This window comes from Schistocerca piceifrons, chromosome 7 (genome assembly GCF_021461385.2).
Source record: "Schistocerca piceifrons isolate TAMUIC-IGC-003096 chromosome 7, iqSchPice1.1, whole genome shotgun sequence".
NCBI classification, from domain to species: domain Eukaryota; kingdom Metazoa; phylum Arthropoda; class Insecta; order Orthoptera; family Acrididae; genus Schistocerca; species Schistocerca piceifrons.
Genome location: NC_060144.1, coordinates 42,269,743 through 42,558,100, shown reverse-complemented (window position 1 = coordinate 42,558,100; position 288,358 = coordinate 42,269,743). Strand labels below are relative to the sequence as shown.

General features: G+C 42.4%; 1 non-coding gene across 1 annotated transcript; it reads left to right on the top strand.

The window, feature by feature from the left end:
• The first annotated feature begins 261,516 nt into the window (after positions 1-261,516).
• Positions 261,517-261,590, top strand: Trnah-gug. The gene has a single exon. It is a non-coding gene; the product is annotated as a tRNA-His (tRNA).
• The last annotated feature ends 26,768 nt before the right edge of the window (positions 261,591-288,358 follow it).

The following is a 288,358-nucleotide window of genomic DNA, read 5'->3' as shown; positions in this document are numbered from 1 at the left end:
CCTTGTTCCGTCCATCATTGGTTATTTTGGTGCCTAGATAGCAGAACTCCTAAACGTCATCTACTTCATGACCATCAGTCCTAATGTTAAGTACCTCGATGTTCTCATTTCTGCTATTCCTCATTTCTTTCGTCTTTTTTCCATTTACTCTGACTGCATACTCTGTACTCATTAGACAGTTCATTCTGTTTAGACAATCATGTAATTCTTTTCACTTTTACTTAGGATAGCAATGTTGACAGCGAATCATGTCATTGATAACCTTCAATTTTAATTCTACCCCTGAATCTTTCTTTTATTTCCACCATTTCTTCTTCGATGTACAGACTGAACAGTAGGGGCGAAAGCCTACATCCCTATCTTACATCGTTTTTAATTCGAGCACTTCGTTCTTGGTCATTCATCCTTATTATTTCGTCTTACCTCCTGTACATATTTTATATTACCCGTCTCTTATAGCTTACCCCTATTTCCGTAGAATTTCGAAATCTTGCACCATTTTACATTATCAAACGCTTTTTCCAGGTCGACGTCTCCTGATTTTTCTTTGGTCTTGCTTCCATTATAAACCACAACGACAGAATTGCCTCTCTAGAGCCTTTACCTTTTCTAAAGCCACATTGATCGTCGTTAACACATCCTGACTTTTCTTTTCCGCTCGTGTGTATATTATTCTCGTCAGCAACATAGATGCAGGAGCTGTTAAGTTGATTGAGCGATAATTCTGCCGTGGGGTTCTAGGCGCTACAGTCTGGAGCCGCGCCACCGCTACGGTCGCAGGTTCGAATCCTACCTCGGGCATGGATGTGTGTGATGTCCTTAGGTTAGTTAGGTTTAATTAGTTCTAAGTTCTAGGCGACTGATGACCTCAGAAGTTAGTTCGCATAGTGTTCAGAGCCAGCGATAATTCTCGCAGTTGTCAGCTCTTGCAGTCCTCGGAATTGTGTGAATGATATTATTCCGAAAGTCAGATGGTATGTCGCCAGACTCATACATTCAACACACCAACGTGAATAGTCGCTTTGTTGCCACTTGCCCCAATGATTTTAGAAATTATGATGGAATGTTATTTATCCCCTCTGCTTTATTTGATATTAAGCCCTCAAAAGTTCTCTTAAGTGCTGATTCTAATACTGGTCTCCTACCTCTTTTAAATCAACTCCTAGGTCGTCATGTATGAAATCAAACATATCTTCTTCCTCGTAGAGGCTTTCAGTGTTCCCTTTTCACCTATCCGCTCTCTCCTCTGGATTTAACAGCGAAATTCCCGTCACACTCTTCATGTTACTAACCCTGCTTTTAATTTCACGGAAGGTTGTCTTGACTTTCCTATACAGTGACTCAGTTCTTCCGACAATCATTTCTTATTCGATTTCTTCACGTTTTTCGTGCAAACATTTCGTCTTAGCTTCCCTGCACTCCCTATTTATTTCATTCCTCAGTGACTTGTGTTCCTGAATTTCCGTGAACTTTTTTGTACTTCCTTCTTTCATCGAACAGCTGAAGTATTTTTTCCATTACACATGGTTTCTTCGCAGTTACCTTTTTTGTACCTATGTTTCTCTTTCCAACTTATGTGATTGCTCTTTCTAGAGATGTACGTTCCTCTTTAACTGTACTGTCTACTGAGCTATTACTTATTGTTGTATCTATAGCCATAGAGAACTTCAAGCGTTTCTCGCCATTCCTTAGTACTTCCGTATTCCACTTCTTCACGTGTTGATCCTTCCTGACCAATGTTTTAAACTTCAGCCTGCTCTTCATCACTACTACAATGCGATCTGCAGGGGCGCCGACATAGAAAAAATATTGGGTTGGCCCGTATTGGGGTGAATTAAGTGGAAATATGGAAAATGTGAGAAAAGGAACTTAGGAATTAGGACGAAAAGAGAACAACTTCGCGAAACAGAAAAAATGGGGACGTAAACTATGACTAAAGGAAAGGAAGAGAAAAAAGGAAATGAGAAATCTAAACGTAGAGGAAAGGGAAGAGAGGAACCAGAGCGTTGAGAACAGCAGAGGAAGAACAAAATGGAAACAAAAGATAGAAATAAATCGATTAAAATATAATGTTGATATTAAAGTTGAATATTAACTTGATATTCTGCAAACTATAATCAGAATTCATACTGATGAAGAATTAATTGCAGTTACACGTAAGGTAGTCACTTCGAAGTCTTCTATTGTAAAATTCATAGTGAAATGGTAAAAATATCTGGAGGGAAAGTAATAACACTGCACAAAATAGCAGAAGTGTCTGAGCAGGAGGTAACCCAATACAATTTCAGAGTCATTAAGTGTGACATGAGAAGTGGCTGTATTTACTTACACCTTCTAAGTGTGTCAAAATGAAAGAAATTTAAATGAACACACCGTCATTTTATTGTAATATTGTTTATTTAATTACGACCCAGGTTTCGGCATTTTATGGGATTTTCAAGTGATTGAGCTTATATCATTAACATATATTGGAGGACATGAAGTTCAAAATTAGCCATAAGTTAAGAGAGATTATTAATTTTGAGCATTATGTCTTTCAACATATGTTAACGACATAAACCCAATCATTAGAAAATGACATAAACGGGCGAAACCTGGGTTGTAAGTAAATAAAATAATGCAGTCAAATGGCGGCGTGCTCATTTAAAAATTATTGTATGAATTTTGTCCAGCGACATCAAAAACTGTCTAAATGAAAAAAATGCCGCCTTCATATACACTGAGGTGATAAGTCATGGGATAGCGATATCCACATGTACAGATGGCGGTGGTGTCGCGTACACTACCTTCCCTTAACAACTGACAGCAGCGGCATTTTCGAATAGTTGTCAGTGCTAACAGAGAAGCAACACTAGTGGAATAACCACAGAAATAAATGTGGGACATACGACGAACGTATCCGGTAGGTCAGTGCGGCGAAATTCGGCGTCGGTGGGCCAAGGCAGCAGATGACCGACGGGAGCATTTGTTAACAGCACGACTTGGTCTGCAACCCCTCTCCAGGACTCGTAACCATATCGAATGAGCCATAGACTACGTAAAACCGTGGCCTTGTCAGATGAGTCCCGATTTCAGTTGGCAAGAGCTGATGGTAGGACTAGAGGGTGGTTCAGACCCCACTAAGCTTTGGATATAAGTTGTCAAGATGGTTCTGTGGAAGCTGGTGGTGGCTCCATAATGGTGTAGGTTGTCTTTACATGGAATAGACGGGGGCCTCTGGTCCAACTGCACCGATCATTGACTTGAAATTGTTATGTCTGGCTACTTGGAGACCATTCATGGACTTTATGTTCCCAAACAAGGATGGCATTTTTGTGGATGACAATGGGCCTTGTCATCAGGTCACAGTTGTTCGAGATTGGATTTAATAACTTTCTGGACGATTTGAGAGAATGTTTTTTACCACACATAAATCCTATCGAACATTTTGGGACACAATTGTTAAGTGAGTTCTTGCACATAAATCTGTACCGGCAGCACTTTCGCAACGGCTATAGACGCAGCCTGGCTCAATATTTCTGCAGGGGACTGCTAACGGCTTGTTGAGTACATGACACGTCGCGTCGCTGCACTACGCCAGGCTAAAGACAAGTCCACCATGATATTAAGAAGGTATCCCATGACTTTTGTCGCAAGAGTTTAATAGCTAATAGGTGGATTAACCCATTATGAAATGGTGAAAAATGGTAAAAATAAAGACAAATGGTGTGGGACATAGCTAACATACAGATACAAGTAATAAAACAATCGCCAGTTTACCTTATCAGTCTATAGCGCTAGTATTACAGATTTGGACCATGTGACTGTCGCAGAAGGCAGGCTTGTGAACCGAAGAAACTCTGGCGCAATATAATTTTCCAGAAGGTTTAAATAAATTCTTGGGAGACTCTCACTTTTGCCATTGATAATTATCTAGCTATGTATGCAAGAAGGGAAAAGTCAGTGGAAAATGGAAACGAAACTTACTTTGATTTAAGAGAGATAAAGAGCTACGTTACTAAATCTGTGACTATTTTAATGTGTCCTGTGGTTTTTGTAATCCGAGTTTCTCCGCCATGCGTAAACGTTTAGATTTTCATATGTGGAATAAATACGAATGAGTAGTTTTGTGCCTACTTACATTCAGTAATCACATTATAAGTGTCTTGAAACGTATTTCATGTGTAATTTAAATCATTACAACTGGAGCATATCATTTATGAGAAAAGTCAAATTGGTTTCTCCTCGATTTAGTTCTAACAAAGAATAGATACTGTGGAGTCACCGCCAGACTCCACACTTGCTGGGTGGTAGCCTTTAAATCGGCCGCGGTCCGTTAGTATACGTCGGACCCGTGTGTCGCCACTGTCAGTGATTGCAGACCGAGCGCCGCCACACGGCAGGTCTAGTGAGACTTCCTAGCACTCGCCCCAGTTGTACAGCCGACTTTGCTAGCGATGGTTCACTGGAAAATTACGCTCTCATTTGCCGAGACGATAGTTATAGCCTTCAGCTACGTCATTTGCTACGACCTAGCAAGGCGCCATTATCATTTGCTATTTATCTTGTGATGCATGTACCGTCAAGAGCTATGTTCATCACTTATGGATTAAAGTTAAGTATTCCGGCAGCTACGTACTTTTCTTGCTAGTATAATTACTTTACCTGTTCCAGATCTCACGCCAGCCTGCGAGAGCTTAAACGTGTGCCTTTCGTCTTTCTCCTCCTAGTGGCTTGGCTGTCTTGCCAAGCCATAACAGATACTGTAAGAGATAAGTATTTATAGCGAGTAAATGGTGCGGAAAGTAATTTGCCGTACGCAACAGAAGTAAGGCTAACAGAGACTGCCAGTTTTTTTTTCTTTTAGGTGGTCCATATGATCAAACTATGAGACAGTAAAAACCACCCAAATACTTAGACCGAAACTACAAACGCAATCACACTCAACCATTGTCATAAGCATGGTTTAAAAGGAGAAATTCTATATTGAATTGTTATTAAATAACCCAAGAAGGAAATTGATGATGCACTAAGATATTATAGGCTTGAGAAGTGTCTATAATTTTGATTTTCTTTTTATTATTATTAGAAGTGGACGGGGTGAATGTCCTGGTGGTGGGCTACCAGATCATGCTGTGTGATACGTTGATTTCTGGTTGAAACTTTTCTAGATCCACAGCAGTAAGCAATGCTGTAAGACCTGTTGCCTAATTAAATACTATTTATTCTTAGGCAGAAACTAGGTAAGGAACAATTTCAGTATAAAAGAATTTTTTTATTTGTGGATATTGTTAGCAGCAGCTGTATTAGATCCATGGAGACCTTACTATATTTGGAGTAGGTTGCGCTGTACATTTTGTTGACGGCAAAAAATACGGGAATTTTAATAATTATGCCTCTCGGTGTAGCTACGTGATTTCAGGCGCCTTGCCACGGTACACGCGGCGCCCCCCCCCTCCCCCCTTGGGAGGTTCGAGTCCTCCCTCGGGGATGGGTGTATGTGTTGTCCTCAGCGTAAGTTAGTTTAAGCTGGATTAAGAAGTGTGTATGTCTAGGGACCGACGACCTCAGCAGTTTGGTCCCATATGAAATTACCACAAATTTCCAATTAAATCATTATTTGTTAGTGTACGTAAATAATACTTAGGAAACACCTTCCCTGACGGCTGTGTATACATCGTATTCAGATATCTTTATTCCTAATGTAAAACCAGCCTAGTGCAACTCGTTACTGACGTCAGGTTCTTCGTTTCAGTGTATTTTAATATTGTTCCACCTTTCCTCGAAGTCACCTGTGTCTATGTCCGGTTGATATTCAGGTTTACCAAGACATACCCAGAAAAAGTGTTTACAACCCTTTTTCTGTGAGCATAAGGCAGTTACTAATAAATTAACTAAGATCATTTACGTCTTGAAAATGTTCAATTTTGTAACGTAGTCACTTACGTCATTTCTGAGCTTGAGGGGATAGAACACAGCAGCAAATTGTCCGAACTGTGTTTCAATGGTGCTGTCGCTTTTTAAGTTCGATAAGGGAGGTGGAGATGCCTCTGCTGTTTGGGACATTTCCCTATACATTGCTACCATAGCAAACATTTTGCAGCATTTCCTGGCAAGTGGTGACTGTGTGTGTGACAGAGAGAGAGAGAGAGAGAGAGAGAGAGAGAGAGAGAGAATGTGTGTGTCTGTCTTTCGAGTACCTTGCACTGAAGAGTTTCTCCTTTGTCAGCATACAATTAGTGAAGATGTGGACTTTGCCTAATTTGTGCAGTGTTCCACAAATTTGTGCCGATGTTCGGAGAATGTTTAAGATGGAGGTTTAGGGCTACCTGTGCTTTTCCACGTGTCTTCCGCTCCTTCGGGTGATATTACTGAATGTAAGGATCATAGGAAAAACTATTCCGGAAGACATCAAACAGAGAAATACGAGTATTGGAAGGAATGGCAGAACGAACGGGAAATCGGTTGGTGAGGGAAGAAAGGAGTACATCGCACAGCTATGATGGTTGACTAAAAGTCAGTAATAATTTAGAAGTGTTTCGAGTTCGGAGGTGAATTATCTTAAAGTGCAGAAAATGTAGCAATCGGCATCTGTCGTACTACGGGAAGAAGAGGGCGTTATAAACAGTTCGTTATCGAATGCGGGCCGGCCGGGGTGGCCGAGCGGTTCTAGGCGTTACAGTCTGGAACCACGCGACCGCTACGGTCGCAGGTTCGAATCCTGCCTCGGGCATGGATGTGTGTGATGTCCTTAGGTTAGTTAGGTTTAAGTACTTCTAAGTTCTAGGGGACTGATGACCTCAGATGTTAAGTCCCATAGTGCTCAGAGCCATTTGAACCATTTATCGAACGCGAGTATACTGCGATGTAGTACAGAAGATGATGACCTTCGGTTTCAGTCATGTGTAGACAACAGCACCCTGAATGAGAAATGGAAATGGCGGTGTGTGTTCCAATAGAAACTGGCGGAATTCTTTTCACGGAAACTAAAGTGATTTCGTGTCAGTGCTCCACTCTTGTCTGATACTGCATTCTTACCCCGTGACCTTGAATAATTTAGAAGATACAGAAAATTTTCACTGTATTTTGTTTCGAGAACAGTGATCGGGTAAGGCGGATGCGTGAGAGATACCACGACGACATAAGGATCACGCTGGTGGTTAGTAAATTGGAGGGAATGATTGCTACGCTAGCGATCCTTGTCACACGTACACGAGAACAATAAATTGATTCGTAATTAGCAATTGCTTCAGCGTCCGTTTTGTAATTGGGTCGATCGGGAAAAGTACTTTTCGTCCCGAGTGCCCGAATCGCTGCACGACGTCTGCGTACGTTTTTTTAACGCCTCTTGGAAGAGCAGGTGACGGAACAATGCACTGGCAAAACCGTAGGGTGTATTTTTTAAGAAAATGAATCGCTGCGTGCCAAAAACATCCTCTCCCCGTCAGTTACGGCTCCCTGTTATCACCCCTTTTTCTCGTGTCGAGCGAGCGATGTTACACGGTATCGTTCACAAAAACCTTGTACAAGTGGCAAGTGTTAGGTAACGGGTTTGACGTGAAACAGGCACGCTTGCGCGTGAGCAGTGGCGTAGTAAGGGCACGCACGCACGCACGCACGCAGGTTTTGCGAACACGGCACGACACAGGGCGGCTGCCAGGGCCGCAGGGTGGGGGAAGGGAGAACGCGTGCGCGGCCGCCAGGTCAGGTCACGGCTGCTGACGTCAGAGCAGCATCCCGCCAGGTAGCACTTCGATCGCCGGCGGCCGCACCGCACCGCACCGCGACGCAACGCCGCGGCCGGGGGCGGCGGCGGGGGAGGGCGTAGCAGTAGTCCCACTTGGCGGAAGAGAAACACTCGCCCAATAACGGCAGAAATCCGGCGCACCGAGCCGGCCGGCGCTGCGGGGGCGCGCTGCAGCATCGAAGCAGCTCACTCGCCCGCGTCGGGTCTTCGGCATCCGGGCGGGCAGTCGTAACACTTCTACATCACTTTATCACTTTCGCAATAGTGCATACCCGGAATGACCGATCCGTTGCGCAGTAGAAGGCAAAGCTAATGTCTGAACAGTGGACTATCACTTCACTGGCTCGTTACGAAGTGCTCAGAAGGAGACATTGTTAACAATATCGTCGTAGTGACGTATCTCGAATAGAATGACCTCCTCCAAGTCAATCAGCACGAGTTTCGACCACATCGACCATGTCAAACTCCTAGATCAGTTAGCCTTCAAAGGAATGTGAAACTGATGCGCATTGCCTGTCACTGTTTTCTCAATAATCATATATAAATTACCTAACCTGTTAGTGTCCTGCTTCCTGGACCGTTGTCACATCAGATTGCTTTCTTTCACGAACTTGCAACATGCTAGTCTAGCAGATATTACGATTGCATACTTTAAACTGATCCGAGGGTGCGGGGGGAGGGGGAGGGGAGGAAACTACATACTAGGAACAGTTAGATGGGTCAAGTAAAACTGGATGTATTCTCCAAAACACGCAGAAATGTGAGGCAGTTGTAGGCAGCCTCATTAAAAAAAAAAAATTGAAAAAAAAAAAACTTGGGAACTGGCCAGGCCACAAATTTTGGACTGGTTGCCGTACCTCCGCCTCTCGTTAAGTCCAAACTAAGGGCAACAGCAACTGCTGTAGACATATGCCATCTAGCGTATTATGTGGAATTCGGAATTAAATGTCTGGTCAAAACGAAAACCACTCTTGCCATTCGATAGTCCTCAACTTAGGCAACCCATTGACGTTTCAGTTGGTTTGGGAAAATTTCTTTCACTGTATTAATGAGTAGATTAAATACAGAGCCCTTTTCATTAAAAAGTTTAGAGCCCTATCCATCCTACTGGTGAATTCGTAACTACGTATGCAGTCCGGATCAGTGGTGGGAAATGGGATTTTATCTTTATTTTACTCTCTCTCTCTCTCTCTCTCTCTCTCTCTCCATCTATCTATCTATCCACCTATCTATCTCTCTTTAAATGTGTCTAGGTTGGACAGCTCTATGGACTTCGGTGCATGCTATAAAAGTCTCCGAAGGTCTGTGTTCACCCCATCCGCGTTGCGCTTAAGATGAAGGCAGTCAGATCGATGCTGTACTTTTTGAATTCCGAAAAGGCATTTGACTCACTAGCACATCTACGCTTATTAACGAATGTACGGTGTCTGGCGTATTACGCAAAATTTGTGATTGGATTGAGGATTTCTTGGTAGGAAGAGCGTATCGACAGATATAGAAGTAACTTTACGTGTGTCCCAGGGAAGAGCTTTGGAACCCTTGCTGTTCGTGTTCTGTACTAATAACCCAGGAGAAATATTAACAGACCTTAGACTTCTATCAGATGATGCCATTATCTGTAACAAACAACTGTCTGAAGAAGGCCATACTGATAATCATTCGGATGTACACTACTGGGCATTAACACTGCTACACCGCAAAGATGACGTGCTACAGACGCGAAACTTAACCGACAGCAAGAAGATGCTGTGATATGCAAATGATTAGCTTCTCAGAGCATTCGCACAAGGCTGGCATCGGTGGTGACGCCTACAGCGTGCTGACATGAGGAAAGTTTCCAACCAATTTCTCATACACAAACAGCAGTTGACCGGCGTTGCCTGGTGAAACGTTGTTGAGATGTCTCGTGTAAGGAGGATAAATTCGTACCATCACGACTTTGATAAAGGTCGGATTGTAGCCTATTGCGATTGCGGTTTATCGTATGGCGACATTGTTGCTCGCGTTGGTCGAGATCCAATGACTGTTGGCAGAATATTGAGTCTGTGGGTTCAGTAGGGTAATACGGAACGCCGTGCTGGATCCCAACGAGTTCGTATCACTAGCAGTCGAGATAACAGGCATCTTGTTCGCATGGCTGTAACGAATCGTGCAGCCACGTCTCGATCCCTGAGTCAACAGATGGGGACGTTTGCAAGACAACAATCATCTACACGAACAGTTCAACGACGTTTGCAGCAGCATGGACTATCAGCTCGGAGACCATGGCTGCGGTTATCCTTGACGCTGCATCACAGACAGGAGCGCCTGCGATGGTGTACTCAACGACGAACCTGGGTGCACGAATAGCAAAACGTCATCTTTTCGGATGAATCCAGATTCTGTTTAGAGCATCATGATGGTCGCATCAGTGTTTGGCGACATCGCGGTGAACGCACATTGGAAGCGTGTATTCGTCATCGCCATACTGGCGTATCACATTTCATGATGGGTGCCATTGCTTACACGTCTCGTTCAGCTCTTCTTCGCATTGACGGCACTTTGAACAGTGGACGTTACATTTCAGATGTGTTACGACCCGTGGCTCTACCCTTCATTCGATCCCTGCGAAACCCTACATTTCAGTAGGATAATGCACGACCGCATGTTGCAGGTCCTGTACGGGCTTTTCTGGATTCAGAAAATGTTCGACTGCTGCCCTGGCCAGCACATTCTCCAGATCTCTCACCAATTGAAAACGTCTGGTCAAAGGTGGCCGAGTAACTAGCTCGTTACAATGCGCCAGTCACTACTCTTGATGGACTGTGGTACTGTGCTGAAGCTTCATGGGCAGCTGTACCTGTACACGCCATCCGAGCTCTTTTTGACTCAATGCCCAGGCGTATCAAGGCCGTTATTACGGCCAGAGGTGGTTGTTCTGGGTACTGATTTCTCAGGATCTATGCATTCAAATTGCGTGAAAATGTAATGACATGTCAGTTCTAGTATATTATATTTGTCCAATGAATACCCGTTTATCATCTGAATTTCTTCTTGGTGTAGCAATTTTAATGGGCAGTAGTGTAAATAAGATTTCAAACTCGTGCATAAGCTGAAAACTTGCATTAAACATTCATAAATGCAAAAAAAAAAGAAAAAAACCTGTGCAATTTACAAGACGAAAACTTTTCTGATTACAATATCAGCGAGTCACAATTAAAATCAGATAATTCTGACAAAAGCCTTAACGAGATATTTTATGATGACCGGGAATGGAATGATCACATAGGCTCAGTCGTAAGCAAAGCTGGTCGCAGGCTTCGGTTCAAAAGGGGAGTACTTGGGAGAAGCACCCATATGACCAATCCCAGATTATTGTTGAAGTGTGTAGGACACTGACCAAATAGGACTAAAAGCGGAATGTTGAATGTACATGGCATGGTAAGAAGGACTGCTGGATTGATCCACGGGAGAGAGTGGCAAAGAAGTTGAAAAACTGAACAAGCACACACTTGAAGGTAAGTAATACAGAGTTAAAACCAGTAAGCGACGAATATAGGAATACACCACAACCTCCTGTGTGTCTCTGCCGTAGTGATCGTAAAGACAAGTTCAGACCAATTACAATGCTATTTTCGACCAAAGTCCACATTTTCTGTAGTTGCTATATTCTTTTTCGTCTCTTTGGTTCCTCATTGTCAACCCCTCGTGTGCTCTTCATTACACGATATCTTTATGTAGATTATGTCCAGTTTTCCTGATCTATTTCCAACTTTCCCTCTTTTCCTCCATCCTCCACCGTTTTCTTTCTTCCCTTCTCTTCTTCTCTCTGACTTTCACATTTAGCTATTTTTGCCATTTCTTGTATTTAAACTTAACTTCTTCATCTATGTCTGTGAAAATTGGCACACGCAGAAAGAATGCAACGAATAAATACGAAATAGGATGATGGGTACAACGTTGCACAGGGAATAAGTGATTAGCGTTGTGCGGAAGTATTAGTGCGTGTGCGCCCAGCAGCGCCCACCGTTTTGTGAACGTAATGCTCATTATTACTGTAACCCTAGCCAGTGAGGAACCTTAGAAGGCGAAGGTGAATGTAAGTGCTGTTTACTCCTCGTCGGCACTACAGCCCCAAAATCAGCATTTTAATGAGTTCGAATCCCGAGGACTAACTTATCTCCTGGGACTTCGTCTGTCGCAATGAGAAATTGCTTTTCGTATGCTGGTATTACATTGACGAGAGAGCGAACTCGGGAAATTTAAACGAATATATACAGTTGCAAAAGTATTCTAGACCATGAAACGTGATTACGACACGTGTCAGCCGCCATATTGGAGTATATGAGTTCGTTTACTGGCTCGACACTATAGCGCTGTACTGGATTTGAACCGGTGCAGCGTTAACTTTTGTGTGTTCCATTGTTGACATGTACGGCATCGCATAAGACTTCTATTTTCCACAAACACGTACGCTACAAGCTGTTGCTGGCATCATTATTGGAAAATCCGCTGTCGGTCTAACTCTGTCCTTGCACTAAGCTCTCCTTGTTGATTTTTGCATGTGTAACAGTTTATTTAGTTGTTCGGCGATAGGACTTTCAAGGGAGATGGCTTACTACGGATATACTACCTTTGTAATTAATGGCCATCGACTTGGTATTAAGCAAGATCATGATCTGTTATAAATGACAACACGGTTTATATGAACTTAGTTTACTCGCTCCAGCAACGAAGGTTCCTGAATATTTCTTCCCCATCCACATTTTTGCAGTCCATACTGACAATATATCATTCCGCAGAAGTGACCATATAATTTCTTTGTCTTTAACCGACTCTAGTTTAACTTTAACTGCAATCTCCTATAGATTGTTAATTTATGTACAATTATGTACATCAGTAACTTCAGTTCTACTCGAAGTAAAAAAGCTACTTCTGCTAAACATTCATGTATATGGGGTAAGTCAGCTGCTCCTACCTATAGGTTTTGTGAAACACGCAATGCCTTCAAATACCACATGCAACATGTGTGTTACATAAAGTTTGCAGTAGGGGCAGCCGAATAACCATGAACAATTATTAATTAATTCACCTCTCGACCTCTTAATACAGTTCTAGATCTCATCATCATCTGTAGCTTCACTACAACTAATCCCCATCTATATGATCAAAACAATACATGGCTGCAAAAGCCCACCTACTCACATGCTCATGGTAGTGGGTTAAAGAGGATTCTGGTGCAATGTTGATATGAAATTGATATGAAATTAATTATATAGACTCATTAAGTGATAAATTAATTACCCCAACCCCTGATGATGCCATGAGATTTCACCATTTGCTACATGCTCAGGAAACTCACAGCCCACTCCTGTGATGCATTCCAAGATGCCATCAAAGGGAAAGTGGTGGGTATATCAAATTTCATGTATATTCACCTTGAGCTTCAGAAACCAACTGGTCTAGTTCACAATGCCATCACCAGAGGGTGCTGCTGTTACTCCCCCTACTCCTCTCTCCCCCTCCATCCCCTGTGAAGGAGCTTCACTCTGTGCTGAGCTCCCAGTCAGGACAGATGTAAGTCTTTATTATTTTGTACACTGTACAGAATGTTTATTTAAATAATTTTAATTGCCACTGGTCGAGCACTAGACAGTGGCGCCACACAGTTTTCTGATTAACTGTTAGATGTGGAGAGGATAAGAGGAACATATGAACCAGCAATAGTAATACCAAAACAGCGGCCCATTGTCCCACTGCACCTGTACCATCCTGGCCTTATATACAGGCAGTAAAACAGAGTGATACCTATTTATGTGTCACAGGTTGTGCCCTAGCCAACAGAAAGATGGGAAGGACATCGGACGACATTTATTTACGAATATAGTCATTATCTTACCTGAACATGGTGTCTCGACATGGAAATGAACACTGACAAGTCACCTCCAATCGCCTCCAGTATTGTGTACCTGAAGAGTTATCAGCTGAGAAACTGCAGCTCTCCAGAGGCCTGGCTAAGCCTCTACTTCCTGTCACTGCCTGCCACCAGCCGCCATGCACTATCCAGTGACTGGGATGTGTACAGTAGTTCCATTCATGACAGAGATCACTCAGTTCAAAAAATCCGAAATGATTTCTTTTGTCAATACACCCAGAATTTCTCACAAAAATGTAGATTCCTCCCGTTTATACATTTTTGAAGGTTGAAGAACTTGGACCACACATGTGCTCCCACATTGCAAAAAGTCTTTATTTGTTGTGAAATTCCTGTACAACACTATGGCGTAGGCTATTCTTTCTCTAAGTATTTATTTTTTTGTGAGGTAGAAAAATATTTTCCTTATCTGCCATGTCCTGGGTCATAGAACTAGAATATACAAACTCATGTTTGGCTCATGACGGATTGCTAAGAGCATGCTCTGTCTCTGTCACAGAATGCCTCCTCACGTTTGAACTCTCTCTGAAGATAACCAAATGTTTCACCACAAATAAATCTCTTGAGGTAACAGAATAGAGAAGTTGTCAACATGAAGTTTATGCTACATGTCACTTTATACTTTCTATAATACCATTGATTTTATTACAATGATCATATTGCCCTGAGTAGGTTCTGTTGAAAGATCTCATCCAACGAAAAAACTCCTGATTAACCCTCCAACTCTCGAATCATATCCGTGGTCGTCTCACCCTCGCATTCACCCGGTCAGCGAAACGTCATTGATATCAAATTGATGGGCTAATTAATTCATTTGGTCATGAGAGCCCCTTTGCATGGTGAGTAATCTTTCTTTTCCCACAATCATATTACACTTTGCAGATAATCGTTATAGACGTTCCTGTGACATCTCTGGAGACTTCCCATAGGATAGATAACACTTCCGCTGGTACCAGAATGGTTGGGGTGGCAGCCATTATCAAACAGCTAGAGACGTCCAACGCTATTTGCGTTCTGTATCTCGGTTGTCTTGTCAAGTGGGTGGAAGAAAGTCACTTATAATTTCTGGTATACTGCTCCTGAACCATTCCTGCTGAGACCTTTCGGTCTATGGGGCAGTAAGATTTTTCACTCTCTTCTCCACCCCTGGACTGTATATAAAGGCATATCAATAGCTGTCACTGGGAACGCGAATTTCTGGCCTTGCGTCAGAGCTGTACCGCTCGCCATGCCAGACAGCTGTTCATGATCCCAGACATACAATGTTGTTCTGTCTTTCCCAGAAGGATTGGGAGCTTAAATGACACTGGGATAAATACTGAGGTGTTGAATAATATGCTTCCCATCGTCCCTGCTGCAAACTGAAACTTTCATAGAAGTTTTTCGAAATATCCTAGAATGGCTGACACATTGAGCAATAATAAAATACCAGTAAACTGACCCCAACGTCTCAAACATGTACGAGTCTGCAGACTTCGGTTTCCCTCAGAATACGGTCCTATAGAAGCATTCGTATTGCCTCCTGCCAAATTACTGGGCAGATGATTAGAGAACACGAATGGGAATCCCTGGAGTGAAGACAATGTTCTTTTTGAGGAACACTATAGAGCACTGGATCTTGAAGCTGACTGCAGAAGGATTCTGCTGCCGTCAATGTACATTTCATGTAAGGACAACGAAGTTAAGATAAGAGAAATTAGCGCTCATAGTGATGCATAAAGGTAGTTTTTTTCCTTCACCGTATTTGTCGGTGGAATAGGAACAGGAATGACCAGTAGTGGTAGAGGATACTCTGCGCGACCCAGGTACGGTGGCTTGCGAAGTAAGAATGTACATGTAAATTTAGCCTACGTATTAAGATGTCAGTCTATTTGTTTATAGACACACAAAACTCGTGGATGAATGAAACTTCCTGGCAGATCAAAACTGTGTGCCGGACCGAGACTCGAACTCGGGACCTTACACTTTTGCGGGCAAGTGCTCTACCAGTGCGAAAGGCAAAGGTCCCAAGTTCGAGTCTCGGTCCGGCACACAGTTTTAATCTGCCTGGAAGTTCCATATCATCGCACACTCCGCTGCAGAGTGGAAATCTCATTCTCGTGGAAGAATGTTGTCTCTTATTAGAGAAAAATTTCTGCTGCTAGTTATTGTCTCTGTAGAAATCTTCGTATTAGCCCCAAATTTTCTCATTGCAGTCACTTCACGAGAAGTAAATGAGAGTTGTAAAACACACATCAAAAAAAGTTTCCCATAATCCCCGAACTCCTGGAGATAAACGTTGACTGTGGATATTGTATCACAGACACAGTCCCTTTCACTGTTCAGAGATGTTACTAAACCCATCCAAAGATGTAATCAACCATGCATGACGAGCGCCTATTGGACGGAGAGGGTCCAGTCATTCCACCAGGAAGGAGGTACGTGGCTCGTTTTGTCCGTAGTTCAGCCACCGCGGTTCGATCGTGTCCGCATCGTTACTTTGTATCAGGAAGGGCTCTCAACAACGGAAGTGTCCAGGCGTCCCGGACTGAACCAAAGCGATGTTGTTCGGACATGTATGAGATACAGAAAGACAGGAACTGTCTATTACACGCCTCATTCAGGCCATCCAAGTGCTACTACTGCAGTGGATGACCACTACCTAAGGATTATGGCTCGGAGGAATCCTGACAGTAAAGCCACCATGTTGAGTAATGCTTTTCGTGCAGCCACAGGGCGTCGTGTTATGACTCAAACTGTGTGCAATAGGCTACATGATGGGTAACTTCACTCCCGACGTCCATGGCGAGGTCCATCTTTGCAATCACGATACCGTGAAGCGCGGTACAGATGGATCCAATAACATGCGGAATGGACCGCTCAGGATTTTCATCACGTTCTCTTCTCCGATGAATGCCGCATATGCCCTCAACCAGACAATCGTCGGAAACTTGTTTGGAGGCAACCCGGTCAGGATGAACGCTTTAGACGCACAGTCCAGCGAGTGCAGCAAGGCGGAGGCCACCTGTTGTTTTGCGGTGGCATTATGTGGGGCCGACGTACGCCGCTGGTGGTCATGGAAGACTCGATTTATGTCCTAGATGCCGCAGAGGAATGGAGTATGTCGCATAAATCATCGTTTGTCTAGAGGAGGGTACCAAAATAGGTTTCCATCGACAGACATGTTTCATCACACATGTGTTGGAAGTCCTCTGCTGATTGTGGCATGAAGAGGTTTGGTAGTAACGATTGGAGGAAGAAAGTGCTCTCAGCCACACACACAACAGATGTATACGAACTGAGTGTAGGCTATATTACACAACTGATACGCCCTGATAGAAGAACGGAAAAAAATGGTTAAATGTGCAATAAATGACCTGTAGCAGCACCTTCCTCTCTTTACAATGAATACTCAGTCTACCATTAAACCATACCTCATTACAACCCCACCGTAACCGATTACTCAGTGCACTTTCCTTCATCCTTTAACGAAGTTCCAAGTCTATTTAGAGGCAAATGGTCCTCTTTTCCAAGAAAACATCAAAGACAGCAGTAACTTGCATCTCTTACTATTATCTCAATAGATGTCCGCCCCGGTAGCTGAGTGGTCAGCGTGACAGACTGTCAATCCTAAGGGCCCGGGTTCGATTCCCGGCTAGGTCGGAAATTTTGTCCGCTCAGGGACTGGGTGTTGTGTTGTCCTAATCATCATCATTTCATCCCCATCGACGAGCAGGTCGCCGAAGTGGCGTCAAATCGAAAGACTTGCATCAGGCGAACGGTCTACCCGACGGGAGGCCCTAGCCACACCACATTTCCATATCTCAACAGATGTACAGTTGAATGTTCTGAAGGTATTCCTTAACTGACAATGCATGATTGTGATTGGTGGAGAGTACAGAAAAGCACATCGTAAATACTATTTGTTGAGGTTTGAAACACCTAAACAGCCCTCCTCAGGGTCATACACGTGATGCATTCTGTAGTTGTATGTTGTATTCCCCCACATTTCTTTGTAGCACACCGATCACCGCACATGAAGCAGGCAACAGACCAGAAGCCACGCTACCTTGCTCCCTGAGCCATATATGGCACATGCACAGACATAGACATTTAGAAAACACGGCAAATGCATTGCAACTGTATAATATATGATTGTAAGTGACTGGATGTATTAGAGTACAGTGCTACAGTATATCGCCTAACCAGAAAAAAGTGCATTTGCGCTAGGTGTGGACAACTGTACTACATTCACAAGCAAATTTAGAATACGTGACGAGAAGTGATGTCAAGATCACATGGGGAAAAGTGACATAAAATGGATAAATTTACGAAAATTGACGGAAAGTATGTATAAATTAAGGGCACAATACGCCGAAGTGCGGGGAAATTGAGGGCAATGAGGGAGTACTTGCCTGTCTTCTGCTTGGCACAGGCAAATTCTTGTGTTTGGGGACGAGTAATTGGCAGCAAGAGAAATACGAGAAAAATTTGACTTGGATGCATCAGAATCCAAGGAAACAGCCAATTTTCATCGACAGCGATAAGAAGGCTGGAACAGAATGTTCGTCGTGGTGACAACCAAATGTAAAGTGATAGCCGGCCGCGGTGGCCGTGCGGTTCCAGGCGCTTCAGTCCGGAACCGCGGGACTGCTACGGTCGCAGGTTCGAATCCTGCCTCGGGCATGGTTGTGTGTGATGTCCTTAGGTTAGTTAGCTTTAAGTAGTTCTAAGTTCTAGGGGACTGATGACATAAGATGTTAAGTCCCATAGTGCTCAGAGCCATTTGAACCATTTTGTAAAGTGATAAATTTATATATGTCGGATCACAGGCTCAGGTGTGACCCTGAAGTTATCGGCAACTACCTCATAGATTTTTGCAAAGTGTCCTTAGATGAAGAGCGTTGTATTATGTGACGTCACCTACTCCTGCCTACTGGAACTTCCACTATCAGCGAAAGTGTAGTGTCCTTACACCTCGTCGAGGTACGTGAAAGCGGGACGATAAAACGCTCTCTGTTATTGCAGTCAATATTTCTTGATAATGTTCGCTCTTTGCACTAATTTGAGTCTATATTCTGTGTTACTCAAATCTTGTAAAGTCTTTTTCGTTAATAAGTTTACATTCAAATTACTGCTATCGGCTAGCTGCGTTGTTCAGTGGTTGCCACGAAAGATGCTCATTAACAGTTACTAGACGGCCGATTCGCGTTTCAGAATAAACAGATATCGTTTATTACCGAAGCAAATGTACATCGAATTAGGTTCTTCAGAAGACAAAGGGTTCGTTTAACACTGCACAATGTCTTATCCGTTGAAAATTATTTCCTTCAGAAACTATTATTATATTATCATTATTATTATTATTATTATCATTATTGTTCAAAGATACACAGTTCACTTCTTGTGATGCTCTGTTCGAAATCGTAGGACATTATAGTTCTTACTTAACCTTGTTTTTATTAACACAGTTTCTTTGATATGATTAGCTACTATGAATGGTCGCACCTTAGCCCGATAATAAACTATTGAAGTTCTTGAAGTGAAATAATGATATCGATCTTTTATCGACTGAGACGTTCGCTGGACATTAGCGTTATCTGAGTTCCGTCAGTTTTCTTACTTTTTTACAGTAAATGAAATGAACAGAAATTTTCTCTTAATTAGCGCAGCTTCCAAAGAAGTTAACTATTTCACGCAGTGACGCAGGAACTTAAAGAGACCGAATACTTAGGACTCAAACGTAAAGGCTCGGACGGTAAAATCTTGAAAACAAAGACTCCCCGATACTAAAGACCCCTAAAAGCTAAAGACTCCCTCCCAGACGCTAAAGATGTTAACAGTATGTGCACTGGATTTATATAGTAGCTGTGAAAGTGACGTTCTTTCGAAACACTTTGAATAAAGCCCTCTGTCACTTTTCCGTTGGCTCTTATTATCCTTTTATTTAATTTTCTCTGCTTTAAAATGGAAATTCATGATTTTATATGAAATATGGGAACGGTTCATAGCTGGTTCCCATAATTTTATCTTCAAAAAAGACCAGATATGTAAGGAGGATTTATACAGCCACTCTCCCCATCGATAACGACTTTATTTTAATCAAGTTTCCATCGTTTCACGGGATAGCAAGATGTGCTACTGTTACACCTATACAAATTTTCTCCTAGAGGGTTCGGATTCTTCCTTAACTATCTTTGACTTAGGATTTGGTATTTTCAGTTTCTTTTCTATGGACCAGGATTTTGGAGTTTTGCTTGCGATCTTATTCTTCTCTATTTTTCTTTTTCCTTCTTTCCTTTTCATGACCAAGTGACAACATGTTGCATATATGCATGGGTGATATGACATGATTACAAAAATTTCACAGTAGGTTGCCCTCTCCAAGAATTCGGATTCCTCCTGGACAGTCCTGGTTCTTCCCTGGCTCCTTAGTCTGGACCAGAGGTTTTGGCACTAAGGCAGGTAGGCTGCCCGCCGTCATCCAGCATTCCCGGGGTCGCCAACTTTCTGATGTCATCTTGGATGGCCACATAGTCAGTCACCATCGAAATCAATTGCGTCCTCGCCACCCTGCGACACCTGTACCGCACCCTATGACACGGACCACCACCACCTCTACAACCCATTCTGGACCACCTACACAGACCCCTTCACTAATGCCATCTAATCGTTGCATGGGTGATTTTTCAGGGCATCAGTCACCGCCACCAGTACCACCAACACAGCAGCCGCAGTCGACGGCCACATAGTCAGTCACCATCGAAATCAATTGCGTCCTCGCCACCCTGCGACACCTGTACCGCACCCTATGACACGGACCACCACCACCTCTACAACCCATTCTGGACCACCTACACAGACCCCTTCACTAATGCCATCTAATCGTTGCATGGGTGATTTTTCAGGGCATCAGTCACCGCCACCAGTACCACCAACACAGCAGCCGCAGTCGACGGACCAGCTGCCCAGCCCCTTTTCAGTGCCTCCCCAACAGCTGATGGCCACTAATGAAGATGCACTGATGCCACAGGTCCCACCCATGCAGCCATCACAACCAGTACGCAGGTCAGCCCGCATCACAGGATGTACAGCGACATATTCTCCAAGAGGCAGCCTCCACAGCCTCCTCCAGGGAGCTGCAGCCGCAGATCTCCACGACATAGCAGCTATCGATCTTCCGCACACCTCCGTCCCCAGAAGGGAGATATGTTACGTCTGCCACAGATGGCCCCTGTGTACCATATAACATATGCAAGCACTGGCAGGCGCTACCAAGAGGACAACAATTCTTCAAAACAAACAGAACTTGCTAGAGACTAATGCGAACCTTTTTCTGCAGAGGTCCCCTCACAGATACAGGGAAAGTTGGAGTACTCCGCCGGCCTCCGCCGGCTTTATAAGTCCAGCACAGCAGCAGTACAGCCAGTTCCTCGCCGAGCTAGGACTAGCTCCGACAGACCGCACCGACACCCTTGATGAATGGTTGTCTACAAGTTATTTGTTTTTGTGTGTATATAGTGATTGTTCGAGACGTGTAGTTCAGTTTAAAAAAAAGCCATTATACTGAGTGTTGTACAATACTGAGCATTCTCCAGATGTAGCACATCCATCTGCGATCGAGCCGCGCCAGCGATAAAGCCAGATTGGAATATCCACAACATTCTTCATATTTCATAAACGATTTCAGAAATCGACATGAGATTCTGGTGAATGACAGCAAGCACAGAGGAGAGTGTTTTACCATATTTTTATTATGTAAAACTTCATTATCTACAATTGTTGTTCCAATAACTACAGACTTTTTCGGTGGAAGAATGTAATTTATAAGTGACATTGATAGCTGGTGAAACAAAAAATGCTATGCATGGAATGACGTATGTGAAGACGTTACACGTTTCTTTGGACCAATGATGTGTTTTTTCATAACCTACTGACTTTACTTTTACTCAGTTATTCATTTAACAAACTTAAGAAACTACTGTTTCGGAATTCTCTCGCTGTTGTGTCTGAACAACATGTTAGTGAGGTGAGACTGTGTAAAGTCCGATTTGTTTTGGCCAAAGAAGCACATTTTGACATGGCAACCAGAGAAATGTGTAGGTTTCACTCTAAATTAGTCACTCATGACGCCTCTTTAAGGCTACCACTGGTTAACAAACTCGACGAAAATTAGTCGCCGCATTTTCGGTGGAATTATTTTTACATACTAATGAAAGCGGAGGTGATAGGAGTTCTTTCTTAACACTTTGCCGTCCGCACGTCACGCACAAATTTATTCGCTTGGCGCCGGCAGCGCTAATTCGGATTACTTGGCTTGTCGCCGGCTGCTTGTCACCTTTCCGTTGATGACAAGCTTCATACACATCCAGTTTTGCCCGCTTTAATTTTCTGGAAATCCTCTATTTTGCCGTATCATTCTGCAAACTCGAATTTTCTTTTCAGATAACTTCTCTGCAAGTTTTACAGGATTATAATAATTATCCAGGCAGAGGTAATGCCACTTTACATCAGAAGGTGTCAATAGTTCTAGCACTGTTTTTGCTAAAGGATGTCCAGCGCCGGAATATATCTTGAATGAGGAAATGTATCCCGTAATCGTATCACACAGCACCCGAATGAATATTCCCTATCTCATAATTTTCGACGAATTGTAGACTTTAACGCAGGTTCGAATCCTGCCTCGGACATGGATGCGGCTGATGTCCTTAGGTTAGTTAGGTTTAAGTAGTTCTAAGTTCTAGGGGACTGATGACCTCAGCAGTTAAGTCCCATGGTGCTCAGGGCCTTTCGATCATTTGTAAACTTCAAAATGTAATCGTCCTCGTTACGGTATCATTCCTTCATCAGTTGAGATGTCTTGACTTACATTAAACGTTTCTTTAAACTTTTAGGAAAAATAATCAATTACGAACTGCACTTTGACAAGCCGGTCGGCATTATCCGGTTTCTACATCTACATCTACATCTACATTGATACTCCGCAAGCCACCCAACGGTGTGTGGCGGAGGGCACTTTACGTGCCACTGTCATTACCTCCCTTTCCTGTTCCAGTCGCGTATGGTTCGCGGGAAGAACGACTGTCTGAAAGCCTCCGTGCGCGCTCTAACCTCTCTAATTTTACATTCGTGATCTCCTCGGGAGGTATAAGTAGGGGGAAGCAATATATTCGATACCTCATCCAGAAACGCACCCTCTCGAAACCTGGCGAGCAAGCTACACCGCGATGCAGAGCGCCTCTCTTGCAGAGTCTGCCACTTGAGTTTATTAAACATCTCCGTAACGCTATCACGGTTACCAAATAACCCGGTGACAAAACGCGCCGCTCTTCTTTGGATCTTCTCTATCTCCTCCGTCAACCCGACCTGGTACGGATCCCACACTGATGAGCAATACTCAAGTATAGGTCGAACGAGTGTTTTGTAAGCCACCTCCTTTGTTGATGGACTACATTTTCTAAGCACTCTCCCAATGAATCTCAACCTGGTACCCGCCTTACCAACAATTAATTTTATATGATCATTCCACTTCAAATCGTTCCGTACGCACACTCCCAGATATTTTACAGAAGTAACTGCTACCAGTGTTTGTCCCGCTATCATATAATCATACAATAAAGGATCCTTCTTTCTATGTATTCGCAATACATTACATTTGTCTATGTTAAGGGTCAGTTGCCACTCCCTGCACCAAGTGCCTATCCGCTGCAGATCTTCCTGTATTTCGCTACAATTTTCTAATGCAGCAACTTCTCTGTATACTACAGCATCATCCGCGAAAGCCGCATGGAACTTCCGACACTATCTACTAGGTCATTTATATATATTGTGAAAAGCAATGGTCCCATAACACTCCCCTGTGGCACGCCAGAGGTTACTTTAACGTCTGTAGACGTCTCTCCATTGATAACAACATGCTGTGTTCTGTTTGCTAAAAACTCTTCAATCCAGCCACACAGCTGGTCTGATATTCCGTAGGCTCTTACTTTGTTTATCAGGCGACAGTGCGGAACTGTATCGAACGCCTTCCGGAAGTCAAGAAAAATAGCATCTACCTGGGAGCCTGTATCTAATATTTTCTGGGTCTCATGAACAAATAAGGCGAGTTGGGTCTCACACGATCGCTGTTTCCGGAATCCATGTTGATTCCTACATAGTAGATTCTGGGTTTCCAGAAATGACATGATACGCGAGCAAAAAACATGTTCTAAAATTCTACAAGAGATCGACGTAAGAGATATAGGTCTATAGTTTTGCGCATCTGCTCGACGACCCTTCTTGAAGACTGGGACTATCTGTGCTCTTTTCCAATCATTTGGAACCCTCCGTTCCTCTAGAGACTTGCGGTACACGGCTGTTAGAAGGGGGGCAAGTTCTTTCGCGTACTCTGTGTAGAATCGAATTGGTATCCCGTCAGGTCCAGTGGACTTTCCTCTATTGAGTGATTCCAGTTGCTTTTCTATTCCTTGGACACTTATTTCGATGTCAGCCATTTTTTCGTTTGTGCGAGGATTTAGAGAAGGAACTGCAGTGCGGTCTTCCTCTGTGAAACAGCTTTGTAAAAAGGTGTTTAGTATTTCAGCTTTACGCGTGTCATCCTCTGTTTCAATGCCATCATCATCCCGTAGTGTCTGGATATGCTGTTTCGAGCCACTTACTGATTTAACGTAAGACCAGAACTTCCTAGGATTTTCTGTCAAGTCGGTACATAGAATTTTACTTTCGAATTCAATGAACGCTTCACGCATAGCTCTCCTTACGCTAACTTTGACATCGTTTAGCTTCTGTTTGTCTGAGAGGTTTTGGCTGCGTTTAAACTTGGAGTGAAGCTCTCTTTGCTTTCGCAGTAGTTTCCTAACTTTGTTGTTGTACCACGGTGGATTTTTCCCGTCCCTCACAGTTTTACTCGGCACGTACCTGTCTAAAACGCATTTTACGATTGCCTTGAACTTTTTCCATAAACACTCAACATTGTCAGTGTCGGAGCAGAAATTTTCGTTTTGATCTGTTAAGTAGTCTGAAATCAGCCTTCTATTACTCTTGCTAAACAGATAAACCTTCCTCCCTTTTTTTATATTCCTATTAACTTCCATATTCAGGGATGCTGCAACGGCCTTATGATCACTGATTCCCTGTTCTGTACATACAGAGTCGAAAAGTTCGGGTCTGTTTGTTATCAGTAGGTCCAAGATGTTATCTCCACGAGTCGGTTCTCTGTTTAATTGCTCGAGGTAATTTTCGGATAGTGCACTCAGTATAATGTCACTCGATGCTCTGTCCCTACCACCCGTCCTAAACATCTGAGTGTCCCAGTCTATATCTGGTAAATTGAAATCTCCACCTAAGACTATAACATGCTGAGAAAATTTATGTGAAATGTATTCCAAATTTTCTCTCAGTTGTTCTGCCACTAATGCTGCTGAGTCGGGAGGTCGGTAAAAGGAGCCAATTATTAACCTAGTTCGGTTGTTTAGTGTAACCTCCACCCATAATAATTCACAGGAACTATCCACTTCTACTTCACTACAGGATAAACTACTACTAACAGCGACGAACACTCCACCACCGGTTGCATGCAATCTATCCTTTCTAAACACCGTCTGTACCTTTGTAAAAATTTCGGCAGAATTTATCTCTGGCTTAAGCCAGCTTTCTGTACCTATAACGATTTCAGCTTCGGTGCTTTCTATCAGCGCTTGAAGTTCCGGTACTTTGCCAACGCAGCTTCGACAGTTGACAATTACAATACCGATTGCTGCTTGGTCCCCGCATGTCCTGACTTTGCCCAGCACCCGTTGAGGCTGTTGCCCTTTCTGTACTTGCCCAAGGCCATCTAACCTAAAAAACCGCCCAGCCCACGCCACACAACCCCTGCTACCCGTGTAGCCGCTTGTTGCGTGTAGTGGACTCCTGACCTATCCAGCGGAACCCGAAACCCCACCACCCTATGGCGCAAGTCGAGGAATCTGCAGCCCACACGGTCGCAGAACCGTCTCAGCCTCTGATTCAGACCCTCCACTCGGCTCTGTACCAAAGGTCCGCAGTCAGTCCTGTCGACGATGCTGCAGATGGTGAGCTCTGCTTTCATCCCGCTAGCGAGACTGGCAGTCTTCACCAAATCAGATAGCCGCCGGAAGCCAGAGAGGATTTCCTCCGATCCATAGCGACACACATCATTGGTGCCGACATGAGCGACCACCTGCAGATGGGTGCACCCTGTACCCTTCATGGCATCCGGAAGGACCCTTTCCACATCTGGAATGACTCCCCCCGGTATGCACACGGAGTGCACATTGGTTTTCTTCCCCTCTCTTGCTGCCATTTCCCTAAGGGGCCCCATTACGCGCCTGACGTTGGAGCTCCCAACTACCAGTAAGCCCACCCTCTGCGACTGCCCGGATCTTGCAGACTGAGGGGCAACCTCTGGAACAGGACAAGCACCCATGTCAGGCCGAAGATCAGTATCAGCCTGAGACAGAGCCTGAAACCGGTTCGTCAGACAAACTGGAGAGGCTTTCCGTTCAGCCCTCCGGAATGTCTTTCGCCCCCTGCCACACCTTGAAACGACCTCCCACTCTACCACAGGTGAGGGATCAGCCTCAATGCGGGCAGTATCCCGGGCAACCACAGTCGTAGACCGATCAGGGGATGCGTGGGACGAGCTGGCCGTCCCCGACAAACCCCCATCCGGACCCCCACAGTGATGCCCATTGGCAACAGCCTCAAGCTGTGTGACCGAAGCCAACACTGCCTGAAGCTGGGAGCGAAGGGATGCCAACTCAGCCTGCATCCGAACACAGCAGTTGCAGTCCCTATCCATGCTAAAAACTGTTTTGCAAAGAACGTCTGAACTAATCTACAGAGAGCGCAAACAAATCGACAAAATTTAAACGGTTATTAAAATACAAGATTGCCTAGTAAATGCAGTAATGCTGCTACTTGCGCACTGCTGACACTGCTCGGCGGCGGAAGGAGACTACGCGAATTTACACTATTCAGGTACTAAAACGCGATGCTACAACTCTCAAATACTATAATACGCCCGAAATTTATGAATTAAACAATGCAAGTACCAAAAACACGCAAAGAAATTAAGAATTAAACTATGTAACAAATGAGTGAGCTAGGAGTATACGACTTGCTGCTGCAGCTGCTTATCCAACGGCGGCAGGGAGTGTGTGAATTGCTGAGGGACTAAACTGCTAAGTCATCGGTCCCTAGTCTCACACTCTACTTAAACTAACTTAGACTAACTTACGCTAAGGACAATACAACACCCATGCTCGAGGGAGGACTCGAACCTCCGAGGGGGGCAGTTCTTGCTGTCCGAAAAATGTAAAAATGAAAATACTTGTCAGAATCGGTCGTGGGACATCGATTTACGAAATATCAGTGTATCTATCAACGGATTCGTTGACCAATAATCATCGATCCTTGCTTATTTTACAATTCCCATAAGGATAGCAAGCCCAAACCATTTTCTAATTTCCGGTCCCGTGTTGTTGTTGTTGTTGTGGTCTTCAGTCTTGAGACTGGTTTGATGCAGCTCTCCATGCTACTCTATCCTGTGCAAGCTTTTTCATCTCCCAGTACCTACTGCAACCTACATCCTTCTGAATCTGCTTAGTGTATTCATCTCTTGGTCTCCCTCTACGATTTTTACCCTCCACGCTGCCCTCCAATACTAAATTGGTGATCCCTTGATGCCTCAGAACATGTCCTACCAACCGATGCCTTCTTCTGGTCAAGTTGTGCCACAAACTTCTCTTCTCCCCAATCCTATTCAATACTTCCTCATTAGTTATGTGATCTACCCATCTAATCTTCAGCATTCTTCTATAGCACCACATTTCGAAAGCTTCTATTCTCTTCTTGTCCAAACTATTTATCGTCCATGTTTCACTTCCATACATGGCTACACTCCATACGAATACTTTCAGAAATGACTTCCTGACACTTAAATCAATACTGGATGTTAACAAATTTCTCTTCTTCAGGAACGCTTTCCTTGCCGTTGCCAGCCTACATTTTATATCCTCTCTACTTCGACCATTATCAGTTATTTTGCTCCCCAAATAGCAAAACTCCTTAACTACTTTAAGTGCCTCATTTCCTAATCTAATTCCCTCAGCATCACACGACTTAATTAGACTACATTCCATTATCTTTGTTTTGCTTTTGTTGACGTTCATCTTATATCCTCCTTTCAAGACACTGTCCGTTCCATTCAACTGCTCTTCCAAGTCCTTTGCTGTCTCTGACAGAATTACAATGTCATCGGCGAACCTCAAAGTTTTTATTTCTTCTCCATGAATTTTAATACCTACTCCGAACTTTTCTTTTGTTTCCTTTACTGCTTGCTCAATATACAGATTGAACAACATCGGGGAGAGGCTACAACCCTGTCTTACTCCCTTCCCAGCCACTGCTTCCCTTTCATGTCCCTCGACTCTTATAACTGCCATCTGGTTTCTGTACAAATTGTAAATAGCCTTTCGCTCCCCGTATTTTACCCCTGCCACCTTTAGAATTTGAAAGAGAGTATTCCAGTCAACATTGTCAAAAGCTTTCTCTAAGTCTACAAATGCTAGAAACGTAGGTTTGCCTTTCCTTAATCTTTCTTCTAAGATAAGTCGTAAGGTCAGTATTGCCTCACGTGTTCCAGTGTTTCTACGGAATCCAAACTGATCTTCCCCGAGGTTGGCTTCCACTAGTTTTTCCATTCGTCTGTAAAGAATTCGTGTTAGTATTTTGCAGCTGTGACTTATTAAGCTGATAGTTCGGTAATTTTCACATCTGTCAACACCTGCTTTCTTTGGGATTGGAATAATTATTATATTCTTCTTGAAGTCTGAGGGTATTTCGCCTGTTTCATACATCTTGCTCACCAGCTGGTAGAGTTTTGTCGGGACTGGCTCTCCCACGGCCGTCAGTAGTTCCAATGGAATATTGTCTACTCCGGGGGCCTTGTTTCGACTCGGGTCTTTCAGTGCTCTGTCAAACTCTTCACGCAGTATCGTATCTCCCATTTCATCTTCATCTACATCCTCTTCCATTTCCATAATATTGTCAAGTACATCGCCCTTGTATAGACCCTCTATATACTCCTTCCACCTTTCTGCTTTCCCTTCTTTGCTTAGAACTGGATTTCCATCCGAGCTCTTGATATTCATACAAGTCGTTCTCTTATCTCCAAAGGTCTCTTTAATTTTCCTGTAGGCGGTATCTATCTTACCCCTAGTGAGATACGCCTCTACATCCTTACATTTGTCCTCTAGCCATCCCTGCTTAGCCATTTTGCACTTCCAGTCGATCCCATTTTTGAGACGTTTGTATTCCTTTTTGCCTGTTTCACTTACTGCATTTTTATATTTTCTCCTTTCATCAATTAAATTCAATATTTCTTCTGTTACCCAAGGATTTCTACTAGCCCTCGTCTTTTTACCTACTGGATCCTCTGCTGCCTTCACTACTTCATCCCTCAAAGCTACCCATTCTTCTTCTACTGTATTTATTTCCCCCATTCCTGTCAATTGCTCCCTTATGCTCTCCCTGAATCTCTGTACAACCTCTGGTTCTTTTAGTTTATCCAGGTCCCATCTCCTTAAATTCCCACCTTTTTGCAGTTTCTTCAGTTTTAATCTACAGATCATAACCAATAGATTGTGGTCAGAGTCCACATCTGCCCCTGGAAATGTCTTACAATTTAAAACCTGGTTCCTAAATCTCTGTCTTACCATTATATAATCTATCTGATACCTTTTAGTATCTCCAGGGTTCTTCCATGTATACAACCTTCTTTCATGATTCTTAAACCAAGTGTTAGTTATGATTATGTTGTGCTCTGTGCAAAATTCTACCAGGCGGCTTCCTCTTTCATTTCTGTCCCCCAATCCATATACACCTACTATGTTTCCTTCTCTCCCATTTCCTACACTCGAATTCCAGTCACCCATGACTATTAAATTTTCGTCTCCCTTCACAATCTGAATAATTTCTTTTATTTCATCATACATTTCTTCAATTTCTTCGTCATCTGCAGAGCTAGTTGGCATATAAACTTGTACTACTGTAGTAGGTGTGGGCTTCGTATCTATCTTGGCCACAATAATGCGTTCACTATGCTGTTTGTAGTATCTTACCCGCATTCCTATTTTCCTATTCATTATTAAACCTACTCCTGCATTACCCCTATTTGATTTTGTGTTTATAACCCTGTAGTCACCTGACCAGAAGTCTTGTTCCTCCTGCCACCGAACTTCACTAATTCCCACTATATCTAACTTCAACCTATCCATTTCCCTTTTTAAATTTTCTAATCTACTTGCCCGATTAAGGGATCTGACATTCCACGCTCCGATCCGTAGAACGCCAGTTTTCTTTCTCCTGATAACGACATCCTCTTGAGTAGTCCCCGCCCGGAGATCCGAATGGGGGACTATTTTACCTCCGGAATATTTTACCCAAGAGGACGCCACCATCATGTAATCATACAGTAAAGCTGCATGCCCTCGGGAAAAATTACGGCTGTAGTTTCCCCTTGCTTTCAGCCGTTCGCAGTACCAGCACAGCAAGGCCGTTTTGGTTATTGTTACAAGGCCAGATCAGTCAATCATCCAGACTGTTGCCCTTGCAACTACTGAAAAGGCTGCTGCCCCTCTTCAGGAACCACACGTTTGTCTGGCCTCTCAACAGATACCCCTCCGTTGTGGTTGCACCTACGGTACGGCTATCCGTATCGCTGAGGCACGCAAGCCTCCCCACCAACGGCAAGGTCCATGGTTCATGGGGGGGGGTCGGGTCCCGTAACATCGACAAATATGGCATTTTTTAAATCCAGTTTCCTTTTATTGCAATTTTGACTGTAGTATTTGTTGGTTTCGTTGCTAATATATTCAAATAGATCGTTTCCAATATATAATTCTACGATATCCTCGACGCTGTGTGTATCTTTGGGAAATATGTTTGGACCCTGGGATCCTACAAATTTATTACTGGTCCTCGGTAAATAAAAGTATGACCACTGTGCACTGCCTTCTTCGTCTGCTACAGCTGAATCAGTTGGCAACCGTAGCGTTCGCCGAATTCTTCTTGGACGAATTTCACTATCTTCCTACGATTCTGCTTCACTTTCATATCCAGTTTCTTCTTGCAAATCGGCCAAGTCGTCCGGAACGTCAGACAAGACGTCCTATTGTCTCTTTCGTCCCCCATGATGAAAGGGCACAAGTACTTATAAAAACAAATAACTTCTTGATGTGTGTAAATTATTGGTACGTAAACAAGACACCAACAGAATGCAAAAGATATTGAAGTGCTGACGCCGGCCACTGAGTGATACTATGTTCACGACACCACTGTGGTGTGGCCGGCCACTGAGCGATACTGCGCAGACGACTCCGCTGTCGCCGGCCGTTGACGGCTGTATCACGCACGACACCACTGTGGTGTCGCCGGACGGCATAGTGTTAATAGTCACCACACAAGTGTGGAGGTGGAGGGCCCCTCCTTAACATCTACAGAAAATATGAGCACAGACTTCAGTTTAGAACGGTTGTTCCCCTCCAGCGCTCGGCGTTTTCCCTACAGCGCTCTGAGAGAACCCCCATCATTGTCGCTCTGCCCACGCTTCCCCAGCCGACTACGCATCTAACGGCCACGGCATTTCGCGCCCACTATATCAACGTCACTAGACACAGATAGTAGTAACTAAATGACCCATTTCTAGGACACTTATTAATTAAAAGATTTGTCGTTTAACACTTTACAATCTTCTTCATCTTTATATAAATAGAGATAACTTTGCTTTCGTTGCTGAAAAGTTTTTAACTCGACTGCATTCAAACTTGGCTGTCTAGAATTCATAGAATGACCCGACGATAGAACATGACCTCGCATTGCCTCTTTAAGATTCTGTGTAACCACTGTTATTTACGATAGTGTCTTGAGATTACGTCCAGCTGTGTTATTGCAAGAATGTAATCGAATGCTGTAGTGAGAACTTTCTATTACAAATTCAAATGATACTTAATCTACCATGACTAAGGACGTTTTCGTTCCAAATTTGCTTTCTAGTAAATAACTTGAAAACTAGAACGATGTTTTCACTCTGCAGCGGAGTGTGCGCTGATATGAAACTTTCTGGCAGATTCCAAACTTCGCAGAAGCTCTCCTGAACGCCTTGCAGAACTACCACTCCTGGAAGAAAGGATATTGCGGAGACATGGCTTAGCCACAGGCTAGGGGATGTTTCCAGAATGAAATTTTCACTCTGCAGGGGAGTGTGCGCTGATATGAAACTTTCTGGCCGATTAAAACTGTGTGCTAGCCGAGACTCGAACTCGGGACCTTTGCCTTTCGCAAGCAAGTGTCTGTGCAATATCCATTCTTACAGGAGTGCTAGCTAGTTCTGCAAGGTATGCAGGAGAGCTTCTGCGAAGTTCGGAAGGTAGGAGGCTAGGTACTGGCGGCATTAAAGCTGCGAGGACGGGGCGTGAGTCGTGCTTGGGTAGCTGATTTGGTAGAGCACTTGCCCGCGAAAGGCAAAAGTCCCGAGTTCGAGTCTCGGTCCGGCACATAGTTTTAATCTGCAGGAAGTTTCAGCTTGAAAACCAATGGAGGTAGCTTACTGGTGACACGTGTATTGAATGTTCTTGTATGAGACTGAGGCTACATATGAATTTTCAGCTTTGCTTCAAATTTTCGTAGAAACGCCAATTTTAACCAAAATATTTCTCTGATCAAGTGGAGACTTGTAACGTTTAGTTGCGGCATTCATTTGCCTGTTTTGAACAACTTGTTAGGTTTCTGGTTTTATTATTCAGAGCCAGTAATTTTTTCTTAAGACCTTATCTTTTTCCTAACACATTCATTTGATCATTTTCAGACTTTAAAATGTTAACATGAATCTTCTCCAATATGCGTTGACGAAGTCTTGAATAGTTACTTTAATCATTAATTTCGCTCTTAAATTATGGTTCAGTCCTTTGCACAGGTGCGTTATAATGATGTGGCGCTGGCAGTAGTGAACTGGAATAAGCCCCGGCACATTAGCTCACCTCTGTACCCTTAAAGTGATACAGCACTTGTTTCGCCTCTTTATGATAAACCAATGATTTAATTAAAATGGTCTGTGAATGGATTAATGAATAATTTAATGAAACTGGCTGGTATACCCGTGAATGACTGACTGAATGAATGAGCGAATGATTTATTTGCGTAAATTCATGGACGGTTCCTGGAGTAAGCCCAAATAAAGTGTGCTTCACCAATTTGTCGTCGCCAACAGCAGACCAAAAACCTGGAATACTTAACTTTAATCCACATTTGTAGAACATCGCTCTTGATGATACATTAATAGAATCTCAATATCAATTGAATACGGCGCCTTGCTAGGTCGTAGCAAATGTAGCTGAAGGCTATGCTAACTATCGTCTTGGCAAATGAGAGCATATTTGTCAGTGAACCATTGCTATGAACGTCGGTTGTACAACTGGGGCGAGTGCCAGGACGTCTCTCTAGACCTGCCGTGTGGTGGCGCTCGGTCTGCAATTACTGACAGTGGTGACACGCGGGTCCGGCGTATACTAATGGACCGCGGTCGATTTAAAGGCTACCACCTAGCAAGTGTGGTGTCTGGCGGTGACACCACAGCCTGTGAATGAATTAATGAATCATTTAATTAAACTGGCTGGTATACCCGTGAATGACTGAATGAATGGGCGAATGATTTATTTGCGTAAATTCATGGACGGTTCCTGGAGTAAGCCCGAATAAAGTGTGCTTCACCAATTTGTCGTCGCCAACAGCAGACCAAAAACCTGTCATAGATTCCAAGACGGCTGTGCGCAGCAAATAGATGAACTTTTTACGATATGTACCTAAGATCCTGATTTCGAAGGACCACGAAAATGTTCTTGATATACCATTCCCAGATACAGAGCTTTAATGTTAACCTACTCATGCACTGAAAATCTGCAAATAAAAATTAAGTAAGTTGATTGATGACGAGAATACACGTGGTAAACCAGTGATTTAATTAAACTGATGGGTATACCCTTGAAAGAATGAATGAATGATGCATTTGCAAAAACCACCAAGAAAAGCGTTTATCATAATTTTTCGTCTCAGTAGAGTACGCAATGCCAGCCCAGGGTTCCAACACGGCTACGTGCAGCAAATGGCTGGAAGTTTTACGATACATACCTAAGACTATGGAACTGCCTAGAACATTTTCTTTGCCCCTTTCCATGAGATAGAGACCCGAAGTTTCATTACTTGTATAAATAATATAAGTAGCTAATAATTTTTAAATAATTTGATTGATGACTGATTATGACGGCTAATATGTGATATCGTCTGACTGAAATTAACGGGTATACCCGCTATGAAGGAATGAATGAGGGATTTGTGTAAATTACGTCAAAATTGTATTATCTGTAGGGTTGTTTGTGTGTGAATTCCTAAGGGAGCAAACTGCTGAAGTCATCGGTCTCTAGACTTACACACTACTTTAAACTAACTTAAACTAAGTTATGCTAAGAGCAACACACGCAGCTCTGCCCGAGGGAGGACTAGAACCTCAGGCGGGAGGGGCCTCGCAATCCGTAACATGGCGCCCTAAACCACGCGGCTACTCCGCGCGGCCTGTGGGGTTGAAATGTTATTGAAAACATTATTGTTTTGGTACCAAACCCAGCCTCGGATTTAAATGCGGTTACACACAGCGGATGGTTGAACTTTATACGATAAATTGCTAAGATTCCGATACCGGAAAACCTCCAAAATATTCTTGATATCTTCATCCCTTTTCCAGATAAAGAAGTTCGAAATTACCCTACTCGTACACGTAAAATATGCGGGTAAAAGTTAAATAGATAGATGGATGCCGGATATAACCAGAAAATCTATCGCTTAATGAAATAGACAAGTATACCCGTGAATAAATGAATGCATTTGGGTAAATTCGTGTTTCGTGCTTGAGGAAACCGCAGCACAACCGCTTTTCACCATCTTGTCGTCGTCAGCAGCCGACCAAACCCCACTCTAGGTCTCCAAGACGGCCATACACAGTAAATGGCTGTAATTTTTGTGGTATATTCCTAAGATGCTGCCCGCATCTCGTGGTCGTGCGGTAGCGTTCTCGCTTCCCACGCCCGGGTTCCCGGGTTCGATTCTCGGCGGGGACAGGGATTTTCTCTGCCTCGTGATGGCTGGGTGTTGTGTGCTGTCCTTAGGTTAGTTAGGTTTAAGTAGTTCTAAGTTCTAGGGGACTTATGACCACAGTAGTTGAGTCCCATAGTGCTCAGAGCCATTTTTCCTAAGATGGTGATGTCGAACTACCTTGAAAATTTTCTAGACATCTTTACACATTTTTCAGATACAAGTTTCAAAATTACCCTGCCTGTGGCTGTAAAATACACATGTAACATGCGGTGTGAGGCAAAAACGTAGCTTATAAGGTGGCGTAGCATGCAGAAATATGATTTAATTGCCGGCCGGGGTGGCCGAGCGGTTCTAGGCGCTACAGTCTGGAAACGCGCGACCGCTACGGTCGCAGTTTCGAATCCTGCCTCGGTCATGGATGTGTGTGATGTCCTTAGGTTAGTTAGGTTTAAGTAGTTCTAAGTTCTAGGGGACTCATGAGCTCTGAAGTTAAGTCCCATAGTGCTCAGAGCCATTTGAACCATGATGTAATGTGTGTCTGTTATTATGAGGAGGGTTCTGGAAACTCCACGTTGTGGTACTAAAAAGCATGCAAAATTTTCTGCACGTAATAAGTGGCGTAAAATTAGTTCTCCCTTGTTTTAGTTTCCCATAAGTAAACTATAAAAAATTTACTGACCCATGGAGTTCTTACGATATGAGTCGAGTAGTACGACTGAAGTTACTTAGAGTTTCGGAATCCGATACAGATTTTACAAAAGATACCACAGTCAGAAAAAATGAAGGAAAGATATTTTAAGCGGCTGATGTCTACTACCATATGCAAGGGCGAGAAATGTGTATTCATTTTCTCAGTGAAACGTGAGAGGACGCAGCCTGAGCCAGTGTAGGTTGCCCCGCGCGCTGGTGCCCGTATTTTCCTGGAGCTGCAGCGTGGTGTCGTCACCCCGGATAAACGAGCGACATCGCTTCGCGCCTTCCAGCAGCCACCCGCCCTTCGCACTGCGGATGCGCCCAGCCACTTCGCAAGTCAACTCTTCGTGCGGAGAGGTTCGCTGCTTCTTTCACCTCTCATTTTTCTTTTTTTTCTTAGCGTGAAGTTTTCTACGAAACGAGAAGTGAGGGACGAGATACCACTGGAAGTTGAGTGTTGACTCACGTCACGCTCCGGTAACGGCATCGCAGCTCCGTATATCGGAAACTTGAGGACTGCTTTCGCTCTGCCTAAGAGAACGGCGGAAAGATGTGTATGTACTGTATATCTTAACTTCCTGCTTCAAGACGAAACTGTTTACAAGGCGTTCGTAACTGAATGTCTTGGGATAGAGAGGTCACCAACTGAAGCTCCAAGATGACCAGGTATTTGAAACAAGGTGGAAAACAGAAACACTGTTCTGCCTTATAAAACACACAAATCCGCCTCTCCATGAAAAATTAAAAGATTGCGGTTGGAGTACAACCAAGTGATTAAAGTAGACTTGGGCAGTGATACAATTCGGAAGACCTTTGGCCTTTATGTTATGTTTAACTGCAAAAGTGTACTAAGAGTTGCACAGCATTCCAGGTGAGGAGACACTGTGCTACGAACGTACTGTCGACTCAAGTATCCCTACTGTACCTTACAGGAAACAATGTAAACTATCAACTAGAGAGACATTATGACTTAAAAAATGACGAATTTGTATTTGAAAATGGTTTGACAAAAGAGCCAGTTTCCTTCTGCCACAAAGGGAGGAAGGAGAATAGTCCTCTATATGCATCACAGCTACAGAAAGTACAAAATGGCTAAGCAGGGATGCCTAGATGACAAATGTAAGGATGTAGAGGCTTATCTCACGAGGGGTAAGATAGATACTGCCTACAGGAAAATTAAAGAGACCTTTGGAGAAAAGAGAAGCGCTTGCATGAATACCAAGAGCTCAGATGGAAACCCATTTCTAAGCAAAGAAGGGAAAGCAGAAAGGTGGAAGGAGTATATAGAGGGTCTATACAGGGGCGATGTTCTTGAGGACAATATTATGGAAATGGAAGAGGATGTAGATGAAGATCAAATGGGAGATATGATACTGCGTGAAGAGTTTGACAGAGCACTGAAAGACCCAAGTCGAAACCAGGCCCGGGAGTAGACAACACACCATTAGAACTACTGACAGCCTTGGGAGAGACAGTCCTGACTAAACTCTACCAGCTGGTGAGCAAGATGTATGAGACAGGCGAAATTCCCTCAGACTTCAAGAAGAATGTAATAATTCCAATCCCAAAGAAAGTAGGTGTTGACAGATGTGAAAATTACCGAACTCTCAGTTTAATAAGTCACAGCCGCAAAATACTAACGCGAATTCTTTACAGACGATTGGGAAAACCACGCGGAAGATCAATTTGGATTCCGTAGAAATGTTGGAACACGTGAGGCAATACTGACCTTACGACTTATCTTAGAAGAAAGATTGAGGATAGGCAATCCTACGTTTCTAGCATTTGTAGACTTAGAGAAAGCTTTTGACAATGTTGACTGGAATACTCTCTTTCAAATTCTGAAGGTGGCAGGGGTAAAATACAGGGAGCGTAAGGCTATTTAGAATTTGTACAGAAAGCAGATGTCAGTTATAAGAGTCGAGGGACATGAAGGGGAAGCAGTGGTTAGGAAGGAAGTGAGACAGGTTTGTAGCCTCTCCCCGATGCTGTTCAATCTGTGTATTGAGCAAGCAGTAAAGGAAACAAAAGAAAAGTTCGGGATAGGTATTAAAATCCATGGAGAAGAAATAAAAACTTTGAGGTTCACCGATGACATTGTAATTCTGTCAGAGACAGCAAATAACTTGGAAGAGCAGTTGAACGGAATGGACAGTGTCTTGAAAGGAGGGTATAAGATGAACATCAACAAAAGCAAAACGAGGATAATGGAATGTAGTCGAATATACAGAGGAATGTAAAAGAAAATTGAGAATGCGCTAGGTGACGATCAGTTTGGCTTTAGGAAAAGTAAAGGGACGAGAGAGTCAATCCTGACGTTACGGCTAGTAATGGAAGCAAGGCTAAAGAAAAATCAGGACACTTTCATAAGATTTGTCGACCTGGAAAAATCGTTCGACTATGGCGCAAGCTGTTCGAGATTCTGAAAATAGTAGGGGTAAGCTATAGGGAGAGACGGTCATATACAATATGTACAACAACCAAGATGGAATAATAAGAGTGGACGATCAAGAACGAAGTGCTCGCATTAAGAAGGGTGTAAGACAAAGCTGTAGCCGTTCGCCCCTACTCTTCAATCTTTACATCGAGGAAGCAATGATGGAAATGAAAGAAAGGTTCAGGAGTGGAATTAAAATACAAGGTGAAAGGACATCAATGATACGATTCGCTGATGACATTGCTACCCTGAGTGAAAGTGAAGAAGAATTAAATGATCTGCTGAATGGAATGAACAGTCTAATGAGTACACAGTATGGTTTGAGAGTAAATCGGAGAAAGACGAAGGTAATGAGAAGTAGTAGAAATGAGAAGAGCGAGAAATTTAACATCAGGATTGATGGTCACGAAGTCAATGAAGTTAAGGAATTCTGCTACCTAGGCAGTAAAATACCCAATGACGGACGGAGCAAAGAGGACATCAAAAGCAGATTCGCTATGGCATAAAAGGCATTTCTGGCCAAGAGAAGTCTACTAATATCAAATACCGGACTTAATTTGACGAATAAATTTCTGAGGATGTACGTCTGGAGTACAGCATTGTGGTGCTATAGACGAATGTTGAAAATTAGGTGGACTGATGAGGTAAGGAATGAGGAGGTTCTACGCAGAATCGGAGAGGAGAGGAATATGTGGAAAACACTGATAAGGAGAAGGGACAGGATGATAGGACATCTGCTAAGACATGAGGGAATGATTTCCATGGTACTAGAGGGAGCTGTAGAGGGCAAAAACTATAGAGGAAGACAGAGATTGGAATACGTCAAGCAAATAATTGAGGACGTAGGTTGCAAATGCTACTCTGAGATGAAGAGGTTAGTACAGGAAAGGAATTCGTGGCGGTCCGCATCAAACCAGTCAGTAGACTGATGACCAAAAAAAAAGTCGAATTAAATTGGGTGATGCTGAGGGAATTGGATTAGGAAATGAGACACTTAAAGTAGTAAAGGAGTTTTGCTATTTGGGGAGCAAAATAACTGATAATGGTCGAAGTAGAGAGGATATAAAATGTAGAATGGCAATGGCAAGGAAGGCGTTTCTGAAGAACAGAAATTTGTTAACGTCGAGTATTGATTTACGTGTCAGGAAGTCGTTTCTGAAAGTGTTTGTATGGAGTGTAGCCATGTATGGAAGTGAAACATGGACTATAAATAGTTTGGACAAGAAGAGAATAGAAGCTTTCGAAATGTGGTGCTACAGAAGAATGCTGAAGATTAGATGGGTAGATCACATAACTAATGAGGAAGTATTCAATAGAATTGGGGAGAAGAGGAGTTTGTGGCACAACTTGACTAGAAGAAGGGATCGGTTGGTAGGACATGTTCTGAGGCATCAAGGGATCACCAATTTAGTACTGGAGGGCAGCGTGGAGGGTACAAATCGTAGAGGGAGACGACGTGATGAATACACTAAGCAGATTCAGAAAGATGAAGGCTGCAGTAGGTACTGGGGGATGAAGAAGCTTGCACAGAATAGAGTAGCATGGAGAGTTGCATCAAACCAGTCTCAGGACTGAAGACCACAACACCAAACAACAGCAAGGTTTGATATGCTGCAGTTCTTATGTATTAGACATTACTTACAGTTCTTATACAGGGTGAGTCACCTAACGTTACCGCTGGATATATTTCCTAAACCACATCAAATACTGACGATCCGATTCCACAGACCGAACGTGAGGAGAGGGGCTAGTGTAGTTGTTTAATACAAACCATACAAAAATGCTCGGAAGTATGTTTTTTAACACAAACCTACGTTTTTTTAAATGGAACCAAGTTAGTTTTGTTAGCACATCTGAACATATAAACAAATACGTAATCAGTGCCGTTTGTTGCATTGTAAAATGTTAATTACATCCGGAGATATTGTAAGCTAAAGTTGACGCTTGAAACCTCCGACGTTCAGTTGCGTGTTGTAACAAACACGGGCCACGGTCGGCGAGCAGCATCTGCAGGGACATGTTTACGATGACGACCGTGTTTACGAGTGTGGCTGTAGTGCACTGTAGTGGTTTGGTCTAGCTGTCACAGTGTCCGCATGTAGCGCTTGCTGCTATTGTTATTCTGCATTCGTCTCCGCACCCAGATGAACTGTAGTACACCGTGTTACCAGACGTATGTGATGGTGTAGTGTTGAAGGAACTGTGACCATGGTGTATTCGAACTCTGAAAAGGCGGAGATGATACTCATCTATGGCGAGTGTCGACGAAATGCAGCTGAAGCCTGCAGGGTGTATGCAGAACGGTACTCGGACAGAGAGCATCCAACGTGCCGCACGTTGCAAAACATTTACCGCCAACTGTATGCAACAGGTATGGTAGTAGCGGGTCCGTAACAGGCCCGTCACAGGAGAAGCGGGTGCAGTTGGTGTGTTAGCTGCCGTTGCCATGAACCCACACAGGAGTACACGGGACATTGCGAGAGCCGGTGGACTGCGTCAAAGTAGTGTCATGCGCATACTGCATCGTCACCGCTTTCACCCGTTTCGTGTGTCGCTACATCAGCAATTACATGGTGATGACTTTAATCATCGAGTGCAATTCTGTCACAAACAGCTGCAACATACATCGCGTTTCTACAGAATGATCTGCCAACGTTGCTCGAAAATGTCCCACTGGAAACGCGTCGACGTATGTGGTATCAGCATGATGGTGGACCTGCACATTCCGCAATTAACACCAGGCTGACCCTTGACAGGATGTTAAGCGGGCGTTTCATAGGACGTGGAGGATGCATAAATTGACCAGCCCGTTCTCCTGATCTTACACCTCTGGGGTACGTTAAAGGAGAATGTGTACCGTGATGTGCCTACAACCGCAGAGGATATGAAACAACGTATTGTGGCAGCCTGCGGCGACATTACACCAGATGTACTGCGGCGTGTACGACATTCATTACGCCAGAGATTGCAATTGTGTGCAGCAAATGATGGCCACCGCATTGAACATCTATTGGCCTGACATGTCGGGACACACTCTATTCCACTCCGTAATTGAAAACGGAACCCACGTGTGTACGTGTACTTCACCCCTCATGGTAATGTACATGTGCGTCAGTGAAAAAGACCAATAAAAAGGTGTTAGCATGTGGACATAATGTGCTGTTCCAGTCTCTTCTGTACCTAAGGTCCATCACCGTTCCCTTTGGATCCCTACGTAATTCGGTGCTCTCCGATACACACGATCGAACAGCGGAGGAGTGGTACTCAAGCGTCAACCTTAGGTTACAATATCTCCGGATGTAATTAACATTTTACAATGCAACAAACGGCACTGATTACGTATTTGTTTATATGTTCAGATGTGCTAACAAATGACGGGGTTCCATTTAAAAAAACGTAGGTTTGTGTTAAAAAAACATACTTCCGTGCATTTTTTTATAGTTTGTATTAACCAATTACACTAGCCCCTCTCCTCACGTTCGGTCTGTGGAATCGATTCGTCAGTATTCGATGTGGTTTACGAAATATATCCAGCGGTAATGTTAGGTGACTCACCCTGTATATTAGACATTACTTAACACATTAATACGAACCGATGCTTACATTACATTGAGTTACGTGACTCAGATAGTACAGCGAACTACCGACAGTTGCTGGTACTTCAAGTTTCTCTCACCTTGCTTCCATCAGATTAAGCAGATGGATGTTCGTAGCTGAGGAGCTGATAATGATCACTTCTCTGAAAGGTGAGACAAAACTCGTAATCATATTTCTTTATCGGTACGATTTTATGTCTATAAGCGAACCATGTTGTTTGTCTAAACGTCGATCATGTAGTTTCACTAAGATCCATATCCTTATTGTCAAACGTTGAAGTACAACGAAGGCCACTCTACAGCTGGACTAGTACGAAGAGCACTTATTTGCTGACAGCACATACAAGCCACTGGGCCCCACTCCTAGCTGCAAAGTCGCAGCGCCCCTGGATCGTTTAGCTCAAACAGCCCCTATCGCTCATGCTCATGTGCATCTAAATGGCCAAGACAGAGTGTTCTTCTACAAAAAGCAAAACCCATGTTTTGTTAGGGCGAAATAGGAAACTTTTTCTCGAAATCCGGATAAAGGGCGCCTAGCATTCTTTTTCCATTTGGCCTCCAGAGTGTTTACTCCATTTAGCTATCGAACACATGGTAGAATTGTACGAAGAGAAAACATAAATGCATGTTTACAGATATAAAAGCTAAAGTTGTTACAATTTTATACACAACTACGTTTTAACAAATAGAGTTCGAAGTAAAACAGACATTTTTGATATGTCGTTCTGAAATTTAATCAGAAACAAAACATAAAAATGGAAGCATCCAACAAATTATAGCATACAGATTTTTCCCTGTGCACCTAAAGAAATCAAAATTCTTTCACAAAGCCAGACATTTTTAGTAAGCAAAAGAAAAGAAGCCCATTGCGAGATCTTGAACTCATGTAAGTAGGCTTACACGGCGATTTCAAATCAAGCGCAGTGACAAGAGAGGCAGCGTATTTCGGCAGCGTCATTATAGCGGATTGCAGCGCATGACCGCACCCGAAACAAATGAACTGCCTGCCCTATCGCTTACTGCACACATCCAAAATACCGGGTGATCAAAAAGTCAGTATAAATTTGAAAACTTAATAAACCACGGAATAATGTAGATAGAGAGGTAAAAATTGACACACATGCTTGGAATGACATGGGGTTTTATTAGAACCTAAAAAAAGAAAACAAAGTTCACAAATGTCCGACAGATGCGCGTCGTTTGGTGATGATCGTGTGCTCAGCCGCCACTTTCGTCATGCTTGGCCTCCCAGGTCCCCAGACCTCTGTCCGTGCGATTATTGGCTTTGGGGTTGCCTGAAAACGCAAGTGTATCGTAATCGGCCGACATCTCTAGGGATGCTGAAAGACAATATCCGACGCCAATGACTCAACAAACTCCAGACATGCCTTACAGTGCTGTTCACAATATTATTCCTTGACTACAGCTATTGTTGAGTAATGATGGTGGACATATTGAGCATTTCCTGCAAAGAATATCATCTTTGCTTTGTGTTTCTTTGTTATGCTAATTATTGCTATTCTGATCAGATGAAGCGCCATCTGTCGGACATTTTTTGAAATTTTGTATTTTTTTGGTTCTAATAAAATGCCATGTCATTCCAAGCTCAAGAGCACCTCAGCCGCCTCCACTGAAAGAGCAGTTCGCGTGGCTCAAACACAGACACGAATGGCTCTAGACTGAAGAGTAATTTGGCGAAGTAAACCTTATGGAACTGTGATACAGCATACAACCAGAGTCAATAATCCGTCGATATATGTTGAGCAGAATACCCAGATATCTCCCTACCACTCACGGGTGAATGACAGTGAAACATTCTTTGCACTTAGGACGGGTAGACAGAGCCAGGGTCCCATTCATGCCACACAAACCCGTGTTCGCCAATGCCAAGAGCAAATATTGGAGTCAGAATCCAAAATTCGTGAATAGGCGAAAGAGATGGCAGAGAAACACGGGAACAGTTCTACAATCCAGTAAAACTGCAAGTGATGAATGAAAGATATTAAATTCATAGTAATTGAAACCTTACAACTTTGCCATTTTCATTAATGGAATTTAACATTTTTTAAAAAATTACGTCCTCTAGATTGCGTGCTCCTGTACGAATACATTCGTCAAATCCGCTGTTGAGATTCCTTGTTGACCGCTGCAACATCTCAGCTGGGAAACTGTGAACTGCATCCCGAATTCTCTCTTTTGATTAATCTAGGGTTCTTGATCGAGTCGTGTAGACTTTCCTCTTGATGTAGGCCCACAAGAAAAATCACAAACGGATAAATCTGGCGATCTAGGGGGCCAGGGAATGTTACCGAATCGTGAGATCATACGGTTGCCAAACAATTCTCGCACATATGCCATTGATTGCCGTGCATTGTGTGATGTCAATCAGTCCCTTGAACGTTTGGAAAGTTCTTTAAAGCAGGTGTAAGGAAAGTTCGTAACGTCTGCACGTAACAATCGGCATTGACAGATATTGTGTTTCCCGGTTCATTTGCGAAAAAATACGGTCCGATAATCCCATGCGATGAAGCACCTCGCCATACTGTCATTTTACTAGCTTGTAAAGGGAATTCATGAACGTCATTAGGATTTCGTTCAAAAATGGTTCAAATGGCTATGAGCACTATGGGACTTAACAGCTGAGCTCATCAGTCCCCTAGAACTTAGAACTACTTAAACCTAACTAACCTAAGGACATCACACACATCCATGTCCGAGGCAGGATTCGAACCTGCGACCGTAGCAGTCGCACGTTTCTAGACTGTAGCGCTTAGAACCGCTTGGCCAGGATTTGTGTTTGCCCAGTAATGGTAGTTCCGTATATTCACATAACCTGTGAGATGAAAATGTGCCTCATCTGACATCCACAACTTATTTAGAAATCCATCGTCATTGTTTATTTTTCTTATCATTTGTTATCACTCTTTGACAGAATCCTAACTGTAACTGGTTATCGTTCTCCTTCAATCGTTGCACCATCTGTAGTTTGTACGGATCAAGATGATGAATTCTATGAACACTCTCCAAGGACATTCGAACCACTGCTGCTTACTTACGAATTGAATGCCGTGGGCTCTGTAGGACAGACTCGCGTAGAATATCAAATTGTTCAAATGGCTCTGAGCACTATGTGACTTAACATCTGAGGTCATCAGTCCCCCAGGACTTAGAACTACTTAAACCTAACTAACCTAAGAACTTCACACACATCCATGCCCGAGGCAGGATTCAAACCTGCGACCGTAGTAGTCGCTCGGTTCCGGACTGAAGCGCCTAGAAACGCTCGGCCACAATGGCCGGCGCGAACCACATCAATTTGCCCTTGAAAACACACGCTTCTTGGTCGTCCTGTTGGTCTCTTCTTGAGTACAGGTCCAGTCTCTTCAGAGTTATTAACCCCACATTTTACCGCGTGTTTCGACGAAACAACATCATGACGTCCTAAATTATAAATATACCGAAACTCCCTCTGCGCCTCTACCAGACTACCAGTGTTTTTACAAAACATTTTTATGGCTGACGCGCGCTGTTGTCCGTTCCACTGATCCATGATTATTGAAATGGCGGAATGTTTACTCGCTGTCACGAACCCGCAGTGCTCCCACCTGTCCATGGCTGCCACTACTCATTTCAAACATTCCCGTTATTCTGTGTCGCCCTGTACCTTTAGCAGAAACACGACACAAAGGCTTTCTGCGTTACACACAGCCCGCCCAACCTTGGGCCGCCATTTTCGCAAACTGACCGAACTTTGGCGGGAACAGCTGCGATGAACAAAGGTTGCAGGAGTTCGAAATGTACTGCCAGAGCGAAGGTAGCGACAGCCCCCACGAGGAAAAGGGCCCGAACGTCTTCGATAGGAACAAGTAACACATCATGCAAGGTTCAACTAACAACAAACGGGACCAACTGTAGCGTTGCAATAGATCGTCTCCGAGAAAACGCAAGAGACCTTCCGAACCGACAAGACACATGTGTCAAAGTCGATGATTCTAAATACCCAAAACAAAACTGAAGAGGAAGTACAGAAACCCTTGTACTACGATCTTTGTGATTTGAATGTAGCACTATTCTATCGGATGTAAAGGTGAACAGAAATCGCACAGGAACAATATACAGCACACATCCTGAAGTCAAATATAAACCTGATGCATGCTTAGTCCAACATACACCAGACTCATGCTATGATTTAAAAGAGATTTGCACTCTAAGGGAATAAAACCCAAAGTCAGCTCCATGCATGTGCGTTGTAATCAAACACATCGATTTGGTACAACCACAGCGGCAATACAAGCGGAGTTGACTTCTATAGGACACAGATGTGATCGAGCTATAGAAATCAAATGTAGACTCAGGTCAGAGGACATCCCAAACATCAGCGTTCGCCAGGTAGCAGGCCAGCGCTGACATGCTCTTGCGACCGTGGAAAGTGGAGTTTCAGCACAAGTTACCGGCGCGACCAACACACTGCACTTGATGCTTCAGCTGAGAACACCTAACAGAAAAATGCACACAAACCCAAAAATGTGCAAGACGTGGAGACAGTGACTTAGCGATCAAATGGGACACAAGAAAATAAAAATGGCAAAAGTGCAAACGTCGAGTGTCCGAAGAGACCAACGTTTTCAAGGGCGCTAGAAACGACGGACACCGTAAAATGTATACAGAAACCCATACCCATCAACCCAGAAGAGGCGTCGGACGACTGATTTGTCAAAACCGACCACCTACTTGGGGCAACTGCAACCACCTTGATTAACATGATGACCGGCACAAAAACCAGGACTGCTGAAGCTGATATGGTTAAGGATGTGGGGATCTGGGAGCGGTAACGTGCAGGGCTCCCACACAGCAGAAAAATTAAAACATAAATTTACATCAAATTCACAGTGGTAACCAGAGCACGTTCATTAAAGCAATAACATCGCTGCACTGTAACACTCCCCGAGCAAAATTTTACAGAGAAATCGATAAGGAACGATGTTCAAAAATGGCTCTGAGCACTATGGGACTTAACTTCTGAGGTCATCAGTCCCCTAGAACTTAGAACTAGTTAAACCTAACTGACCTAAGGACATCACACACATCCACGCCCGAGGTAGGATTCGAACCGGAGACCGTAGCGGTCGAGCGGTTCCACACTGTAGGGTCTAGAACCGCTCTGCCATCCCGGCCGGTAAGGAGCGATGTGAAGTGCACTCAAAACGGATTAGACACTTATCAAAATTATTTTAAAGACAGCAGTAGCGGAGATTAGTGTAACCCAGGGTGAGAGGCTCACTATCCCACCTGTTTTACACGGTTAGAGTACAATAAGAATTTAGAGTTCTAAAACACGAAAACAACCAAGTTAACGTACATAAAGTAGCATCTTAAACAAATACATGGAATCTAAGACAAGGAACCAACTGTAAACCCTTTTACTTTTACCATTTAAGAACGCAAGGACTTCACCAAATATCCAAATGGTTCAAATGGCTCTGAGTACTATGGGACTGAACCTCTGAGCTCATCAGTCCCCTAGAACTTAGAACTACTTAAACGTAACTAACCTAAGGCCATCACACACATCCACGCCCGAGGCAGGATTTGAACCGGCGACCGTAGCGTTCGCGCGGTTACAGACTGTAGCGCCTAGAACCGCTGGGCCACCCCGGCCGGCACCAAATAATCCCAGAGCAAAACAGAGTAATAAGTAAAACAGCCTAATATAATGTGGCACCCGGACAGTGCGTAGATAAGGATATGGGATATACCGAAAGCACCCGCAAGTTACAACTGGCTGTCCCTTTTGGAAGTTTTAAACAAAGGAACACCTAAATGTTGATCCAGCCGAACTCCCACAAGCACTGTCAAAATCGAATCGCACCAAATTAACTTCATTTACTTCGTCTCCGACTAAAATGTAGTAAAACAGACGGAAGCTCACCATTACGTTCCGTTGAATGATGATAACCGCCAAAATGGTCTCGCAGCAGGTACATCGCAGGGACGGTGGAATTACAAGTAGCCTTCCCCACGAAAATGCTCCAAACCAACGGCTGAATGCCACTGAGGAACCAACGAGTGTTTATGCGACCACCTACGACGTATCCTCTTGCAGACAGGGAAACCTGCAACTGTCGGTTGGTAACAGTCGCCCCCGTCCTGGAAGGCCCCCTGGTCTGCTCTCTTCCGCCAGACCGCCCATCCACAAGGAGCGGCTCTCGCGGCGTGCCGGAGAGCTCCGAGTGGAAGCATCGCCTCCAGTTTACGCGAAACACATCGATACGAACGCATCAGAAGCAGTGAAAGGGGCACCAGAAAGCGTCAATGGCAAAGATCTCGAACAAGTACCAATTAGCAACAAGCTGCATCTCCATCTACGAGATAGAAAGGAGCCCAGAGAAACGAACAACTGCACCCAGCAAGACCCACTGCAAACCAAGTCTACTCAGAAGAAATGCTGACCCCCCTCCCCCCCCCAATCCAAACATACCCAGAGAGAAAATGCCCAATAAAGACACCAAAACGTCAGTTCCCGTTCCAGCCACCTTGCAGACTGAGCCATCCGCCAAGCCACGTCTCCTCAAACGCCTACAACATTCAATCTTATAAAAGAGCACACCGAACTGTAAACTGAGCTCAGCTTTTGTGACCGCTCTAAGCTTGTTGACACCAGTGCCTACCAATTTTAATTGTATATTTCAGCACTGAGGATGGTCACTAATTGACCGAAAATCGATTTTGCGGATAAGAAAACAAAAAAATACGACCAATGCTGATTCTCCTTCCAACATATCGCCATTTACTATTCTCACAGTAGTCGGTAGTAGACACACCTTCACCTGTCCCGTAGTGCAATTACATAGCAGCGTGACAAGAGGTCTCAACATTCTGGACTGTGCCTTAGTTATATACACAGAGAGGCGTTCGACAAGTTGAGGCAAATTTTATACCGTAAATTGGTTAAAAATGGCCATGTAACAGTACAATTGTCGAATATTCTAGACAACTACCTTTCCAGAATAGTCGTTAATGGACTTGAATTTCAAACCTTCATACCAGAGGCAGGAGGCCATCGTATCCCTCCTGCTATATTACCTTCGCTTGTCAGACATCCTCAACCAAACGAGTGCAAAGATGGAGCAACACTTCACGTGCGTGATATGACATGCTGGTGCCACGCACGATCTAAACCAATCAAAAAACTCAGGACTGTTTAATCGAACTCGAACACTGTCTCAGCAAACAGAAATTTAATGTAATACAATGAAAACAATTAATGATTTAATGTTCTGTAAGTCCAACAAATTATGAAATCCAAATTCAGAAGCCAGAACACGCATAGCAAAAACTATGGGTGCATACAGTCTAAGCGTGTGACACCAAAAATGCAAAGAGATCACCCTAGGCACACTTATGTAACGAACCAGCCTACCAAACATTTTACAATCACAGCTAGAGAAAGATAAACGCACCCCAAATACTAAAAGGAAGAAAAATTGGCCGATAGCAGGCATCGTCTGCAGGGGGAAAGACCGTTAAAAATAAGTTTTGAAAAACAGCCACAAGTCGCACTTTGTATTTTTAATTATGTCCGGTTTCGCTCGTCAAATGAACGAGAACATCATCAGAATATACAGTTTAAAGTTTGATGACAGCATTAAAGATTGCCTTTACATTTGGCTGACTACTCTAAAGATTAATTTGTCTGTACTATAGCAATCAATCTTACGTTTAAAGTAAAGTAGTAAATGGTGACATTGACATTTACGGCGTCAAACCTGAAATTTGACAAATATATTGTCCTTACGCGAAATGTATATTGATGGTGTTAGAATCCTTCTGCTGTCAGCTTCAAATGTCGGCCCTCAGCAGTGTTTCTAAAAAGGAACATCCTCTCCTTCCAGGGACTAACATTTGACCTACCCAGCGAGTGTAATCCAACTGCTGAAAAAACATCATGCAAAGTGATTCTCATGATCAATGTTAATTAATTATCCTATCAATTGGATATCAATGATGTGCCGCTTGGCCGGTGGGTGATGTAATCATGCGTTTTTCGTTACGGCTATATCTTTATAACGAAATTTGATGTTCCGACAGCACTGTTTCATTAGTTAGAAGGTGACACGTTGAGAGCTATCACAACGTGAAAAATAGCAGGCTAACGTACAGGAGGAAATTCACAACAGTGCAGAGTGCAAGCGAAGTGTACGAAGAAACTCAGATGCATAACACCTATGGTTCAGCGATATCGAATGACCGTCTACAAATATCACACTGTATGTGTCCTAATCTTTTTCTTCGTGTTCCTATGATTCCCACGGTAGAAATACGAAAGTGTAGTAGTGTCCGATTCTTTGCTGACAGTACAGTGCCTCTCTCTCTCTCTCTCTCTCTCTCTCTCTCTCTCTCTCTCTCTCCCCTTCTGTCTCTCTCCTTCTTATTTTTGTTACATACAGCGGAATAAAAATACGAGCTATAAAATCTTCGCAAACTTCACCTGGTAGAGAACTCAATAAGCTTTCGTCTTTTATCTCTCTTCCAATATAAAAATGGTTCAAATGGCTCTGAGCACTGTGGGACTTAACATCTGTGGTCATCAGTCCCCTAGAACGTAGAGCTAAACCTAACCAACCTAAGGACATCACACACATCCATGCCCGCGGCAGGATTCGAACCTGCGACCGTAGCGGTCACGTGGTTCCAGACTGAAGCACCTAGAACCGCACGGCCACACCGACCGGCTTCGAATATATCGGGAAACAAATACCATCTGCATGTTGAAATCGACCATACGAGCTGATCCCATTAAATATACGTGTATTGGTCCACTGGAGCAGGTGATCAGTGATCGAAGTAGCTTCCACATATCTGTGTAATGTTTCGTCGACTGTAGTGGAGGAAGAGCGTATCGACTTCTAGTCACAAGGAGAGCGATCTTGTGTTGTCGGTTCACAAGCTGTTTGGTACGTCGTTTTTTGCTGTAACACGTCGAAGCAGTGTGCGACCACACTTCTGTACACAGCCATGACTTCTACGACTGTGTCAGGTGCTAAACCGACATTAACACATTTCGATCCATTCCCCCTCACAGAAAGATGGACACGTAAGGTGTAAACTACGCTACTCCTACAACACACAAGGTGCTAGAAATAAAAGACAGAAGCGGTGTTTCTTATTGACAAAAATGTGCACGACACCGCAACATACGGAAACTGGAGGAGTTTGCGGCATTGTGGAATATTTTCAAACAACTTCTACATTTAATATACTGTATAATAATGTACGGAAAGGTCTGGTTGACAGTAACGAATTGTTTACGAATAAAGGAGGCCACTCATCGAAAGGCAGAAGTGCTGCGTCGTCGACAGGTGCACAACAGGTTTGCTAGCTTTCGGGATTAAATTCCTTTCCCCGTCACACAAATACGCACACACTCACTAATATGTTCACGCCTGAGCACAACGTAGGGGGACAGGTGTGAGCATGTCAGTGTTCGTGTGTGTGTGTGTGTGTGTGTGTGTGTGTGTGTGTGTGTGTGTGTGTTTGTGTGCATGTTTCTCCTACAAGCTTGAGAAAGGAATTTAATTCCAAAAGCTAGCAAAGCAAAGCTCTGTACCTTTTGTTTGTGCACCTGTCAACGAGGCAACACCGCTGTCTTTAGTGACACATCTTCTTTATTCCTAAATAATTCATTATTCTCTACATATAAGCTCATTTTTCACAGTGCCTCGCTGTTTCCTTTCGAATAGACCAAGAGCATTGATTCTTCATATTGCAGTCACGCACGCGATCACTGTTTCGGTGCTGGCCATCTCTGGAATCTTTTGTTCTCACCAGAACTCCCTCAGTCACCAGCAAGTGGTGTCAGTCGATCATTACGTGGTGGGCGGATGGGATGGAAAAGACGTCGTCGATATGGGGTGATGTACTGTAGTAAGACACAGTTGATAGTGCGCTCAATTTTAGCCGTTTTACCAGTTTTTCCGTAATTTCAACGCCAACGCAGCAGCATGCTTGCCAATTTATGTATCATCGCTAAACCACCCCTCCACTACTTTGTGGGTACCATCTAGTAGATTATTATTATTCTCATGTACGAAACACACAAAAAACAGTTTATACAACTGTTGACAGATAAATGAATTTTTATAATCTTTGACCAAAATTTGGCCGCTTCCAGTGCGTTTTCCATTGCATGGTGAAGGTCATTTTCGGTGCAGGTAGATGGAGACAGTCGCCACTGAAGCATATTTTGAACAGTCTGTTCTTCTCCGCAGTCACTTTTTTTTAAAAAATATATCTCCATTTTGCCAGTTTAACCCTTGATCTGCCCTCTCCTGACCTCAGCCTACTCAAGGACTTCCAGACTGACCAACTCTCACGATTACGAGGGCGCAAGGATTGTGAGAATCTTTTCTAATCAGGAGAATGAGATGTTTCGGTCGTCCATAGTTACAGCTTGGCTTCTTCATCAGTGTTTATTAATTTGTCCGATGACCTGAGGAAAGTTTTCCTTGACCTTAGTCGTTGTGGGTAGGGTTGTTGCCCATGCATGGGATGCATTTTTTTCTGCTCCAGTTTCGTTTTTTCCCTGTTTGTTGGTGTTTCTCTTCCAGCAGTGCGTGGTGCAATCCCTGCTGGTTGGTAGTGACATTTGACTCGAGTTGATTACAAGCAGCCAGTTATAATTCTCCGTATGTCGGTTTTGGCAATATCCACCTGTTTGGCGTCTGTTGATTTGTACCGAACAGGAGGGGCATACTCAGCAGCGGAGTAGCATCATGCCATTGCGGAATTTGGATTGTTTCAGCTTGACTGCCCGCTGTGATCTGGCCAGTTTTCTCAGTAACTTGTTCCTGCTGGAGACTTTTGATTTGAAATTCATACAGTGTTTTTGAACGCTAGGGACCTGTCAAGTGTTATTTCTAGGTATTTTGCAGTGCGACAGTGTTCCAGTTTAACCCTTGTACACTGATCCTCTCGATCTGGCAACCCAAAGTTTAATAGAAATCACACTAAAGAGTGCTCTTGAAGACTGAGAATGTAGTCAGATAACAGTGGAGTTCAACCATTCATGGTTAACTCTCAGACATGTACAGTAAAGTCTACAAGTGTATACCAGACTCTGTCCTATACCGATGCATTTAGCTTATCTACATAATTCTACAACTTCGACGACAGTGTGGAATTTACGATTACGACTGGCCATTTGTCTCTATGTGAGTGACAGTCACCGAGGATTCTCCCATTCGTAAGACGAAGTTGAAAATTGAATGCTCTCCTCACTTTGTGTTCGACCTGCGATCCCCTGCTATACCTGCAGGACAGGCCAGATGGTTTAATTTGTGGAAAGGGGCCAAAATGAGTGGCTGTCAGCTGCACACGAACATACTACTTTATTCATTTGACAAACATTTCAAGAGTGAAGAAAATATTAAAAACCAGAGCAAACAAAACATTAATTTTAGAACTTAATTCCCGGCTTAATGCGCCATTCAATCTCATGCCTTAAGGGCAAAACAACATCAACTTAAAATCGGCTGACGGCAAATAAGGCTTTATCCTAAAATTTCTTTAAATCAGGCTGAAGGCCCAAACTATCTCACGCCTTAAGGGCAAAACAACTTTAATTTATGATCGGCTAGAAGCCATACATAAAGAAACATCGAGGACAAATAAGAAAAGGCAGCATATCAAACGGCGATCAGAAGTTTCCAAGGGTCGGCCTGGAATTCAAACACTAACACCTGCTTAGAGAGACAGGCAGTCGGCCCAACAATTCTCAATCCGACGGTAACCCAACCGACAGACAGTCAACGGATCAAGCGACAGGATAACTTCCGCTCCACCCGACCAGCACACAACAATGAGTTCAATGGGACAACGCACAAGGTATCGACGTCCACAACGAATTACACATTCGGCTGTCAAACCACACGTTGTGCTGGACAGCCACAACACGACGAGGAAAAAAAAAGTGTGTGAAATGTGTGTGAAATCTTAAGGGACTTAATTGCTAATGTCATCAGTCCTTAAGCTTACAGCCGGCCGGAGTGGCCGTGCGGTTCTAGGCGCTGCAGTCTGGAACCGAGCGACCGCTACGGTCGCAGGTTCGAATCCTGCCTCGGGCATGGATGTGTGTGATGTACTTTGGTTAGTTAGGTTTAATTAGTTCTAAGTTCTAGGTTACTGATGACCTCAAACGTCAAGTCGCATAGTGCTCAGAGCCATTTGAACCCTAAGCTTACACCATACTTAACCTAAATTGTCCTAAGGACAAACACACACACCCATGCCCGACGGAGGACTCGAACCTCCGCCGGGACAACGTGGAAAATACACTGCCTGAAGTTACGTCAACGCCCAGGGCAGGTTACCGGAACGTTAGCTGCCACAAGGCAGAAGATTCCGCTGGTCCACTTCAATTCAAAATAATCAACTCCAAAGGAGGGCGGCTAGAATTTCGCCAACTTGAAAACCCACTTTGTTCCTCGCGGGAATGTCCCAACAGCCCACAACGAAATTCAAACGACGCTATGTGAACAGTTGGGGCTGGCTGGTAGATTAAGTAAGACTCAATTTTCGTGTGCGGGATCGGTGAGCCACAGACCTCATAGCAATGGGAACAGCCCCCCCACACTCCGACCGCGCGTGGACGCCGCCAGCGGCCTTGGCCAGACACGCGCCACGGAGCCTTCCTCGCTGCTCCACGCCAACCGACCAACTGCCCGCACACGGCACAGCCGGAAACTATAAGCGCGAGGCGAAAGATTGTACTAAGGTGCGAATATCGATACACGCTGCTGCTGCGACTGGCGGAGAGACAGGATAACAGCATAACTGCGATAACTGAGAGTAATCACAGAATAGCAACCAAAGTTTAATGCAAAGCATCACACGAGTCAGCCACGGCTCACCACCAACCAGCCCTGAAACACTGTCGCCAATTTAACATGGAACTGGCCAGAAGTAGGAGTGTAACATACCCGCTACATTTCACGCCTCGTGAAGGAGCAGAGAGATCTAAGTCCGTGACCGCTATTCAGCGAAGACTGCTCTGCACCAGTCTTACTCACGGCACCCATCCAAGGGCCCAAGATGTTTCCAGATACGTACATGTCGTGAAGGTTTGTAGCTCTTACTGGTGTATAGTAGATATGAGACTGTTGTGGTGATATAACAGACAGTTAAGAAGAAACATGTGGTTTATGGATGATGGAGCGACAGACCGATGAAGTTTGAAGCATTTTACATAAATTAACTGTGCTATCGATTGCGAAGTAATGTTTTGGTGTCTGAAGTCAGTACCACGAAGGTACTGGCAAGAGTGAAGTGATTATAGGACATAAATACACGCACCCCTAAAGCTGCACGGCTCTGCACATGTACACACTAAATGTTAAAGCCGTGTGGTTTCTGAAATATTAGTCATGCGGAGTGCAAAGGTCTTGACACTTTAATGGAGGACGTATACGTCGAACAGATGTCATACATAGGCCCTCCAAGTTTTCTATCCCACTCACTGCGGTGACAAACTACCACCAAAGAAAAACAAATACTCTTTGTGAGACATGCAAGATACAGATTTCCGGATGTGCATAGTGCCCAGTGCCCACATCCAATTCCGGTTCAGAAATTATGTTAAGCTAGCCAGCAATGTGAAATGCATCTTATGAGAAAACAAACGCAGAACAGCGCTGTTTGACAGGTGAACTTACACACCATGCTGCACTAACTCCATACACAGAGCAAGCAAATGAACACACACAGGGGTTGCAGTACGTCACAGACCTCTCTGTCAGTGACTTAGAAAATGAGTTTGAAACATTTTGTGTAAATCACTTGTGCTAATAATACTGAAGTATTGTTCCAGAGTTTGGGTGCATACCAAGAGGTATTGGAGAGAGGGAAATGATCGTGGAACGTAAACACATTCCGAGGGCTACAGGTTAAACACACTATAATGCTAGAGCTGTGCAGTTTCCAACCTATTAATCATGTGGACCGCTACGCTGTTAATATTCAATGCAATAAATATATTTCCAGCCCATGGCCAACATTCTTCCTAAAAGTTTCTCCCCGATAAACTGTGGTGACAAACTGTAAATTCATAAACACCAAGGAGAACATCGATTCTTTATAACACAAACATTACATAGGTTTCCAGAGATGTATGACGCCTGCTATTTACAAAGTGCTAGCCCATTACGGCTCATAAATTATGATATGTTCACAACAGTCCTATAAAATGATCGTCAGCAGCTGAAAACGCATACGAAGAGACAATAGCTTACGAGAAAATAAACACCACGATCAGTAGTTAGAGGAGATGTAAAAGTGTTATGGCGGTTTACCACTGCCCCTGGTAACCTTCCTCCTGCACACAGAAGCCACAGTCCGATTTTAGGTTGTATTACTCATTTGTAGGAGAATATGGCCTATACGTTTAAGTGTAGAGCTGTGTAGCCTTAGAAGCGTATGTGTTCAAAGAAGGCACTGACACCAAACGCTAAAACAATACTTCACAACTTATAGCACAGTTGATGTACGTAAATGCTTGAAAATTAGTCCATCTGGACCTCCATCATCCATAAAACACGCATATCTTTCTAAAAGTCTGTTATATCACCGCAACCCTTTCATATGTGCTATACGCCGCTAAGGGGTGGTAACGTCCTCGACAAGCACACTTCTGGAGAGATTATGTGCTGTGAGGAACAGTGGTCTATAACAGTCTTCAATGAACAGTAGTTACGTATTCAGCTCGCTCTGCTCCTTCACGGGATGTGGAATGTAGCGGGTATAGTACCCTCCTATTTCTGGTCAGTTGCAAATTCAATTGGCCACATTGTTGCAGAGAGGATTGGTCGCAGACAATATGAGGAGATCTTTCAATTAACAACTTTATCCTATGAACGCGAGAATACTCTGTGACCGCCATCCACAGATGGCGAATCGTGTAGGACGCTGTGTTGTGTACTTTGGTGTATATTTCCGAGAATTAACCTTGAGTGGATGTACTACACAGTCGTCTACCTACATTAACAATCTAGTATACTGTACTCAAATAGTAGCAGAGGGGTGATTTACCGACAAGCATGGTGCCATGTTGGTGTTGAAATTACTGAATACTGGTAAATTTGCTAAATTTGATCATACTAACAAAAAAATGGTTCAAATGGCTCTGAGCACTATGGGACTCAACTGCTGTGGTCATCAGTCCCCTAGAACTTAGAACTACTTAAACCTAACTAACCTAAGGACATCACACACACCCATGCCCGAGGCAGGATTCGAACCTGCGACCGTAGCAGCAGCGCGGCTCCGGACAGGAGCGCCTAGAACCGCACAGCCACCACGACCGGCGATCATACTAACAACTGCGATACTTATTGTAGTATATCGTCCCATTCCGACGGCGTCTTTTCCATCCCATCTGTCCACTTGTATGCTGTTGATTACCGCATAATGAACAGCCGACACCACTTGTTTGGGATGGCGTCTTAGTAGGAGCAAGACCTTCTGGGGATGGCCAACACCGAAACAGTGATCACGTGCGTGGCTGCAATATGAGTAATGAATGCTCTTGGTCTCTTCGAAACACTACACTGAAACATGTAGTAGGTACCGTCAGTGTGGGAGATGAGATTAAATATAGAAGCTATCACCTTTTGACATCTGATGGAAATGTTCCATAAGGCCACGCTCATCCAGTTCCCATATGTTGCGACGTTTTCCACATATTTTCCAGTACGAAACACAGCCTCCGTCTTTTCTTTTAACAATCCTATGTGTTGTGGAAGCAGCATAGTTTACACCATATGATGTCCAGCTTTCTGTGTGAGTCAATGGAGTCAGTTTAGCACCTGACGGAGACCTAGAAGTCATGGTAGAAAAAAATATATATAGCTGAGTACACAGTTGTGGTCCTATACTGCTTCAGCGTGGTAGAGCAAAAAACAGTGTATCAAACATGTTATGAAACAACAAGAACCCTCTCCCAGTACAGGCGAAAAAAACGTTACACAAGTCTGTAGAAGTGACTTCGATCACTGGTCTCCTGCTCCAGTAGACCAATGCATATATATTTAATGGAATCGCCTCATGTATAAAATGTCAACATGAAGACAGTATTCGTTTCCCTATATATTGGAATAGAGATACGTGGCAAAATCTTAGAGAGTTCTCCGTCACGTGACGTTTAAGGAGATTTTTAATTTTTTAGTTTTACGCTACTATATGTTACAAAAGTAACGAGAAGAGAAAGAGAAGGAGGGAGGGAGAGACGGAGACTGTGCTGTCAATGAAGACTCGGACACCATTAAACTGTCGTATTTCTGGCTTGGTAGTCGTAGGAACACGATAAAGGACATTACAACATGTACTGAGTGATATTTGTAGACCGTCATTTGATATCGACGAACTGTAGGCGTTATGCTTCTGAATTTTTTTGTACAGTTCGCCTATACTTCGCATGGTTGTAGATTTCCTCCTGTATGTCAATGTGCTATTTTTCTCGTTGTGATGGGGCTGTCAGCCTGTCAGCCTTTCAACTAATGGAACACTGTCGTCGGAATGTGATGGATTGTGATAGCATTAGCAGGAATCTGTGACTTGATGAGGGGATACCGCTTACTCATGGAAATGACGTGGATTTAAATGCTATGTATCGAAGACTGGGAATTCGTGAGAATACAGCAGGTAACCTACACTCTGATGAAAGGAGAGTTGAAAGGTGAGCTCTGTATCTCTTCTTCTAAGTGTTGTGGGTGAACATGTTACAACCTCTCACATTGAAAGGTGAGCTCTGTATCTCTTCTTCTAAGTGTTGTGGGTGAACATGTTACAACCTCTCACATTCGTCTAGTGAAGTGACTGCAGTGAGAAAAATCAGGAGCTGATATGAATATTTTTACCGAGGTAAATAGGAGACGACATTCGTCGCTGATGTTTTTGTGCCTATTAAATGGATATTCTGATACCTTAATAGGTGGACTAAATTTACATTTACGTCAATATGCTTACTTCGCAAGCCATCCTACGGTATGTGGCAGAGATTACCCTGTATTACTATTAGCCGTTTCCTTTCCTATTACACTCGTAGACAGAGTGAGGGAAAATGGTTCCCTATATGCTTCCTCATGAACGCTAATTTCGGCTATATAGTCCTTACGAGAAAAGTATGTTGGTGCCGATAGAATCCTTCTGCAGTTAGCTTCAAGTGTCGGTTCTCAATAGTGTTCCTCAAAAAGAACATCGTCTTCCCTCCAGGGACTGCCATTTGAACTACCTTGCAAGTGTTATCTGACCTCTGATAAAAAATTTTGTCGCTATGCATAGTGACTCTTATGATCAATTTGATTAATTACCCTATCAAATCGATATCAATGACGTGCCACGTGGCGGGTGGAAGCGATTCGAAACTTGGAGCGGTTATCAGACGGTTTTCGTTATGGCACTATCTTTTAACGAAATTTCGATGTCAGATTTACTCAGAGAGAGGTGACCACCGTAATAAAATCAGATGTATTATAAAGTTTATAAAGTGATACATAGCAAAAAACCAATATTTACAACTTCTCTATGCTGTTGCCTTAAGAGGCTTGTATGTGGTGAAGCATTTCGTTACATTAAGAAAGTTCGAAAGCGAAGAGGCATCCTACGATAGAGGCAGATTTTGACTCTCCGTGATGAGCCAAAGATAAAGTACGATATTGTAGTCCTGTGACGCAGAACGTAAAGGATATTAAGCTGATTAGAACAGGTTTTTTATCGGAGGAGGGAATACTTACAGGAAATATAGGCTACGCCATATTGTTACAGGATTTTCACAAGTTACGATACTTTAGCGATTTGGAAACGCATATGTGCTCCGATTTCTTCAGTCTTCGAAAATAACTCGTATATTTTGCGCAAGAAATTCGTGGTGTACCATCTGTTTGCCGAGTCGTATCTTAGCAGTCCCTGGTTTGTCAGTTAGAGGTGGGACTCCGTCACTTCCAAAGGTCCGAGGCATTTTGCTCTGATTGTTGCCAGCATCATCTTTAAAGTACCAGGGAAGCAGGTGGCTAGCCTTACTTACCCCGGGTCCCATTGGGTTTTACCCCTAACGGTTGAGGGATAACCGGTGGATTTGGCAGTCTTTGCCGTATGAGCACAAAGGTGACCACGACTCAGAATATGTCCGAGATGCCCAGCCTTATTCCAAAGTAACTGGTATCCCGACTGTCGGGACCACTTACTTGACCACTCATACGTTGCCCGTGGTTCATGAACTAGGACATGACTACAGGAACCCACAGCATGAACCATAGATCTAGAAAAGGCATATGACCGTGTTCCTAGGAGGAAGTTATTGTCTGTTCTACGAGATTATGGAATAGGAGGCAAACTTTTGCAAGCAATTAAAGGTCTTTACATGGATAGTCAGGCAGCAGTTAGAGTTGACGGTAAATTGAGTTCATGGTTCAGAGTAGTTTCAGGGGTAGGACAAGGCTGCAACCTGTCTCCACTGTTGTTCATATTATTTATGGATCATATGTTGAAAACAATAGACTGGCTGGGTGAGATTAAGATATGTGAACACAAAATAAGCAGTCTTGCATATGCAGATGACTTAGTTGTGATGGCAGATTCGATTGAAAGTTTGTAAAGTAATATTTCAGAGCTGGATCAGAAATGTAAGGACTATGGTATGAAGATTAGCATCTCCAAAACGAAAGTAATGTCAGTGGGAAAGAAATATAAACGGATTGAGTGCCAAATAGGAGGAACAAAGTTAGAATAGGTGGACGGTTTCAAGTACTTAGGATGCATATTCTCACAGGATGGCAACATAAAGAACTGGAAGCGAGGTGTAGCAAAGCTAATGCAGTGAGCGCTCAGCTACGATCTACCCTCTTCTGCAAGAAGGAAGTCAGTACCAAGACTAAGTTATCTGTGCACCGTTCAATCTTTCGACCAACTTTGTTGTATGGGAGCGAAAGCTGGGTGGATTCAGGTTACCTTATCAACAAGGTTGAGGTTACGGATATGGAAGTAGCTAGGATGATTGCAGGTATTAGCAGATGGGAACAATGGCAGGAGGGTGTCCACAATGAGGAAATCAAAGAAAAACTGGGAATGAACTCTATAGATGTAGCAGTCAGGGCGAACAGGCTTAGATAGTGGGGTCATGTTACACGCATGGGAGAAGCAAGGTTACCCAAGAGACTCATGGGTTCAGCAGTAGAGGGTAGGAGGAGTCGGGGCAGACCAAGGAGAAGGTACCTGGATTCGGTTAAGAATGATTTTGAAGTAATAGGTTTAACATCAGAAGAGGCACCAATGTTAGCACTGAATAGGAGATCATGGAGGAATTTTATAAGGGGGTTATGCTCCAGACTGAACGCTGAAAGGCATAATCAGTCTTAATTGATGATGATGATGATGATGTTGGTGATGATGATGATGATGATTCGTGGTGTATGGTCAACAACAACCCTGTGTCGGATTCTGTACAGCGGACTTTTTAAATCGGAGGGTCTATGTCAGGGTGGAATTGGTTAGAGATACTGTATACATCCAAGCAGCTGCTGTTTGACTCAAGGTGTGCCTCGACTGGCGGCAGGAGTCGGCGGCCGGAAGTCACGGATTGACTTAGCCTGTGGTGGGCTGTTAGGTACTAAGAATGCGCCGACCCTCCTGGTCTTTCTCTCGGCAGTGGGAGTGGGGGGGGGGGGAGGGGGGTCTAGCTAAGTGACCATCGTTCTGTGTGAGTGGCGACGGCGACAGAAGTGGACATGTTTGTCTCGTGAGGAGACACCATCGTGGATATGCGTGATGTTTGCGCCAGACGATTATTTCCCCGTTGGAAATTGATCGGTTGACTGCTTGGTGACACGCTCTCCGACCTCTCAGCCTTTAGTAGGACTGGTGTGTGGATGCCAGAGGATGGAAGCGCAGATGCCTTCTCTCCTGACTGGCCTCCGAGAAATGTAGCAGTGTCCCTGCCGGCGGCGGAAGATGCGACTGCGACTGTGATCGCGAGTGTCTGTGATCGGTTGGATGTTTTCACCAGATATGTCTAGTGAAAAGGTTGCAATGAAGAAGGGGGGCTTCTGTTCTTAAACGTGGGTGCATAAAGACCTGAGATATATTTAGCGCTATGATGTGTTTGTGATGGAAAGTTAATTACTTGATATGCGTAATGTTTCTCAGAAGGATGGATTATCCCCTGGCGGTCGTAAATCCATTGACATAACAATAGTTTAAGGAGATAAATCACTCAAGTTTGCCCCTGAATGTATACTTGGTCCTGAATGCATGCAACATGCAATGTATGGTGACATTCCTATTAACCTACTACTAACGAAATGGTAACGGGACTTGCAAATTATATCCCTAACTGTACCTGTGTATGTGTTACCATACCTCAGACCACATAAGAACTGGTGAGATTTGCTCACATTGAGGCGATTTTCTTTTTAGGCAGCGATGATGATGATGATGGGCGACTAGCGTTAGATAATGAAGTAATCGTAACACAACATCCAGCCATCGAGCAGAGAAAAACTCTGACCCAACCAGGAATCGAACCTGGGCCCTCTGCATAGCAGTCAGACGCACTGACTTCTGCAGTAACTGAATAATGTTAGTAATGGTGAGGAATGCGGTAGCAGCACTAATGGTGTGTCTGAGACTCAACATTCCATTGTCCTATGACAAACACAGCTGCAGTATACGATGATGTCTGCAAAAACGTGCACACTGATAACAGCCAACAACATTTTTTACACAATCACTCAGTGTGTTCAGTGACTCACTTTGTCATTACTTTAACAGAATACACAAATAAGCAGTAGAATTAGATACAGTAATCAGACAGAACATTATGACCACCTGCCTAGTATCCGTGGTATTCATCTTTGGGACTGGTAACAGTGGTGTGAAGCACTTTGGCACGGTAGCAATGAGGACTTGGTAGGTTTCTGGAGGGAGTTGTCACTGCACTTGCGGACACGAGTAACCTCATTTCAGTAAATACCAGAGAGCAGGGCGATGTGCTCCGACGCCACGACCAATGACATCCCAGATGTTTCGAAAGGGTTCAGATCTAGCGAGTTGCTGGACCAGCACTTCAACTGAAACTTGCTGCTGTGTTCCCCTAACCACTCCATCACTCACGTGATCTTGTGACCTGGCACATTATCTTGCTGAAAAATGCCACAGCCGTCGGGAAACGTGATCGTCATGAAGGGATGTATGTGGACTGAAACCAGTGCACCACACTCCTTGGCCATCATAGTGCCTTGCACGAGCTAATGGGATCCATGGGCCCACATGAATGTCTCCAAGAGCATAATGGAGCCGCTGCCAGCTCTCCTCTATCGCATTGTACAATTTTTAAGGAGCCTGGAAGACGCCAGATTCTCGCCCTCCCATCTTAAAGATGAAGAAGGTATAAGAATTCATCAGACCACGCAACACTCTGCTACTGCGCCAACGTCCAGTGCCGATGGTTACGTGACCATTTAGTCGCAGCTGTTCTCCTCCAGCGCTCTGAATTTACCCTGCAGAGGTTGCCCATAACCCCTACCACTATCTGCCTCCCCTCTTGTGCGCTGCCGATAGCGCATCCACAGGCAACATTATTCTGCACGTACTCTACTGAGCTCAGGTAACTCGTTGGCTGCAAAAGTCCCACTGGTAGGGCGTGTCACCTGCAGGGCACTGCAGTCAAACATCCATTTGTACACGATGGGATAGAATGTTCCTATTGTTCACTGGTGAGACACAGTTGTGAATGCGTACGGTTTTAATTTCATTAGAGATAAACATTCGCCACACAAAACACTTGGGTCACTGGTTGGCATGGGTGGGAGGACAGTCGTGTTTCCAGGTTCTCAGGGTACGCGATCATACTCCACTGGCAAAGTGCATATCGGCAGCGGTGGCCAAGCAGGTCACACATGTGCAAAAGACTTTCAATTGGCCGACTGAGTGGTACCTAGCAGCAAGTTGGGTATTAAGTACTCGTAGTCTGCCAGCTCATCAGTGCATATGATCCATTCATATGCTTCGATCGCTCACTGCTGATGTATCCAAATTAGTTCTAGTATTTGTGCCAGTGGGTTTTCGCAATTCTTCATGGTATGTGTATGCAGCGGTTGCTGTTGTACATTATTTAATTGACGAGTAAATCCTTGTGATCCGTGTATTCACAGTTGTAGAATTCATGTTTTTGGCGGTGACTAGTGTCATCAACACGATGTTAAACACTACAGTTGACTCTGGTACCTCGATTTCTCCTTCTGAAATCGCTTCACGTGTCTCCTTTCCTAATGAGACACATGACAGGTGTTTTGATTCAGCTTTCTCAGATGTGATGTCTCCCATGGGCAGGGCACACACGATTGGTCTTATACGTTCTATTTCAGCGGAATTTGAAAGGCCGGTTTGGCCATCCAGTGTATCGTAAACCGACCCACAGAGACTGAAATGTCACGAGCACATTTTCAATAGTTCTGCTCAAAGTAAATGTGTGCTGAATATTCTGAAACATAGAGCTAAAATCATATTGGACGATTACAATCTCAGAAGTGAAGTTCACTACGTATCCTCTGTATTCGGACGAAATGGTTGGCAGGCACATAAAATTATGTCGGCTCTTTCCGGAAAACGCAGGCCTAAATCTGATCATCCCAACAAAATGAGCATGCGTAATTTTTTCGCTACCGTTGGTCAACAGAAACTGAAATCAGACAATTCTTAGACGTACATGACATTAAAACCGTCTCTCAACCTCTCTAAAACATTAGTCATTGACTCAGAGCGCTAGAAGTGTACAATATCCCTTCCGAATGTGCGAATTGGTTCCTGGGGCATTCTACGTAGGGCTGTACGGAACGTTTAACAGTGTAACAAGTACATTTCTAGGAAAATCCACTGCTCCGGCAGACAGCCTTACGAATGAGCATGAATCTTGTTTGAGCGCACTATGATTCCAACCGACGTTTCAAATAACAACGACTCAGTCCTCAGAGACGGTGATGATATTAGAAAGTGTATCAACAGCCGCAAGAAGAATATAATAGCTCCAATCCCAAAGAAAGCAGGTGTTGACAGATGTGAAAATTACCGAACTATCAGTTTAATGAGCCACTCCTGCAAAATTCTTTAGAGACGAATGGAAAAATTCGTAGACTCCGACCTCGGGGAAGATCAGTTTGGATTCCGCAGAAATTTTGGAGCACGTGAGCAATACTGACCCTACGACTTATCTTAGAAAATAGATGAAGGACAGGCAAACCTACGTTTCTAGCATTTGTAAACTTAGAGAAAGCTTTTGACAATGACTAGAATACTCTGTTTCAAATTCCAAAAGTGACAGGGGTAAAATACAGGGAGCGAAAGACTATTTACAATTAGTACAGAAAGCAGATGGCAGTTATAAGAGTTGAGGGGCATGAAAGGGAAGCGGTGGTTAGGAAGGGAGTGAGACAGGGTTGTAGCCTATCCCCGATGTTATTAAATCTGTATATTGAGCAAGCAGTAAAGGAAGCAAAAGAAAAATTTAGAGTAGGAAGTAAAATCCATGGAGAAGAAATAAAAACTTTGTGGTTCTGAGGAATAGAAATTTGTAAACATCGAGTATAGATTTAAGTGTGAGGAAGTCATTTCTGAAAGTAGTTGTATGGAGTGTAGCCATGTATGTAAGTGAATCATGGACGATAAATAGTTTATACAAGGACAGAATAGAAGCTTTCGAAATGTGGTGCTAGAGAAGAATGCTGAAGATTAGATGGGTAGATCACATAACTAATGAGGAGGTATTGAATAGAATTGGAGAGAAGAAAAATTTGTGGCACAACTTGACTAGAAGAAGGGGTCGGTTGGTAGGGCATATTCTGAGGCATCAACGGATCACCAATTTAGTATTGGAGGGCAGCGTGGAGTGTAAAAATCGCAGAGGGAGACCAAGAGACGAATACACTAAACAGATTCAGAAGGATGTAGGTTGCAGTAGGTACTGGGAGATGAAGAACCTTGCACAGGATAGAGTAGCATGGAGAGCTACATCAAACCAGTCTCTGGACTGAAGACCACAACAACAACAACGTCAGCAGCTTCAACGGAGATACGAGCTATGCACTCTACAAGGTGTGGATTAAGGTTCCCTACATGCAGAGGCTGCGTAGGTATTTTGTTCATTTACTTTATATTCACTAACCCCAGTAGCAAATCCAGCCCACGAGAGAGTTACGATTCTTTTAGCCACTGTTGCATGTTGTGAAACAAAGACAGTGTTATTGTGGTTACTGTGTGTCACAATGTGTACATACACGTTATTCACATTAGTGTGGGCTGTGACTACTACGGCAGTTCTTTGCTTTCCTGACGAAGATAATAGCGGATGTCGATTGCTCGGATTTTCATAGATAATTAACCCGACAGCCCGAAAAATTCACCGAGGACATATAATGCAAAGGCACTCGCATGTTTGGGTGGCACAGATACATCCCACAATTTCGGGTGGGGGGGGGGGGGGGGCGAGAGGCGGGAGGGAGCGGCGGATAGACGACTATCGTACCACTGTGCTGTCCGCCCCCGCAGCTGGGAGGTGAGCGTGGCCGAGTGCCACGCGAAGGCCCCTGCTACGACGGCAGGTACTGCCTGGGATGTCCACTGCGGCTCTGCTCTAATGAGAAGTAACAGCAGGCTGCTAGGGCTGCAAAGGCGACGCCGGCCGGGAGAGAACGGTGCTGGTCCCACGTCGCTTCAAACCGCATCCAAACGAGGACATTGGCTGAGTGTGGAAAGGCAGTCGACTGAGACCACAGGAGCTTTGTTGCTTTTAATCACAGTACTTGTGAAGTCCATACTTTAATACTTACTTTCTAGTCCTACCTTAACCCTTTCAAACCTTACGGGACATATATGTCCCAAAAGAATTTCCAAGTAGACTGTTGGGATGAAGGCGTTCCAATTTAACAATTAATTTGCACATTACTGTCATTTAAACTTCCCTCCTTGTGTCTGGACTGTTGGCAGCACTTGTGAAACTGTCATGGCGGCATAGTTGTTAATAAATCACATGTTCGTGGTGATATTTGCATCGTTTCTTGAAGAGTATCATTGAAATAGAGCTAAGAAAACGTGAGTGTCATATATAAGTATTATCTACACCCTTTTATGTTGTATTGATTTATAATTCGCATGACTGTGAAAGTTTATCGTATGAAAAAGAAACAGAAATAGTGTTTTTGCAACTTGGGATGTATATGTCCCAGTAGTTATTTTTCTTGGGACATCATTGTCCCACCAGTTCTCAATATAAAGGAAACACACTCTAATAGTTTTTATATTCTTTATTATTTCAGAAACACTGACGCAGGACTGAATCAAGGATGGCTTCTGATATGGATAAACGTATCTTGTAGTGGCTTGATGAAGACAATAATGACTGTGTTGATGATCCTGAGTTCTCTTGCAGTTCTAAATCACATGATAGCAGCGCTTCTAACACGAGTGATTCTGATGACAGTGACCAAGACAACAATGAGATTTCGTACGTCGCAGGTTCAGCTAACAATGTAGTGTTGTGGTCGAAGGTAGATGCAATGTTCAGACCTCGAAAGACTATGCCAAACATGGTAATTCCAGTTGTATTACAAATATTGGATAGGAGTGCTTCAGAACTAGACGTCTTTGAGAAAATATTTCCTCCCAGTCGTTTTACATTTATCTCTCAGTGTACGAATAAGAGACAAAAAATGATAAAGAAAACCAGAGCACAGATCCTGGAGAAATTAGGTTGGTTCTTGGTGTTATGCTTGTAATGTGTTACAATAGAGTGCCCTCATTTTCGGACTGTTGGTCACACAATACTTCAATGGGAAATGTTGCTACAAAAAAAACAATTTCCAGGGACAGGTGCACAGTGTTACTTTCAGAAACTATATTTCAATTTCCCTGAGAAACCAGACACAGCTGGTAAGCTTTACTACCTACAGCCAATAGTTACTTGTCTTAAAAATACTTTTCACAAAGCCAGGTCGGAAAGTACAGCACAAAGCATTGACGAGTCTATGGTAAAGATCAAGGGAAGGTCAGCCTTGAAACAATACCTTCCTATGAAGCCAGTGAAGCGTGGGATAAAGATATCGATGAGAAGTGATTCTGTAACAGGCTACACATATGACTTCAACATACATTGCGGAAAGGATGCAAATAATCTGGATGGCTCACTGGGTGAGCGTGTAGTTCTGCAGCTCTCAAAAACAATTGAGACACTAATGTAATGTTTCCATTTGATAGATTCTTTACATCAATTCATTTGATGGATTCCTTGCCGTTTGGAGTTGTTGGTACATGTATGGCTAACAGGAAAAATGTGCCAAAGTCAACAAAGAAACTTGCTCGGGGGGGAATGTGAGTTCCTTTGAAATTCGTCTGGTACGTTGTGGTGTGAATGGCAGGACACCAAAGAAGTAATGTTGGTCAGTAACTGTGATTCTAATGATGTATGTACAGTGAACAGAAAAGCAAAAGATGGACCTAAATTGGTTGTAGAATGTCCAGTGGCACTGGAAACTTATAACGACTACCTGGGTGACGTGGACTTGGCTGATCAGATGAGTACACTGTATGATTTAGACAGAATATCTGATAAATGGTGGAAGAAAGTGTTCTACAAACTGTTGCTAACTAGTGTTGTAAATGCCTGGATTTTAGAAAAGGAAATTCAGCACAAGACAGTGCTACTAAAACATTTTTTAGTCAACCTAGCAGAGCAGATGATTGCCAAGGACAAAAGATTGCCAAGATACAGTGGATATCCTCAACCAGGCGCCCTTCTAAGAGAGCAAGAGTAATGCAGAATGTATGGCTACACCTCCCTGAAGAAGGACCTACAAGAAGAAGGTGTGTTTTGTGTTCTAGCAACAAAAAGGAAACAAAAATAAAAACTATCTGCAAAATGTGCCAGCATGCATTATGCAAAAAGTGCTTTGCTACATATCATATGTAATTATAATAAATCAGACATGTGTAATTCTTTGATAGTGAATGTGTTCTACAAATTGTTACTGACTAGTGTAATAAAAAATTGGTTGTATACATCTTGTTTTCTATATATATATTTTAGTAACAGCTAATGCTGTTGGGTACTGGTGGGACAACGTGTGTCCCACTCAATTAGCGTAGTGAGACACCTGTGTCCCACTCAGTAAGACTACCGGGACACTAGTGTCCCAGGGCATAATTGCAGAAAGTAAGACTAATAAAACACTAGTCAAAAGAAAAAGTTTACACATAAAATTTAAAAAAATCCGCCGTTAAAGGGTTAACTTACCAAGTTCAAGAGATATCGTGAGGGTGCTTCGTAGCAAACAGCACTTCTAGGGCACACCCAGTTTCAGTGAATGCAGGCGTAATTCTCAACATACCAGTAGACCGTATTTTCAATGTTGAATACCTGGTGCAGGAGTTCTGTAGGCATTTTCGTATGTAAACTCGTGGGAAAATTCTTATAAAGTCGTGTCAGGGTAATGTCAAATATAATATGATCGGCCACAGGAATCGATCGATGGTCGCAGAGAACTCTTATCAATACAAACATCACCTGACTGTCTTCGAAGAGTTTGGGAGACGATATGCTACGACAACATGCCAAGTAATAATTGGAGAAAAAGTGTACGAAACATTTGTAACAACGTATTTAACGCTCGCTTTTGAATCACTCAGTGACAATATGACTAGATTCTGACTCATACACTATGTATTCCTTTCACATTATATTTCATAGCGATAGAAATAACATCTAGATACATAGACAATATCAACCTCCCTATGTGCTAATACTTCGATTGTGAAAGAGTGTATTGAAGGTTGCCAGAGACAATTCGATACATTAAACATTTTTTAAACTGTTCGGTATTGGATTTCCAGGAACACAATCATGAAGCAATTCGTGCCAATCATTCAGACGTTGTGAAAAATTTTGAAATTATTCTCCCAAATACATCTTGTATTAAGAAATGTGTAGGGGGAAGATGTCTGAAACACAGTATCTAAAATGTAACACGAACGACAATTTGTCGGCTTGTCAGCAAAATCTTGTATTTTATATCAAGTATGTACTGATTTTATCTCATTCTTTTTAGTTCTTTGCGCTTTGCTCTGTTTCGCCAGTGAGTTAATTGTATTCCAAAAGTGCATTCGAGAAATTAAATAAATATCGGCGAGTATCAAAAGCTCATCGTTGTACTTAAGAAGTGAGATATTATGTCGATGTGGTGGTTGGTAAGCGGCACATAATTTCGAATAACATGACTGGATTGGATTGTTTAACAGTCTTACAGTCCCTACGTCATAACTTTCCATTTCCAGGACAACACAACACGCAGTCCCTGAGTGGATAAAATCTCCGGCCCAGCCGGGAATCGAACCTGGGCCGTTAGGTGTGACATTCCGTCGCGCTCACCACTCAGCTACCACGGGCGGACATAAGGTGACTGATTGGGTACGAAATGACGAGGTTCTACGCAGAATCGGAGGGGAAAGGAATCTGTGCAAAACACTGACAAAGAGAAGGGACAGTTAAGACGTGAGAGAATGACTTCCATGGAACTAGAGGAAGCTGTAGAGGGCAAAAATTGTAGAGGATGACAGTGACTGGAATACTTCCAGCAAATAATTGAGGACGTAGGTTACAAGTGCTACTATGAGATGAATACGTTGGGACAGGGGAAGAATTCCTGGCGGGCCGCATCAAACCAGTCAGAATACTGACTGTAACTAGGCTGTTTAGGTTTTTATGTTGGTGACGCCACGTAGCGCTCTGTATTAAAATCGCTGACTGCGCTGTGTGCAGTCTGGGGCTGGTTGGACTCGTTGTTGCAAGTTTTTCGCCAGTGTAGTGATGGGCAGTGGGATGTGAACAGCCCGTAGCGTTGGGTAGTTGGAGGTGAGCCGTCAGCAGTGGTGGATGTAGGAAGAGAGATGCACAGAGTTCTGAGATGTTAACATGAGCGGACGATGTGGACGTGTATCCGTCAGAAAAAGGAAATTTGTATACTGGTTGTCACGAATTTGCATACATATATACATATATAATGACTTTTTAACACATTACTAAGGTAAATACATCGTTCTCTATCAAAATCTTTAATTTGCTAACTATGTGCTTATCAGTAGTTAGTGCCTTCAGTAGTTAGAATCTTTTGTTTAGCAGGCAGTAGTGGCGCCCGCTGTATTGCAGTAGTTCGAGTAACGAAGATTTTTGTGAGGTAATTGATTCATGAAAGGTATAGGTTATTGTTAGTCAGGGCTATTCTTTTGTAGGAATTATTGAATGTCAGATAGCGTTGCGCTAAAATATTGTGTGTCAGTTTAGTAATGGTCAGAATAAATAAGGAGAAAACAGTCTCAGTACGTCCAGTTTCAAACTGGAGTTTGAAAATCAAGTAACGTAGAAGTTTTACCAGCACAGTCATTCTTTACATTCAAAGGGGAAGTTTAATATGTCGACCCTTAGCCGATGATACCTCACTGGAATCTTCTGATTTTTCTTGTAGTTTGAGTAATTAGTGTAGTTACTGTTTATTGCTAGCGCGTAATCGTAGAAAAAATTTCCTTCGTAGTTGTAGTTTTTCATTGCTGTACTGTAAAACAGTTGTGGCATGCAGGTAGATTTGCACCAAGTATTTCGTAGCCGCGCTTGCAATTAATTAGGTATTTTTCTCAGTGCTATTTTAATGTGTTTTCTTATTTTGCTCTTCAAATTGTGCTGTTCTGTGTTATCGTGTGAAATATTGTGACAATTATGGCGTGTGGAAAACGTAACACTAGGCCCCAAAGTAAATTGAGAAATGATAGTGACGACGAGCGTAGCTTACCAGCACCACCTTGTAATGAATTAACAGGTATTGAAAGTAGTAATCTGGTAATTGTGCATAGGGAAATGGACCAGACAGTAAATAATGGTGTAGACAGTGAAACAATTAGTGAACAGGGATGTATTGTCGATCGATCTGTCGGCAACAGCTCGCCTCAGAAATCCAAAATGACAGGACAAAATCGTGTTAATACTGTAGATTCAGGTTTTGCATCATTACTCTTTTCGCAATCAAATCAAGATACATTTTCTGCTTCTCAAAATGCTAATGCTGCCGGTGAAAATGCACTGCCGAAAAGCACAAAGGAACAGGTTCCAAACACTAATACATTGTTGTTGCAGTTAATACAACAAATGAAACAAAATCAGAAACAAATTGAACAAAATCAGAAACAAATGGGACAAAGGCTTCAAAAGCTAGACGCAATGCTTGAAAAAGTCAAAAACAATCACAGCAACAAATTGAACAAAATCAGAAACAAATTAAAGACACTTGAATAAAAAAGTGAAGCTTTAACCGCTGAGTTACTTAAAATAGAACAGAAATGTCAAAAAATTTCTGAAGATGCAAAAACACAAATTTGTGAGCATTTTCAGCCTTTTTTTCGCGTCATGAAAGTGCTTTACAGATTCACGAAGCAGCCATAAAAGAACTGGAAACTATTGTTCATGAAAATCACGACCCCTTGCAGGCTAAAATTGACTCAGTTGTGTCTACCGATACGGTCATGCAACTTGTACAAAATTAGAAAACCTAAAGGACACAGTAGATAAGATTTCGACACAAATAAACACTGTGAAACTTGGTTCAGAAAAACACTGGAGGAAATCAGTACATTACCGAAAAAAGTAGTAGTACTTTCTGACCAGGTAACTAATTTATCTACGAAGGTAGATGATGATCTGAATGATACAAGAACGGTAGTCTTTACTGACACAGAAGAATACGAACAAACTAATAAATTCAAACGAAATCAGAATCAAATTCACAGTACAAAACAGAAATGCGGAAGGTGGAAGATCAGATGACACACTTAATGCAAGAATCACATATTTCAAAGGAGACTTACGCTCGGACACGGGAAGAGGGATTTAGAAATACGGAAAAGCGAGAAAATAATAATACAGGGCATTTTGGAAATCTTTAAGTAAATTGGCTAGGTGCGCCGAATTTTTACATGGATCCACCGACACGACGTAACAATGACCGATTTGTGACCCCCCGACACGGTGACTTTGACTATAAGCTGTTCATTACTACACTTAAATTCAAAATATTTAAGAATTCTGGCAACGATATTCATCCACAAGCGTGGCTTCACCAATTCTATCATTGTTTTCCTGGTCATTAGAGCACAGATTAGAATTTATGTGTGGCTATTTAGAGACTGAACCTCCTGTAATAATGTAATCGGTCATTCGAGATTGCCACAGTGAAGGAGAATTTTATCATGCCTACCTCTGAGCATATTGATCTTAACGTATTCAAGATGTAGTAAAACATAGCACCATAATGATGAAGCATTTTGAACAGTCTGAATTTTCCAGTCCGGTAAAATATTTTGAAGACATGTTGCACAAAATTCAGTATTTGACAAATCCGTACAGTCCCTCAGAACTCATCCGGATTTGCTTAATTAAATAGCCTGAACATTTACGACATATTATTTTGGCAGGACGTTGCAAAGACGACATTGAAGCTTTTCAGGGACTGTTGCAAGAATTGAAAATTGACACTGAATGTAGCGGAATGCGAAAACAGGAACGCAACAATTACAGGCCACATCCGTCACAATTCCGCGATGACACAAATAATAACTGGACAAGACAAGGCTATTCTTACAACGCAAATCGTGACTAAAACAGACACCAACCGTATAACAATCGTTGGCAAAATAATAATCACAGGGAAAGATCACCTCTCTGCGGTAATGACTATGATAGAGACAATCATAGAAAAAGACAATATGGGAACCAAATTAATTATTATCAAGGGAGACAGAACAACTTCAGACGCAAGTTTCCACTGCGCAGTTACGATTCCGGGAGAAATTCTCCACCACATGACTGACAAGAAAGAAACAATGGGAACTACCGAAAGGACGACAGACGATATATCCTTAACAACAGACCAGAATTTAATCAGAACTGGCGGGATTCAAACAGGGCTGGGCCCCCTCGACAAGCTGAAGTTGTAGAGGTTAGATCTCCAAACCCCAATAACGATATGCGACAATAGAAACACAGTAGACGGTGACTCGCACCGCCGGCAGTCACAAAACGTACTTATGAAGCTGACGACGCAGCTGCTGTGGCTATTAATTACGTAAAAATGGAAGACATTAGGGATATCTTACTCCAGGAACACGACGTAAAAAATAACAACATTGCATATCCCCTAATTCACATTTCAGTTAATGATGTGAAATTTACGGCAGTTTTGACTCTGGCAGTCCCATTTAAGTAATTAGTGAAACAGCTTTTAGCAAATGCAACAAATTGAACGATTGCCGCACACTTCCTTTACGTAAGATTAAATTACAAGGTGCAATATTTGGAAAAAGTATAGATGTACGCCAACAAACCAACTTAGAATTCTTTTGTCAAAGCCAAAGATCCACTACGAACATTCTTACTGTTCCATTATTGTCGACGGAAGATGTATTGGGAGTAGACTTCTTGAATGAATACAAAGCAATTTTAAACTTTCACGATGCTGAAATAAGTTTAGATAAAGAAGGTAAGTCCATAGTTTGAAATTTGAAGATTGACTTTAAAACCATGACGAGGAAATCAATCGGTTTTTCCTCTTGTTAGACTACAGTTCGGAACTTTCGACGGAACTTGACATTAATAATCACTTTGCAAGTACTGACAGGGTTGATATTGATGACATATTGGACACTAATGATTTAGTTCAGAATAAAATTTAAACAATTGAGAAGTGTAATGACACTGATAGGCAGGACCTTCTTGACATTTTACGAGCACATTCCACAGTTTTTACTCACAAAACAGGAACAATCAAAGGATTTCAATACCAGTTTCGTGTCTGGGAGCATACAAAATTTTACGTCAGACCATATGTAATCCCGCCACATTATAGGGACAGTGATAGAACAGAAATACGATATATACTTGACGAGGGCATTATTGAACCTGCAGTAAGCTCGTATAATAATCCATTACATGTTGTTGAGAAGAAAAATGGATCGATCAGGCTTGTGTTAGATTCGAGACAAATAAATACTATCATAATTCCTGCAACTGACTGTATACGTTGAAAGAACTTCTTTTAAATTTTAATGGTGTAAAAGTGTTGTCTTCCATTGATCTTAGATCCAGCTTCTATCAGATCGAATTTCATCCAGAATGTAGAAAATACACAGCTTTTCTGAGTTTCGGCATTTGTTATCAATTTAGGAAACTCCCTTTTGCTTTGAACACTTCCTCAGCAGCTTTCATTCGTGGGCTAAATTCCATATTACCTGAGTTCTTAAAACGTCATATCACCTTATATGTGGACAATATTCTAATAGCAGAAGCCTCATGGGAACAACATAATCGCATCCTCAGCGGTGTGTTACGTATTTTTGCAGAATTTGGAATTACAGTGAACTTGGAAAAGCCTGAATTCGGCAGGACAAAGGTAAAGTTTTTGGAACACATTATTTCAGCCGGATTCTGAAAAGTTGGAAGCAATCATAGCCATTCCAGTTCCATCCACAAAAAAACAAGTCCGCTGTTTTGTCTCGTGAACGTTTACCGTCGTTTTCTGAATATGCAGATTCTAATAACACCAAAACTCTGTTCTCTTACTGGAACGAACAGGCATAGTTCGAATTCAACTCTCTGAAAGAAGAGCTACTTAACGCACCAATCCTAGCTCACCCAGATCTGTCACAAGATTTCTGCCTCAGCAAGGATTCTTCTGAAGTTGGTTTTGGTGCCCATTAATTTCAAGAAGCCATAAAAAATGACACTACTATTGAGAAAATCATCGCCAGCTGCATGCTAACAAAAACTGAAAAAAATAATTCCGTTACTGAATTAGAAGCTTTAGCTATCGTTTGGTCATTTAACAAATTCCGTTTCTTTCTTTCTGGTGAACAAGTGAAAGTATTCAGTGATCATCGTGCATTACAATTTCTTATGTCTTCAAAATTAAATCATGACGGGTTAAAACGTTGGACATTTTTGTGCAAGAATTCCACTTCACAATAGTCTACATTCCCGGTAACGAGAACATTGTTGCGGACGCACTGCCACGCGCACCGGCTGGGCTTGAGAAAAGTAACACAGAAGGCAACCTCAAAAAAATTTCAGTATTCTTTACATTCAGAAAGTCGCCTTTGGAAACTTCATCACCATAACTTTAAAGGACATTGCTCATGAACAAGATAAAAATTCGATTTGGAAAATCAAAAGTAAATGGCATGAAAATGGTTGGAAACAACACACCCTTAAAACGGTACACTGTTGATGACAAGCTCTACCCACAGCATTCCTGACGATTTTGGTGCATTCATTTCAGGTACTCACATTTTGGTCCTCGAAAATGTTATTATATTTTTCGAACGACTTGTTATTTTAACAATATGGAAAAGAGAATTCGAAGAGTCTTGTCTATACGTAAACTTTATCAAAAAGCTAAACCATCTTCAATCTCACATCGTTGTTTCCTATTTGTAGCTGTTGATGTCTTGTGACCATTTGTCACGACATCGACTGGATTTTCGTACGTTCTAGTCGCTGTTGAACTTACTTCAAAATATGTTTCTTTCACACCGTTACGTAAAGCTACTGGACGGTCTGTATCTAACGCCTTTATTGAAAATATCTTACTTGAAGTTGGACACGATGCTTAAGTCATTTCAGATAACGGACCACAATTCAGATCTGCTGTTTGGTCACACATGCTTCAGAATCGTAAAATCAGACCTGTTTTTATTTCATTGTACTCACCACACTGTAACCCGTCTGAACGGATTATAAAAGAAATCAAAAACTTTTGCAGACTTTATTGTCACAGAAAGCATCAGTATTGGAACAGATATTTACACTTATTTCAAAACGTGCTGAACGAAATGCCTCATGACTCCACTGCCTTACCACCTATTCTTGTACTGAAGAATGAAGAACCACCAAACAGAACAGAGAGCTTGTACCTTTTCCGAATACACGTAAGCTTCGACACAAAGACATAATTGACTTGGCTACTAAAAATATTAATCCTTCTTCAGACAAAAGGAGAAAACTACACGGTAAAGCAAGTGCAAAGTAACTACATATTGGCCGGCCGGAGTGGCCGAGCGGTTCTAGGCGCTATAGTCTGGAACCGCGCTACCGCTACGGTCGCAGGTTCAAATCCTGCCTCGGGCATGGATGTGTGTGCTGTCCTTAGCTTAGTTAGGTTTAAGTAGTTCCAAGTTCTAGGGGACTGATGACCTAAGATGTTAAGTCCCATAGTGCTCAGAGCCATTTGAAGCAATTTTTGAACTATATATTGGTCAGAAAGTTCTCATTTAAGCTCATTCATTGTCACGTAGGAAGAAACAGTTGAGTCACAAATTCTTTCTGATTTACAATGGACGTTACATAACCAGACGTATACCACATGATAATTACGTTGAAGTTGAAATTCTGCGTATTAGGCAAAGTAAGGAATTACACTACATTTCATATGTAAAACCACTTATTGTGAGATAATTAGCTTTTTGACTTAGTCGTTGCTATAAGTTTGCTACTTCACGTTATTAGTATGCTTTGTCACATTTAGAAACTATTAACATGCAACAATGTTTTGAAGTTAATTAGCCAGTCAAGAACCTAGGGAATGTATTAAGACAGCAGTTTTATAAGTGCATTTCATAGGAAACTGACGACACAGTCGTAGTGTGTGTACATTTTGTTTGTTGGCTGCAGGATTACGTAACGACTATAGTGCTTACATACTTGGAACATATACTGCTAATGAGATTTTAACGCAACATTTTGGTTTACTTAAAAAGACATTTTATATGTTCTTTCTAAGTGATTATAGAGGACATAGTATTTAGTTTGTTTGACAGCTACACGATTATATTACGACGCTACTAATGAGTGACACAATCGTCATTGTTGCTTTTGCGCTGTATCTGTTTATGTCTGCACAGTTTTCTGCGTTCTTCTGAAAATTAAAACAGGTTTTAGCAGTAACTTTTGTGGAATATATACAATGAGATAGCCTTTTCTGTAAGACAACAATACCGTATGTTACAGTACAGTACTTTCTCGGTTACGGTAATGAACGTGATAACTACGATTATTCGCATAGCACTTTACTTTCGTAAATGATAAGGTAAGTACACTGACTTATATAGAACTTTGCTTACATACGACGATAAGTACGATGCTTGGCACCTTTTACCGTTAGGCTGTGACGGAAAGTATATTACAGTAAGAAGCACAGTTTAGCACTAAAGGACACGCATTTGAGTGTTTAATTTTTGTGCTTAAAACATTTTGTTTGAAAGATTCTTGAATTACAATGATACAAAGAAGGTTTTCGGTGATATATTTCATTCTGTTGTTGTAATCTGTAACATCTGAGTGTATAATTGCATTAAACCTCAGAGGAGTATGCTTACTTTGTGTACTATGCATGTGGCAAGGGCAAGGAGCCCTAGCTAATATGGTATTAGCTTATTCAGTTTTACACATCAGTGCCATATTTCTCTATCACAGAATTATACAGCTATCTCATTATTTAACAGTGAGACAAACATTTTTTACCATGTCAGTGACGTATCTTCATGTAATTAGACTACTTCATACTTATGAAATTGTACATCTGCATTTTGGGAACTTTTCACATAAACTTTTGGAACCACTGTGATACTGTGAGAGATGTGAAAGATGTATTTGGTAAGGGATCATGATATTGAAGTAGGTACAAGGTAGATGACGCTATTGAAACGAGCAAGAGAGCATTTTTAAGGTTTTGAGATTATTGGAGGAAGCTACGACGATTCTGAGATCTGATTGATGTGTTATGATGAGATTATTGCGACAACGATGTGTATTATGATTTTGAAATATGTCTATCATCAATAAGATGATGCTATATGAGGAATGTGATTACATGTTTATATGCACATGAATAACGAGTGGGGTTAGGGACTCTAGTTTGTGAAAAAGGATGTTGGAAACGAAGAATCATATTTTAAGAGTTATGAAATGGGTGTACATGCGTGAATGCGAGTACCACAATGCCGACAGAAACTTTTTAGACATTGTTATATATGATATATTGTTTCTACACACATCTAACGTACATTTTTCGACCTGTGGAATTTTTATTGGTATCAAACTTTCACTATATTAGAAACTGCTGTCCTAAATAATCCGGTAAAGAAGGTAAGTGACCTTGACATGGTGCGCCCAGCTGCGTGACAGTCACCTGGAGAAAAACCATTAGTGTGTGACTTTCAGAGGCACAGGTGTAGAAGAATGAGGCCATTAACCTCGCTATTGACATTTCTTTGTAGAGAGCGTCGCAAACATGACACGCTCATACTTGAAAACATATGATTACACTTTGGAGCTCATACTTTCTGATATTTGCTGTAATCCCTATGAAATGATGAGAAATATTTTACGTCTAGACCCCTGATTATGACTACCGTCTTTCTAGTTGAGAGATTTTTTTCTACCTTATGAAATGCCATATGGCTAGTGAATGATGGAATGATGTTTCATGCCTTGCTTTGTATATATATATATATACACTCCTGGAAATTGAAATAAGAACACCGTGAATTCATTGTCCCAGGAAGGGGAAACTTTATTGACACATTCCTGGGGTCAGATACATCACATGATCACACTGACAGAACCACAGGCACATAGACACAGGCAACAGAGCATGCACAATGTCAGCACTAGTACAGTGTATATCCACCTTTCGCAGCAATGCAGGCTGCTACTCTCCCATGGAGACGATCATAGAGATGCTGGATGTAGTCCTGTGGAACGGCTTGCCATGCCATTTCCACCTGGCGCCTCAGTTGGACCAGCGTTCGTGCTGGACGTGCAGACCGCGTGAGACGACGCTTCATCCAGTCCCAAACATGCTCAATGGGGGACAGATCCGGAGATCTTGCTGGCCAGGGTAGTTGACTTACACCTTCTAGACCACGTTGGTTGGCACGGGATACATGCGGACGTGCATTGTCCTGTTGGAACAGCAAGTTCCCTTGCCGGTCTAGGAATGGTAGAACGATGGGTTCGATGACGGTTTGGATGTACCGTGCACTATTCAGTGTCCCCTCGACGATCACCAGTGGTGTACGGCCAGTGTAGGAGATCGCTCCCCACACCATGATGCCGGGTGTTGGCCCTGTGTGCCTCAGTCGTATGCAGTCCTGATTGTGGCGCTCACCTGCACGGCGCCAAACGCGCATACGACCATCATTGGCACCAAGGCAGAAGCGACTCTCATCGCTGAAGACGACACGTCTCCATTCGTCCCTCCATTCACGCCTGTCGCGACACCACTGGAGGCGGGCTGCACGATGTTGGGGCGTGAGCGGAAGACGGCCTAACGGTGTGCGGGACCGTAGCCCAGCTTCATGGAGACGGTTGCGAATGGTCCTCGCCGATACCCCAGGAGCAACAGTGTCCCTAATTTGCTGGGAAGTGGCGGTGCGGTCCCCTACGGCACTGCGTAGGATCCTACGGTCTTGGCGTGCATCCGTGCGTCGCTGCGGTCCGGTCCCAGGTCGACGGGCACGTGCACCTTCCGCCGACCACTGGCGACAACATCGATGTACTGTGGAGACCTCACGCCCCACGTGTTGAGCAATTCGGCGGTACGTCCACCCGGCCTCCCGCATGCCCACTATACGCCCTCGCTCAAAGTCCGTCAACTGCACATACGGTTCACGTCCACGCTGTCGCGGCATGCTACCAGTATTAAAGACTGCGATGGAGCTCCGTATGCCACGGCAAACTGGCTGACACTGACGGCGGCGGTGCAAAAATGCTGCGCAGCTAGCGCCATTCGACGGCCAACACCGCGGTTCCTGGTGTGTCCGCTGTGCCGTGCGTGTGATCATTGCTTGTACAGCCCTCTCGCAGTGTCCGGAGCAAGTATGGTGGGTCTGACACACCGGTGTCAATGTGTTCTTTTTTCCATTTCCAGGAGTGTATATATATATATATATATATATATATATATATATATATATATATATATTTGCTTGTTTTGTTTAATATCTAGCTTCTAGCTATGCAGCAGCATTGGTTAAAACATAATTTAGTAGATGTACTAATGTAAATATTTTCTTTCCACAGATTCATTAAATAATAGTTTTATGATCTACTTTCTTAAAAAAGGGAGTAATAGGAATTGAAATAAGTACAGGAAGGAGAACTGATATAGGTGTTAGGATGTAAATAGACATTTCCCTTCATAGGAATTGCATACATAATTTTCTTCAATGATTTGGTTACTTGTTTGGTGGAGTAAGTTATTGTGATGCATCACTCTAGTGTTAAGATATGACATAGGCATTAAAATGTGAATAGACATTCCCTTATCTGCATTGATATCTTTACTGTAATATTTTTCTGATTGTGCTTTGTCATGTTTAGGTAAAAGTTATTGTATTTGCTGCTACTATTTTCCAGGCATTGTCCTATTGAATGTTATGTTGTACTACTCTGATAAGCCAGTTACCACCAATTTATATTTCTTGTTGTTGCATATTGGTTCATATTAGTTGCAATGTTGCATTTGCTTTGCTAATTTATATTTATTGCTGCTTGCTTTGCCACTTTGCATTTTTTTCTCATTCCTGTTTGTGATACTGTTCATGCTGCTGCATTGCCTTGTCCCTTAGTTTATGTATCTGAGCTCAGTAGATTTAAGTGAGCTTAAAAGTGTGGATGCTACATATGAAATTAACTATGAAGAATAGGAAAAGAATGCATTGAGAAGTTAAAAGAAAAAGATTTGGGCCAAAATGAAAATTGTACAATGAGAGTCTGTGTCTCCTGGCCACCAAGAGCTGTTCCATAGCGATTTGATTCGAGGATCCAGTTATATGGCTCCTTCCGTATATAGCGAATTTACGACTGCAGATGGCATCAATGTAACGTTCATAAAATAAATTTCTACAATACATATGGCTGTTGTGTCAAGAAGTACACCCCAGCCGTTGTCCCACGGTCCATAATGGATCAACAAAGAATGTTCAGCGAGGACGAGGGCATTGGAAATTTGCGAATAGTCGGACAGCTTGGATCTGGGACAGGAGTATATACAATAGACTACTCCGCATGTACTAGTATGGTTTGGAGTTGGATAATGGATTAATACACAGCACGTAGCAGGGTTCAGTTGCTTTTGATCAGAATAATACAACAGATTAATTTCTGATCACAATTTTTGGTTGTTTTTACTGAAACAGTCTGGAAAGCTTTGTGATCAGGTATGAACACATGCGTCTGAAGATCGGAAATACGAGTATATTCTCTCGTAGTCTGCTGGAAGCCTAATTTAAACACGCGTTAATTCACGAAATAATTGGAGCCTTTTCATTTGGAATATGTGCAATAATGAACCTGCTTAGCAGTATTACGATCTTGACCTTTTGTCCGTAGTCACACCATGTGGCACCACCATAACTCTACGGTCGTTCTGAGATAATTAAGTAAAAAGGGACCTCGTTCAATTATGTCGCATGTCTGACCTATTGAGTTATAAAATATGATGTCCCATTGAGACCAGTCAGGTATTGTCAGTTTGAAACTTAACAAGGGAAAAGTCACAAGACAGGAGAGTCTGGTCGCCTGGTAGTAACAACAGTCAGAGTTTGGAGGGCGCTTACATGAAACGCCCTTAACGGATCGGGAAAATTATTAACCACATGTGCCAGGGTAGCGATGCTCATGTATAGCGGCAATAACATTAAAAGCTGTAACCAAAAGTGTTATATACTGTCAGGGAAGAAGCGAGGGTAAGAGAGGGTAAAAGAGAGCAGGTCTCTGTAATGGGCACATGTACTCTCAGGGAAGAAGCGAGGGTAAGAGAGGGAAAAAGAGAGCAGGTCTCTGGAAGGGGCACCTGTACTCTCAGGGAAGAAGCGAGGGTAAGAGAGGGAAAAAGAGAGCAGGTCTCAGAAAGGGGCACCTGTACTCTCAGGGAAGAAGCGAGGGTAAGAGAGGGAAAAATAGAGCAGGTCTCAGAAAGGGGCACCTGTACCCTCATGGAAGAAGCGAGGGTAAGAGAGGGAAAAAGAGAGCAGGTCTCAGAATGGGGCACCTCTACTCTCAGGGAAGAAGCGAGGGTAAGAGAGGGAAAAATAGAGCAGGTCTCAGAAAGGGGCACCTGTACCATCAGGAAAGAAGCGAGGGTAAGAGATGGAAAAAGAGAGCAGTTCTCTGGAAGGGGCACCTGTACTCTCAGGGAAGAAGCGAGGGTAAGAGAGGGAAAAAGAGAGCAGGTCTCTGGAAGGGGCACCTGTACTCTCAGGGAAGAAGCGAGGGTAAGAGAGGGAAACAGAGCAAGTATCTGGAAGGGGCACCTGTACTCTCAGGGAAGAAGCAAGGGTAGGAGAGGGAAAAAGAGAACAGGTCTCTGGAAGGGGCACCTGTACTCTCAGGGAAGAAGCGAGGGTAAAAGAGGAAAAAAAAGAGTAGGTCACTGGAAGGGGCACCTCTACTCTCAGGGAAGAAGCGAGGGTAAGAGAGGGAAAAAGAGAGCAAGACTCTGGAAGGGGCACCTCTACTCTCAGGGAAGAAGTGAGGGTAAGAGAGGGAAAAAGAGAGCAGGTCTGTGGACGGGGCACATCTACTCTCAGGGATGAAGAGAGGGTAAGAGAGGGAGAAAGAGAGCAGGTCTCAGAAAGGGGCACCCGTACCGTCAGGAAGGAAGCGAGGGTAAGAGAGGGAAAGAGAGAGCAGTTCTCTGGAAGGGGCCCCTGTTCTCTCAGGGAAGAAGCGAGGGTAAGAGAGGGAAAAAGAGAGCAGGTCTCTGGAAGGGGCACCTGTACTCTCAGTTAAGAAGCGAGGGTAAGAGAGGGAAAAAGAGAGCAGGTCTCTGGATGGGGCACCTGTAGAGTCAGGAAAGAAGCGAGGGTAAGAGAGGGAAAAAGAGAGCAGTTCTCTGGAAGGGGCACCTGTTCTCTCAGGGAAGAAGTGAGGGTAAGAGAGGGAAAAAGAGAGCAGGTCTTTGGAAGGGCACCTGTACTCTCAGGGAAGTAGCGAGGGTAAGAGAGGGAGAAAGAGAGCAGTTCTCAGAGAGAGGCACCTCTACTCTCAACGAAGAAGCGAGGGTAAGAGAGGGGAAAAGAGAGCAGGTCTCAGAGAGGGGCACCTGTACCGTCAGGAAAGAAGCAAGGGTACGAGAGGGAAAAAGAGAGCAGGTCTCTGGAAGGGGCACCTATCCTCTCGGGGAAGAAGTGAGGGTAAGAGAGGGAAAAAGAGAGCAGGTTTCTGGAAGGGGCACCTGTACTCTCAGCGAAGAAGTGAGGGTAAGCGAGGGGAAAAGTGAGCAGGTCCCTGGAAGGGGCACCTGTACTCTCAGGGGAGAAGCGAGGGTAAGAGAGGGAAAACGAGAGTAGGTGTCTGGAAGGGGCACCTCTACTCTCAGGAAAGAAGCGAGGGTAAGAGAGGGAAAAAGAGAGCAGGTCTCTGGAAGGGGCACCTGTACTCTCAGTGAAGAAGCGAGGGTAAGAGAGGGAAAATGAGAGCAGGTCTCTGGAAGGGGCACCTCTACTCTCAGGGAAGAAGCGAGGGTAAGAGAGGGAAAAAGAGAGCAGGTCTCAGAAAGGGGCACCTGTACCGTCAGGAAGGAAGCGAGGGTAAGAGAGGGAAAAAGAGAGCAATTCTCTGGAAGGGGCACCTGTACTCTCAGGGAAGAAGCGAGGGTATGAGAGGGAAAAAGAGAGCAGGTCCCTGGAAGGGGCACCTGTACACTACGGGAAGTCTATACCAGACCAAAGACATGATTTAACGACAGTCGCTTCCCTCCCTCCACTGATCCTCCGAAGAACATAGCGCAATTAAAGCAATTGAGATGGTGAGGGCCCGTCGACAGTACCCCATGTCAGGGACAAATGGGGGAGAAGGTGAAAACTGAATAAAATTCGGAAACAGGACGTTTCGTGAGCTCTACTGCAAACAGATTGGGAATCTGGTAGCTGTATCAATAGAATCAGCTTAAGAAAGTAGCAAGGCAGTAGTTGCAGTGCAGCTGACGGAATCATAGACTTTCAGCTCAGGACATCTGCGTGTCGTGCCGTTTGTGCGGGCTGAGATAGCAGCTGGTTACTCACCATCTGTGTGCAAGGACTTGGTCTCTTCGTCTCTTTGTGGGTACAATTCCTTTAGAGCAAGTATATCAGTACTTGATATTGTTTTATGTATTAAGTCAGAAGTCGTAAAACGATCATATTGTCTTTTCAGTACTCTTTCCAACTCTTACCTTTTGTAATACAGGAATTTTAGCAAGACGGTCAGGTCAAGACTCAATGTCAGTTAAGAAGGTCGACTATTTCCCGACTTTTCGAGCGCTGTCACCTAATCCCATGCAACAAAAATGGAAATGGTCGTACGGCATTTATTGGCCGGGATACCCCTTCGTGGTTCAGCCGCCGTACTGCAAGTCTTTTAAGTTGACGCCACTTCAACGACTTGCGTGCCAGCGATAATGAAACTGATGATGGGCACACAACACCCAGTCCTCTACCAGGAATCGAACCCGGGCCCCCTTGCGAGGTAGGCGGTAACGGTACCGCTGCGCTACGGAGGAGGACCCCAAGCAGCAGAAATACCTTAACTGGTACCAGATGTGTCAGGTAAATGAAAAGGAAAACAAAGGGTACACTGAATCAAACAGTTATAGCGACTGTGGCAAATAGCACGACGCTATGGCGACTCGCAACATTCACCTGAGCAGAAATTCGTCCCACGAAAGCAGAGTCCGAAACAGAGTTCTCGCAGGTTACGGGGCAGCACTGGGCGGCGGCAGTGTGATGCGGGGCCACGGGGCACAGATCGTAGAGATATATGGGCTGATTTAACTACAAGGGCTATCCACAAAGTACATTACGTTTTGGAATTAAAAATAAATAAAATATTGGAAATTTTTTTATTATATACAGATGAAAGCCACAAATACTACTTTTCTACATAGTTGCCATTTAAATTAAGGCACTTATCGTAGCGATGGACGAGCTTGGAAATTCCTTCGTCGTAAACTTCGGCCGCCTGCGCCCTCAACCACGTGGTTACCTCTACTTGAAGCTGTGCGTCGTCATAAAAACGCTGTGTAGCCAATCACTTCTTCATTGTTGGGAATAAGTGGAAGTCGCTCGGTGCCAGGTCGGGACTGTACGGCGGATGAGGAAACAACTCGCACTTAAAAGATTCGAGAACTTCAGGGGTGGCATTTGCCATGTGGGCCCGGGCGTTGTCGTGAATCAGCTAGATCTTTGAGCACAACTTTCCCCTGCGCTTGTTTTGTATTGCTCTTTTGAGGTTGTGCAGAGTTTGGCAATACCTTTGAGAGTTTATTGTAATGCCCCTTTCCAGGAAATCCACAAAAATCACACCTTTTCTGTCCCAAAAGACGTGGTTGAAGGCGCAGGCGGCAGAATTTTACGACGAAGGAATTTCCAAGCTCGTCTATCGCTACGATAAGTGCCTTAATTTAAATGGCAACTATGTAGAAGAGACTTGTTTTCAAATCTCAGACACCATTTCTACCAGAAAATGTACAATAGAGACTGCGAAATTTAAACTGGTCCATATAAAGTTACCAATATATTTGAAAGTATCAGCAGTCCGATTCCACAAACAGTATTTCACTATCATTGACAAAATTTTAACATTATGTCACTTATATTTACTTATTACATCTTTGTCTTCTAATTTTTTCTTTCTTTTTCGCAGGTCTCTAACAAATGATTTATTTCTGATTCAGTTTGTATATAATCTATTTAATTATACGATATTGTTTAGTTGTAATATTGTAAAATTGTTCTAAATAATGTCGATTATAAGGAACCATTTGTTTTCAACTTCTGTTTTCTTCAAAATCTTCCAAAACATTATCACACAAATCTTCTGTTCCGTGTTTAAATTGTTCCATTGCAGCAATGACTGGTTGATCCTCTTTTTTAAATTTTTTGTATTCTGTTCTTGGTTGTTTTTTACAATTTCTAAACTGTTCTTTGTTATTTTACTATTGTAGCTTTTTAGCAACCTCTGGGTCACAATTTGAAAACGTTTATTAAGGATAAAAACACAATAATCATTTTTATTCTACATTCATTATTTTCATTCAACGTTTTTATGTTAAATGTTATTATGTTCGAAATCTTCATTTTGTTTCACTTTTACATTTAATGTTAGATTTTTAAAAAATTCTTAATCTTTTTTCTGTATTTTCAGTTATCTATTTTTCTTGTCATATGTATTGTAATAAATCCAAATTCATCTTTATTCCAGTACTTACTACATATTTATTTAAAATCGGCAAATTTTAAATCATCAACAATAACTCTATTACAAATTTATTTTGAATTTGTGTCATCTTGTATGAAAACATTTCAAATACTTATATTATCTCTAATTCTTTTGGTATTTTTAAATACGTTTGAGCTAAGTAAAAACGATCTGTTCCTCTTGTAAAATATTCTATAACTAAATCTTGATTTTCAAGACTGAAATGGCCAAAAAATAATAATTTTCAATTATTTTATCTTCAATTTTTTCATCCCTTTCTATAAATTCTTGCTACTTTGGTAGATACCAACTTTTTGAATACTTTAAGGAACCATTTGCACTTGAGCACAGACAATACTTAATTTAGTTAACTTAGATTATATGTATCGATTTCTTAAGACAAGAGAATGCAAAATAAAGCAATTAACACCACTCTCTTGTCACAGCCAGTAGGCATCAACACTCTCATGTCATTCGTTGTCCTAGAAGGACTTAATATTTTGTGTGGCTCCGCAGTTAGCCATATTGATATTTATTAGCAGAAAAGAGGCGCAGAATTAATAAGTCGCTCTCATTTGTGAATGATCTGCCATTATTTATCTAGAATTTTACGTAAGTGTAATTTATATCATAATGTATATGTTGAAATGAATATATGTTTATTTAATCTTATGCTTTGCTTTGTTTTAGTAGTTTTAGTCGCTCCATTTTCATGATTGATGCAGAGGTCAGATATCAGACTCCGTCTACAAAAAAATATATAATGAGCCCTGGCTACGTTCCGTACATCTTTGGACGTGCGAAGCTCGATAAATTCACGGCGTAAAATTTTAATCCTCAATTACTTATCCAAACAAACAATCATTATTATTACAAATTATTATTATTATATTTTATTATTATTTTATTTTATATGTTTTATTTGTTACACTGGCGACTATGTGCCAGGACTCATTATTGAATCTGTACTACAACTAATTGTTCTTTTTCATGTACATCCTGGCCGGGCAACAACCTATGTGATGAGAATATTGAAGAAAACGAATAAAATCTGGAGACAATTTGGACTGGAAATGCAATCAAGACGACAAGTACAGTAAGACGCAGCACTTGCTCATCCACAATTGATTCCAAGCACATTTTTCATTCAAAATTATTTTTCTCAGTATTAAATTCAGTATTCAGTTTCCATTCAGTAATTTTTTACAAATTCCACGAAATCTCATTATTCATACGATTACATTCCGATCCAACAATACGCAAGTTTCATTGCACAATATGGCCGACATTGTACAAGATTCAAGCAACATGGCTAGTCACCATTAACACGTATTCTACTTTAGATCTTTAAAGTCATCTCTCAATCATTCTCAGTCATTTAAACACACACATAGGCAGTACATTTTCACACTACGCGTTTAAACGATTTTTTTCTTGCACTCAATTTATTCACGATATGGTAAAAACTCGACACCAGTACACAATGGAACAACAATCAAGTAATGCAAACATGGATACACAGACACAGTCAGACACAGAAATTAATACAGACACGCAAACGCATCAAAATAACCTGCTACACATACACACAAACGCCGAAAGGAGCAACTCCGAACCAAACCTGAGAGACCACGTCACGTCTAATGACGCGGCGGGGGCAAGCTCATTTTGCAATCAAAATTTTGGCGCTGTACTGAATTCAATTTTGGAAGGCATATCCAATATTAAGCAAGATAATGACGAAAAATTCTCACAATTAATGACAGACAATGCAGCCTTCAGGAATGACGTAAAATCAGACTTCGCCACACTGACTCAAAAGGTAGATGAAATTAATACACGTCTTTCCAAACAGGTCGACGACCTTACGGAAAAATTCGAAAATTTAGAGTTACGACAAAGCGACAATGCCAATCACATCCATGACTTGACAAAAACCTGTGAATCTATTAATTGCAAACTAGAATCAAACACGCACGCATGTGACGAAATTAATTTAAAGGTGAATACAATAGAAACAAACGTAGCTGACATCCACAAACAGATTCACACAACAATACAGATAGAGGCTGATCCCCATTTGTCTCGCATTAATTCACAATTTAAAGAATGGACGGCACACAAAGACGAAATTTTTGAAGAATGTATACAAAACAAATTGCCACATATTGTGCACGATTCTGTAGTGGAATACATGAACAACAATAGACAAGTAATCGATGACGATATGCAAACAAAGAAAACTCAGTGCCAAGCACAACAGAATAGTACACCCACTACACATTTTTACACACACAGAAGAAAATCTCGATTCGGAAATGAACACATGTACACACACGAATTTCCACACTCAAATACACAATACACTGACACGCATAGCAACAGCTACCCATCACCTGAAATACAATACAATTATTCTGATGAAGAACCATGTACACACAGGGAAGAATTCAATGATTACACGGAAAGAAACAGACGAACACGTAACAAAGAAGAAGAAAGACTATTCAAGCACCGTAAATTCCAACCTTTTATACCAGGCAAAAACACTGTACACCCTGTCATCTTCTTAAAAGCTTTTAGGAACGCATTCCCACGTTCGTGGAGCGACCACAAACGCATTGCGTACGTTGTGGATTACATTCAAGGGGACGCTGCTGTCTGGGCTTACCATGAAAGCGACAGATGTGTAACATACGAGCAGTTTGAACGCGCCTTCTTGAATAAGTTTTGGTCACCCACTGTGCAGGAACGCATCCGCAAACAAGTCACTGAACCCGAACACTTCAATCCTAAAAACGGCAACCTGCGCAGATATTTCGAGAAGTACCTAAACATGACACACTTCCTTAATGAACCAGTGAAACCAAAAGATGTGATCCGATCACTGAAAGCAAGACTTCCTTTTAATATTAAAGAGAGATTACTGTACTTACCGGACGACGATCCTGAATATTTTTTGGAAAAGTTAGATGCTGTTGATTTACTATATGAAGAACAAGAACCAACACACAACTCACGCAGTAGGAATCAACATGTCTACATTGCTACATTACCTAACACACAGCAAAATTCACAACACACAGTAAACATGCAAAACAGTCACCACAACTCACAGCTGCACACAAACAACAACTACGACTATACACAGGGAGATAACCCGTACAAAAAACGAAGAAACAACAATTTTAATTCAAGAAGGAATAGTGGAAACAACAACGCACACAAAGCCAAACAGAAACACTGGCAAAGAAACAACAACACAGATTACACAAGAAATGGAACACTTACACCGCACTTTAATCAGAACGACAACCAGTATTATGTGAGACAGTGGCAAAGACCGCAACCGCCACCACAAAATCATGTTCAGAAGCCACAAGGGAATTTTGTGCAAACAAGCAACACAAACCAACAAGTGACTTCAGCCAACCGAAAACAGACAGGTGATTGGCAAAGACAATATCTAAATGTAAATATTATTGAGGTAGCTAATGAAACTACAACTACACTTACCAATGACCAGACAAACCAGGTAAACTAGAACCAGTCATTACTGAGCCCCAGGTCGTGACTGAGGAACATTTGGGGGGCAACTTCAATTTAGAAACTATGTTTGAATACACACTTGCTAGTGAAACTGTGAAACAAGAAAAATTAACATTTACACAACAAGAGTTGCCTACACTATTCTTAAGATATAATGAAAGTGGAAACTTAGCTGATGATCTGATGATAAATGACAACACACAATGTCACAATGTAAAGAAAATATTTGTACTGTCTTCCATCTCAGGCATTGTAGGAGGTATACCTACTAACATAATTATTGATACAGGAGCTGCTGTCAGTGTGATTTCTCACAATTTTTATACTATGATGAAGAAAACTTCTAAGATACCAGAGTTCCCAGTTCAGAACTGTTTAATATTAACTGCATTAGGTAATAAGTCAAGTAGAGATAATAAGCAGGTATTTGTGACTGTTAATATGGGAAATGGAATCGTACAATGGCCTTTCCTAGTTGTCCAAAACCTGGCTGCCAATTGTATATTGGGTATTGATTTTCTTTGCGAGAAGGACTGTACTATAGACTTCTCCAAAGGCATTTGTTATTTTAAGTAGGAAGGCAGAGACATACTTTTGAACTTGGATACTCGACTAGTAGACCATAACAAGCACTGTTCTGGCTACAAGATACAGATTATACGTGAGACTGACATAGATTCCACACAACAACCTGTATCACACGGTGAGGGAGTGAATGATGTACTTACACAAATTAATTCTAAGTTATCAGAATGTGATGCTATTAATGAAGAGGAGAGATCCCAGCTTAAACATATTTTACTTAAGAATAAGGATGTTTTCACTAGTAAGCCAGGTAGGATCAACACATATATGTATACGATTGAAGTCAAGCCTCACCAAATCTATTACCACAAGTCATACAATGTACCTCTAGCTCTGCGACCTGCAGTTTGGGAAGAACTAAAGAAAATGATTACATGGAATATTATAGAACCATCAACATCTCCATATTGTAGCCCTTTGCATGTAGTGAAAAGACACAATGGAAGTATCAGGTTAGTATTAGATGCAAGAGCTATCAACCAAATTATCTTACCTGTGAGGACACAACCAGAAAATCTTGACGAACGACTTCAGAAGTTCTTGGATGCAAAATATTTCTCTACAATAGACCTTAAAAATTCGTTTTGGCAGGTGCCAATAAGCAAAGAATCCAGAAAATATACAGCCTTTATGTTTGGTGGCAGAACTTATCAATTTTGTGTATTACCATTTGGCCTAAATGTAAGCTCAGGAGTATTCATTACTGCACTAAACTCTGTACTCGGTGATGATTTACTAGAAACTGTTACACACTATGTAGATGCCATACTGATTGCCTCAAAAACCTGGAAGGATCACACTGATACCCTGAACACTTTACTATGCAGATTCACACAAGCTGGTATCACTGCCAATATTTGTAAATCTAGATTTGCTTGTTGTGAGATCAAATACCTAGGACACATCATCAACACACAAGGCATTAAACCTGACCCTTCAAAATTAGATGCTATCAGACATTTCCCCAGTCCCACTAATAAGAAAGAGTTAAAATCATTTCTCGGTCTATGCTCATTTTTCAGACGATTCATACCTAAACAGTTACTCAATAGCAGATACTTACTAAACTTATTAAAGAAGAACCAGGTATGGATTTGGAACCAAGACTGTGAAACTGACTTTACTAAAATCAAAGAAGCCTTAGTAAATTCTAACATGCTGGAACATCCAGACTTCAATTTGAACTTTTGTATTGCTTGTGATGCATCAAACATTGCTTTGGGATGTTGTTTATTTCAACTTGTTAATACAGAAACTTCAGAACATATTAAGATCATTGGTTTTGCCAGTCGTACTTTAACGGAATGTGAAAGATCTTACTCCACCACAGAATTGAAAACATTATCTATTATATGGGCATTTAAAAAGTTTAATTATCATCTGTATGGAAGACACGCCATTATATACACTGACCATCAAGCACTTACATTCCTTTTGTCATGTAAACTCATTCATCCCAGACTTACATGATGGGCACTTGCATTACAGAATTACTCTTTTGAAATCAAGCACATCAAGGGAAAAGACAACGTAATAGCTGACACACTTTCAAGACTACCGCAAGGATTACACCATAACAATACAGAATTTGAGAACACACACGATTACAGAATACTACTCATGCAAGACAAACAGTTTACACAATACTACATAGACCTATGCAAGAACATGGCAACACTACAAGATTCAGATCCACACTGGTACAAAATAAAACAAATCATAGTACAACAACACAATGACACTTTACAAGACAGATACATGTTACACAACAACGTACTTTTCTACAAAAGACACACAAATGCTACTAACTGGTGCGTTTGCATACCACAAGATTCAGTACACAATCTCTTTGCACACACTCACACAGTTTGGGGACACTACGGAACAAAGAAATGTCTAAACAAGTTACATACATATTGCTATTTTCCAAACATGAGAAGAAAAATACATGATGTTATCAGCAAATGTCTCATATGTCAAAAATCCAAGCCACAAAATCAATCCACCAAAACAGATTTGCACTCTATCTTACCTACTGGACCTAGAGAGATACTTTGTACAGATGTTAGCGGACCTCATCCAACTAGCATCGGAGGTTGCAAATACATTCTAGCATTTTATGACATATTTTTTAAGCACATCAAACTTTTTGCCATTAAGTCACCCACAGCAAACACCATCATCAGAAGATTCACAAATGATTACATGCCATACTGTGGAAAACCTAAAGCCATTCTATCAGATAACGCCAAGTATTATGCAGGATTCACCTGGAGAAAATTTCTAAAGGACAATAACATTAAGAACATCTTTATTTCAAAGTTTCATGCATCAGCCAACCTTTGTGACAGAGTTTTTAGAGAATTAAATAGATTCATGAGAACTTATACCTCAACACAGCACACAATGTGGATACATTACCTAGCACTTTCTGAGGAAATACACAACAATTTAAATATATACAACACACCCTACACTCCCAGAGAAATCATGTTTGACACAAAGGAAACTAATGAATGGAGCAACCCACTACCAAAATTTTCTGACACCAAACCTTCACACGAGGAAAAGGTAAGGGAAGTACTCATTGCAATTACTGAACAAGCTGACATTAGAAATAAGAACTATGGTGCTAATCTGAAAAGAAGGCAAAACTTTACAATAGGCATGCAAGTTTTACTTAAGACCCACTACAAATCATCATTACCTCTAAAACGTAATGTTAAGTGGCGTCCACTATATGAAGGTCCTTACACAATCATTGATATACCACACCCTGGAACATATCTGTTACAAAACCTCAAGAATAAGAGAATTATAGGTTTGTACCCTCACAAAGATTTGAAAACTTTTAGCCCTTAGCAGAGTATGCTGATACAAAAACAAGGTAAGTCACATCTGGTACTTCAAGCTGGAAGAAGAAGAAGATATAAGCTATAATCTTAAGTATCTACATTTTACAGCACCAGCAGTAACAGCAGCAGCAGCAGCAAGAAGATAAGACACAGGAAGAACTAACAATTTTCATGCAAAGCACAGTTACTGATTATATTTGTTAATACCTTGCAGACAAGCTGACAGACTAAATGTCCGGAGACAATTGCTGCTCTGAACCTGACATATTAATTGGCATGATAGACACTTGATTTGCTATTCACACTCACACCACAATCCACATGAACACAACATGCACAAAAAAACAACACTCTACAGGAAATGACAAATGAGATTAATTGAGCAAGGCTATATAATTTATTTTATTTGTAAATGATACTTTGTGCATGTGCTAATTTGGAATTGACTGTGGATGTGACGTGTCGTGTCTTATTGTAATCATGACTTTTCAGGACAGATCATCTCAAGGATGTTTTCTAACCTATTATGAAAGTTTATATTGCAGGAAACATTTAATGAGGAAGAACACTTAATGTGTAGTACTGATGTAAAGGAAAATATACTTAAAAGGGAAACTTTATTAAAAAGGGGAAGAGACCTATAAAAGAAAATGGATTTTCTGAATGTATCACAATACACTGAACCTATTAGGTAATTTTTTTATGTCTGACCCATATGTATTTGTAAAAATCTAGTTTAATGCAATTTAAAAATATAAAATATGTATATGTATTACGAAACAATGTAGTGTAAATGTATAGATACATGTTTCACAGAAAATTTTTATATCTATGTAAATATGTAACAGAAAACTGTACTCAAAGTGAAGTGATATTTGTTATGTTTTGTGCTCCCTGTTGTGAACGAACATTTTGTTTTGCAACGAACAATGTATGAAAAAGTTGTGTGCAAATATTAAAAAAAAAAACGGTTCACTGCGCTCATGATGGGACACTATAGGTGACGTGAGTAGCAAAACCACGGCACATTTTTCCACGAAACGACGACACAATATCCAGGAGACGACATACGCTTTTTGGAAGACGAAATATGGAGGTTATTGAGTAGATGTAACACGGACTGGTCAGTATGGAACCACTGACGCCATGAATTCCTACCAAGACGAAACCACATTTTAACTATGTCTTCCAAAGCACGCTTCGTTGCGAGATTCTTGATCTCCAACTTGTTTCTTCAAGAACTTTCGTCTCAATGTAAACAAAACGTGTGACACGTGACATTTATTTTAAAGTGCAAAGACTTTAGCACAGTATAAACCTTTACTACCAAGTGACATTCTAAAGAGAATATGTTCACATATCTCTGAATATGCACAAAACCATTAATTAATTTTATTTATTGAATGAACATGTGTGATAACATTTTGAAGTGAAAGGGAACAACGGACTATATGCCCAACAAAATTTTTACAAAGTAACAGCACAAGTGAATACGAACTATGAAATTCGTTACAGTCTGTGTAGAACTGTTACATAAAATTGAGAACTGTATGCACGCTAGCAGTGATAGCACTGAGCCACTTCGCTAGTTTCTGATACTGCAGTTCCTAAGTTCAATACTGCTCGGAAGCGAATATTTTTATTTTTTCTTTTCACTTTCATTGATCTTCTATGTAATTATTATTTATGTATTTTTGTGGATGTATGACATTTTATGATATTTTAAGTATGTTGAATCTGTGAAACAAGATACGTAATAACTTATGATTCATGACATGACAAATAAAGAAAATACGTCAACAAATTGCTCAGCTGCAGGTGGTACACCTTTGCTCTCGCAATTTGGGGGGCAGTTTAAGGAACCATTTGCACTCGAGCACAGACAATATTTAATTTAGTTAACTTAGATTATATGTATCGATTTCTTAAGACAAGAGAATGCAAAATAAAGCAATTAACACCACTCTCTTGTCACAGCCAGCAGGCATCAACACTCTCATGTCATTCGTTGTCCTAGAAGGACTTAATATTTTGTGTGGCTCCACAGTTAGCCATATTGATATTTATTAGCAGAAAAGAGGCGCAGAATTAATAAGTCGCTCTCATTTGTGAATGATCTGCCATTATTTATCTAGAATTTTACGTAAGTGTAATTTATATCGTAATGTATATGTTGAAATGAATATATGTTTATTTAATCTTATGCTTTGCTTTGTTTTAGTAGTTTTAGTCGCTCCATTTTCATGATTGATGCTGAGGTCAGATATCAGACTCTGTCTACAAAAAATATATATAATGAGCCCTGGCTACGTTCCGTACATCTTTGGACGTGCGAAGCTCGATAAATTCACGGCGTAAAATTTTAATCCTCAATTACTTATCCAAACAAACAATCATTATTATTAAAAATTATTATTATTATATTTTATTATCATTTTATTATATATGTTTTATTTGTTACAATACATATATGAACGATAAATTTTATTCCCAATTAACCACCAAGCTGAAAGAATACAATTATTGATCACTAACAACCACTTAGTCCTATTATTAAACAACAAATAGAATTTGGTGAAAGTTCGACATTCATTTTCTAATTTTTTCTTATTTTTGTTCCCAATATCATTTATTTACATATCTCTATTAATATAAAGGAGTAGATTATTTCAAACGAATGTAATACATATGTTCTTAGAAGAGGATTAACTCTTCCAATAGGAGAAATTTATTAACATATTTCAGAAATATTACATGAAAATTTAATAAATTGTGTCTAAAGAAGAAACCATAGGGGTTCCTGTATCTCAATATAGTTTGAAAAATTTAGAAAAAATTATTCTGTCAGAAAACCTAATAAACACACAAAAGAAGATAACATTTTAAATAGAATTGTTATTGAAAGCGATAAATTATTTATGGATAAAGAAGATTATATTGGATAAATTTTATTATTAAATAACCATTGTTTTTGAAAATGAGGAAAACACAATTGCTAATAATGATTCTAATATTATTCCATCTGAATTAATAAATATAAACTTTAATCTAGATTATGGAATGTTTGTTGAAGATAGTCATCGTTTTCATGGAGAAACTAAAATTATTTCTTCATTTAAACCAAATACTGTATTTGAGGACCAATAGTTTATGAAATAGATTATCCTATAAATATTCCAATTCTTCAAACTATTCAAAATTTAATAATTACTGTCTCTAATGAATATGATAGTTTGATTGACATCAATGGTGCTTGTGTAACAGCAATTTTAAAAGTAAATTAATAGTTTCTTTTAAATACATCATGTACAAAAACGAGAGTTAACAGTTTTATTCATTTCCTAATGATGAGAAAACGAAAATAATTTAAATCTTCCTAACAAAGGAAGAAAAATTAATATTAATATTGGCAGTGGGTGGATTCATCCTAATTGTTCACAACTCTTGATGACATTTGATGTTATTCTCACAGATGGATCAGATTTTTCAGCATATGATGTATATCGAGTATTAAACTAACTGGTAATTATGTGGTCAAATTGTTTGATGTTATTACATTAAAAAGATAACAATATTTTATTTCTTTATCAATTTTTATTTGATTAACTTCATCTCTATCAAATGGATTATCTGTGGATGGACATAATCGTAAAAACAACATAATTAAATAAAAATGAAATGAAGTACTTTATCTGTTAGTACTATTTGGTTCATTTTTAAGGATTTCAAAGAAATAATATAGGAAGAAGATTTAATAGTAATTTCCAAAAGAAGATAAAATTGTTGTACAAAATATAGAAATTTGTGTTCCTCTTGGTAAACATGAACCAGAATATTCACCTGAAGAAGTACTAGCAGGACTGAAAATTCTTAAAATTTCAATTTCTTTCATTCAACTGCAAACAACTGAATTTGCTATATTAAATAGAAAACATATTTGAAAACATATATTGCTAATTATTATAATTCTGTTCAATTTGATATGCTTTAATTTATTTTCCTTATTTTCCAAACTAATTGAACAAATTATCAGATAAATGATTCTTCCTTACTCAACAATGGCAAACTGCAAATATCTATGTAAAAATGGGAGCAATGAAACATTTCTTTCTAGAATTGTGGAAAACTGATCCCCAAAAACCTTTTAAAAGCTTATGATGCTTTATGAGATTTTAAAAGAATAACAGAATTAAGTGCTGAAATTAATGTAAATCAAATCAGTTTTATTCAAAAATATCCTATCTGTGTAACAAATATGTTTAGAAGAATGAATTTTTTAACTATGAAATCATGTGAATCTTTGAATGGAAGTATACCTAATGTTACAGTTGCATGTATAAATATATATGATAAAATGAATTTAACTTACGTTACACAACACACAATTTTAAGTGAAAATTTTTAATTACCTAAATGAATAAAAAATTAAAAAGTTGTAAAAGTGTTGTCTTCATTTTTACATTTCATTTTGAAACAATTTCAGAAAGATAGAGGAGGTAAAAGTTGAAAAATTTTGATTTTCGAAATTAAAGCTTTTGATAAACACCTTATTTTTTAAAAATAAAATTTTTAATTTTTTCGAAGTTTTGAATTTCAATCGCGATCCGCTACGAAAAACATGTTTCCGGTGCGGCGACGCCCTTCCGGTGTGCGCTGATTGGCTGCTGTGCACTCTTATCAGCAGCTACATCCGCTGGGGGCCCAGACTCGCTCGTGAGGCAACAGCATGTTCATTCGACTCGAGGCAGCTACACCGTACACACAGCCATGCCCTACCGTAGCAGCAGCAGAAGATATAGAAGAAGGAGTAGGCTACCAGTGTACAAGAATGTTGATACATTCGATATTACACTAAAGCCTACAGGAGAACAGCAACTATTAGGAGGACCCATAACTTTTGTAGGATCTAAGATTAATTTTTCTTGCACAACTACAGAGGTTGTGAGTGGTAATTCATGGTTGACAATTGTCATACTACGAGGAGGTGATTCACCATTAGTAGAACTCGAGAGTTATAATGAGAGAGATGTTATAGCTTTTCGTACATTTTCGATAGGTGTACAGCCTAATAAGGGTTATGGTACTTGTATTGTAACAACAGATAAGCGATTCTCTTTATATACGAGGAACAGGAGGAAGATCAACGCGAATGAGAGATTAAAAGAAGGTTTTGAAGAAGAATCCTAGTCAATTATTCCCTGCTACTATAATCCGTGTCGCATGTAACATTCTCAACAACAGCTTGGTTTATACAATTTACCGATTTTTCCCAACAGTGAGAACAGGCTGTATGTTTCATTACACCCCTAGCAAGGCTATTTACCTGCCAGTAACAATGCAGACTTTGATGTTCTGGAGCTGTGTATTGTGGACCTTTGTACGACTACATCTAAAACGGAATCTTGACTGTGCAGAGACCCAGACGCAGCGCCGGCGGTCAACCAGCTGGTACTTGCTGGATGTACAATCACCAACCTTTAACTTACCGCACCAGATGCGTCGCCGACGAACATCAGCCGGTCAGGAATCGCTGCAGACTCTTATTGTCTATGAAGACAGGTTGGCCATAAGGTATGAAACCAAAGTGCACAACGCACAGTGCTGCTCTTCACTACAGAACAGCTAACCATGAATTTCTTAAATCAGTGGGTTTGAATTAACACACTGATGTCGTTCAATATAGCCAGGCTGATGGAATATGAGGAGTACATTATGACACCAGGATTACATCTCAAATAAAAACTGTGCATCAACCACATTTAATCAAGAATGATGAAATTAGTATTGTCATCCAACACCTAGACGCTTTCACCATCCCATGCAGTAATGTCACATATCTTGATGGGTCATTTACAAAAAGAGGTCGTGCCTCTACACTAGTATTGAACCTTACATGTAACGCTCCTGTTTCATGAGACATCATGTGAACAGAACGGGATTGAGACTGACTGTACATGCAATGCGTACTTTACCTAAACTCTTAAAACGCATGTCTGTGTTTCCCCCAAGGATCTGAACGATTTAGAAAATGCTGGACGGTTCATTGATGGGCCATTGGATAGAACAGTGGAAGAGCTCAAGAGATATGCTGTGTGTACACCTTTGAAATTGCATATGGGATACTTTGAGGACATGAAGCTAATTGTTCTGAATGCTAAACAGGAACTTATTCTGATATGGAGTGCAAAAGACAACAACTCATACATTCAAGGAGCTCAAGAGGAGAACGAGATCACCATCAATAAAATAGTATGGAAAATACTGCACATCACAGTGTCGAATGAGCAGCATTGAAGCTCTGTAAGTTCTAATGCTGGTGTAATTCTATCCTTATCTTTCCTTTCACGGTACATTTCCGAATACCAGTGCTACCGACTGCAGGCAGACAAACGTGGTCAATTAAAACCGCCGCTCAGCTGGAGACGCCCAGGTTCATCATACTTGCGTTCCAGACTAATAGAAGGGGGAGTATAGCAAGTGGTTCCAGCATAATTGATAATTGCTAATTAAATGGTTGAAATGGCTCTGAGCACTATGGGACTTAACTGCTGTGGTCATCAGTCCCCTAGAACTTAGAACTACTTAAACCTAACTAACCTAAGGACATCACACACATCCATGCCCAAGGCAGCATTCGAGCCTGCGACCGTAGCGGTCGCGCGGTTCCAGACTGTAGCAACTAGAACCGCTCGGCCACTCCGGTTGGCCAATTGCTAATTAACTAATGGCAGAGTCTACCTTAATTCCGAATTCTATCCTTATGATAATTTACTCCTGCAGTGGGATGAACATGTATACAGTAGCATATGACATGTACGCAACGTCTGTGCTTCATGCCACGAAGAAGAAGGACGTCTTCTCAGTCCATAGAAATTCAAGGAGCTGCCACCAATCATCGTAATAAGCTGCCCGTAGCAGAGTTATATACGAGGGCTATCCACAAAGTACATTACGTTTTGGAATTAAAAATAAATAAAGAATTGGAAATTTTTTATTATATACAGATGAAAGCCACACTTAAATACTACTCTTCTACATAGTTGCCATTTAAATTAAGGCACTTATCGTAGCGATGGACGAGCTTGGAAATTCCTTCGTCGTAAAATTCTGCCGCCTGCGCCTTCAACCACGTCTTTTGGGACAGAAAAGGTGTGATTTTTGTGGATTTCCAGGAAAGAGGCATTACAATAAAGTCTCAAAGGTACTGCCAAACTCTGCACAACCTCAAAAGAGAAATACAAAACGAGCGCAGAGGAAAGTTGTGCTCAAAGATCTTGCTGATTCACGACAACGCCCGGGCCCACATGGCAAATGCCACTCGTGAAGTTCTCGAATCTTTTAAGTGCGAGTTGTTTCCTCATCCGCCGTACAGTCCCGACCTGGCACCGAGCGACTTCCACTTTTTCCCGACAATGAAGAAGTGATTGGCTACGCAGCGTTTTTATGACGACGCACAGCTTCAAGAAGAGGTAACCACGTGGTTGAGGGCGCAGGCGGCCGAATTTTAGGACGAAGGAATTTCCAAGCTCGTCCATCGCTACGATAAGTGCCTTAATTTAAATGGCAACTATGTAGAAAAGTAGTATTTAAGTGTGGCTTTCATCTGTGTATAATAAAAAAAATTTCCAATATTTTATTTATTTTTAATTCCAAAACGTAATGTACTTTGTGGATAGCCCTTGTAGTTAAATCTGCCCATATAACTCTACGATCTGTGCCCCCTGGTCCCGCATCACACTGCCGCCGCCCAGTGCTGCCCCGTGGCCTGCGAAAACTCTGTTTCGAACTCTGCTTTCGTGCGACGAATTTCTGCTGGGGTGAATGTTGCGAGTCGCCATAGCGTCGTGCTATTTGCCACAGTCGCTATAACTGTTTGATTCGGTGTACCCTTTGTTTTCCTTTTCATTTACCTGACACATCTGGTACCAGTTAAGGTATTTCTGCTGCTTGGGGTCCTCCTCCGTAGCGCAGCGGTATCATTACCGCCTACCTCGCAAGGGGGTCTGGGTTCGATTCCTGGTAGGGGACTGGGTGTTGTGTGCCCATCATCAGTTTCATTATCGCTGGCACGCAAGTCGTTGAAGTGGCGTCAACTTAAAAGACTTGCAGTACAGCGGCCGAGCCCCGAAGGGGATATCCCGGCTAATAAATGCCGTACGACCATTTCCCATTTTGTTGCTTGGGATTAGGTGACAGCGCTCGAAAAGTCGGGAAATAGTCGACCTGCTTAACTGACATTGAGTCTTGACCTGACCGTCTTGCTAAAATTCCTGTATTACAAAAGGTAAGAGTTGGAAAGAGTACTGTAAAGACAATATGATTGTTTTACGACTTCTGACTTAATACGTAAAACAATATCAAAATTGGAATTGTACCCACAAAGAGACGAAGAGACCAAGACCTTGCACACAGATGGTGAGTAACCAGCTGCTAACTCAGCCCGCACAAACGGCACTACACGCAGATGTCCTCAGCTGAAAGTCTATGATTCTGTCAGCTGCGCTGCAACTACTGCCTTGCTACTTTCTGAAGCTGATTCTATTGCCACAGCAACCGGCTTCCCAATATGTTTGCAGTAGGGCTCACGAAACGTCCTGTTTCCGAATTTTATTCAGTTTTCTCCTTCTCCCCCATTTGTCCCTGACATGGCGTATTGTCGATGGGCCCTCACCACCTCATTTGCTCTAATTGTGCTATGTTCTTCGGAGGATCGGTGGAGAGAGGGAAGCGACTGTCGTTAAGTCATGTCTTTGGTCTGGTATAGACTTCCCGTAGTGTGCAGGTGCCTCTTCCAGAGAACTGCTCTCTTTTTCCCTCTCTTACGCTCGCATCTTCCCTGACGGTACAGGTGCCCCTTTCTGAGACCTGCTCTCTTTTTCCCTCTCTTACCCTCGCTTCTTCCCTGATACAGGTGCCTCTTAATGAGACCTGATCTCTTTTTCCCTCTTACCCTCGCTTCTTCCCTGAGAGTAGAGGTGCCCCTTCCAGAGACCTGCTCCCTTTTTCCCTCTCTTACCCTCGCTTCTTTCCTGACGGTACAGGTGCCCCTTTCTGAGACCTTCTCTCTTTTCCCCTCTCTTACCCTCGCTTCTTCCCTGAGAGTAGAGGTGCCCCTTTCTGAGACCTGCTATCTATTTCCCTCTCTTACCCTCGCTTCTTCCCTGAGAGTACAGGTGCCCCTTTCTGAGACTGCTCTCTTTTTCCCTCTCTTACCCTCGCTTCTTCCCTGAGAGTACGCGTGCCCCTTCCAGAGAACTGCTCTCTTTTTCCCTCTCTTACTCTCCCTTCTTTCCTGACGGTACAGGTGCCCCTTTCTGAGACCTGCTCTCTTTTTCCCTCTCTTACCCTCGCTTCTTCCCTGAGAGAACAGGTGCCCCTTCCAGAGAACTGCTCTCTTTTTCCCTCTCTTACCCTCGCTTCTCTCCTGACAGTACAGGTGCCGCTTTCTGAGACCTGCTCTCTTTTTCCCTCTCTTACTCTCGCTTCTTCCCTGAGAGTACAGGTGCCACTTCCACCGACCTGCTCTCTTTTCCCTCTCTTACCCTCGCCTCTTCCTTGAGAGTAGAGGTGCCCCTTCCAGAGACCTACTCTCTATTTCCCTTTCTTACCCTCGCTTCGTCCCTGAGAGTAGAGGTGCCCCTTCCAGAGACCCACTCTCTTTTTCCCTCTCTTACCCTCGCTTCTTCCCTGAGAGCACAGGTGCCCCTTCCAGAGAACTGCTTTCTTTTTCCCTCTCTTACCTTCGCTTCTTTCCGGTCTGTACAGGTGCCCCTTTCTGAGACCTGCTCTCTTTTTCACTCTCTTACCCTCGCTTCTTCCCTGAGTGTAGAGGTGCCCCTCTCTGAGACCTGCCCTCTTTTTCCCTCTCTTACCCTCGCTTCTTCCCTGAGAGTACAGGTGCCCCTTCCAGAGACCTGCTCTCTTTTTCCCTCTCTTACCCTCGCTTCTTCCCTGCGAGTGGAGGTGCCCCTTTCTGAGACCTGCTCTCTTTTTCCCTCTCTTACCCTCGCTTCTTCCCTGATACAGGTGCCCCTTCCAGAGAACTGCTCTCTTTTTCCCTCTCTTACCCTCGCTTCTTTCCTGACGGTAAAGGTGCCCCTTTCTGAGACCTGCTCTCTTTTTCCATCTCTTACCCTCGCTTCTTCCCTGGGAGTAGAGGTGCCCCTTCCAGAGACCTATTCTCTTTTTCCCTCTCTTACCCTCGCTTCTTCCCTGAGAGTACAGGTGCCCCTTCCAGAGACCTGCTCTCTTTTTCCCTCTCTTACCCTGGCTTCTTCCCTGAGTGTAGAGGTGCCCCTTCCAGAGACCTGCTCTCTTTTCCCTCTCTTACCCTCGCCTCTTCCTTGAGAGTAGAGGTGCCCCTTCCAGAGACCTACTCTCTTTTTCCCTCTCTTACCCTCGCTTCGTCCCTGAGACTAGAGGTGCCCCTTCCAGAGAACTGCTCTCTTTTTCCCTCTGTTACCCTCGCTTCTTCCCTGAGAGTACAAGTGCCCCTTCCAGAGAACTGCTTTCTTTTTCCCTCTCTTACCCTCGCTTCTTTCCTGACTGTACAGGTGCCCCTTTCTGAGACCTGCTCTCTTTTTCCCACTCTTACCCTCGCTTCTTCCCTGAGAGTAGAAGTGCCTCTTTCTGAGACCTGCTTTCTATTTCCCTCTCTTACCCTCGCTTCTTCCCTGAGAGTACAGGTGCCCCTTCCAGAGACCTGCTCTCTTTATCCCATCTTACCCTCGCTTCTTCCCTGAGAGTAGAGGTGCCCCTTTCTGAGACCTGCTCTCTTTCTCCCTCTCTTACCCTCGCTTCTTCCCTGATACAGGTGCCCCTTCCTGAGACCTGCTCTGTTTTTCCCTCTCTTACCCTCGCTTCTTCCCTGAGAATACAGGTGCCCCTTCCAGAGACCTGCTCTCTTTTTCCCTCTCTTACCCTTCGCTTCTTCCCTGAGAGTACAGGTGCCCATTCCAGAGACCTGCTCTCTTTTACCCTCTCTTACCCTCGCTTCTTCCCTGACAGTATATAACTCTTTTGGTTACAGCTTCTAATGTTATTGCCGCTATACATGAGCATCGCTACCCTGGTACCTGTCATTAGTATTTTTCCCGATCCGTTAAGGGCGTTTCATTTAAGCGCCCTCCAAGCTATGACTTTTGTTACTACCAGGCGAACAGACTCTCCTGTCTTGTGACTTTTCCCTTGTTATGTTTCAAACTGACAATACCTGACTGGTCTCAATGGGACACAATAATTTATAACTCAATAGGTCAGACATGCGAAATAATTGAACGAGGTCCCTTTTCACTTAATTAGCTCAGAACGACTGTAGAATTATGGTGGTGCCACGTGGTGTGACTACGGACAAAGGGTCAATATCGTAATACTGCTAAGCAGGTTCAATATTGCACATATTCCAAATGAAAAGGCTCCAATTATTTCGTGAATAAACAAGTGTTTAAATTAGGCTTCCAGCAGACTACGAGAGAATATACTCGTATTTCCGATCTTCAGACGCATGTGTTCATACCTGATCACAAAGCTTTCCAGACTGTTTCAGTAAAAACAACCAAAAATTGTGATCAGAAATTAATCTGTTGTATTATTCTGATCAAAAGCAACTGAATCATGCTACGTGCTGTGTATTAATCCATTATCCAACTCCAAACCATACTAGTACACGCGGAGTAGTCTATTGTATATACTCCTGTCCCAGATCCAAGCTGTCCGACTATTCGCAAATTTCCAATGCCCTCGTCCTCGCTGAACATTCTTTGTTGATCCATTATGGACCGTGGGACAACGGCTGGGGTGTACTTCTTGACACAACAGCCATATGTATTGTAGAAATTTATTTTATGAACGTTACATTGATGCCATCTGCAGTCGTAAAATCGCTATATACGGAAGGAGCCATATAACTGGATCCTCGAATCAAATCGCTATGGAACAGCTCTTGGTGGCCAGGACACACAGACTCTCATTGTACAATTTTCATTTTGGCCCAAATCTTTTTCTTTTAACTTCTCAATGCTTTCTTTTCCTATTCTTCATAGTTAATTTCATATGTAGCATCCCCCCTTTTAAGCTCACTTAAATCTACTGAGCTCAGATACATAAACTAAGGGACAAGGCAATGCAGCAGCATGAACAGTATCACAAACAGGAATGAGAAAAAAATGCAAAGTGGCAAAGCAAGCAGCAACAAATATAAATTAGCAAAGCAAATGCAACATTGCAACTAATATGAACCAGTACGCAACAACAAGAAATATAAATTGGTGGTAACTGGCTTATCAGAGTAGTACAACATAACATGCAATAGGACAATGCCTGGAAAATAGTAGCAGCAAATGCAATAACTTTTACCTAAACATGACAAAGCACAATCAGAAAAATATTACAGTAAAGATATCAATGCAGATAAGGGAATGTCTATTCACATTTTAATGCCTATGTCAGATCTTAACACTAGAGTGATGCATCACAATAACTTACTCCACCAAACAAGTAACCAAATCATTGAAAAAAATTATGTATGCAATTCCTATGAAGGGAAATGTCTATTTACATCCTAACACCTATATCAGTTCTCCTTCCTGTACTTCTTTCAATTCCTATTACTCCCTTTTTTAAGAAAGTAGATCATAAAACTATTATTTAATGAATCGGTGGAAAGAAAATATTTACATTAGTACATCTATTAAATTATGTTTTAACCAATGCTGCAGCATAGCTAGAAGCTAGATATTAAACAAAACAAGCAAAAAATATATATATATATATATATATATATATATATATATATATATATATATATAAAGCAAGGCATGAAACATCATTCACTAGCCATATGACATTTCATAAGGTAGTAAAAAATCTCTCAACTAGAAAGACAGTAGTCATAATCAGGGGTTTAGATGTAAAATATTTCTCATCATTTCACAGGGATTTCAGCAAAAATCGGAAAGTATGAGCTCCAAAGTGTAATCATATGTTTTCAAGTATGAGCGTGTCGTGTTTGCGATGCTTTCTACAAAGAAATGTCAATAGCGAAGTTAATGGCCTCATTCTTCTACACCTGTCCCTCTGAAAGGCACACACTAATGGTTTTTCTCCAGGTGACTGTCACGCAGCTAGGCGCACCATGTCAAGGTCACTTACCTCCTTTACCGGATTATTTAGGACAGCTGTTTCTAATATAGTGAAAGTTTGATACCAATAAAAATTCCACAGGTCGAAAAATGTACGTTAGATGTGTGTATAAACAATATATCATATATAACAATGTCTAAAAAGTTTCTGTCGGCATTGTGGTACTCGCATTCACGCATGTACACCCATTCCATAACTCTTAAAATATGATTCTTGGTTTCCAACATCCTTTCTCACAAACTAGAGTCCCTAACCCCACTCATTATTCATGTGCATATAAACATGTAATCACATTCCTCATATAGCATCATCTTATTGATGATAAACATATTTAAACATCATAATACACATCGTTGTCGCAATAATCTCATCATAACACATCAATCAGATCTCAGAATCGTCGTAGCTTCCTCCAATAATCTCAAAACCTTAAAAATTCTCTCTTGCTCGTTTCAATAGCGTCATCTACCGTGTACCTACTTCAATATCATGATCCCTTACCAAATACATCTTTCACATCTCTCACAGTATCACAGTGGTTCCAAAAGTTTATGTGAAAAGTTCCCAAAATGCAGATGTACAATTTCATAAGTATGAAGTAGTCTAATTACATGAAGATACGTCACTGACATGGTAAAAAATGTTTGTCTCACTGTTAAATAATGAGATAGCTGTATAATTCTGTGTTAGAGAAATATGGCACTGATGTGTAAAACTGAATAAGCTAATACCATATTAGCTAGGGCTCCTTGCCCTTGCCACATGCATAGTACACAAAGTAAGCATACTCCTCTGAGGTTTAATGCAATTATACACTCAGATGTTACAGATTACAACAACAGAATGAAATGTATCACCGAAAACCTTCTTTGTATCTTTGTAATTCAAGAATCTTTCAAACAAAATGTTTTAAGCACATAAATTAATCACTCAAATGCGTGTCCTTTAGTGCTAAACTGTGCTTCTTACTGTAATATACTTTCCGTCACAGCCTAACGGTAAGAGGTGCCAAGCATCGTACTTATCGTCGTATGTAAGCAAAGTTCTATATAAGTCAGTGTACTTACCTTATCATTTACGAAAGTAAAGTGCTATGCGAATAATCGCAGTTATCACGTTCATTACCGTAACCGAGAAAGTACTGTACTGTAACATACGGAATTGTTGTCTTACAGAAAAGGCTATCTCATTGTAGATATACCACAAAAGTTACTGCTAAAACCTGTTTTAATTTTCAGAAGAACGCATAAAACTGTGCAGACATAAAAAGATACAGCGCAAAAGCAACAATGACGATTGTGTCACTCATTAGTAGCGTCGTAATATAATCGTGTAGCTGTCAAACAAACTAAATACTATGTCCTCTATAATCACTTAGAAAGAACATATAAAATGTCTTTTTAAGTAAACCAAAATGTTGCGTTAAAATCTCATTAGCAGTATATGTTCCAAGTATGTAAGCACTATAGTCGTTACGTAATCCTGCAGCCAACAAACAAAATGTACACACACTACGACTGTGTCGTCAGTTTCCTATGAAATGCACTTATAAAACTGCTGTCTTAATACATTCCCTAGGTTCTTGACTGGCTAATTAACTTCAAAACATTGTTGCATGTTAATAGTTTCTAAATGTGACAAAGCATACTAATAACGTGAAGTAGCAAACTTATAGCAACGACTAAGTCAAAAAGCAAATTATCTCACAATAAGTGGTTTTACATATGAAATGAAGTGTAATCCCTTACTTTGCCTAATACGCAGAATTTCAACTTCAACGTAATTATCATGTGGTATACGTCTGGTTATGTAACGTCCATTGTAAATCAGAAAGAATTTGTGACTCAACTGTTTCTTCTTATGTGACAATGAATGAGCTTAAATGAGAACTTTCTGACCAATATATAGTTCAAAAAATGCTTCAAATGGCTCTGAGCACTATGGGACTTAACATCTTAGGTCATCAGTCCCCTAGAACTTGGAACTACTTAAACCTAACTAAGCTAAGGACAGCACACACATCCATGCCCGAGGCAGGATTTGAACCTGCGACCGTAGCGGTAGCGCGGTTCCAGACTATAGCGCCTAGAACCGCTCGGCCACTCCGGCCGGCCAATATGTAGTTACTTTGCACTTGATTTACCGTGTAGTTTTCTCCTTTTGTCTGAAGAAGGATTAATATTTTTAGTAGCCAAGTCAATTATGTCTTTGTGTCGAAGCTTACGTGTATTCGGAAAAGGTACAAGCTCTCTGTTCTGTTTGGTGGTTCTTCATTCTTCAGTACAAGAATAGGTGGTAAGGCAGTGGAGTCATGAGGCATTTCGTTCAGCACGTTTTGAAATAAGTGTAAATATCTGTTCCAATACTGATGCTTTCTGTGACAATAAAGTCTGCAAAAGTTTTTGATTTCTTTTATAATCCGTTCAGACGGGTTACAGTGTGGTGAGTACAATGAAATAAAAACAGGTCTGATTTTACGATTCTGAAGCATGCGTGACCAAACAGCAGATCTGAATTGTGGTCCGTTATCTGAAATGACTTAAGCATCGTGTCCAACTTCAAGTAAGATATTTTCAATAAAGGCGTTAGATACAGACCGTCCAGTAGCTTTACGTAACGGTGTGAAAGAAACATATTTTGAAGTAAGTTCAACAGCGACTAGAACGTACGAAAATCCAGTCGGTGTCGTGACAAATGGTCACAAGACATCAACAGCTACAAATAGGAAACAACGATGTGAGATTGAAGATGGTTTAGCTTTTTGACAAAGTTTACGTACAGACAAGACTCTTCGAATTCTCTTTTCCATATTGTTAAAATAACAAGTCGTTCGAAAAATATAATAACGTTTTCGAGGACCAAAATGTGAGTAGCTGAAATGAATGTACCAAAATCGTGAGGAATGCTGTGGGTAGAGCTTGTCATCAACAGTGCACCGTTTTAAGGGTGTGTTGTTTCTAACAATTTTCATGCCATTTACTTTTGATTTTCCAAATCGAATTTTTATCTTGTTCATGAGCAATGTCCTTTAAAGTTATGGTGATGAAGTTTCCAAAGGCGACTTTCTGAATGTAAAGAATACTGAAATTTTTTTGAGGTTGCCTTCTGTGTTACTTTTCTCAAGCCCAGCCGGTGCGCGTGACAGTGCGTCCGCAACAATGTTCTCGTTACCGGGAATGTAGACTATTGTGAAGTGGAATTCTTGCAGAAAAGTGTCCAACGTTTTAACCTGTCATGATTTAATTTTGAAGACATAAGAAATTGTAATGCACGATGATCACTGAATACATTCACTTGTTCACCAGAAAGAAAGAAACGGAATTTGTTAAATGACCAAACGATAGCTAAAGCTTCTAATTCAGTAACGGAATTATTTTTTTCAGTTTTTGTTAGCATGCAGCTGGCGATGATTTTCTCAATAGTAGTGTCATTTTTTATGGCTTCTTGAAATTAATGGGCACCAAAACCAACTTCAGAAGAATCCTTGCTGAGGCAGAAATCTTGTGACAGATCTGGGTGAGCTAGGATTGGTGCGTTAAGTAGCGCTTCTTTCAGAGAGTTGAATTCGAACTATGCCTGTTCGTTCCAGTAAGAGAACAGAGTTTTGGTGTTATTAGAATTTGCATATTCAGAAAACGACGGTAAACGTTCACGAGACAAAACAGCGGACTTGTTTTTTTGTGGATGGAACTGGAATGGCTATGATTGCTTCCAACTTTTCAGAATCCGGCTGAAATAATGTGTTCCAAAAACTTCACCTTTGTCCTGCCGAATTCAGGCTTTTCCAAGTTCACTGTAATTCCAAATTCTGCAAAAATACGTAACACACCGCTGAGGATGCGATTATGTTGTTCCCATGAGGCTTCTGCTATTAGAATATTGTCCACATATAAGGTGATATGACGTTTTAAGAACTCAGGTAATATGGAATTTAGCCCACGAATGAAAGCTGCTGAAGAAGTGTTCAAAGCAAAAGGGAGTTTCCTAAATTGATAACAAATGCCGAAACACAGAAAAGCTGTGTATTTTCTACATTCTGGATGAAATTCGATCTGATAGAAGCTGGATCTAAGATCAATGGAAGACAACACTTTTACACCATTAAAATTTAAAAGAAGTTCTTTCAACGTATACAGTCAGTTGCAGGGATTATGATAGTATTTATTTGTCTCGAATCTAACACAAGCCTGATCGATCCATTTTTCTTCCCAACAACATGTAATGGATTATTATACGAGCTTACTGCAGGTTCAATAATGCCCTCGTCAAGTATATATCGTATTTCTGTTCTATCACTGTCCCTATAATGTGGCGGGATTACATATGGTCTGACGTAAAATTTTGTATGCTCCCAGACACGAAACTGGTATTGAAATCCTTTGATTGTTCCTGTTTTGTGAGTAAAAATTGTGGAATGTGCTCGTAAAATGTCAAAAAGGTCCTGCCTATCAGTGTCATTACAGTTCTCAATTGTTTCAATTTTATTCTGAACTAAATCGTTAGTGTCCAATATGTCATCAATATCAACCCTGTCAGTACTTGCAAAGTGATTATTAATGTCAAGTTCCGTCGAAAGTTCCGAACTGTAGTCTAACAAGAGTAAAAACCGATTGATTTCCTCGTCATGGTTTGAAAGCCAATCTTCAAATTTCAAACTATGGACTTACCTTCTTTATCTAAACTTATTTCAGCATCGTGAAAATTTAAAATTGCTTTGTATTCATTCAAAAAGTCTACTCCCAATACATCTTCCGTCGACAATAATGGAACAGTAAGAATGTTCGTAGTGAATCTGTGGCTTTGACAAAAGAATTCTAAGTTGGTTTGTTGGCGTACATCTATCCTTTTTCCAAATATTGCACCTTGTAATTTAATCTTACGTAAAGGAAGTGTGTGGCAATCGTTCAATTTGTTGCATTTACTAAAAGCTGTTTCACTAATTACTTAAATGGGACTGCCAGAGACAAGTACTGCCGTAAATTTCACATCATTAACTGAAATGTGAATTATGGGATATGCAATGTTTTTATTTTTTACGTCGTGTTCCTGGAGTAAGATGTCCTTAATGTCTTCCATTTTTACGTAATTAATAGCCACAGCAGCTGCGTCGTCAGCTTCATAAGTACGTTTTGTGTCTGCCGGCGGTGCGAGTCACCGTCTACTGTGTTTCTGTTGTCACACGTCATTATTGGGGTTTGGAGATCTAACCTCTACAACTTCAGCTTGTCGAGGGGGCCCAGCCCTGTTTCAATCCCGCCAGTTCTGATTAAATTCTGGTCTGTTGTTAAGGATATATCGTCTGTCGTCTTTTCGGTAGTTCCCATTGTTTCTTTCTTGTCAGTCATGTGGTGGAGAATTTCTCCCGGAATCGTAACTGCGCAGTGGAAAGTTGCGTCTGAAGTTGTTTTGTCTCCCTTGATAATAATTAATTTGGTTCCCATATTGTCTTTTTCTATGATTGTCTCTATCATAGTCATTACCGCAGAGAGGTGATCTTTCCCTGTGATTATTATTTTGCCAACGATTGTTATACGGTTGGTGTCTGTTTTAGTCACGATTTGCGTTGTAAGACTAGCCTTGTCGTGTCCAGTTATTATTTCTGTCATCGCGGAATTGTGACGGATGTGGCCTGTAATTGTTGCGTTCCTGTTTTCGCATTCCGCTACTGTCAGTGTCAATTTCCAATTCTTGCAACAGTCCCTGAAAAGCTTCAATGTCGTCTTTGCAACGTCCTGCCAAAATAATATGTCGTAAATGTTCAGGCTATTTAATTAAGCAAATCCGGATGAGTTCCGAGGGACTGTATGGATTTGTCAAATACTGAATTTTGTGCAACATGTCTTCAAAATATTTTACCGGACTGGAAAATTCAGACTGTTCAAAATACTTCATCATTATGGTGCTATGTTTTACTACATCTTGAATAGCTTAAGATCAATATGCTCAGAGGAAGGCATGATAAAATTCTCCTTCACTGTGGCAATCTCGAATGACCGATCGCATTCTTACAGCAGGTTCATTCTCTAAATAGCCACACATAAATTCTAATCTGTGCTCTAATGACCAGGAAAACAATGAGAGAATTGGTGAAGCCACGCTTGTGGATGAATATCGTTGCCAGAATTCTTAAATATTTTGAATTTAAGTGTAGTAATGAACAGCTTATAGTCAAAGTCACCGTGTCGGGGGGTCACAAATCGGTCATTGTTACGTCGTGTCGGTGGATCCATGTAAAAATTCGGCGCACCTAGCCAATTTACTTAAAGATTTCCAAAATGCCCTGTATTATTATTTTCTCGCTTTTCCGTATTTCTAAATCCTTCTTCCCGTGTCCGAGCGTAAGTCTCCTTTGAAATATGTGATTCTTGCATTAAGTGTGTCATCTGATCTTCTACCTTCCGCATTTCTGTTTTGTACTGTGAATTTGATTCTGATTTCGTTTGAATCTATTAGTTTGTTCGTATTCTTCTGTGTCAGTAAAGACTACCGTTCTTGTATCATTCAGATCATCATCTACCTTCGTAGATAAATTAGTTACCTGGTCAGAAAGTTCTACTACTTTTTTCGGTAATGTACTGATTTCCTCCAGTGTTTTTCTGAACCAAGTTTCACAGTGTTTATTTGTGTCGAAATCTTATCTACTGTGTCCTTTAGGTTTTCTAATTTTGTACAAGTTGCATGACCGTATCGGTAGACACAACTGAGTCAATTTTAGCCTGCAAGGGGTCGTGATTTTCATGAACAATAGTTTCCAGTTCTTTTATGGCTGCTTCGTGAATCTGTAAAGCATTTTCATGACGCGAAAAAATAGGCTGAAAATGCTCACAAATTTGTGTTTTTGCATCTTCAGAAATTTTTTGACATTTCTGTTCTAATTTAAGTAACTCAGCGGTTAAACCTTCACTTGTTTATTCAAGTGTCTTTAATTTGTTTCTGATTTTGTTCAATTTGTTGCTGTGATTGTTTTTGACTTTTTCAAGCATTGCGTCTAGCTTTTGAAGCCTTTGTCCCATTTGTTTCTGATTTTGTTCAATTTGTTTCTGATTTTGTTTCATTTGTTGTATTAACTGCAACAACAATGTATTAGTGTTTGGAACCTGTTGCTTTGTGCTTTTCGGCAGTGCATTTGCACCGGCAGCATTAGCATTTTGAGAAGCAGAAAATGTATTTTGATTTGATTGCGAAAAGGGTAATGATGCAAAACCTGAATCTACAGTATTAACACGATTTTGTCTTGTGATTTTGGATTTCTGAGGCGAGCTGTTGCCGACAGATCGATCGACAATACATCCCTGTTCACTAATTGTTTCACTGTCTACACCATTATTTACTGTCTGGTCCATTTCCCTATGCACAATTACCAGATTACTACTTTCAATACCTGTTGATTCATTACAAGGTGGTGCTGGTAAACTACGCTCGTCGTCACTATCATTTCTCAATTTACTTTGGGGCCTAGTGTTACGTTTTCCACACGCCATAATTGTCACAATATTTCACACGATAACACAGAACAGCACAATATGAAGAGCAAAGTAAGAAAACACATTAAAATAGCACTGAGAAAAATACCTAATTAATTGCAAGCGCGGCTACGAAATACTTGGTGCAAATCTACCTGCATGCCACAACTGTTTTACAGTACAGCAATGAAAAACTACAACTACGAAGGAAATTTTTTCTACGATTACGCGCTAGCAATAAACAGTAACTACACTAATTACTCAAACTACAAGAAAAATCAGATGATTCCAGTGAGGTATCATCGGCTAAGGGTCGACATATTAAACTTCCCCTTTGAATGTAAAGAATGACTGTGCTGGTAAAACTTCTACGTTACTTGATTTTCAAACTCCAGTTTGAAACTGGACGTACTGAGACTGTTTTCTCCTTATTTATTCTGACCATTACTAAACTGACACACAACATTTTAGCGCAACGCTATCTGACATTCAATAATTCCTACAAAAGAATAGCCCTGACTAACAATAACCTATACCCTTCATGAATCAATTACCTCACAAAAATCTTCGTTACTCGAACTACTGCAATACAGCGGGCGCCACTACTGCCAGCTAAACAAAAGATTCTAACTACTGAAGGCACTAACTACTGATAAGCACATAGTTGGCAAATTAAAGATTTTGATAGAGAACGATGTATTTACCTTAGTAATGTGTTAAAAAGTCATTATATATGTATATATGTATGCAAATTCGTGACAACCAGTATACAAATTTCCTTTTTCTGACGGATACACGTCCACATCGTCCGCTCATATTAACATCTCAGAACTCTGTGCATCTCTCTTCCTACATCCACCACTGCTGACGGCTCACCTCCAACTACCCAACGCTACGGGCTGTTCACATCCCACTGCCCATCACTACACTGGCGAAAATCTTGCAACAACGAGTCCAACCAGCCCCAGACTGCACACAGCGCAGCCAGCGATTTTAATACAGAGCGCTACGTGGCGTCACCAACATAAAAACCTAAACAGCCTAGTTACAGTCAGTATTCTGACTGGTTTGATGCGGCCCGCCAGGAATTCTTCCCCTGTCCCAACGTATTCATCTCATAGTAGCACTTGTAACCTACGTCCTCAATTATTTGCTGGAAGTATTCCAGTCTCTGTCATCCTCTACAATTTTTGCCCTCTACAGCTTCCTCTAGTTCCATGGAAGTCATTCTCTCACGTCTTAACTGTCCCTTCTCTTTGTCAGTGTTTTGCACAGATTCCTTTCCCCTCCGATTCTGCGTAGAACCTCGTCATTTCGTACCCTATCAGTCTTCTTATGTCCGGCCGTGGTAGCTGAGTGGTGAGCGCGACGGAATGTCGCACCTAACGGCCCAGGTTCGATTCCCGGCTGGGACGGAGATTTTATCCACTCAGGGACTGCGTGTTGTGTTGTCCTGGAAATGGAAAGTTATGACGTATGGACTGTAAGACTGTTAAACAATCCAATCCAGTCATGTTATTCGAAATTATGTGCCGCTTACCAACCACCACATCGACATAATATCTCACTTCTTAAGTACAACGATGAGCTTTTGATACTCGCCGATATTTATTTAATTTCTCGAATGCACTTTTGGAATACAATTAACTCACTGGCGAAAAAGAGCACAGCGCATAGAACTAAAAGAGAATGAGGTAAAATCAGTATATACTTGATCTAAAATACAAGATATTGCTGACAAGCCAACAAATTGTCGTTCGTGTTACATTTTAGATACTGTGTTTCAGACATCTTCCCCCTACACATTTCTTAATACAAGATATATTTGGGAGAATAATTTCAAAATTTTTCACAACGTCTGAATGATTGGCACGAATTGCTTCATGATTGTGTTGCTGGAAATCCAATACCGAACAGTTTAAAAATGTTTAATGTATCGAATTGTCTCTGGCAACCTTCAATACACTCTTTCACAATCGAAGTATTAGCACATAGGGAGGTAGATATTGTCTATCTATCTAGATGTTATTTCTATCGCTATGAAATATAATGTGAAAGGAATACATAGTATATGACTCAGAATCTGGTCATATTGTCACTGAGTGATTCAAAAGTGAGCGTTAAATACGTTGTTACAAATGTTTCGTCCTCTTTTTCTCCAATTATTACTTGGCATGTTGTCGTAGCATATCGTCTCCCAAACTCTTCGAAGACAGTCAGGTGATGTTTGTATTGATAAGAGTTCTCTGCGACCATCGATCGATTCCTGTGGCCGATCATATTATATTTGACATTACCCTGACACGACTTTATAAGAATTGTCCCACGAGTTTACATACGAAAATGTCTACAGAACTCATGCACCAGGTATTCAACATTGAAAATACGGTCTACTGGTATGTTGAGAATTACGCCTGCATTCACTGAAACTGGGTGTGCCCTAGAAGTGCTGTTTGCTACGAAGCACCCTCACGATATCTCTTGAACTTGGTAAGTTAACCCTTTAACGGCGGATTTTTTTAAATTTTATGTATAAACTTTTTCTTTTGACTAGTGTTTTATTAGTCTTACTTTCTGCAATTATGCCCTGGGACACTAGTGTCCCGGTAGTCTTACTGAGTGGGACACGGGTGTCCCACTAGGCTAATTGAGTGGGACACACGTTGTCCCACCAGTACCCAACAGCATTAGCTGTTACTAAAATATATATATAGAAAACAAGATGTATACAACCAGTTTTTTATTACACTAGTCAGTAACAATTTGTAGAACACATTCACTATCAAAGAATTACACATGTCTGATTTATTATAATTACATATGATATGTAGGAAAGCACTTTTTGCATAATGCATGCTGGCACATTTTGCAGATAGGTTATATTCTTGTTTCCTTTTTGTTGCTGGAACACAAAACACACCTTCTTCTTGTAGGTCCTTCTTCAGGCAGGTGTAGCCATACATTCTACATAACTCTTATTCTCTCAGAAGGGCGCATGGTTGAGGATTTCCACTGCATCTTGGCAATCTTTTGTCCTTGGCAATCATCTGCTCTGCTAGGTTGACTAGAAAATGTTTTAGTAGCACTGTCTTGTGTTGAATTTCCTCTTCTAAAATCCAGGCATTTACAACACTAGTTAGCAACAGTTTGTAGAACACTTTCTTCCACCACTTATCAGATTTTCTGTCTAAATCATACAGTGTACTCATCTGATCAGCCAAGTCCACGCCACCCATGTAGTCGTTATAAGTTTCCAGTGCCACTGGACATTCTACAACCAATTTAGGTCCATCTTTTGCTTTTCTGTTCACTGTACATACATCATTAGAATCACAGTTACTGACCAACATTACTTCTTTGGTGTCCTGCCATTTACACCACAACGTACCAGACGAATTTCAAAGGAACTCACATTCCCCCCGAGCAAGTTTTTTGGTGACTTTGGCACATTTTTCCTGTTAGCCATACATGTACCAACAACTCCAAACGGCAAGGAATCCATCAAACGAATTGGTGTTGTAGTGTCGGTAGCTGGACCGACACCGTGATGTGGATGGCTGAAAAGGAATGCTAAACTAACGCTGTGGCCGATAGTGCACGAACGGCAATAAGCATACGGGCGTGAAGTCTGGAACATAAAAACTTATGAATGAATAAGAAGAAAAGTATGTAGATGCTTTTTACTTAACTTTTAATAATTCCTTGGAATACATCTCTCTTGATTACTCGTAAGCTATAGGCACTGATACAAATGGCTCCTTGCTAGTTCGTAGCCATTAACTTAGCTGATGGCTATTATGTCTCTCGGCTAATGAGAGAGAAAGGCTTCGTACAACTGGGCGATAGCTAGGTTCGCGTACAACTGGGCGGTAGCTTGGTTCTCGTACAACTGGGGGTCGAGTCCACTCTCGTATCACCAGACCTGCCTTGGTGGTGGCGCTAGGTCTGCGATCACAGTGGCGACACGCGGGTCCGACATGTACTACATGGACCGCGGCCGATTTAAACTACCACCTAGCAAGTGTGGTGTCTGGCGGTGACACCACATTCCTCCCCCGCAAATCGGCGAACGGTCGTGAGATAAGGCTTCCGCCCGCCGTGGGGAGGACCACATGTTGACGTATGCGATGAGGTGGGGAGCCTAACAACAGGCGAGGCTGTGCCACCCGCACCCGGCCATCCGGTCCGAGGGGAGCTAGGAAACGCCTGCAAAACTAGTCCAGGGTGCACGTCAACATGCGGTGTATGCGCCCGTAAAGAAACATGAGGGGCCGAAGTGTCGACCTCCATTGCGTCGGGGTAGCCGACGCGCGATGACGTCATGTGGTCCGGAGCGGGCGGGAGTTCCATGGCGGAGGACAGCTGGTCACGGGAAGCGATCGGCGGCGCGTGACCCTGGGAGGCGCTTGGCGGCTGCAACGAAGCGTCGAATGCGGGCGGCGCCGGCGGGAGAACAAGCGGCGGCGGCGGCGGCTGCTGCTGCTGCGGCGGTGGCGGCGCGTCGCCATGGGGCAAAATGGAAGGCATCGTCGGTAACACCTGGGGATGAGGCGAGCCAGTAGATGGGTCCCCAGGGCGCTGACCGGACGGCACCGTCGCTGAAAGCAGACGGGGAGCGGCAGAACCCGTGCGACGACAGAGGCGCAGCTGATTGAGATGCCGACGCACCTCACCAGAGGCCCCCAAAACCAAATACATCGCGCGGCCGAGGCAGCGAAGAATGCGCCCTGCGAGCCAACGCCGTGAACCTCGATAGTTGCGATAAAATACAACGTCGCCTGGAGCAAAAGCAGGAGTGTGCCGCTGCGCAGGAACCTGATGCGGCGGATGCAGCAAAGACATCAAGGTGCGATGAGGACGACCGTGGAGCAACTCAGCCGGCGAGCGACCATCTCGGGGCTGAGAGCGATACGAAGACAAAAAGAGCAACAGTGCGTCCTCCCGAGAATGCGACTCTTTCAATTTCAACATCTGTGACTTGAAAGTCCGGACCAACCGTTCAGCGGCACCGTTGGACTGAGGCGAAAACGGCGCGGATGTCAGATGTTGAATACCATTGGCCTGGCAGAAAGACTGGAATTCTGCGGACATGAATTGTGGGCCATTGTCGGAAACAATAGTCTGCGGAAGACCTTCAATGCAAAAGATAGCAGACAACGCTTGGATGGTGGCGGAGGACGTCGTGGAAGACATCCGGACAACAAAAGGAAAATTACTGAAGGCGTCGACCAGAACCAACCATCGAGCATTCCAGAATGGACCAGCAAAATCAACGTGCAAGCGTTGCCAAGGGGAAGTGGCTTTTGGCCACGCAAAGACTTTCCGCGGCGGTGCGGACTGTTGTTCGACACACGCCGGGCACGAAGAACACATATTCGTAATCGCAGCATCGATTCCGAACCAAGTACAGTGCTGACGAGCAAGTTGTTTCGTTCGCACTATACCCCAATGTCCTTGGTGAAGAAGCCGTAAAACAGAGGACTGTAACGAACGTGGGACCACGACTCTGGACTGATCATTATCAGAACGCAACAACAAAACACCACGTCGAACAAAAAGTCTCTCCTTGTGAGCAAAAAATCGGCGAACCAACGGATCCTCGATCCGAGACTTTGACAAAGGCCATTGCGTAGCAACAAAACGGAAAACAGTAGCAAGGACAGGGTCAGCAGCTGTGGCTGTAGCGACACGACGAAAATCAATCGGAAACGATTCGACCACTTCATCGGTTTCCGAATCAATGAACATGCAAGCAAGTTCGGAAGAATCGAATGCTTTATCCTCAGCAACAGGCAAACGGGACAACGCATCGGCGTTTCCGTGCTTAGCAGTGGACCGATACAAGATATCGTAGCGGTACTGCGAGAGGAAAATAGACCAGCGAATGAATTTCTGCGCTGTACGTGGAGGTACAGGCTTGGTCGGATGAAAAAGCGATGTCAAAGGTTTGTGGTCTGTGATGATGGTAAAGTGACGACCATACAAGAAATCATGGAACTTAGTAACACCAAACACGAGAGCCAAAGCTTCTTTCTCTATCTGTGAATAATTTCTTTGCGCAGACGAGAGCAATTTGGACGCAAAGGCAATAGGGCGATCATGGGAGCCAACTTTGTGCGCAAGCACAGCACCGATCCCGAAATCCGATGCATCTACCATCAACAAAAGGGGTTTCTGGGGATCGAATGGCGTAAGGCAAGTATTAGAAAGCAACGCCGATTTCAACTGGCGAAAGGCGCGTTCACATTCCGTCGTCGCCAATAATTGTAGTGTCGGTAGCTGGACCGACACCGTGATGTGGATGGCTGAAAAGGAATGCTAAACTAACGCTGTGGCCGATAGTGCACGAACGGCAATAAGCATACGGGCGTGAAGTCTGGAACATAAAAACTTATGAATGAATAAGAAGAAAAGTATGTAGATGCTTTTTACTTAACTTTTAATAATTCCTTGGAATACATCTCTCTTGATTACTCGTAAGCTATAGGCACTGATACAAATGGCTCCTTGCTAGTTCGTAGCCATTAACTTAGCTGATGGCTATTATGTCTCTCGGCTAATGAGAGAGAAAGGCTTCGTACAACTGGGCGATAGCTAGGTTCGCGTACAACTGGGCGGTAGCTTGGTTCTCGTACAACTGGGGGTCGAGTCCACTCTCGTATCACCAGACCTGCCTTGGTGGTGGCGCTAGGTCTGCGATCACAGTGGCGACACGCGGGTCCGACATGTACTACATGGACCGCGGCCGATTTAAACTACCACCTAGCAAGTGTGGTGTCTGGCGGTGACACCACAGGTGTAAAGAATCTATCAAATGGAAACATTACATTACTGTCTGATTTGTTTTTGAGAGCTGCAGAACTACACGCTCACCCAATGAGCCATCCAGATTATTTGCATCCTTTCTGCAATATATGTTGAAGTCATATGTGTAGCCTGTTACAGAATCACTTCTCATCCATATCTTTATCCCACGCTTCCCTGGCTTCATAGGAAGGTATTGTTTCAAGGCTGACCTTCCCTTGATCTTTACCATAGACTCGTCAGTGCTTTGTGCTGTACTTTCCGACCTGGCTTTCTGAAAATTATTTTTAAGACAAGTGACTATTGGCTGTAGGTAGTAAAGCTTACCAGCTGTGTCTGGTTTCTCAGGGAAATTGAAATACAGTCCGAAAATGAGGGCACTCTATTGTAACACATTACAAGCATAACACCAAGAACCAACTTAATTTCTCCAGGATCTGTGCTCTGGTTTTCTTTATCATTTTTTGTCTCTTATTCGTACACTGAGAGATAAATATAAAACGACTGGGAGGAAATATTTTCTCAAAGACGTCTAGTTCTGAAGCACTCCTATCCAATATTTGTAATACAACTGGAATTACCATGTTTGGCATAGTCTTTCGAGGTCTGAACATTGCATCTACCTTTGACCACAACACTACATTGTTAGCTGAACCTGCGACGTACGAAACCTCATTGTTGTCTTGGTCACTGTCATCAGAATCACTCGTGTTAGAAGCGCTGCTATCATGTGATTTAGAACTGCAAGAGAATTCAGGATCATCAACACAGTCATTATTGTCTTCATCAAGGCACTACAAGATACGTTTATCCCTATCAGAAGCCATCCTTGATTCAGTCCTGATTCAGTGTTTCTGAAATAATAAAGAATATAAAAACTATTAGAGTGTGTTTCCTTTATATTGAGAACTGTTGGAACAATGATGTCCCAAGAAAAAGAACTACTGGGACATATACATCCCAAGTCACAAAAACACTATTTCTGTTTTTTTTTTCCATACGATAAACTTTCACAGTCATGCGAATTATAAATCAATACAACATAAAAGGGTGAAGATAATACTTATATATGACACTCACGTTTTCGTAGCTCTATTTCAATGATACTCTTCAAGAAACGATGCAAATATCACCACGAACATGTTATTTACTAACAACTATGCCGCCATGACAGTTTCAGAAGTGCTGCCAACAGTCCAGACACAAGGAGGGGAGTTTAAAAGACTGTAATGTGCAAATTAATTGTTAAATTGGGACGCCTTCATCCCAACAGTCTACTTGGAACTTCTTGTGGGACATATATTGGAAGGGTACAGTACCGTCCGACATTGAAAATAGGTACAACATATTTCATTATTCTTGTCTGAACAACATATTTTTTCTAATAATAACTCAATTTCAGTTAATACAGCGAAGCTGGATACCAGTGTGGGAAAGAATGACAATTTATTTATTTAATTGATCACATGTGCACTACCACAAAATAAATCCCTACATCCAGTTTGGTGAGATCTGTGAAATGAATGAATGTATGGTCGTCTGCTAACCGCAGATAGTGAATGTGAATATATGATCATCTTTGAGACGATCCTTTGGCCACCTTTGGTGGAACCAAAGAGGTGAAACTTACCAGAGCTTTGAGTGCCTGAAATGTGGATGACCAATACGGTAGCATGGTCTTCCCCCACCTCGACAGAGGTGTGAGAGGACCTGAAGAACGGCCATGTTTCAGCACTCTGCCGCTGGATCTTGTGCTGTTGACCGGTCTTAGTTGTGCTCTGTAAAGACAAAAGAGTGGAGACATGGTATGCATGTGGGATATTTAAGAGTAGTTTGAAATAATAATTTCTCTATTTCAGGAACTTTCGTGGGGAGAATTAAATGTCAGGCAGGTAATATTAATGGGATTGTAGTAATCTTCGGAAGTGACCAACGGTCACAATGAAACCACGTGTAGCAATAAGTTGAAATACTTCTGTGTGCTTAAGTTAAGCTGAATTACTAGCGTGTGTACAATAAGTTGAAATATTTAAGAAATAGCATGTGTACCATAAGTTGAAATATTTAAGAAATGGCGTGTGCTGGACTTGAAATTAGAGACGAGTACTTCCACGTGGTGAGTACTGTGTGAGTCTCAATCTGTGTATGAGACAAAGGATAAAGAGAAGTACTCGTCCATGGTATCAGTTGAGGACTCGCGTGTGTGATGAGTACGTTCTTAATATTACTTTGCGTGATATGATTCCGTGTGACGCTAGATTCAAACTCTGAGAGAGAAGCAAGGTGAGTCGGCCGTCTATCCACCAACGCCACTTGGCTTGCATTGCACAGGAAGACGTGCAAATATCTCCACAGTTCATAGTAGGAAAGTAGAATTACGAAGTGGGGCAGTGTCGTGTGAAACTGGGATAAATATTGCAAGTAGGCTGTTTAGGTTTTCTTATTGGTAACGCCACGTAGCGCTCTGTATGAAAATCACTGGCTGTGCTGTGTGCAGTCTGTCGCTAGTTTGCATTGTTGTCTGCCATTGTAGTGTTGGGCAGCGGCAGCTGGATGTGAACAGCGCGTAGCGTTGCGCAGTGGGAGGTGAGCCGCCAGGCAGTGGTGGATGTGGGGAGAGAGATGGCGGAGTTTTGTAATTTGTCATGAACTGCTATATATATTATGACTATTAAGGTAAATACATTGTTTGTTCTCTATTAAAATCTTCCAATTGCTAACTATGCCTTCCGTAGTTTGAATCTTTTATTTAGCTGGCAGTAGTGGTGCTCGCTGTATTGCAGTAGTTCGAGTAACCAAGATTTTTGTGAGGTAAGTGATTTGTGAAACGTATAGGTTAATGTTAGTCAGGGCCATTCTTTTGTAGGGATTTTTGAAAGTCAGATTGCGTTGCGCTAAAAATTTTGTATGTCAGTTTGGGCACAGTCATGTATAATTGTTCAAAAAGGGCACGTTTCAATATTAACTGAAGTGGGAAAGCTGAAAGTGATAATGTTGTGACTATTCCCTGTGTAGTATTTCATATTGTAGTGTGGTGTATGTCATGTAATTTGGGTATGTGTGGTTTGCATGGGAGAGTAGCGAGGTAGTTTCAAAAGATTAGTGGGTTATGCGTGTTCCTTTTATACTGCTCGGTCTGGAGGAAAGTTTCGTGATGATGATTGTGAGAGTCGAAGTGTGAGAAATAATAAAAGATCCACCATCCTATCCAGAAAGTGCACTGTAGGGTTAAATAATTACGAGACCATAAGGTAGAGAACCACCAATGTTAAGCCATGCCCACTGGGCGGAATTCCTCATGTGTTATTGTTGTAGGTTATATAATTTGTGTGTTTAGGTTATAGAATTTATCGGAATAAATAAGATAGTGAAAAGAAAAAGATTGGTGGCCTTTTCTTTCGAATTGTATGTTGTCATGATGTATGCTTGATACTGCTTGATGCCACAGTATGAGCAAGGCATGTGGGTGCCTCTCAATATGTCCCGTAAGGTTCGAAAGGGTTAAGGTAGGACTAGAAAGTAAGTATTAAAGTATGGACTTCACAAGTACTGTGATTAAAAGCAACAAAGCTCCTGTGGTCTCAGTCGATTGCCTTTCCACACTCAGCCAATGTCCTCGTTTGGATGCGGTTTGAAGCGACGTGGGACCAGCACCGTTCTCTCCCGGCCGGCGTCGCCTTTGCAGACCTAGCAGCCTGCCGTTACTTCTCATTAGAGCAGAGCCGCAGTGGACATCCCAGGCAGTACCTGCCGTCGTAGCAGGGGCCTTCGCGTGGCACTCGGCCACGCTCACCTCCCAGCTGCGGGGGCGGACAGCACAGTGGTACGATAGTCGTCTATCCGCCGCTCCCTCCCGCCTCTCGCCCCCCCCCCCACCCGAAATTGTGGGATGTATCTGTGCCACCCAAACATGCGAGTGCCTTTGCATTATATGTCCTCGGTGAATTTTTCGGGCTGTCGGGTTAATTATCTATGAAAATCCGAGCAATCGACATCCGCTATTATCTTCGTCAGGAAAGCAAAGAACTGCCGTAGTAGTCACAGCCCACACTAATGTGAATAACGTATATGTACACACTGTGACACACAGTAACCACAATAACACTGTCTTTGTTTCACAACATACAACAGTGGCTAAAAGAATCGTGACTCTTTCGTGGGCTGGATTTGCTACTGGGGTTAGTGAATGTAAAGGAAATGAACAAAACACCTACGCAGCCTCTGCATGTAGGGAACCTTCTTCCACACCTTGTAGAGTGCATAGCTCGTATCTCCGTTGAAGCTGCTGACGTTGTTGTTGTTGTGGTCTCCAGTCCAGAGACTGGTTTGATGTACCTCTCCATGCTACTCTATCCTGTGCAAGGTTCTTCATCTCCCAGTACCTACGGCAACCTACATCCTTTTGAATCTGTTTAGTGTATTCATCTCTTGGTCTCCCTCTGCGATTTTTACCCTCCACGCTGCCCTCAAATACTAAATTGGTGATCCGTTGATGCCTCAGAATATGCCCTAAAAACCGATACCTTCTTCTAGTCAAGTTGTGCCACAACTTTCTCTTCTCTCCAATTCTATTCAATACCTCACCATTAGTTATGTGATCTACCCATCTAATCTTCAGCATTCTTCTCTAGCACCACATTTCGAAAGCTTCAATTCTCTTCTTGTCTAAACTTTCACTTCCATACATGGCAAATACTTTCAGAAACGACTTCCTCACACTTAAATCTATACTCGATGTTTAAAAATTTCTCTTCTTCAGAAATGCTTTCCTTGCCATTGCCAGTCTAAATTTTATATCCTCTCTACTTCGACCATCATCAGTTATTTTGCTCCCCAAATAGCAATAGTCATTTACTACTTTAAGCGTCTCATTTCCTAATCTAATTCCCGCAGCATCACCAGATTTAATTCCACTACATTCCATTATTCTCGTTTTCTTTTGTTGATGTTCACCTTATATCCTCCTTTCAAGAACATGTCCACTCCGTTCAGCTGCTCTTCCAGGTCCTTTGCTATCTCTGACAGAATTACAATGTCATCAGCGAACCACAAAGTTTTTATTTCTTCTCCGTGGATTTTACTTCCTACTCCAAATTTTTCTTTTGCTTCCTTTACTGCTTGCTCAATATACAGATTTAATAACATCGGGGAGAGGCTACAACCCTGTCTCACTCCCTTCCTGACCACTGATTCCCTTTCATGCCCCTCAACTCTTATAACTGCCATCTGCTTTCTGTACTAATTGTAAATAGCCTTTCGCTCCATGTACTTTACCCCTGCCACTTTTGGAATTTGAAAGAGAGTATTCTAGTCATTGTCAAAAGCTTTCTCTAAGTTTTCGAATGCTAGAAACGTAGGTTTGCCTGTCCTTAATCTATTTTCTAAGATAAGTCGTAGGGTCAGTATTGCTCACGTGCTCCAAAATTTCTGCGGAATCCAAACTGATCTTCCCCGAGATCGGCGTCTACTAATTTTTCCATTCGTCTCTAAAGAATTCGTGTTGGTATTTTGCAGGAGTGCCTCATTAAACTGGTAGTTCGGTAATTTGAACATCTGTCAACACCTGCTTTCTTTGGGATTGGAACTATTATATTCCTCTTGAGGCTGTTGATACACTTCCTAATATCATCACCGTCTCTGAGGACTGAGTCGTTGTTATTTGAAACGTCGGCTGGAATCATAGTGCGCTCAAACAAGATGTCATGCTCATTCGTAAGGCTGTCTGCCGGAGCAGTGGATTTTCCTAGAAATGTACTTGTTACACTGTTAAACGTTCTGTACAGCCCTACGTAGAATGCCCCAGGAAGCAATTCGCACATTCGGAAGGGATATTGTAAACTTCTAGCGCTCTGAGTCAATGATTAATGTTTTAGTGAGGTTGAGAGACGGTTTTAATGTCAGGTACGTCTAAGAATCGTCCGATTTCAGTTTTTGTTGACCAACGGTAGCGAAAAAATTACGCATGCTCATTTTGTTGGAAAGAGCCGACATAATTTTATGTGCCTGCCAACCATATTGTCCGAATACAGAGTATTCGTAGTGAACTTCACTTCTGAGATTGTAATCGTCAAATATGATTTTAGCTCTATGTTTCAGAATATTCAGCACACATTTACTTTGAGCAGGACTATTGAAAATGTGCTCGTGACATTTCAGTCTCCGTGGGTCGGTTTACGATACACTGGATGGCCAAACCGGCCTTTCAAATTCCGCTGAAATAGAACGTATAAGACCAATCCTGTATGCCCTGCCCAATGGAGATATAACATCTGAGAAAGCTGAATCAAAAGACCTGTCATGTGTCTCATTAGGAAAGGAGACACGTGAGGCGATTTCAGGAGGAGAAGTCGAGCTACCAGAGTCAACCGTCGTGTTTAACATCGTGTTGATGACACTAGTCACCGCCAAAAACATGAATTCTACAACTGTGAATACACGGATCACAGGGATTTACTCTTCAATTAAATAATGTACAACAGCAACCGCTGCACACACATACCATGAAGAATTGCGAAAACCCACTGGCACAAATACTAGAACTAATTTGGGTACATCAGCAGTGAGCGATCGAAGCATATGAGTGGGTCATATGCACTGATGAGCTGGCAGACTACGAGTACTTAATACCCAACTTGCTGCTAGGTACCACTCAGTCGGCCAATTGAAAGTCTTTTGCACATGTGTGACCTGCTTGGCCACCGCTGCCGATATGCACTTTGCCAGTGGAGTATGATCGCGTACCCTGAGAACCTGGAAACACGACTGTTCTCCCACCCATGCCAACCAGTGACCCAAGTGTTTTGTGTGGCGAATGTTTATCTCTAATGAATTTAAAACCGTACGCATTCACAACTGTGTCTCACCAGTGAACAATAGGAACATTCTATCCCATCGTGTACAAATGGATGTTTGACTGCAGTGCCCTGCAGGTGACACGCCCTACCAGTGGGACTATTGCAGCCAACGAGTTACCTGAGCTCAGTAGAGTACGTGCAGAATAATGTTGCCTGTGGATGCGCTATCGGCAGCGCACATGAGGGGAGGCAGATAGTGGTAGGGGTTATGGGCAACCTCTGCAGGGTAAATTCAGAGCGCTGGAGGAGAACAGCTGCGACTAAATGGTCACGTAACCATCGGCACTGGACGTTGGCGCAGTAGCAGAATGTTGCGTGGTCTGATGAATTCTTATACCTTCTTCATCTTTAAGATGGGAGGGCGAGAATCTGGCGTCTTCCAGGCTCCTTAAAAATTGTACAATGCGATAGAGGAGAGCTGGCAGCGGCTCCATTATGCTCTTGGAAACATTCATGTGGGCCCATGGATCCCATTAGCTCGTGCAAGGCACTATGATGGCCAAGGAGTGTGGTGCACTGGTTTCAGTCCACATACATCCCTTCATGACGATCACGTTTCCCGACGGCTGTGGCATTTTTCAGCAAGATAATGTGCCCGGTCATAAGGTCACGTGAGTGATGGAGTGGTTAGGGGAACACAGCAACAAGTTTAAGTTGAAGTGCTGGTCCAGCAACTCGCTAGATCTGAACCCTTTCGAAACATCTGGGATGTCATTGATCGTGGCGTCGGAGCACATCGCCCCGCTCTCTGGTATTTACTGAAATGAGGTGACTCGTGTGCGCAAGTGCAGTGACAACTCCTCTAGAAACCTACCAAGTCCTCATCGCTACCATGCCAAAGTGCTTCACACCACTGTTACCAGTCCCAAAGATCGATACCACGGATACTAGGCAGGTGGTCATAATGTTCTGTCTGATTAGTGTATCTAATTCTACTGCTTATTTGTGTATTCTGTTAAAGTAATGACAAAGTGAGTCACTGAACACACTGAGTGATTGTGTAAAAAAATGTTGTTGGCTGTTATCAGCGTGCACGTTTTTGCAGACATCATCGTATACTGCAGCTGTGTTTGTCATAGGACAATGGAATGTTGTGTCTCCGACACACCATTAGTGCTGCTACCGCATTCCTCACCATTACTAACATTATTCAGTTACTACTGAAGTCACTGCGTCTGACTGCTATACAGACGGCCCAGTTTCGATTCCTGGTTGGGTCAGAGTTTTTCTCTGCTCGATGGCTGGATGTGTTACGATTACTTCATTACCTAACGCTAGTCGCCCATTGCGGCACCAACTGAAAGGACTTGCGGCGTCTGAAGTTCCCCACATGGGGCTCGCATCCATCAATGCCATATGATGATGATGATGATCATCATCATCATCTCTGCCTAAAAAGAAAATCGCCTCATGTGAGCAAATCTCACCAGTTCTGATATGGTCTGAGGTATGGTAAACATATACACAGGTACAGTTAGGGATAAAATTTGCAAGTCCCCTTACCATTTCGTTAGTAGTAGGTTAACAGGAATGTCACTATACATTGCATGTTGCATGCATTCAGGACCAAGTATACATTCAGGGGCAAACTTGAGTGATTTATTTCCTTAAACTATTGTTATGTCAATGGATTTACGACCCCCAGGGGATAATCCATCCTTCTGGGAAACATTACGCGTATCAAGTAATTAACTTTCCACCACAAACACATCATAGCGATAAATATATCTCAGGTCTTTATGCACCCACGTTTAAGAACAGAAGCCCCCTTCTCCATTGCAACCTTTTCACTAGACATATCTGGTGAAAACATCCAACCGATCACAGACACTCGCGATCGCAGTCGCAGTCGCATCTTCCGCCGCCGGCAGGGACACTGCTACATTTCTCGGAGGCCAGTCAGGAGAGCAGGCATCTGCGCTTCCATCCTCTGGCATCCACACCCCAGTCCTACTAAAGGCTGAGAGGTCGGAGAGCGTGTCACCAAGCAGTCAACCGATCAATTTCCAACGGGGAAATAATCGTCTGGCGCAAACATCACGCATATCCACCATGGTGTCTCCTCACGAGACAAACATGTCCACTTCTGTCACCGTCGCCACTCACACAGAACGATGGTCACTTAGCTAGCCTGCTGCCCCTCCCACTGCCGAGAGAAAGACCAGGAGGGTCGGCGCATTCTTTGTACCTAACAGCCCACCACAGGCTAAGTCAATCCGCGACTTCCGGCCGCCGACTCCTGCCGCCAGTCGAGGCACACCTTGAGTCAAACAGCAGCTGCTTGGATGTATACAGTAGCTCTAACCAATTCCACCCTGACATAGACCCTCCGATTTAAAAAGTCCGCTGTACAGAATCCGACACAGGGTTGTTGTTGACCATACACCACGAATCATCATCATCATCATCATTTAAGACTGATTATGCCTTTCAGCGTTCAGTCTGGAGCATAGTCCCCCTTATAAAATTCCTCCATGATTCCCTATTCAGTGCTAACATTGGTGCCTCTTCTGATGTTAAACCTATTACTTCAAAATCATTCTTAACCGAATCCAGGTACCTTCTCCTTGGTCTGCCCCGACTCCTCCTACCCTCTACTGCTGAACCCATGAGTCTCTTGGGTACCCTTGCTTCTCCCATGCGTGTAACATGACCCCACCATCTAAGCCTGTTCGCCCTGACTGCTACATCTATAGAGTTCATTCCCAGTTTTTCTTTGATTTCCTCATTGTGGACACCCTCCTGCCATTGTTCCCATCTGCTAATACCTGCAATCATCCTAGCTACTTCCATATCCGTAACCTCAACCTTGTTGATAAGGTAACCTGAATCCACCCAGCTTTCGTTCCCATACAACAAAGTTGGTCGAAAGATTGAACGGTGCACAGATAACTTAGTCTTGGTACTGACTTCCTTCTTGCAGAAGAGGGTAGATCGTAGCTGAGCGCTCACTGCATTAGCTTTGCTACACCTCGCTTCCAGTTCTTTATGTTGCCATCCTGTGAGAATATGCATCCTAAGTACTTGAAACCGTCCACCTATTCTAACTTTGTTCCTCCTATTTGGCACTCAATCCGTTTATATTTCTTTCCCACTGACATTACTTTCGTTTTGGAGATGCTAATCTTCATACCGTAGTCCTTACATTTCTGATCTAGCTCTGAAATATTACTTTACAAACTTTCAATCGAATCTGCCATCACAACTAAGTCATCTGCATATGCAAGACTGCTTATTTTGTGTTCACATATCTTAATCTCACCCAGCCAGTCTATTGTTTTCAACATATGATCCATAAATAATATGAACAACAGTGGAGACAGGTTGCAGCCTTGTCTTACCCCTGAAACTACTCTGAACCATGAACTCAATTTACCGTCAACTCTAACTGCTGCCTGACTATCCATGTAAAGACCTTTAATTGCTTGCAAAAGTTTGCCTCCTATTTCATAATCTCGTAGAACGGACAATAACTTCCTCCTAGGAACACGGTCATATGCCTTTTCTAGATCTATGGTTCATGCTGTGGGTTCCTGTAGTCATGTCCTAGTTCATGAACCACGGGCAACGTATGAGTGGTCAAGTAAGTGGTCCCAACAGTCGGGATACCAGTTACTTTGGAATAAGGCTGGGCACCTCGGACATATTCTGAGTCGTGGTCACCTTTGTGCTCATACGGCAAAGACTACCAAATCCACCGGTTAGTCCCTCAACCGTTAGGGGTAAAACTCAATAGGACCCGGGGTAAGTAAGGCTAGCCACCTGCTTCCCTGGTACTTTAAATATGATGCTGGCAACAATCAGAGCAAAATGCCTCGGACCTTTGGAGGTGGCGGAGTCCCACCTCTAACTGACAAACCAGGGACTGCTAAGATACGACTCTGCAAACAAATGGTACACCACGGATTTCTCGCGCAAAATATACGAGTTATTTTCGAAGACTGAAGAAATCGGAGCACATATGCGTTTCCAAATCGCTAAAGTATCGTAACGTGTGAAAATCCTGTAACAATATGGCGTAGCCTATATTTCCTGTAAGTATTCCCTCCTCCGATAAAAAACCTGTTCTAATCAGCTTAATATCCGTTACGTTCTGCGTCACAGGACTAAAATATCGTACTTTATCTTTGGCTCATCACGGAGAGTCAAAATCTGCCTCTATCGTAGGATGCCTCTTCGCTTTCGAACTTTCTTAATGTAACGAAATGCTTCACCACATACAAGCCTCTTAAGGCAACAGCATAGAGAAGCTGTAAATATCAGTTTTATGCTATGTATCACTTTATAAACTTTATAATACATCTGATTTTATTACGGTGGTCACCTCTCTCTGAGTAAATCTGACATCGAAATTTCGTTAAAAGATAGTGCCATAACGAAAACCGTCTGATAACCGCTCCAAGTTTCGAATCATGTCCGTGGTATCCCAGGCCTAGCTTCCACCCGCCACGTGGCACGTCATTGATATCGATTTGATAGGGTAATTAATCAAATTGATCATAAGAGTCACTATGCATAGCGACAAAATTTTTTATCAGAGGTCAGATAACACTTGCAAGGTAGTTCAAATGGCAGTCCCTGGAAGGAAGACGAAGTTCTTTTTGAGGAACACTATTGAGAACCGACACTTGAAGCTAACTGCAGAAGGATTCTATCGGCACCAACATACTTTTCTCGTAAGGACTATATAGCCGAAATTAGCGTTCATGAGGAAGCATATAGGGAACCATTTTCCCTCACTCTGTCTACGAGTGTAATAGGAAAGGAAACGGCTAATAGTAATACAGGGTAATCTCTGCCACATAACGTAGGATGGCTTGCGAAGTAAGCATATAGACGTAAATGTAAATTTAGTCCACCTATTAAAGTATCAGAATATCCATTTAATAGGCACAAAAACATCAGCGACGAATGTCGTCTCTTATTTACCTCGGTAAAAATATTCATATCAGCTCCTGATTTTTCTCACTGCAGTCACTTCACTAGACGAATGTGAGAGGTTGTAACATGTTCACCCACAACACTTAGAAGAAGAGATACAGAGCTCACCTTTCAACTCTTCTTTCATCAGAGTGTAGGTTACCTGCTGTATTCTCACGAATTCCCAGTCTTCGATACATAGCATTTAAATCCACGTCATTTCCATGAGTAAGTGGTATCCCCTCATCAAGTCACAGATTCCTGCTAATGCTATCACAATCCATCACATTCCGACGGCAGTGTTCCATTAGTTGAAAGGCTGACAGGCTGACAGCCCCATCACAACGAGGAGAATAGCACATTGACATACAGGAGGAAATCTACAACCATGCGAAATATAGGCGAACTGTACAAAAAAATTCAGAAGCATAACGCCTACAGTTCGTCGATATCAAATGACGGTCTACAAATATCACTCAGTACATGTCGTAATGTCCTTTATCGTGTTCCTACGACTACCAAGCCAGAAATACGACATTTTAATGGTGTCCGAGTCTTCATTGACAGCACAGTCTCCGTCTCTCCCTCCCTCCCTCCCACCTTCTCTTTCTCTTCTCGTTACTTTTGTAACATATAGTAGCGTAAAACTAAAAAATTAAAAATCTCCTTAGACGTCACCTGAGGGAGAACTCTATAAGATTTTGCCACGTATCTCTGTTCCAATATATCGGGAAACGAATACTGTCTTCATGTTGACATTTTCTACATGAGGCGATTCCATTAAGTATATATGTATTGGTCTACTGGAGCAAGTGACCAGTGATAGAAGTCTCTTCTACAGACTTGTGTAACGTTTTTTTCGCCTGTACTGGGAGAGGGTTCTTGTTGTTTCATAACGTGTTTGATACACTGTTTTTTGCTCTACCACGCTGAAGCAGTATAGGACCACAACTGTGAACTCAGCCATATTTTTTTTTCTACCATGTCTTCTAGGTCTGTGTCAGGTGCTAAACTGACGTTAACATATTCCGATCCATTGACTCACACAGAAAGCTGGACATCATATGGTGTAAGCTATGCTGCTTCCACAACACATAGGATTGTTAAGAGAAAAGACGGAGGCTGTGTTTCATACTGGCAAATATGTGGAAAACGTCGCAACATATGGGAACTGGATGAGCGTGGCCTTGTGGAACATTTCCATCAGCTGTCAAAAGGTGATAGCTTCTATATTTAATCTCATCTCCCACACTGACGGTACCTACTACATGTTTCAGTGTAGTGTTTCGAAGAGACCAAGAGCATTCATTACTCATATTGCAGCCACGCACGTGATCACTGTTTCGGTGTTGGCCATCCCCAGAAGGTCTTGCTCCTACTAAGACGCCATCCCAAACAAGTGGTGTCGGCTGTTCATTATGCGGTAATCAACAGCATACCAGTGGACAGATGGGATGGAAAAGACGCCGTCGGAATGGGACGATATACTATAATAAGTATCGCAGTTGTTAGTATGATCGCCGGTCGTGGTGGCCGTGCGGTTCTATGCGCTCCAGTCCGGAGCCGCGCTGCTGCTACGGTCGCAGGTTCGAATCCTGCCTCGGGCATGGGTGTGTGTGATGTCCTTAGGTTAGTTAGGTTTAAGTAGTTCTAAGTTCTAGGGGACTGATGACCACAGCAGTTGAGTCCCATAGTGCTCAGAGCCATTTGAACCATTTTTTTGTTAGTATGATCAAATTTAGCAAATTTACCAGTATTCAGTAATTTCAACACCAACATGGCACCATGCTTGTCGGTAAATCACCCCTCTGCTACTATTTGAGTACAGTATACTAGATTGTGAATGTAGGTAGACGACTGTGTAGAACATCCACTCATGGTTAATTCTCGGAAATATACACCAAAGTACACAACACAGCGTCCTAAACGATTCGCCATCTGTGGATGGCGGTCACAGAGTATTCTCGCGTTCATAGGATAAAGTTGTTAATTGAAAGATCTCCTCATATTGTCTGCGACCAATCCTCTCTACAACAATGTGGCCAATTTAATTTGCAACTGACCAGAAATAGGAGGGTACTATACGCGCTACATTCCACATCCCGTGAAGGAGCAGAGCGAGCTGAATACGTAACTACTGTTCAGTGAAGACTGTTATAGACCACTGTTCCTCACAGCACAAGATCTCTCCAGATGTGTGCTTGTCGAGGACGTTACACCCCTTAGCGGCGTATAGCACATATGAAAGTGTTGCGGTGATATAACAGTCTTTTAGAAAGATATGCGTGTTTTATGCATGATGGAGGTCCAGATGGACTGATTTTCAAGCATTTACGTATATCAACTGTGCTATAAGTTGTGAAGTATTGTTCTAGCATTTGGTGTCAGTGCCTTCTTTGAACACATACGCTTCTAAGGCTACACAGCTCTACACTTAAACGTATAGGCCATATTATCCTACAAATGAGTAATACAACCTCAAATCGGACTATGGCTTCTGTGTGCAGGAGGAAAGTTACCAGGGGCAGTGGTAAACCGCCATTAGACTTTTACATCTCCTCTGGCTACTGGTCGTGGTGTTTATTTTCTCGTAAGCTATTGTCTCTTCGTATGCGTTTTCAGCTGCTGAAGATCATTTTGTAGGACTGTTGTGAACATATCATAATTTATGAGCCGTAATGGGCTAGCACTTTGTAAATAGCAGGCGTCATACATCTCTGGAAACCTATGTAATGTTTGTGTTATAAAGAATCGATGTTCTCCTTGGTGTTTATGAATTTACAGTTTGTCACCACAGTTTATCGGGGAGAAACTTTTAGGAAGAATGTTGGCCATGGGCTGGAAATATATTTATTGCATTGAATATTAACAGCGTAGCGGTCCACATGATTAATAGGTCGGAAACTGCACAGCTCTAGCATTATAGTGTGTTTACCCTGTAGCCCTTGGAATGTGTTTACGTTCCACGATCATTTCCCTCTCTCCAATACCTCTTGGTATGCACCCAAACACTGGAACAATACTTCAGAATTATTAGCACAAGTAATTTACACAAAATGTTTCAAACTCATTTTCTAAGTCACTGACAGAGAGCTCTGTGACGTACTGCAAACCCTGTGTGTGTTCATTTGCTTGCTCTGTGTATGGAGTTAGTGCAGCATGGTGTGTAAGTTCACCTGTCAAACACCGCTGTTCTGCGTTTGTTTTCTCATAAGATGCATTTCACATTGCTGGCTAGCTTAACGTAATTTCTGAACCGGAATTGGACGCGGGCACTGGGCACTATGCATATCCGAAAATCTGTATCTTGCATGTCGCACAAAGAGTATTTGTTTTTCTTTGGTGGTAGTTTGTCACCGCAGTGAGTGGGATAGAAAACTTGGAGGGTCTATGTATGACATCTGTTAGACGTATATGTCCTCCATTAAAGTGTCAAAACCTTTACATTTCGCATGACTAATATTTCAGAAACCACACGGCTTTAACATTTAGTGTGTACATGTGCAGAGCCGTGCAGCTTTAGGGGTGCGTGTATTTATGTCCTATAATCATTTCACTCTTGCCAGTACCTTCTTGGTACTGACTTCAGACACCAGAACACTACTTCACAATCGATAGCACAGTTAATTTATGTAAAATGCTTCAAACTTCATCTGTCTGTCGCTCCATCATCCATAAACCACATGTTTCTTCTTAACTGTCTGTTATATCACCCCAACAGTCTCATATCTACTATACACCAATAAGAGCTACAAACCTTCACGGCATGTACGTATCTGGAAAGATCTTGGGCACTTGGATGGGTGCCGTGAGTAAGACTGGTGCAGAACAGTCTTCGCTGAATAGCGGTCACGGACTTAGATCTCTCTGCTCCTTCACGAGGCGTGAAATGTAGCGGGTATGTTACACTTCTACTTCTGGCCAGTTCCATGTTAAATTGGCGACAGTGTTTCAGGGCTGGTTGGTGGTGAGCCGTGGCTGACTCGTGTGATGCTTTGCATTAAACTTTGGTTGCTATTCTGTGATTACTCTCAGTTATCGCAGTTATGCTGTTATCCTCTCTCTCCGCCAGTCGCAGCAGCAGCGTGTATCGATATTCGCACCTTAGTACAATCTTTCGCCTCGCGCTTATAGTTTCCGGCTGTGCCGTGTGCGGGCAGTTGGTCGGTTGGCGTGGAGCAGCGAGGAAGGCTCCGTGGCGCGTGTCTGGCCAATGCCGCTGGCGGCGTCCACGCGCGGTCGGAGTGTGGGGGGCTGTTCCCATTGCTATGAGGTCTGTGGCTCACCGATCCCGGACACGAAAATTGAGTCTTACTTAATCTACCAGCCAGCCCAAACTGTTCACATTGTGTCGTTTGAATTTCGTTGTGGGCTGTTGGGACATTCCCGCGAGGAACAAAGTGGGTTTTCAAGTTGGAGAAATTCTAGCCGCCCTCCTTTGGAGTTGATTATTTTGAATTGAACTGGACCAGCGGAATCTTCTGCCTTGTGACCGCTAACGTTCCGGTTACCTGCCCTGGGCGTTGACATAAATTCAGGCAGTGTATTTTCCACGTTGTCCCGGCGGAGGTTCGAGTCCTCCGTCGGGCATGGGTGTGTGTGTTTGTCCTTAGGACAAATTAGGTTAAGTAGGGTGTAAGCTTAGGGTTCAAATGGCTCTGAGCACTATGCGACTTGACGTCTGAGGTCATCAGTAACCTAGAACTTAGAACTAATTAAACCTAACTAACCTAAGTACATCACACACATCCATGCCCGAGGCAGGATTCGAACCTGCGACCGTAGCGGTCGCTCGGTTCCAGACTGCAGCGCCTAGAACCGCACGGCCACTCCGGCCGGTTGTAAGCTTAGGGACTGATGACCTTAGAAATTAAGTCCCTTAAGATTTCACACACATTTCACACACTTTTTTTTTCCCTCGTCGTGTTGTGGCTGTCCAGCACAGCGTGTAGTTTGACAGCCGAATGTGTAATTCGTTGTGGACGTCGATACCTTGTGCGTTGTTCCATTGAACTCATTGTTGTGTGCTGGTCGGGTGGAGCGGAAGTTATCCTGTCGCTTGGTCCGTTGACTGTCTGTCGGTTGGGTTGCTGTCGGATTGAGAATTGTTGGGCCGACTGCCTGTCTCCCTAAGCGAGTGTTAGTGTTTGAATTCCAGGCCAACCCTTGGAAACTTCTGATCGCCGTTTGATGTGCTGCCTTTTCTTATTTGTCCTCGATGTTTCTTTATGTATGGCTTCTAGCCGATCATAAATTAAAGTTGTTTTGCCCTTAAGGCGTGAGATAGTTTGGGCCTTCAGCCTGATTTAAAGAAATTTTAGGATAAAGCCTTCTGCTTTTTAAAATTAAACTTCCTGTTTTGAGCCTTATTTGCCTTCAGCCGATTTTAAGTTGATGTTGTTTTGCCCATAAGGCATGAGATTGAATGGCGCATTAAGCCGGGAATTAAGTTCTAAAATTGATGTTTGGTTTGCTCTGGTTTTTAATATTTTCTTCACTCTTGAAATGTTTGCCAAATGAATAAAGTAGTATGTTCGTGTGCAGCTGACAGCCACTCATTTTGGCCCCTTTCCACAAATTAAACCATCTGGCCTGTCCTGCAGGTATAGCAGGGGATCGCAGGTCGAACACAATGTGAGGAGAGCATTCAATTTTCAACTTCGTCTTACGAATGGGAGAATCCTCGGTGACTGCCACTCACATAGAGACAAATGGCCAATCGTAATCGTAATTTACACACTGTCATCGATGTGCTAGAATTATGTAGATAAGCTAAATGCATCGGTATAGGACAGAGTCTGGTATACCACTTGTAGACTTTACTGTACACGTCTGAGAGTTAACCATGAATGGTTGAACTCTACTGTTATCTGTCTACATTCTCAGTCTTCAAGAGCACTCTTTAGTGTAATTTCTGTTAAACTCTGGGTTGCCAGATCGAGATGATCAGTGTACAAGGGTTAAACTGGAACACTGTGGCACTGCAAAATACCTAGAAATAACACTTGACAGGTCTCTAGCGTTCAAAAACACTGTATGAATTTCAAATCAAAAGTCTCCAGCAGGAACAAGTTACTGAGAAAACTGGCCAGATCACAGCGGGCAGTCAAGCTGAAACAATCAAAATTCCGCAATGGCATGATGCTACTCCGCTACTGAGTATGCCCCTCCTGTTCGGTACAAATCAACAGACGCCAAACAGGTGGATATTGCCAAAACCGACATAAGGAGAATTATTACTGGCTGCTTGAAGTCAACTCGAGTCGAATGTCACTACCAACCAGCAGGGATTGCACCATCCACTGCTGGAAGAGAAACACCAGCAAACAGGGAAAAAACGAAACTGGAGCAGGAAAAAATGCATCCCATGCATGGGCAACAACCCTACCCACAACGACTAAGGTCAAGGAAAACTTTCGTCAGATCATCGGACAAATTAATAAACACTGATGAAGTAGCCAGGCTGTAACTATGGACGACCGAAACATCTCATTCTCCTGATTAGAAAAGATTCTCACTATCCTTGCGCCCTCGTAATCTTGAGAATTGGTCAGTCTGGAAGTCCTTGAATAGGCTGAGATCAGGAGAGGGCAGATCATGGGTTAAACTGGCAAAATGGAGATATATTTTTAAAGAAAGTGACTGCGGAGAGGAACAGACTGTTCAAAATATGCTTCATTGGCGACTGTCTCCATCTACCTGCACTGAAGATGACCTTCATCATGCAATGGAAAACGCACTGGAAGCGGCCAAATTTTGGTCAAAGATTATAAAAAGTCCATTTATCTGTCAACAGTTGTATAAACTGTTTTTTGTGTGTTTCTTAGATGAGAATAATAATAATCTACTGCATGGTACTCACAAAGTAGTGGAGGGGTGGTTTAGCGATGCTACAGAAATTGGCAAGCATGCTGCTGCGTTGGCGTTGAAACAGCGAGGCACCTACTACCCGGTCACTGTGAAAAATGAGCTTGTATGTAGAGAATAATGAATTATTTAGGAATAAAGCAGATGTTTCACTAAAGGCAGAGGTGTTGCCTCGTTGACAGGTGCACAAACAAAAGGTACAGAGCTTTGCTTTGCTAGCTTTTGAAATTAAATTCCTTTCTCAAGTTTGTAGGAGAAACACGCACACGCACGCACACACACACACACACACACACACACACACACACACACACGAACACTGACATGCTCACCCCTGTCTTCCTACGTTGTGCTCAGGCGTGAACATATTAGTGAGTGTGTGTGTATTTGTGTGCCGGAGAAAGGTATTTAATCCCGAAAGCTAGCAAAGAAAAGCTCTGTACCTTTTGTTTGTGCACCTGTCGACGACGCAGCACTTCTGCCTTTCGATGAGTGGCCTCCTTTATTCGTAAACAATTCGTTATTGTCAACCAGACCTTTCCCTACATTATTATATATTAAATGTACAAATTGTTTGAAAATATTCCACAATGCCGCCCACTCCTCCAGTTTCCGTATGTTCCGGTGTCGTGCACATTTTTGTCAATAAGAAACACCGCTTCTGTCTTTTATTTCTACCACCTTGTGTGTTGTAGGAGTAGCACAGTTTACACCTTACGTGTCCATCTTTCTGTGAGAGGGAATGGATCGAAATGTGTTAATGTCGGTTTAGCACCTGACACAGACGTCCAAGTCGTGGCTGTGTACACAAGTATAGTCGCACACTGCTTCGACGTGTTACAGCAAAAAACGACGTACCAAACTGCTTGTGAACCGACAACACAAGATCGCTCTCGTTGTGACTAGTAGTCGATACGCTCTTCCTCTACTACAGTCGACGAAACAATACACAGATATGTGGAAGCGACTTCGATCACTGATCACCTGCTCCAGTGGACCAATACACGTATATTTAAAGGGATCAGCTCATATGGTCGATGTCAACATGTAGATGGTATTTGTTTCCCGATATATTGGAAGAGAGATAAAAGGCAAAAGCTTATTGAGTTCTCTACCAGGTGAAGTTTGCGAAGATTTTATAGCTCGTATTTTTATTCCGCTGTATGTAACAAAAATAACAAGGAGAGAGACAGAAGGGGAGAGAGAGAGAGAGAGAGAGAGAGAGAGAGAGAGAGAGGGAGAGAGGGGCACTGTACTGTCAGCAAAGAATCGGACACTACTACACTTTCGTATTTCTACCGTGGGAATCATAGGAACACAAAGAAAAAGATTAGGACACATACAGTGTGATATTTGTAGACGGTCATTAGATATCGCTGAACCATAGGTGTTATGCATCTGAGTTTCTTCGTACACTTCGCTTGCACTCTGCACTGTTGTGAATTTCCTCCTGTACGTTAGCCTGCTATTTTTCACGTTGTGATAGCTCTCAACGTGTCACCTTCTAACTAATGAAACAGTGCTGTCGGAACATCAAATTTCGTTATAAAGATATAGCCGTAACGAAAAACGCATGATTAAATCACCCACCGGCCAAGCGGCACATCATTGATATCCAATTGATAGGATAATTAATTAACATTGATCATGAGAATCACTTTGCATGATGTTTTTTCAGCAGTTGGATTACACTCGCTGGGTAGCTCAAATGTTAGTCCCTGGAAGGAAGAGGATGTTCCTTTTTAGAAACACTGCTGAGGGCCGACATTTGAAGCTGACAGCAGAAGGATTCTAACACCATCAATATACATTTCGCGTAAGGACAATATATTTGTGAAATTTCAGGTTTGACGCCGTAAATGTCAATGTCACCATTTACTACTTTACTTTAAACGTAAGATTGATTGCTATAGTACAGACAAATTAATCTTTAGAGTAGTCAGCCAAATGTAAAGGCAATCTTTAATGGTGTCATCAAACTTTAAACTGTATATTCTGATGATGTTCTCGTTCATTTGACGAGCGAAACCGGACATAATTAAAAATACAAAGTGCGACTTGTGGCTGTTTTTCAAAACTTATTTTTAACGGTCTTTCCCCCTGCAGACGATGCCTGCTATCGGCCAATTTTTCTTCCTTTTAGTATTTGGGGTGCGTTTATCTTTCTGTAGCTGCGATTGTAAAATGTTTGGTAGGCTGGTTCGTTACATAAGTGTGCCGAGGGTGATCTCTTTGCATTTTTGGTGTCGTACGCTTGGACTGTATGCACCCATAGTTTTTGCTATGCGTGTTCCGGCTTCTGAATTTGGATTTCATAATTTGCTGGACTTACAGAACATTAAATCATTAATTGTTTTCATTGTATTACATTAAATTTCTGTTTGCTGAGACAGTGTTCGAGTTCGATTAAACAGTCCTGAGTTTTTGATTGGTTCAGATCGTGCGTGGCACCAGTATGTCATATCACGCACGTGAAGTGTTGCTCCATCTTTGCACTCGTTTGGTTGAGGATGTCTGGCAAGCGAAGGTTATATAGCAGGAGGGATACGATGGCCTCCTGCCTCTGGTATGAAGGTTTGAGATTCAAGTCCATTAACGACTGTTCTGGAATGGTGAGCTTCCGACTGTTTTACTACATTTTAGTCGGGGACGAAGTAAATGAAGTTAATTTGGTGCGATTCGATTTTGACAGTGCTTGTGGGAGTTCGGCTGGATCAACATTTAGGTGTTCCTTTGTTTAAAATTTCCAAAAGGGAGTGCCAGTTGTAACTTGTGGGTGCTTTCGGAATATCTCATATCCTTATCTACGCACTGTCCGGGTGCCACATTATTTAAGGCTGTTTTACTTATTACTCTGTTTTGCACTGGGATTATTTGGTGCCGGCCGGGGTGGCCGAGCGGTTCTAGGCGCTGCAGTCTGTAACCGCGCGAACGCTACGGTCGCCGGTTCAAATCCTGCCTCGGGCATGGATGTGTGTGATGGCCTTAGGTTAGTTAGGTTTAAGTAGTTCTAAGTTCTAGGGGACTGATGAGCTCAGAGGTTCAGTCCCATAGTGCTCAGAGCCATTTGAACCATTTGATTATTTGGTGAAGTCATTTGCGTTCTTAAATGGTAAAAGTAAAAGGGTTTACAATTGGTTCCTTGTCTTAGATTCCATGTATTTGTTTAAGATGCTGCTTTATGTACGTTAACTTTGTTGTTTTCGTGTTTTAGAACTCTAAATTCTTATTGTACTCTAACCGTGTAAAACAGGTGGGATAGGGGGCCTCTGGCTGCCGATGCCGAATGTAAGCACTGGCTTCTCGTCAAGATTCCAGTCTGAGCCCTTGGTTCTCTCCGTCAATAAACTCTGGGTTACACTAATCTCCGCTACTGGTGTCCTTAAAATAATTTTGATAAGTGACTAATCCGTTTCGAGTGCACTTCACATCGCTCCTTGCCGGCCGGGTTGGCCGAGCGGTTCTAGGCGCTACAGTGTGGAACCGCGCGAACGCTACGGTCTCCGGTTCGAATCCTACCTCGGGGGTGGATGTATGTGATGTCCTTAGGTCAGTTAGGTTTAACTAGTTCTAAGTTCTAGAGGACTGATGACCTCAGAAGTTAAGTGCCATAGTGCTCAGAGCCGTTTCTGAACATCGCCCCTTATCGATTTCTCTGTAAAATTTTGCTCTGGGAGTGTTACAGTGCAGCGATTTTATTGCTTTAATGAAGGTGCTCTGGTTACCACTGTGTATTTGATGTAAATTTATGTTTTAATTTTTCTGCTGTGTGGGAGCCCTGCACGTTACCGCTCCCAGATCCCCACATCCTTAACCATATCAGCTTCGGCAGTCTTGGTTTTTCTGCCGGTTATCACGTTAATCATGGTGGTTGCAATTGCCCCAAGTAGGTGGTCGGTTTTGACAAATCGGTCGTCCGACGCTTGTTCTGGGTTGATGGGTATGGGTTTCTGTATACATTTTACGGTGTCCGTCGTTTCTAGCGCCCTTGAAGACGTTGGTCTGTTCGGACACTCGACGTTTGCACTTTTGCCATTTTTCTTTTCTTGTGTCCCATTTGATCGCTAAGTCACTGTCTGCACGTCTTGCGCATTTTTGGGTTTGTGTGCATTTTTCTGTTAGGTGTTCTCAGCTGAAGCATCAAGTGCAGTGTGTTGGTCGCGCCGGTAACTTGTGCTGAGACTCCACTTTCCACGGTCGCAAGAGCATGTCAGCGCTGGCCTGCTACCTGGCGACCGCTGATGTTTGGGATGTGCTCTGACCTGAGTCTACATTTGATTTCTATAGCTCGATCACATCTGTGTCCTATAGAAGTCAACTCCGCTTGTATTGCCGCTGTGGTTGTACCAAATCGATGTGTTTGATTACAACGCACATGCATGGAGCTGACTTTGGGTTTTATTCCTTTAGAGTGCAAATCTCTTTTAAATCATAGCGTGAGTCTGGTGTATGTTGGACTAAGCATGCATCAGGTTTATATTTGACTTCAGGATGTGTGCTGTATATTGTTCCTGTGCGATTTCTGTTCACCTTTACATCCGATAAAATAGTGCTACATTCAAATCACAAAGATCGTAGTAGAATTGTTTCTGTATTTCCTCTTCAGTTTTGTTTTGCGTATTTAGAATCATCGACTTTGACACATGTGTCTTGTCGGTTCGGACGGTCTCTTGAGTTTTCTTGGAGAGGGCCTATTGCAGCGCAACAGTTGGTCCCGTTTGTTGTTAGTTGAGCCTTGCATGGTGTGTTACTTGTTCCTATCGAAGACGTTCGGGCACTTTTCCTCATGGGGGCTGTCGCTACCTTCGCTCTGGCAGTACATTTCGAACTCCTGCAACCTTTGTTCATCGCAGCTATTCCCGCCTAAGTTCGGTCAGTTTGCGAAAATGGCGGCCTAAGGTTGGGCGGGCTATGTGTGAGCTTAGACGCAGAAAGCCTTTGTGTCGTGTTTCTGCTAAAGGTACAGGGCGACACAGAATAACGGGAATGTTTGAAATGAGTAGTGGCAGCCATGGGCAGGTGGGAGCACTGCGGGTTCGTGACAGTTAGTGAGTAAACATTCCGCCATTTCAATAATCATGGATCAGTGGAACGGACAACAGCGCGCGTCAGCCATAAAAATGTTTTGTAAAATCACTGGTAGTCTGGTAGCGGCGCAGATGGAGTTTCGGTATTTTTATAATTTAGGACGTCATGATGTTGTTTCGTCGAAACACGCGATAAAATATGGGATTAATAACTCTGAAGAGACTGGACCTGTACTGAAGAACAGACCAACAGGACGACCAAGAAGCGTGCGTTTTCCAGGGAAAATTGATGTGGTACTCGCCGGCCATTGTGGCCGAGCGTTTCTAGGCGCTTCAGTCCGGAAACGAGCGACTACTACGGTCACAGGTTCGAATCCTGCCTCGGGCATGGATGTGTGTGATGTTCTTCGGTTAGTTAGGTTTAAGTAGTTCTAAGTCCTGGGGGACTGATGACCTCAGATGTTAAGTCACATAGTGCTCAGAGCCATTTGAACAATTTGATATTCTACGCGAGTCTGTCCTACGGAGCCCACGGCATTCAATTCGTAAGTAAGCAGCAGTGGTTGGAATGTCCTTGGAGAGTGTTCATAGAATTCATCATCTTGATCCGTACAAACTACAGATGGTGCAACGATTGAAGTTACAGTTAGGATTCTGACAAAGAGTGATAACAGATGATAAGAAAAATAAACAATGACGATGAATTTCTAAATAAGTTTTGGATGTCAGATGAGGCACATTTTCATCTCACAGGTTATGTGAATATACGGAACAACCATTATTGGGCAAACACAAATCCTGGCAGAGCGGTTCTAGGCGCTACAGTCTAGAACTGCGCGACTGCTACGGTCGCAGGTTCCAATCCTGCCTCGGGCATGGATGTGTGCGATGTCCTTAGGTTAGTTAGGTTTACGTAGTTCTAAGTTCTAGGCGACTGATGAGCTCAGCTGTTAAGTCCCATAGTGCTCAGAGCCATTTGAACCATTTTTGAACGAAATCCTAATGACGTTCATGAATTCCCTTTACAAGCTAGTAAAATGCCAGTATGGCGAGGTGCTTCATCGCATGGGATTATCGGACCGTATTTTTTCGCAAATGAACAGGGAAACACAATAACTGTCATTGCCGATTGTTACGTGCAGACGTTACGAACTTTCGTTACACCTGCTTTAAACAACTTTCCAAACGTTCAAGAAGCCTGGTGTCAACAGGACTGAGTGACATCACACAATGCACGGCAATCAATGGCATATGTGCGAGAATTGTTTGGCAACCGTATGATCTCACGATTCGGTAACATTCCCTGGCCCCCTAGATCGCCAGATTTATCCGTTTGTGATTTTTTCTTGTGGGGCTACATCAAGAGCAAAGTCTACACGACTCGATCAAGAACCCTAGATTAATTAAAAGAGAGAATTCGGGATGCAGTTCACAGTATCCCAGCTGAGATGTTGCAGCGGTCAACAAGGAATCTCAACAGCAAATTTGACGAATGTATTCGTACAGGAGGACGCAATCTAGAGGACGTAATTTTTAAAAAATGTTAAATTCCATCAATGTTTCGTAAATGGCAAAGTTGTAAGGTTTCAATTACTATGAATTTAATATGTTTTATTCATCACTTGTAGTTTTACTGGATTGTAGAAATGTTCCCGTGTTTTTCTACCACCCTGTATCTCTTTCGCCTATTCACGAATGCTGTATTCTGACTCCAATATTTGCTCTTGGCATTGGCGAACACGGGTTTGTGCGGCATGAATGGGACCCTGGCTCTGTCTGCCCGTCCTAAGTGCAAAGAATGTTTCACTGTCATTCACCCGTGAGTGGTAGGGAGCATATCTGGGTATTCTGCTCAACATATATCGACGGATTATTGAATCTCATCTTGACTCTGGTTGTATGCTGTATCACAGTTCCATAAGGTGTACTTCGCCAAATTACTCTTCAGTATAGAGACATTCGTGCCTGTGTTTGAGCCACGCGAACTGCTCTTTCAGTGGAGACGGCTGAGGTGCTCTTGAGCGTTAAACGTCAAATGTTGTCAGATATGTTTCATATTCGAGGAACCAATTACGAGCTGATGCCGAAAGAAGTTGCAAAGTTCCAGCCGACTATACCAGCTTTGTCATTTTGTCTCCTAACATAGATTCTATGCGACGTTCTTCGCATTTGCCATTATCTCAATATGATGTTGACACACTGAGCTGCCAGATTTCGGTCTCTTATCATAATAGTACAGGCTCGGAAACCGTTAATGTCAATATCGGCCCGTTAAGCTCAGTTCCCTGGTTTTATCTCTGTACATACCGATAGGCCCCACATTTCACAAGAAGAACATACTGGATGTACTTTTCTATGCCCTCAGATACAAGTTGGCATGGCCTTTAGACTGTCGAAAGGCGCCTCCATTTTTACAGGTGGACAGTAGCATTTTTCGAAGCACTTAGGTTTCTATCTTCAACTCCCTTCTTAACACTATTACTCTCGTCTGACTCTCTGAGTGTCTTAAAATAATAATGAACACGAGAGACGGAACACAGCTACGAACCGTTATACCGGGTGATCAAAAAATCAGAATAAATTTGAAAACTGAATAAATCACGGAATAATGTAGATAGAGAAGTGCAAATTGACACCCATGCTTGGAATGACATGGTATTTTATTAGAACCAAAAAAATACAAAATTTCAAAAAATGTCCGACAGATGGCGCTTCATCTTATCAGAATAGCAATAATTAGCATAACAAAGAAAGACAAAGCAAAGATGATATTCTTTACAGGAAATGCTCAATGTGTCCACCATCATTACTCAACAATAGCTGTAGTCGAGGAATAATGTTGTGAACAGCACTGTAAAGCATGTCTGGAGTTTGTTGAGTCACTGGCGTCGGATATTGTCTTTCAGAATCCATAGAGATATCGGTCGATTACGATACACTTGCGTTTTCAGGTAACCCCAAAGTCAATAATCGCACGGACAGAGGTCTGGGGACCTGGGAGGCCAAGCATGACGAAAGTGGCGGCTGAGCACACGATCATCACCAAACGAAGCGCATCTGTCGGACATTTTGTGAATTTTGTTTTCTTTTTTTAGGTTCTAATAAAACCCCATGTCATTCCAAGCATGTGTGTCAATTTTTACCTCTCTATTTACATTATTCCGTGGTTTATTAAGTTTTCAAATTTATACTGACTTTTTGATCACCCGGTATTTTGGATGTGTGCAGTAAGCGATAGGGCAGGCTATTCATTTGTTTTGGGTGCGGTCATGCGCTGCAATCCGCTATAATGACGCTGCCGAAATAAGCTGCCTCTATTGTCACTGCCCTTGATTTGAAATCGCCGTGTAGGCCTACTTACATGAGTTCAAGAGCTCGCAATGGGCTTCTTTTCTTCTGCTTACTAAAAATGTCTGGCTCTGTAAAAGAATTTTGATTTCTTTAGGTGCACAGGGAAAAATCTGTAAGCTATAATTTTTTGGATGTTTCCATTTTTATGTTTTGTTTCTGATTAAATTTCAGAACTGGTGTGAAACGACATATCAAAAATGTCTGTTTTACTTCGAACTCCATTTGCTAAAACGTGGTTGTGTATAAAATTGTAACAACTTCAGCTTTTATATCTGTATATATGCATTTATGTTTTCTCTTCGTATAATTCTACCATGTGTTCGATGGCTAAATGGAGTAAACACTCTGGAGGCCAAATGGGAAAAGAATACTAGGCGCCCTTTATCCGGATTTCGAGAAAAAGTTTCCTATTTCGTCCTAACAAAACATGGGTTTTGCTTTTTGTTGAAGAACGCTCTGTCTTGGCCATTTAGATGCACATGAGCATGCGCGATAGGGGCTGTTTGAGCTAAACGATCCAAGGGCGCTGCGACTTTACAGCTAGGGGTGGGGCCCAGTGGCTTGTATGTGCTGTCAGCAAATAAGTGCTCTTCGTACTAGCCCAGCTGTAGAGTGGCCTTCGTTGTATTTTAACGTTTGACAATAAAGATATGGATCTTAGTGAAACTACGTGATCGACATTTAGACAGATAACATGGTTCGCTTATAGACATAAAATCGTACCGTTAAAGAAATATGATTACGAGTTTTGTCTCACCTTTCAGTGAAGTGATCCTTATGTGCTCCTCAGGTACGAACATCCATCTGCTTAATCTGATGGAAGCAAGGTGACAGAAACTTGAAGTACCAGCAACTGTCGGTAGTTCGCTGTACTATCTGAGTCACGTAACTCAATGTAATGTAAGCATCGGTTCGTATTAATGTGTTAAGTAACGTCTAATGTACAGGGTGAGTCACCTAACAGTACCGCTGGACATATTGCGTAAATCACATCAAATACTGACGAATCGATTCCACAGACCGAACGTGAGGAGAGGGGCTAGTGCAATTGGTTAATACAAACCATAAAAAGATGAACGGAAGTATTTTTTTAACACCAACCTACGTTTTTTTTAAATGGAACTCCGTTAGTTTTGTTAGCACACCTGAACATATAAACAAATACGAGGGTTATTCCAAAAGTAAGGTCCGATCGGTCGCGAAATGGAAACGACTATGAAAATCCGATAAAGCTTTGCACAGATGTGTTGGGTAGTGTCTCTAGTATAACCCCAGTTAGCATCACGTCGCTCTTCTCATTTCTGAGCTCGCAGTGAGTGCGTAAAGATGTCTAGAAAATAGTGTCTGCCGCCAAGTACGAGGGCCTGGTGAGAAATTTTGCCTGAAGCTATGCAGCCAACATTACATAACTGTCGTGCTGTTTCGTCTTCACGACAATTCTCAGCCGCATTCTGCAGGGGCAATGAAGATGCTCCTGCATCGTTTTCAAATGGAAATGTTAGATTACCCACAATACAGTCCGCAATTGTCTCCCCCTGAGTTTCATCTCTGGTCACATGAACCGCTGTCTTTGACGACAACATTTTGACACAGACAACGAGGTGTAGGCCAGCGTGGAGAATTGGCGGAAAGCACTGGCGGCTGCCTTCTATGATGAGGCTATTGAAAAGTTGGTACAACGCTATGACAAAAGTCTAAGTCAGAACGGCGACTACGTAGAGAAGTAGCTGAAAGGTGTAGCTAATTGTTACAAGTAAAACATTTCTGATGTTCACTGTGGTTTCAATTTGGCAATCAATCGGACCTTACTTTTGGAATAACCCTCGTACGTAATCAGTGCCGTTTGTTGCATTGTAAAATGTTAATTACATCCGGAGATATTGTAACCTAAGTTTGACGCTTGAATACCACTCCTCTGCTGTTCGATCGTGTGTATCGGAGTGCACCGAATTACGTAGGGATCCAAAGGGAACGGTGATGGACCTTAGGTACAGAAGAGACTGGAACAGCACATTACGTCCACATGCTAACACCTTTTTAATGGTCTTTTTCACTGACGTACATTACCATGAGGGGTGAGGTACACGTACACACGTGGTTTCCGTTTTCAATTACGGAGTGAAATAGAGTGTGTCCCTACATGACAGGCCAATAGATGTTCAATGTGGTGGCCATCATTTGCTGCACACAATTGCAATCTCTGGCGTAATGAATGTCGTACACGCCGCAGTACATCTGGTGTAATGTCGCCGCAGGCTGCCACAATACGTTGTTTCATATCCTCTGGGGTTGTAGGCACATCACGGTACACATTCTCCTTTAACGTACCCCACAGAAAGAATGCCAGAGGTGCAAGATCAGGAGAACGGGCTGGCCAATTTATGCATCCTCCACATCCTATGAAACGCCCGTCTAACATCCTGTCAAGGGTCAGCCTGGTGTTAATTGCGGAATGTGCAGGTGCACCATCATGCTGATACCACATACGTCGTCGCGTTTCCAGTGGGACATTTTCGAGCAACGTTGGCAGATCATTCTGTAGAAACGCGATGTATGTTGCAGCTGTTTGGGCCCCTGCAATGAAGTGAGGACCAATGAGGTGGTCGCCAATGATTCCGCACCATACATTTACAGTCCACGGTCGCTGTGTCTCTACCTGTCTGAGCCATCGAGGATTGTCCACGGACCAGTAATGCATGTTCCATAGATTCACTGCCCCGTGGTTTGTGAAACCCGCTTCATCGGTAAACAGGTAGAACTGCAACGCTTTCATCCTTCTGAATCTGCTTAGTGTATTCATCACGTGGTCTCCCTCTACGATTTTTACCCTCCACGCTGCCCTCCAGTACTAAATTGATGATCCGTTGATGCCTCAGAATATGCCCTACCAACCGATCCCTTCTTCTAGTCAAGTTGTGCCACAAACTCCTCTTCTCGCCAATTCTATTCAATACCTCCTCATTAGTTATGTCATCTACCGATCTAATCTTCAGCATTCTTCTGTAGCACCACATTTCGAAAGCTTCTATTCTCTTCTTGTCCAAACTATTTATAGTCCATGTTTCACTTCCATACATGGCATACTCCATACAAATACTTTCAGAAACGACTTCCTGATACGTAAATCAATACTCGATGTTAACAAATTTCTCTTCTTCAAAAACGCCTTCCTTGCCATTGCCATTCTACATTTTATATCCTCTCTACTTCGACCATCGTCAGTTATTTTGCTCCCCAAATAGCAAAACTCCTTTACTACTTTAAGTGTCTTATTTCCTAATCCAATTCCCTCAACATCACCCGATTTAATTCGACTTTTTTTTTTTGGTCATCTGTCTTCTGATTTGTTTGATGCGGACCGCCACGAATTCCTTTCTTGTGCTAACCTCTTCATCTCAGAGTAGCACTTGCAACCTACGTCCTCAATTATTTGCTACAGGTATTCCAATCTCTGTCTTCCTCTGCAGTTTTTGCCCTCTACAGCTCCCTCTAGTACCATGGAAATCATTCCCTCATGTCTTAGCAGATGTCCTCTCATCCTGTCCCTTCTCCTTATCAGTGTTTTCCAAATATTCCTTTCCTCTCCGATTCTGCGTAGAACCTCCTCATTCCTTACCTCATCAGTCCACCTAATTTTCAACATTCGTCTATAGCACCACATCTCAAATGCTTCGATTCTCTTCTGTTGCGGTTTTCCCACAGTCCATGTTTCACTACCATTCAGTGCTGTACTCCAGACGTACATCATCATAAATTTCTTCCTCAAATTAAGGCCGGTATTTGATATTAGTAGACTTCTCTCGGCCAGAAATGCCTTTTTTGCCATAGCGAGTCTGCTTTTGATGTCCTCCTTGCTCCGTCCGTCATTGGTTATTTTACTGCCCAGGTAGCAGAATTCCTTAACTTCATTGACTTCGTGACCATCAATCCTGATGTTAAGTTTCTCGCTGTTCTCATTTCTACTACTTCTCATTACCTTCGTCTTTCTCCGATTTACTCTCAAACCGTCCTGTGTACTCATTAGACTGTTCATTCCGTTCAGCAGATCATTTAATTCTTCTTCACTTTCACTCAGGATAGCAATGTCATCAGCGAATCGTATCATTGAGATCCTTTCACCTTGTATTTTAATTCCACTCCTGAACCTTTCTTTTATTTCCATCATTGCTTCCTCGATGTACAGACTGAAGAGTAGGGGCGAAAGGCTACAGCCTTGTCTTACACCCTTCGTAATGCGAGTACTTCGTTCTTGATCGTCCACTCTTATTATTCCCTCTTGGTTGTTGTACATATTGTATATGACCCGTCTCTCCCTATAGCTTACCCCTACTTCTTTCAGAATCTCGAACAGCTTGCACCATTGTCGAACGCTTGTTCCAGGTCGACAAATCCTATGAAAGTGTCTTGATTTTTCTTTAGCCTTGCTTCCATTATTAGCCGTAACGTCAGAATTGCCTCTCTCGTCCCTTTACTTTTTCTAAAGCCAAACAGATCGTCACCTAGCGCATTCTCAATTTTCTTTTCCATTCTTCTGTATATTCGACTACATTCCAATATCCTCGGTATGCTTTTGTTGATGTTCATCTTATACCCCCCTTTCAAGACACTGTCCAATCCGTTCGACTGCTCTTCCAAGTCATTTGCTGTCTCTGACAGAATTACAATGTCATCGGTGAACCTCACAGTTTGTATTTCTTCTCCATGGACTTTAATACCTATTCCGAACTTTTCTTTTGTTTCCTTTACTGCTTGCTCAATACACAGATTGAACAGCATCGGGGAGAGGCTACAACCCTGTCTCACTCCCTTCCTAACCACTGCTTCCCTTTCATGTCCCTCGACTCTTATAACTGCCATCTGGTGTCTGTACAAATTGTAAATAGCCTTTCGCTCCCTGTATTTTACCCCTGCCACCTTCAGAATATGAAAGAGAGTGTTCTAGTCAACATTGTCAAAAGCTTTCTCTAATTCTACAAATGCTAGAAGCGTAGGCTTGCCTATCCTCAATCTTTCTTCTAAGATAAGTCGTAAGGTCAGTATTGCCTCACGTGTTCCAAGATTTCTACGGAATCCAAACTGATCTTCCCCGAGGTCGGTTTCTACTAGTTTTTCCATTCGTCTGTAAAGAATTCGCGTTAGTATTTTGCAGCTGTGACTGATAGTTCGGTAATTTTCACATCTGTCAACACCTACTTTCTTTGGGATTGGAATTATTGTATTCTTCTTGAAGTCTGAGGGAATTTCGCCTGTCTCATACATCTTGCTCACCAGACGGTAGAGTTTTGTCAGGACTGTCTCTCCCAAGGCTGTCAGTAGTTCTAATGGAATGTTGTCTACTCTCGGGGCCTGGTTTCGACTTGGGTCTTTCAGTGCCCTGTCAAACTCGTCACGCAGTATCGTATCTCCCATTTCATCTTCATCTAGATCCTCTTCCATTTCCATAATATTGTCCTCAAGTACATCGCCCCTGTATAGACCCTCTATATACTCCTTCCACCTTTCTGCTTTCCCTTCCTTGCTTAGAAATGGGTTTCCATCTGAGCTCTTGGTATTCATGCAAGTGCTTCTCTTTTCTCCAAAGGTTTCTTTAATTTTTCTGTAGGCAGTATCTATCTTACCCCTCGTGAGATAAGCCTCTACATGCTTACATTTGTCATCTAGGCATCCCTGCTTAGCCATTTTGCTCTTCCTGTCGATCTCATTTTTGAGATGTTTGTATTCTTTTTGGCTTTTTATTATGATAGGGATGTAGAAAATCATGTGTCAGCCGTGAATAGCTTAGAACGCTTGAGAAAAAAGTAAACGGCAAGTTAGTTATTAAATCTGTTTGAGTTCGACATCACGTTATATAAAAAAATATGCACATCATGAAGATTTTATTAGTAGCTGTGATGCTTATAGAGGACTATTCTCCTTCCTCCCTTTGCGGCAGAAGGAAACTGGCTCTTTTGTCAAACCATTTTCAAATACAAATTCGTCATTTTTTAAGTCATAATGTCTCTCTAGTTGATAGTTTACACTGTTTCCTGTAAGGTACATTAGGGATACTTGAGTCGACAGTACGTTCGTGGCACAGTGTCTCCTCACCTGTTATACTGTGCAACACATAGTACGCTTAGTACACTTTTGCAGTTAAACATAACATAAAGGCCAAAGGTTTTCCGAATTGTGTCACTGCCCAAGACTACTTTAATCACTTGTTTGTACTGCAACCGCAATCTTTTACTTTTTCATGGAGAGGCGGATTTGTGTGTTTCATAAGGCAGAAGAGTGTTTCTGTTTTCCACCTTGTTTCAAATACCTGGTCATCTTGGAGCTTCAGTTGGTGATCTCTGTATCCCAAGACATTCAGTTACGAACGCCTTGTAAACAGTTTCGTCTTGAAGCAGGATGTTAAGATATACAGTACATACACATCTCTCCGCCGTTCTCTTAGGAAGAGCGAAAGCAGTCCTCAAATTTCCGATATACGGAGCTGCGATGCCGTTACCGGAGCGTGACGTGCGTCAGCACTCAACTTCCAGTGGTATCTCGTCGTTCACTTCTCGTTTCGTAGAAAACTTCACGCTAAGAAGAAAAGAAAAATGAGAGGTGAAAGAAGCAGCGAACCTCTCCGCACGAAGTGTTGACTTGCGAAGTGGCTGGGCGCATCGGCAGCGTGAAGGGCGGGTGGCTGCTGGAAGGTGCGAAGCGATGTCGCTCGTTTATCCGGGGTGACGACACCACGCTGCAGCTCCAGGAAAATACGGGCACCAGCGCGCGGGGCAACCTACACTGGCTCAGGCTGCGTCCTCTCACGTTTCACTGAGAAAATGAATACACATTTCTCGCCCTTGCATATGGTAGTAGACTTGAGCCGCTTAAAATATCTTTCCTCCATTTTTTCTGACTGTGGTATCTTTTGTAAAATCTGTATCGGATTCCGAAACTCTAAGTAACTTCAGTCGTACTACTCGATTCATATCATAAGAACTCCATGGGTCAGTAAATTTTTTATAGTTTACTTATGGGAAACTAAAACAAGGGAGAACTAATTTTACGCCACTTATTACGTGCAGAAAAATTTTGCATGCTTTTCAGTACCACAACGTGGAGTTTCCAGAACCCTCCTCATAATAACAGACACACATTACATCATGGTTCAAATGGCTCTGAGCACTATGGGACTTAACTTCTGAGCTCATGAGTGCCCTAGAACTTAGAACTACTTAAACCTAACTAACCTAAGGACATCACACACATCCATGTCCGAGGCAGGATTCGAAACTGCGACCGTAGTGGTCGCGCGGTTCCAGACTGTAGCGCCTAGAACCGCTCGGCCACCCCGGCCGGCAATTATATCATATTTCTCCATGCTACGCCACCTTATAAGCTACGTTTTCGCCTCACACCGCATGTTACATGTGTATTTTACAGCCACAGGCAGGGTAATTTTGAAACATGTATCTGGAAAATGTGTAATGATGTCTAGAAAATTTTCAAGGTAGTTCGACAACAGCATCTTAGGAATATACCACAAAAATTACAGCCATTTACTGTGTGTGGCCGTCTTGGAGACCTCGAGTGGGGTTTGGTCGGCTGCTGACGACGACAAGATGGTGAAAAGCGGTTGTGCTGCGGTTTCCTCAAGCACCAAACACGAATTTACCAAAATGCATTCATTTATTCACGGGTATACTTGTCTATTTCATTAAGCGATTGATTTTCTGGTTATATCCGGCATCCATCTATCTAACTTTTACCCGCATATTTTACGTGTACGAGTAGGGTAATTTCGAACTTCTTTATCTGGAAAAGGGATGAAGATATCAAGAATATTTTGGAGGTTTTCCGGTATCGGAATCTTAGCAATATATCGTATAAAGTTCAACCATCCGCTGTGTGTAACCGTATTTAAATACGAGGCTGGGTTTGGTACCAAAACAATAATGTTTTCAATAACTTTTCAACCCCACAGGCCGCGCGGAGTAGCCGCGTGGTTTAGGGCGCCTTGTTACGGATTGCGGGGCCCCTCCCGCCTGAGGTTCGAGTTCTCCCTCGGGCAGAGCTGCGTGTGTTGCTCTTAGCATAACTTAGTTTAAGTTAGTTTAAAGTAGTGTGTAAGTCTAGAGACCGATGACTTCAGCAGTTTGCTCCCTTAGGAATTCACACACAAACAACCCTACAGATAATACAATTTTGACGTAATTTACACAAATCCCTCATTCATTCCTTCATAGCGGGTATACCCGTTAATTTCACTCAGACGATATCACAGATATAGTCGTCATAATCAGTCATCAATCAAATTATTTAAAAATTATTAGCTACTTATTTATTATTTATACAAGTAATGAAACTTAGGGCCTCTATCTCATGGAAAGGGACAAAGATATCAAGAAAATGTTCTAGGCAGTTCCATAGTCTTAGGTATGTATCGTAAAACTTCCAGTCATTTGCTGCACGTAGCCGTGTTGGAACCCTGGGCTGGCATTGCGTACTCTACTGAGACGAAAAATTGTGATAAACGCTTTTCTTGGTGGTTTTCTTCTTAATCGTCCATGAATTTTTGCAAATGCATCATTCATTCATTCTTTCACGGGTATACCCATCAGTTTAATTAAATCACTGGTTTACCACGTGTATTCTCGTCATCAATCAACTTAATTTTTATTTGCAGATTTTCAGTGCATGAGTAGGGTAACATTAAAGCTTTGTATCTGGGAAAGATATATCAAGAACATTTTCGTGGTCCTTCGAAATCAGGATCTTAGGTACATATCGTAAAAAGTTCATCTATTTGCTGTGCACAGCCGTCTTGGAATCTATGACAGGTTTTTGGTCTGCTGTTGGCGACGACAAATTGGTGAAGCACACTTTATTTGGGCTTACTCCAGGAACCGTCCATGAATTTGCGCAAATAAATCATTCGCTCATTCATTCAGTCAGTCAGTCATTCACGGGTATACCAGCCAGTTTAATTAAATGATTCATTAATTCATTCACAGGCCATTTTAATTAAATCATTGGTTTATTATAATGAGGCGAAACAAGTGCTATATCACTTTAAGGGTACAGAGGTGAGCTAATGTGCCGGGGCTTATTCCAGTTCACTACTGCCAGCGCCACATCATTATAACGCACCTGTGCAAAGGATGACCCATAATTTAAGAGCGAAATTAAAGATTAAAGCAACTATTCAAGACTTCGTCAACACATACTGGAGAAGATTTATGTTAACATTTTAAAGTCTGAGAATGATCAAATGAATGTGTTAGGATAAACATAAGATCTTAAGAAAAAATTACTGGCTCTGAATAATAAAACCAGAAAGCTAACAAGTTGTTCAAAACATGCAAGTGAATGTCACAACTAAAAGTTACAAGTCTCCACTTGATCAGAGCAATATTTTGGTTAAAATTGGCGTTTCTACGAAAAATTGAAGCAAAGCTGAAAATTCATATGTAGCCTCAGTCTCAACAAGAACATTCAATACACGTGTCACCAGTAAGCTACCTCCATTAGTTTTCAAGCTGAAACTTCCTGCAGATTAAAACCATGTGCCGGGCCGAGACTCGAACTCGGGACCTTTGCCTTTCGCGGGCAAGTGCTCTACCAAATGAGCTACCCAAGCACGACTCACGCGCCGTCCTCACAGCTTTAATGCTGCCAGTACCTAGCCTCCTACCTTCCGAACTTCGCAGAAGCTCTCCTGCATACCTTGCAGAACTAGCTAGCACTCCTGTAAGAAAGGATATTGCACAGACACTTACCCGCGAAAGGCAAAGGTCCCGAGTTCGAGTCTCGGCTAGCACACAATTTTAATCGGCCAGAAAGTTTCATATCAGCGCACACTCCCCCGCAGAGTGAAAATTTCATTCTGGAAACATCCCCTAGGCTGTGGCTAAGCCATGTCTCCGCAATATCCTTTCTTCCAGGAGTGGTAGTTCTGCAAGGTGTGCAGGAGAGCTTCTGCGAAGTTTGGAATCTGCCAAAAAGTTTCATATCAGCGCACACTCCGCTGCAGAGTGAAAATTTCGTTCTAGTTTTCAAGTTATTTGCTAGACAGCAAATTTGGAACGAAAACGTCCTTAGTCATGGTAGATTAAGTATCATTTGAATTTGTAATAGGAAGTTCTCACTACAGCATTCGATTACATTCTTGCAATAACACAGCTGGACGTAATCTCAAGACAGTATCGTAAATAACAGTGGTTACACGGAATCTTAAAGAGGAAATGCGAGGTCATGTTCTACCGTCGGGTCATTCTATAAATTCTAGACAGCAAAGTTAGGATGCAGTCGAGTTAAAAACTTTTGAGCAACTAAAGCAAAGTTAGTTCTATTTATATAAAGATTAAGAAGATTGTAAAGTGTTAAACGACAAATCTTTTAATTAATAAGTGTCCTGGAAATGGGTCATTTAGTTACTACTATCTGTGTCTAGTGAGGTTGATATAGTGGGCGCGAAATGCCGTGGCCGTTAGATGCGCAGTCGGCTTGGGAAGCGTGAGCAGAGCGGCAGTGATGGGGGTTCGCTCAGAGAGCTGTAGGGAAAACGCCGAGCGCTGGAGGGGAACAACCGTTCTAAACTGAAGTCTGTGCTCATATTTTCTGTAAATGTTAAGGAGGGGCCCTCCACCTCCACACTTGTGTGGTGACTATTAACACAATGCCGTCCGGCGACACCACAAGTGTGTCGTGAACATAGTATCACTCAGTGGCCGGCGTCAGCACTTCAATATCTTTTGCATTCTGTTGGTGTCTTGTTTAGGTACCAATAAGTTACACACATCAACAAGTTTGTTTTTATAAGTACTTGTGCCCTTTCATCACGGCGGACGAAAGAGACAATAGGACGTCTTGTCTGACGTTCCGGTCGACTTGGCCGATTTGGAAGAAGACACTGGATATCAAAAAAATGAAAGTGAAGGAGAATCGTAGGAAGATAGTAAAATTCGTCCAAGAAGAATTCGGCGAACGCTACGGTTGCCAACTGATTCAGCTGTAGCAGACGAAGAAGGCAGTGCACAGTGGTCATACTTTGATTTACCGAGGACCAGCAATAAATTTGTAGGATCCCAGGTTCCAAACATATTTCCCAAAGATACACACAGCGTCCAGGATATCGTAGAATTATATACTGGAAACGATCTATTTGAATATATTAGCAACGAAACCAACAAATACTACAGTCAAAATTGCAATAAAAGGAAACTGGATTTAAAAAATGCCATATTTGTCGATGTTACGGGACCCGAAATTAGAAAATGGTTTGGGCTTGCTATCCTTATGGGAATTGTAAAATAAGCAAAGATCGATGATTATTGGTCAACGAATCCGTTGATAGATACACCGATATTTCGCAAATCGATGTCCCACGACCGATTCTGACAAGTATTTTCATTTTTACATTTTTCGGACAGCAAGGACTGCCCCCCACGGAGGTTCGAGTCCTCCCTCGAGCATGGGTGTTGTATTGTCCTTAGCGTAAGTTAGTCTAAGTTAGTTTAAGTAGAGTGTGAGACTAGGGACCGATGACTTTAGCAGTTTAGTCCCTCAGCAATTCACACACTTCCGACAGCAACATTAAACCGGATAATGCCGACCGGCTTGTCAAAGTGCAGCTCGTAATTGATTATTTTTCCTAAAAGTTTAAAGAAACGTTTAATGTAAGTCAAAACATCTCAACTGATGAAGGAATGATACCGTAACGAGGACGATTAAATTTTGAAGTTTACAAATGATCGAAAGGCCCTGATCACTATGGGACTTAACTGCTGAGGTCATCAGTCCCCTAGACCTTAGAACTACTTAAACCTAACTAACCTAAGGACATCAGACACATCCATGCCCGAGGCAGGATTCGAACATGCGTTAAAGTCTACAATCCGTCGAAAATTATGAGATAGGGAATATTCATTCGGGTGCTGTGTGATTCGATTACGGGATACATCTTCTCATTCAAGATATATTCCGGCGCTGGACAGCCTTTAGCAAAAACAGTGCTAGAACTATTGACACCTTCTGATGTAAAGTGGCATCACCCCTGCCTGGATAATTATTATAACCCTGTAGAACTTGCAGACAAGTTACCTGAAAAGAAAATTCGAGTTTGTAGAATGATACGGCAAAATAGAGGATTTCCAGAAAGTTAAAGCGGGCAAAACTCGATGTGTATGAAGCTTGTCATCAACGGAAAGGTGACAAAGCAGCCGGCGACAAGCCAAGTAATCCGAATTAGCGCTGCCGGCGCCAAGTGAATAAATTTGTGCGTGACGTGCGGACGGAAAAGTGTTAAGAAAGAACTCCTGTCTCCTCCGCTTTCATTAGTATGTAAAAATAATTCCACCGAAAATGCGGCGACTAATTTTCGTCGAGTTTGTTAACCAGTGGTAGCCTTCAAAGAGGCGTCATGTGTGACTAATTTAGAGTGAAACCTACACATTTCTCTGGTTGCCATGTCAAAATGTGCTTCTTTTGCCAAAACAAAGCGGACTTTACACAGTCTCACCTCACTAACATGTTGTTCAGACACAACAGCGAGAGAATTCCGAAACAGTAGTTTCTTAAGTTTGTTAAATGAATAACTGAGGAAAAGTAAAGTCAGTAGGTTATGAAAATACACATCATTGGTCCAAAGAAACGTGTAAGGTCTTCACATACGTCATTCCATCCATAGCATTTCTTGTTTCACCAGCTATCAATGTCACTTATAAATTACATTCTTCCACCGAAAAAGTCTGTAGTTATTGGAATAACAATTGTAGATAATGAAGTTTTACATAATAAAAATATGGTAGAACACTCTCCTCTGTTCTTGCTGTCATTCACCAGAATCTCATGTCGATTTCTGAAACCGTTTATGAAATATGAAGAATGTTGTGGATATTCCAATCTGGCTTTATCGCTGGCGCGGCTCGATCGCAGATGGATGTGCTACATCTGGAGAATGCTCAGTATTGTACAACACTCGGTATAATGGTTTTTTTTTAAACTGAACTACACTTCTCGAACAATCACTATATACACACAAAAACAAATAACTTGTAGACAACCATTCATCAAGGGTGTCGGTGGGGTCTGTCGGAGCTAGTCCTAGCTCGGCGAGGAACTGGCTGTACTGCTGCTGTGCTGGACTTATAAAGCCGGCGGAGGCCGGCGGAGTACTCCAACTTTCCCTGTATCTGTGAGGCGACCTCTGCAGAAAAAGGTTCGCATTAGTCTCTAGCAAGTTCTGTTTGTTTTGAAGAATTGTTGTCCTCTTGGTAGCGCCTGCCAGTGCTTGCATATGTTATATGGTACACAGGGGCCATCTGTGGCAGACGTAACATATCTCCCTTCAGGGGACGGAGGTGTGCGGAAGATCGATAGCTGCTATGTCGTGGAGATCTGCGGCTGCAGCTCACTGGAGGAGGCTGTGGAGGCTGCCTCTTGGAGAATATGTTGCTGTACATCCTGTGATGCGGGTTGACCTGCGTACTGGTTGTGATGGCTGCATGGGTGGGACCAGTGGCATCAGTGCATCTTCATTAGTGGCCATCAGCTGTTGGGGAGGCACTGAAAAGGGGCTGGGCAGCTGGTCCGTCGACTGCGGCTGCTGTGGCGGTACTGGTGGCGGTGACTGATGCCCTGAAAAATCACCCATGCAACGATTAGATGGCATTAGTGAAGGGGTCTGTGTAGGTGGTCCAGAATGGGTTGTAGAGGTGGTGGTGGTCCGTGTCATAGGGTGCGGTACAGGTGTCGCAGGGTGGCGAGGACGCAATTGATTTCGATGGTGACTGACTATGTGGCCGTCGACTGCGGTTGCTGTGTTGGTGGTACTGGTGGCGGTGACTGATGCCCTGAAAAATCACCCATGCAACGATTAGATGGCATTACTGAAGGGGTCTGTGTAGGTGGTCCAGAGTGGGTTGTAGAGGTGGTGGTGGTCCGTGTCATAGGGTGCGGTACAGGTGTCGCAGGGTGGCGAGGACGCAATTGATTTCGATGGTGACTGACTATGTGGCCATCCAAGATGACATCAAAAAGTTGGCGACCCCGGGAATGCTGAATGACGGCGGGCAGCCTACCTGCCTTAGTGCCAAAACCTCTGGTCCAGACTAAGGAGCCAGGGAAGAACCAGGACTGTCCAGGAGGAATCCGAATTCTTGGAGAGGGCAATAGCAGATGTAGGAGGGTCCTGGTTTGGCGGCTGTGGAGTGTTTCCACTGGGCTTTTGTCCCCTATTAGAGTGGCTTGATAGGAACTGAGGAATAGTGTTAGAGCATCTTCAAGGGTCTTTGGTATGTTTCAGAATTTGTGTCTTGAAAGTTCTGACCAGGCGTTCCGCTTCCCCATTGGATTGGGGATGGATGGGTGGGGTGAGATGATTCTGGATGCCATTGTCGGTGCAAAAGGAGAGGAATTCCTGGCTTTGAAATTCTGGTCCATTGTCCATGACTATGGCTTTCGGTAATCCTTCCAAGCAAAATATTTTTGCGAGGGCTGATAAGGTAACGTGCATGGTGATTGCTGAACACTGAACAACGTACATCAATTGGGAAAATGCGTCCGTGACTAGGAGCCATTGGTGGCCCAGAAATGGTCTCGTGAAGTCAAGGTCGATGCGTTCCCAGGGACCATTTGGCATAGCCCAGGGAAGGAACTTTTGGAGGGTATGGGGCAATTGTTGGCCACAGATGGTACAGCGCTGCACCATCTCTGTGATGTCAGACATGAGGCTGATCCAAAAACCGTGCCTCCTTGCGAGTGATTTGGTGCAAACGATCCCCAAATGCCCTTGGTGAAGAATGTGGAGGGTCATCGGCTGCAGGGATCTAGGAATGATGACACTCGGTTCTGCTGAAAATAAGTGAAGGACTCCATCCACCACCGAAAGCTGGTGTCAGACGGAATAGTAGAACCGTAGGTGGCGTTGATCCTGAGGAGGCAGCGAGGATGTCCAACCACGGAGAACGTGGTGCCGGACTACTCGGAGGAGGGAATCTTCTGTGGTGGCGGCAGCTACTTTGACAGCTGTAATGGGAAATGCCTTCACGGCCTCTTGAACGTCATCATCAATCTGAAAAAAAGAGGAGGTCCAACTGGTCAAAAGCCGGGCCCAGACCTTGTGGTAGATGCGACAAGGCGTCCGCATTGGCATGCTGGGTGGTGGTATGGAAATGCATGATGTAGCGAAATTGGGATAGGAACAACGCCCAACACTGAAGACGTAGGGATGTTTTTGTCGGTAATCGCGCGGAAGGCACAGATAAAGAGAGGAGCGGTTTGTGAAAGGACTTGCCATAGAGAAAGGGATAGAACTAGGAACAGGCAAAAACCACGGCAAGTGCTTCTTTCTCGATTTGGGAATATTTTATTTGTGCTGTGGAGAGAGAGCTTTTGAGATGTATGCTATTGGGTGGTCTGTGCCATCCAGCAATTTGTGAGACAGGACGGCTCCCACACCACACTCAGAGGCATCCGTAGCAAGTATCAAAGGAAGATTTGGATCATAATGCATGAGACATGCTGTTTGAGGGTATGGAAGGCGGTCTCGCAGAATGGGGCCCAACAAAATTTGACATTTTTGCGGGAGAGGTGGTACAGGGGTGCTGCCACTTGAGCTGCAGAAGGAATGACTTTCCTGTAGTACGAAATTTTGCCCAAGAAGGATTTCAACTGAATAAGGTCCCAGGGATGGGGCAGATTCTTAATAGCGTCGATATAAGAGAAAGATGGAGAAATGCCCTTCTGGGAAATGATGTGACCCAGATAGGAAATAGATTGTTGGAAAAATGGAAATTTAGAAATATTACATTTCAGACCTGCAGTTCGAAGGCGGAGGAAGACGAGGCAGAGGTTGACTGTGTGCTCTTCGGAGGAGGACCCTGTGACGACTATGTCTTCTAAGTAATTTATACAGCCCAGGATATCACTGAGAAATTGTTCAAGGTATCTTTGAAAGATTGCAGGAGCACTGGCTAAACCGAACATGAGTTGGTTTAGTAGGAAGAGGCCGATAGGAGTATTTACAACAGTGTATCGTCGGGAGAAAGATCAAGAGGAATTTAGAGATATGCTTCTGCTAGGTCGACTTTGGTAAAGTATGAGCCCCCTGAAAATCTGTGAAAAAGATCTTCTGGTCGTGGAAGGGATAGTCGTCAACGAGAAGCTGTGGGTTAACTGTAAAGTCACCACAGAGATGAAGGTGGCGGCCTGGCTTCTGCACGACGACTAAAGGCGTGGACCACAAGCTGAACCGCACTGGCTGGAGAACGCCTTAATCTTGAAGACGTTGGAGTTCTTCTTTGAGCGGCTGTTGTAGTGCCACTGGTACCTGGCGTGTCCGGAAGTAGCGCGGCCGGGAGGCGGGACGGAGTTGGAGCGAGGCCTCAAGTCCTTGTCGCAGCCGATGCCGGTGAAACCAGGTCCTGGAATTCATTACAGAGTGCATCAACTTCAGGAAAAGGAACGTGCTGAGACACTAGGTGAACATCGTCTACAATGAAAAATCCGAATATGCGGAAGGCGTCCAGTCCGAATAAGTCTGCTGTGGAGGAATTGTTGACAACCAGAAACGTGACTGGACAGTGAACCGATTTGTACTTGACTTGAGCCGTGAATTGTCCTAGGAGAGCTATCTCTTGCTTATTGTACGCCAGTAGGCGCTTAGGGGCTGGAGAGAGGGGTGGTGAACCAATGTTGGCATATGAAGTGTAGTTAATGAAGGATGCTGCTGTGCCTGTGTCCACTTGCAGACGCAGAGGCTTGTCATTGAGAGCGACGTCTACAAAAAATTTTATGTCGAGGAGTTGTCTACCTGGTTGACGTCCATTGGGGTGTTGTTCAAGCTGCCTGGAGATGGCCTGGGCTGACGGTTGCTGAAGGTGGTGGTTTTTGCGTGACAAACGGACGCTAAATGGCGTTCCCTGCCGCAGTGTGTGCATTGCGCCCAGCGGTCAGGGCAATGTTCTCTATCATGTGTTGAATAGCAGGTGGGGCAGAAGGGCAAGCAGAGACGATCCCTACTACGACGTTGCTGGTTGTGTTGTTGCTGCAGTGGCTTTTGGCCCCGTCCGGGATGATGTGACTCGGCGTCTTGTTGTGGAAGCGGTCTCCGACCGCGGCGGCGGTAGAAACACGGCGTTGAGCCCTGGATTGGTACGACGTCTTCGGTGTCGGACGTGGCGTCGTCACGGATTGCTGCTACATCTGCCCAGGATTCCAGTCGACCGCCGGCGGCTGTAGAAATTTCGAATTTATAGGCTAGTTCTATGACCTGCTCGAGGGACGGGTCTTCTTACTTGAGGGCGTCGTCGCGGAAAGCGGCGTCTGGCGCTTCCTGTATCAAGTGGTCACGCACCATATCATCAGCGTATGATTCCTTGGAAATATGTGTGTGAAACTTACATTTCCTGCTGAGACGTTGCAGCTCGGCGGCCCACTGGCTATAGGTCTGCTCGGGTTTCTTCCGGCATTGGTAGAACTCAATGCGGGCTGCGAGTACATGATATCAGCGTTTGTAGTAGGCATTTAACGTCGCACAGATGGCGGTGAAGGTGAGGGAGTCGGGGTCCAGCGGCTGTAGTTTCGTGAACTGGACGTACATCTTCGATTGGTTCCATGACAAGAAAAAAGCGTGCTGCCTGTCTTCTTGGGTGACTTGATGAATCGTGAAGTGTTGCCGGATACGTCGTTCGTATGTTTCCCATTCTTCAACTTTATCATTGAATGCTTGGAACGGCGGTGGCGTCACGGGGCGGTGGAGGCTTCGGATTTCGGCGATCAGTTGTGTTTGGGTTTCCAAAAACTGGTGCAGAAGTCCTTGAAAGGATTGTTGCCATTTTGTAGGTGCTGCTGACGTAACCATGATGTTCGTCGGTTCGTTCCACTATACTTGTCGCCACTGGAGAATACTAGGTATTGTAGAACACTCAGTATAATGTCGTTTATTGAAACTGAACTACACTTCTCGAACATTCACTACATACACACAAAAACAATAACTTGTAGACGTCCATTCATCAAGAGCGTCAGTGAGGTCCGTCGGAGCTGGTCCTAGCTCGGCGAGGAACTGGCTGTACTGCTGCTGCGCTGGCCTTATAAAGCCAGCGGAGGCCGGCGGAGTACTCCAACTGTCCCTGTATCTGTGAGGCGACATCTGCAGAAAAAGGTTCGGATTAGTTTCTACGAGTTCTGTTTGTTTTGAAGAATTGTTTCACTCTTGGTTGCGCCTGCAACTGCTTGGTATGTTATATGGTACACAGGGGTGTCTTCAGTGTAGTCTGCATGGCAGGGGCGTCTGTGGCAGACATAACAACATAAAGTCAACTTTCTTGAGAATGGTGACAGATCGATACCTCTACAAAAGACTAAAGAAAAATTCAATATGTTAGCTAAATTCCATACGCTACAACACATTACGTAACATGTACCAAACGCAAAATCATAGCGACCTCGGTTTCTCATTGCATTTCTGAATTTCACGCAGTTTCTTACTTTTATGTAAATATCACAATACCAAGAACATTAACGAAATGATGGGAATATCATCGTGAATCTGACATATGAAGCTATAAGTAAAGGAAAAATAAAATTTTTTAGAGTACAGTTTTTGTAAAATCGTTTGAGAAAGTTTGCAGGGTGCGCGCCTAGATTCTTTCATCACTGGAGGGCTGAAAGGTGAAAACACCTGTCGGCCTGCCCTACCAAACAAACGAATGAACTCGTTCTGTGCTTTGGACGAAAAATGGTCACTGCGCACACGCCACCGTATCCTGCTTGAGCTACAGCGAATGTTCAGTTTGGCGGTCCGCTGCGCCCCTGTATAAACACAACCAGAACGGCAGTGAGGAGATGCGCCGAGGTTCAAAATGGCTCTGAGCACTATGGGACTTAACATCTATGGTCATCAGTCCCCTAGAACTTAGAACTACGTAAACCTAACTAACCTAAGGACGTCACACAACACCCAGCCATCACGAGGCAGAGAAAATCCCTGACCCCGCCGGGAATCGAACCCGGGAACCCGGGCGTGGGAAGCGAGAACGCTACCGCACGACCACGAGATGCGGGCTGCGCCGAGGTATCAAACTGTCCACGTCAGGCAAACGTTCGCGTGCATTGTGCCTCGGATGACGTCAGAGCTGGTGAAATGAATGCTTAGGGACTGCATTTCCGAACTGTACACCATCCTGGATAGCTTAGATATCACGGAAGTAACCGTCTGTGTACCACTCGTTATACTGACAAAACCGAATCGCAAGTGGCGAAATTATTTTCCACTTTTAAGGCGACCAATTAACTTTTGATGATTAGAAGTTAGGGCAATAGACTGTTTTACTTGGAACTTCCTCAGAGGTCGCCTCTGAACTGTTGTTAGTTACAGTACTAAAACTTATATTTTGTGAACATTTACAGGATATATCAATTAGTTAAGCCACAAAACTTTTATTTATAGTCAAATTCCTGATCTCACTGAGTAAATAGCAAACAGGAACATGTTCTTTCAGTGAGCACAGCGAGCAATGTGGACTTGCAGACTGGACAAAATGGCCAGTATGTTTTCCATCGCTTTCTGACTGAATGCGAAGATAGGTTACATGCCAGCGAAGGTAGGAGGAAAGCACGCACAGACGTTTTAAGAGTCTTTTCATAATGACACAACGAGAATTTGATTATTAGCCGCTGCATTTCCCTTATCGGCAGGCAGTACCAACATACTCTTGTCCGTGTTAAAATTCTTAATGGCTTGTATCTCTTCCTTCTTCAGGTCGCAAGCTGCTGGTTTTGCTCGGCGCAGTATCCTAGTTGTTTCAGTGCTTACTTCCTCTGACCTTTCACAAGGAAGAGTCCGGATGGCCGCTTCGATATTGGCAATGATGACCTCCATAGGTCTAGTTTATATAGCGCAATTCCCTCCTTTTTGAAGGACAGACACTTCCCCTGTCGTAATGAAAACCAAAGATTATGAGGAAAAGATCTGGGACCCATTAGATCCGACGACGTACCGAAAACAAAGCGCAGATATAAAGCAGCGTATCACACGGAATACGAATCGGGTAATCATGGGGTCTTCTCCGCCGGCGGACACACGGGGAACCTGCGCAACACGAAGCCCTACTACCTTGGCTGTATGGATTACCTAAGATCCATAAGAACAACGGTCCACTAAGAGCGATTTTTAGGGCTCCTTGCTCACCGACTTACAAACTGGAAAAGCGCTTGGCCTCTCTGCTGCAGCAGCTCGTGGGAAAGACTGACACATACATAAAGGACTCGGAAAATTTCATTGGGAAGCTGAAAAATGTAAAACTTGCGCCAAATGACGTCCTGGTCAATTTTGATGTTATTTGTTTATGGAAGTGCCACTTTGTGACTCTCTGGAGCACATCGGTTGCATTTTCCCACAAGACGTCACAAAGCTCTTACCTGCATGTCTCACCACGAGCTATTTTAGGTGGAATAGCAACTTCTACGTACAGCTGGAAGGCGTCGCCATGAGTAGTCCTCTTAGTCCAGTGGTGGCCAGCTTCTTCATAGAAAAAGGCACTGGACGTGGCAACTTGTAAACCTAAGGTGTGGTACAGATACGACGATGACGCTTTCGCTGTGTGGAGCCATAGCGAAAAACAGCTCGATGACTTTCTAAGACACTTGAACAGCGTCCACGCCAACATAAGATTTACCATGGAAGTAGAAAAGAACAAAAACTACCATTTCTAGTTGTACTGGTCATAAGAGATGGTGAAACCCTGGGACGCAGCGTGTATCGAAAACGACACACACGAATCGATACCTATCAAACCACCACCAAGCATCAAAAGAGGCATGATTAATACTCTCGTAACGCGAGCAAGGCGAATACGTGAGCAGCAGCACCTAAGAAGCGAAATGCTAAACCTGGAAAGTGTTTTGAGGAGCAATGGGTACTCCACAAGTTATATCAGAAGTATAACACTCGGCGAAGTGACAAATCAGAAAAAGAAATGTCGGATACGACCTTTCTGCCATACATTCCCAGAGTGATGACAGAATCGGCCCTATATTGCGCCAACACGCCGTAAAGACTGTTTACAGACTGACAAAGATGAATAAAGAGTGTCTCAGATCGGCAAAGGAGAATAGGGACCCACCTACACTGTCCGGAATATACCGCAGACCATGCATATTCGGAAAATGACTGGACAATCTATTAACACCAGGGTCACAGAACATAAGCGACATTAAAGTTTGGGACAGGTGGAGAAATCGGCTGTGACAGATCACGCGCTGTGTGAGTGCGATGACATAGTAAAATTCGCCGACACGAAAGTTGTTGCTGTAGGGAAGAATTATCGCACCAGCTTTTTTAGAGAACCTATAAAGATACACAAACACGAGAACAGTTTCAACAGGAAAGAAGAAAACCTTAAGGTAAACGGATCCTGGCTTCCCGTATTGCAGCGAACGACCGTCGCAGGTAGCAAGGGGAGAACCGCACCGGAAATGACCGCGGAGAAGCCCTCGGACGCTGGCGCGCCAGGTACATATAGTCTGCGGCCGCGAGCTCGCCTCCAGTTCAATGGAGGGTGAAACTTTGACAATGCCAGCCACTCGTGCTGGCAAAACGTCAATAAAATCATCAGACGAACATCGACCGAAGAACCTAGCGGTTTGTCAACAAGTGGCCACGAAATGTTTAACATCTATCATAAAAGTGTCATCCACTTATGCACAATCGTCTTGGAATCTGCGACTGGTTTTGGTTAGCTGCTGACGGCGAAACATCGGTGAAAAAGGCCTTTTTTTTGGGGGGGGGGGGGTTCCGGAGGGCCACCCAAGAATTAATGCTCATTTATCATTCATTCATTCATTCATCCATTCATTCGTTCGTTCACTCATGGGTATATCCGTCAGTTATTTAAATCATGGGCATAGCATGAGTATGTGCGTCATCGATAACATTTACGTGCATGTTTTGTATGTACGGCTAGCGTAACTTAGAACCTCTCTATCTAGGCAAAGGATGGAGATATCAAGAAAATTTTCAAGGCTATCAAGAGCTGGATTTAAGGATATATCGTAGTAGCTCAGCCACCTGCTGCGTGTTGCCGTCTTCTAATCCACGTCTTGGTTTGGTACCAAAACATCATGATTTCTAAAATATTATAAGCCTACCAATAATGCAATTTTGACAAACTGTACCCACAAAATTTACACTAATACCTCCTTCATTTCAGTCAGTGGATATCACGCATCGAGCCATCCGTCGTCATCAATCATCTGTAGTGTTGTGACTAGGCAAGACAGCCAAGCCACTAGGAGGTGAAGCCGAAAGGCACGTGTTTAAGCTCACGCAGGCTGGCGTGAGGTCTGGAACAGTTAAAGGAGTTGAGACTAGCAAATAAAGTACGTAGCTGTTGGAATACTTAACTTTAATCCATAATTGGTGAACATCGGTCTGACGGTACATGCATCACAAGACAAATAGAAATTGATAATGGCGCCTTGCTAGGTCGTAGCAAATGACGTAACTGAAGGCTATGCTAACTATCGTCTCGGCAAATGAGAGCGTAATTTGTCAGTGAACCATCGCTAGCAAAGTCGGCTGTACAACTGGGGCGAGTGCTAGGAAGTCTCTCTAGACCTGCCGTGTGGCGGCGCTCGGTCTGCAATCACTGACAGTGGCGACACGCGGGTCCGACGTATACTAACGGACCGCGGCCGATTTAAAGGCTACCACCTAGCAAGTGTGGTGTCTGTCGGTGACACCACATGTAGTGTATACAATAATTTTGAAAACTTACTTTACGTATACAAGTAGTGTAGCTTCGAACATCAGTAACACTGAAAGCGCAAAAAGATGTGAAGAAAATTTTCAAGGTAGTTGTAGACTGGATGGTAGATACCTATCGTAAAAATTTCAGCCGTTTACCGGGAGTGGCCGTCTTTGAATCCTCGACTGGCGTTTGGTTCACTGCTAATGGCTTACGGCACTACTTGGAGACACAGTATTCTCGTGAAATTTCATCAGTGGGGCTTCGTGACCAACATCTTCACACGGTCCCTCCCGTCTAAGGGCGTTTTTAAGTTCCTAGTTGGCGACGTGCTGTCTGATCGCCTTGAGTGGGAGTGTGATGTTGCTCAGGACAGTGTTCTAAGTCTTACCCACTTTGCCACAGCCACAAACGGCATCACGTCTGCAGTATGGACACCTACATATTTGGACCATGTTACTGTCTCCTGTTTCTCCTTGCACGTTGCAGTAGCAGGCCGTCAGTTGCAACTTACAGTGCTGAGGTTAGAGGAGTTGGCTCCAAGACAGCTTTCAGTTTTCCGCACATAAATGTGTGTGTGTGTTCATTTTAATCGTTCGCGTCGTATTTTTAATTTATGTGACTTGAATATGAGGGACACCAATCTACATCTGAATCGCACTGAGGCTTCTGGACTTCATTTTACACTTCAATCTGTCGCTGCTCCAGGTTTATATCGCTTTTATGCGATCGCGGCTAGAGTATGGACGCACAGTATACAGGCAGAGAGGTCTTCTTACCTGATTATTGACGCTCTCCATCTTGGGTGCTTTCAGGATCTGCCCCATACCCTGTCTCTGTGCTGAGGCTGGGGAACCACAACTCACCATCGGCTGACTCTCTTCATGGTGCCCCGAGCAAGAAAATTCCTCGCAGCTCCGTCTTCATCTGCGTATCATACTGAGGATATTTGGCATCTGTGTGCGATCTGCGGAATACGCTGGAGTCACTTGGTGTGATGAAAGTACAACCCAGGCCCTTTGTTTTAACCGTCTGACACCCTGGTTACTGCATATGCCCAGTGTAAGTTTAGATTTATTGCAGTACAGAGGAGACTACACTCCTCAATGTCTTTTAATAATTTATTTTGTACCATTTTAAATGAACCCTACAACTCTACAGCTTAGTTTACGGATGGTTCGAAACATGGCAACTCCATTGGATGTTCTGTTGTTTTCCCTGATCGTATCCTCAAGCTCCGACTGCCTCGAGACCTTACTGCCTTTGACACGGGACTGTGCGCGAAGTTCCAGTTACTGGCAACAGTGACATGTGCTTCGGGTTCAAATGGCTTTGAGCATTATGGGACTTAACATCCGAGGTCGTCAGTCCCCTAGAACTTAGAACTACTTAAACCAGCTAACCTAAGGACATCACACACCTCCGCGCGCGAGGCAGGATTCGAACCTGCAACCGAAGCAGTGGCGCAGTTCCGGACTGAAGCGCCTAGAACCTCTCGGCTGAAGTGCATAGTGGGAAATACAGTCAGTCGGACGGACAGAGGGTAAGGACTATTGTGTTGTTTGGGTAGGGCAGCAGTTGAAACAAGAAAAATATGGGGATGGATGGGGAGGCACAAAAGAGACGAGCCCTAATGCGGATTGGGATAGGTGGGGAAGAGTTAAAGTTGATAGTATCAGGGTGTATCTCATTATCTGGGAGACGGAATTAGTTGAAGTTTCGTTGGGGTAGGATATGGAATGTATGGATGTAGAGATGGAGGGATGGGTTTGTGAAGGCACAGCAGCATACCAAGGTTGATGATCAGAAAGGAGGCAACTGGGTGACTGAAATCTAGTTTGCTGACTATATAGGAGATGTGGAGGTGTTTGATGTTGATGAGGGGGGGGGGGTGAGAATTTGATGTGGGGGAAGACTGAACGATGCAGAAAACTAGACAGAGTGCATGGCGTTCGATAATTTGGAAGCACTTACAGATGTCTGATGAGGCAGAGGCTCATGAAAGATTTGCATACCAGAGGATGGGTTGGATCATGTTTTCGTAGGTTTGGAGAGGTGTAATCTCCTTATTAGTAGTTTTAGTCTATTGTTGTTATTGTACCCGTGGTCTAGGGGTAGCGTCTTTAATTCATAATCAAAACGTCTTCGGTCCCGGGTTCGATTCCCGCCACTGCCTAAAGTTTGATAAGTAATCAGCATTGGCGGCCGAAGACTTCCGGCATAAGAAATCAGCCTCATTCTGCCAACGGCCTTGTCAAAGAGGGCGGAGGAGCGGATAGAGGTTCAGGGCACTCTCTTGCCCTAGGGGTGGGAAATTGCCCCTAAAGGCGGAAGAATCACCAATGATCAACGACATGAGGATACAGAAGGCAATGGAAACCACTGCATTAAAGACACGCATCGTGTATCCACAGGACATGTGGCCTGTAATTGAAGAAGTGTCATGATGATCTCTCCATTGGCAAAAGATTCCGGAATAGTCCCCCATTCGGATCTCCGGGATGGGACTGCCAAGGGGGAGGTTACCATGAGAAAAAGACTGAATAATCTACGAAAGGATAACGTTCTACGAGTCGGGGCGTGGAATGTCAGAAGCTTGAACGTGGTAGGGAAATTAGAAAATCTGAAGAGGGCAATGCAAAGGCTCAATCTAGATATAGTAGGGGTCAGTGAAGTGAAGTGGAAGGAACACAAGGATCTCTGGTCAGATGAGTATCGGGTAATATCAACGGCAGCAGAAAATGGAATAACAGGTGTAGGATTCGTTATGAATAGGAAGGTAGGGCAGAGGGTGTGTTACTGTGAACAGTTCAGTGACCGGGTTGTTCTAATCAGAATCGACAGCAGACCAACACCGACATCGATAGTTCAGGTATACATGCCGACGTCGCAAGCTGAGGATGACAGATAGAGAAATTGTATGAGGATATTGAAAGGGTAATGCAGTATGTAAAGGGGAACGAAAATCTAATAGTCATGGGCGACTGGAATGCAGTTGTAGGGGAAGGAGTAGAAGAAAAGGTTACAGGAGAATATGGCCTTGGGACAAGGAATGAAAGAGGAGAAAGACTAATTCAGTTCTGTAACAAGTTTCAGCTAGTAATAGCGAATACCCTGTTCAAGAACCACAAGAGGAGGAGGTATAGTTGGAAAAGGCCGGGAGGTACGGGAAGATTTCAATTAGATTACATCATGGTCAGACAGAGATTGCGAAATCAGATACTGGATTGTAAGGCGTACCCAGGATCAGATATAGACTCAGATCACAATATAGTAGTGATGAACAGAAGGCTGAAGTTCAAGACATTAGTCAGGAAGAATCAATACGCAAAGAAGTGGGATACGGAAGTACTAAGGAATGACGAGATACGTTTGAAGTTCTCTAACGCTATACATACAGCAATAAGGAATAGCGCAGTAGGCAGTACAGTTAAAGAGGAATGGACATCTCTAAAAAGGGCCAGCACAGAAGTTGGGGAGGAAAACATAGGTACAAAGAAGGTAGCTGCGAAGAAACCATGGGTAACAGGAGAAACACTTAAGTTGATTGATGAAAGGAGGAAGTACAAACATGTTCCAAGGAAAATAAGAAATACAGAAATACAAGTCGCTGAGGAATGAAATAAATAGGAAGTGCAGGGAAGCTAAGACGAAATGGCTGCAGGAAAAATGTGAGGACTTCGAAAAAGATATGATTGTCGGAAGGACAGACTCAGCATACAGGAAAGTCAAAACAACCTTTGGTGACATTAAAAGCAACGGGGTAACATTAAGAGTGCAACGGGAATTCCACTGTTAAATGCAGAGGAGAGAGCAGATAGGTGGAAAGAATACATTGAAAGCCTCTATGAGGGTGAAGATTTGTCTGATGTGATAGCAGAAGAAACAGGAGTCGATTTAGAAGAGATAGAGGCTCCAGTGTTAGAATCGGAATTTAAAGGAGCTTTGGATGACTTACGGTCAAATAAGGAGGAAGGGATAGATAACATTCCATCAGAATTTCTAAAATCATTGGGGGAAGTGGCAACAAAACGACTATTCACGTTGGTGTGTACAATATATGAGTCTGGCTATATGCCATCTGACTTTCGGAAAAGCATCATCCACAAAATTCCGAAGACAGCAAGAGCTGACAAGTGCGAGAATTATCGCACAATCAGCTTAACAGCTCATGCATCGAAGCTGCTTACAAGAATAATATACAAAAGAATGGAAGAGAAAATTGAGAATGCACTAGGTGACGATCAGTTTGGCTTTAGGAAAAGTAAAGGGACGAGAGAGGCAAGTCTGACGTTACGGCTAATAATGGAAGCAAGGCTAAAGAAAAATCAAGACACTTTCATAGGATTTGTCGACCTGGAAAAAGCGTTCGACAATATAAAATGGTGCAAGCTGTTCGAGATTCTGAAAAAAGTAGGGGTAAGCTAGAGGGAGAGACGGGTCATATACAATATGTACAACAACCAAGAGGTTGTAATAAGAGTGGACGATCAAGAACGAAGCGCTCGTATTAAGAAGGGTGTAAGACAAGGCTGTAGCCTTTCGCCCCTACTCTCCAATCTGTACATCGAGGAAGCAATGATGGAAATAAATGAAAGGTTCAGAAGTTGAATTAAAAAACAAGGTGAAAGGATATCAATGATACGATTCGCTGATGACATTGCTATCCTGAGTGAAAGTGAAGAAAAATTAAATGATCTGTTGAACGGAATGAAAAGTCTAATTAGTACACAGTATGGTTCGAGAGTAAATCGGAGAAAGACGAAGGTAATGAGAAGTAGTAGAAATGAGAACAGCGAGAAACTTAACATCAGGTTTGATGGTCACAAAGTCAATGAAGTTAAGGAATTCTGCTACCTAGGCAGTAAAATAACTAATGACAGACGGAGCAAGGAGGACATCAAAAGCAGACTCGCTATGGCAAAAAAGGCATTTCTGGCCAAGAGAAGTCTACTAATATCAAATACCGGCCTTAATTTGAGGAAGACATTTCTGAGGATGTACGTCTGGAGTACAGCATTGTATGATAGTGAAACATGGACTGTGGGAAAACCGAAATAGAAGAGGATAGAAGCATTTGAGATGTGGTGCTATAGACGAATGTTGAAAGTTAGGTGGACTGATAAGGTAAGGAATGAAGAGATTCTACGCAGAATCGGAGAGGAAAGGAATATGTGGAAAACACTGATAAGGAGAAGGGGCAGGATGGTAGGACATCTGCTAAGACATGAGGGAATGACTTCCATGGTACTTGAGGGAGCTGTAGAGGGCAAAAACTGTAGAGGAAGACAGAGATTGGAGTATGTCAAGCAAATAATTGAGGACGTAGGTTGCAAGTGCTACTCTGAGATGAAGAGGTTAGTACAGGAAAGGAATTCGTGGCAGGCCGCATCAAACTAGTCAGTAGACTGATGACAAAAAAAAAGTCTATTGTTGCTTTTCCGTTGGATGGTTAGTAGTCGAGCGAGGTTTCCACGTTAGTTGCTGGTCAAGAGCTAGTCCAAGATATTTTCGTGTGTTTTCTGGATATTATGGTTGTAAATGGTAAGGCAGAAGACATGGAGGCAGAAGATGCAGATGGATCATCCTATAATTATTGGGTGGGTTTTAGAAGGATTGATCTTGAGGAGTCATTGGTTACAGCAGGAGGCAAGCTGACTGAGGTGGATTTGGAGTGATTGTTCAGATTTTTGAGGATAGGGTAGGGGACCAGGCAAGTCGTGTTATCAGCATACTGAAGGAGATGGACCAGAGGTGGTGTAGAGGCAGTGGTTTGGGTATATCAGCAGTGTAGAGGAGATAAAGGAGAGGAGAGAACTTTGGGGCACTCCTGAAGGATGGAAGGTACGAGAAGTAGTATTGTTAGTAGTGACAGAGGAAGATCGATTAGATAGGAAGGATGCAGTAAGGGAAACATAGTTAAATGGAAATGTATGTCTGGACTTTGAAAAAGAGACCAGATTGCCATACACGACTGTAAGCTTTTTGTAGGTCGAGGGAGACAAAAATACTGGATTTATAAGAGCTGAACTGGCGGGATAAGAGATGGATGATGCGCAGGCGCTGTTCGTCAGAGGAGGAATTGGGACACAGGCCACACTGATTAACGGTGAGAAGGTGGTGGTGGTTGAAATGTTAATGGATACAGTGGAAGAGGGTCGATCTGAAGACATTTGCTAAACACTGGGGTTTGGCTAATGGGATTCTAGGAGTAGGTATCAGTAGAGGGTTTGCAGGATTTGAGCAAAAGTAGAATTATGGATGTTTTTGCCATTGTTGAGAATAGTAACCTGTGGTGAGGGTAGTGGTGTAAACGGTTGCATGAGTGATGAGAAAGGGGAGACGGCATTCTATGAGGTGTTGATAAGTAATACAGTCTTGACTGAGGCAAGTAGTGTGTGTGTGTGTGTTTTTTTTTTTTTTTGTGGTTTACATGTTGTATTTCTCTTGCTGTAATTATTTTGTTTTGTTATGTTGTCCAAGTACTGGAAGCTACGAGCCAGTGGTGGGACAGCGCTAATTGTACGTTCATGTATGGCAGGGAAAAGTGAGTAATCAAAATGTGGCTCATCAGGGATGGAGAAGATGTCAGAGAGATAAGGTGCAAAATGGTTAGCTTTGCTCGGGTTGTCGAGTAGGGGATGGTTTTCATGGAGAAGTAGTCAGTATGGTATGAGATAATAAACAGTCAATGGAATGTTTTCCATTACTTAGAAGAGTTAATGTGGAGTGTAGCGTTGAGTTCGACGCATTCCTGCCGCCAATCCGGCGTTTTATTTGCATTGCATTAATTCCAGATATGTCTCTGTATTTGCTGGTGGCATGTGATTGTATTGCAGTCATGAGTCTGAAAGAAGGATCAGTACATACAGCAGTATCCTCTGAGGAGTGGTACGACTTGTGGAGGGAGTGGGGGTAGTGGGGATATATGGCCTTGGTAGAAATGTGGGTGGATATAGCGTCTGACATGGTATGTGACAAGAAAGATGTTGCCTAATGAATATTGTCAGGTTGCTGGAAGGACAAGAAGAGGCTTCCAACTTGGGTGTCTATGGATTCCCAGTAGGCATTTCAGTTGGTGTGGGAGTAGTCTTTAATAACTCTTGGATGAAGCTTGGGGTTGAGTGCACAGGATGAGGATGGGTATGGGTGAGGAAAACAGGGAGATGGTGAGCTGTGGTAAAAATTGCTTTTTTGAAGAGCGTGTAGTGTGAAGCAGTCGCCCTCCGTTTCTGGCGGTGGTGCCGCTGTGGCAATCGCAGCTTTGATGTCTCCCTCTGGTGGGGAAGGGGTAAGGTTGCCTGTTCATGTGCATTTAAGGGGCGCTATGAGCACGCCAGTGAGTCAGTCTGGGTCTGTCTCTCGTCCCCAGCTTGCTAGTCTGTCTCTCGTACGCATGTGTTACGCAGTTAGTGTCTCTCTGTCGTTCGGTGTGCTAGTATGTCTGTCGTTCGGATCAACTTTTAAAGCCGACAAAATGAGAGTCTTTCCACTCCGCCAGTAAGAGAACTCAGCTAGTAGTCGCCCGGTCGGGGCTTAGTCCCTGCATCTGAGTCTGCGCGTTAGGCCGCCAGTCTGCTCGAGTTTGCTCAGGTAATGGTCATTGGCGGTTGGATCGATCGGTTGGTCAGTCGCGCACTGGGACGCAAGATGACTTGTCGGTTTTGAGCGTCGGCGCATGTGTGGTCGCCACGTGAGACCAGTGGGCTGCGCCGTATAGCAAGGGATAGTGGCTTCGAGGTCGACACGAGAGCAACAGGAGTCAACCCACGACATCGGTCGGGCCGGTGCGAGCTGCGACGCCGTGGGACAGGAGATCGGCGCGCCTTCCTGCGTCCGTTGAAGCGACTGGCAGCAGACGGATCGGGAGAGCGATTTGGGGGTGCTGCGCCAGGTCTTCTCGAAAAAAATGGTTCAAATGGCTCTGAGCACTATGGGGCTTCACTTCTGAGGACATCAGTCCCCTAGAACTTAGAACTGCTAAAACCTAATTAACTAACTAACCTAAGGACATCACATACATCCATGTCCCAGGCAAGATTCGAAACTGCGACTGTGGCAGCGGCGCGGTTCCAGACTATAGCGCCTAGAACCGCTGGACCCCCCCCACCCCGCCGGCTTGGCACTAGGGGTTCTGTATTATGTGTCATGTCCTCTGGCGACTGGTGAGCAGAGATCATTAGTATGTGAAGTAAGTGAATTCATTAGTATGTGGTGTAATTCTCGTCGATAAGTGTAAACTGTATGAATTCAATTCCTTATTTTAATGTGGAAGTCTGTGAAAACGAAAACTCAGGTACTGAGATTGATCATTAAATTTTAGAGCTTACTATCACATGAGCACAGTTTCATCTTTTCAGTAACGGTAGGATTTGCAGTCAGTTCTAAAAATATTCAGTATTAAATAAGAACCTGTGTATTCTTTAAGGCCTTTATAGGTTCTTAATATTACATTATGAAAATTTAAACAAAATTCCTTCAGAATACCTTCGATATAAAGTTATCTAATCTTTTGATACTGATGTGGAATCTTGTTGCCTATTGTATTAAAAGGATGGTAGCGTAGTAAGTGACCCTTGGTGCTTATACCGATCTCATTTACAGGAAGGCGTCTGTGGCCACCAGTGAGCGATAAGTTGTGTCTGAGGTGGAAGCTCCTGGTCCCACAGCCCTGACAGAATCTTTGTTTGGCACAAATGAATTTTTCAATACTCGATTTTCAGCTCAATTAATAGAACCCCAGCTCTGAGCTCCCAACCACCAAAATTCCGTTCGCTATCCAACTCCATTTTCTCTGTAATCCTAAGTATGGGGCCTGTGCAGTTGGCGTTATATGGGACCCCTGATACGTCTAGATACGACATCTAGATACGTGACAGGTGATACGTAAGCATCCTGTCTGAGCACCTACATCCATTCATGTTCATTGTCCATTCTGACGGACTTGGGCAACACCAGCACGACAATGCGACACCCCGCACGTCCAGAATTGCTACACAGTGGCTCCAGGAACACCCTTCTGAATTTAAACACTTCCGCTGGCCATCAGACTCCCCAGACATGAACATTATTGAGTATATCTGGGATGCCTTGCAATGCGCTGTGCAGAAGAGATCTCCACGCCCTAGTACTCCTATGGATTTATGGACAGCCATGCAGGATTCAGTTCCCTCCATCACTACTTCAGATATTAGTCGAGTCTATGCCACGCCGTGTTGCGGTACTTCTGCGTGATCGCGTGGGCACTGCACGATATTTTGCGAATGTACCAGTTTCTTTGGCTCTTCAGTGCACTAATAAAATACGCGTACATTTTACGTATTAAACTAACCTACCTTACAAACGCTGAGTGGATAATTATCAAATAACGTTGTCATATTAAACCAGTCCAATAAAAAACAGAGATTTTAGTATTTTGGATCCTTCCTAGGTGCATTTCTGTGGACTCCCGTCTTTTCGTCAGGAATGTCCCCTTTGCCTGAGCTAGTTTGCTTTTAATGCCCTCCTTGCTGTATCGTGTCATGTGTAATGTTACTTCCTTCATCTTTCCTCGTGACCCGAGCGATGAAAAGTTTTATCCGTAACCTCGTTTCTGCTGCTACTCAGTAATCTTGTCGTTCTTCATTTTACTGTCAACCCACAGTTCTCAGAGCGTTCATTCCATTGAACAGGTCCTGCAGTTCTCCATCGCTTTCACTGAGGATTTGAATGACGTCAACTCCGTTTTAATCCCACTCCTGAACTTTTCTGCTATGCAAACAAGCACAAGTTTTAATTCCACTTTTGAACCTTTCTTCTATGTGTACCAAGCAAAAACAGGTAGAAACCAAAATAAATAAACTAATTAATAAATAAACAGAGAACACACATGACACAGAAATGAGAGCGCATGATCCAGACCGACGTTGGTAGTTTTCTTATTTGTTTGCCGTTCTACTGAGTGGCTACACCCTTCCCTCCCACTTCCTCCGCCCTCCATCCCTCTCCTTCCCTCCCTCCCTCTCCAACCTCTCCCTCCCCTCCCCTCCCCTCCCCTCTCCTCCCCCCCCCCACCAGCTCACCCTGCTTCCACCCTCTGCAGTCTGCACGCCCCCCGCCGCTGCCGCTACTTCTTGCTCTGCCCGCCTGCAGACAGAGACTCATTTCCAGCACCGTGGTCTGCTTCCAGCGACTAGCGATTCAATTTCCGCCGTAACCGCAGCCTGTGGCCGCTGCGGGAGCCCGGTGTTCCTCCAGCCGACTATTAGCTGCCTCACCGTGCAGCCTCTCTCGGCCCGCGGGAGCCATACACAGCAGCTTCCTCCTCCAAATTAAATGTGCCTTTTTTCCTGTCACGTCCTTCTCCACTACATCATGAGATGGATAACTTTCATTTCGTGCACTCCACGTATAATCTGTTTTAACACGTCGGGGTGACTTCTTCTCATCAATTAAAGGCAGACGAAGTGGAAAAAGCAAGATGAAATGACAACCATCGTTGACTCCTTGTGGAAATGATGTTTACGAAACGACAACAGCACGTCGCGATGGGGCACCTCAATGAGTCCGTTGTCCGGTTTCGTACCTTTCTCTGTAAATTCACAAAGTGTCCGCCAGGAACGCTGCTGCTTTTTTTTCGCGTCCACCATCTGTATAATTATTCGTTTTATTTACAGCCGGTTTCTCGTTTTTAAAATTCCCGTTTTAGCTTGTAACCAACCAACGCTAAGCGGTCTATCATTCTTTCTGTACAGCCGTCTAAATATTATAGAACTAAATTACACTATAATGCAGGAACACAATGGCTCCACTTGTGTCATTCCTGACATCTTAGTTAAGGATCATTGTCTGCTCAAATTACGTCTTTTGTCGATTGTGCAACACTAATGGGAGATACAAACATGGTGCCAAATGTCAATTCTAAAACAACTGGTTGTCGGTGTTTTAGAAACATAAAACTTTCTGCAATCAATGTGTTGAATAACTTGTTTTATTGATTTCTAAGGAATAATTTATTAGGTAAGTTCATTTTAATTGATTTCGAAATGGACGTTGGCCCAAGGATGGAGAGTGACGAGTTAGGTAAATCGATATCTAAAGCTAATGGCTACTGTAGTGTTTGGCCAATCGGAGAAGAGATCCGCCACGCGCTTTGGTGTGGAATAGGAATTTCGTGCGCCAGGGAGGAGAAAAGTCTGTGCTCTGCTCTTGTGGTGGAAGGCACGTACCCTAGAGCTCCAACATTTTCTTTGAGAGTGAGTAATAGTCATTTTCCTAAAAATTTGGCTTATCGATGAAAATTTGTGATCATATGTGGAGCACATCCACGAAAATCTAGGATTTTTTGTTCGGAGTTAAGACTTTCTTCCGGAGCACATAATTTCCGTGTGGCTTGCTGTACAGTCAAAACCGTAAAATTTCAGAGTCCAACAGTGATGATCAGAACGGTATTTCAAAAAGCATTCAAAGCTATGGAACACGATGTTTAGTGAGGAAAAGTGCTGTTGCTTCAGTACTAGGTCCGAGTGAAATCCTTAAACTGGCTCCTATAGATAGTGAAAAGGTTAGTACAAACTTTGTTTACTTTCCTTCTGGAACTCTATGACGGAACAGAATTGGTAAAAAATGAATGTAAACAAAGTAGACATAAAGAACAAAAATTTTAACGCTATGACTTTTATTCGTTTAGTTGCTTCAGGCAGACCCAGTAAAATTAACCCACTTCCATATCACCATAAAGTTAAACAGGGACGGTGGGCAAAAATATGGAAATCCTAAACACACAACACATCGTCGTGCCTATTAAGGTGTCGGAAACCCGTTATCATTCAAACCATCTTCCGACCCTCTCGTAATAGACAAATCCAGGGCCTGGATATTTTCCAAGGGAATAGTATACCAGTTTCCTTGGAAAATAGTGGAAAGTTGGAGCAACGATGATGGATGGGGATAGCGATCACGCGCCCTTCTCTCCAAAGTAGACCGCGATGACTAAATAATACCGAGATCCGGTGATTGTGGTGGCCTAGAGAGATGTTGCAATTCATCCTGGTGCTCACAAAACCAATCGTGGACGATGTGATCTGTGTGGACAGGAGGCCTGCCATCTAGAAACACAACATCACAATTGAGCAACAAACACTACACCATGGTACGGACTTGGACGGCCAAGATTGTCATATAGTCCTTGGCAGTAATGCGACAACCTTTAGAGTAACTATGGGGACCATGGAATACTACGTTAAGGTTGCCCAAATCATCGCTGAACGTCGACATGATCCACTCTTGGGAAGTAAGCGAGGACAGAAGTTGGAAACAGTGTGAACCAAGACTCAAACCATCAAACACTTTCTTCCGCTGCTTCATAGTCCAAGTTTTATGGCCTCGGCAGCACGTTTCTTTTTACAGTAGTTGCACAACTGATAAGTGGTTTTGAAATTCCAACTCGCCCTGTAATTGCCAGCTTTTGGAGCGCCCTTTGTGTTAATTTTGCGCTGGAGGTGTTTGCAAGTGCGACAGTCGTGTGTCAATCGATAAACAAAGGTCTGGTATGATTAAAACTGTGAACTGGACCAGGTCCTCTATGCTCTGCAGCTGTCGTCCTCTTGTTCTTCTATGACGATCTGTCACAATTACTCTAACAGACAATTCCATCCGCGTTGTGACTTAGCTAGCTGGCCGGGGTGGCCGTGCGGTTCTAGGCGCTACAGTCTGGAACCGAGCGACCGCTACGGTCGCAGGTTCGAATCCTGCCTTGGGCATGGATGTGTGTGATGTCCTTAGGTTGGTTAGGTTTAATTAGTTTTAAGTTCTAGGCGACTGATGACCTCAGAAGTTAAGTCGCGTAGTGCTCAGAGCCATTTGTGACTTAGCTGACGATGTTTTCCCCTCGCCACTGTATATGGCATAAGTCTTCGGCACGGTTCCTCTTGAAACACCAAACACTTCCGCTACCTTTGTTATAGAAGTATCCAACGTAGGATCACCAAGACCTAAACCACGTTTGACTTCACTTGGCTCCGACATGGTGCAGTCACAGAACTACACAGAACATTCTGACCACGACCGACACTTGCTATGTACTGAAGACACTGGGCAGCTGCCATGCGTGATCTAACACAGCAGCGCATGGCTAGCATCCACATTTATGTTCAAGCATTTACTTCTCACGCTGTTTCCATATAGCTGTCCTACCTCTGTATTTCTATGTACCATGTTGACATATGTGGAGCAGTCGATATTTTTACAGCTTTTCTTAGGCGAGGAATATGGTAAAGGGTGTCGAAGGAGTATTCAGGGATATGATCGGAACAATTACTTCAAAAATCAAACTTCAAATCGTTATAGGCCTTACTACGTATGATTTCCGAGATAGAACAAATTTAATGTGCCTTTAGATTTGGGCTATTAAGGCGCACGCGTGTGTCTTACTCCCCCAATCTCTTTGACGATTAATTCAAGCCCAGCCTACTTCGTTGCCTTAAACATATTTGCTCGGGATCTCTTACCGCCAGTAAACTATCCCTCTGAACGCGCTGTTGTCCTTGATGTGTTCTGAGTGAAGTAGTGCTGGTGATTGAGATGGTATCAGAAGCACCACTTGTCTGCGTTTGTAGGCGTTCTGGTTAAAGCGCCACACATCTGTACTAAGGAAAAATACACAGATATGACATATGGTTACGGCTTTCGCGACGGTAGTGCCCCTGGTGCTGTGAAAGAATATCGTCAGCGATGTGCGACACGTCGAATTCCTGACCGTAAAGCGATTACCAGATTTTTCACCACGTTGCTTGAAATAGGTACACTTCCGTTCCCATTTTTCTTCGGAACGTGTAGTTCAGTAACTGTTCAGGGCCAGCAACAATTGTCAAAATGGTACAGCGTAGTCCTATTATCAGCACAAAGCGATTTTCTGTATGTTTCAATGTCTAGCGAAAGCGTGTATGGCTGATATCACATGCGGAAAGCTTGTACCCATTTCACATACAGCGTATCCATAACTATCACATTGGCGACAATAGCACTCGACTCGAATTTCATCACTGCTTAAATGACAATCATCGTTTGCTTCCTTTAAAACTATTCACTTATGAAACCACGTTTACACGGTATGGGATCAACACACATCTACATCTACATCTACATTGATACTCCTCAAGCCACCCAACGGTGTGTGGCGGAGGGCACTTTACGTGCCACTGTCATTACCTCCCTTTCCTGTTACAGTCGCGTATGGTTCGCGGGAAGAACGACTGTCTGAAAGCCTCCGTGCGCGCTCTAATCTCTCTAATTTTACATTCGTGATCTCCTCGGGAGGTATAAGTAGGGGGAAGCAATATATTCGATACCTCATCCAGAAACGCACCCTCTCGAAACCTGGCGAGCAAGCCACACCGCGATGCAGAGCGCCTCTCTTGCAGAGTCCGCCACTTGAGTTTATTAAACATCTCCGTAACGCTATCACGGTTACCAAATAACCCTGTGACGAAACGCGCCGCTCTTCTTTGGATCTTCTCTATCTCCTCCGTCAGACCGTTCTGGTACGGATCCCACACTGATGAGCAATACTCAAGTATAGGTCGAACGAGTGTTTTGTAAGCCACCTCCTTTGTTGATGGACTACATTTTCTAAGCACTCTCCCAATGAATCTCAACCTGGTACCCGCCTTACCAACAATTAATTTTATATGATCATTCCACTTCAAATCGTTCCGCACGCATACTCCCAGATATTTTACAGAAGTAACTGCTACCAGTGTATGTTCCGCTATCATATAATCATACAATGAAGGATCCTTCTTTCTATGTATTCGCAATACATTACATTTGTCTATGTTAAGGGTCAGTTGCCACTCCCTGCATCAAGTGCCTATCCGCTGCAGATCTTCCTGCATCTCGCTACAATTTTCTAATGCTGCAACTTCTCTGTATACTACAGCATCATCCGCGAAAAGCCGCATGGAACTTCCGACATTATCTACTAAGTCATTTATATATATTGTGAAAAGCAATGGTCCCATAACACTCCCCTGTGGCACGCCAGAGGTTACTTTAACGTCTGTAGACGTCTCTCCATTGATGACAACATGCTGTGTTCTGTTTGCTAAAAACTCTTCAATCCAGCCACACAGCTGGTCTGATATTCCGTAGGCCCTTACTTTATTTATCAGGCGACAGTGCGGAACTGTATCGAACGCCTTCCGGAAGTCAAGAAAAATAGCATCTACCTGGGAGCCTGTATCTAATATTTTCTGGGTCTCATGAACAAATAAGGGGAGTTGGGTCTCACACGATCGCTGTTTCCGGAATCCATGTTGATTCCTACAAAGTAGATTCTGGGTTTCCAGAAATGACATGATACGCGAGCCAGAAACATGTTCTAAAATTCTACAAGAGATCGACGTAAGAGATATAGTGCTATAGTTTTGCGCATCTGCTCGACGACCCTTCTTGAAGACTGGGACTATCTGTGCTCTTTTCCAATCATTTGGAACCCTCCGTTCCTCTAGAGACTTGCGGTACACGGCTGTTAGAAGGGGGGCAAGTTCTTTCGCGTACTCTGTGTAGAATCGAATTGGTATCCCATCAGGTCCAGTGGACTTTCCTCTATTGAGTGATTCCAGTTGCTTTTCTATTCCTTGTACACTTATTTCGATGTCAGCCATTTTTTCGTTTGTGCGAGGATTTAGAGAAGGAACTGCAGTGCGGTCTTCCTCTGTGAAACAGCTTTGGAAAAAGGTGTTAGTATTTCAGCTTTAAGCGTGTCATCCTCTGTTTCAATGCCATCATCATCCCTTAGTGTCTGGATATGCTGTTTCGAGCCACTTACTGATTTAACGTAAGACCAGAACTTCCTAGGATTTTCTGTCAAGTCGGTACATAGAATTTCACTTTCGAATTCAATGAACGCTTTACGCATAGCCCTCCTTACGCTAACTTTGACATCGTTTAGCTTATGTTTGTCTGAGAGGTTTTGGCTGCGTTTAAACTTGGAGTGGAGCTCTCTTTGCTTTCGCAGTAGTTTCCGAACTTTGTTGTTGTACCACGGTGGGTTTTTCCCGTCCCTCACAGTTTTACTCGGCACGTACCTGTCTAAAACGCATTTTACGATTGCCTTGAACTTTTTCCATAAACACTCAACATTGTCAGTGTCGGAACAGAAATTTTCGTTTTGATCTGTTAGGTAGTCTGAAATCTGCCTTCTATTACTCTTGCTAAACAGATAAACCTTCCTCCCTTTTTTTATATTCCTATTAACTTCCATATTCAGGGATGCTGCAACGGCCTTATGATCACTGATTCCCTGTTCTGTACATACAGAGTCGAAAAGTTCGGGTCTGTTTGTTATCAGTAGGTCCAAGATTTTATCTCCACGAGTCGGTTCTCTGTTTAATTGCTCGAGGTAATTTTCGGATAGTGCACTCAGTATAATGTCACTCGATGCTCTGTCCCTAGCACCCGTCCTAAACATCTGAGTGTCCCAGTCTATATCTGGTAAATCGAAATCTCCACCTAAGACTATAACATGCTGAGAAAATTTATGTGAAATGTATTCCAAATTTTCTCTCAGTTGTTCTGCCACTAATGCTGCTGAGTCGGGAGGTCGGTAAAAGGAGCCAATTATTAACCTAGTTCGGTTGTTTAGTGTAACCTCCACCCATAATATTTCACAGGAACTATCCACTTCTACTTCACTACAGGATAAACTACTACTAATAGCGACGAACACTCCACGACCGGTTGCATGCAATCTATCCTTTCTAAACGCCGTCTGTACCTTTGTAAAAATTTCGGCAGAATTTATCTCTGGCTTAAGCCAGCTTTCTGTACCTATAACGATTTCAGCTTCGGTGCTTTCTATCAGCGCTTGAAGTTCCGGTACTTTACCAACGCAGCTTCGACAGTTGACAATTACAATACCGATTGCTGCTTGGTCCCCGCATGTCTTGACTTTGCCCCGCACCCGTTGAGGCTGTTGCCCTTTCTGTACTTGCCCAAGGCCATCTAACCTAAAAAAAAGCCCAGCCCACGCCACACAACCCCTGCTACCCGTGTAGCCGCCTGTTGCGTGTAGTGGACTCCTGACCTATCCAGCGGAACCCGAAACCCCACCACCCTATGGCGCAAGTCGAGGAATCTGCAGCCCACACGGTTGCAGAACCGTCTCAGCCTCTGATTCAGACACTCCACTCGGCTCTGTACCAAAGGTCCGCACTCAGTCCTGTCGACGATGCTGCAGATGGTGAGCTCTGCTTTCATCCCGCTAGCGAGACTGGCAGTCTTCACCAAATCAGATAGCCGCCGGAAGCCAGAGAGGATTTCCTCCGATCCATAGCGACACACATCATTGGTGCCGACATGAGCGACCACCTGCAGATGGGTGCACCCTGTACACACAACAATAATCATCGATAGTGGCAGAAAAATCCACGCGCTGCAGTGTAAACCAGTTTCCGAGTTTAAGATCAACGTTTGGGACGGCATCATCATAGGTCCATTCATTTTAGGAGAGTGAATATCGGGGCAGAACTACTTACATTTTTTGGAAACTTAGTTAGTTGAACACCTCGAGGACGTTTCTCTGGCAACGCGGAGTGCAGTGTAGTTCCAGTATGTATGACCCATTTCACATTTTACCTGACATCTGATGGAACATCTGTAGCTCACAAATCGCTGGATTCGTCATGGTTGTAAAATCAACTGGCCACAAACATCGCGACACCCTACGTCATTTGGTTTTTGTTGCATGAAGTTTGAAGTGGAAAAATGAAAACTGAATACACGAGATGGACTGCTAGGTCACTTTATGGACGCTGCTGTCCTCATTAGGAAACGTGCAGAGGAACTCAACGCAAGCAACACATCTTCTCCCGAGAGTGTACAAATACACTGAAGCTGACGGCGGGATATTCGAAAATTTGTTGTGAACTGCACAACGGCTGTAATGTGACGTGTAGGATACTTCTTAGAGGTTGAATGACTCCTGCACGTCTTCAAATACACATAATATTTGATGGCTGGATTGAAAACGAGCCTATCGCTCGTTTGTACGCAGTAAGTCTCAATCACTGAAAAAATAAATGGCTCTGAGCACTATGGGACTAAACTTCTGAGGTCATCAGTCCCCTAGAACTTAAGAACTACTTAAACCTAACTAACCTAAGGACATCACACACATCCATGCCTGAGGCAGGATTCGAACCTGCTACCGTAGCGGTCGCGCAGTTCCAGACTGTAGCGCCTAGAACCGCTCGGCCACTCCATCCGGCTCAATAACTTAAATTTATGGGTTGATGAGTTATTAAATCAATTAAGATCACTGGAAACTTTTTTAAATTAGCAATGTGTATACAAAGGGACTGTAAATACAAAACACTTATTACTGCTATATAACCTTCGCTTGTCAGACATCCTCAACCAAACGAGTGCAAAGATGGAGCAACACTTCACATGCGTGATATGATATACTGGTGCCACGCACGATCTAAACCAATCAAAAAACTCAGGACTGTTTAATCGAACTCGAACACTGTCTCAGCAAATAGAAATATAATGTAATACAATGAAAACAATTAATGATTTAATGTTCTGTAAGTCCCTAGGCACACTTATGTAACGAACCAGCCTACCAAACATTTTACAATAGATACAAAAGATAAACGCACCCCAAATACTAAAAGGAAGAAAAATTGGCCGATAGCAGGCATCGTCTGCAGGGGGAAAGACCGTTAAAAATAAGTTTTGAAAAACAGCCACAAGTCGCACTTTGTATTTTTAATTATGTCCGGTTTCGCTCGTCAAATGAACGAGAACATCATCAGAATATACAGTTTAAAGTTTGATGACAGCATTAAAGATTGCCTTTACATTTGGCTGACTACTCAAAAGATTAATTTGTCTGTACTATAGCAATGAATCTTACGTTTAAAGTAAAGTAGTAAATGGTGACATTGACATTTACGGCGTCAAACCTGAAATTTGACAAATACGAGTATATTGTCCTTACGCGGTATGTATATTGATGGTGTTAGAATCCTTCTGCTGTCAGCTTCAAATGTCGGCCCTCAGCAGTGTTTCTAAAAAGGAACATCCTCTTCCTTCCAGGGACTAACATTTTAGCTTCCCAGCGAGTGTAATCCAACTGCTGAAAAAACATCATGCAAAGTGATTCTCATGATCAATGTTAATTAATTATCCTATCAATTGGATATCAATGATGTGCCGCTTGGCCGGTGGGTGCTGTAATCATGCGTTTTTCGTTACGGCTATATCTCTATAACGAAATTTCATGTTCCGACAGCACTGTTTCATTAGTTGGAAGGTGACACGTTGAGAGCTATCACAACGTGAAAAATAGCAGGCTAACGTACAGGAGGAAATTCATAACAGTGCAGAGTGCAAGCGAAGTGTACGAAGAAGCTCAGATGCATAACACCTATGGTTCAGCGATATCGAATGACTGTCTACAAATATCACACTGTATGTGTCCTAATCTTTTTCTTCGTATTCCTATGATTCCCATGCTAGAAATGCGAAAGGGTAATAGTGTCCGATTCTTTGCTGACCTGACAGTACAGTGCCTCTCTCTCCCTCCCTCCCTCTCTCTCTCTCTCTCTCTCTCTCTCTCTCTCTCTCTCTCTCTCCCCTTCTGTCTCTCTCCTTGTTATTTTTGTTACATACAGCGGAATAAAAATACGAGCTATAAAATCTTCGCAAACTTCACCTGGTAGAGAACTCAGTTAGCTTTCGTCTTTTATCTCTCTTCCAATATAAAAATGGTTCAAATGGCTCTGAGCACTGTGGGACTTAACATCTTAGGTCATCAGTCCCTTAGAACTACTTAAACCTAACTAACCTAAGCACATCACACACATCCATGCCCAAGGCAGGATTCGAACCTGCGACCGTAGAAGTCTCGCTGTTCCGGACTGAAGCGCCTAGGACGGCACGGCCACCGCGGCCGGCTGAAATTTGGTCTCTTGACGAAAACTCATGCGTCATAACGCCTGTTCCACCGGTATATTAATTCAATTTCGCGGTATTATCATAAGTCCTCCATTGTTTTTCCGAAAACTGAATTATTCATTGGTTTGTAAGAGTCCTTTTCGAAATCATACGTCATAACAGCTGGTTTGTTCGGTGTGCCAGAAGGAGATCCCACAGGTGATACTGACAAGCTCCATCCCCAAACTGAGATATTGGTGGAGATTCCTGTAATGAGTAATATAACGTTGTTTGTCCCACACTGTTGTAAACTGCTTGAAGAGGGAATCATTGACATGACTATGTGCTCTTGACCAAGAGACATGTCACTGTGCTCGTCGGGTAAATGGGTGGACTATTCTGGTTTTATATTCAGGAAACGTCCCTCATCACCGTCCACAACCACACCGTGGACGATTTCCTTCAGTCTGTCGATTTAACCATTGGACATCCATCGGAACCCTCTAAGCGGTGGGCTTTGTTGCGTGGCTTGCCCACAGAGGTCGTTTACATCTCGTTCCTGGTGGTGGGCGTTCTTGAACGTAAAGGACTTTTTATCTTTGATATGCATTTCCTCACGTATTGGTTACTGGATCGAGCAGTCAATGAAGCTCGTGTGAACATACTCTTTCATGGTAAACGAACAGAGATGTCCACGGTAAAAATGTAGTTTACGTTCGTGTTTAGTGACCTGTGAGGAAAGAGACAGGACGTGTTCTGATACACCTGTTGTGTTGCTAATTGCCTTCGGAGATTAGCAACGGGTTTACGTGTGTAGGACGCTTAGCGGCTCGTTTGGAAAAGTAGAGAGGTCCAACGATTTTATGCTCGACTTCCTTGTTCTGTACAATGTGCTCAAAGTCATCTTCATCTTCTGGCTTATCAATATCCAAGGTGCTTAAATAAATCCAATAAACAGGGTTATGCCTCTCGAATTTTGGAATGTCCAGGAGGTTTACAGGGAATTTGATGCTTTGAAAAGTGTAATGCCGGCGGACATCTGATGTTTTGTATATGTACGGGTGATATGCATGTTTAAGGCAATTTATTTCACTAGCCAGAAGCGACAATGCGAAGCAAAAAGTAGCCTCCAGATTTTGGACACTGATGCACGTAGTTTTTAGCAATATATCGTTCGCAAGAGAGGTGAAACGGGATCCCCTTATAAATGAGTCAGAACTATGTGAGTAAAAGTCAAGGTGAAGTAAACAGTTGAACGCATTACGGAACCCCCTTTCATACACCTCAGAAAAATGTTCCGGTGTGACTCTCGCTGTAAAAGCTCCAAACCACTCTGCAATCAACTCGCCCCACGATATCGCCTTACTCTCCCTCAGTTTCGATGGTGTTCTTCTCTTCCCCACTTCTGTCCTCTTTCGGCTGGTGCGTCGGTACACAGTACACAGCTTATTTGCCTTTAACGGCCGGATATTGCGGATTGTTGATGCTACTTTTCCAGAAGTGACCGATAAACTTAATGGAAAGAGCTAAGATCTCGGCAACCCGCATTCGAATTTTCGGTTTGCACAAGTGGAATCCTGACTGGTGTCTCTTCAGTCAGACATGTTCGACATAAGACACACCACTCGCATTGAAGCGGTTGGGACATAAGCGTGAATATTTTGGGGCAAAAGAAATAGAAAAAGAAACAGTGAACCGTGATTTATTTTCAAAGAATATACTTAAGAATTTATTTTATTTACTAGCGATTCACCAAGAACATTAAAACATTTAATCACACCATGTAAGCATGGAAGTAATTGCCAGGGAGTAACTGATGAAATTGTAACCAAATTCCTTTTAACAAATGGGAATTTTATTCACTTTTATAGTGCCTAAAGTAATTTTTTTAAAGAAACAGATTTAAAATTATCATCGCAAAGTACCCTCTAAATATCAAAGTTACAATTTATTCAGAAGCAGAAAGAAACAAGTTTTGACTGCATGAGCTTTCGGGCAGAGAACCTAGCCGCTCCGTTTTGACACGGCCGTAGTTACGACCGCTGACAAGAGCCTATGAAAGACTACACTGGTGCAAATCTGCAACACACCAGATAACTTTAAATTAAGAGTTTTAACAATTTACACAAGCACGCAAAAACTGTGCACCCCCCCACCCCGGAAGATGGATAGAAATGGTACACAACACTAACAATTAAAATATTAACCTTGCCAATGAAGGTACAACTTGATTTTAACTACTAAGAAAAGTCTCACGCTGAAAGGGTGGCAACTCTATGTACTAAAATGATCATTTAAATAAAAGCCCATGAAATTCAATGTTATATTAAATTCTACAAGGTTGGCCAAACAATAGTTGAGATGCTATACAGTACACAGATACCGCCTCTCAAGATCATAGGCAATAATATCAAAGTTTCCAACGATGAAAACATATTTCAGGTATTACGACGTTACACTCCAAGCAATAAATTCGTAACACGCCAAATCCGACCAACATGATAGAGGCAGCAGGTTGCTCTAACCCGCCACTACTCCACAAGGGAAAAACGGACCACCCAATTTATAAACAACCACCTTCCCGCGGGTGGACAAACGGAGAAGAATGGTGGGACGGCCCCAAAGCAAAACGGCTGGTGACCTCACCAAGACAACAAGTAGAATTTAACAAGAGTAAATGAAACAACATATCACCAATCACTGCACTTCTAATAAGTGCGATTTCTCGAGAAGATGCCGGCTAGGGTGGCCGAGCGGTTCTACGCGCTGCAGACTGGAACCGTGCGACCGCTACAGTCGCAGGTTCGAATGCTGCCACGGGCATGGATGTGTGTGATGTCCTTAGGATAGTTAGATTTAAGTAGTTCTAAGTTCTAGGGTTCTTATGACTTAGAAGTTAAGTCCGATAGTGCTCAGAGCCATTTGAACCATTTTTCTCGAGAAGACCTCGCGCAGCACCCCCAAATCTCTCTCCCGATGCGTCTGCTGCCAGACGCTTCAACGGACGCAGGAAGGCGCGCCGATCTCCTGTCCCACGGCGTCGCAGCTCGCTCCATCCAGACTCATGTCGTGGATTGACTCCTGTTGCTCTCATGTAGGCCACGAAGTCACTACCCCTCGCTATACGCGGCGGCCTACTGGACTCACGTTGCGACCTCACATGCGCCGACGCTCAAGGCGAGCAAGTCACCTGGTGTTTCAGTGCACGACCGAGCAACCAATCGATCCTACCGCCAATGACCATTACCTGAGCAAACTCGAGCAGACTGGCGGCCTAACGCGCAGACTCAGATGCAGGAACTAAGCCCGGTCCGGGCGACCACTCGGTGACTTCTGTTACTGGCGGAGTGGAAAGACTCTCATTTTGTCGGCTTTAAAGGTTGATCCGAACGACATACTAGCACTCCGAACGACAGACAGACACTAACTGCCTAACAAATGCGGACGAGAGACAGACTAGCAAGCTGAGGACGAGAAACTGACCAGACTGACAGACAGGCTAGCTCATAGTGCCCCTTAAATGTACGTGAACAGGCAACCTTTCCCCTTTCCCACCAGAGAGAAACACCAAAGCTGCGATTGCCACAGCGGCGCCTCCGCCAGAAACGGAGGGAGACTGCTTCACACTACGCGCTGCGGCACGCTCTTCAAAACAGCAATTTTTACCACGGCTCAAACGGGTTTGGGAACAGATGACGTCCAGCCGCATAGCGACTTGCTGCAATGCAGTGGCAGGAAGTGAAAATTTATGCCACAGTGGGAATCAAACCTCGATGCTCCGCTTCTCTAGATGATAGCTTTTACCACTTCCGCCTTCCACACATGTTTCCAGTCAGACCCAAATTCCCAACTTTGCACTCACTATGCAGGAATGAAACACTCTCACTAACTCCCTACTTGCAAATATCTTATTCCTGTAGGTGCTCTAACTTTGATTCTGCATCCGCACTGAAACTTTTTCGTTCAACAGCCGTTGTGCCCCTAGAGTTATATGTCTGAGTAGGAGCGTTCTGTCGGACATGAGTGACAGATCAGACACCATTCATATTTATAATTCTGTGGGTTTCACGGCTTTTCGGTGGAATGTATCAATGTGAATGCACAATCAAGGTTCGAACTTCTTTGGGAATTAGAATGTTTTGAGTAGGGTGTTTATGTTGTTAATGGGGTGGGTTCGTTTCAATGCAGTGAGTGCGAAGTTGGGAAGTTTGGTCTGACAGAAAGCATGTCGAGATTCCTGATAGCTGAGGTGGAGAAACTTTTGAGTAGGGTGTTTATGTTGGGGATGGGGTGGGTTCGTTTCAATGCAGTGAGTGCGAAGTTGGGAATTTTGGTCTGACAGAAAGCATCTCGAGATTCCTGATAGCTGAGGTGGATGAATTCCCAGTTTTGCACAAATTTTCAACTCTTGTTGTTGCAATGCCACAACGACCTTTGCGTCTGGAAGTCATTACATCCTTCGTATCCCTTTCCCTTGCCGTTTCCATTCCATTTGTTTCGCTCCAAAATTGTGAAGTGACAGCCTGTCCCCTAATGTGGCAGTGATCACTGAACCTGTACCTGCGTGAGCTTCTTGGAGATCCGTTACAGGGTGAGCAAGGCTGCTGCTGCTGCTAGGCTTGAGACAGTGTCACAGGTAACTCCTGTGGTTGTGAGGCTCGAAAGATTGGCCAGGGCGCGAAAATCACTACCCAGACCATGGCGAATGGGCCGGAGTCACGATGCCACGCCATGAGGTGGCCCGGTTAGTCGGCGGTCTGTTTACACCGCAGACATTGAAGGAGCCGATAGCTAAATTGTTGCTGCACAGGGAGGCGTTGCTACATCAAGAAACATAGTGGGCACATTACTGTTAACTTGTCATATAGCCTTGAATTAAGGTGTTGCTGCCTGTGCACAGCGAACTGTAATAGTGAGTCTGGTGAGCATCACCCCCCCCCCCCGCCAGTCTTTTCTTGATGGACAATTCGATTGCCTTGGCTGAGGAGATGGTGTTGATGCAGTAGCGTGGGTTTGTAACAGTTGTCGCCATTTCGAGCGCCTGGCGGAGTGGTTTGCAGACTTCACTCGCTGTCAGTGGGATCGTTGTTCAGTCCCACGTCCAACCATCCTGTTATAGGAAATCCATAATTTTCATCAGTCGCTCCAGGCAAATGCCAGAATAGTTCCGCTCGAAGGGCGCAGCCTACTCCCTTCTACATCCTTGACGTAACCTTGTAAGTCTCTTTATCTAATTCTTTATATGAGCACCAGATTATAATTTATTTAGATGAAGTGTATCTGCTAAATTCACAGAAAGTGACATAGTTTGTATAAAGGTACTTGCCTATTTTATTTAAAATGTTGATGCCTAAATGTACTTCTAAATTCCACTTACAGGAATATTTGTTTATGTTACTGACTGTCACGTAATGTCATATGTACTGTAGGCTGAGTTCACTACAGATGTAAAATGTGATTTTTATGTAATTATTTTAAACTATAAACTTTTTCTACAGTCACACAAGATGACATATTTTGTCCTTTTAAACGTAAAATAATATAACTTTTATGAGCACGGAAGAAGGAGATGATGTAAAATTTGGTAATAACGGTATCAACCATATCCGTGAACCTTTTGAGAAAATGATTATATCTGTACCTTAATTCCTGTGCATCCCCATGGTTATGGAGCACAAACAAAGTGAATAGTGAACCACGTCACTTCAATCTACGATGTTATCTATGCGGTGTCGGCATACCAAGATGCACACCACAGTCAGGATGTATGTCAATAGGTGCTTGCATACCAAGATGCACACCATCATTACTAATGGACCATTGGAGTTGGAACTTGTACCTGATGTTGCTGCGGCAACTTAGGCAATTCGACGGTTAACTTAGGGTCTCGTTACACTAAAACTATGGATCAAAGAGACGGCGGTATCACATGGTGAAACCTGGTGCTATGTGAGTGAAAGAAACGGACTTTTGAGTGCATTGCCAGTGCTTTCACCATGCTATCCAATTCCTCTTTTTCCCTTCCTTGAATATGGTACTAATAGATGCCAGTTTTACCACAGAAAAAAATTTATAATGAAACATAATGTTCTTATTTTTTGCCATGCATTCCTATTAGAGATATAAATAACTTTTACTACCTGATGTACACTTCCAACTTACTGACTCATATTATTTGTATATTTCGATTTATACTCTTTTGAATATTCTCTTTGTCAGACGTAGGAAAACAAATTCTTATGACAGTATACGTATGTGCTTTGTTGAAAGAAATATTCTATCATTAACTTACTTATTACTACACATATTTCTATAATCAAACTTTCTCCTTACGTCAAGTCCAAGTTACTTAAGGACGTAGGAAAATTTTAAGTAAACCCAGTGGAGGGTTATGTAAGACGCGTATATTTCTATTGCCTATTGTAAAACCACAATTTATGAAAGAGGCTTATATTTTATTAATAGGATTAAGTAGGAATAATTAATATTTGTCATGTTGGAAATAATTGTGGTAGCAGGGAATGTCTGCACCAAAGTATTGTTGGCAAGAGAGATCGCACATTGATATAATTTTAAAAAGGGCGGGAGAGACAGCGTATGGATACATTTTAGGAAAAGAGCGGGAAAGACCGCGCATTGATACATTTTGTGATGGTAGCAGGGATTGTCTGCACCAGAAAGCATTGTCGGCAGCAGAGACCGCACTTTAGCGTTCGTAGGAAGTCAGTCGTAAGCGAGAAGTAAAGCGAGTCGGTAGCAGGTCTGAGCGACAGGTTGAGAGGAGCGGCGTGTCTGCCAGCCACCAGCTATGGTTTACAAGAGATTATAAAAGGGTGTACAGAGACATCAGCTAACTATTATCATAATAGGAACTAATATTATTTAGTTATTTATTTCAGAAACTGAAGACTACTGAAGGTATGTTTGCGCAATGCTAGTTGTATGATTATTTTAAAAAGTAAGTCCCATTTGAACGTTTGTAAAAACATTTCATTCAGAATATAATTAATTTTTGCCAGCAATATTACATCCATCCCAAAAACCATCATGTCGCAGTTCGATGTAGCAGTCAGATAGCCATCCAGTAACAGTAAAAAAGGTAAGGAACAGTTTTGGGCTATTGCAGGTAACGACCGAGGGCCACGACGACGACATATTCTATGTTTCGTCGAAATAGTCAGAAAATAAATTTTAATAGGCAGCATTTAAATTTGTATGCGAAGATTGAGAAAGAGAAGTAATTTCAAAGGGAAAATTTCATTTGTTATTAGTAAGCCAGAGGTAGAAATCCAAAGGGAAGGTTTCATAGGACATCGTAAAAGGGAAGGTTGCGTTACAAAAGAGATATATAGGAGACGGTTACTGGGCAACAAAAGACATATAGGGGAGACGGGAAGGTTTCACCTGGCGACATCCAATCAGTAAGACTCTTTAGTGAGTCTACTGTGAAAATGAATATACTGACTCTGACAATTGTATGAATAAGCTAGTGTTAAGTGGCGCAACACTTATACTAACCTATATACCTTTAATTCACAGCCCATCGGCAATTCTGCTTGCTCTATTGATTCTGCGTTGAAAAGTATTTGTTCAGTGTTGAATCCGCTTTGAACAGTGATATATTTTGTTGCATGTGTTAATTATAGGCAATGTCCCAGAGAATAATTACTCGTTCTCAAAGTGATAAAAGTGTATAAAATACTGACGAGAAATTCTTTTCAGTAATAGACAGAAATAAAACGTGCGATAAACCCGATAGTGAAACGTTGTAATAATATGGAATCTTTTTGCGAAGAATCAATTTCAGAAATGCCAACTGATAATGAGACATCGGTGCAAAATAATTAGTTTTTAAATACAACAGACGCTACACAGCCACAAATCACGCGTAGCAGACATAATAGTTTCAGTAACGAAACCACTATAATTCAGTCAAACAGTGTGACTCCATTACGTGCCGAAACAGATTCAAACGGTACACAGCTACACAATCTGCGTAGCAGATACCACAGTTATATTGACGCAAATTCCGAAACAACGGAAGAGGTGACGCGATTACAATCATCTGAGGATGTTCAAATGAACACAGATGTACAACCTTTAACAACGAAATCAAATACACACAGAAGTCAATCCGAAACGGATCCAATAATGGCATTTTGGCTACAAATGGGACAAGACATGAATCATAACCTTAACCGAAGGGCACAAGAATCAGCAGACCAAAAAACGAAATCAAGTGAGAATGCCCACACACAGATCAAAAATCAGACAAAATGTACCAAAATCTAAAACACGAAATGAAAGTAGAAATTCAAGCAGTCGCTGAAAAATGTTCACAATCAAACCAAGAGTTACACGCCAAGACTCAAGAAATAACAGAAAAACAAGAATTATTCGCGGTTAGCATACGAGAGAAAATGACAGAGAACTTTTCCAAACAAAACGCTCACATTGATGAACGTTTTAAAAATCACACAGAAAACTGTTTGATACGTCACCACAAAATGGTGCGATCGCAGGATAAAGAACGAAAAGAACTATCACAAACAATTACTAAACAGCGACAGGACGACAAATAGAAAGTGTTTGTTAAGGGAAAAACTTACGAGGACAATCACATACACTCGCTTTCGAAAGAAGTCGAAACGGTTAACGAGACAAATATTAAATACAAGAGAGGCTCACATAAATCCAATCACACACAATTGAGGCGAAAATTTCTACAGACACTGAAATCTAGAATATTAGGGATAAATTAACAGAAGAAGTTCTGACACTAACTGAGAAAATAGAACACATAGAAATCAATCAAGACTCAGAAAATTTGAAAGCAGATTTTAAGAAAGAAACCAAAAGTAATCGTAAATTACGAAACGAATTGACAGAAAAGATCATCGAATTCACTACAAGGATAGACCTGTTAGATACTAACAATGACAGTAAATCAGATTACACTACACCAGTCCCAGTTCAACAGATTTCTAATAGTAAAGATATTCAAATCAAAAATCTGCAACAAACAATTGTAGACCTAGGATCACGTAATAATTTGTTAATCCGAAAAACAATTCTTTACAACAAAGGATAGCTGACACACAAGAAACAACTGCAAACAATCAATTCCAACAGAACACACACCATTATGGCATGCCTCAGATGCACAATACATATAACGTCGGTAGACTTCAGAGAGTAAGAATCTTAATCAGGCAGAAAGACACATAAATTCATGTGCACAACATTACGAAAATAATTACCTGCAAAGACATGACGGTTTCGACCACAAGCATTTCCTTTCAATGAGAAAGTTTAAAACATTTAAAAATGACAGGGCGCAAATACATCCACTGGACTGGATCCAACAATTCGATGCGGCACTCCCACCATCATGACCAGTTCAACATAAGCTAGAATTTATTATTAGTTTTCTTGAAGGGCAACCAGCGAGAAGAAGGCGACCAATTGCCAGACAGTGTTTTTCAGTAGAAGCATTCCAGGAAGCATTTCTAGCAACATATTGGTCAGATACCACACAGAGTAGCATTAAAGACCGGCTAATTAGTCTGCCAAATTTCGAGAATTTTACTTTCCCAACAATCACACAATTTGTCAAGTATATAGTTGAACAAAACCAATACCTGGATGAGTCATACAGTCAATCCGCATTAACTCAGCTGTGTCTTTCAAAACTCCCCAGAGCATTAAAAGTGTCATTATTAACAGGACAGCAAAAGGACAGTGTGTACACATTTAGAGACATGCTGCAATTGCTAGAGTTACACCAGGCAGATTATGCTTTTGTTAATAAGAACTTTTCACGACATAACGCAAACCAGACAAACAATGCTAATTTTGAGCAAACACGATTTGGCAATTTTTGTGGCGGTGTTCGTAGCGACAAACAATTCGCGGTAGAAACGGCTTACGAAGTCACCACCACACTTTTAATAGCGGGCCGACCGGTCCGCTGGAACAGTGAACAGAAAGATGAAAACCCAAACACTCTGATTAAATAAAAGTCGGTACTTATCTTTATTAACGAAGATACAGAAACACAGTGGTGAACTCCGTGTCTACAGAAATCTGTCCAGTTCGAGTCGGAGCGGCTAGGTCAGCGTCGGCTGACGACAAACAACAACTCTGCTGCGATGAACACACAACTGACTAGCAAGTACACAATTCGGTGGCGAGTATACAATTGAGCGGCGAATACAGAACTGTCCTAGCGCTCGCGACTCCAGCGCTTAGGAACCCAGAAGCCAGCGGTGGCGCGCGCAGACTTGCGGCGATTTCCTGTCTCGCTGGCGCTGCTTATGCGGATGGCGTCCGGACTGTGATGCTGCCAACCTTTTGGCAGCGGGCTCGGGTGGCATTCCTGGCTAGGATATAACAGCAATAACAATCATAATAAACGCTTTCGCACCGAAAATGATTTAATGAACAGCAGTATAACAACAATGTACATTATAATTCAAGACAGCAACAAAGCAATCCAAATAACATGATACATATACGACAGGAAATGACGAACCGGTCAGACTTTCACATGACTCATCGCGCAGAAATGCGACAGGTGCAAGCCATTACACAGGTCAGCCACAAAATACACAAAACGAACAAAGACAGCCTTTTCAGAGAAACACGCGTGCCTCGTCGTATAACCACAGTTTACTGACAGAAGGAGAGAAAACGAACACCAACTGCAAAGGACATTCTACAGTGATAATTTTCGTAGAAATTCAAACAGTGCACAACAACCAAGTCATCGTATGAATGTACCAGACTCAAGATTTCATCTGCCACCTACCACTAATAATCAAAACGGTAGAACAGTACACGTCATAGAAAACACACTACACTTGCCAACAGAAAATTAAATATCAGAACATTTATGACTATAGATAGCCTGTGATGAATCTCTAAATGATGACACTATGGATAAGGACAGAGAAAAGATGATAGAGAATGCCATTACATTTGACGACGTGTGAGACATTTTGTGACACGAAAAACCGATCATGGAGAAAACTATATGCCACCCAGTAATCCAGATAAATTTAAAGCTACAAAATATTTTAGCAATAATTGATTCAGGCTCACCAATGTGCGTAATTAATGAAGACACATTTAACAGATGCAATAGCAATAGTGATTACCCATTATTCCCGTTAAACAAAACTAAAGTTATGGGAACATTTCCAGGAAAAAGCATTGAAGTCAAAAGACAGACACAATTAACGTTTGTTTTTGCAGGGCAAACTTTCCACAGCAATTGTTGGATAGTTCCACATTTAACAACTGATATAATATTAGGAATGAATTTTATCGTACAGTACGATGCAAAGATTGGCTTTAAATCGTCATACCTAACATTACAGAAGGAAGACAGTGAAGTGGTAGTGAGATTTCAAAACACGGTATCCTCAGAAGAACAAAATATGCACAGGATCGAGATTATTGCAGACTCTAAAGATAACGATTGTTATCTCACACTATACACGAATACACATAATAACGACATGGCAGAGGAACAGGAGTATAATGTATTACAGACAGTTACACACAAAGCTGGAGACAGTATAGCAAAAGACGACACAGAACGCACAGAATTAGGAAATATTCTTGTGCAACATCAAACAGTTTTTAACAATGTTCCAGAAACGATGACAGTATTTATGTACGAATTTCAGGTGAAACCACACGAGACATTCAAAGCAAAACACTATCCAATCCTGCATATACACACAGAAGCAGTTAAGAAAGAGTTACGAGCAATGATTGATCATGGTATTATTGAACCAGCAGCAAGCCAATATATAAATCCATTACACATCGTTGAAAAGTAGGATGGATCACTCCGTTTACTTTTAGACTCACGTCAGGTTAATAAAATAATCATTACAGAAACTGACCGAGCACAGACGTTAGAACAGTTACTGCAAAAGTTTCATGGCACCTCTATATATACCACCCTCGATCTCAAATCAGGATTTTGGCACGTCCAGTTGCATCCAAATTGCCGAAAGTGTACGGCATTCTTTTGCTTTGGGGAATGTTACGAATTTTGTAAACTTCCGTTTCGACGAACGATTTCGTCTGCAGCCTTTATACGAGGCATGAATACAATTCTCCCACAGCATCTTGCAAACTAAGTTACTACATATGTAGATGACACTTTAATCGCTGCAGAAAACTGGGAACAGCACAACCACACTCTTCAACAATTACTGAAGACATTCGAGCAGAACCGTGTAACTATAAACCTCCATAAATCTGAATTTGGAAAAGCCTCAAAAAAATTTCTAGGTCATATCATTTCACAAACAGGTATTGCACCAGACTCTGACAAATTGCAAGCATTAAAAGATGTAGACGTACCAACAAATAGGAAGCTTTTTAGGCCTTATTAATTATTTTAGAAAATTCATTCGTTATGGAGCATTAGACACACCCTTGCTATACCAGCTCACAAGTAAAAGCACAATTTGGTCATGGAATGAAGACACTGAAGCTGAATTCGAGAATTTCAAAGAAGCGTTACTAAGGGCACCTTTGTTATCACATCCTGACCCAACACAAAACTTTTACATTGCAAGAGATGGTTCAAGTACTGCACTAGGAGTACATATTTTGCAGGAAGCAGAGGAGGAAGGTAAGACATTCGTTAAACATATTGCATTTGCAAGCAAGATACTTTCTCCAGCAGAGCGCAATTATTCTGTAACAGAATTAGAGACGCTATGCGTAGTATGGGCATTTAAGAGATTCCGTCATTATCTATATGGAAGACACACCACAGTATATACCGATCACCGAGCAATCCAGTTTTGTATTATCAGCAAAACTTATGCGTGATAGAATAAGCCGTTGGAAATTATATCCACAAGAGTTCGACTTTGCTATTGTACACAATCCAGGCACGCAGAATATTGTTGTCGACTCATTATCGAGATCTATACACCATAAACAACTAGAGAAAGAAATTACCTTATTCCACAACAACCATAGTATTATGTGTATCAAAAAAGTAACTTTCGAAAACTTTATATCATCAGCAGTACAGGACATAGAGAGACAGAACAGCAGAAATATGTAACACTAAAAGAGATTGTAACGCTCTGGCGAGACAAGAGCAACGCAAGAATCAGACATAATTACACTATACATCAAAATATTCTGTTTATTCGCTCATACCCAGACGGCAACAATTGGCTTTTATGCATTCCTGAAGGGATCAGAAAGAAATTGATATGGTATACGCACCTAAGATATGCACATTACAGAGCTAGGAAATGCTTTCTACTTCTTGGACAAAATTTTCACTTCAACTATATTTAAAAACACATTCGCAAAGATATAGCATCATGCAAGATATGTCAGAAAGCTAAATCATCAATAGTATCACATATTCTACCACTCTATCCCATCATACCGGTTAAATTAAGACACATGGCAGCAGTAGATCTTTTCGGTCAAATCCCCAGAACAAGTAAAGATTATAGTTATATTCTAGTAGCCGTAGAACTTACATCCAAATTTGTAAAATTTTCTCCACTAAGGAAAGCAACAGCTAGATCAGTATCAAGAGCATTTGTAAGAGATTTTCTATCAATAGCAGGACATGTACAGAAGGCTATTTCAGATAACGGACCGCAGTTTAGGTCAGACATATGGAAACAAATGTTAGAGAGTAAGAACATAACACCAATTTATATATCAAGATATCACAGTTCTTCTAACCCGTCAGAAAGAATAATGAAAGAGATCGAGAAACTATGTAGAATTTATTGCCACAGAAAGCATACAACATGGGACGAATACATTTCACAGTTTCAGGAAGTAATACATGCAATACCTAATGAGTCAACGGTGCTCTCACCAACTGTAATATTGACGAATAAAGACCTACCGAATAAACTTACTGAAATAATTACTTTTCTAAAGAAGCGTAGACTTCGTTATTGTGAGATAACAGACATGGCACTAGCGAACATTAAACGAGCTGCAGATCGTCGGAAGAGACAGCAGAACCAGGTAAGTAGATTACACAAGTACGAGATTGGCGATAAGGTACTAGTCCGTAACCATTATATATCACATAAAGGGAAGAACCGATGTAAAAAATTTGAACTTTTATATGCAGGACCGTACAGAACCCGAAATATTCCGCACGCTAATGTAGTACACGTTGAGACACTCAGAACAAAAAAATCTAGAGGAAACCATCATATGTCAAACATAAAGAAATTCTTAAAATAGAAAAACCTTCTTACAGGGATACGTATAGACAGTGTATAACAATGAGCTTTTCGACACATTCCAGCAAGCCCGAACACAATGAGCTACTAATGGGTTATTTACATGCACAACAAGTCACCTCGACTCGACCGCAGATAAATACACTGAACATTAATAGCAGTCTTAGAAGCGCTCTCACAGGACATTTATTTCACATTATTTAAGGTAAGTGAAGCAATTAACAGGACTACTTTAAATGTAAATGTATAACATGTACAAATGATTTTCATACAGTAGCAGCAATTAGATGTATTCTTTAACCCATGCATGCTGCATTGTTGTCATAGTTCAACAAAATAAACTTAGTTTTAATCATAATATAAGTATAGAATATGAAGAAATATGGATAAATGCTTTACAGGTCATGCCAAGAGCTGACACGATTTTCCAGATGCAGAGATGTTGAAGTCATACTGTGCACTGTAATTAACCATGAATATTTTATTATTGGGAATGCAGAGAGATATTGAAGTCATGCCGTGTGCTGACAATTATTAACAGTGAATATTTGATTATAGGCTATGAAGAGAGATGACAGAAGGTACATAGGAGAGAGGAGAATGAAGATGTTAGTATGTAAGGAATATAAATTAGCAATGGTTTATTTTGATAACAGGTGACACAATGCAGCGTAGCACTACAGATGGAGAAACCACATTAAACTGCTTACTATATGTACTTCGCTATTAGAAAAAAAATTTCTGCATTGAACATCATATCTTTTACATCAAATACATACGTATAAAACAGATCACTTCAAATGTCAGCATACCGATTCGCACTCTGCGTAAAATACAAATGTTTTCTCTTAATTAATAATGACAATGTGTGCTACACAACTCAAACATAATATATAGTCGACTGACAGCATGACTCGTAACTGACGCCCACATTGCCGAACATACTGAAGTCACAGAAAGTGAGTTTGTCAAAATGTACTTTCATGTTTCAAAAACTGTGAATTCACAACCTGTGAAGTAATATAACACTGTCTTTATGTAATTATTTATATGAGCACGAGATAATGATTTATTTAGAGGAAGTGTATCTGCTAAATTCACAGAGTGTGACATAGTTTGTATAAAGGTACTTGCCTATTTTATTTAAAATGTTGATGCCTAAATGTACTTCTAAATTCCACTTACAGGAATATTTGTTTATGTTATTGACTGTCACGTAATGACATATGTACTGTTGGCTGAATTCACTACAAATGGAAAATGTGTTTTCATGTAATTGTTTAAAACCATAAACTTTTTCTACAGTCACACAAGGTGACATATTTTGACCTTTTAAACTTAAAATAAATAATTATTTGAGCACAGAGGAAAGAGATGATGTAAAATTTGGTAATAACGGTATCAACCATATCCGTGAACCTTTTGACAAAATGATTAGATATACCTTACCTTAATTCCTGTGCATCCCCATGGTTATGGAGCACAAACAAAGTGAATAGTGAACCACGTCACTTCAATCTACGATGTTATCTATGCGGTGTCGGCATACCAAGATACACACCGCCGTCATGTGTACGTCAATAGGTGCCTGCATACCAAGATGCACACCATCTCTACTAACGGACAATTGGAGTTGGTGTTGTGTCTAGACAAGACAGCCTAGACACAATGAGAGGAAGCCGAAAGGCACGCGCTATAAGCTTACGCAGGATGGCGTAAGGTCTGAAACTGGATACGTAATGAATGCTATGAAGAAAAGTACGTAGCTTCTGGAATACTTAACTTTAATCCATCATTGTATACAGCGTTCTTGATTATACAAGTGAGACTCTGTGGTTTCAGACAATATACTGCTAATGGCGCCTTGCTAGGTCATAGCCATTGACTTAGCTGAAGGCTATTCTAACTATCTGCTCTGCAAATGAGCGAGGCTTCGTCAGTGTGCATCGCTAGCTACGTCGTCCGTACAACTGGGGAGAGTGCTAGTACGTCTCTCTAGACCTGCCGTGTGGTGGCGCTCGGTCTGCTATCACTGAAAGTGGCGACACGCGGGTCCGACATGTACTAATGGACCGCGGCCGATTTAAAGCCACCACCTAGCAAGTGTGGTGTCTGGCGGTGACACCACAGTTGGAGCTTGTACCTGATGTTGCTGCGGCAACTAGGCAATTCGACGGTTAACTTAGTGTCTGGTTACACTAAAACTATGGATCAAAGAGACGACGGTATCACATAGCAAAACCTGGTGCTATGAGAGGGAATCGAACGGACTTTTGAGTGCATTCACAGACAGTTGCCAGAGCTTTGACCATGCTATCCAATTACTTCTTTTCCCTTCCTTGAATATGGTACTAATAGATGCCAGATTTACCAGAGAAAAAAATTTATAATGAAACATAATGTTCTTATTTTTTGCCATGCATTCCTATTAGAGATATAAATAACTTTTACTACCCGATGTACACTTCCAACTTACTGACTCATATTAATTGTATATTTCGATTTATACTCTTTTGAATATTCTCTTTGTTAGACGTAGGAAAACAAATTCTTATGACAGTATATGTATATGCATTGTTGAAAGAAATATTCTATTATTAAATTCCTTATTACTACACATATTTCTGTAATCGAACTTTCTTCTTACGTCAAGTCCAAATGACTTAACGACGTAGGAAAATTTTAAGGAAACCCAGTGTAGGGTTATGTAAGACGTGTATATTTCTATTGTCTATTGTCAAACCACAATTTATGAAAGGGGCTTATATTTTATTAATAGGATTAAGTAGGAATAATTAATATTTGTCATGTTGTGAAATAATTGTGGTAGCAGGGAATGTCTGCACCAAAGTATTGTTGGCAAGAGAGATCGCACATTGATATAATTTTAAAAAGGGCGGGAGAGACAGCGTATGGATACATTTTAGGAAAAGAGCGGGAAAGACCGCGCATTGATACATTTTCTAATGGTAGCAGGGATTGTCTGCACCAGAAAGCATTGTCGGCAGGGGAGACCGCACTTTAGCGTTCGTAGGAAGTCAGTCGTAATCGAGAAGTAAAGCAGGTCTGAAGCGATAGGTTGAGAGGAGCGGTGTGTCTACCAGCCAACAGTTATGATTTACAAGAGATTATAAACGGATATAGAGAGACATCAGCTAACTATTATCATAAGAGGAACTAATATTATTGAATTATTTTTTTGAGAAACTGAAGACTACTGAAGGTATATATGCGCATTGCTAGTTGTAACATTAATGTAAAAAGTAAGTCTCATTTGAACGTTTGTAAAATCATTTCAGTCAGAATATAATTAATTTTTGCCAGCAATATTGGATTACTGATTATAATCCATCCGATAAACCATCTACCTAAAACTTACCAAAATTTTATTGTTGTCAAGAAAAATTTTAACAATGAATTACGTAACTTCAGTCACATTAATTAAAGAAAAACGTCAGAGTTTCTATTAAAGAATAATGTCAGCTTTGGTAATAAATACAGCCATTTATCATGACACCCCACCAACGGCTAATAGGGTATAGTAAAACAGAGTAAGTATATTCATGTCGCAGCTGGATGTAGCAGTCAGATGGCGATCCAGTAACAGTAAAAAAGGTAAGGAGCAGTTTTGGGTTATCGCAGGTAACAACTGAGGACCACGACGACGACATATTCTATGTTTCGTCAAAATAATCAGAAAATAACTTTTAATAAGCAGCATTTAAATTTGAAGGCGAAGATTGAGAAACAGAATAAATTTCAAAGGGAAGATTTCATTTGTTATTATTAAGCAAGAGGTTGAAATCCAAAGGGAAAGTTTGATAGGATATCGTAAAAGGGAAGGTTGCTTTACAAAAGAGATATGGAGGAGACGGTTATTGCGTAACTAAAGAGATATAGAGGAGACGGGAAGGTTTCAGCCTGAGCTTGTGCTCCATCTCGAATGACCTCTATGTCGACAGGACGCTAAACACAATCTTCGTAACCTTCCTTCGAAGACCTACTTGCAGGCGATGGGGACGCTACATATTGTGGTCGCCAGTTCACCGAAAGCGCAGGATGTGATTATGATGGAGCAGTGGCACAGGTGGTGGTGGTCGTTGTGGCGATTGCCAGTGAAATGGACAAGGGAGTAGCATTGATGATCAGAATAGTCATAAGACCAACTCCCACTAGCACTCCACACAAGAAGAAAACAACTTGCTAAGCATCTACTGATTCAGAAATATATAATAAAAACGATATGCAGATACGACTGATAACAATTTCTGGTCCTTAAGTATAAAATGGCCATATTACTTATTGCTGGGGTATGCATCTAGTAAGTCATCATCGACAGACATGTCAGCCTTTAGAACCATATCCAGCATATATTTTGGAGGTAGGGTGTTGGTGTGTGGCGCCAACTGGGGAAAGCCTCTGACATGATCTGTTCAATTCTCAAAGACAGCATAGGTGCGGGTTGCTAGTGGCGGTGGTAGTGATGCTAGCGTTGCAATACGAATATTCCCATTGAGCACACCTACAAGCAAACACGGACATCTTGTAAGCAACAACAAAAAGTTATTATTGTTGATTGATGAGCAAACTACTCATGTATCTGCTCCTGAACAGTCAGAGTAATTTCCGATGTGCTCTGACTCGAAAACAGCGGCTGTTTGAGTTTCAACAGAGACTCGAAGTTGATCGCATCTAGAAAAGGAAAAAATAGAAGTCATAAGACCCACATGTAGACGCGAGTGAATGGCCATTAAAATTCCTAGAACACGAAGAGGACGTGCTACAGACGCGAAATTTAACCGACCGGAAGAAGACGCTGTGATATGCAAATGATTACTTTTTCAGAGCATTCACACATGGTTGGCGCCGGTGGCGACACCTACAACGTGCTGACATGAGGAAAGTTTCCAACTGATTTCTCATACACAAACATCAGTTGACCGGCGTTGCCTGGTGAAACGTTTTTGTGATACCTCGTGTAAGCAGGAGAAATGCCTACCATCACGTTTCCAACTTTGATAAAGATCGGATTGTTCTCTACCGCGATTGCGGTTTATCATATCGCGACATTACTGCTCACGTTGGTCGAGATCCAATGACTGTTAGCAGAATATGGAATCGATGGGTTCAGGAGGGTAATACGGAACGCCGTGCTGGATCCCAACGGCCTCGTATCACTAGCAGTCGAGATGACAGCCATCTTATGCGCACGGCTGTAACGGATCGCGCAGCCACGTCTCGATTCCTGAGTCAACAAATGGGGAAGTTTACAAGACAACAACCATCTGCACGAACAGTTCGACGACGTTTGCAGCAGCATGGACTATCATCTCGGAGACCATGGCTGCGGTTACCCATCACGCTGCATCACAGACAGGAGTGCCTGCGATGGTGTACTCAACGACTAACCTGGGTCCACGAATGGCAAAACGTCATTTTTTCGGATGACTCCAGGTTCTGTGTACATCACCATGGTCGCATCCATGTTTGGCGACATCGCGGTTAACGCACATTGAAAGCGTGTATTCATCTGCGCCGTACTGGCGTATCACCCGGCGTGATGGTATGTGGTGCCATTGGTTACACGTCTCGGTCACCTGTTGTTCGCATAGACGGCACTTTAAATCGTGGGCGCTACATTTCAGATGCGTTACGACCCGTGGCTCTACCCTTCATTCGATCCCTGCGAAACCCTTCATTTCGGCAGCATAATGCACGACCGCGTGTTGCAGGTCATGTACGGGGCTTTCTGCATACAAAAAATGTTCGACTGCTGCCCTGGTCAACACATTCTCCAAATCTCTCACTAACTGAAAACGTCTGGTCAATGGTGGCCGAGCAACTGGCTCGTCACAATACGGCAGTCACTACTCTTAATGATCTGTGGTATCGTGTTGAAGCTGCATAGGCAGCTGTACCTGTACACGCCATCAAAGCTCTGTTTGACTCAATGCCCAGGCGTATTAAGGCCATTATTACGACCGGAGGTGGTTGTTCTGTGTACTTATTTCTCAGGATCTATGCACCCAAATTGCGTAAAAATGTAATCACATGTCAGTTCTAGTATAATATATTTGTCCAATGAATACCCGTTTATCATCTGCATTTATTCTCGGTGTAGCAATTTTAATGGCCAGTTGTGTACATAAAATATGTATACTTACTTTCATCATTTGGCAAGTGACCCATGATGAATGACATCACATCATAATCAGTAAATAGCGACAACACTGTGTTGCTTTCATCAACCCACGGTCCTCGGTACTAATTACTATATTCATCAGCATCATTGCTATTATTACATGAGCATTTTTTGTCGTCGTCGTCAGTTCTGGTTGGTGATTACAGGGGTAATGAGACTGAGAGACTCTCAACAGGGTTATTTACAAGCGCACTCAGTGAGTTTGCATTCGTAAGGAATTCAGGTCGCCCATCCCAATCGTCGATGTGTCCGACCGTGCTTCTTTTTCTCACATGGTACTGCATGATATTTGGCAGTAAAATTACTTGCCCATAATGCCTTGGGAAGGGTCTCAGCATGGTGGTAAATGATCACGCTTCTCTCACTCAGTACCACTACTACTACTACTACTACTAATACTACCACTACTATTGTTACTATGTGACCCAATTTCATCACTTGCCAGGCATGGAGATGAAGCCACAGCGGTTTCATTCCTAGAAAGAAGATGTGTGCACGTCACTTCTCATATTAAATTACTGGCTTATATTCGAAACAGAGATGCACAAAATGGAATATGCTGGCTGCAAAGAGCTCCTGATTGGTTGGTTACATGTTGAGCAGCATATTGAAGACTTCTAAAATCTTCTCTCCAGTTCTTGAGGAAGAGCATAGATTTCGTGTGTTAAAAAACACTTGCGTCACATTATCAATTAAAAATTGAGCCTGGCGGTACCTGAATAAATACAGCAGTAATTTCTCCCTCAGTCACTGTAATAGTACTTGCAGATTATCCGAAGCACATATAAAATTGTTTCTCTTTCTTCACCATCATAGACTTGCTTGATGCGTGGAATTGACCGACAGAAGAATGATCCTACGTTCCTGATAGCAGCATTCTTGAGACAATCTTCTCACGACCTTTGGTGTACGCGATGTTGTCTCTGTGATTAAAGTTTCGGAGTGATGCCAGCATGTCCTTACAGGTCATTCCTGTCTCATCCCAGCTTTTACCACGGTGGTATCAAGTGAACCACGCTACAGTATTCCGAATTTTGCGACATTTTATTGTGCTGAACGGCTGATGTGAAGCGACTATTGTGTGGAAACTTGTTAAAACACGTCCTACGTCTGTGACCGCAATGTAGATAACATGTTTAAACATGAGGTGGCCACAGTCATCGAGGGAGCCTTCACATTAGCACTTATGTTTGTGTGTTGGGGATTCGTCGTGAATTGACATTCATGCGCGACACATATGCATCTTTTTATGGCTCACTGTAGAACACTTGTCAAAGTTGAGTAATTGAACCTGAAGTTGTGCAGTTATAACGCATTTTGTGAGAAATTTTCCGATGATTTGATTTCAGTTTGTATATCAATAAGGCCTGTCGTAATACTTGAATTTTTTTCAGAACAGTCAATCACGACAAATGGTGTCAAGTCTTGAAATTTCTGTGGGCAGAACATACATCCAGATTCATCTCTCTCATTGTAAGAAGAGCGACATCTTGAATACATTTCCTATAGTCGACTGTACGTGTTATTATTCTAGTCAAGGTGCAAATTATTATAGTTAGGAAAACACTCTTGTATTGATCAGTTTACAGTTGTTGAACATTCATGACAACTTTCTTCATTTCCTCAAAAGGAACCCATAAGAATCATGGATGCACACACAAAGCAATTGTTGATCGATCCATCAATTGGACTATCCTGCACACTTTGACGCCACACTTTGATTTGGAGACGTATGTTTTAAGGATTGAAGTCATTGCAACATTCGTTATGTCAGTTTCCTCTGCGTCGAGTTCATATTGTATCTCCTGAAAAAGAAGCAGAATGCACTTTGCATAAGTTGTGATGTTGCTGTAGGTGTTCCATCCTTTTTCTTAAATCTTTCATTCCAGGTATATCGAATTGTTGCTTTGAATTGTTAAAGTATCCAGGTGCTGAATGATAATCCGTGTCTAGGCACGGATTTGTAGTCATAATATACTGAAATGGATCCATTAGCTCGAGCACTAATGTAATTTGGTGGCTTCAGTACTATCGATTTATGGAACTTGTAGTTTTTCTACGTAATCACCTTGTGCTTTTGCTGTGAAATGGTGGACTGATGGCTGTGTGTGCTGTTTTTATGCCTCTCTCCCATGTTGCTATTCTCTTCAAGTAGATAAGTATTTCCTCACCTCAGAAATCCGTTAACTGCCCGTCCTGGTCGACAATATTCAGTTCCAGATGGTATAATGTTTAAGAAGTCAGTGGAAAACATATGAGACTAGCTGGCACATCAATGATTTTGCATCCTGGGACCACTAAAGAAAGAAAAAAGAAATGTAAGTTGTGTGAGTCAGGCTGCTGTTGAGATTCCAGCGATCACATGTAGACCCAACGACAATGCTAATTACGATTTCAGTGGGCATGGAGCCATCGGGATTCGATCGTCCATCAATGGAAAGCTATCGGTTCTTGGGATGAATCACATTTGTGTTAGACTTGATCGATGGTCGTCTCCACAAATGCCGCCATCGAGGTGGACATCAGCTCGAAACGTGCAGCGTGCCACGGATGCAGGCTGGTGGGAGCAGTGTTATACTATGGAAGAAATTCTTCTGCACTTTCATGGGACCTGTGGTAGTAACCGAAGACACGCTAAGCTGCGAACCTCCTGCATTACTTCATGCTTGATGTATTCCCTGATGGCGATGTCATCTTTCAGCAGTACAATCGGCCTGATATAAATCCTTTGAAACCCATCTGCGTCGCTATCGGTCGCCATCATCGCGAACGGAAGTCAACGGCCCGTTATTTACTCAAATTACATGACCTTGCGTGTAGACGTCTAACGCAACATGGACATAGAAACAAGTTATTAAGCAGGTGGTCACTGTGTTTTGTCCCATCAGTGTATTTTACCTTGTATAGCTAAATAATTTGTAAGAAAGAGGTCCTAATTAGCATAAATAAAAATATTTAGGTATATGGTTATTTCGGTAGTAATACACGGGCTTGCTAAGGTACTGTGTCAGTGGAAAAACTGAAGAATTTTAAGTAAGAGTACTGGGAAGATGCAACCTGTTCATGACATTTGGAACCCTCTGGCTTCTGCCTACTCCCACAACTGGAAAAATTTGTGTATTTCAAACATTTTAAGTGCATCGTGTAGCATTCGTATTTCTTCCTAGCTAGTGCAAATGCTCTTTGCTGTAGTCACATTGCTCGGAGTAATCAACCTGCAATCACACCACGTGTGTACACCAGCATGACCTCTCACTCGGTCTCCACTACTATTACCAACATACGGCATGGTTCAACAGCATTGTGGAAAGGGGAATTCATGACAGCTGGAGTGTGTGCTTCTTAAAGCAGAGAATCCTGGCACATTTAAATACTCACCGCTCTGCCGGCTAGAAACATTTAATTGGGGACTGTCGTGGAACGGGTACTGTCGTGAGACAGAAAGGCATTGTCACTCATTTGGCATCTGCTGGAACAGCCTCCTCCATTCGCCGTCGTGTGGAACCGGTTTGCTAGTGGTCCAGGAACCACACCGATGGCCCGAGGGTCGAAATAATACCATCCGAGGCGCCATCTTGCTGGAGACCACCATCACCCAGCACTGTCAGCCAGGCAGGGATTCACATTGCGAATGTCACTGGTTTCGTCACTCGACACGGCTGAGGGAGGCCCTCAGCCAGTCTTGCTAGCAGCGTAGCTGTGCCTGACCACAGTTACAGCATCTGACACTGCTCCACCACTGGCCTGGTATGCCTAACATGCATGGTCACTGTGCCAATACCGGTGGCTGCGTACTCGTACGACTCGTCAGCAGATCGGTACTGAGGTGTCAGGTCAAAGGGGTGTTCTGAACACAATTTCGACGCAAAGCAGCTCAATAGGCCCTTGGAGTGGTAGGCTAGCAATAGAACAGTGCATCACCATTGACTAGACACTCATTTATTGAACACATAAGTCAGGTATTACCCAAAAGGAACACTCAGTACAAATCACAAAATTATATTATTTTCTTTTAAGTCACTCAAACATTTAAACAGACAAATAGCAATCATCTAACTGACAGCCTTTTAAGAAAGCAAGACTAGAAAATTTGAATGATGAGTTAAAATCATATTTAAATAGGCTCTGACCGAGACATATTTTAAAACAAAGTAGTTCCTTTAAGGAACCAGCGATCAAAATTAATTACTCAATCCTCATCAACCATATTACATCCAAGACATTTAAGATTAAACAGTAATATATAACATCAGAGAGCTGCAGTCCCAAGATTTAAGCAGCATGTTTCAGATGGATTGCACTGCAACAGTATAATACAAGTCCCTCAGAGGATCTCCCCACACAGGAAGTTATTGCCGCAATCGACAAAAATCAACATCATTCCATGTACAGACCTAAGATACACTAAAAGCTCTCTTAAGTTTGGTACAGTTAATTCCCTTTCAACATAACATACATCACAGGTCTAGCCCTAAGACGGCACCGACACCCCGCAATTTAGCACGCGAAAAACTGCAGCAATGCACTCATCCCGTATCCTTACAAAATCCAATAACAGAGAGCCGGCTCGCCAATAGCGGAACATTTAACCACGGGCAGCGTGCGGGCTTGCGGGATGCTGATCCCACCCTTAACCTCAACAACAGTTCAACACTAGTCAGCCTACAATCTTGAACAACCATACACATTCCTTCAGTTACTGCATAGAAAGCCAATGTGATGGGCAAACAGACCAGCATATGATAAAAGCTTAAGTGATTTCCTTACTAGACAACCCTTATGAATAGTAGCCGTAATTATTTTTTTAACGTGAGCACCCCCAGAATCAAAAGACAAACAACGCCAATCATAAGGATAGTAGCACATAACCAAGTAGCAATGGTAACTTCTGCTTAGATTGGCTACAAATCAGCGAGTGATTTAACACACCAGAGAACAGTCTTTACAACACAACCATCAATACAACAGCAAATTACTCACACGTGTACTCCCCTACGATTTCGATTCGCAAAGCCATAGAAAAAACGTGGAGAACGTATCATTTAGACCAACATAATGGTGCTCCCTCAGTTACCCCAAATAATTAACTCCCTTAGTTGCACGGCAAAGAAGCAGACCTAATGACACCACCACAGTTTTCGCCTCTAAATTGTCACAGTACAAGTGAGACTCAATCACAAATGTAATTTTACATCACCAGTTCCCGTATAGTCAATACAAGCGCCTGATTTTCACCCTTTTATAACGGCAGGCAGCAACAACGTACGGAAAAGAGCGTATACACATGTTCTTACCAATTGTCTCCGAAAGCAGCCACCGCAACCCTCGGGAACCACTGGGACATCCAAAGCAAAAATCGTTACTCCTTCGCCCATATTACAGGACGCCCGCTTCCCGCTGCTTGTTACGGCGCCTTCCGTTCAGAGCCAACTTGTATATCTCCATGCGATATGTCCGGTCTCACACTCGCTGCGTCAACGCGACAACCGTCTTCCACCACGTCCCGGAGCACACACCCCCATGACCTCGCCTCGTTACTCCTCGTGTACGCCCCAGAGGGCGCTGCTGACCGCCCTGACCGTGGCTGGAAAGATAAACCACCAGGGTGGCACTATCGATATGAGCCGCCACAGCTCAGGCACAACAGACACTTGCCTGCCGGACATGGGAACAAGACATTTCTTGTAGACTGGACCAAATAAATAAATCAACTCGTACCATCAGATCGTAACTGGACTTGCCCTCACCTACCCACTAGAGACTGCCCTCGGCTCTAGCGCACATGAGCTATTCTGGCACAGATTCCTCTTGCTACACTACCGTTAAACAGATACCACTGATCTGAAAGCAGACTATGACAAAATGTGCCGTCATCTTTTGGAAATAAAAACACATTTTTAAAGAACAGTTCTCGGCTCCTAGTCTTCCACCCTTTGCATAGTTCATATTTTTCTCCCAGGCCGGCGGCCTTGCAGGGGTTTTGCGATGTTGTCGCCGCCGCTGCCGGCGCTACCTCGCCGAGTTCCAGCGTCCGTCCGTAGACGGATGGGCCTCGCCTCGCGTCGGCCCCACGTTGCGGTGACGGATTGCCGCGCTGCGGCGGAAGTTGGCGCTCCGTGGGACCGGGACCTGCACCTGCTGCAGGCTTCCGGTCCTGGAGAGGCCCTGCTGACGCTGTTTCGCTGCGGCACGTACACTCCAACCAGCAGCGGGATACTCATGTAGATGTCGAAGATGCCGAACTTTAGTCGTCCTTGTAAATTTCGGAAAAATAGCACCCACAAAAACCCGAGGATAACAAGGGTACGATAGCGCGAGGGCTACAGCAAATCATGTTCGTGGCTTATACATCAAACCTGCTGATATGAATAACATACAGAAGAATGGGAAAAAGAAACTGAGAATCTGATAGCTGACGACCGGTTTCGGATTCCGAAAGATGAGAGGCTCCTACAGAGGCAGTTCTGCCCCTTGCGATTCGTAATGGAAGAAGTACCTAAGAAAAATTAACCTAGGCCCATGGGCGTTGTTGACCTAGAAAAGGCGTACGACGGTGTAAAATGGTGCAAATACTAAGGAAAGCGGGAGAAAGCTATAGGGAAAGACACATAATTGCAATATATACATCAACCATCAGCAGACTTGAAGAGTGGAACAGAAGAACGACGTATTCTTAATAAAAAATGAACTAAAACGTAGTCTTTCGCCCCTATCGTTCAATGTATAAATTAAATAAAGACGGAAAAAGTAGGTTCAACAGTGGAATTAAAATTTTAGATGAAGCGATATGAATGATTCAATTCACTTACGACGCTACTATCAAATGTGTGAGATTTTATGGGACTTAACTGCTAAGGTCATCAGCCCCTAAGCATTTTTTATTTTATTTTATTTCTTTGGTCATCAGTCTACTGACTGGTTTGATGCGGCCCGCCATGAATTCCTTTCCTGTGCTAACCTCTTCATGTCAGAGTAGCACTTGCAACCTACGTCCTCAATTATTTGCTTGACGTATTCCAATCTCTGTCTTCCTCTACAGTTTTTGCCCTCTACAGCTCCCTCTAGTACCAGGGAAGTCATTCCCTCATGTCTTAGCAGATGTCCTATCATCCTGTCCCTTCTCCTTATCAGTGTTTTCCACATATTCCTTCCCTCTCCGATTCTGCATAGAACCTCCTCATTCCTTACCTTATCAGTCCACCTAATTTTCAACATTCCTCTATAGCACCACATCTCAAATGCTTCTATTCTCTTCTGTTCCGGTCTTCCCACAGTCCATGTTTCACTACCACACAATGCTGTACTCCAGACGTACATCCTCAGAAATGTCTTCCTCAAATTAAGGTCGGTATTTGATATTAGTAGACTTCTCTTGGCCAGAAATGCCTTTTTTGCCGTAGCGAGTCTGCTTTTGATGTCCTCCTTGCTCCGTCCGTCATTGGTTATTTTACTGCCTAGGTAGCAGAATTCCTTAACTTCATTGACTTCATGACCATCAATCCTGATGTTAAGTTTCTCGCTGTTCTCATTTCTGCTACTTCTCATTACCTTCGTCTTTCTCCGATTTACTCTCAAACCATACTGTTCATTCCATTCAGCAGATCATTTAATTCTTCTTCACTTTCACTCAGGATAGCAATGTCATCAGCTAATCGTATCATTGATATCCTTTCACCTTGTATTTTAATTCCACTCCTGAACCTTTCTTTTATTTCCATCATTGCTTCCTCGATGTACAGATTGAAGATTAGGGGGCGAAGGGCTACAGCCTTGTCTTACACCCTTCTTAATGCGAGCACTTCGTTCTTCATCGTCCACTCTTATTATTACCTCTTGGTTGTTGTACATATTGTATATGACCCGACTCTCCTTATAGCTTACCCCTACTTTTTTCAGAATCTCGAACAGCTTGCACCATTTTATATAGTCGAACGCTTTTTCCAGGTCGACAAATCCTATGAAAGTGTCTTGATTTTTCTTTAGCCTTGCCTTCATTATTAGCCGTAACGTCATAATTGCCTCTCTCGTCCCTTTACTTTTCCTAAAGCCAAACTGATCGTCACCTAGCGCATTCTCAATTTTCTTTTCCATTCTTTTGTATATTATTCTTGTAAGCAGCTTCGATGCATGAGCTGTTATGCTGATTGTGCGATAATTCTCGCACTTGTCAGCTCTTGCCGTCTGCGGAATTGTGTGGATGATGCTTTTCCGAAAGTCAGATGGTATGTCGCCATTTGACCGTAAGTCCTCCAAAGCTCTTTTAAATTCCGATTCTAATACTGGGTCCCCTATCTCTTCTAAATCGACTCCTGTTTCTTCTTCTATCACATCAGACAAATCTTCACCCACATAGAGGCTTTCAATGTATTCTTTCCACCTATCTGCTCTCTCCTCTGCATTTAACAGCGGAATTCCCGTTGCCCTCTTAATGTTACCACCGTTGCTTTTAATGTCACCAAAGGTTGTTTTGACTTTCCTGTGTGCTGAGTCTGTCCTTCCGACAATCATATCTTTTTCGATGTCTTCACATTTTTCCTGCAGCCATTTCGTCTTAGCTTCCCTGCACTTCCTATTTATTTCATTCCTCAGCGACTTGTATTTCTGTATTCCTGATTTTCCCGAAACATGTTTGTACTTCCTCCTTTCATCAATCAACTTAAGTATTTCTTCTGTTACCCATGGTTTCTTCTCAGCTACCTTCTTTGTACCTATGTTTTCCTTCTCAACTTCTGTGATGGCCCTTAGAGATGTCCATTCCTCTTCAACCGTATTGCCTACTGCGCTATTCCTTATTGCTGTATCTATAGCGTTAGAGAACTTCAAACGTATCTCGTCATTCCTTAGTACTTCCGTATCCCACTTCTTTGCGTATTCCTTCTTCCTGACTAATGTCTTGAACTTGAGCCTACTCTTCATCACTACTATATTGTGATCTGAGTCTATATCTGTTCCTGGGTACGCCTTACAGTCCAGTATCTGATTTCGGAATCTCTGTCTGACCATGGTGTAATCTAATAGAAATCTTCCCGTATCTCCCGGCCTTTTCCAAGTATACCTCCTCCTCTTGTGATTCTTGAACAGGGTATTCGCTATTACTAGCTGAAACTTGTTACAGAACTCAATTAGTCTTTCTCCTCTTTCATTCCTTGTCCCAAGCCCAGATTCTCCTGTAACCTTTTCTTCTACTCCTTCCCCTACAACTGCATTCCAGTCGCCCATGACTATTAGATTTTCGTCCCCCTTTACATACTGCATTACCCTTTCAATATCCTCATACACTTTCTCTATCTGTTCATCTTCAGCTTACGACGTCGGCATGTATACCTGAACTATCGTTGTCGGTGTTGGTCTGCTGTCGATTCTGATTAGAACAACCTGGTCACTGAACTGTTCACAGTAACACACCCTCTGCCCTACCTTCCTATTCATAACGTATCCTACACCTGTTATACCATTTTCTGCTGCTGTTGATATTACCCGATACTCATCTGACCAGAAATCCTTGTCTTCCTTCCACTTCACTTCCCTGACCCCTACTATATCTAGATTGAGCCTTTGCATTTCCCTTTCCTGATTTTCTAGTTTCCCTACCACGTTCAAGCTTCTGACATTCCACGCCCCGACTCGTAGAACGTTATCCTTTCGTTGATTATTCAATCTTTTTCCCATGGTATCCTCCCTCTTGGCAGTCCCCTCCCGGAGATCCGAATGGGTGACTATTCCGGGATCTTTTGCCAATGGAGAGATCATCATAACACTTCCTCAATTACAGGCCACATATCCTGTGGATACACGATGCGTGTCTTTAATGCAGTGGTTTCCATTGCCTTCTGCATACTCATGTCGCTGATCATTGCTGATTCTTCCACCTTTAGGGGCAATTTCCCACCTGTAGGACAAGAGAGTGCCCTGAACCTCTATTCGCTCTTCCGCCCTCTTTGACAAGGCCGTTGGCAGAATGAGGCTGACTTCTTATGCCGGAAGTCTTCGGCCGCCAAAGCTGATTATTTATCAAAATTTAGGCAGTGGCGGGGATCGAACCCGGGACCGAAGAAATTTTGATTATGAATCAAAGACGCTACCCGTAGACCACGGGTCGAAATACCCTAAGCTTACACACTACTTATCCTAAATTATCCTAAGGACAAACACACACACCCATACCCGAGGGAGGACTCGAACCTCCTCCGGGTCCAGCCGCACAGGCCATGACTGCAGTGCCCTAGACCGCTCGGCTAATCCCTTGTGGCACGCTACTATCCCCTGTCAATGTGACAAGTACAATTTAAGAACGTGTTAAATATAATGGGCAATCTAATCAGTACAAATAGTGGTTGATAAACCTGAAAAAGACGAAAACAATGAGAACCAGCAGAAATCAGTTTAAAGGTATGCTCCATATCAGAATAGGCGACACGTAGTAGACGAAGATAAGGAATTCTGCTGCTTAGAAACAAAATAACACACTACGATGAAGCGAGGAGGGTTTACAAAGCGAATTAACACAGGCAAATAGAACATTTGAGACAAAGAGAAGTTGGATAGTATCATGCATCGGGCTCCATCATATGAAGAAATTTATCTGAAGGTACGTATGGAGCACAGCTTTGTATGTTGGTGAATTAGTCTACAGGGAAATTAGAAAATAAGATAATATCAGCACTGGACGTGTGGTGCCATGTTCTTGAAAATTAGATGGACTGGTAAGATAAAACATCAAATCTCCTCAGAAGGAATGTGCGGAAAACACTGACGGAACAAGTGACATGATTATTAACCCGCCCATACACATCAGTATTTTTGCAATCGACCATGAGTACTGTGTAAGAAATTTTCAGCAAAGAGTGTAAACTCAAATAATGTAGACAAGTATACTATTAAAGTTACAAATGTAAAGAAACACGCTGCACTAAAAATTTGGAAAAGTTGTGTAATTATGTTAATAGTTTGGAATATTTGGTTGATATTCTTCTTAATCACCAAAAAAGATTTACTTAAAGTGTGTTTACTGAATGAAACTGAAATGGCAAGAGCATGGATCTGCAAGTGGCAGTTTGCTTAACATTAAGACTATACTCGTAATCACTTTCAACATTTTTATCTGCCACAGGGGCCACATTTAACATAAATTATGACAAGCAATATTGTTTACCACACATGGAAAACTTGATATAAATAATAGCGAACAACTGAACTCAAGGAATCACAGAAATACTCCAAAACAATATAGCGCAGTTTTGAATTACTGTACTTTGAATAATTCAGGAAATTTCCTGTTTAAGTTTGTAACAAAGAGAAACCACTGAACTAGATAAACATTATAAAACCGCTCCCAGCGGCATTCAGGGTATTTAACAATTATTGTGGCTACTTGAAAATCAGTATTACTATAATTACAATATGAATAGCACTTTAAAGATTTAAAAAGAAAGTTTAAAAATGTAGAATATGTGACTCCTACATTTCCTTTAGAATAATAAGGAGGGCATTGGAAGTCAACAAGCATAAAAGCTTATTTACAAAAGCAGCCAAGGACAAATTCAAAGCATATAAAGGGTGTGGATGACATGGGTAGCCAACCCATGATAACCAGCGTGAGATCAGTTCGCGCCCCAACTGCTTGTTTGATTCGGTAGAATTTCAAAAACACACAACACATAGCATGTACATTAGATTTACGTAACAAATAAATGGCAAGTGGCACGCAGACCTCTGAGCGTAACAGAGAAAGTCAGAGCAGATTTGTGAGCCAAATGCTTGACGGGTGAACCTCAGTGCGAACAGTGACTGGGCTGGCCACTGGTGTGGTCCAATCAGCGGACTCTGACGTGCTGGACGTCCGTGGGATCCCCACGGCCGGTCCACAACAGTGATGCCCATCCACTAAAGCTTCAAGCTGTGTAACCAAAGCCATCACAGCCTGGAGCTGAGAGCGAAGTATCCCCAACTCAGCTCGTATCCACACACAGCGAGCATAGCCCCTCATCAATGCGCTATGGAACTGTACTGTAGACACTCAGGAAAACGCAAGGATGGGTCTAGTAAAATACACTGAAGCACCAAAAAACTGGTATAGGCATGCGTATTCAAATTCAGAGGTATGTAAACAGGCAGAATACGGCGCTGCTGTCAGCAACGCCTTTGTAAGACAAGTGTCTGACGGTTATTGGATCGGTTACTACTGCTACAATGGCGTGTTGTCAAGATATTAGTGAGTTTAAACATGGTGTTATAGTTGGCGCACAAGGGATCAGACACAGCAACTCTAAGGTAGCGACGAAGTGGGGATTTTCCTTTATGACCCAATCAGAGTGTACTGTGAATATCAGGAATCTGGTAAAACATCAAATCTCCAACTTCCCTGCGGTTGGAAAAAAATTCTGCAAGAACAGGCCCAGTGACGACTGAACAGAAACGTTTAGCATGACAGAAGTGGAACCCTTCTGCAAACTCCTGTACATTTCAATGCTGGGCCATCAACAAGTGTCAGCCTGGGAATCATCAACAAAACATCATCGATATGGGCTTTCGGAGACGAACGCCAACTCGTGTACTCGTGATGACTGCATGACACAAAGCTTTAAGCATGGCCTGGGCCCATCCACATCGACATTGGACTGTTGATGACTGGAAACATGTTACCTGGTCGGACGAGTCTCATTACAAATTCTATAGAGTGAATGGACGTGTTTGGGTACAGGTATGGACCTTACACGTCAGCAGGGAACTGTTCAAGCTTGTGGAGGCTCTGTAATGGTGTGGGTCTTGTTCAGTTGGAGTGATACGGGACCCCTGATACATCTAGATACGACATCTAGATATGTGACAGATGACACATACGTAAGCATCATGTCTGATCGCCTGAATTCATTCATGTCCATCGTACATTTCGACGGACTTAGTCAATTCAAGCAGGACAATGCGACACCGCACACGTCCAGAATTCCTACAGAGTGGCTCCAGGAACACTCTTCTGAGTTTAAACACTTACGCTGGCCACTAAACTCGCCAGACGTGAACATTATTGAGTACATCTAGTATGCCTTGCAACGTGTGTTCAGAAGAGATCTCCACCCTTACGTACTCTTACGGATTTATGATCAGCCCTGCAATATTAATGGTATCATTTACCTCCAGCATTACTTCAGACGTTAGTCGAGTTCATACCACGTCATGTTGCGACACTTCTGCCTCCTCGCGGGGGACCTATTGATATTATTATGTGTACCAATTTCTTTGGCTCTTCAGTGTAAATTAACAAGCAGACATTTAAAAACAATACAATCAAAGCACACAGATTAAAGTGTACAGTTCGTTCCTGGTTAGGAACCTTACAGAATCGATTTGCCATCAGATATTCATTGATATCAGTAAGATGTACGATATTGCTTCACAACTGCATGAGTGGGGCTTTTATGGCCACCTCCCAATCCACGTACGATCTCTCCTGTCTCATCGGTTATTTACATCCCGAGTTGGAGACGCACTATCAGGCCGTTTTGAGCAGGAGAATGGTGTCCCTTAAGGCAGTGTTAGACTTGTTATCCTCGTTGACATAGCCATAAACACTATCACCTCTATCGTATGGAGTCCTGTACACTGCTCCATATTTGTGGACGATTTTAGTGTTTTCTGCTCCTCCTTCAGTGTTACAACAGGGACTTGTCAGTTGCCACTTACAGTACAGGGTTGGAGGAATGGCCTGCGAATACAGGTTTTCTAGTTTCTGCAGACAGGTGTTTGTGTCTTCATTTTAATTGTTCTCGTTGTATTTTTAAATTTCCTGACTTGTGTATGCGGGATAACATTCTACATTTTAAGGACTCTGTGAGAAACCTGGGCCTTATATTTGACTCGCAGTAGTCAACACACCTGAGAGACAGAAAGCATTGAATATTTTAAACTGCCTTACCCACAGGTATTGGGGAGCAGACAAGACGCAGATGTTTCAGTTTTACTGGACTTTCATGTGTTCGCAGCTGGATTGTGAATGCACGGTGTATGGGTCAGCGAAGCCTTCCTACCTGAATATTACTGACGCTGTCCGCCATGAGGAGATTAGGCTGGCCACAGGTGCTCTGAGCGTGGGGAACCATAACTCACATCCGGTAGCAGCTCCTCATGGTACATCAGACATACAAGTTACTTACAGTTCCAACTTCAGCTGCATACCACACTGTTGGTTGTCCATTCTGGAAGGCCTTTTCTGAAATAGTCCATGAGCAACAAGGCTGCGCAGGATCTGCATATATATATATATATGTATTAGCTGGAACTTAATTACAAGCAGTATGATTCGTACAAGTAAAATTAATATTACCCCAGGTGGCCAATCCACTCGCCCTGTGGCGACAACCAAGCTATCGGATTCTGGGGAGCTTGGGCTCGTACGACAGAGAAAGTCGGAGTTCTCTAGTAAACGTCCACGAAAGTCCCATACATTTATTGGCACTTTTAACATTCAGACACTAATTCAGACAGGCAAACTTCATAATCTTACAACAGAACTCAACAAACAGAAAATTCAAATCCTTGCTCTCCAAGAGACCAGATTCACTGATTCAGAAACAATAGACTACAACAATTACCGTATCTTTAAAAGTAAAACAGACAAGAAAATTGGCAAAGGAGCTGCAATATTTGGCATGGCTTTTATTGTAAATAAGGACACCCTTGACTCTGTTATAGACATAAATCAAATCAGTAACAGACTAATGACCATGCGAATCAAGCACACCAACAAAATATATACATTTATTAATGTTCATGCACCTACCAACATTGCCAACAAAAAAGAACCGGAGAAGACAGAAAAATTTTGGGAAAAACTCGAAACTGAAATGTCCAAAATTCCAGAGGAGGATGTAAAAATTCTTCTAGGGGATTTCAACGCGCAAATTGGCAAAGAGAGGAAATATAAAAAAACAGTCGGTAATTACCCTGCACACAAATTCACAAACAAGAACGGCATGAGACTCATCGAGTTATGTCAGCAAAACAACCTAAAAATCGTGACAACATCACTTCGAAAAGAACCCAAGAAACAAAAAACATGGAGATCACCAAACCTTCAGCTTGGTGAATTTCAAATAGACCATGTTGCGATCTCCTATGACTTCCAGAAAGAAATACACGACGTTCAAGTCCGCAGAGGGGCAAATATAGATTCTGACCACTACCTTACCAGAGTTAAAATTAAATTCACTCCAAAAAGGAAACGCCAAAGGAAATCACCACTAATTCCCAAATTTGACTTGAAAAATATCAAGGAATCAGAAATTACAGAAGCATGGGATAAACAACCAACAAACAACTGGAAAGATTTCCGAACGAAAATTATACAGAAAGCAAGAGATTTGATTCCGTTAAAGAAAATATCCAAGCATCCATGGTGGAATTCGAATTGTGATAACGCATTAGAAGAGAGACAACAAGCCTTTTTAAATTACAATTGTGACAAATCAGAAACCACACAACAAACATTTTTCAAAGTGAGAAAACAAACAGCTAAAATACTTAGACAAACTAAAAGAAAATACCTTAATGAACAGCTAAACACAATTGAAGAAAACTTTAAGAACCACAACACTCAAGATTTTTATAAAATATTCGCAAATCAAATCAAAGGATACACTCCACAAAATCTCTGCTTCCGGAAACAGAATGGAAAATTGGCACTAACTAACAAAGAAAATTGCCAAGAACTAGCTAAATATTTCTCACAACTCCTAAATTGCCCACAACCAAGTACAAGATTCCCCAGATTACAACCAGAACACACGAATGAGACTTCACTACCACCATCTCAAGAAGAAATTTATAGTCACATTAGAAAACTCAAAAATAATAAATCATCGGGAGAAGATGGAATTGTAGCTGAACTACTGAAAAACCTTGGTCCAAATTCGTTAAAAGAGATCACTAGCATCATCCAAGAAATTTGGCAGACAGAAAATATCCCAGAGGAGTGGAAGTGTGCACTAATTCACCCATTGCACAAAAAGGGAGAGAGATCAGACGTAAACAACTACAGAGGCATTTCACTTTTACCAGTTACCTACAAAATTCTATCTGCATGTCTCCTAAAGAGGGCACAAGAACAACTAGAACATACAATTTCAGACTACCAAGCAGGCTTTCGTCCTAATAGATCATGCCCGGAACAGATATTCAACCTTAAAACTATTTTAAAGATTAAAGCAATCAGGTCAAAACCAATAATCTGCACATTCGTTGATTTCAAAAAGGCATACGATTCCATAGACAGACAGTCTCTATGTCACATTCTCGAAGAACGAGGCCTAGACACTAAAACCCGAAAACTAATTGAACAAACACTAACAGAAACCAAATCAAAAATTAAATTCAGAGGGGAAATTTCGGAACCATTCTCAATTAAAACAGGAGTAAGACAAGGAGATGGGATCTCACCACTATTATTCAATATAGTTTTGGACAAAGTTATGAAAGAGTGGGAAGTAACACTAAGGAAACAAAGCTTTTGGAAGCCAATTGAACTAGGAAGAGGTAAAGGAAAATTGAACATCCCTTATTTAGCGTTTGCAGATGACTTGGCAATTATAACTGACAGTGAAGAAACAGCAGTAAAACAAATTGAGACACTTAAAGAATGTGCTGAGAAGGTTGGCCTGCAAATCTCCTTTGAGAAGACAGAATTCATCTGCTCAAAATTAGATATTTCGAAACTAAAAACAAAGTATGGTGAAATAACTAGAGTCAAGCACTTTAAGTATCTCGGTGAAGTTATTGAACCAACAGGACTTGAGAAAATAGCACAAAATAACCGATTACAGAAAATCAAGAAAGCATTCGGACTTATTCAAAATATATATAACAAGAAATGTCTATCAAAAGGCACTAAAATCAGACACTACAACACAGTCATCAAACCAACAGTCACATATGCAAGTGAAACACTCTCCCTGAATAGAAAATTAGATTTACACGAAATTAAGAAAGTAGAGAGAAAAATTATTAGAAAAATCCTAGGACCACGATACACACAAGATGGATACAGGCTGCAGACTACCGAGACAACCGAAAAAATATCAAACATCGAGGCAGATATCAGGAAGAGGCGGATGAAGTTTTATGGACATATAGACAGGTTACCTGGAAACAGGTTAACTAAACGTCTATTGGACTATATGACATCACTTAAGGCAACAATACCCTGGGTAACTGAAGTTAAGAAGGATTTGAAAAAGGCAAAAATTGACATAACAAACACATCAGACCGGGATACATTCAGAAGAAAAATCGACAAGTGGAAGTTTACTCCAGAGACGGAATCTAAACCTTTCCGACCAAAGTGGACCGAAGAAAGGAAGAAGGCCTTTGGGGAGGCAATGAAGAAATACTGGGAAAATAAGAAGAACATTAAGAAATGTTAATCACCTGCTTATCGTTCTCCCATGGGGACATTCGCTAATAATAATAATAATATGTATATATATATATATATGGAGTGTGTGTTTGTGTGTGTGTGTGTGTCTGTGTTTGTGTGTGTGTGTATGTGAGTGTTTGGAGTTTATGGGCGCTCAACACACACACACACACACACACACACACACACACACACACACACACACACATATATATATATATATATATATATATATATATATGTGTGTGTGTGTGTGTGTGTGTGTGTGTGTGTGTGTATACGCACACATACATACGCCAATTTAAGGGTTGGGTAGTTTGGGGGAGGAGACCAGACATCGAGGTCATCGGTCTCTTCGGATTAGGGAAGGGAAAGGATGTCGCACGGAAAACCTAAATCAGAATGACCGGACGCTTCGAGTGAAGGTTGCTGGCACTTGGTCCACTGAAATGTTTCACCTTTTTGGCGCAACAAGTTGAAGGATGTAGACAACTGGGTAAAACTAGCTAGAAATCCCCAAAAAAACACTCACCATTCCTATATACCTCTCCATACTCTTCTTGTGTTTAAGGAGCGGGAGCTGACGTATAGCATTAGTGCGATCGTGATAGACCCTGATTCCATAAGCTAACATAATGTGCCCCAAAAGGACAATTCCCAGTGTGCCAAATTTTCCTAGGAGTGTTTCATGTAATCGTTCCAACATCTCGCGTAGATCATCCAGATGTCCAACACAGGTGCTACTGCACATCAAAACATTATGCAGCTAATTATCAACACAGTCAAATTTCAGCTTGCCTAACACAGAATCCAGCAAATGCTACAACACAACTACCCTGGACTCCGGCCAAGCTGCTGTGAGAAGCTTTGACTCTTTGGCCAATGGCATCCAGTGACAGGCCTATTTAAAGTCAACAATGGTAAAACACTAAGCTCCAAAAAACCAGCTGAAACATTTGCAGAATTTTAGTAATGGCATTGATTCTAATGTCACCATTTTATTGAGGAAGCGGTAATCAGTCACTGGTTCAAATGGTTCAAATGGCTCTAATCACTATGGGACTTAACACCTGAGGTCATCAGTCCCTTAGACTTAGAACTACTTCAATCTAACTAACCTAAGGACATCACACACATCCATGCCCGAGGCAAGATTCGAACCTGCGACCGTAGCAGCCGCATGGTTCCCGACTGAAGAGCCTAGAACTACTCGGTCACAGCGGCCGACCATGCTACGGCACTTCAGGCTTAATCACACTATCTGCCGAAAGTTGATCGATAATTTTATGTAGGTCATTATTTTAGGAGGAGGTAATCAATAGGCGGATTGTTGGATACAGATTTGCACTATGATGAGCATTATTTATTTGCACACAAGTTAAATTTAACGTAAAACAACTATGAACGATTTAGAACAAGGGAAGATAACAATAAGCAAACAGGCATTTGGTCAGCTCATCTGCTTAGTAAGCAAGAGACCCGAGTTTGAATCCCGGTCCACCACAAATATTCAACGTGACCCACTGATATAAATCAATGTCCGCAGGTAGCTCTTGTTTTTAATTCCTTTGTGTTTCGATTCATAGTGGCTGCAGGATCAAAAAGTGGTCTTTCCTTTCGGACATGTCCAAGAAAAAGCTACTACATATACATAACTAAAGCAAAAACTGCCAATGATGCCGCTAGCAAATACTCACCATGCTCAAACTATTATGGGACTCGGAAAAATGCCGCAAGTTACGAGGTTAATGAGCAGGGGCACTACGTGAGCAGTGAGCGGTATAAGTTGAAAATCTGGGTGTAATGGGAGTTGTTTTGACCCGTGTGTCCGGGTGGCAGATAACCAGGCTTCAAACCCCGGTCCGGCACAATTTTTCAACTCTCCCAGTTGATATAAATCAGTGCCCACTAACAGCTAACGTGTTTAATTACCTCCTACCTTAGAACTTTCGTATTTTAAAAAAAATCTAGATATCAGAATATGATTTTTCACATTGCATTTAAAATCAAAAAAGGGATTATTGGCAAATGCACAAGCATAACCAGTTTTTCGTAAGAGCAACAAAGGAAAATTCAAAGGAAATAAAGGAACTGAAACACATGGATTAGCCAGCTTATGATAACCAGATGGAGCTCAGTTCAACTGTTTATCGATTCACTACAGATCCTAAAACATACACATACAGTGTACATTAGATTAATGTAACAAATAAATGGCAAATAACATACGGGCCTCTGATCATGACAGAAAGTCAGGGTAGACATGTGAGCCCATTTGACCCTCAAGTTCATCTACATATACATGGATACCCTGCAAATCACATTTAAGTGCCTGGCAGAGTGTTCATCGAACCACCTTCACAATTCTTTATTTTTCCAATCTCGTATAGCGCGCGAAAAGAACGAACACCTATATCTTTCCGTACGAGCTCTGATTTCCCTTATTTTATCGTGGTGATCGTTTCTCCCTATGTAGGTTAGTGTCAACAAAATATTTTCCCATTCGGAGGAGAAACTTGGTGATTGGAATTTCGTGGGAAGATTCCATCGCAACGAAAATCGGCTTTCTTTTAATGATGTCCAGCGCAAATACTGTATTATTTCTGTGATACTCTGTCCAGTATTTTGCGATGATACAAAACGTGCTGCCTTTCTTTGAACTTTTTCGATGTTCTCCATCAGTTCTATCTGGTAAGAGTCCCACACCGCGCAGGAGTATTCTAAGAGGACAGACAACCGTAGTGTAGGCAGTCTCCTTAGTAAATCTGTTACACTTTCTAAGTGTCCTGCCAATGAAAAGCAGTCTTTGGTTAGCCTTCCACACAACATTTTCTGTGTGTTCCTTCCAATTTAAGTTGTTCATAATTCTAATACATAGATATTCAGTTGAATTTACGGCTTTCAGATTACACTGATTTATCGTGTAATCGAAATTTAATGAATTCCTTTTAGCACTTATGTGGACGACCCCACACTTTTCGTTATTTAGGGTCAACTGCCAATTTTCGCACCATTCTGATACCTTTTCTAAATCGTTCTGCAATATGTTTTGATCTTCTGATGACTTTATTAGTCGATAAACGACAGCGTCTTCTGCAAATGACCTACGACGACTGCTCAGATTGTCTTCCAAATCGTTTATATAGATAAGGAAATGCAAAGGGCCTACAACACTACCTTGGGGAACGCCAGAAATCACTTCTGTTTTACTCGATGACTTTCCGTCAATTACTACGAACTGTGACCTCTGTGACAGGAAATCACAAATCCAGTCACATAACTTAGACGATATTCCATAAGCACGTAATTTCGTTAGAAGCCGCTTGTGTGGTACAGTGTCAAAGCCTTCCGGAAATACAGAAATACGGAATCGATCTGAAACCCCTTGTCAATAGCAGTCAACACTTCATGTAAATAAAGAGCTAGTTGTGCTTCACAGGAACGATGTTGGCTGTGTGTCAATAGACATTTTTCTTTCATAATGTTTGAACACAATATATGTTCCAAAATCCTGCTGCATACCGACGTTAACGATATGGGCCTGTAATTTAGTGGATTACTCCTACTACCTTTCTTGAATATGGGTGTGACCTGCGCAACTTTCCAGTCTTTTGGTACGGGTCTTTCGTCGAGCGAATGATTGTATATGATTGTTCAGTATCGAGCTAATGCACCAGCATACTCCGAAAGGAACCTAATTGGTGTACAGTCTGCACCTGAAGACTCGCTTTTATTAAGTGATTTAAGTTGCATCACTACTCCGAGGATATTTACTTCTACGTTACTCATGTTGGCAGCTGTTCTTGATTCGAATTCTGGAATATTTACTACATCTTCTTTTGTGAAGGCATATCGGAAGTATGTGTTTAGCAACTCTGCTTTGGCAGCACTGTCTTCGATAGTATCTCCATTGCTATCGCGCAGAGAAGGCACTGATTCTTTCTTGTCGCCATCATACTACACATACGAACATAATCTCTTTGGATTTTCTGCCAAGTTTAGAGACAAAGTTTCTTTGTGGAAACCGTTAGAAGCATCTTCATTGAAGTCCGTGCTAAATTTCGAGTTTCAGTAAAAGATCGCCAATCTTGGGAAATTTTGGATCTGTTTAAACTTGACATGTTTGTTTAGTTGTTTCTGCAACAGTGTTCTAACCCGTTTTGTGTGCCGAGGAGGATCAACTCCATCGTTTGTTAATTTATTTCGTATAAATATCTCAATTGCTGCCGATACTATTTCTCTGAATTCAAGCCACATCTGGTCTACACTTATATTATTAATTTGGAATGAGTGAGGATTGTCTCTCAGGAAGGAAAGTGGTATTTTTATCTGCTGTTTTGAATAGGTATATTTTTCACTTATTTTCGGAGGATTTGGTGATTACAATATTCAATCCAGCTACGACCACCTTGTGTTCACTAATCCCTGTATCGGTTTTGATACTCTTTATTAATTCAGGATTATTTGTTGCTAAGAGGTCAAGTGTGTTTTCACAACCGTTTAATATTCGCGGGGGCTCATGAACTAACTGCTCGAAATAATTTTCAGAGAATGCGTTTAGCACAATTTTGGATGATATTTTACGCGTACCTCCGAAATATTCGTCATCATATCGAGGGTAAATTAAAGTCACCACCAACTATAATTGTGTGAGTCGGGTACGTGTTTGAAATCAAACTCAAGTTCTCTTTGAACCTTTCAGCAACTGTATCATATGAATTGGGATTTCGGTAAAAGGATCCTATTATTATTTTATTCCGGTTGCCAACAATGACCTCAGCCCATACTAACTCAAAGGTAGTATCTACTTCAATTTCGCGACAAGTTAAACCACTTCTAACACAACTAACACGCCACCAAATTCAAATTCAAACGCTAAAGACAACACACACACCCATGCCCGGGGGAGGACTCGAACCTCCGGCGGGAGTGGCCGCCCGATTCGTGACATGGCGTCTGTAACCGCGCGGTCACTCCCCGCCGCCAACACGCCACTGCCAATCGTGTTTAGCCAATCTTTTCAGAACACCGTTAGGCTCTTCACAAATATTTCGACTGAGTATATATCCGGCTTTAGCCAGCTTTCAGTGCCTATAAACATTTGAGCATCAGTGCTTTCTATTAGCGCTTGGAACTCTGGTACTTTCCCAACACAATTACGACAATTTACAACTGTTATACCAATGGATCCTGTATCTACGTTCTTCCTGTGTTCGGCCTGCACCCTTTGTGACTGAAGCCCTTCTTGTGTTTTCCCGAGGCCCTCTAACCTAAAAAACCGCCCAGTCCACCCGACACAGCCCCTGCTACCCGTGTAGCCACCTCATGCGCATAGTGGACACCTGACCTATTGAGCGGAACCCGAAACACAACCACCCTTTGGCGCAAGTCGAGGAAAATGCAGCCTACACGGTTGCAGAACCGTCTGAGCCTCTGATTCAGAACCTCCACTAGGCTCTGTACCAGAGGTCCGCAAACGGTACTGACGACTATGCTGCAAATGGTCAGTCAACTCTGCTTTTATCTTGCAAGCAAGACTGGCAGCCTTTGCCACTTCTGTTAGCCGCTCGAAACCAAAGAGAATCTCTTTGATCCAAAGTGACACACATCATTGGTGCTGACGCGAGCAACAACCTGCCGTTGGCTACACCCTGTGCTCTTCATGGCATCCAGGAGGACCCCTTCCACATCTGGAATGCCTTCACCCAGTGTGCATACGGAGTGCACATTGGTTTTCTTTCCCTTCTTGTCAGCCAAGTCCCTAAGGGGCCCCATAACGTTCCTAACGTTGGATCTCCCAACTACCAACAATCCCACCCTCTGTGATTGCCCGGATCTTGCAGGCTGAGTGGTTTCCACTGAAACAGGACAGGCGACAGCATCTGGTTCAGGGACTGTGTCAGCCACAGACAGCACCTGGAGCCTGTTTGTCAGAGAAACCGGGGAGGCCTTACGTGCGGCCGCCTGGGATGTCTTTCGCCGCCTGCTTCGCCCCAGGTCGACCTTCCACTCTACCACAGGTGAAGGGTCGACCTCAGTGCGAGCAGTAAATGGGTTGGCCACCGTTGAGGACCGGTCGGAGGACTCGGACGTGCTGGACGTTCGTTGGATCTCCACGGCCGGCCCTATCAGTGGTGCCCATCCACTGCAGCCTCAAGCTGTGTAACCGAAGGCATCACAGCCTGAAGGTGAGCGCGAAGTGTCACCAACTCGGCTCGTATCGGCACACAACAATCGCAGTCCCTGTCCATACTAAAGACCGTGGAAAACTATACAGAGAAACGGACTATCGGCGCGTGCTGCGCAACTCTACTGTAGATCCTGACGAAAACGCAGGAACTTTGTCTAATAATACGCAGATATTCAAAAACCTAACTACAGAAGCACCCAGGTCAAACTAAATAATTCGACCCTGATTAGGAACTTGTAATATGTCACAAAATCGGTTTACTTTCCGACGCAAAAGAAAACGCTGGAACTGTGGTTATTAGATACTAAATTTACACGCAGAAACTCAAGAAACGAAACTATTAAAGCACGCAGATGATACAATAAAATTCGCTCCTGGTTAGGAACTCGTAAATGTCACAAAAGCGGTTACTTCCCTGTTTGCTGCCTCTGTCGCGTTCGGTTACTACTGCCTTAATCAGGATAACTGTGTAAAATTTACATAACCTAATAAATTAAAACGTGCACATGGGCCTTTTGTCCGGACTGATCAATAAAAAGAAAAAAAAGTGATCCTATATGAGCTGCAAGTACTTAAAGTCAACCAACAGTGGAAAATATTAAAGATACTTAACATAGGAAATACGAGCACAACTAGCTAAAAAAAACGAAATATTACTAAATTAGGAGCTCATAAAACAGAAATAGGTAAAATGTAAGCCTTCTTACAAATTACTGCGAGCATAACTCGGGCATGTTGTGATTACCAGGGAGCTTATCCACGTTAAGAGCAACAACACAAATAGCGGCCAGTAATATCAGCCAGACCAGGTTACAGTAAGAACGCCAAACCAAACTCAGTAGGACAAGCACGTATGAGTTTTCACGAGCCGGAGCGGACACTTTACCGCACGCAAGACATGTTTCTCACCGTTTATTCCTGCATTGGGCCTTGGAGAATTAAGGACGGCATATGTAGCTAAGGCAGGGCAGTAAGAAACAGATCTAGTTAACTTTAAAGTATGACGCGGTAGTGCAAAGGCAGAAGGAAGCGGTGTCTCCCCAGAAAGTAGTCATGCTCCCCAAAGAAAACATCCGCCACGTAGACACAGTAAGTGTACTTGGTGAACTGCTGCAAGGCCTCTATCTACTGAATCGCCAGGGGAGCCTGCCCAGGCAACGAAACACAAGACAGTTCCCTGAGCAAAAAAATGGATACGAGCGTTCGCATACTCGAGTCACCAGTGTGTTTGAGTACAATAGTTGTGAAACTAATCGTGTTGGGTTGTAGTACATTTTATACAACAATAAATGAAATGTGTGTAGGCGATGAAGGGCAGCGCATCCAAAGGGGCACAAATGAATTTCCAACAATTATAGGATTTTGAATAGTTAATCACCATTAGACAGAACAGTTTGGAATCGTTTAAAACAAAAACTGATTTGCTAAGTGGAGTATGTAAAGCAGTAATGATTGACAAACGTTACCGCACAATAATTTTCAGTTTAACTAAACCTTTCTCTCTAAAGGTCGTTAAAGGAAAATATCACAGTTATTCATTAAAAGTCTCAATTATCAGGAATTATAAACTACACCGCAAATGCAGAAGATGAAGAGCGAAAATCTGTAAATACACTATGTGATCAAATGTATCCGGACACCTGGCTGAAAATGACTTACAACTTCGTGGCGCCCTCCATCGGTAGTGCTGGAATTCAATATGGAGTTGGCCCACCCGTAGCCTTGATAACAGCTTCCACGTTCGCAAGCATACGTTCATTTCTGGAAGATTTCTTGGGGAATGGCAGCCCATTCATCAAGGAGTGCTGCACTGAGGAGAGGTACCGATGTTGGTCGGTGAGGCCTGGCACGAAGTTGGCGTTCAGGTCAGGAGTCGGTGCAGGCCAGTCCATTACAGGGATGTTATTGTCGTGTAACCACTCTGCCACAGGCCGTGCATTATGAACAGGTGCTCGATCGTGTTGAAAGATGCAGTCGCCATCTCCGAATTGCTCTCCAACAGTGGATAGCAAGAAGGTGCTTAAAATATCATTGTATGCATGTGCTGTGATAGTGCCACGCAAATCAAGGGGGGCATGCCCCCTCCATGAAAAACACCATCACGCCATAAGACTAACGCCTCCGAATTCTACTGTTGGGACTACACACGCTGGCAGATGACGTTCACTGGGCATTCGCCATATCCACACTCAGCCACTGGATAGCAACATTGTGTATCGCGATTCGTCACTCCCCACAACGTTTTGCCACTGTTCAATCGTCGAGTGTTTCCGCTACTTACACCAAGCGAGGCGTCGATTGACATTTACCGGCGTGATGTGTGGCTTATGAGCTGCCGCTCGACCATAAAATCCAAGTTTTCTCACCTCCTGCCTGTCATAGTACCTGCAGTGGATCCTGTGCAGTTTGGAATTCCTATGTGATGGTCAACTGTCGGCAGTCTCTGTCAGTCAACAGACGAGGTCGGCCTGTACGCTTTTGTGCTGTACATGTCTCTTCACGTTTCCACTTCACTATTACATCGGAAACAGTGGACCCAGGGATGTTTAGGAGTGTGGAAATGTCTCATAGAGTCGTATGGTTCAAATGGCTCTGAGCACTAGGGACTCAACATCTTAGGTCATAAGTCCCCTAGAACTTAGAACTACTTAAACCTAACTAACCTAAGGACATCACACACACCCATGCCCGAGGCAGGATTCGAACCTACGACCGTAGCGGTCCCGCGGTTCCGGACTGCAGCGCCAGAACCGCACGGCCACCGCGGCCGGCTATAGAGACGTGTGACTCAAGTGACACCCAATCACATGAAATGTTCGAAGTCCGTGAGTTCCGCGGAGTGCCCCATTCCGCTCTCTCACGATGCCTAATGACTACTGAGGTCGCTGATGTGGAGTACCTGGCAGTAGGTGGCAGCACGACGCACCTAATACGAAAAACGTATGTTATTGGGGGTGTCCGTATACTTTTGATCACATAGTGTACAAATAATTGAATAACACTTTGCCTGGTATTCTTACATTTTTCTACTGTTTGTCAGATAAAATGATTTTGTTACTTAAGAAACTTCTGGAAAGGGAAAGTTACAGATAGTTAAATTACTAAACTGACGTAATAGCGTGAATTATTTCGTCGAATTGATCTTTTCACTGCAAGAGTAAGATTTAAGTTTTATTTCCAGTTAATAACGATGTCAATATTAAAGTTTATTTCTATTTAAATAATATGACGCTGGTTGTTATAATAACAGGCAAACGATCCTACAGCTGTACAACGAAAATCATTAACACAGAATCAGGATTGAAGTTCACACAAGAACTTTATTATTCATCACACCTATTTTATAACATTGGCAAATCCTCTGCGCTTCCAAATAGCACAGTCTTAGTTTTAGGTGGATCTGATGTTGGCGCTACGTAATGGTACTCTTCTTGAAACATTTCCTTGAAGAACAATTGTACTGTGGCAGATACAAATGCCTGCTCCTGACAGCCATAGCGCCTTGCCATAAATTTTGTCACTGCGCCGTCTGAACACACTTACCTGAGCTCTCTCGCGTCCGGCCCCACACACTGCCAACTTCCTACTCGTAACTCCCCCTTTTCGCGTAGCACAGCTACCTGGTATCTTTCACATTGCATCTTCGAATGCTATACAGTGCAGAGCCCCTGAGATTTGTAGTAAGTCTACTTACAACATGTGTTGAATGAAATGAACAATCCCATGAGCAGTCAATATGGATTGAGAATATATAGAAGATAGATGAAAGTAAAGAATAACAGAAATGAGATTAGCGATTTGCTTATGTTCAAAATTTGGGACCACAAAGGAGACAAAAGAAGGGAATTCTACTTCCTGGGAAACACAATAACACGACGCGATGAAGCAAGTAGGATATAAAAAGTAGATTAGAAAATGCAAAAAGAACATTCCTGGCGAAGAAATGTCGGCTAGCATCAAACATCAGTGTGAATTTTAGGAAATTATTTCTCAGAATATACGTTTGGAGCACAACATTATGTGTTATAAAGCGGAAAAGAAGAAAATGAAAGCCTTTAAGATGTGGTGCAATGGAAAGATCTTGTAAATGAGCTGGATTGATAAGATAAGGAATGAAGAGGTTCTCTGCAGAATCGGCGGAGGAAGGAGCGTGTGGAAAACACTGACAAGATGACAGGACATTTGCTGAGACATTAGCGTTTAACTTTCATAGTATTAGAGGGAGCTACAGAAGGCGAATGCCGTAGACGAATCATATAATAGATTTGCAAACAATACATGAATATGAACAGGGAGATTTCGTCTTTCTAGATTTCCGTAATGAATTCGACACTGTGACAATGTTCGGCCGTGCGGAGAGTTTTCGTAAATATTTTCGTGACTGTTCCGAGAAGCAGTAGGTCAGCTGGTCTCAGCAACGTTGAGAGTGTGCCAAGGAGGCGTAGCAGGACCTCTAATGTTTCCAATGTACATAAACACTGATCAGCTAGGATCTGCTGCATTGCACACTGACGATGCATTTGTGTATCAGGAAGTGTCGTTGGTGGAGGAATGAGAAAATTTGCCATCTGTTGTAGTGAAATGGAGGGCTCTTTAAGCAAGGGTGAATCTAATAACACAGGAGGGGAGCCCGATACTATCTGATTACAAGATTAGTGATAAAAATCTCAAGCACTTCATATCATTAGGTATTTATGGATAAAATCAGGAAGGCTTCCATCCAGTCACTGACTGATCAGTCTCCCCAGGCAACGGAAGACAGCAAAACGAAAGCTGAAATTTTAAGTTTAGCATTTGAGAAATCTTTCACACAGGAGGATCGTACAAACATACCGCCATTTGAGTCTCATACAGATACTCGTATGGAGGATATAGTGATAGACATCCCTGGGGTTATGAAGCAGCTGAATGGGTTGAATAAATCGCCAGGCCCTGATGGGATTCCAATTCGGTTTTACAGAGAGTACTCTACTGCATTGGCTCGTTACTTAGCTTGCAGTTATCGCGAATCTCTTGCCCAACGTAAAGTCCCGAGCTACTCGAGAAAAACGCAGGTGACGCCTGTATATCAGAAGGGTAGGACGGATCCTCAAAATTACAGACCAATATCCTTAACATCGGTTTGTTGCAGGATTCTCGATCATATTCTCAGTTCGAATACAGACAGAGACAAAGAAGTTGCTGTCCATGCATCAGCACGGCTTTAGAAAGCATCGCTCCTGCGAAAGGCAACTCGCCCTTTTTTCACATGATATCTTACGAACCATGGATGAAAGGTATCAGACGGATGCCATATTCCTTGACTTCCGGAAAGCTTTTGACTCGTTGCCCCACTGCAGACTCCTAACTAACGTACGAGCATATGGGATTGGTTCCCAAATATTCGAGTGGTTCGAAGACTTCTTAAGTAATAGAACCCAGTACGTTGTCCTCGATGGTGAGTGTTCATCGGAGGTGAGGGTGTCATCTGGGGTGCCCCAGGAAAGTATGGTAGGTCCGCTGCTGTTTTCTACCTACATAAATAATCTTTTGGATAGGGTGGATAGCAATGTGCGGTTGTTTGCTAATGATGCTGTGGTGTCATCGTTTAGTGACTGTAGGAGGGTACAAGATGACTTGGACAGGATCTGTGATTTGGTGTAAAGATGGCAGCTAACTTTAAATATAGATAAATGTAAATTAATGCAGATGAATAGGAAAAAGAATCCCGTAATTTTTGAATACTCCATTGGTAGTGTAGCGCTTGACTCAGTCACGTCGATTAAATATTTGGGCGTAACATTGCAGAGCGATATGAAGTGGGACAAGCATGTCATGGCAGTTGTGGGGAAGGCGGATAGTCGTCTTCGGTTCATTGGTAGAATTTTGGGAAGATGTGGTTCATCTGTAAAGGAGACCGCTTATAAAACACTAATACGACCTATTCTTGAGTACTGTTTGAGCGTTTGGAATCCCTATCAGGTCGGATTGAGGGAGGACACAGAAGCAATTCAGAGGCGGGCTGCTAGATTTGTTACTGGTAGGTTTGATCATCACGCGAGTGTTATGGAAATACTTCAGGAACTCGGGTGGGAAAGGAGGAAAGGAGGCGTTCTTTTCGTGAATCGCTACTGAGGAAATTTAGAGAACCAGTATTTGAGGCTGACTGCAGTACAATTTTACTGTCGCCAACTTATATTTCGCGGAAAGACCACAAAGATAAGATAAGAGAGGTTAGGCCTCGTACAGAGGCAAATAGGCAGTCATTTTTTCCTCGATTGTAGAATGAAGGCTTTCACGACGTTCTCGCTGGGAGTGGAACAGGGAGAGAAGATGGTAGTTGTGGTACCAGGTACCCTCCGCTACGCACCGTATGGTGGATTGCGGAGTATGTATGTCAATGTAGATGTAGATGTAGAAGCGAAATGAAATGGGCAGTCACGTGAAATCAGTAGCAGGGTAGACGAGTGGAAGAGCTAAAGTACGGTGATATGTGAAGCAAATCACACGCAAGCTGCTAGTGCTCATTTTTTTACAGAGTAATTATGAATATTTACCTTGAAGTACACTATTTGATACAATGTATAATCGGACACCTCCCAGTAGACGTTAACATGGGGTGTGTGCAGCCTTCGCCTTTATGATGGCTTCAGCTATACTGCGGACACTTTCGATCAGATGTCTGAATTTCAGTGCAGGAATGGAAGCTCATTTTTCCTCAAGAGGCGACGCCAGAGAAGACAGTGATGTTTCGGGTTTGGGACGAAGTCAACGTTTTAACTCATCCAGAAAATGTTCCATTTGGTTCAGGTTTGTACTTTGGGGAGAACAATCCACTTCAGGAGTGTTACAGTCTACAAACTATTTCTTTACAGATGCTGATTTATAATAGGGTTATTGTCATGGTGACAGAGTCATAGTCCCTTGACTGTTCCTATACAGTAAGCAGTACATAATGCTTTAAAATGTGTTCCTATTTTTCTGAAATTAGTGTTTCCGTGAAGTGTAAAATTTGGACCACATTCTAACCGCGAAAATTACATCTATAGCGTAAACCACCTCGTCAGCATGTCACTCCACATCATAGCAGATGACGTTCGCCAGGCGTTCCGTGTTTCCATTTGTTTGTCCTGTAGTGTCGCGGAATAGTGAAGAGTTGGAAACGCGGAATATTATCAAACTTTCGTTGCCTATGCCGAGAGCCAGAGACAGTAGGTTAGCCAAGAGCTAAGAGGATTGCACATATATCGGAATGTGTCGTCACGCAGGGGCAATGGCCTCGTTACACACAACAGGCGAGAGAGAACTGCTTAGCACGCGGGTTTGTGTTAGACGGATACTTTCGTAGAGTGCAAGAAAGAGGTATAGCGTCAGGTGTACTGCATTTCATAACTTGGCGTAAGTCTGCCGCAACAACACGTAACTCTGTCACAAGAACACCTAAGGGGCGAGTACGACAAATGGATCAGCAGTATAAGTGGAACGAATGCGGTCATTACAAACGAGCATGACGTCAGGACGTCGCTCGTGCTTCCTTTAAGTACGCCAGCTTTGATAGCAACAAAGCACTTGCACTCGCAGTTATATGTGTACTGGGTCGCTGCATAGCGCTCAGCTCGGTAATCGACATGTTGTTCTTGTGGTCTTCAGTCTTGAGACTGGTTTGATGCAGCTCTCCATGCTACTCTATCCTGCGCAAGCTTCTTCATCTCCCAGTACCTACTGCAACCTACATCCTTCTGAATCTGCTTAGTGCATTCATCTCTTGGTCTCCCTCTACGATTTTTACCCTCCACGCTGCCCTCCAATGCTAAATTTGTGATCCCTTGATGCCTCAAAACATGTCCTACCAACCGATCCCATCTTCTAGTCAAGTTGTGCCACAAACTTCTCTTCTCCCCATTCGTATTCAATACCTCCTCATTAGTTACGTGATCTACCCACCTTATCTTCAGCATTCTTCTGTAGCACCACATTTCGAAAGCTTCTATTCTCTTCTTGTCCAAACTAGTTATCGTCCATGTGATCGACATGTTAATCTTTATCAAGGATATGTTGCAGATAGGGCGGCCCATCCAGCAGCAGACGCGAGGGGACAGTACCAGCTCTGGTCCTCTCTGCTGCCACTGTTAATCATCAACCCAGGATTAGCAGACATCGCGGCGGACTCGCTCGCCGCCAATGCTGACCACATCAGTGAGCCATCGTCGAGATCGTGCGGGGCATGGGCCCTGTGCATCCGCCGTCACAACCGGGTGAGCCGACGACGCTGGGGGACTGCAGCACCGCAGACGAGCCACTATGAGGAGCAGGGAAGAAGACGGGGTGAGATAGAGTACACTCCGCACTACGAGAACGCCTCTCGTGCCGACAGCGTCGGGACTCCAACCCAGAGCCTCCACGTGCAGCAGCTTGCTGTCCGCAGCCGAGCTGGCCTCCGAGCCGGGCGCCGCCAGCCATGCGCGGCCGAAGTAAGGACTTTCTTCCGCTACGTCACAGCACGCGGCGCTGCGCTAGCAAGACTGCGCGGCCCAGATCTGGTGTCATCGCTACGAGTCAACGAGGACTCGGAGAAGATCGTTGATATCACCAAGCCACATTTTACTCGGCAAGAATAAAGGTGTTACGAATTAATAATGTTTCTTTGGCGTTTCTGACGCTTCCACAGCTATTTCCTATCATCCTGACAACTGGAGAGGCAATCCAGTCCACCGTAGGCGACCGGGACCACCGGGGCGCTACAGTCCATCCACTGAAGTAGTTAGCCTAAGGAGAAAGGAATTAGCGCAGAAAGGTCTTGTGAAAGAAGATGTTGCGCAGCTACCGCGCAATGAAGTTTAAGTCGGCGGTGTGTAGAGCGATTAAAGCAGGCGTGGTCAGGAAGCTGGTCACCGCCGACTCTGCCCAGCGCTCCGGCTTCGCCAGCCACTGCAGCTGAGGTAGCTACGTATACGCCGAAGGCTGCTCACGCGGCAAACTTAGGAAGACGTGACTGAAATACAGTGCTATTACTTCTAGGAGGGAAATATTGCATCATGCGTTTAGAAGCCGAGTTTTATCGGCAGTGTTTAGTTTCAACATATTATTTTTAAGCCCAAGCAAAAACTTCTTCCACTAGATTACAGAAATACGTTAGACAGTGCTGATGTGGTGAGCAGAATCAGAACTATAAAAAGCTTTACACAGACCTACTCTCATTTAACATTAAGTTGTGTAAGTTTTACATGTATACACATTTCCATTTAAGAATATGCAATATAAATGGATTTATGGTTGATAATGTAGCCAAACACATGGAGTTACGCTGATTAAAATCTGATAGTAGGACTTCTTCTGTTTCATAACAGAAAAAAGACGTACGCAGACATATGTTGAACCAAACGTTGAAATAAGTTTAGCAGCTTCTCTGTGCAGTTGAGGATATTGCTCTTGAGGTAAACAATTTACAAACGTCTTATAAATTCCTGGACTGGACAAACAGGTCGTCGAGCTAGGTGCTACACTGTACGTCTCTCTGCTAAGTTGAAACTAATGACGTACATTAGAAGCCAAAACCGAGAGCAGTAGACAATGAAATGCAGTCAGTCATATGTGGTCCACAAATGACTGCCTTGAGTTGTTGGGTCATCAAAGTCAAGTTGATTTTCCATAGGAGTACTTTCTGTTTGATAGCAACAATCTGTCCGCCTTATCTGTCGACAAATGATTCCTCCCCTCCATTGCGTTAAGGAATTGAATGAACTGAAATAACTGGTGACGTCGACAGTGAAAGATCTTGTCACCACTCTCCTTGCCCTTAACTTAGCTTTTTCCCTAATGGCCGCCTTCAGCTCGGGTAGCAATCACTGGCGTTCGTCAGATAACAAGCGCATCGTACAGTCCAATCAGGGTTTACCAGGCTCATAAGAATGCGACGGCATATTAAGCACTTTGAACGCCCTTTAAACGATACGAAATGTATAGCAATTCGCTTTCGACTCCCTTTTTTGGACAAATGCTGTACGCCATAGTACTCCTAATTGAGAACGCAAATCTAATTTAACGGAAGTAATGCTGTCAGCAAACTCGTTGGCGTTTGACAAGGTGACTGCTCTGTTGGAGCGGCCTCCGGCTGCAAGCCTCGTTTCCTGTTCCTCTTCTCACCACAGTCGCACTCGTGCTCCGGGAGTAAGGCAGCAGTAGGCCAGGTTTCGATACTGTTGAAAATTAAATGGCATTCGTCTGTTGAGTACGTGACTGGGGCATTGAGACAGACAGCGAAATGTGCGGCTTAGGTCACTATATCGCAGGGTTCAAAATGGTTCAAATGGCCCTGAGCACTATGGGACTTAACATCTGCTGTCATCAGTCCCCTAGAACTTAGAACTACTTAAACCTAACAAACCTAAGGACATCACACACATCCATGCCCGAGGCAGGATTCGAACCTGCGACCGTAGCGATCACGCGGTTCCAGACTGAAGCGCCTAGAACCGCACGGCCACACTGGCCGGCTATATCGCAGGGTTTGTGGGCTTCCAATGGATTTATTTCTGGACTATAGAACTGAAATGGATGGTTACTCCGGCTGTGGATGTGGGACACAGAAAGCTTTTAGACTGAAGGAATGTCTCAGTGAATTACTATACAGGGTGTTACAAAATGGTACGGCCAAACTTTCAGAAAACATTCCTCACACAGAAATAAAGAAAAGATGTTATGTGGACATGTGTCCGGAAACGCTTAACTTCCATGTTAGAGATTTTAGTTTCGTCCACCTACGCTCAATCGACCACGTTATCATGATTTCATACGGGATACTCTACCTGTGCTGCTAGAACATGTGCCTTTACAAATACGACACAACATGTGGTTCATGCGCGATGGAGCTCCTGCACGTTTCAGTGCAAGTGTTCGTACGCTTCTCAACAACAGATTCGGTGACCGATGGATTGGTAGAGGCGGACCAATTCCATGGCCTCCACGCTCTCCTGACCTCAACCCTCTTGACTTTCATTTATGGGGGCATTTGAAAGCTCTTGTCTACGCAACCCCGGTACCAAATGTAGAGACTCTTCGTGCTCGTATTGTGGACGGCTGTGATACAAAACGCCATTCTCCAGGGCTGCATCAGCGTATCAGGGATTCTATGCGACGGAGGGTGGATGCATGTATCCTTGCTAACGGAGGACATTTTGGACATTTACTGTAACTAAGTGTTTGAAGTCACGCTGGTACGTTCTGTTGCTATGTGTTTTCATTCCCTGATTAACGTGATTTGAAGAGAAGTAATAAAATGAGCTCTAACATGGAAAGTAAGCGCTTCCGGGCACATGTCCACATAACATATTTTCTTTCTTTGCGTGTGAGCAATGTTTCCTGAAAGTTTGGCCGCACCTTTTTGTAACACCCTGTATATGGTCAGTTAAGGTTGATTGGGTGGTGACTTCGACTTATAGGAAATATGTGGGTGTCTTTCGTTGTGTAAAGGGAGTGAGTGAAGGGAGTGGGGATAGGGGAAACCTGAACGCACTCGAAAGTGTAGCGACGTTTGTCCCATGATGGCTAGCATCGAAGTAGCTCCAATAAAACTGTCTCTTTCCTACAGTTCTGAAAAAAGTTGCGTCGGCGTGTCCACACATTTGGTTAGTGAGGTCAGTGTTTTCTTTTTTTTTTTTTTTTTTTTTTTGCGGACCTTTCTTATTAATCAAAATTCGAGTGGCAGCGTTATTCGAACCCAGGACCGAGGACGTTCTGATTACTAATCAAAGACGCTGCCCCGTTTCTCTAAATATAATTTTGTTCGTTATTGGTCTTAATATTTGCTCATGGCGAACTTCGTACGTGTAAATTGTGTGTCCTGCCGCTGACTCCTTGTTCCGAGATTCGTGACCTGCCCGGATAATGCAGCTTGTATCCCCTCCGGCTGCCTGGGACACTGCATCGCCAGAACCGACTGAAGGACCTCGACTCCACACCTCATTCGTGGGTGGATCGCAAGTGTTGCTGTGAACATTACCAACAATCAGAAACGTCCAGGCTGCCGACCAATGGAGACAGCCAGGACGGTGTTATGATAGGAACCTGGGCACCAGTCTTCTTCTAGTTCAGGATTGCTTCCAGCGGCCAGTTGATGCAGAGCGTTACACCGAGCTGTTGGTAGCTCCACTGGCAAACATTCAGTACACTAAGACGCACATCCGTTTCGGGCCACTGCTTACAGCTAGCCACTCCTGCCTCAAGTTGTCAACAGTCTACCATTTCTTTCGGACAAGTTGAGTAAATTATATTCTTTTAAGTGCACATGTACCAACTAATCTTTTCCTTGGCTGTCCATATTCCTGCGGCGACAGATCGCCCTGGCCACCCTCCACCCGTTTAACATTACTGGCGATGATGTAACATTTGGCTCCTCGGAACATCACGGTTACTGACTCGGACTCTAACCCTTTTCTTCAGATAAGAGGTGTTGTGGCGCCACTCCATGCACTGCCGTTTTGATTCCGGCTCGAGGTGATGAGCCCACGTTCCATCGCCTGTGACGATGTTCCACCGAAATTTTTCAAGGTCAGCTTCATAAATTGCAGACATCTCCGCACAGGTGGTTCTTCGTTGTTCTTTATGGTCCTGTGTTAGGCGGCGAGGAATCCAGCGTGCGGCGGGGCAGTTTAAAATATTTATGTCTCCAACATTCGTCGTACTGTCCACATTAAATGTCCACCTACCTCAGTACGGCTTCCGCTCGACGTCCCTTTACTCTGTAATCGTGGGTACTTACTAGACGGCGAAAAAGCATCGTTGAAGAAAACGTCGCGTAATACCTACCCAGTAGAGTCCGCGTAACTCTAGTGGTGGAAACAGTTCCTGAAAGTTCCTATTTATCAAGATATCGGGTGGAAATATGGTATATTTTTGGATGAAATATGCGTCCTAAAATTTTAAGACCAGTAATGTTTATTCCTTAATAACACATGTTTATGGCTATCAAGTCCACATTTAGTGAGGTACTATTCCATAATTCTCAGTTCCCAGTCAAACAACAAATTTCACACGCAAAGCAGCCAGAAATCTACACAACTCCGACCCGTTCATGTTTGCGATATCACAGTCTCTGATTCACCACTATTTGTGAGTTCTACATTTGGTCTCATTCAGTGGTCTTACATAAAAGACGTATTCGCCAAATAGCCCATAAATGAATACAGAATATGCCACGTGGAATTTTTACTAAGGCCGAAAGTTCATACGGTAGTAACTTTCCAACAAAACAGTCCAGAAATTTCAAAATTTCACCGAAATATTCGTAACTGCGACAGCTTCAGTCACGACTCGTACTAAACGCGAGAATTCAATATTTCTTCAATTTACACACAATGAGCACCGTCACAATTACCATGACCTTTCGCGTCCGATAGCTGGCGATTGACTCTCTGTATGCCTCCCCACTCTCTGCATATTTAACTTTCGGTGCAGGGGAACATCTTAATTCTGATTGGCTGATAAGTCTGACTGACCAATTAGAATGATCCTTCTTCATAATTCTCTGCCTTAGCCAATCACTAAACAGAAAGTCATTGACGTCATTCCAAATGCAGATTCTAATACAATGTTTAATAAAAAGACCGAAAAGAAAAATAATCTTGAAATTAATTTGGAAATCGATTACACTTCAAACTGGTATTCTGGCTGCCTTCTTACAAAAGCAATCACACCTTGACATACGTCATCAGCAATGTAGGTACAATACAGCTTTCCCACGATCCGATCGCGTAATGTTTTACAGAAAGTATTATCAAATTTTACGTGTGTCCCACATACACACTCTCATTCATTTCCATTTATTCCCTCAACAACATAATAAACAAAAATTTTTCATGAATTTCGCACTACGAAATGCGAAATAATTGAAGTTTTAGAAAATAAAAAATCCCAGTTAAATGTTTATACACATTGAGAACTTTGGTTATGATTTCTATTGATAACAAAAGAGAAACGGTTATTGTTCCTAACTGAATTTTACACCCTAAGTGTCGGTTTTATCGTTTTAGGTAATTTTCTCGATCTCCGGAACGATAATAGTTAGAAAGCTGTAATTTTTAAGAGATCTTCTACTGAACAACAAAAAGTAGTCTACCAAGTTTGTAAGTAATATATTAATATTTACTATGACTTATTTAGATTCGTATGGGTACGAATATACGGTCGTACTAGGTGACACGGTAGCCCGTTCGCACGACCACATAGCGTCAGTTGCCTCATAGCTGAGGCCTCTTCCTGCAGTTTACTCACAGTCACCGGTTCCACATCTACATATCTTACTGCAATAAATGTTATCCCGTAATAATTTGCGACGTCACAAGCACACACACATCTTTGAGTACCCCAGCTGGTGGCGAATGTGACAGCACGACCATCAGTGACGTCGTGTTGTGTAGTGAGGTGTTTGACTGTATTACAACGATTAGCAGGAATAAAAGTGTCCACACGTTCCAACACTGCAGGAGTTACGGCTGTGTGTTGCAAGCCGGCACGCTAGAGATTCGGGCAGGTTTGGCTACCTTGTTGCGATGCTGACGCACGACTCGTTCAACAACTCACGGTGCTTTTGTTCACTGTCAGGTCTCCGCTAACGATCTGCAGCGCTTATGAATATCTGCAGTGCTCTGGTTTTCCGCCAAAGCAAACTCAATGACCGCTGTCTGCTTGGAAGGCACCTCGGCTACAGATGCCGTTCTGAAGGCTACAAATAGCGCCGCTGCCAAACAACTTCATTACACTATAGAGGCTGAAGGGACAATATGCCACGATATCGCACAAAATATTTCTCATTTTTTTCAACCGAAAATGGCAGAGAAAAAATGTATTGCATTACTTACTAAACGCCTCTCGTAGACTTCAAAAGGACCAGAAGAGGAACTCGAAATAAAGTAGTAATAAGAAAGGGGTATAAACCTATGTTTAATAATAAATATAAGTTACTATGGTCTAGGGGTTAACCGGCACTGCAGCTCAGCGTGTTCGATCAGAGGTATACATGCCCTCTGTAATAAAAGAAAACTGAGTGAGTGGATCAACGATGAACTTGAACAAACGTCATAGGACGTTCGCCACTAGCAAATATAACGACCAATAAAGAACAAAATTATATTAAAAAAGGGGGTAGCGTCTTTGATTAGTAATCAAAACATCCTCGGCCCGGGTTCGAATACCACCGCCGCTCGAATTTTGATTAATAATAAACATTGGCGGCCGAACACTTCCGGCGTAAGAAGTCAGCCTAATTCTTTCAATGACCTCGTCACAGAAGGCGGAGAAGCGGACAGAGGTTCAGAGCACGCTCCTGTCCTTGCGGTGGGAAACTGCGCCTAAAGGCGGAAGAATCAGCAGTGATCAACGTCATAAAGATGCACAAGGCATAGAGTAGGGAAGCCAGATAATCTGAAAAGGGAAATGCAAAGGCTCAACCTAGATATAGCAGCGGTCAGTGGAGTGAAATGGAAAGAAGAGAAGGATTTCTGGTGAGATGAGTATAGGGGAATATCAACAGCAGCAGAAAATGGTGTAACGCGAGTAGGTTATGGGAAAGTAGCTCAGAGAATGTGTTACTGTCAACAGTTCAGTGAGAGGGTTGTTCCTATCAGAATCGACAGCAAACCGACACGGACAACGTTGTTTCAGGTATACATGCCGACGTCGCAAGCTGAAGATGAACAGGTAGAGACAGTATATGAGGATATTGAAAGGATAATACAGGACGTAAAGGGAGATGAAAATCTGATAGTCACGGTGGACTGGAATGTAGTTATAGGGGAAGGAGTAGAAGAAAAAGTTACAGGAGAATATAGGCTTTGGGCAAGGACTGAGAGAGGAGAAAGACTGATTTCTATAATAAATTTCAGCTAGTAACAGCAAATATTCCGTGCAAGAATCACAAGAGGAAGAGGTGTACTTGGAAAAGGCCGGACGACTCGGGAAGAATTCAGTTAGATTACATCACGCTCAGACGGAGATCCCGAAATGAGATACGGGATTGCAAGGCGTACCCAGGAGCAGATATAGACTCAGATGACAATGCAGAAGTTTTAATTTTTTATTTTATCTTATGACTAGGGCAGACCGTTCCCCAGGTGATGGTCTTTCAATTTGACGCCACTTCGGCGACCTATAGTTGATGAGGATGATAGGATGATGATGGAGGCAGTACAAACCCGGTCCCTTTGCGGAGAAAATTCTCCGACCCAGCCGGGAACCGAACCCGGGCCCAGAGGATTGACAATCATTTATGCAGACCATTCAGCTACCGGGGGCGGACAATGCAGTAGTGATGAAGAGCAAGCTGAAGTTTAAGACATTCATCAGGAACAATCAATACACAAAGAAGTCATATACGGAAGTTTTAAGGAAAGAATAGTAATATGGTTGGGAGCAGGATACAGGGGTTGCTGGAATGGACGGCTGAGCAACAAATTGAGGATAGAACATAAATTTTAATTCAATGCGCAAGAAAAGTCATTCGAAGTACTGCTAACAACATATTGACATATAACTTGTTCAATTTAAATGTACATCAGCTGATTTAACAGAGATCATCAACAAGTTATCTAACATCAAACAATCTGCAAATATAAGATTTAAACCTTTCCCAAAATTGTAATGCTTGTAAAATGTTATTACGAAACACAGAAAATTACCAAACAGGTCACTGTATTTAAGCCTTACATAACCCAATGGGCACAATGGCTTACAGGAAATAATATCACAGACGTAGAGCAATATCTGCCCACTAGAGCACTGTCTTACCTGACCTTGTGTGCCACAATGATTCACTGAGCCAACTCATATAGTTAAATAATAAATATTACCCACAATGGCGCTTGCGTTGTAATCTTAGGTAGCACACCGATTTACCAAGACAATGCAATTAATGCCAAGTACAGTCTGGTCCAGAATAACCAGTGCCCTACCACTGATTAAACTACTCAGAATCAGTAATGAACTGTTTTACAAGGCAAGCACATTCAGTTCAGACAAGTTAACAAGACAGTGCCTCCATTTGAATTTTACCACAGAAATCCATCAATAGTCGTAGGCCAACAGGTGGTGTCATAGTAGACTTAAACTTGACTTGAATAGCGTGACAATTTGTGCGTCCCTTAACTGACATAAGTTCAGTAACGAATTGAAATGCAATTTAAAGACACTCAAGTAAGAGTATTGTGAAACACTTCATCAACATTTTAAGCAAACATGCCCACATAGGCACTCCAGTTCATACGTAAGTCAACCAGGGCACAAGTCAATATTTCGACACGCGACGTGGGAACACTCACTGCTGAGCAGCGCAAGCCAGAATACGACGGAAAGAAGTCTCGCTGTAACTCCTCCAGATGAAGATGCACCAAACTAACAGCTCACCTTTAACAATATTAATCCAAATGCCGCTAATAAGGTAACGGCCAGAATAATACCAGCCCGTAGCCACAGCGTGAGGAAGGTTGAACTCATAAACAGAGCGAACGACAGCGAGTCACTGCAGCACCTCCAGTTCCGATCCTCTGCCGGCCCCAATGCAACTGCCACACTCACACCACTTGCTGACGCGACTTCCGCGGTCTTCCGGCGTCGCTCAGCCCAGCCCACTCGTCTCTCTCTGCCCGAGACTTTCGGCTTGCCGCACGGAATCCCAGAGGGCGGACCAACCCGCGCACCGCAAAGCGAATCGAAAGAGATACAACACACTACACCGCAAGAATCAAATCGCAGGAGCACACGACACAAATAGATTTGCTTGAAGTTCCCTAAGGCTAGAGGTACAGCAATCAGGAATAACTCACAAGGGAACCTCCCCATCGCACCCCCCTCAGATTTAGTTATAAGTTGGCACAGGCCTTGAAAAACTGATCACAGATCAATCGAGAAAACAGAAAGAAGTTGTGTGGAACTATGAGAAAAATAAGCGAAACATACAAACTGAGTAGTCCATGGGCAAGATATGGAACATCAAGGGTAATCTGAGCTCAGGAGCGCCGTAGTCTCGTGGTTAGCGTGAGCAGCTGCGGCACGAGAGGTCTTTGGTTCAAGTCTTCCTCCGACTGATAAGCTTAATTTTTTATTTTCAGACATTTATCAAAGTTCAGGCACTCACACATAATCAATTTCGCTCTCCAAAATTCCAGGACATGTTCAGATTTGCTTGGACATATGCAGGATTTGACGGTCTACACACGGAAAAATTTGAAAACGTTAAAAACATATGTTTTGACAGAGCACAGGGAAAACTGTGCGACTGTGAAACTGTTGCATTCATTTGTTGCAGTTTATGTGACAAACTCTTATGTTTTCATCACTTTTTTGGGAGTGATTATCACATCCACAAGAAAACCTAAATCGGGCAAGGTAGAAGAATCTTTTTGCCCATTCGCCAAGTGTACAAGTTAGGTGGGTCGGCAACATATTCCTGTCATGTGACGCACATGCCGTCACCAGTGTCGTATAGAATATATCAAACGTGTTTCCCTGTGGAGGAATCGGTTGACCTACGACCTTGCGATGAAATGTTTTCGGTTCCCACTGGAGAGGCACGTCCTTTCGTCTACTAATCGCACGGTTTTGCGGTGCGGTCGCAAAACACAGACACTAAACTTATTACAGTGAACAGAGACGTCAATGAACGAACGGATAGATCATAACATTGCGAAAATAAAGTAAGTAAAATTTTCACTCGAGGGTAGATTGGAACGAAGGATCTGTCGCTCCGCAGCCGCTCACAGTAACCACGAGACCACAGCGCTCCTGAGCCGTAGCTCTCCTTGATGTTGGATATCTTTGACATGGACTACTCAGTTTGTATATTTTCTTATTTTTTTCATAGTTCCACACAACTTCTTCCTGTTTTCTCGATGGATCTGTGTTCAGTTTTTCAAGGCCTATCCATTGTGCCAACTTATAACTAAATCTGAGGGGGGGTGCGATGGGGAGGTTCCCTTGTCAGCAGGCAGTTTAGTTGAAAGGACATCTCTGAAAAACTCAATCACAGAAATTGAAAAGAAAAGCGTAGGTGCAAAGACAGTAACTGCAGAGCAACAATGGGTAGCACAAGAAATACTTCAGTTGACCGATGAAAGAAGGAAGGGATTCAGCAACACAGAAATACAAGTCGCTGAGGAATCAAGTAAATAGGAAGCGCAGGGAAGCTAAGACGAAGTGACTACATGAAAACGTAAAGAAAGCGAAAAAGAAATGATTATCGGAAGGACTGTCTCAGCAATAGGAAAGACAAAACAGCGTTCGGTGGCATTAAAAGCAAGGGTGATAACATTAAGAGTGCGACGGCAGTTCCACTGTTAAATGCAGACCAGAGAACGGATAGGTCGAAAGAGTATATTGAAGGCCTCTACGAGGACGAAGACTTGTCTGATGTGATAGATGAAGAAACAGGAGTTGATTTATAAGAGATAGAGGATCCAGTATTAGAATCAGAATTTAAGAGAGCTTTGGAAGACTTAAGATCAAATAAGGCAGAAGGGATTGATAACATGCCATCAAAATTTCTAAAACCATTCGCGGAAGTGGTAAGAAATGACTATTTACGTTGGTGTGTGGAATGTTTGAGTCTGGATACATACCATCTGACTTTCGAGAAAATGTCCTCCACACAGTTCGGAAGACTGCAAGAACTGACAAGTGGCAGAATTATCGCATGATCAGCTTAACGGCTCATGCATTCAAGCTTCTGACAACAATAATATGCAGATGAAAGGTGTGGTATCGATAGCAACGATGCCACGGCTTAGCTGCCAGTTAAGTTGGCACTACGACAGACAACGACGACAGCGCCCTCTAGCAGGCGCAGTCAGCTCTACGAGCCCCAATGTAGAGCCTGCCAATTTGATCAAGAGCAGACGGCCAGGACACTTCGCTTCAGCTTCGCTTCACTTACGATGGGTCAAAGGCTTCGCACCTCAGTGCAAAGTTATGTATTACTCTTCTTGCACCAGTAAACCACTTTTACTTTCTTGCAGTACCGACGTGTATTACCTTTTCCTGCTCCTGCTCCTACCCACTCGCAGCCTTCCAGGCGGGATTCAAAAGTTGGCGACGAGTGAACAGTGAATTTATTTTCAAAACTTTTTCTTAAGAATTTACTTTATTTACTAGCGGTTCATCAAGAACATTAACAGATTTAATCATACTATGTGAGCGTGGAAGTAGTTGCCAGGGAGTAACTGATGAAATGAAAATGAAATTACTTTTAACAAATGGGAATTTTATTCCTAAATGCGTTTTCTTTGGAAACAGATTTCAAATTATAAGCAGAAAGCACCCTCTAAATATCAAGTTACAATTTATTCGCAGGCATAAAGAAACAAATTTATGAGTGTATGAGCTTTCGGGCTGAGAACCTTGCCGCTCCTTTTTGACACGGACATAGTCACGACCGCTCACAACAACCTCTGTAAGACTACACTGGTGCAAATCTGCAACACACCAGATTACCTTAAAGTAAAAGTTTTAACAATTCACACAAGCACACAAACTAAGCACCCCGTAGGAGGGATGGAAATGGTACGAAACACTAAAATTAAAAGATTTACTTGCCACCAAAGGTGCAACTTGATTTTAACTTCTAAGAAAAGTCTTACGGTGGAAGGATGGCCACATTATATACTAAATTGACCATTTAAATAAAAGCCCATGAAATGCAATCTTACATAAAATTATAGAAGGTTGGCCAAGCATGCTCTACAGTACACATATACTGCCTCTCAAGATGATAGGCAAGATAAAAGCATGTTTCAGGAATTAGGCCGTTGCACTTCAAGCAATAAATTCGTTAACACACCGAATCCGACAACTTGACAGAGGCAACTATTAAACTACGGCAGATTGATAGGGAGATTACCGAACAACCTGAAACGCAGGTTGTTGTAACCCGCCCCTACTCCACAAGGGAAAAACAGACCACCCAATTCATAAATAACCACCTTCCCGTGGGTGGGCAAACGGAGAAGAATGGTGGACGACCCCAAAACAAAGCGGCTGGTGACCTCACCAAGAAAAAAAAAAAAAATTCAAATGTGTGTGAAATCTTATGGGACTTAACTACTAACGTCATCAGTCCCTAAGCTTACACACAACTTAACCTAAATTATCCTAAGGAGAAACACACATACCCATGCCCGACGGAGGACTCGAACCTCCGCAGGGACCAGCCGTAGAGTCCATGACTGCAGAGCCCTAGACCGCTCAGCTAATCCCGCGCGGCTCACCAAGAAAACAAGTAGAATTTAACAATTAAATGAAACTACACATCACGAATCACTTAACTTCTAATAAACTGCGATTTCTGGCAAACACCTGGCGCAGCACCCCGAAAACGCTCTGCCGAACCGTCCACTGCCAGCTGCTTCAACGGACGCAGGAAGGCGCGCCGATCTCCCGTCTCACGGCGTCGCAGCTTGCACCGGCCAGACGGATCTCGTGGGTTGACTCCTGTTGCTCTCGTGTCGACCGCGAAGCCACTACCCCTCGCTATACCGCACGGCGTACTGGACTCACGTGGCGACATCACATGCACCGACGGTCAAGTCGGACGAGTCATCTTGTGGCTCAGTGCGCGACCGACCAACCGATCGATCCAACCGCCAATGACCGTTGCCTGAGCAACTTGAGCAGACTGGCGGCCTAACGCGCAGACTCAGATGCAGGAACTGAGCCCCCGACCGGGAGACCACTCGTTGAGTTCTCTCACTGCATCACAAATTCTGACGAGAGACAGACTAGCAAGCTGGGGACGAGAGACTGACCCCAGACTGACTCCAGACTCACCCAGACTGACCGACTGGCGAGCTCATAGCGCCCCTGAAATGCACGTGAACAGGCAGCCTTTCCCCTTTCCCACCAGAGGGAGACGCCAAAGCTGCGGCTGCCACAGCGGCGCCACCGCCAGAAGCGGAGGGCGACTGCTTCACACAACGCGCAGCGACGGGCTCTTCAAATAGCAATTTTTACCAAGGCTGATTTAGGTTTCCCCTGTCATTTCCATTTTACTCGGTACTGCTTTCTTTTCGTACTAGCCTCAGTATACGACTTTCATTTGTTTTGTATCCCGCCTGGGAGGCGGCGCGTGGGTAAGGATACATGAAAAGGGAAAAGGTACCAATCTCTCGGTACTGCAAATACGTTTTAAGCACCTTTACAAGTGGATAAACATACGTAAACATATTACATAACTTGCAAGGTGGTGCGAAGGTGAAGCGGAGTGTCTTGGCTGTCTGCACCTGATGAAATGGGCTGAAGCAGTCGCAGAGCTCGTAGAGCTCTCCAGTGCCGGCTAGAGGGCGCTGTCGTCGGTGTCTGTCGTAGTGCCAACCTAGCAGAGCGGAACTACGTTGTAGCATCGTAGCTATCGATACCACAATTTGTGAAACCATGCCTTCGCCACAGGAACAGGCTTCGCTGTCTGATGTTGTACGTTGTCAGGCTCACGAAATGACGCAGGTCACACTACAAACTGCAGCTACTTCAGCGCCTCCGACGCCACCGCCTGTACCGACGCAGTCGCCGACGGCGCCGCCATTTTGTGCCTTCGATGCTGACGGGGAACGCTGGCAAGAATACATCGCCCAGCTCGAGGCACACATCGCAGCATGCAACGTACCAGGTACAGAGCGACTTGCCTTTTTCATTGCCAACGCGGGTGTTGTGCTGTACCGTGTGCTCGTTAAGTAGTTTCCCATCACCCACCCAGAAACTAAAAATTACGACGAAGTGATTGATGCTTCGAACTCCCACTTCCGTGATAGTGTGAACGTGGCAGCTGCGCGCTACAAATTCTTTCGCCTCCGGCGTGGTCCTACTTAGTCGAATAAATCTTGGTTAGCTGACCTTCAGGGACTAACTTGTGATTGTGACTTTAATTGCTCGTGTGGACGATCCTATGCGGATATAATGATTAGAGGCGCTATTGCGCTGAATGTGGCGGATCACCGCATCCGCGAGCAAATCCTCAAATTTAAAAACGTGTCCTTTGCAGGAAGTAGTGGACTTGCTAGACAGACAAGACACATTAGACATGGCTACTTCCGCGTTCGACGTGACCCCGGGTGTATGTACTGTTAGCGCGGCACAACACGTGTCCTCCAAGCCAGCCACGCCGCGCCGCTCACGCGCACGTAAACATGGTTCAAAGTAGGTACCCTCTAAGAAACTGAAATCATGTCCGAACTGTTTCCGTGCCTACCCACGGGACAGTTGCCCATCCCGTCCAGCATAGTGTTATTTTTCTAATAAGAAGGGACATGTTCAAGCCGTGTGTAGCAGGAGAAACACTAATTCACAACTTGAACCCCGTTCGCGTGACTTCCGGGGTCGACACCGCAACGGCAACCTCCACGATCTTGATTCACATCTGCCTATGGACGTTAATGCCATTTATTCAAAGCCTTCTGCTTCCCGTGCTTCGACAGCTCGTCGTGTGAATCAAGTTTTGCCAGACACTTCCTCTCGCATTCAAAAATGGTTCAAATGGCTCTGAGCACTATGGGACTTAACATCTGTGGTCATCAGTCCCCTAGAACTTAGAACTAGTTAAACCTAACTAACCTAAGGACATCACACACAGCCACACCGGCCGGCTCTCTCGCATTCAGCGCTATGCGAAGATACTTTTTGTGACTTTGCACATTTGTGGACGTTTTGTTGGCATGCAGCTGGACACTAGTGTGTCAGTTTCCTTACTCAATAAATCTACGCATGACTTGCTTGGTTCGCCCCCACTTCGTCGTTCGCATACCACGCTGACTGCATTTACTGGACAGGAAATATCAGTGCTCGGCGTGTGTAGTTTGCAAGCCACCTATGGTGCAATGACCCGTACAGTGACTTTCCAAGTGCTCCGCTCTAGTGATGTTACGAACATTTTTGGCATGGACAAATGTGTCTGAAATCGTATGGGACTTAACTGCTAAGGTCATCAGTCCCTAAGCTTACACACTACTTAACCTAAATTATCCTAACGACAAAAACATACACCCATGCCCGAGGGAGGACTCGAACCTCCTCCGGAACCAGCCGCACAGTCCAAGGCTGCAGCTCCCCAGACCGCTCGGCTAATCCCGCGCGGCTTTGGCATGGACGCATTTGAACGTTTTGGCCTCGCAATTCAGGACAATGTACTTTGCATCAGCGTTAGTGATCACGCAGACAGTGTTGCCGCACTATGCGATGATTTTGCTGAACCCTTTCCTGATGGACTTGGTTATGCCACGGACTTTTTCAGCGCATGTTGTAGTTAAAGACAACGCCATGTCTCTTTTCCGGCGCGCACGCCCGGTACCGCACGCTCTGCTCAACGCCGTAGCAGCTGAACTTCGCCCGCATCTCGTGGTCGTGCGGTAGCGTTCTCGCTTCCCACGCCCGGGTTCCCGGGTTCGATTCCCGGCGGGGTTAGGGATTTTCTCTGCCTCGTGATGGCTGGGTGTTGTGTGCTGTCCTTAGGTTAGTTAGGTTTAAGTAGTTCTAAGTTCTAGGGGACTGATGACCATAGATGTTAAGTCCCATAGTGCTCAGAGCCATTTGAACCATTTTTTGCTGAACTTACGCATTTGCAAGACAGTGGTGTCATTGAACCTGTTTCTGCTTCGCCATGGGTTTCACCTATAGTGTGTGTGAAGAAACCAAACGGTCGTCTCCGTATTTGTGCTGACTTCAAGTCCTCCGTCAATCCCCAGACGGTGGTAGTTACTTTTCCCTTACCGCGTCGTGAAGACATTTTTGATAAGCTTGGTGCGGGAAAATTCTTTTCCACGATTGACATGCGGGACGCATACTTTCAGATTCCGCTCTACGAACAGTCGCAGCGCTATTTTGTGATCCACACCCACCTTGGATTGTTCAAGTTTCGCCACCTTCCGTTCGTTTGTGCTTCGGCTCCTGCTTTTTTACGTCTTACTTGCAGCAATCTTGTGCCACTGTCCCTGATTGGTCCAATTATCTGGACGATATAGTTGTATCAGGTCGCACCTCTGACGAACATTTGCAGAATTTGCGTGCCTTATTTACTGTACCGTTGCAGGCAGGACTTAAGTGTAACAGAGACAAGTGCAATTTTTTCTAACTGAGATTCAGTATTTAGGACATATGATTAACGGACAGGGTATCCACCCCTTACCGTCACATCTCAGTGCGATAAGAGTCTTGACAGCTCCCAGGAACTTACAAGAACTTCAATCTGTGTAGGGCAAAATTACATATTATATTCGGTTTTTACCAAATGCAGAGCAGATTGCAGCCTCTTTGCATCGCCTTCGGCGTAAAAACGTTCCTTTCGTTTGGTTCAGATGGTTCAAATGGCTCTGAGCACTATGGGACTTAACATCTTAGGTCATCAGTCCCCTAGAACTCAGAACTACTTAAACCTAACTAACCTAAGGACATCACACACATCCATGCCTGAGGCAGGATTCGAACCTGCTACCGTAGCAGTCGCGCGGTTCCGGACTGAGCGCCTAGAACCGCGAGACCACCGCGGCCGGCTTTCGTTTGGTCTTCGGAATGCGACGCTGCTTTCTACAAGCTAAAATGAGCTTTGTTGAGTGATCGCTGTTTGATTCCTTTCGATCCATACAAACCAGTTGTTTTGGCTGTCGATGCATCTTCTCACGGCACCGGAGCGGCTCTCTCGCACCACATTGGTTGTTTTGGGGAAGGAGACCAGACAGCGAGGTCATCGGTCTCATCGGATTAGGGAAGGACGGGGAAGGAAGTCAGCCGTGCCCTTTGAAAGGAACCATCCCGGCATTTGCCTGGAGCGATTTAGAGAAATCACGGAAAACCTAAACCAGGATGGCCGGAAGCGGGATTGAACCGTCGTCCTCCGGAATGCGAGTCCAGTGTCTAACCACTGCGCCACCTCGCTCGGTTTGCACCACATTGACTCTGTCGATCGCCCAATCGCTTTTGCGTCTCAGTTGCTCAATTCTGCCAAGCAAAACTATTCTCAAATCGAGAAAGAAGCTTTTGTTATTGTATATGGAGTGACAGTTTCATGGTTTTTTGTACTGTCGCAAGTTCTATTTGGTCACCGACCATAAGCCTTTGACATCGTTGTTCCACCTGTCAAAGCTAGTTCCGGCTCATACTGCACAAAAGTTGGAACGTTGGTCTTTTTTTTTTGTCTAACTACAATTACGAAATCTTGTTTCGTCATAGCATTTAAGCTTTCACGGCCGGCGTCTTCATTAATTAAAACTTCCGGGCTGAATAGCCGTGGTCCATATATAAAACGTCATCTCCTTCCTGACGTTTCGTTGCCGGCTGCGGGCAACATCTTCTGAGGTGAGTCGGCGACTCGAGAGGTAAAGAACTCTAACGTTGCGGTTGATACTGGAAGTAGGACTACTGAAAAATCAAGACACGTTCATACGATTTGTCGACCTGGAAAACGCGTTCCACAATGTAAAATGGTGCAAGACGTTCGAAATTCTGGGAAAAATAGTGGTAAGCTATAGGAAGAGTCGGATAATATATAATATGTACGGGAGCCAAGAGGGAATGATAACAGCTTGGGTAGCTCAGTTGGTAGAGCACTTGCCTGTGAAGGCAAAAGTCCCGAGTTCGAGTCTCGGTCCGACACACAGTTTTAATCTGCCAGGAAGTTTCATATCAGCGTACACTCTCATTTTGGAAACATCCCCAAGGCTGTGGTTAAGTCATGTCTCCACAATATCCTTTCTTTCAGGAGTGCTAGTTCTGCAAGTTTCGCAGGAGAGCTTCTGTATAGTTTGGAAGGTAGGAGACGAGGTACTGGCAGAAGTAAGGACGGGACGTGAGTCGTGCTTGAGTAGCTCAGTTGGTAGAGCACTTGCCCGCGAAGGCAAAGGTCCCGTGTTCGAGTCTCGGCCCGACACTTCACTTCACAGTTTTAATCTGCCAGGAAGTTTCAAGTTTCAGTGGACGACAAAGAATGAAGTTCTCGGATAAAAAGGGTTTAAGACAGTGATGTAGTCTTTCGCCCTTACTGTTCAATCTGTACTTTGAAGAAGCAATGACGGAAATAAAAGAATGCTTCAGAAGTGGAATTAAAATTCAAGGTGAAAGGTTATCAATGATAAGATTCGCTGATGACATTGCTATCGCGAATGAATGTGATGAATTGAAAAGTGATGTGCTAAATAGAATGAACAACGTAGTGAATACATAATTTGGATTTAAATTAAATAGAAGGAAGACGAAAGTAATGGAAAGTTGCAGAAATGAGAACAGTGAGAAACTTAACATCAGGATTGATGGACACGAAGCAGATGAAGTTAAGGAATCCTACTACATAGGCAGGAAAATAACCAGTGATGGACGGAGCAAGGAGGACACCGAAAAGCAGACTAGCACTGGCAAAAAGGGCATTCCTGGCCAACAGAAGTTACGCTGGTTATCCGGTCTTTTTGTCATGGTCATCTCCCCTTTTCAGCCTCTCCCGGAGATCCGAATGGGGCACTATACCCAAAAAACTTCTGCCGACGGAGAGATTGTCATGACACTTTTTCAGGTACACGTGACATTTTCTATGGTTACACGTTATGCGACATTAATGCAGTGGTTTTCAATGCCTTCTGCCTCTTCATGACATTGATCACTGCTGGTTCTTCCGCCTTTAGGCGCAGTTTTCCATCGCAAGGACAAGAGCGTGTTCTGAACCTCTGTCCACTCCTACGACTTCTGTGACAAGGCCACTGACCGAATGAGGGTGAATTCTTATGCCGGAAGTGTTCGGCCGCCAATGTTAATTATTAATCAAAATTCGATCGATGGCGGTATTCGAGCCCGGGACCGAGGACGTTTTGGTTACTAATCGAAGATGCAACCCCATTTTTTAATATAATTTTGTTCGTTATTGGTCGTTATATTTGCTCGGGGCGAACGTCCTATGACGCTTGTCCAAGTTCATCGTTGATCCATTCCCTGACTTTTCTTTTATTACAGAGGGCATGTCCTACAGAAGACGCTAGTGTCGAAGATAGGCCGGGGAAGAAACTTCTGACAATGTATATTTGGAGCACAGCATTGTATGGTAGTGAAACATGGACTGTGGGAAAACCGGAACAGAATAAAATCAAAACATTTGAGACGTGTTGCTACAGACGAATGTTGAAAATTAGGTAGTCTTGTAAGGTAAAGAATGACGAGGTTCGGGGTAGAATCGGAGAGGAAAGGAATGTGTGGTAAACACTAACAAGGAGAAGGGACAGGATGATAGGACAGGTCAGGGAATTACTTCCATGATACTGCAGGAAGCTGCATGGGGCAAAAACTGTAGAAGAAGACAGAGGCTGGAATATATCCACCAAATAATTGAGGACGAAGGTAGCAAGCATTACTCTGAGGTGAAAAGGTTGGCACTGGAGAGTAATTCATGGCGGGCCGAATAAAATCAGTGAGTAGAGTCATAACTCAAAAAAAGAAGTTAGGTACACCAGAAAAATCACCGGATTTCCGACCAATGTCGTACAAAACTTGTGGCCGCTCTCGTTTTTAAAAAATTTAAGGGTATTTTAAGTCTTGCCTCTAACTCGTACCTATAACTCTCAATAATAATATATTTTTTTTGTCCTGAGGTGAACCTTCCCAGTAAGGGGCCTAAAATAAAATTGCCCTGGGAAATTAAGGTCACAAGCACAAAAATTACAACTGGGGGCCGTAGATTTAGCACAATAAAAGCAATACCAATCGCAGTTGTGTAGGTTCATTTTTGGGCAACCAGTTTCGACGTTACACTACGTCATCCTCAGGCCTAAACTGCTCCAATCCAGTAACCTTCGTGTTACAAATATAGCAGTGCCTTTAACTGGTCTCGTAATACCTATTAGAGACATGTGCTCACTGAACTGCAGTCAGCAACTGACTGCTGTCCAGCGAGCACCTATGTCTACCATGTGTAAAATGTAAACAATAACTTCCAATATTTTGCTGCAAAAACTACAGGTCACTGCAGAATGCCTTCATTATTTCGAAAGTTTCATCAGAGTAAAGAAAAAGCGAGAAATTAAACACCAAAGAAAAAATCTGTGTTAGGTGAATTCTTTCAGTTTCCTAGATAAAATTACATGGTTTGAGAGTGTATCATTAACTTCCCTGACACTAGTTAGTGTGTTGTTTCTCCATAAGATGAATGACTATAGCTCTGTACACCACCCTATATTTTGTTTCTTCGCCATGACTTCGAGGTATGTGTCAGGTGCTAAGCCCAAAATTAACACATTTTGATCTATTGGATATCTCAAAACAGCTGGAAATCACAACACCCAGGTTGGTAGAAATAAAACACAAAAGCAATGTTTCTCACTAACAAAAATGTGGAAGGCACCCCTACATACGGAAACCAGAAGAGTTGGTGGCATTATGCAGCATTTCCAAACAGTTGCCCGAAGATGATGGCCTCTACATTTAATCTCAACTTCCACAGTGATTGGGTAGCAGATGTCTTGGTGTTCGATTTCGAAGAGTCCAGGAGTACTGTTTCCTCATTTTGCTGTCATGTACCTGGGCTCTTCGGGAGTCTTGTTTCCTTATTTTGCAGTCTTGTACCTTTGTGGCGTCAACTAAAACTACTTGCAATACGGTGGCAGAACCCCTAAGGGGATATTCAGGCCAACAAATGCGATAGGATCATTTCATTTCAGTCATGTACGTGATCACTGTTCCAGTGCCGACCATTCCTGGAAGGTGCTGTTCACAACGCACGTGAGGCAGTAGAAATAAAAAGAGTAACCTCTATCTTATTGGTGAAAAAAAAATGGATTGGGCATCGCTGCGTATGGAAATAGGATGTGTCTGCAGCATTGAGGAAAATGTTCCACAGTGACCACTAGCAGATGTCCAGTGTTTCACCGTCTCCATCTAAAAACAAGTGGTGCTTCTCAATCATTATGTGGTAATTAACCCCATACCAGTGGACAGGTGGGGTAGAAAAGACGCCATTGATATGGGACAATGTACTGAGATCGGCATCACAGTTGATAGTGTAGTCAATTTTAGCAATTTTACCAGTTGGTCCATAATTTCAACGCCAGCCAATGACAAAAGTGAGTGCTTCCAAACTTCTGTGTCACCGCTAAACCAGGCAAGCACCATTTGCTAGACTGTGAACGGAGATAGATAACTGTGCAGTATGTCCATTCGGGCACATACACCAATATATACCAGACATGGCTCTATACCGATGCCATTAGGTTCTCTACATATTTACAGTACATCGATCATAGTGCAGAACTTATTTTTACCACTAGACAACTTTCCGTACGTGAATGGGAGTCACAGAGTATTCCCACATTCATGGGATAGGGTCAGAGATTATCCTTACCAAATCTCCCTGCAACATCGTCGCCGATTTAATTTGCAACTGACTAGAATTAGGAGGGTACAATACTCGCTACATTTCACATGCCAAGAAGAAATTGAGCAATCTGTGTCCGAAACTGCTGTTCAGCGAAGAAGTTCCACATCAATCTTACTCGCGGCACACTTCATAGAGCAGCAGATCTCTCCAGATGCATGCATGTCGAGGAGGTTTGCACCCGTTATCGGTGAATAGTAGAGATGAGAGTACTGTGATGATATAACAGACGGTTAAGAAGAAAGAGTTGGTTTATGCATCATGGCGCTCCAGAAGGAGAAGTTTAAAATATTTTACGTAAATCAACTGTGCTATCGATTCTGGAGCATTATTCCAGTGTTTGGAGTCAGTACCAAAAGTCATAGGCAAGAGAGAAATATACTTGAGCGCAAGCACACACACTCCTAAGGCTATATGATTCTGCACCTAAAACCGCTATATTGTTAAAGCCATATGGTTTCTGAAGTATACTCATGTCGTTACTCGTGATGAGTTACCACTCACACCCTGCTGCGCGAAAATGCACATGAAGAAACAATGACTCGTTAAGAGTGGGTAAGCTCCGGGATCAGTAGCCAAAGAAGATGTAACAGTCATATTCCTCTTTACAGTAACATCCTCCTAACACCATGTGTCTAGAGTACACCCTCTCCGCACTATTAAGGCAGATATATATGACATCAGTCCGCTCTCCTACAGAACACGCTAGGGAATGTCTTAAGTCTGATAAACAGATTGATTATTCCTCTTAATACATGTGGAGTATTGGGTTGTAGCCTCTCCCCGATGTTGTTCAATCTGTATATTGAGCAAGCAGTAAAGGAAACAAAAGAAAAATTCAGAGTAGGTATTAAAATTCATGGAGAAGAAATAAAAACTTTGAGGTTCGCCGATGACATTGTAATTCTGTCAGAGACAGCAAAGGACTTGAAAGAGCAGTTGAATGGAATGGACAGTGTCTTGAAAGGAGGATATAAGATGAACATCAACAAAAGCAAAACAAGGATAATGGAATGTAGTCTAATTAAGTCGGGTGATGCTGAAGGAATTAGATTAGGAAATGAGGCACTTAAAGTAGTAAAGGAGTTTTGCTATTTGGGGCGCAAAATAACTGATGATGGTCGAAGTAGAGAGGATATAAAATGTAGGCTGGCAATGGCAAGGAAAGCGTTTCTGAAGAAGAGAAATTTGTTAACATCCAGTATTGATTTAAGTGTCAGGAAGTCATTTCTGAAAGTATTCGTATGGAGTGTAGCCATGTATGGAAGTGAAACATGGACGATAAATAGTCTGGACAAGAAGAGAATAGAAGCTTTCGAAATGTGGTGCTACAGAAGAATGCTGAAGATTAGATGGGTAGATCACATAACTAATGAGGAAGTACTGAATAGGATTGGGGAGAAGAGAAGTTTGTGGCACAACTTGACCAGAAGAAGGGATCGGTTGGTAGGACATGTTCTGAGGCATCAAGGGATCACCAATTTAGTATTGGAGGGCAGCGTGGAGGGTAAAAATCGTAGAGGGAGACCAAGAGATGAATACACTATGCAGATTCAGAAGGATGTAGGTTGCAGTAGGTACTGGGAGATGAAAAAGCTTGCACAGGATAGAGTAGCATGGAGAGCTGCATCAAACCAGTCTCAGGACTGAAAACCACAACAACAACAACAACATGTGGAGTAACATTGATTGTCAGAAAGAACTGTAACTCGACAGCATCTATATTCGACCGCATGTGTGAGAACACAATCCTGGACTGGATACAAATGTTTCGCCTGGTTTAATATAGCGCTTCTGTGTTATACCACCTTTGTTTAAGTACAGGGGGAAGGGAGATGGTTAAAACTGAATGCAGACACAGCATAATGTTTAAGCTTTTTTCAGTCCTGAGTACCGGTTACCCACAACCTTCCTCTATTCCCACATTTATTACTATTTTTAATTTTGTGTATTCTCAGTCACTTACGTAATTTTGAAGGTTTACGTATTTCGTCGTATTTCCCTCAGTTTTACGTATATCCCATCAATCTTTTATTGTATGATTATATGATAGCGGAACAAACACTGGTAGCAGTTACTTCTGTAAAATATCTGGGAGTATGCGTGCGGAACGATTTGAAGTGGAATGATCATATAAAATTAATTGTTGGTAAGGCGGGTACCAGGTTGAGATTCATTGGGAGAGTCCTTAGAAAATGTAGTCCATCAACAAAGGAGGTGGCTTACAAAACACTCGTTCGACCTATACTTGAATATTGCTCGTCAGTGTGGGATCCGTACCAGATCGGTCTGACGGAGGAGATAGAGAAGATCCAAAGAAGAGCGGCGCGTTTCGTCACAGGGTTATTTGGTAACCGTGATAGCGTTACGGAGATGCTTAATAAACTCAAGTGGCAGACTCTGCATGAGAGGCGCTCTGCATCGCGGTGTAGCTTACTCGCCAGATTTCGAGAGGGTGCGTTTCTGGATGAGGTATCGAATATATTGCTTCTCCCTACTTATACCTCCCGAGGAGATCACGAATGTAAAATTAGAGAGATTAGAGGGCGCACGGAGGCTTTCCGGCAGTCGTTCTACCCGCGAACCATACGCGACTGGAACAGGAAAGGGAGGTAATGACAGTGGCACGTAAAGTGCCCTCCGCCACACACCGTTGGGTGGCTTGCGGAGTATCAATGTAGATGTAGATCTGTCGTAATTGCATCAAATTTTCTTCAATTTCTACCAATTTCATGTCACTTTTCATATTCTTTTCGATAGTTTTCTGTACGTATACGGTCATATTGGCTACATATTCATGAGATGTTTGATTTTATATGACGATGTTTTCATGTCTTGTACATCAGCATACTAAAAATACTAAGAATTCCCCTCTTCCCAATGATCTACATGCATGCATTTTGGATAGCACGGTGATAAAAGTATAGAAACACTCACTTCGTACCTAGATGAGCCTCAACGAGCTGTGCAGGTCGAAAACATGAAGTCTGGCAGCAATCCCGCGTACTGCTACGGCACATCAGAGAGCTTGTCTGCAGACTCATGTGGAGACGCACTTGATGGTAAGTCGAAGTGTGCGACTTCCACTCTACTGTGTAGGGATCTGCAACAGGGGGTTGCATGTGTACAGAGTTGATTTCTGCAGTTGCTCTCATATTTTTTTCCCCATGAGTATATTCTCTTAATTGCTTACCAAATGTGGTTCGCTACTTTTGAACAAGGGTAGGCCTGAGTTAGTATTCGACTGTGGATCCACCCCCGCATTGTGTAAAGAACGATCTCTAGAGGTGGATCCACGATGTATTATGTCCAGGACAGTGTTCGAAGGTGGATACACCACGAATTATATTTGGAACGGTGTCCAGAGGATGATCCGGATTGCAGTACATCTGGGTTAGGGTTCAAAGGTGGATCCACCAGCGAGATTCCTGGGTCAGGTTTATGGGAGCCATCCACGATACAGACATACAGACATAGACATAGACATATAGAAAACAGAGAAAATGCTTAGTCATAGGCATACAGAAAACAGAGCAAATGCACTGCATCTGTAAAATATATGGTTGCAAATGATTGGGTGCCTTCGAGTACAGTTCTGTACTATACCGTCCAACTAATGTGCTATTTTATCTTGTAAATGAGAACAATACTCACAAAGGACTTTCTCACTCCATCCAACGGACGTCTAGCACACAAAACCGCGGAATTGGGATGGTCGTGTGACGTCTTAAAGAGACGACAAAAGTTGTGATAGGTGCAGCAGAATGCCTAGATATGTCGTTATTACTGGCGAATCTAGAAAATATTGTTACGAAATATCGGTAATATAGCTTGCATCTGAGATGTTATGTTCTTGAGCAGGAGGAATTTAAATGTGCTTACTTCCACTACAGAATCGTTCTGTGAATAGTTTTTCGCTATTTACAGGGCTGTAGCATTCACACAATTGCACAAACATAAACAGATTACTTCTTATTTTGTTTTTTCTAATAGATCGATCGAAATTTTCAAACAACTGAATATTATAAGAGATAAATATAATTAAATTGATATTCATGAAACTTTCTATTGTAAGAAGAATGATAGAAAGAAAAAAGGAAACAAATTAATAATACGATGATTAAAGTGATGTGACAAAGCGATAGAAATAAAAATTATATTCACACGAATTAATTGAATAAAAATAATAATCGAAGTAATTTCGATAAAGATTTAAACATAAAAATAAATATACACTGAAGAGCGGCAAACCCACAACATCTTGCATATGAAGCTTTTATCCTGCCCATTACACCACGCAAGCCGACTATATAAGGCAACTTTTTAACGCTATTGAGTGTCACAGGAATTGTGAATTGTTTTTCGTTAATTATTCGCAAACGATGGTCCACCAAAGTGAATGGCTGTAGTGTGTGTCATACCTGGAATCTCAATCTACATCGCCGTACTGATGGTTTCAAAAAGTCGATCGCACTGCTGCGGACATCTCCTTCAAAGCATAACATTAAGGAAGTGACACTGCAGTAACCAGCGCACAGCATGAAATCAAACAGTGCAACGGACACACACAAGAAAAGGGAGCACGTGGGCGGCGCGGTTTACAGGTGGGACGCGCGGCTTGTCGGCAGCGACGTGAGTTTTCTCGGCTACACCTCTGTGTAAGGAAAGTATGGCCATACTTTTCCCCTGCGTTTGCCGCCGTCCGCAGTTCAGGATTGGCTGCAATCGCGTCACGTGACATTAGCACCCACCGTGGGACCAAACGTCACGTGTGAAGCATAGGAAGTGTTGTGTATCTTCGAAGTTTTGAATAGAATAATGCCTCAGCGACGTGCTTTTGGATATTCGTTTCGAAGTGAAAAGACAGGAAAACTGTACAGAATTCCTTCCGAAGGGAGAGATTCAACAACAAGGAGAATATTGGTTGTCATGGGAAATGTTGCAGGAACTAGACTTAACCATTCAGCTTATTTTTGTTCATTTCTCGCCTTTTGTGTTTGTCTCCTTTTTACGTTTCTGTTACTTAGTTTCCAATCCATTCCAACAGAAAAAAAAACCTCGTAAGAGCTAATAGGATGGTTTAATAGTAATTTAATTACGAAACAGAAATCTTTGAGATAGAGCTGCCACTGTTAGCACATAAAACGAAAAATAGTGAGTGGTAGTGTGCAAAGTTATTGTGACTGGTAAAAAATTTGACCTTGTTGACTGTACGGTATGGTTTAAACTTACATTTACGAAGCTCACAATAATAAATTGTACTTTGTTCCATAGAATGTAATGTACAAGAAAATGAAATTATGCCCTAAGCAAGGACCGAACCTACGACCAATCATTCAGTAGCCGTTATCGTTACTAGGAGACTGTTATTACTGTTGCACGCAGGCAGTATCAGTACTGAGTAACGACAAGACGATACTCAGCCTGCGTCCTGCAAGTAGCAGTAGAGAGTTTAATATAATTGCATGTAAGAGGCATAGGTAGCACAGGACGCCACCTCATATCCAGGAGTTAAGTAGTGTTCCTTTCCTTTTAAGAAATAAAATGTTCAGTTAATTTGGGAGTGTTACGTACAGATCTTTTGGATTCCTCCCACCGACCATTCCAACTTCATTCCTTCCTTCCTTGTTTGTGTCGGTGCTGACCCCAGAATAACCGACACAACATCTGGCGCCGCGGAGCCCAGAACCCATGCTGCCTTCACTCTTCGCCACGCCACTCAGTCACAGATCGTCTCTTACGTTTCTCTCTTTTCTGTGACAGGAGCATTGTTTCTAGTGTTCTTTCTTATACACTAGAGGCAACGCTTCCACTATTTGTATATTTGCATTACTCATGATTTGTCGCCGCGCTCCTCTAAAAAAGTGATCATTAACCCGCCTGCTACACCACCCCCAGTTGCTGCTGGCTATGATCTAATGCAGTTCACTCAGTTTAAGAACCACCAAATGTCATAGCTGACGGTAGCAGTCCAACAGCTCATCACTACGCAAGCGACTGCCGCATAAACTCCTTCACAACAGCCAGCCACATCCACGCACCGCCTCTCTTCATACCACCGTTCCGAGCTTTCAATGAACAACAAGAGGCATTGAACGAGAGATACTCTCATTTCAACGCCCTTTGCGCTACAAATCAAGTGCAAGGTACTGTGAAACTTTCTTATTTCTTGTCAACGGCAGGCATAGAAGATTACCGCCTTGCTCAGAGTAGCAGTCTGGTCCCTTTAATCCCCCAAACCAACCAACCAACCGCCTTGCTCAGAAGTTGTTCCCGACTAGAAGGCCACAGCTGCTAGTTTTTTAAAATTTACTTTCTGCCCTCACTAAATATTAAGAGGATCAGGTACAGGTTGCTGCAGCTCGTTACAAGTTCTTTCGAATGCGGAAAAATGCAGATGAAAGATAATATCGGTTGGTCACTGAACTTCAGGGTTTGACCTTACAGTGTCATTTTGAATGTAGCTATCAACAGTGCAATAATGAAGCAATTATTCCTGATGCAATTAAGCACAATGTGCCTAACAGCAGGATTTGTGAACAAATTCCCAAACATTCTTATTCTACATTGAAACAAGTGTTACAGATTATTGAACATAGCGCCGTGGAAAACTTTAGACTAGCTACCATTTCCAGTGCAACGCAAAGTGACAAACAAGTACGGCGTTGAGACCGACCACCATGCGTGAACAGGCTACCGTGCAGTTCACAGGGTAAACAGGTGTCAACGCGTTTGTCTGCTGTGAAATCACGTCCCCCTTGCTTTTCCATGCATGAAAGGCAAAACTGTCCTTCATGGAACGTGCCTAGCTTTGCTCGTCGGAAGCCAGGTCATGTACAGTCTGTGCGCTTGCAACAGAAAAATAATTCTGCCCACGTCCGCTCATGTTAGCGCAGAGCACCTTCTCACTGAGTGAATGCAGTTTTTTCTAAACCTGCTAAGAGTACGTAATTGTCAGCTTCAGAATGTTCCTTCACCCACCGGAAAGTGCTGTGCAGTGACAGTCACACAAACTGCTTGTGAACATAGTCAATGCTGGACGTTACGTGCGACTTCAGTTACATACTGGCGGCTCCGTTACATTGCTTAATTGTGCCACTTATCAACAGTTAGCCTCTCTTAAGTTGCCAAAATCTTGCATACAACTTACTATGTATAATGGTCAGGATATTCCAGTACTTGGTACGTGAAGTGTGGCTGCCACATTCCAGTCTCACACCAGAATGGTGACATCTCCAATTTTTCGTTCACGAGACTGTGAAAATATTATTGGGTAAGATTCTTTTGATTTGATTGGTCATCGTATGCAGGACAATGTACTTTCTGTTGTTACTCTCAACGCAATCGACAGTGTTGCTTAGTTGATTGAGGAATTCCCCGATTTATTTTCTGAAGCACTTAGCATAGAAAATATTTTTTTGGTTCACGTTACAATGAAGGACAACACGCAACCTAAGTTTTTTCGGGTATGTCACGTTCCTCATTGAGCCAGATCGCTGGTCGATCATCAGCGATCGGCTTATTATCTTTGGCGCGTCCCCGGGCATGAGCATTTTTGCGTTTTCGGCTGGGACGCGCGGGACGGGTAGAGGCGGTCGGTTTGGGGCGGCTGGTGGGACTGGCGGAGTTGGGGCTCGGGCGTAAGCACACGTTTGATGTCTGTTACGCAGGGGCTGTTTGCTAGTCGTGAAAGTCCTGCGGTGGTTACTGGTTGCCTGCAAGGCATTTCATATAAACTGTGCCAAGCCTCGCAGTGAGAGGGGAGTCCGGAGTTGGTGTTGGCCTAGATGTTTGTACAAATTGAGGTGCCTGTGTGAGATGCACGGCGTGGGCCTGTTGGTTGCTTCGTCCTTCTGGCGACCGCCGCAAGCGGATGTTCGGCCGGAATGTCTACAGTTTGTGGTGAGCGTAGTGTGAACAAGTTCTCGTAGGACGTGCTCCCAGCCTGACTCATAGTCTGTGTTATTTGTGGGTGCCGACCGCTTGTCTGTTACTGCTTCCGGGTGTCCTGTAAGATTTCACAGCAAAACTGTGCTTTTGAAACATTCTGTGTTTCTGGCTCAGCCTCCGCCTAGAAAGGGGAAAGATTTGTGCCCCAACTGAAAGGGGGGGGAGGGTTCGATTGGACACCCTTGGAATTCCTTAATTCTGTAATTTAAACATATGAAAAAAATGTTGTTTCAGAATAAGCGCCTATTTCTTTGGGACACTGCAGTTCAAACAGGAGTGGCGTAATGTTAATGAGTATTTGTTATTCGTGAAATGAAGTGTATTTAATGTCTTGCAGTTTTCTGGGGCACGCAGCTGTGTTATTGAACTCATTTTGAAGTGTTCTGTCGGGTGAATGACTGTTCCCCACTTCAGTGTATTCTTTTGAGTAGTATTGTAAGGTTTTTTTGGATATTTGTCATTGCGGTGTATTGATTCAATTTTGTTTTCCTGTTTCTTTTGAATTACGGAGAATTGTTTAGTTTGCGTGGTTATTGGCTTAGCTCGCGCTTCACACGCTAAATCAGCTGATATTGAATTTTTTTTTATTCCTGTTTAATGTCAGATTCATATGTAACTTCATTTATGTTATTTGAAATAAATGTGTTGGATTGACCTTAATGAATTACGTGCAATCGAAGTAAGCGACCCAGTCCTTCACAAGTGCTTAACAGTGGCGTGTGGTTCGGGTTGTAAGCCCCGTGCTTGAACCACTCATGCGCTTAGAAACAAAGTTTGCAAGTAAACTTAAAGAATGGTAAGACAGTGATGTTATTGCTCCAGTCCCAGCTACTCGAGGGACTTCTCCCTTAGTATTCTTACCAAAGCCCTCAGGAAGAGTCATATTTGTGTTGACTTTGAATCCAAAGAGTAACTGATACCTATCCGTTACCTCGCTCTGAGGAAGTAACGGACATGCCTGGTGCAGCCTGACACTTTTCAAAAATTGACTTTCGCGATATGTGTTTGCAAATTCCTCTAGATGAGGAATTTCAGAAAGTGTTTGTGGTCAACATACACTTAGGGCTGTTCAAATATTTGCGCTTACGCTCTGGAAGTGCTTCCACACCTGCCATATTCCAACGCTGTTTCGGACAGCTTGCTGCGAAAGTTTCTTCTGTTCACATTGCCTCGATGATATCAACAAATTAGTAACCTTCGTACACTTCTTCAAGTACTTTCAGTCTTGGCAAATGTGCCTTTTTTCAGACTGAGATTCAGTGCAAAGGCCATGTTGTTTGGAGGACAGAGTGTCAGAATGCATTATAGAAATTTAAAAATGCATTAATGCGTGACAGATGCCTTGTTCATTTCGATCCCGCCATGCCTGTGGTTTTGGCAGTGGACTCTGCTTCGTACGGAATCAGAGCTGTGCTCTCACACAGATTTGGTTCACAGGATTCGCTTTCAAGTTACTGACCAAGACTCAATGTAACTATTCTCAAATAGAGAAGCAAGCGCTCGCTATTATCTGTGGCGTGACAAAGTTCCACCATTATCCGTTTTGTCGGAAATTTTATGTAGTGACAGACGATAAGCTACTTCAGTCTTTGTTTCACCTGTCCAAATCTGTTCCGCCGCGTGTGGCTCAGAAGATGTAACGTTGGGCTTTATTATTGTCACAGTATCAGTACGAAATATTCTACCAGCCCACGACGATGCATGCAAATGGTGACGCCCTTTCTCTCCATGTTGGTCCTGATTCTGAATTCGATGCTACTGCTGCATCTTGTTGTCAGATTGATGTGCAGGACACTGAACTTTTACGACTTTTCCACAGCACTACGGGAAAATTGGTCAGGCCACAGAAAAAGACGATGACTTGAACCTTTTGTTGCACTACATCCGTAATGCTGGACAATCGCGTGTGCTTAGCCCCACAAAAGACATTAGGAAATTGTATGCACAAAATGGCACGTCGGCGGTGTACTTGAGTGGGCATGAACGCCCACACCAAACAGATATCACAGCGTCGGGCCCGTGCTGAAAATCTATCGAACCCACGGCAACGTTTTCAGCTTGGGCTAAGTGTCAATCGCCGTGGCAATGTAACTTTTAAACATAATCTTGCTCTTTTTCTTAAAATTCAACGCTTCCCACGTATCTTAAATTGTGAATTATTTCTATAACTTTCTTTACTTCATCAGTTGTCCAAGTGAAAATAAAAACTCTTTTGCCATTGTTGTGATTACATTTATTTATTCTTTCTCCTACACATTTTACACACAAAATCAATCAGCACCTTTTATTTTTAACAGACTCTATTCATACAGGTAATACAGAATGAGGCAGTCCTCCAGGTAGTACTACTTTGCATATTATAAACCTGTACCTTTTTTTTAATAACGTCTTGCAGTATATATTTTTGTTCAATGACCTTTAGGACAATAATCGTAATAATGTGTAGTCAGATGGAGACCACACACATCAATATATCTTATCTTGTGTTAACACTATCTGCTTTAGCTCTTAATTTTATTGTATTTGTACAACCTGCATAAGAAGCATCTCTTAGACTAAGTAGTTTCACAACTTCAGATAACAGTTTCAATTTCCTAAGTTTTTTGTATACTGCTGAGTTAATACAATTACAATACCACTTCTCTACTGAATTACATCCTGAATTTCATATTTCTGTATTTCTTTCTAATGTCCTTTCATGTAAATCGTCCATTGATTCTTGATTTTTGTTGTTAATCGTTTCAGTTTTAAGGGGAGTTGGAATGCCGGAAAATGGAAAAAATTCACATTTTCAGTTTTTAACCTTATAACTTAATTTGAAATTTTCTGCTTAAAATGGTGCAAAATTTGTTAAGAAATTCCAATTGGAAGTATTTTTATTTAATTTTTCAAAATTACATGTGCGCCCAGCAAAGTTACCCATCTTGTGATTTGTACACATTTAAATCTTCGCATTTCCGAAAACATTACATATAGAAGGCTGTGGATTTCACTCTTCAGTTGTAGAATCTTTGATCCTTCCATAGGTACCATTGTTTTTACGACTAGCTGTGTTTATTGTTCAGTTTTTGATCTGTGAGTGTTTGTTTTGAGCCTCGAGTTTAGTTTGTCGCTCATTTGGAGTTTGTTATCTGTCTTGTTTTGACTTTCAGTGGTGAGTGCGTAGTTTCTACGATGCCTAGGAGTGCATCATTATTTAAAAAGCGAAAGTTTCGCGGTAATAGATTTACAAATAACGTTTGTTCAAGTGATTCTGCTTCAGCACCTGTTGATGCTGGTGAAAGTTCTGACGTTTGTACAGCTGAGATGTGTGAAGGAGACACGCCCACCAGTGCATCAAAAAAGAAGTTATCAAACTGTGCAAGTGAAATTACAGATGAAGCTTCTAATGAACAATATGTTTTAGTCGACTTTCCTGTTTTTACTGAGTTTATGAAGAAATGTTTGTGTTGTAATCTTTGTGGAGGTTCTTTTGATATGAACATAACAAAATCTATAGGACTTTCCTGCAAAATTGCTATAGTTTGTGCCAGTTGTGAAAATGAGACCTGTTTTTGGAGCTCTAAAACATGCAGTAGCAATTTGTTTGAGAGTAATATCAGGCTAATGTATGCAATGAGAGCAATTGGTAAAGGACATACTGCTGCTCAAACATTTTGTGCCATAATGAATCTTCCACCTCCACCTGCTAAAATTGACAATTACACTGAAGTGATAGGAGATGCTGTTCAGTCTGTAGCAGATTTATCAATGAAAGCTGCTGCCAGTGAAGCAAAATATATAAATGAAGGAAACCCAGATATCCCTGTTGCTTTTGATGGAACCTGGCAGAAAAGGGGTCACACATCCAAAAATGCTGTTGCTACTGTTACTAGTGTGGACAGCGGTAAAGTTTTGGACTATGAAGTGCTCACTAAACATTGTTACCATTGTGCATCTGGTAAGATAGAAGCAGCTCACATATGTAGCAAGAATTATGAAGGTACGAGTGGAGGCATGGAGGCTGCCGCTGCTGTGAAAATGTTTAGCAGATCAGAAAAAGAACGGGGAGTATTTTACACAAAATTCCTTGGAGATGGGGACTCCAAGGCATACAAAAGTGTTACAGAATCCATGCCATATGTCAATAAGACAATAACTAAACTAGAATGTGTCGGTCATGTTCAGAAACGAATGGGCACTCGTCTAAGGAAACTGAAACAGAATCTGAAGGACAAAATTTTGTCAGATGGTAAAACCATTAGAGGTCGCCTGTCAGATAAAATTATAAATGAATTACAACAATACTATGGTATGGCAATAAGAAATAATGCAAATAATTTGCAGGAAATGAGACAAGCTGTATGGGCCACATATTTACATCGATCATCAACTGATGATAATCCTCAACATTTTGCTTGTCCAGATGGTCCTCAGTCATGGTGCAATTATAGAAAATCTCAAGCTACTGGGGATCCTTATCACCATAAAAATTATATTCCATTGGCTGTTATGGAAGTAATTAAACCAATATATAGAGACTTGGGGCATCCTGATCTTCTGCGAAAATGTCTTCATGGTTGTACCCAGAATCAAAACGAGTCGTTCAACAACCTCATTTGGACTCGTGTACCTAAGAATGTATTTGTTGGGATAAAAACATTGAAATGGGGAGTCAGTGATGCTGTTATTTCATTCAATGATGGTCATATGGGTAGGCTAAAGGTCATGGCAAGGCTCGGCATTGCTCCTGGTATCAACACCATCAGAGGTCTTCAGCTTCTGGACAGCGTGCGAGTAAGGAAGGCTCAGTATGCAGCTGAATTTAATACAAAAAAAGCAAGGGCAGCAAGGAGAAGAAAGCTTCTAGGTGAAGAAGAAGAACTAGAAGATGACCCTGATTACTCTGCTGGACACTTTTGATAATAGAATAAAAGGTATTTGTGAATTTTCATAATAAATTACTTTAATCGCATTTTCTGGCATTTGACATTTTTAGTGTTACATGTACCTTTATCTCATAAACCACTCAACCAACAACATTCAAATTTTCAGAAATGCTGCAAAACAGTTCAAAGAGGCCACTGAACTAGAATCATGACAAGAACTGGCTTATTCTCTGAACTAGGGAAGTTTATGTTATACTTTTTCCAATAAAAAATGGCTTAATGGTAAAAAATTCATAAATACTATACCAACAAAAAGAAAACATTGGTTCTAGTTCAGTGGGCTCACAATATATGCTGAAAACCTCTGCCAGAATTTCAAAGTTCTGAAGATAATAGTTCCAAAGAAAAAGGTACACAAAGTTAGCAAATTTAACATTGGCGAGATAGGGCATTCCAACTCCCCTTAAAATATTGTTTACAACCATGACAAAAACAGCTCTGGTATTGGACAACAGTGTGGTTTCTTTGTCAAAGCCATCTGCTTTAGCTCCTGCTATATTTACTTCATCACCAATACAAGCATATTGAATTTTATTGTTGTTTAAACTATTTAACCAAGCTATAGAGTCTTCACTACAACTTTCCTTTTCTTTTTAATCCAATACAGCAGTTCTTCCACTTTGTAAATATTTAGATCTGTAGACAGCCATACAAACACCAGTAACATTTAAATAACAAAATGGATCTATATTAGGTATTTCCACAAATTTTTTTCTTAGTTTCTAAAGAATCTCTTCTTAATACATCTACATAAAAATCACAATATTCATTGACTTGATTCTTCATATTGAAAACAAAACTATCTGTAACTTTTTGATTATGGCATTTGAGAAATATTTTCGTGTCTTCATGGTACGTAATATCAACACAATAATATTTTGTGTCAGGAACCAGTCAAATGTTATTTTCATTTTCCTATGTATTGAATAATTTGGGCAGTGTCTTGTCTTAATTCCTTCAAGTGTATTTTCTTTTTTTTTCGATATTTCCTGTACAAAATTGCTATCTGTAATTTTCAAGCCTAATTGTTTTATCTCCAACAATATTAATTTAGTTCCTGTGTAGCTAGAATATGGCTTTACTGTATTTCAATACAATAAGACAAATAGCGAATCTTTAGATCTATAAATTAAAATCATTATATTATTCACTTAGAGAACTCATCATTTATCTCAAATTTGTAAATTTGTAAATTGTGAAGTTATGAGATTTGGAACATATATACGTGTTTCTTGTTTAGCTTCATAATGAAACTACAGGTATTTTTCTGTATAGAGACAATAATCATTATACCATTCACTTACAGAATTCATGATTCATCTTAAATTTGTAAATTTGTAAATTGTGAACAGTTATGAAGCTTGTTTAGCTTCATAACCAAACTACAGGTATTTATCTTCTTTGGGCCGCAATTTTTACAGCTGTACCTATACTATTGCCTTTCTAACATTAAAAAACATAATAATTTCTTAATTTGCATTAACACAACCACCATTTTTAATTATGTTTTTGACAGACATTGATTTTATATTTGTTACTATATTTCCCTTCTCATGGCGCAGTTTTATGTTCTGTATTGCATGTAACAGATATGATTTTTAATTTCTACTTGTAGACCACAGTTTCTACATCTTTCAATGCTGCAGTTATGTACTTTACATCTCAAACAAATACTTTTACATTCTTCACTTTTATGAGGTATAGCACAGGCATCTTGGCAATTGTTTCAGTATTCTTCATTACAACAGTATCTATTCCATTTTTTACAACATGTTTTACTGTAAAAAATATTGTGTTTTGTACTCTTGCATAATATACATATTTTTCTTTGAGCTTACATTTATTTTCGTTCTTGAATTATATGTTTGTTACATATTGATGATCCTAAGAATGCCAACATACTGATAGTTATATAAAATGGCTGGGACATTTACAGTTATAGTTTTATTGTTTTATCAGGGCAACAGTAAATAACTGAAGTGAAAGTTTCAGCAAATATGACATTTATTTGAATATCCGATAGTCGCCAAACCTTTTTTTATATCATCTAGAGAAAATCCCCAGTCATTGTATTTGCCTGCTTGGTTACATAATGTCCTGATTAACTCTTTTTGGAATTTGTTTTTATCCTATTCTCTAATTTTCTTAATTCCACCTGTAGTTAGTTCTTGGCTCAAAACAATATCTGTATGTTACTTTAATTGCTCTAGGACAACACAGTTATCACTATTATTAATTCTAGAAATGCCACTCTTAGTCCTATTATTGTCATCTAAATTTGCAAGCTTATTAGGTTTGCTACCTCTTCGAATTGCTATCAATTTAATATTAAATCTAGTATTTGGCATATCAGATGTTAATATATCTCTTATTTTATTCGATAAAGTGTGAACTGATTCTTTAGTATTAGTTGATCAATTACAGCTAGTAGAGATTGGATTAGACATTTCGGTATTTGCTGTTATTATATTCATGTTAGCTCCTTTTGTGAAATTAGTTCTCTTCATACCTACTTCTACAATATAATTAAGTGCTTTCATTTCATAATCAATTTTCTCTCTAGCAGCATCAAGTTTTCCTAATATTAGTATCGTTAAAGATTACATTTAGATTCTATTTCTTTAATAAATAGTTTTTAGGCGTATTGATCTCTTTTCCTTGTCCAGATATTTTAGTACTGAGTGGATAAATCTGATATAGTCTCATTATTTATTTTCAAAAGCAGCATTGTCAATTCTGTAAAGACAATTTATAGTAGGTACTCGTTTCAGTCTTGTTTTAGTCTTTTGGAATGACACTTGATGAAGTGGAAATTCTTGTAAAATAATTGAATTAGTTAGTTCTGATTACTTTAATTTACTGTAACCCCTATTACAAAGATTTTTAGCGCCAGTTTTGGGTTCAGCCGCTCAAATATTACTGAGATTCGTTAAGGAAGCTGTAAATTATGGAATGTAATTAAATTAATTAGGTTATATTTTCTTAATCTGTTGTAATTATTTATATTATTTCTTTTTCAATGATCATGAAGTTGGGATATTGCAATTTTTTCCATTTTAATATAAAATTGTTTGATACATACCTATTGTATTATGAATAAATATATATCCATTATATTTAATAGAAAAATGTTTTTAATAAGCAAAATTTTACTATTGAATTTTATAAAAGACCCTGCACAGTTATTTAATTTTGATATATTCTCATGTACATTTCTTACATCTACTTGCATCTTTGTCTTTACATGGTTGATTTGAGTCAAAACATTCTATTTCATTAATCACTTGGTAATCAACACAGTTTTGTATTTCCTGTCTCAGTTGGCTATTCATCCGTTTTCATCAACAACAGTAACTTCAAATGTTCTTCACTCAGAAGTCGTTACACATTATTTTTTATAATAATAAATAGAATCTTTTCCACATACACAAGAATTTCGTTTACTATTGTATAGTCTTATATGATATTCATTTATGCATCTAAACATTGTTCTACAACCATTTTTTGTGTATTTTTGTAAAGTAAAATTATCAGTTGATTTCACGGCTTTACAATATTTACACACTTCAAATAGATGAATCCATTTGTATGGAAAAAATTTTGTTCAGAAAAAGTAAAACTTTCAAGTTTTTGCAATGTAATATTTAATATATTTATTTCCTCAAGAACTATTGCTGACAGTAATCAGCTGTATCAGCTGTAACTAACGTCCTTGTAAATTCATTGTATTCACAGAAAATATCATCCTTGAAAAAACTACAAATACTATCATATGTACTGGTATCAAATTTCGACACAAAGCTTGTCTGAATAACAAAAGGTCATGTACCAGATATGGAATAAAACAGCTAATATTTAACATAGTTATTTAGTTTCTTAGATGTGATGAATAAGTGATTTTAGTGTCCACCATAGTGAGCATTCTCATGATCCGCAACAGGTGTGGCTATGATGCATACGGCAGGCCCCATGTCAGCCGCCACCTAACACTACTATACTGCAGGGTTCCAAAACAGCTTGGAATAATGAAACAAACTTACTGAAAAAATCTGCAGTCGCATAATAGCTGTGACTCTACTCACCCACTTAGAAACTAAAATTTTCCTGAACATATGTTATCTTTCTTACAATTTTTGGTGTAATGTTTCTTCCCTAACTACACTGCCGCTTTTCATTAATTTTTTTATCCAAAAGAAAATTTTTCATTTGATCAAATTATTTAAATTACATCACATCAGAATGGGAGATATCTATTTACATCAATTGTTCATGGCTAGAGCTTGTTGACATACAGGAATTTAATTTTACAAATAAAGAAAATTATTTTTCTTCAGCTGAAAAGAAATAATGCATCTAATGTTCTTACATGATTCTTTACAATTGAATAGTTTCTTATTCAAAGAATGACTACAACCAAATTCAACCTTAGAAATTTGCATATTGCAATATTTGTTTTTCAAGGCTCATTAAATTTGCAAACCATTCAGGAAATATATATATATATATATATATATATATATATATATATATATATATATATATATATATATAACAACTTGCTGTAAAATTCTGCAGTCGCATAATAGCTGTGATGCTACACACCCCATTAGAAACTGTATATACATTGTAATGTTGTTGCATTAATTTGTTATAAAGGTGGTACTGATGGACAAGACCATAAAAGTGGGTTAAAAGCTGTGAGCTGTCTGGGGAAGTTAACCTTGCGTTGTTGAACAACTATTTCACCAGGTATCCAGTCTAGCTTACCAAATTCCCAACCAGACTAACATTAATTACAACCTTTTAATCGTCATACGACAACTGATGATTATATATATTTAAATAATATATATATTTAAATATATATATACATATTTAAATAAAAAGAAATAAATCAGTTTATATTTGGAAATTTATTTTAACATTGATCATTGAAATTTCAGCGTATTAAACTTGATTCATAACTAAACTGGTGCCTTATTTAGGATTGTGAAAATGTGAGTTTGTACTCTTACGGAATACATCAAATATGGAGCCAAGATTCGGAGACTGCATACAACACTGCATTCATAAAATAACACACAAGGAACGTTGAAACATATGCAAGAGGAAATTAAGTACAACTAACCGATTCAATTTTCACCCAAATAAGTTATGTTCGTAGCACAATCCTGTCCGTCATGTAATTACCACACACTGGTATACTAAATTCATACTAACTCTCTGTGAAATCTTCCCGAAAAGAATAGCTGAGAGCTGCTTTGATGATTACACCACATGCTTCACGTGGTCAACTTGGTTTACACAAAGAGTGTAACTCCACAATAATTTTGATAATTAAAATAAATTAGATCGAAAAGCAATTTACAAAATAAAAACCTCCAACTGGTTACTATCGTCTTACTATTAACCTGATGGGTTAAACAATTTTATACGCATGTGGTACTGGTCTCACAAAGTACACCCCATGTGGGTTGAACATAAAGAAAAGTTGCTATATTGAAAAATATTGTCAAGACGAGATGTTATAATCTCATGTACATTCTCATGTAAGATTGATGATCTTAGAGTTACTGATCAACACGCAGTTCCATGTTACTCACAAAGTAGTGACAAAGCAACTACTGGAAGATATTCTGAACTTCACACACGAATTATACTGCGTTGCAATTTAAGATAACATTAGATTTTTTAGAGATAAACCTGAAATAAAGGTGATTAAATTTTCAGTTAGGCTGAACTTAAGAAATCCATTGTCCTACAGACTTAGCAGACATGCACTTAGCCAGAGATCTTACAACTTCAGACGCTCGCCGCAGGCAGACTGACCTGGGCTCCCACCAAGGGTGCTTCTATATACAAAACGGAAGTGACCAGAGAGGCAGCTTCCTATACCAACATGACAAGGGATGGACAGGACCATACTAAGGATAGAAACCTCTTTGCTTTTAGAAAGCGTAGCTACCTCTTCCGACGTTGGTCCTACTGTTCTCTAGCAGACAGGCTTGTCTGCTACCATCCAGCATGCAACTAGAAATACATTTGCTCATTCATCCTCTCACACAGAAGGGAAGGGGGATGACAGTATCTTATCATATACAGTATATAAAAGAAAGCAGATATAGGTTCCATATGAGACTGTGTGACATGAATTACATATAAACTGTGTTTTAAAGTGTAGTAGTGTGACAGATCGTTCTTATTTATGTGTAAAAGTAACACGTTTCACTGCTCAGTCTCCTCCCAGATAGTCAGAAACACCACAGTAAATTTAGAGAGGAATTTATGCTGTAAATGACAACAGATTTAAGAAATTAATATGAAAGGAATCTAACAGAGACGTTTCATAACCCCAACGATCCGGGAAAAGACTGTGCAGGGAATTTTCTGGCCTAGCTAGGACATTCCCAAGCAGGTGAAAGGTCACCAGCTACTTGCTAAAACACAATAATTTCAACATGTCTATAGAATATACCAATTTCTGTGAGAAAAACAACACAATCTGTGACACCTATTTAAAAGATACTGTAGACCTAATTTGGTCAGCAAGTAAAAACAATGGTTCCTGTGTCATTAATATGAAAACAATTTCTGGTTGTTACACTTATGGAGTTCACCAGTATTTGCTCATTGCAAGAGCCAACTGATCACAGGAAAATTTATGACTGTTGATTAACAAGTATAATTTATGGAAATAGCAAAGTTGCCGCAGCAATTAAAAAAACATGACTTAACATCAGTATTATAAAGAAGACCATTACAATGCACAATCCGCAAAAGCAAAAAGAAGATAAGAGAAAAAACATGTTTTACAAAGTGGTTATCGCAAAAAAAATTCTATATCTTATAAAACTAATAATTTGTAGAATTAAAATAACTCTGTGGCACTAATTTAATCACTCTACTATATTTCACTTAGTTAGCAAACAATGATCACTGTGTCATTATACTGAAACTACAATTAATTATGTGATTGTTACTCTTATGGTGTTCCTCACTATAAATATTCCCCATGCAAAGGCTAATCGATCACAGTCCAATGAGAATGAATAGCTATCTGACTGATGAACGAAGCAATGCCACAGGAATGAATTTATGAAACAAAATATCACAAATCTAATACCTCACACAAGAACAAACATCGATCAATAAAACAGCTCTGAAAGTTCAATAGTTAATGTCTAAAAAAACAACAATAAATAAAACACCTGCAAAATACAAGAGTCAAAGTCTAAAAAAAACAATAAATAGAACACCTGCAAAATACAAGAGTCAGTCTAATAAACACCAATAAATCGAACCCCTGCAAAACACACGAGTCAGAGTTTCTCTGACAGAAACACACATATATGCATTGGACTAAGAACCATATAATCACTGTTCACTGACACACTCAGTAGTTCCACTGTTCCGAGGCACAATATAAGGGAAGGGGGGCGGGAGTTCGTCGCCGCAGCTGTCAGTAGGGATTTTTTGTCCATCTGTTACGTGCAATCCCGTCGTCTCTGCCCTCTCATGAAGTTTCTCTTGGTGGCCCGTGTCACGTATATCTCGATTTGGTTTCATGTTTGTGTTGACAAATTCGTGCTGTATCCTCGTTTGACACGCCAGGTTGATATTCCTGGCCAAGGATGACACTAAATGGCTCTTCTTTGTGACACCCTTAGCGACCAGAGAACATCGAACCATGATTTACTGTCCCTTGACAGTGGGCATCCGTCAGGAAATGTCGATAGGCGTATGCAAGTTTCTTTGGACAGTACCTGTCAAAAGGCTTCATGCCCCTTTATCCCCCGTCTTTTGTCGTTTCACCGCGGCCATCTCGTCACGTTCGCGTGCGTGTGGTGTGTTTCCAGCAGATGGATTTCCGCGCGGTGGACCGCTCTGCCATCTCAAGTCATCGCCTCCACGGAGGGTCGCACTGGTGCGGCCGGCCATTAGCTCCGGGTGCTAGGGAAAGTGTTTGCCACGTACCCTTCTTTTGTGGTCTACCGCGCTCCCGAAGTGGCCCCATTGACAGTGTGTCCTGCTGGGAAACCCACCAGTTTACAACTAGCCCTGCTCCTCGCTGCTCCTGCTGTCTCATAAGAGTTTAGCCGGTTCGCTTTCACGTTCCCAACTGCATTCACAGAAATTGTTCATCATAGTTATGTGATTACAAAATGTCATACTTAATACCACTTAGTATTGTATTTCACAATTTTTAAGAACAAAAGTGAGACTTAATTTTTTTTAATTAAAAAGTTAGATGAATCGACAATATAAAAATAAAAGTTAAATGACTTGACAATATAAAAAATAAAAGTGAAATGACTTGACACTATAAACATAAAAATTAAACGAACTGACAATATAGTATCTAAATCCACATCACTAATGTGGTTCACTTCCGTTTTAATAAATCAAATGCTACTTATTAATTCACTAAAATGACTAGGATTATGCCTTGTGCAAGTATCGTTCAGGGCAGCATGGGGTTCACGTTATTTACACACACACACACACACACACACACACACACACACACATGCACACCTGTTGTCTATACTACAAACTAACTAACCATAAACATGTATTACTCAAAATTCTACTTCTATCCACTACTAGTTAATCCAACAAGCTACTTCAATGTTACTTCAACAACAGTGTTTATACCACTTGCACATTGTTCTAATTCGTCCTCTTCCTGACGCTCGCCGCATATGTCTTGTCACATGATAAATATGGAGAAACTTTCCTTAAACATACACAGTAAAAAGAACAATGGTTATTTGCAAGCCAAATCATTTATACCAGTTGACACACCTGATAAGAGACTCGCAATTATACATTTATCATACTCATGTATTGACACATAAAACAGTAAGACAATTTCATCTAAAATTACGTTATCACAAGAATTAATCACACAGATAACTCTGAGAAGGCTAAAAATATTTTCATTATAAAGGTTATACTACATTTTCTTACCCATTTCGTTCCTTCTTTAAGTTATCTTTCGCTTCCAAATCAGTTATTTCGCCTGTGGTGGTCATTCTGGATTCATTTCTCATGAATTGCAAAATTGTAGTCACCTCTACTTTGTAAAACAGTATTATCTTAACATATTGAACTTACAACAGACACAAAAGATCCGAATCCTGTAGTTTAAATGACAAATGTTTTGCTTCATCCTTATTACCTTAAACCAAGCTTTCCTTCGGTCCCATAATCAAAATTATTTAATCTTCCTCTACCTTCAAGAGGGAAATTTCCTCAGTGCAAGTCATATAGGCTGCAGTGCATCCTGCACCAGCGGAAACAGTAAGCTGTAATGCTCACAGCATCAGCGAAACACATAAACGTCGCTTTTCTAGGACAAGTATTAACGCAGAATAATTTTTTTTAGGCTCTGGATCAACATCAATGAAGACTACAAAAAGTATCCATATTCCCGTTCCATTCTCCATTTGCTGAAAAACTGCTCGTACTTGACTACCGCATTAATATTTCAGGGCGACGTAAATTACACAAACCACAATTCTTCTTTCACCTTGAAGGGAATCAATATACTTACGAAATCCAGAGACAGTACTTTACGTACTCAGCTATAAAGAACAAAAAAGATATATCATCAATATTAACATATTAGCGCGTATTGCGAAGCCATTGGTTAAACAATCGTATTATCGCATCCTGTTTTCAAGATTCCAAACTTACGCATTCCTTTCTCAGAGTTCTCCTATCTTAAAATATTCATACAGCACGCATCCTATAGTAAGAGATCCTCATTTATAGTGACAGATATAGAATAGTAATAGTTAGATAGTAGCACTGAAATCAGAAAATCGGAAACAAGGCTACTAACAGCTGGGGACCTGGGTTTGCCAGACCCATAATACCCACAGATCGGATATTCCCCTGAGTTTTGCATTAATTCAACACAGATCTTGCTTCCCTCAGGAGCGACTCTTTTCAATTTACACAAAAAAACCATAAACATCACTTCAATCAATCACATAGAAACATCTTTATCATTATTTTTACCAACATGTTATTCAAAATGCATTTATCACAAATGTAAACTAATCAATTCTTTCTCCTCTCTATACACCCTATGTACTCATTTGTCATGTCACTCATTTGTTCCGATTGGGCG